Genomic DNA, 288,358 nt, shown 5'->3' on the forward strand with positions numbered 1-288,358 from the left:
GGCACCGGCCTCTGAGCCTTGTTCTGGGACGAGTAGGATGTTAGCACACTCTGTAAACATACACTAACAACCTGGGCACTTAGGGATCTCAAATATCAAGCACAAGAGCCTGAACACATTTATAAATTAATTAATTAACAAAACATACCATGAAGACCAGAAATCCAGAAACCCTTTGCTCCCAAGCTTTCCGGATTTGAGGTCCTCAACTGTAGATGGAGGAAAGAATTTGCAACCTAATCCTGTGATGGCAGGAAACAATTACAGGAAAACAGGAGACTCTCCAGGAGAGATGAGGTCAATGAGAGAATGTAATAAATCTAGTTCTTTGCAGTATTATAAAATGTAGATCACTGAATAACTAGTATTTATTTATTTATTATTTATATACTGAACACTCAGTATTTAACATGCGCTGATTATTTAACATATGCCAAGCTTGTAAAAAGACTTTTGATTTATCTGGAATGAAGAATGTTATTTTGGTTTATAAGTGAATTGGTGTAGTAAGTATCAGGATTTGCATTTGTTTTTGTTCAAGACTTTACGTTTATGTAAGGGTAAGAATGTCTCTTAAAGGAGAAAAGGGATGTTGAGTCCTAAGGTTTGCCACCATGCTCAGAAGTTGGGAATGAGAGTTCCGGTGTAAGAGTGATGAACAATAAAGATGGCGAGATGTAAGGTGTGCTTACACATCGTTGATACATACTCTAATAGGTGATTGATCACCCAAGCTTGGTAGTACATATACCAACTTTTATGTTATGCTTAATGGTCTAAACTACCTAAACCTCTCACAGATGTTGGACATTGAAGATGTAAAAATCATCCATAAAATAAAACTTGGGCTCATGTCACCTTACTTAAATTAATAAACAATAATAGTGATATTCATAAATATGAGAGCAAAATTTTCATATTACTTCTATGAGTAAATCGGGACACAAATGTTCAAAAGAACAAGCTCAGATCAGACATCAATATACATTTACATATTTTCAAATTTACTCACATTGCTGGAAGGCGGCTGTATTTCTCTTGAGGACATACAGTATATTTGGATCTGAGGGTCTACATCATTCTTTGTATCTAAATGTTCGACTCCTCCAGACAGTATTATTAGGTTTCATCTCCCAAAATTACTTCACATTAAATTACATTCACAAAGCTTCATGCTTCACTGGTTTTATATATCAGTTAATCCTGGGGAAAAATAAAGAATAATTAGTTCTCAAAGCCACTTACAGATCCAACATCAATATGCATTCATGTATTTTCAAATAGTAGCACGGTTAGACAGAAATTGTTCATGAAACATGCAGGATGTGTAAGGCTTGTCAGCAACTGGCTAGTTAGTAGGCCATTTATGACTTGGCAGGGAAAGATAGCCAATTTCTCTTGATTATCCAGATAATTTGCACTGAACCGAATCGATAAATCTCAGCAATTGTAGAAGCAGATCACATTGATAAACCTCGACATCCAATTATTTCCAGAAACTTTATTGCAAGGCATTTATTAAATAACTATTTCAATTTGTTAATTCACGCATCTAGTCTTTAAAAGCTCCCGAGTAAAACAGTCATTGGTTCCGGTCATTGATTATAATTAATTGTAATTCCCAAAATATCATATCATAGTAGAACGTAGAACACTTCGAAATGGCAGAGCAAAAATGAAGTTAATTACATTAAACGCAAAATCAACCAAAGGAAATTCTTGTGCGCGACATTGCGAGATACCTGTTACGCTTTATCTATGAATCCTACATAAAAAGTTAATGTTTGTCTGTGTCTGTCATACAAAAATCATCATATAAATGTGGTTTTTATCCGATCGAGCTAAAATAACGTAAAAGAATATTTATCGGTTGTTTAAATTGCAATGCATTTAAATTCTTCAAGACTATTAACCCTGCAAGGCACTAATATACGCTAAAAATAGAGGCCAAGATAGAGAAAAAATACACTTATTTGCGGTGTGTAGTAGGATACGATCGAGGAGTACTCCTCTCTGCTACCATGAACAAAACTTATGAACCTTGTGACGAAGAGAAATAAACAATAGCATTTTCACGCACAACGGCCGACTTCAATGCACAAAGAATTAGGCAAATTCTCTAACTCATCTCCGAGCTGCTCAAAATCAAAGGGCTTCTCAGCTAGTAATGTATATAAACAAGAAACCCAAACCAAAACATCAGGTCCATTCCAGATAAAAAAACTTAAAAATAACTTTTCAAGAGTTTGATTCTACTTCCGATAGAGCAAAACAATGTTTAAAAAATATCAACTTTAAATGCGAATACTCACTGTGCCATGCGATGGACAGTAGGCGGCACACATTACTTACAAAATTAAAATTAACGTGTCCACCACATTCTGCCATCTTGGAATAAGGTCGGCTAAAAATGTTGAGCGGGATAGGAGTTTCATTTTCGACAAATGCTGTAATATGGACACGCAGTTGAAACATTTGCATTGTTATTAAACTTAATTGCTAAGATTAGTGACACTTCGGGCCTTCACCGTTATCATAACTTCGGTACCATGCACAAGAAACAACTTATTCAAAAATGCAACATGTAAACATTCAGTGTACTTACCGCCGCCTTCCACAAATGGGAGTTTATAATGCCCAGTTTGGAATTTTATTTCTTCTTAGCATTATATACCGACTTAAAACCACGCACAAAAACGATCCCTTGTCGTAAGCCATGGTGTTCACAGGTAAGTAAACGGGATCCCACTACGAGCGAGGGCACGGGATTTGTTTCAAGTCACTACTCCTGAACCATCGCTGACTTTTCTGAGCTAATAGCACTAATTTCTAGCCACTACACTCAGTTTCGTACTGTCAAAAAATGAAACCTCCAGAAGGCCTCCTTACCACTGAAAAAATGGAAAAAACACCACAAGTCAGCGTTTAGCCTATACTCGCCATGTTAATTTTCCTACAACTAGAAACCATTGGCACCCTCGCGCTGCCACTCGTTCAAAAGAGGAACTATTTGGTGTCGGAAGATTGAGGCAACAGCGCCCCCTACCGATTTCAATGAGAACCTTTTGGAAGATTAGTAACCAGTATATAAGGGCCATGCGCATGACTCACAGCCAAGCGCTCACCTGCGTAGAAAATTTGCTGCGCTACATGGAACACTGTAATTACGATTATAATGACGTTATTGCAGCAAAAAAAATCCGTGTTCAGGTGAAGAAAGCTGTCAACGAGTCCTTAAAACAAACTAAATTAACGGACTATTTGCGAAAATGAATATACGTATGATAATTTTGTGCATATTACGGAAAATTTAAGAAATAAAATGGAGTTTGGATTATCCGTGTTTTTTTTATTATCCGTGCACCATCTCCCCATCATTAGCCCGGATAATCGAGAGTTTGCTGTATAGTAGATCCCATTTCGACATTTTCCCGATCACTGATATGAGGAGCGAATCACACTTCGATGAATAACTGTCGGCTGACTAGTGGCTAACCCTTTAAGAGTCGCCCGAAAGTGCACCACCACAATTCTTACGACGAACCCCCTTCATTTCAATCTATATTCAATTCACGATCTATATTCAATTTCTCTACTCGAAAATGGCGTATTTTTTCCAGTCGTTACAATAAACCTTATTTACAACTCCTGATAACGTGGACTTGTGCGCCTTCTTGAAAAAAATCTGAACTCGCGTGATCGTCGCCTCAAAACCGTCATCGCCTCGCTGTTAACGAAGGAGAGGGACATAAAGAGAGAAAGAGTTTTGAATTTGATCGTTCCGCAAGCCTGAAAATATATTCTAAAGCAAAAAGGGTCGCTACGTTTAGTGTTGGCAATATTTGGTCGATTTTGTTCATAACAATTTAAATTAAGCTCAATTTAAAATTAGATATTGATAAAATAAATAAAATCTATACCCTAGTGACCACTATTAAGTTTTAATTGGGTGTCACTAAACTTGTTATTTATCTCTCATAATCCATCTCAGAAGTCGAGTTATCTTTTCATTTCAATGAATACATACCATTCCGAAAATAAACTTAAAGTAGAAACTCATTTATGCTTGTGGGAAAAAATTTAAACATTCACATTTTTCTCACGCACATCTCTTGGGCCCTCCAATATAAATACATACATGAGGGTATTAAATACAACTTTTATGCAATGAGGCTCATGAATTCAAGTAATTTATTTTCATTTTTTTGGGGGTGAAAACCTCCTCCTACTTCATGATATTTAAACCCTTAAAAATCAACCCTTATTCGGGGTTAAGGAAAATAATTATTTACCACCAAAAATATATTTTTCGTCAAAATGCCCTAATTTAAGAACGATGCCGATTTAAATATGTACAACCCTTAAAAACCACCCCTTGTAACATTTCAATTCTTACAAACTACTTAAAATAGGTAGAAATAGGAAAAAAGTAAATTTACACACTAACGTTTATTTAAACAAAATTACATTACAAATATTTACATGCTTAGAGAGATATATATATACAGATAAAAATAAATATTTTAATCATGTTCAGCATGTATAATTATCGTGGTCGTCGAAGTCATCCTTGCAGGAATAGAAGGATCAAAAACTTTGCTATTTCCAAGTAGTATTATATTAAATATACTTATCACTTATCACCCCAGCCCCATCCCACTCCATCCCCCATGCCACCCCATCCCCCATCCCACCCCATCCAACCCCATCCCACCCCATCCCCCAACCCACCCCATCCCCATCCCAACCCATCCCACCCCATCCCCCATCCCACCCCATCCAACCCCATCCCACCCCATCCCACCCCACCCCACCCCATCCCACCCCATCCCACCCCACCCTTTCTGCCCACACCCTCCAAGATGGCTTGCAGCTGAGGGGAGAAAGATGGTACAGAAATTGAATTTCCATCGCGGATTTATAAAAACTGTATGTGAGTGCACTGAAATTTAATAGGGTATGAGGAATCACTGCAAAAACAGCCATGGGAAAATTCAACATTAGTGGTATAAGAAGCCCGCGTCTTATCTCTGCATGAAAAGTTGAAAAGATGTTTCATTTCGATAGGGATGCATGAAAATTTCAATGAAATTTAAACAGAATTCAAGGGAATATGTTCAAAATGGTTATAAAGTTTCTAGAAAAAACTTGAAATCCTAAAGCTGAAAGTAGTTCTAATATGTGTTTAGTGCTATAATTTAGGACCTGTATAAAATTTATCAAATTTATACCAGCAAATTTTTAAGTTACTTCCTGTGATACGCTATGGACGCCAGAGAGCAAATATCTAAATGGGCAGAGTATTTTCCTAATGAATTGATAAAATGGAGGAGACTCATACAATTGGGATTCAACAAGAATTCTTTACTTAGCCAACGAGGTATTTCTTCAGAAGTGGCATTAAAAATATAATTCACTTTATAATCTATCAATAGTTAAAAATAATTCTGAAGAACATAATTTACATTCTTTCATTCTCTACTTAACATATTCACAAAAAAATGATGATTTGATTTTTTGAAAAAGAACTTTTGCAAAATGTTTTGAGAAAATATTTAGTTTATCAATTGAGAAAGAAAAAAAAACATGAATAAAAATTAAAGAAACTGATTTTCAATGCAGTGCTTGGGTGAGCAATAATAAAAAAATGAAAGGTGACTGATTACATACAATGTTCATGATGCATCAGGATTATGCAAAGAGGTGAGATTAAATGAATGTATCTAAACTTGTTTGGAAGAACTGAAAGATGTTGACTTCATTTTGCATTAGTATAAATTAGGCTAAAAAAGCAAGAAATCCTTAATGGCAGAATATGCATCATGAATTAAAAAAATAAACTCATGCGGATATCGTTTTAAAAAATTGAATTGAATGTAGAAGAAATTATTTTATAAATGAAATTAATATGCAAAATTTAATTGAAAGTGGGTAATATTGATTGGTTGTCCTTAAAAGTTGATTTCATTGTAATACAAATTTTGGATTGTTATTCATATTTAAGCGGAGTTGGTTTGCGCAGAAGAAAGATAAAGGTGCTCAGGACAGTATTTGTGGAGAAATTTACCTTAGTGAATCAATCAAACGTTTCTACATCATCCTGATAATGCAATTAAATTTTAATAGGTTGACGCCTTCCTTCTTCTTTGTCTTGACATGTTTCTTCTCCTTTCAGTTGTCTGATGGTACCTCTTGCAATGCCTACATTCCTTCGGCCACCGGAATGTCTTGAGCCTAGGGAGAGAGTGGGTTAGTTCATGCAAGGTAAATAAATGATCCTTCCCCCAAGACATAGCACACTCTGCACTGCAACATATGGAAATTCACTGTGGGAAAGGAGGAAATTAACCCTTTCTCATTCAAGTGACACAGTTTCTAACCCGAGCACTGCAATGGTATGCTGTGAATGCCAAACCTTTTTTCAACATAAAATTCTAGATAACGCTCTTTAAAATCCTAGCCTTACTCGACATAATAATTCAAAACCCAGAGGGCCCAAAAAGTAAGCTACGTGTGAAACTGGGATCCTCTTGTCTTGAGCCTATGGAGAGAGTACATGCAAGGTAAATACCTTTCCCCCAAGGAATTGCATAAGCTTCATTGCGGTATACAAGTCATTGTGGCACAAGGAGGAAGTTACTACCTTTTCATTCAAATGACAGTTTCTATTCCATAATGCTGCAATGCCCATGTCAAACCTCAGTTTGACAAAAAAGTATAATTGACTCACCTAAAATAACTTAGTCTTACTTGGCACAATGATTCATAGTCCTAAGGGCCAAATCTAAGCTAAGTCACTCGCATTCTTCTTCCTGGAGTGGTCTTCTTGTCCTGGAGTCTCTCTCTTCTCCTAAATTTGGAGGACTCGAGAATCACACCCATCCTTTTGTTTCTGAACAATCAAAAGGCTCAAAATTTTTGCTCAATCATGCAACCCATCAGATAAAGTGCATGCAAGGTTCACACACTTTTTGCTTTTTTTATTCTATCTTCAAACTCCCATCATTTTGCTTCATCCTCCACGCAATCCTGGAAGAGAGTGAATAAATGACATGAATGAAATATACCACACTGTAAGTTATCCAAATATGTATCGTAAAATCGAAGAAATTATAATACATAGTACACATAAATTTCCTCAATATGGTACCTTTATGCCAGTTCCTTATGTTAGCTTAATATATGTATACCATTTGTGAATGCATATTGTAACCGTAGAAATTTGGCAGGTTACATATATTGGTTTGAATGGATATTTTTGAGGGAAGGAGAGCTTCATTTATTTGTCTTATATAAGTTTGACCGTGTGTGTGTGTGGGTAGTTCAGTGTGAATGGACTTGTGTGTAATGCATTTCACCTCCCCCCAATTCCCCACCTCCAGATTTTGGGGTTTTCCCATCACGTGACTTTGTGTATGAGCTGGCCCCAAATAGAGAAGAGTGCACTCCTCCTCAACCACCCACACCCACCGAGGAGTGATGGTGCAAGGCTGCCTACGACCACCTGATTCTCCTTCACCTATACATTCACCCTCTCCCCCAAAATAGATTAAACATACTTTAACTCCCCCATGGTGACTTACCTCTAGAAATAGGCCTCTTTCTCATTTTCTCCCCACCCTCCTCACCCCCTGAAAACCAACCCTCTTTGAGGCATGAAACCTAAGGAGCCACCACCTGAAAGAGATACATCAACCCTGGCCTTATCATGCTGCCGGAGGCTCTGCCAGTTTGTCAGGGCAAGCGGCTCATTACATGAGTGGTCTATGGAGAGAGAGGGAGAACCTGGAGACAATGGAGTTTGGACCGGGAAGGAGGAAATGAGCGGAAACAGGAAACAGGAGAGTGAATGGTAGATTTCCATCATCAATAAGAAGAAGATCAACCCATGTCATCCTACTGAGTATTCTCTCAGCCCAGGGTGTGTAGATGGTTTAGCGATGAGATATGAAGTGAAACACTTTGCAATTTCCACATAAAAATTTATTAAACTACAGTCGATATATTTTGTGGGAGTCTTGATAATTCTGCAGTGCAGCAAAACATGTCGACTGTAGTTTAATACATTTTTATGTGGAAAGTGCAAAGTGTTTCACTTCATATCTCATAATGGATCTCCACAAAGTATCTGCCTCATCCATTCAATTTAGGCTCGGCGATTGCCGAAAAGGAGCCATTTGAGGACGTCATCCCTCAGCCGTGAACAAGACAGGAAAACTTGATAAGCCGAACCACAATCCTGAATTGTATCCCCTAGTAAAGAAGAACCTTCACTCAAAGCCCTGATCTAGTGTTGTTAAAGAAACCCAGATTCCCCCCCCCAGAAACGAAGAAAGAAGATGCCGGAACCTTTGTTGAAGAGCCTTTGCCCATGAGTTTTTTTAATTGCATTTATGATTCTATCCTCTTTTCCCCTCCCCCCTTCCTTGAGTGATTGCGTGCACTAAAGTTTTTTAGGACAGGGTGTACTTTTCTATCTATAAGTATGCTTAAGGTTAATGTTTTCTTTTTGTTAACTAATTTTTGGGTGTTCATGTCTTGGTGAGAAACCAGGCCAAAGACTGATTGGAAGGAAACTTCCTGTTTTCTTTTTATTAAGTTTACTTTGTTTTGTTGAATTAATCATTTTGGTAATATCCACTGGCCAGTTTAATGTTCAAAGCATAGAAAGATATTGAACAATTTCACGTGTTCTATGTGTACATTTCCCTCTTTTTCTGCATTAAATATTCTGTAGAACTCAGAATCTATGTTATAAGCTCTAATTTTTTGTGTACCCCAATCATCGCAATGAGCCTCCCCACATAATAATAGGGTAGTTTTCTTCATCAAAGAAAACACAAGGCATGGATTCCAATTCGTTACCCATGATTAGTGCATTCATAATATAGAAATTATTTGGTTTTAGAAATTCCAGTTTAGACGAATGGCAATGGTTAATTTTAACCTCATTTGAAAAAGGTCAGATTGGTGCCCATGCAATGCCACTCGATGTGACGTCACCTAGTTTCTATACGAGTAGATAGGAGTTTTACATCGTCTGAAATTACCAATGCATGCATGAGGCACAGAGCTCAGGGAAACATATCTTAATAATCAACTATTTAAACTTCCTGTGGCCAGAAAGTTTCCCTTGTTTGATAGGGTATTAATAATCCTTATTTAAGCCGAGCGATACCTGCTAGCAGGATAGTCCGCTTCCTGCATCACAGCAGCGCACATACCCTCACCAAAAGGTCACCTCACACGTCGACAGCGGGAACCATAATGACGTCACACGGGGTTTTCCCAGCATTCATACTTAGCCGTAACATTTTCGCTCGCTTGAAATTTCTCACTTTTCATTTAATCGCGAAAAATATATATAGTAATTTAAAAATCTAATAGGGTATAACACATACTCCAGGAGTGATAACCTTTCGATTTAGGCAATAAAAAAATAATAGGAAACCTCCCTATTCTCCCTTCCCCTCTTTCCCTCCCTTCTCTTTCTCCCCTCTTTCCAATAAACCAACCAACCCCCACCTCCTCACGTCACAATATGTATTTAGTCCCCATATGTATGCATGCATGCTATTTTATTCCATTGATCACTGAGCAACTATGTACATAGTTCATCAGAGCTATCTTAAAAAGACCCAATTATCATTGAGTCAGTAACCCTTTCCTTTTCACCATCTCTTTAGAAGTGAGTTTACCAGGATTATCACAAAAAGACTCATTCGAGGACCATGATTTCTTATTCTTCCCTGCCAAGGAACTCATGCAGTAAGTTCATTGCTCAAGAATTATTCTCGAAGAAATTGACAATTTAACACGAAGAGATTTGCCACTTGGTGACCTTATGACACTCCTTTTTGTGTAAAAGATGACAAATAGACATATAGCATTGTTTTCCGGATAATCCTCCGATAATTTATCTTACAATATTGAATTCAAGATATATTTCCAATATGGCTAGCAGGCCACTTGGAATTGCTCGTGAAGGATAGTTACCAGAGAAGTGGGAAACTTTGAACTCGGAATTCATTGTGACAAGGAAGGAAGAAGCGATATACAAAGTGATGGTATTCATATGTAAAAGCAACCAATGGAAAGAACAATTTCCGTATACTACAGCCAGTGGCGTGCAGGGGGTCCAGACCTCCCCACTCGAAATATAAAAACACTATTATTTTCCTTCATAAAAGAGAACAAAATATTGAAAAATCATGAATTTACAATAGATTTCTTTGACAAATGAAGTTTTTTCGATTATGAAAAATGTCAAAAATTAGTCAAAAACCCTCTAATTAGGACCCTGTTTTTTTTTTTAATTTTCCCCTTGGTTTTGGAGCCCTTCTGAACGAAATTCCTGGCTATGCCACTGACTACAGCTTTTACCCTGCTCGACAAGATTGATCTTTATGTGTACCCTAATGTGTTTTAGACGAAAAGCATCGTGTGAATGCATACCTCAGCAAAAAGGTTTGCATGGAGAGGAGTAATAGTAAAGTGTTGAATCATATGAGCTATATTTGTCATTGAGAGTGTCAAGAGGTGTGCCTACCCGGCAGGATGTCCAACCACAGAAGTTCTATACAGTGACATAACAAAGGGTAATGAGAAAAGGATGTAAAGGACGCGTCAGGCACAAACCGAGGTGGCACTACGCACTTTGGGAGCATGAGATGCACCAACGTACAAACTTTGGTTGCAATCCGTGGAGTCGTATGGAAATGTATAGTGGATAGACAAACAGACATCCTGCCTTTTTTAAGGGGCTATTCGAAAAGGTTATTACGGAGGTATTTTTAGATTCCAGTGCAGTTTCATGGAATGGATTCACTAAATATATAATAGAGCCATAACACATTATTAAATTGCATAAGCTGTGAAATTTTCACTTTTCATAGTATTTTCTCTCACTAAATATTTATTTTGTTAACTATTATCTAGTTTTTAAGAGCCAGAAAAGCGACAAAATGCATTTCCCGGCATACAGTTTCTGAAAATTTTCCGGGGTTGGACACCCGCGTTCTCCCGTGATACGGACCCTATATCATGAGCCCCAGCCTAGCTAGGATCGAGTGCCCTAGGGCAGCCGATCACCTCAGCCCGCCCAGAACTTTTTTCTCTCCTCCTTATCACACTGCCACAAATGGGGCATCAGAATATCAAGTGAAACCTTTTAAAAATAACATAAAAAGTATTATTTATACTATAGCACCTGAAAGTATTGAATCTCCTCGTTCAAAGGGGCATATGCTTTTATCAGCATAATAATATAATATTATTTACATCAGCATAATCTATGCAGACGACTCAAGAAAAAGTTGATACTGAATTTTTTTAAACGACTAAAAGTTATTAAACCGAACGTAGTCTAGGCTACGAGTAGCTACAAGTTAAAATAATTTTGCGGAAATGCTCACATCAGAGTAAACTAAGATGCGGTGATGCTGGAAAATAAATAATGAACATTCCAAAATGCGTACTCCTCAGGGAAAAATTAAACCAAATGTAAAAAGCACTTCTAAAGTAAAAAAAATACACAAAAGCGTGTAAAAGATCAAACCGAAAGTCAATCTACAAAATATGTCACTAACTTGGTCATAGTTAATTGCAATTGCGTTAAAAATAAGAGCGCTAAAATCGAGCACATAGTTCAGGACGTAGCAGTTTTTCATTAATCGCACTCTCTTTTACTTTCTTGCCCGAAAATATTTTCGCAATGCGCTTGACGCCATAAATATTTTTATGTAACTCATGGTTACTTCTCTAGTGCCTTAGTGGTGTATTCTCTTCCCTAGTGCCTCTCTGTTTAACCCCCAAATATACCAAGAAATAATTATCCGTTTTGATTTTCCAGATGACTCTATTCCTATTTTTAAGGCTGCAAATATTACTTTGTGATCACATATACCGTCCACGATATCGATTTGATTCATCACCTTAGTACGGCTCTCTGCTTAAAAGTCTAATAGTTTATTTCCCCTCGTGAACATGTCAACTACTTGTGCAATTGAGTGATTTCCGTTTAATAAGATCTCGCAGATTTCTCTATTCCTTGAATACGGTTTTATAGAGAGCAAGAATCCAAATTTATGCGTGGGAGATAGAAATCTCGCAGAATAATTATAACACTTCTACTGTGTCTCAAATAAAATGCAGATTTTTTATTTTCTAATAGTGAAATAATATCAAATCGCTGTCTGATTGTACACCATACCCTTTCTATTTCAATGTCTGTTAATACATGGGAGGCGATGTATAAATGTGATTTGACTGCTAGAAAAACTCCGCCACCTTCCCCATCGCAATAGTAGATTTTAAATAGTGGAAAAACTTCGCTGTCTCACATATCCTTCGTAAGTCGATTCTCTGTCACTATGACCATAACCGCGTCTCGAAATTTGTACTAGATTTTAGCGCTCTTGTTTATAACGCAATAGTATGAATTTCGACAATGTTAATGTCATATTTTGAAGGTTGAATTTCGGATGGTCCTTATCTACGCTAATGTGGTTAAGATGGGCAAATTACACTGGGTGTGCTCATAAAATTTCATATAATTTCCCTGGGTTAATTGTTATGGATTTTTCCTTAGTTTCCGGCATTACTACTCTTAAATTTACTTCACATGACGTGAAGAATTGCCCAATGCGGATTACCTCTGAGGATAACCTTACTCATAACTAATATTTAGTGTAGAATTTTTCTCCCCGAATATCCCGCATAGATTATGTTGATGGTAAGAGTGCGTCTTTTAAAAAATGAGAAAAAGTATGATTATTGTGGACTAGATCCCTCCCATGAATCTACCGCCACTACCGCGCACAGTATAAACCTACTCACCCATGAAGGCACGCACTAGGAAAAGGTATACGGTGAGTTCAAATATAACTCTAAAGATAGGAAAAAAACCTCGTCCCGGAGCCCGAAAGTAAACACTCCAACGGCCCGACGCCTGAGGGGACGTGAATTACCTTAGTGCATTCCACCCGCTAATATTAATTTCGATGGGATATTTGCTCCTGGAGTTAGACTCCAGCAGGATTATTCCTCTAATCGTATGGCCGGGCAATAAGTCAAAATCGACCATAACTACGGCCTCGGGACATACGTATGTCTTCGAGCGATTAGTACGTAGAATTTTCATTTTTAGAAGAGCTGATTTTGATGGGTTTAAGGGTCATCTGATAAACGCTCCTGGAGTTTGACTCAAGGTCCGGTAACTCGGTCGCGTCCGCGTTCGTCGTCGTCGGCTCTTGGTGCCGTGAAGGAAAAGGATGCAGGCTGCTTCCTGTGCCAACCTTCAAATTTCTTCACCGACCCGAGCCCATCAATAAAGGGTGTATCGTGAGTGTCTACATATTATTTAAAACGATAGAACATTTATGTAATACGAAAAAGGACTTGATGGAGAAGAATACCTGACTGAAATATTTTCCTATTTCCCTCCGACAAAATTCCCTCCCACAGATACCATAGAAAGTGCTGAAACTAGTTTCCAAACTGCGGTGAAAGTGGCATCGCTTCATTCTTTGTAATAATTAATCCCACTGTACCTTCTATAGATTGGGAGACGCATAGATTCATTCCTGGTGGGAGGGATAAAGTGATTTCCGAGGCGTTTGTACACACTTTTACATCAGATTCATTGTTTCAAATAGCATCCGCACCAAATAGAGGAGAAAGTATTCTTGGAATAATATCGACAAATATACCTCATCAGGTAATAAACATGAGCACCGTCGAATGAATTAGTGACCATAGGTTAGTAACTGCAAAATCTTCTTTGAATACCGCTGAAATTTTTAAAGAGCCTAAACTTTTAATTTTTAAAAGAGCTGATTTTGATGGGTTTAAGAGTCATCTGAAAAATGCTTCACCTGCGTTTCAAGAATCATTATCAAAGTTAAATGTAGGTGGTACTTGGAAAGCTCTTCTTTCGCTCGTATCCTCGGAAGTGAATAGCTACATCCCTAGTGAACCAAAAAAAAGAAGATAGCGACCGAGATGGTATGACGCGGAAATGAGAAAATCATTGAGGCGAAAAAGAGCGTGACATACTAAAATGAACTGCCACCACGCTAATGAACGCGTGGTATAATTAAAAAATAGTTTTTTTTTTAATTCCGCCACGAAGGAAGCGTTCAGGAATGCATTCAGCAATTTTCAAAGGAAAAACACAAGTAGATCAGTTAAGGGATATCCCAAAAGGATTATGGTCTCATTTTAAGGAAGTTCAAGGTAAAAGATCTACCGTATGTTCGTTGAGAAACGATAATGGAGATAAGTTGACAAGTTCCGATAAAGAAAATTCATTATATTCCTACTTCAAGAGCGTGGTCACCGAAACTTCTGATAACTCATCCTAGAAAGTGGTCAATCTCTGCATAGGAAAGATGCCGCCTATTGGCATTAGTACGCACGGAATAGAAAATATATTGAAATCGCTCAGTCTAAATAAATCACCTGAACCCGACGAAATCCCTTCTCGCGTGTACAAAGAACTTTCCTCAGATGTCGTTCCATATTTGCAGTTAATATTCAGTAAATCCATCGAGCAACACAAAGTACTTAATGACTGGAAAATTTCTAATGTAACGCCAATATTCAAAAGTGGAGGCAAGGAAGAGCCATCTAAATTCGGACCGATATCTTTAACGTCCATCTCATGCCAAGTCCTTCGAAATATCGTAGACAGCTCAGCAATGAAACACCTAGATGCGCAAAACTGTTAATGAGAACTCAACATGGATTCAGGAAAAGTAGACCATGCGAAACCCAGTGAGTGCTTTTCGCCCTGATACTTTAGTCTCCGAAGAGGACAACATTCAATTAGAAGCGATCGATCTCGATTTCAAAAAAGGTATTGACAATGAACCCCACGGAAAAATGATAATGAAACTGAAGCCTTACGGCCTAGATGAAGATGTCATTTCCTGGATAAGAGAACTTTTGAGCGACCGCTTGCAGAGAGTAAGTAGTATTGGACGGTGAAGTCTCCAACGAGGTTGGAGTCACTTCTGGCGTCCCTCACGGTAGTGCCATAGGCCCACTCCTATTCCTTCTCTATGTGAAAGACACTGGTGATATAGTCCACAGTAAGCTACGATTATTTGCAGAGGAGGCTGTAGTTTACAGAGAAATCCGTTCCAGCAAAGACATAGATGAACTAACGAATGACCTAGCTGCTATCCAAGCATGATACGATGCATGGCAGTTTGAATTAAATTTGAAAAATCGTAGATTCGTAGTAGTTTGGGAGGACCAAGATCCAGCCAGGTATACTGGACCCAAACAATGGTCGAGCGCGACCCTTTTGCGAACCCTTTCCTCGGTCACCCAGAGGTTATCCGGGACCTCTGGAGACTGCCATAACAGCACGAGCTCACCCCTACAGATATCACCTGTTGTAGTAAATTTTTTGCTTTTTTAATTCCAATACTTAGCGGTAAATAAAGGCGCTAATCATATTCCTCGCGGTTGAGCGATTAAATTCGTCTTTTGATCGAGATTCTACGATGAAAAATAAGTATTTTATGAAAAGTGATAAAATTAACGCCGATTGCCTCCAGAGATTTGCAACGCCGAAATTTTGTGATGGGAGGGGAAAAGTAAAATAATCCTTTCTCTTCCCCCACTCCACTTTTTAGCTTGACCACGTGTATGAGCGTATCCGAAATTCTGGTGGAGACCGCAAATGTATTTGGCAGAGTGAGAGTTTTAACCCTCGTACACTATTTTCTTTAATATTGTAAAAAACCCTAGGTTGGGAAGAATCATAGAACACACTAAAAAAAAGGATAAAAAACACTCACAGTTAGTACTAAATTTTCGGTGGCGTATTACCACCTTCCTCAGAGTTAGGTAAGAGACTGTAGGTAAAGGATAGCTGAGGGAAGGGGAAATAGTGGGGAGGTAGGGTCCAAAGAGGGGGGAAAGAGTGTGTTGAGGCAATTAAGGGATTATCGATTGATATTTAAGCCAGGAGGAAGAAATGCTTTGAATAGCCATATGTGCGTCAATTCAATGGAATTAAGTTTGAGTGGGTGGTCTGTGGGGGGAAGGGAGGCCAAAACTGATAGGTACATTGTAGCAATCATTGAATTGACGCCGATGAGTGGCCGCATGTTTCGCCACTGGGAGGGACGCAAAGTGAGAGGAAGTGCACGATGCCCTGTGGTTATTGATTTTTAGGTTAAGGGGGGTTGAGGATTTGCCTATATAAAAGGAGGGACAGTGTTGGCATTGAATGAGGTAAACTCCATTCTTGGAAGTACAGGAGGCCGCAAAGGGGTGGTGGTAGACAGGTGACAAGATGACTAGGGATAGAAGGAGGGGCAAAAATTTGGGAGGTTTTGCATCTAGGATGACCACAGGGCGAAGTAGTGGGTGACTTCTGTAAGAGGTTAGTTGAGCGGAATAAATTTGAAAGGTTAGCAGGTCGTCTGAATGTGACAGTAGGGGGTTTGGGAAAAAGATTGGCTGTCGACTTATTATTTTTTAGAATAGGGAAGAGGTCTTTGAGGATAGATTGCAGGGATTGTATTCCAGGAAAGTAAGTGGTGCAGAGGGTAAGGTCACGTGGTTTGCTTCTATTGCATGGTTCAGCGGGGCAGTTTGCTGGGGGGAGGGGGGGTGTTTGAGAATTTTTTTATACAGGAGGGACTCTGGGTAGCCTCTATGGATGAGGGAACGGTGAAGGCTGTGAAGAAAATTATTCAGGGCATCAGGATTATTACAAATACGGTGGCCTCGAATGGAAAGGGAATAGGGAAGGGAGCGTTTAGTGTGGGAAGGATGACAACTGCTAAAATGAAGGTACTGCTGCTTATTCGTGGGTTTTACATGGACAGAGGTGAGGAATTTGTTGTTGACGAGAGAGATATTGACATCAAGGAAGGTAATCTGCGAAGTAGAAATGGTTGATTTTAATTAAATAGTTTTATTTTTTATTAGATAGTTTTATTTAATATTGTACTTGCGGATCTGCATCTACATAACTCAGTGAGGGAAATTCAAACAAGGCAAACCATTTCCTTTCTCCGCCGTCCAAATACGCACCGATCACCGAGTCTCCCCAAGCCAGAGCATGACTCGCGATGAACTCCGTAGCATGGAGGCGCATTCGACGGCATCATGTGCGCACATTGGGAACGCTACTCTGAATTTTCCTTCGCCTATCTCAACGAAACGGCAAAAATCACTACGGGCTATAGCAAGGTTTCTTTTAAGGTATACAAGACAGTAAAGAGATGATTCGAAGGGCCACTTATTTGAATGCAGTTGATTTTGAAGACGTTTTTCCGGAATGACTGACGAGCACATTGCCAGAACGCGTTTTTCTTTCGATCGAGAATGATATGTTCCTATCTTGATTTAAGATGCCTTTGTCAGCAGGCGAAAGGGGGAAAAGAAGTCAGCTTGTTGGAGGCAGGCTTATTCATAGCGGAAACGTAGCTAAGGATGAATAAAAATTGAAGCACCGTGTACTACTCTGAGAAACGCAACAGAGGCATTGAAAAATCGTAGAAGACATCCACCTGAGAAGTGACCGATTAGGACCTAGGTGTACAACCTGAGATGTTTTTGCTTGCAGATAATAAATCGAAATGCTGCTGAGATTTCAAATTTAATAAAAGGAGAGATATTGTCCCAAGTGAAGTGTGAATTCAATGGAGTATATTTTTCGTTCTTCATTTTTTTCCGCATTAACTGAGATATTTTATTTGACCCTTAAATACTGTAAAAAATAATTTGACATCAATATGTCGGGCATTGATTTAATATTACGAAATTGGTTTTCAAAAAATGGAAGGAAAGTGAGTTATATAATTGCAGAAAATAAATTTTTTTTTTGCCACTAGTTAGGAATAAATAAAATGTTAATTTTGTTTTGCGAGTTATGGAATTTACCTCGAAAAATTGTGTCGTCAATCAAAGGCTATAGCGGGTTAAGATGGTAAAATCTGCACTGGGCTGAAATCTTATTTAGGATTATGCACTCGAAAGTAAATATTTAGAAACCCCTTCAGCGAAATTTTTAGATGCCTAGGTGGTCCCACGGTCCTTTTATCGTAAAAAACGTGTTTTTTCGAAAAACATTTTTCCTGAGCGATTCTTTGCTTTAAAAAATCTGAAAAAATTCATGAAAGTATATTTTTATGCCCAAATACACCCTGATTTTTTTCATACTTTTTGGGTCAAAATTGAGTTTATGAAAATTATTTTAATTTTTTCATGAATTTTTAAGTTATGTTAGTAATATTTGGCAAACTTTTAAAAAATCATTTTTTGTGTATTTTTTATTGTTCTTTTGAATGGCCGTGTTAGATTTGCCATTTTTACTCCGGAAAATCTTCAAAATTTGAAAAAACCCAATTTTTGGTGTTTTCCCCATACTTTTTAGCAGATAAACTCTACCGCATGTCAATTAATAACGATTTTTAAATTATATTTTCGTTTTTTTAAGTGGTGGGATCAGATTTGCCGTTTGAGCTTTAAAGAATCTATAGCCCAGCGTATTAGTGAGCTCCCTGAATACATTCTGCACGGTATACAACTGCTACGTAAAATCTCTAATATGATAAAAGGGAAAACAATAAAAATTAAATATAAACTACGCTTAATTACCATCATTTTATTCAATTTTGAAATTTCATCGAATTCGAATTACAATTGTGGTAGAAGCCGCATACTTTAACAGCTAGTCAATGAGTATTTTCGCATTTTAAAGGGAGACTTGGAGTCTTTGTGAAGATTATTTTGTTAAGATTATTTGAATGTGTTTGGGAGGATAATACAGAACTATTGGTGAATTGATGAGATATATTGTTGTAATGGCACGCTGGGGATATTGTTTAATTATGTGTGTGGGATTGTTGCGAGGAGTGTGCAGTTTGGCTGAGGGAAATATATTGTTGACAGTCGGTCGTCGCTCGAGAAATGAACTGATCGGTGGTATTTTCGGTGCGCGACATTTATTTGAAATAAATCAACATTCCGCCCTGATGATGAGTGCCGAGACGGTACTTGAAACGTTGGCCGTTATAAAAACATTAACCCGGTGGGAATCCCGAGAAGAGTTTACCCACATTATTCGCCGAGAAAGTGTAAAATCATATTTCACAATGAACATTTTGGTTATAGCATTTATAAATAATGAGCGGCGGAACCGATTTGAATCATTTTTGACTTATTATAATACCGTAAGGAAAACATTTAATAAAACTACAACAATTAGTATTACAATTGCTTGTCAGAAAGGCATTTTCTCTATCTACATAGGGTTGACCAGGGCATGTTACGCAGAATTTCTTTCTGTGAATTTTCTAATTTTTATGTTTTAACTTATCAAAATTTAGACATTGTGGTTTTATGAAGCAGTTAATAAAGTCCAAATTGTGGCGAGCCATTTATAACTCGGTTTGGTAAAAGTGCACTCCGTAAACGTGCCCCGTAAGTAAACGAACCCGAGTGTACACTACACATTTGGGTTTATTCTGCACTAGCACCTTCTGATATACAACAGTTTTTGCTTTGTTATTAGACGCACGAACAAATGAAGCGAATAGTTTACCAACACTGAACATGACACATATAATTGTTCATGAGAAAAACATGGATTTCCTAAATTCAGACTACAAACACTCAACGGTTGACATAGGAATTAGCTAATCATCATCGCGAATGAAACACGAAGCCGAAATTTGAATTTATTTGAACTCTTAGGGCATATCAGATGGGATCATGGGAATCCTTGGAATGAGAATATCCTCATCTTCGAATTTTCCTTTGAATATAACCGCGTGAATCACATTGATTATCGTTTTTTATCACCTAATATGTTCCATTGCATATTTTAGGTTTCAAAGGTTCATGACCACCGAGTCAACCTTCTGCTGTACATTTTGCGTTGGTCACACCTAAGAAGTTTAAAAATGCAGATGGATAGTTGGTGACTTCATCTATTTTTGTAACACAGTCAATAGATTTGAGTGAATGCAGAATACCGATTATTTGCAAATTTCGAACTTTCGAAGAAGTAATCCACATCTTTGTCCTGAGCCGCCAAAATTGCTTGCTCGCTCTAAAATTTGTGATTATTGTGCTCATCAGTCATGTTCGAGAGCACTTTGTTGAGGAGTTCATCTTTCGATGAAACGAAATTGCAAAAATGCCGAGGATATGAAATAAATCCGCTCGATTCGTCGACAAGAACACGGCCTTTACCGATAGTCAAACATTTTTATGAGGCTCACTTATTAAATTGGTAAAAACAAAACAGATCATTTAGTAAGTAGAATGACCGACTTGAACTTTCCTAAAAATGTCCCCTAGCATCCATATTAATTTCTTCCATGAACTGATATTATTTTTAAATGTTAATTCTGCTATTCGAGGTTGATACGAATCCAAAAAATTCTATTCATCTAGAAAATCGTTCAAACATATGTAGCCGTTCTCGAGTTACAAATAGTGTAACTAACACGATTTACGACTTTTTTATGAATATAAATATACTTCGATTAAATAAATAAATATCATAGAAACACTGAAAAAGGGACACTCACAAAATGTTTTTCAGACGTTTCTCTGGGGTTACCCACCATTCTCAATGCGTGAGACAGGATTGCTGATGTCTTCTGTGGAGTTTAGGGGGGGGGGAGGTTGAAGGGGTAGATGGAGGTGGGGAGGGATAGGCTGGTGGCTACTGAGCGACGTTTAGCCCTGGCGGTTTGAACGCTGTTTCCACCCAGGTGTGCTGGGTAAATTTTCTGGTAGTATTTCGATTTAGGAAAGGGAAAAGCACTGCTCGAAGGAACTATTTTGTGTTGGAGTACTGGTTCAACGAATGAGGGGGACTTGGTGGAGAGGCGATGGTTGTTCATTCGAATCGAGAATGCCGTGGTGCATTCTCCAATGTAGTAGGCAGGGCAGAAATTGTAGGATAGTCGGCAGATGGAATTAAAGGAAGTATTTAAAGGAAAAAGGAGAAGAGGAAGATTTGTTGATGACTGGTGGGGAGGTGGAGCGAAACAAGAAGCAGCACTTGCATCTTTGGCGGTTGCATGTTGAGGAGGGAGAAGATAGGGGGGCAGTGCGGGGGAGAGAGGGGCGGATGGATCGGAATATTTGCGCACGTTGGGCGCCTTTCTGTAGGTGATAGAAGGGCGGGAAGGGAGGAGATTGGAAGTACTTTGGTTTGCGCTGATGATGGGGTAGAGGTCTCTCAAGATATTTTTTATTTCTTCGGGTTGTTTAGGCCTTCTTCTAATTCATTGGATAAAATTCTAGATTGTGCATTCGCAATAGGGTACAACATCAACAGGTTTCCACTATCAGCTCGCCGATTACTTGGATGAATCCGTTCTGACAAATTAGTTGGATCTTTGCATTGATTGAAAACTAGAAAAGACATTCAACGCAAAACCCAAATGAAGTAGTATGTGATGATTATAAAGGCTATTTGCTGTATGTAAGTCAAGTTGGACGTCATATAATGACACACATATCACCCGTCTCAAGGGACGGGTGAAAAAGTGTGGAGCTCATTGCAGAAAATCATAATAATCAACAGCTTTCTAAACTAATTAATGCAATAATCAACTGCTATGTATGACCCTTCATCGCCAATCTAAAATCACTAAGTGAATATCAACGCTGGGTTTGAATGCATCCCTTACCGTCGGGTTACGGATACCCCTTTTGTAAATCCCTAACGTTCAAAATGTGTACTAGCAATCCATAAAAAGGATACGTCAACCCTTGCCCAACTCTTAACTTGTATATTACCAGTTACCATTTAAAAAAAGTATCTAACGGTTACAGCGAATTTAAATTATTTGAAACCCATTATTTATTACAAAAGGAGTAGCCAAGGAAAAAAAAAGTTGAGATCTTAATTCCGATCAGGGGAATCGATCCAGCAACATTTACTATGACGACGTTGCATCAACTCCACTACGCCACCACGACTTTTGACGTTGAGGTCTTTATAATACATAATATCGGAACAGCAGTGAAAACCGGAGCAAGGGCACAGAGTATGCACACGAAATTAATCATTAAATCCATCAAAGATCAAAACAAAACGAAAAATTTAGTAAGTAACTTCTCCCTCTTTGTTCATATATCTTCACATGGAAGCGAAATATTTGCAGTGCGTGAGCAAGGAAAACAAATGGAGTAAGGGAAACTAAATTTTCTTGAGAAGCAGAAGTGGCGCCACAAACTTTGTCCTAAAACTTTTGAAAGTGACTGTACCTAAACAAACCCGTCTTTCGAACTGCCAAAGCATTTTCAGAGGACTAAATAACCACGTCAATAACTCTGATGGACAAGTTATCTCTTCCGCAAAATTCAGGAATCAAACGTGTGTGCTAGCAAGTTACAATTATTTAATCCTATTTTCAATAAAAAATTTCAGAAAAAAAACAGTTTAAATATCTTTGGAAAAAAATGAAGTGCTATAATTTAAAAAGTGCGTTTAAACGCAATACGAAGTGTTTTAAACTTCAAAAACAGGCGGTTATATTATTTAGCTGTAACACGCAAATACCTATAGCAAGGATCGCTTAAATATAAAGAATTCTCAACTGATTTCAATCTAGATGCATTCGGAAGAATTGAATGATTAAGTTAGGTGCCATAGCCATAAGTTTAACCATAGTGTAGATACTAACGCGAGGAAATATCAAAAACCTGTTGGCGTTGCAAAGAATGGAGCTCATTTCAGTATATTTTCCGTCAGTTTCTACTAGACAACACTATCAATATTCTATTATTACATTTAAATGTTGTCGAAAACCAATAAGAAGTAGCATCGGGGCATAAACGTCTTAATGTTCCAAGAGAACCCATCTTCTAATTCACCCAGTGCCAACATACTCAAAGAATCACTCGTCAAGCGTATTCAGAAGGCGTTGATATCCATAACAAATATACAAGTGTAGTTAAATTTTAGTCTTCGCCTATATATTAAGAAATTAAGAACACCAAGAAACCTAAACGCACAAATTTCCACGCATCTTTTACGGTATTTTTTCTGGAATTTGAAATTTTTAAAATCTCCATGCTGGGCGGAGGAAGCCAAAAAAATTGTTTATATCTACACTTAAGTATATGACGAAGTGAAAAATCTCTTATTTCAAGTATAGGCGAAGTATTAACAATTGCAACAATTTGGCGCATAACATAATAAAATGTTGTGTTATAATGAAAATTGAAATTAGCTTACCATTTATTCCTCAGGCTCGCTCTCCGAAGAATTCCAAGAAATATCATTCGTGTAACTGACACACCACAAATTTCACATGGAATGGATGCACTGAAAATAACCAAAGAAAGACACACATTAACATAATGCTGATAGTTTACACGAACAGAGAGTACGAAAAGCATAAAATTTGAATTCTTAAATATTATCGCAGCACCATACGACTATTACGATGATGGAAAATTTTAGGTAATAAACGAAGTTGGTGAATAATGATAGTTAATACACTAATTTATTCGATAATCCTCCCTTTCCCAGTCAACACAGTATTCGTAATGAGGTCTTATATGAACTCATACGTTGGACTCCTTTAAGATTCCACATTAAGAGACATGAAAGGGCCTTTAAGACCTCACACTTCATGAGGTCACATGAATGATGTCTTAAAGACCGCATACTTCATGAAGTCTTGAAGACCTCACACTTCATGGGGTCTTCAAGATCACACACACACGAGGCCTGAAAAATCAAGTCATGTATATGTTAATGAATTATAATTTCAATCGTAATTATATATTTCTGCGTGTATAATATTTTTTCTTCCTTCAATTAACTCTTTATATTAAGAGATGGTTTCGTAAACTTCTCCCTCCGATTCTATTAAATAAGCTGACACTTCCACTTTCCGCTAGGTCCGCCATTGTGTTGTCGTGTTATTCTACTGCCTTGAGCTCAGACGTCTAGTTTATGATTAATATCGTGTGTACTCCATGGCCTAGTTCTTGCTCGTGTTTTTCCTTGTGTCTACGAACGTGAATCAGGATTCCATCGGATCTGAGATTGGCACGAACCTTGTGGACATCATGATGTGTTACGTGCACGGAGACTTGGAAGGTAAGTTTCAATGATTTTATGTGTCCGATTCTTTATCCACTTGTTAATGAGAAAATCCATTAATAATACTATTTTCAAAGCTGGTTAAGTTCATGCTTATCATTGATTATCGGTAAATATATCCATGTAAAATATTTAGGTGGAACACGTTCTGTAACGTGCCTTTGTTGTTGTTCACGTTTCATCTCAGGGAAAAATTTTTGCTTTGTAACTGCTTTGGAAGCCTTTTGAAACTGCTTTGGAACACCAAAATCTGCATTGGAACTGCTGTGAAACTCATTTTCACTCATTTGTACCAAAAATTAGAAATATGAAGACGTTTGTAACTCATTTGTGATCCCCTTTGGAACTCCTTTGTACAGAGTGTGTTCGTTTGGATTTGCTTTCTACTCATTTGGAACTACGTTTGAACGATTCGGCAGGATTTCCAGACGTCATCATTCGTATTGTAACTGCTGTGTACGGTGAAAATTCATTTGGAACTCCCTTTGAACGAGATGACAGGATTTCCGGGCGTCATCATTCGTATTGTAACTGTTGTGTACTGAGAAGATTAATGTATAACGGCTTTCCATACGTTTGTAATTCTTTGTGAACAAATCCATGCGATTTTTATACGTCATCATTTGTTTTGGAACTGTCTTCTACGCGCCAACATACCATGGCCAGGTTCAGTCTGATACGTTTGGTCGAGAAAACGAAAATTCTTTAATATATGCAATAAAAATGCATACGTGGTTTAATAATAAATAATCGCAAGTCAGTTAATAGAAACGGAACTACCAAATAATCACTCGAATTAGTTTTAAAATTATTCTATTTTCCTTGTGGCTTAATCGTATTATTGGGTCCGATTTGAAATGCGACGAGATTATCTTCACTACGTACCGAGAATTTTGGTTGCGTATAATAAAGGTATTCAATAACAAATTCATAGCGCTCGCGTTTTTTTTGCGTTTCCAACTATATTATTATCGTAAAAATTCAATGTCTATACTTTCAAAGTATACTTCGCAATTATAAATATTGAGAATTTTACGGCATATTTGCAACCTTTTCTTTCATTGCTTTCGTTCTTTGATATTACCGGAAAAGTAGTATTTTGCATAGATTAATATACATAAAACCATAGAGTAAGTATATAATATACTTACTCTATGATAAAACATACCGATGTATTGTCTTCGCGATCCCTAGGAAATGGTTTATGTCCATATTTGGATCCGTATTTTAGGGCTGAATTTTGTCGCCATGAATCCCTCCTTCGAAAATATATTTCAATGTCGAGGTTGACAAGTTCGATTACCCGGAAAGGCCTTTTTTCGCATTTCCCATTGCATTTCAGATATTTAACATGACGGTTTTCAAGAAAAAATATCCAGAAACGAAGGCATTTCACTCAAAAATGGACACTGAATGATCCACATCAACCACGTAAGATCGGAATTAAGCTCTCGATAAGGACTTTCTTGACCACCAAAGTGACTTACCCCTCACTCCCCTATAAGAAAACATGAAACTGATGAAACACTTGTGAAGCTTGTCGAGCTTGAAGGTCTTTCGTTTATGACTATTGCTTTGCAAAGCAATGGAGCTATAGTGAAATGGCGGCACTGCCGCACTTCCATTCGTAATAGTCATTTTGCCTAAATATCCGAAACAGACTAAAATTAACTTCAAGAAAATTGAATACGCCATCTTGAACTGCAACAAAGCAGGTGGCATAGTGTACAAATAAGTTCCAAATGGGTGTCCAACTGGTACAAATCAGTTTCAAAACGGATGAACGAGTGGTACATACGAGTTCCAAATTCAAATCCAAATGAGTCCCATAGCAGTTTCCAATGGAAATCCAAGGCAGTTCAAAATATGTTACAAATGAGTTGATGACATGGTAGGATGCTAAGACGTCATGAACTGCTGTGTACCGTGTTTCAATTCCACAGTAGTTCAAAAGCACATACAAATCAGTAGTACAAAGCAGATAGATGACAGTTCCAAATGACTTACACAGCAGAAATTTTTCCCCGAGATTTCATTCATTCATCGTATCCTTATAAATTTGCTGTTATCGCATTTTAAATTATCTCCGCTAATATACACTATCTCGATCATGTCTAGTACGTGTTCAAGCAATGTTTTTATTATCTCGGGTTCACAAAACAGTTTTCCCTAAGATAATTGAAGTTTATAAACTTCTCAGTTCTCAAAATCATGACGTAAACAAACAAAAGTGCTAACCGATTTATAATTTGCTTGATTTTACTTCGTAATGTAACTTATGGAACGATAAAGCATAGAAATAACGTTCACCATGTATTTAAGTTAACTTCTAAGAGCATTCTAATGCAATAGGAATGTAATTAAGTGTAAGAGTTAATCAAAAGTAGTTCACTAATTCGGTTACTCCTAAAATTAACCAAGTTAAAACGGTCATCTTCGGTGCTAAAACCGGCCCTGGGAGTATTTAGGGACTGCTAATGAGATAAATAGTCTTAATCTGGTTTATTTGATGTTATCATGTTATCAATCATAACTCTCAACAAACTTAAGTTCAATGTTTTTTTGGCAGCCTCTCTTATGAAATGGAACCCGACATCAGCAAGAGGTGTCGCCTTGGAGAGAGCGGAGAGGCAGCGGCTGTATCAAGCGGAGACCGCGTAAAGTATGCAGAGAGAAAGAATTCAAAAACTCGCGATGTTTGTTTATTGACTTTATATTATGAAGAATAAATTTATAAATATCATGAAGTTGTCTATTCCATTTTGTTTTTCTGCCGTATTTCCACCTATGGTTCTCATTAAATGTATTATTTTGCTTTATTTTAATTGGATACGTCGGGTACTTATGTCATCGGAGAATTTTCTTAAATAAAGGTGCGTAAAGTATTTTGAAATCTTAATTAATGGGCTAGTAGGGGCCCCGGCGTTTTATTAGGCTATTTCAAAGCCATCTATCAGAATTATTACGAAGTGGGTAATTTTTCTGGTTCTCCAGGTAGTTCCATTATCACACACGTGGAGGCGCCACATTTGCGCCTATATCATATTGGAACTGTTATAGGAGTCCTTTAAGACCTCTTGACTGAGCTCCTTCAGAGTCGTGTGAGACCGCGAAAAGAATTCCTATACGAGTGCATATGACCTCAGGGAGACATCATTATGAGGCCATTTGGGACTCTTTTGTAGGAGTCCTACAAATTCGTCAGACTTCTTTATGACCTCATGCATGAGTCATACGTGTTTACTGGGTTATGATTGCTAAGGTGGTGTAAGTCAACAGTCGGTGAGAGAGAATTTAAGAAAAAAACCGAAAGGTCTTGGCTGGTAAAATTCCGAGTGAATTCCCGAGCATTTGCGGTGAAGTTAAACAATCACCAGCACTTGCTGACTTCATCAAAGGAGAGGCGTATATTTCAACTTTAAAAACGAAATATTAAGGAATATATCTTGAAGGATCTCCGATGAATACCATGCCACTGATAACTGCAAGGTTAGGCAATCTGCGGTTAAATTGCACAGTCATACAAATATTCTACTATCTTGGTGACACAGTCCCGAAAATTCTTTTACAATGTTCTTGCGGCAAGTGCTAAGACGACGTGAAAACTCGATCACTATCTCCTCTTGCCAACGATGGGAGACAAATCATATTTTTAGCTGTTCTCAAAACCCACTCACCCACCCACTCACAAACCCACTTAAAAATCACTCAAGAAACACGTACGGATGACCTTCAAGCACTTCGTCGACGATACACAAATACAGGCATCCCCCGAGTAACGTGCTCAGGACAAACTCTCCCTTTCATAGTGTATATATTATTCTCTTTTAAGTTGGATATAGCAAACTGCAGAATCGCCGTATTCTTCTCTGGCAGCGCTGAAATAGTTATCAACCCTTAGACCCTTAGCACACGCCGATTTTGGACGGCCGTCCACATTCCAATAGTGAACAATGGAAGGGCATGGAAGCTTGCACAATGACCGACCGCGCACCGGCACCGGTAAAAAGTCGGTTAGCTACTGATCATTGCCACTACGGATCTCGGGCGCCGGCTCAACAACCAAGTAACTTATCTTTTGACCTGTAAAAATCCGGCGTGTGTGCAAGCAGCGCTTCACCGGTAAAATATCGGCCGGTATACTACTGGCTATCCAAAATCGGTGCGTGTGCAAGAGGTCTTTCAGTAATCTTCGCAAGAATAAATACTGGCAACAATTCGCAATTCTATGTTACGATGAAGACGAATCTGAGGCGAACAAAATTGATTATTTTACGATATTAGTTCCCCTTAGTCACCATAGGCTAGAAATGATCAAAAGCCTTTAAAACTTGAAAAAAAAACGAGCGTTGTGTGACAGGGATTGTTAATATAATATGAAATGCATACCTCTAGGACCACTTCAGCGTTTAACAGGGGATAATTCGAATAAAAACGGAAGCCAGCCAAGGCCGGGTAAATCGTAACAAAAGTAAGTATTTGATACAAAATACACTCATAAGTACGATTAACATATTTAACAGTGCTATCATAATTAATATGCATTGACTCCTAACTTGCCCGCTTGACTCCTTGAATTTCCGGAGCGCTAAAAATGTCATTGCTGCGTATTTAGATATTTTTCTTGCCTTGCCCTCTATTTATTAATGATGAAAAATGAGCACCAGAGCACTCATATTAGGCACAGAATTAGCCCTCACAAAATCACAATCCGAAGGCATTTCTCACCACGGCATCCACAAATTCAAGCACGGCTCGGAATACGGCGTTCACCGAAAGCGTGTAGTCAGCGAGGTAGCTGTGTGTGACGTCACAGCCATTCGATCCTGACTTCCCGCCGAAACAGGCCGTTTCAAAGGCGCACAAATTTCAACGGAGCACTAAAGAAAATGTAATGCACCTATTGCAGAATTTTTTTCACCAATGTGAATTATTAGCCAAAACTCACCGTTATCATCTACTTAAATGGGTATTTTCGTTTGAGGTTAACACCCCTATTGGCTTGAAAATACAAGGTAGATCAAATTTGTTATGCTTCGGAAAAATTATTAAATTTTTTAAGTAATTTGAAACAAGATATAAAGTTATGTGGATAGTAGAAGAAACTCTTGTCTTACTGATTTGGAATTGGTTTCTCCAAGCTGCAATTTGATTTTAATTTTGATGATGGTGATAAAAATGTCTCTGATAGCTAACTTAAATATTCCAAAGAGCAAATCAATGACGTACATTGGATCTTTAGGTATTCCTAAGTACCTCTTGCGGTAACTTCATTATTAAGTCAATTATATTATTGTTTCCACCAACTCCAAAACTGCCAGCTGAGTATGTGCTCGAGAATATTTCATCAACAAAAATTATGTTTGGCGACTGTATGGCAATCTCTGGTGTACTAAATCTAAGACTAAGTTGGCATCAATTAACCTCGGTGATCATTGAATAGTAGTATAAACATTATTCTTAATCTTTCGTAAATTATTTTCCTTCAAATGATTCAATAAAAATTGTTTTCGATCGAAATCCGTTCGACTTATTTAGGAAGACCGCAAGTAAAACAGTATATCACATTAACTGACGTTCTAATATATAAAAATGGAATTTAACATACATATAAAACTAACATTAAAATGATATGCACAGCAATAATACGATGTTTTTCCGCTGATTTTTGGTCATCTCGCCTTGCTGCAGTAAACAATTTCCTTCGCACACGAGAATTAAGGGGCATTGCATTAAAACGTTCTCCCGGATTTCTCATTGTGGTCGATTTACAAAGCGGTAAAAAGCAATATATATACACGCCTTCTTCCTAATTCCCTCCATTTTCACCCTCGTTATTTTTTCGCAGACGAAGGATCACAGGTTTGTTGACGGGATTAACGGGTTCCGCGAGAAGTTCGCTGTGTGTGACGTCAGCATGCCTTCGGCAACCATCGTGCCCTCTCGGAGCGTTTGAGCCGACCCTCGTATTCCACACTTTTTGCTTAGCCTTTTAAGGGTTAAATTTTTTAATAAAAAAGCGCTGAAACTGCCGCCAGTATCCCCTCGGTGTGTACTTTCATTTACGACAGTAAAAAAAATTGGTGAACAACCCTATCATTAGCCGCGTCCGGCTTTCCATTCTATCAGGGGCTGCGGCGGACTGCGCGCGCGGCAAAACATCGATTTTTATTTTGCGTGATACTAACGGTAGTTGTTGATTTTTTTGGATGGACACTAAAACGTTTGATGTAATTTTAACTTAAATATCTCGAGGTAACTCGGAGATCCTTTCTTTTATAATCGTACGTGAACACAAAATTTCGACGAAAAACAGAGTCCTCCAATTTGTCAATTTGTATCGAATCAACTATAAATATCGCAAGACAGCGAAGAAATTAGGTTATAAGAAATGTAAAATAAATGTGACCCTAAATAAGTTATATCTTATACACAATTCACTTGCTAAAAGATTCACTTCCCAACGTCCGCCGCAGAAATATCGCCGCACGTTAGAAATATCGATCTTTATTTCGGCGTCGCAGGTGGTCGCAATTCCCCTTTGGTATCATACTCTATAGGTTTTGTTGTATATGTGGTGTAAATATCTCACGGTAACTCGGTGATCCTTTTTTTATAATTGCACATGAACACCAAATTTCGACAGAAAACAGGGTCCACCATTTTGTATCATATCGACGATAAATATCGCAAGAAAGTGAAGAAATAAGGTTGTATGAAATGGAAATTAAATGTGGTACCAATATAATATAGCTTGTATACAATTAATCTAATTTAAAAGATTAAAGGTCCAACATCTGTCGATCACGATATTCCCCGTGGCCAACAGCGAGCTGCGAACTGTGCCGAACGTTCGAAAAACCAATTTTAATTTCAGCGTCGCAGGTGGTCGCAATTCTACTTTTGCTATTATACTCTTTAGGTTTTTTTGTATATGTGGTGTAAATATCTCACGGTAACTCGGTGATCCTTTTTTTTATAATCCTAAACGAACACAAAATTTCGACAAAAGACAGGGTCCAATATTTTGTATCGTATCGGCCACAAATAATACAACTGAGTCGTGAAATTTGCCAAGAATTAACAACAATAAATCGCATAATAAAATTATAAGTTTTTGTTTGTATTGAATCACTACAGAAGGTGTAGCATTAGTTTTAACATTCTGAATTTCGAAAAATATTTCAATGATGGCAATTTTTGCGAAAATTGTTCAAATTTGAGGCCAATTAATTTGTTTGAAAATTTATCCAAATGTCTAGTTTGTTTAAATTTAAATTTATCTAGCTTGCGTCAAAAAATGCACTTATGTGTTGACAACAACTGTGTAAATTTTCAAATTCCGCACTCAAAAAAATCGATTTTAAGGTTTTGACCAGCTTTTTTTCGATTTCAGCCCACTGCGTGATCGTCTTCAAGGATTCCTGAGCTGAGATTCCCTTTCAGAATAAAATGTGCTCTGCGTTAACTTTTCCGCCTCTGTACTAAGAAGTACCCCAACAAAGTTCGCGCCACCACTATAGCTCAACGGGAGAGTCTGTTTCCTTTCCAATGGGTTGTTATTCTCTGGTCAGTGAAGGAAATTCAAACAAGGCAAATCATTTCCTTTCTTCGTCGTCCAAATACGCGACCGACCACTGAGTCTCCCGCAACCCACAGCATGACTCGCGATGAACTCCGTAGAATTGAGGCGCATTCCACGGCATCAAGCGCGCACGTACGGAAAGCTACTCTGAATTTTCCTTCGCATATCTCAACGAAACGACAAAAATCACTACAGGCCATAGCAAGCTCTCACTTGAGATAAGCAAGACAGTCAACTCGCAGATTAGATGGGCCACGCATTTGAATGCAGTTGACTTTGAAGAAGTTTTAGCTTTTCTGGAAGAACTGACGAGCACATCTCCAGAACGCATTTTTCTTTGGATCAAGAAGGATATGCTTCCTATCTTCCTTTGAGATACCTTTGTAAACAGGCGAGAAGAGAAAAGTAGTCGGTATGTTGGAGGCAGTAGCGATAGCTAGCTTAACGTTAGCGGAAACATAGCGAAAGATGAATAGAAGTACTGCGTACTACTGGAAGAAACGCAGCAAGGAGTGTAATGAAGCATTACAAATCGAAGAAGAGTTGTATTATGTACACCTGGGTGTACACCCGGAGATGTTGACGCTAATATATAATACATCGAAATGCTGTCAAGATTTCGAATTTAATTAAAGGAAGAGATATAGTCCCAAGTGAAGTGTGAATTCATTGGAGTATGTTTTTCGTGCTTCGATTTTTTTGTCCACGTTAATTTAGATATTTTCTTTGGCTCTTAAATATTGCCTAAAGTAATTTGACAGCAATAAACGTCATGAATTGTTTCAATAAAAAAATTGGTTTGCAGAGGAATTTAAAAGAAAGCGATGTATCAAACCAAAGAAAAATAAAGTCCTTTTTGTTTGTTTTGGCCACTCCCTAAGAAAAAATAAAATTTTATTTTTTACGATTTATGAAATTTACTTCGGAAAATTGTGTTTCGTCATTTAAATTTGTAGCAAATGTGAGTAGGAAACATTTTAAGTCGCAAGTAACGTAAGTTACTAAAACATTTTAAAGTGATGATTTATTTAGGTGTTTAGAGAAATTCATGATGCTCAAAATCGCCCCTCACCATTGCTGCCTTGCAGATTACGTCTAGCGAATATTCATGCAGTAAATTATAAGAGACGAGGAAATGAGGAGGTGGAGGTGGGCATTCAGAGAATTCGAGGACGAAAGCCAGAGTAGCTTCGAAGAGGAAAAGGAAAGGAGGTTTAGAGGGAGATAGAGGAAAAAGGAAGGCACAACAGATAAGGATATCGAATGAGCTAACATTCTGGTGAGCCGTACGAAATACGTTCGAGCCTCGGCTCGAGGCAGGCAAATTAACCGTCACGACCTTGGTGGCTTAAATAAGACCGTAATTGAATTTCCCTCGTATCTTTCCAAAGATTATACACCGTTAGAGAGGGAAACTTCATGGATTACGTGGACATTTCATGTATTTGTAAGTGCAAGGAGCCCTTGGAAAAATTAAATCGCGTTAAGAATTCGTTTGATCGTGGAGTCACTTTGAAAAATGATGATTATTTAATCGCCTTTCGCCTCATTATTCATCCATTCTCCCACAAAGCGATGGTGGCGGCACAGACTCTGCTGGGATACTTTTTTATGCCACTGTACGTCCACAGAAAAAATTAAAATTTTCACGAGAGGATTTCCCATTCGGTCCATTAATGTGTTTTTGCCCACCGCGCATTTCATTGGGCTTACACAAGTCGCCGCTCGCGTCACTAACGGGCAAAGCGAGCCGAAAGTCACGAAGGAGTGAGGCTGCGGCTGTTGACATAAATTCATATTCGTAAAGATACCTCCGTGCAGTCCCAATGATTTCGGCACTATCGCTAAAAGTGGAATTTGCCCTCTCAACAACATTGACTGTGATGATGTCCATGTGGGCGCACAAGGAAATGAATATAAGCAATGTGATAATATATGAATATTTTAAAGCTATTTAAGAACGCTGGCCAAAAAAAGGAACAGAGTTTGCCAAACTTATAAAAAGCAATTACAATGACAGTGATTTTAGGTGAAAATGTCATGTATTTTTAAGTGCAAAGAGCTGAACCCCTTGGAAAAAGAAAATCATTTATAGAACTCGGTTTATCCTGAAGTCACTTTGACAAATGATGATATAATTGTCTTTCGCCTCTTCACAGTTGCTGGATTCCGTCGGTAGGACCAACTGAACTCAGTTTGGAGTGTATGGTGGATATGTCTTCTTTGAAATTAAACATTAAGAGGAATCCTGAAGCGCAGCATTCGATAACGGATAATTAATAGTACCATAGATAGTGAAAATTGAAAGTTAACAGGGATAGGAGACGGAATAGAATCAATAGGATTGCAATATAAACCTGAAATAAACAGATGAATGAACGCAAACAAAATTAAAACGTATTCGCCATCACACTTAATGAAAATAAAGTCATTTCTACCAACCTTTCTTTTATGCAAGGCCGGATTAAGAATCTTTCAACTGCAAATGTGTATTGGTATAAACAAAAGAGGAACGACAGACCGTTCAATAGATTACGAAACTTCTATCGAACCAAATTTGCATAACAAATTAGAGTCTGATAATTTTTACCAAACACGCAGCAAAATCCGTAAAATTAATCATAACTTCGATAAAAGTTACCTATCTCTGAATTGTATTGAATTAATTAAGTTATTTTTACCAAACTCTCTCGTGCAACTGACCAAATTATGAAATATCAAAATGTTTGATGAAATATATCAAGAGCGTTTGGTAAAATAAATCAAGAGCTTAATAATTTACACCAAAGTTTAAGTATATTTAACAAAAATACTCCCTATCAAACCTGTTTGATATTCTTAATCAATTTTTTTCCGTGTGCACAGCGCTCAATAACCAAGAAAGCAATGCGAAATGAAATTCAAAATTTCAAGAAAAAAGTACCTAGGGGAGACTGGGGCACAGTGGGACAGTTCTAGCATTTCATTTTTATATCCTACATAATTATTGGAAAATGGAAGATTTTGGTGCCATTGCTTAAAGAGTATATTCCTCGACTTATTAAAAAATTCGCAAGTAATGCAACTAACTTAAAGTAGTTGAAATAGTCAAGTTTCTTCTTAGTTGAAAAGTGTCCCACTCTGCCCCAGGCTGGGGCAGAGTGGGACAGTGTACGGGGCAGAGTAGGACAGGCTTGCATTACTCAATAAAATACAAAGTTTAAATTAATTGAGGGTACAAATGAATTAATTAACATTAATGGGTGAAATATACATGCAAGCGAACATTTTAATCAAGAAATTTTTATTCAAGATACATGTGCTGATAAAAAATATTATTGAGTCATGTAATTATAAACTTTAAAACACTGCATGCAATGTTTTTCATCAACATTTAATTACGCTAATGGCTGAAGTTCTGCCAACTGTCCTTGGTGGTAAATTTAGTCACTTTATTCTGAAACTGTAGCTATATCTTCCATTTCCAATCTTTTTTTTAGTTCTTTAATGTGAAAATCTTGATTTTCTTGACATTTTATCGCTCATTTTTCAACATTTTCTTATGACCAGGCTTTTTTTTTCTCTCTTTCCTTTGATGATATTATTTTATTTATTATTGATGATATTTTCCAGTCTCTTTTAAACTGGTGTGTCCGTAGGTATCTCCTATCTTTTCTTTTGTCTAGCATGTTTAGATATTAGCCTGCTAGATTTTGGACGTTATTCCTCAGGGGGGAAAACTATGCTCTCTAAAACGAAGTTTCAACCCGGGTTGTCCTGGGCTTTCGAGATTTTACTCGGTTTCTAAGTGAAATTCTAAAGGTCCAACAAACTGATCTTTGACAGTTTCTTGGGCAAGGTCTTTGTCATTAAAAATACTTGGGTTAACAGGGTTGAACCGAAAGTAAAAATAATATGTATTATTAGATGTAAATGCTTTTTTATATGCAGGGTTTTCTTTAAAACATTTTGCGTGATCGATGAAATATTTTAAAACCAGTAAAAATAAATTGATAGCCATCCATTCAGAAGGACATGCGGCACCTACTGATCCTATGGGACACTTCAACAGTATTTTTTGGAGGAATTTCACTCTAGACAACACAAGAAATGGAGGAATTGTATTAACCTGAACCTTTATAATATAGCACAATGACATCGAGGAGCCTCTTTCAGAGGAGGTAACTTCACCTACTTGTTTTCACCTTTGAGGGCTATCACTTTTCCCTGGAGTTGAACGGTAGTGGAACCACTTTCATCATGATTACACCTCCAGCGGAAAATACATGTTGACATAAAGAGCTGATAGATCGGAAAAAAATGCACTCACAACCGTCCTATAGAAGCCCACGTCTCTGGCCAGTGAGGTTGCTTCTGGTTTTCGAAGGCTAATCGAAGGATTCCGCTTCAAAAAAACGTAAAATAAACCAACATCAGCGATGTCTTTCTGATCGCAAGATGGCGGGTATTTCTTTCTATTTCTCTGAGCTAACTCATATACTAATTTTTTCGTGCGCAGAGGAGACAGTCTGTGGTGCAGTCGTGCTGCAGTTTTAAGTCACAGTTTACTATGGTGGTAATTTATTTTATAAGCTATGAATCTCAAAAATTCAATTTATAAATAATTTGATTTAAATAGATAATACGTAATAAACAATCTTGCCTCAAAATTCTCTTTAAAAATCAAGTTTTATTGCCTGTTTTTCTTCCTTTCACGCAAATCACTGAATGTTCCCAGAGCAGGCTTGTAGAAAGGAGGAATGTGGCAGCAACTATTGTTTATGAGACTCTCTCCTCTCACTACCTCAAGCTCGCTTCTGACCAAGACTGAACTGTTCCTTACAAAGAGCACATCTATATAACAGATGTGGGATTCCGGAAATGTAGACAAATTGTCCATACGATCGGGGTTCACACTAATTATTTACTTCGGCATTACTTTTCTCATGTTCATTGCTATTGCCATTCTTTAGTTTTGTCCTCACATTCACTAACTGAAATGTACTGCTTCAAATGCTAAAGCATCAATATGGAGCCAAAACATTATAAAGTAAGCATGATATGAAATTTGAGAGCGTTTAGGTAACGGATATTGATAGTACGAAGCTCCTGGGCTGTAATTCGGCATCAAACTGTGCCCCAATTCGAGTTGTCCCACTGTGCCCCAATCCATGTTGTCCCACTGTGCCCCAATGTCAGCTGTCCCAATGTGCCCCGCATGTCCTGAAGTCTTGTATTTGTCAGCAAAAATTTTAAACATGTTACTTTCGAAAAATATGTTTAGAAAAATATTACTAAGTCTCTAAATAATGTATTCACCAAGTCATTCCTTATGAAACTTGCTATAATTAAGAGAATTGCATAAATATTCATAACATGAAAGTTACGAAAATTATAGCAAAAAACATATTTTATAACATTTACGCGAAGCTACATAAGATTAGGAAATAAGATTTTTGTGCATTATTCCTCGTGATATGACTTCCTTAATTTTAATGCATTTGCCCTTTGACCGAGTAAATTATTTAAATAAATCAATTGTCCCACTGTGCCCCGTGTCCCACTGTGCCCCGTGTCCCACTGTGCCCCAGTCTCCCCTACTCGATGAATTACTAGAAGAAAACGCGAAATCCTTTTGGTCGTATGCGAAAGAGCTTCCGTGAAAATCTTCAACCGTAGATTCGTTATTTGATAAAGATGATAAACTTGTCACCGAAAATATTGAAAATGCTAAAACGTTAAATTCCCACTTCGAAAGATATAAAGTACAGAAGATACCAAATTCAATTTATACGTCCCATGTACTGAGGAATCGATGAAAGAAATCTCTATACCACGTGATGGGTAACTAAATAACTAAGATCAATAAAGAATGGTATATCTCCGAGTACAGAGAGAATACCCGCGCGTGTCGTCAAGGAGTTTGCTCCACAAATCGCACCTTAATTAGATATAATATATTCAAGAAGTCTCTGAAGTGTGAAATCTGAAGGAAAGTTACCGCTAAACTGGAAAATTGCAAGCGTAACAACGATATCCAAAAATGGAAACAAACATGACCCAGACAACTATCAACCATTTTCATTAACAACGATTATAGGATAGATACTTGAGCATATCGTCGTTAGCAACATCATGACTTGCTTGGGCAGTCGGAACTTCCTCCACGGCTGTCAGCACGGATCCCGAAAAGGTAGATCATGTGAAACACAGCTCAGGCTCTTTATACACGAAGTTCTTAAATCTGGTGAATCGAAAACATAAGTTGATGCATTGATTTTAAGAAAGCTTTCTACATGGTCCATCACAACAAACTTTAATGCAAATCACAGTCATGCGGATTAAACAAAACAGTGGTAAACTGGATACGCATCAGCTATCGACGCGACATCTTCCTGAATGATCGTAAACAAAAAGTAGTTTCTGACGGAATTAGCTCTGATGTAATAATAGTGACATCAGGTGTTTCACAAGGAAGAGTAATCGGCCCTCTTTTGTACATTTTATACATTAATGACCCCAGCTCCCGAATTAGCAAAAAACTACGTTTCAAAAAAGGCTATTCGGGCTTCCAATCTGGCAGAATGAAGGGAGTTGAATCTTTTTTGAATATATTCGCCGGGAAAGCATCGAATTTTATTTCAAAAACGTTTATTTGCTGACGGAGCTGTCTTCTATCGCAAAATTAGTGATTTAGCAAAAGATTTAGATATCGCAAATTACTCTATGAAATTCTATCATCGGATTTAAACAGCGTTCATTTATGGAGCCAAGAGAGGGGACTCGAACTTAATCTGAGCAAATGCATGTCGGTGCATTTTTTGCAGAGTTCATCCAACTATAACCATGCTTATGCTGTGAATGGTATTAACAAAAAGGCAACAGAGGAAGTGAAGTACCTGGGAGTTACGATAACCTCGAACCTTACATGGGGAACACATATAAAGAATATTTGCGGCATAGCCCCGAAGAAATTAGTATTCGTCCAGCGTATTGTGTAAATATTTACGGATGAGAAAGTAAAAGAGAGGTGATATTTCGCGCTCGTCCGACCGCACCTTGAATATACAGCGAGCATATGGGATCAGCTACAGAAAGACAATACGCGAACTGAATAAAATTCAAAGGAAGGCTGCGCGTTTCGTCAAAAACTGCTACGGGCGTACAGACAGCGTTACCTAGATGTTAAGCGAATTAGGGTTGAAGCCGCTGGTGACTCGGAGGCTGCGCGCTATGCTTAGATTGCTTGAACAATTCAGAATGGATATCTTTAAGAGCAACACGGAGAACATAATATTAGAGCCCCACTATATTTCCAGGTCCGACAAAAGCGATAAATTGGGAGAGATATTTTACCGAACAGAAGGATATGAGAATTCGTTTTTCCCCCAAACCATAAAGAACTTTAATAAATGATAGTCGTAATTTCGTTAGAGCATTTCGTTTTTATGCGCAAATGGCTGGTGCCCTAAACTCCTGCCACACGCCTTTTAGACGGCTTGCGTGGTAGTATGTAGATGTAGACTTAGAAATAGATGTCTTAATCTTAATATAAGTTAAAAACCATCTATCTGCGACATTTGGTTGCGGATATCTAGTGAATTGCTTGATTCTGATTCCCTTAATCTTATTTCCGCCTTTGTCCAAGACAATTTTTCACTAATTATAAAAATCCCTGGTGCATCCCCAAAGCATCGCCCATAACTCCCTTAACCAATTTCTTTTCTTCCCTCTCCTTTGACAATGAATATATATTTGAGAGAGCTACGCTGCCGAGCACCAGTACATAATATACTATTATACTGTATAATATGTACTATGAAGTCCAGCTCTTGCATAAATTTCTTCAAAATGATTTATTAATAATGGAATTAACAATAAATGGTGTCGTTGATAGTATTTAATTGAAGATTTTGGCCATATTACCGAGGTCTGAAGCAATCAATAAATTCATCCACTAGTATTTTAAAAGTCTTCTGTATGTGTTTGCAATGGAGAGAGTACAAAGCAAGAAAGATGAGAATGTTAAAATATTATCCAAAATGCATTCATGAGTTTACGTTGAAAATTTTCTTCAAGAAGGCGTGGTGGGTATTCCTTAATCATCATGAAAAGTCGAACTCCGAGATTTAGTATCCGAGATACGTTATAAGATTCGGGAAAATTAAATAAAGAAATGTGATTGGGAATGGAACCAAACACATTAAATTGATATCGAATGTCTACATAAAGGCTTAAATACAAATTCAGCTAAGAACCATCTCCCTGACCGGAATGTCCAAAATGCATATGAAAAACTTCCTGCAGAAAAAGCTAGCAATGGTCAGGATAGAGACAAAAACGTTAGATATCGTATCGGTACAAGTTTACACACCAACTTCAGTCAGTGAAAATGAAGTGGTAGAAGACGTAAGCGGGAAAATCAAGCAGTTTTGAACGTAATAAAATCTTATTGTTTCATGGATTTGGAATTGTGGAAGAATGTTAGATTAACGGGAAATTACGGATCAATAAAACGAAATTAATGACGATAAATGCTCCTAGAATTCTGAACAGAACACAAGTAAGTGGTTGCCTACCCACTGTTTAAGAATCGCATGCAAAAAATATATTCTTCGAAAATACGTAAGCAATATTTAGTTCAGAAATAATATTTCATGCATTGCGCACTTTTGCGAAGCATAAGTTCAAAAATTAGAAGGTCTACAAAAGCTGACGTAGCGCAGAAGTCGACCGTGAACATAATGGAATGAGGATGAAAATCCATCTAATTTTATGATAAAAACAAAAGGGAGAAAAAAATCGAGGCTCAGAGGGAAAGAAATGTAGTCGAGAAAATTAATGGTTCTCAGATGAAGACTTGGACTTCAAGGGAGACGGAAGATAACTCAGGAGTGTGAAAACGGAAGGGCAAAAGTACTACTCCAGGAGAATAATGAACGAGAATTGTCGAAAACCGAGGAAAGGTACATAAACATGGATGAAGAACCATTGCGATGAAAATGAAAATATCCTCTTCCACGGAAAAGTGGGAGCTGCCTACAGAATTCTGAGGAACCATTTCAAAGTAAAATGCAAGTTTGTAAGTGGCACGAAATAATGTGTGCTGATTGTAATGGAAGACCGAACTTTGAGATGGAAAGAATACCTGGAAGAGTGATACAAAGGAAGAGAAATAATGATCGAAGAGGAATGCGATACAGAAAAGAATGAAATGAGAGCTAGCATCTTATGATAGGAATTTGAAACTGTAATGTCAGACCTGAGAAAGAATAATGCTTCATAAATGGACGATATGTCTACAGAGCTAATTGAAAATCCAAAAAAATTAGACTTTAAACAAGCTCTATAAACCATATGCAAAATATATACATCAGGGGATATACAAAGTGACATCAGGGAGAACATCATTATTCCTCTTCCGAAAAACAAGGGAGTAGAGTAGTGTGAGGATCAAAGTAATGAAATATTCGTTAAAGATATCGAAGAGAATCATTTACAGGAGAATAGAACGAAGACCAGAATAATTCCTGGAAGTGGACCAAGTCAAATTCAGAAATTATAAGGTCCCAGGAAAGGGTAGCGAGTCGGTACCCGAAACGTCGGCGCTCTTAAATAATCTAACCCGCGCGCAATCCCGAGAAGATTTTTCTATAAAATCAATGTTGTTAACTAGACTGAAAATAAACAAAAGAATTAAAAGAACAGACCAAAGTTCATGGCATTTGTCAGCTTGGAGAGGCCTTTTGACTGCGTGAATTTGAATTTAATTGTCATAGTTCTCAATGTAATGTTTTTTTTCGTACAATGATCGAAGAATTCCCCACAGTCTATTTAAAAGCCGTGATGAAATGTGAACCAAACCGTGCAGAACATAAATATCGAAAGGAACGGGACAATTTGTGAACCTTTTCTCGAAATATTTCATGTGAAATCGAGAAAACAGTCAAATAAATCACAGAGAGGGCTACAGAAGACGACATCCGTGACGAGAGAATTAGCATGAATTAACGATTTGCTGGCGAAAAACGACACATAGAAGAGAAGAACCTCATAAATATGAAAAGGGTAATACGCAGCCGAACATCCACGAAAAAATCTCAAATGTTAGCATCAAAAGAGAGGAGACTCGGAAAAATGTTTAACCAAAAAAAACAAAAGCTTTAAGATGAGAAAGAATTTCACTACCCAGGAAATCAGAGAAAGCAGGGAAGGACGAAGACAAACAAGAAACAGTCAGTACAGTAACTTAAGGAAAGGAGGTATTCCGCGCAAAAAATAATCTACGCACAGTTTAGAATGCAAGCTTAATCAAGGAAATACGTTTTCACATGCTACGTATGGAGTACGTTTCTTAATGAGAGTTAAGCATGGACAACGAAAGCGGCAGAAAAGTCATGAGTCAAAGGATTCGTATAGTGGTGTTGACGAAAACTAATGAAAATAAATAGGTTCTCTTCAATAAGTCATAAATAAGGGGTAATAAGAGTAGAAGTAAAAAGAAGTTCAAAAACCATTAGAAGAAGGCGGAGCAACTTTAATTTGCCACATCTCAAGAATGATGGACCGATGAAAATAATCGAAAATTTACTGTAGTCTTATTAACTCCGTTATTTTTACTCTTAAAGTTAAAGTAAATTATAATTTCATTTTATAAAAATGCTACACAGTTTATAGCGTTCTTCAAAGACATTTAATAAATATCAATATTCAGATATTCCGTGTATGAACAGTCAATTTTTGGGTAAGATTGAGTTCTTCGTGAAATCCCTAAGGTGAAGAAAGCGGAAAAAACTCTCACGCTTTGTAATAATGAAAAATGAAAACATCAGATTCAATAATCTGCGATAAAGGTTTACGAAGATTTTTTAAAATCGTAGGATCCTCCAATGGAAGATCATTAAGCAATGTGTAGCTCACCATATTGCTTCCAAGGCCATCGCATACCACAGGCAACAGGCACACAGCAAGAAATATTTATTGTTATCATGCCAAGATGGCCATTACCTCATTTGCCCTCAATCAAATATTGCTTCATAGAATGAACGAATTGTTTTTTCACTCCGTGTGGAATTTATCAGTTTTAAGTTTTGAGAAAGATAATATAAATTTAGAGCCATTTATTTCTTTATAGCATTTCCCCCCCTCGACCCTTGATAATCAAACCATAGGTTACGCGAAGGGCGTGAAGTAGCGAACGAATAAGGCTATTCGATTATTGAACGGGAGGACATTATTTATCATTAGCAATAAAATTCCATCCATTTTTTAACGCCCCGTTTAAATAAACTTTGAGAATATACCTTGAGAACTTTTGAAAATGCCAAAAAACATCACTATTCAGTATTCGATTTAAAGGGAGAGATGCACTGAGGGATGATAAAAAATTATATTCTGAGGTCAAAAAAGTATAGCGTTAGCTAATTAAATCGTTCAATTTAAGAGGGCTCGCATTAAATATCAGTTTAAGTATTGAGACTAGGCAGAAATTGCTTAAACTTTTTGAATGTAGTGCGCCGACACATGAATGTGAGATATGAACACTAAGGAAGAAGGTGACCAAACTTGAGAAAAGCTGACATGAGGTTAGGAGGAGGAGTATAAGAACTATGCGGACACAATTCTAATAGGGTAGTTTCCTTCATCAAAGAAAACGATAGGCATTGATTGCGATTCGTTACCCACCATTAGTGTATTCATAACACACAAATTATTTGGTTTTTGAAACACCGGTTTAGACGAATGGCAAGGGTCAAATTTTATCCTCATTTGAAAAAGGCCAGATTGGCGCCCATGCGATTCCTCTCCGTGTGACGTCACAGGGACCTAGTTTCTACACGAGTAGATAGGAGTTATACATCGTCTGAGGTTACCAATGCAAGCATGAGGCACAGAGCTCAGGGAAACATGTCTTAATAATCACCTATTAAAACTGGCTAAGGTCGGAAAGTTTTCTTCGCTTGATAAGGTATTAATAAACCTTTTTTAAGCCATGCGCTACCAGACAGGAAGGTACTCAGCTATCCGCTAGCATCCTGCGTCCTATCAGCGCTCAGAGCCTCGATCAAGGTCACTTCACAAGGAGAGAGGGGGAACCAGAAATGCGTCGCACGGACTTTCCTACTTACGCGTCGCGTTTTTGCGCGCTTGAAATTTTTCACTTTTCATTTAATCGCGAAAAATAGATGTTGTCATTTAAAAATCTAAAAGCGCGAAATACTTACTCCAGGAGTAATAATCTTTCGATTTAGGCAATAAAAAAATAATAGGAAACCACCCTATTGGGCACGCACCCAATGAAGTCCATCCAGAAAAAGAACAAATGGTAAAAAGAAGGAAAATAAGAAACTTGAGATCATCGGACAGTTACCCAAGCAACACAACTTCAAACGGAATCTCATAAAAGGAAATATTCTTTAGAAAATAAAGAAAGGACGACCGAGACCTTGATGCATTCAAGTTTTGGCGTTGGAAATGGGATGCAACTACAACAACGACATGTAAAGGATGGCCGAAGATAGAGATTGTTGAAGTCATCACCGCAGAAGTGAGGGCAACTTTTAAAAAAGGAAGGAACTTAAGAAAAAATGTATTCGGAACAGTCAAAGATTTGCGAAAGACTAAAATTAATTTCAACTACTCTAATGATAAACGCCTCCCATCCGCAAAATTCAGCAAGCAGAGTTCAGGAGTAAGCAAATATGTTACAATTATTCGATCGTATTTTCAACCGTATGTTTCATAAAATTTTGTTTTCTTGTTTTATTGCGGAGTCAAATACTCCAATGGAAATGTGCGACTGAAAAATATCCACATAAACAACGTTGGAAAACAATAAAAGGACTGTGATAGGTGTCCCTAAGAGTAAAAAAACAGCAGGATAGGTTATTCAAGCGTTACACGGGAGTATCTATAGCGAGGAATTCGTAATTGCACAGAATCCTTAACTGGCTTTATAACTAAATGCGTTTGGAAGAAGTGAACGATTAAGTTGGGAGCCTTTGCTAAACGCTTTACCAAATTTAGATACCAGCGCAAGAATTCATCAAAAACTGCTGCCGTTGCAAAGAAAAGAGAGTGCATTGAAGGCGAATAGATTTTCAGAAAATTTCTATGGTAGAAGATTATTTTATCTAGTTAAAATACTATCGAATAACAGCAGGAAAATCGATAGAAAATAATAATGAGACGTAAACGTGTAAATATTACATGAGAACCAATCTAGTGCCCCAAAAAAATGACAGCTGCGAAATGAATCAGGTCAACTATACACCAAGTGTCAATGTAATAAGAAGATAAATTGTCAAGTGTATTCAGAAGACGCTAATATTCATATCGAAGTGCAGGTAATATTTTAGATACCTCTGATTCTAAGAGGTCTAATTATAGGTTTAGCCAAACAGGTAAACTATGAATGGGATCATAAATACAAGAATCCGTCAACTTATGTCGAGAAAAGCTTAAAAAAAACTCGAACCCAAAAATCACCTCGTATCTTATCTGGTATTTGAAAGTTTTTAAGAAATCACGGAGGAAGAAGCCAAACAAAAATGAAATTGTTTGTAATTGCGCTTAAGTATATCACACCCGTCATAAAAAAACTCCTATTTCTAGTAAACAATGAAGATTAGCATACCAATGGCAACGTTTTGGCATATAACATAATACAATGTTGAAAGAAGAAAATTGCTTACCTTTCATTCCTCACGATGTGGAAGGATTCCAAGAAATATCACTTGTAAAATAGCACACCATTACTTTCACACGGCTCGATTTTCTGAAAATAATAAGAAAAAAGACATATATTAACAAAGCGCTGTTATCATGCACGAATCGGGAGTAGAAAATGAATAAAATCTGAATATATTGTACTATTGCAGCAAAATCAGGCTACCAAGGCGACGGAAAATTTTCAACGAGAAATTAAATTAGCGAGAAATGATAGTAAATCCACTTACTTATTCAATCGTCTTTACTTATTGATTGCTCAGGCCATGTAAGTCGACGGACAAGGAGAGAAAATAAAAGACGAGAACTGAAAGTTCTTGGTTGTATTCGTAGGAAACTCCCGAATAATTGAGATAAATTTAAGGAATGACAACCACTAGGCGAGTACACTAAAGAGAGGCGTCTATTCCAACTCAGAACACGAAATATTAAGAACTCAGTCCCGTAGGCTCCGCATAATACTACGTGACTGATAACATCAATGCAAGGCAGTCTGCTGTCAAATAGGACAGTCCTACACAACTCAATGACCTCTTGATGACAAGCCACCGGTATATCTTCCAAAATTTTCTTGCGGCGATTAGGTGAAAACTCGATCACAATAGTTTTTAGCCAACGATGGGAGACAAATCATAACATTTTGAGTGTTCTCAAGTCCTTAAGAAATCAACCAAGTAGCACACACGAATGACCTTGGGTAAAGCACTTCGTCAACGATCCAAAAAAACAAAAATCAGGTAAAATTAATCAGAGTCCACCGAAGTGACAACCCAGATAACACAAAACATGTAATACACCTGTAATACAGCTGTATTACATGCATTATACATGGTGTATAGCAGATGTATACATCTGTAATACAGCTGTATTACACGTGTAAAAGTAGCTCAAAAGTCCTGCCATACAGCTGTAATACACATGTATTACAGCTGTATTTTTCTGGAAAATACAGCTGTAATACTCGTGTATTACAGCTGTATATGTACATGTACAGCAAATATACATGTGTATTACAGCTGTATATGTACATGTACAGCAAATATACATGTGTATTACAGCTGTATATGTACATATACACGTGTATTACAGCTGTACATGTACATATACACATGTATGTAGCTGTATATCCTATGTATGGATACATCTAAATTATGTTTCTTGCTCAATAGTATTCATTAGCTGACCTCATTATCTTAAACATGCTGATTCCTCTAATATTAGCTGCTCTGGGAATTAATAGAAGAATTTTCTCTGACATAAATGCAATCAATGGAAAAATTACTTATCTGCCTAAACCTTACTTATGCTCTGTATTTCTAATTTCACTTGATCACACATCATCTTACCATAGCTACTCTAAGCAGCAGCTGCACTAGTTCAAATGCAGAGGCCCTTCATCTTCCTTGAGAAAACGTGATGGCCCTCATAACCTGAAGATCGAACATCATTGACAATATAATATGAACAGACAGAAACAATACATTTTACAGAGTAGTAAAAAAGGAGGACCATATAGGATACCAGAGAGGAATAAAATGGATTGGACAAACCCTGAGTGCATGAAGAGCAAGATTGAAGGGAAAATGGAACAGTTCTCGATGGAAAACATTTTATGAAGTTCACGGATAAAAGAAAGGGAAGTACGTAGGATGTGTTATCAAGCAGTGAGGACTAGCACAGGGAAGAGTGGAGGTTAGGACAATGAAGTAGTCAATCCTAGCAATTCCTGACCAATGACAAAGTGAATGTCATGCTGGGAATCCTGAATTCCATGAGAAAGGAATGCATCCAATAACCATTTGTAATGCAAATTAAGAATATAGTGAAGACAAAAAATTCCTTCATTTAAAAATTATCATTTAATGCACAATATGTACATCATTAAATATAACAGGAACTATACAAATTCTTTCATATAAAATTATCATTTAATGTAAAATGTATACATTATTAAATATTTATCACACAAATCACACATCACACAAATTGTGCATATTCTGTCATTCAAAAATTTTCAATTAATTTAAAGTTCATTATATACTGAAGTAGGTATATCATAAGAGCCTTGGCTTCCGGGCATTCCTCCGCATTGAGTTGTCCATAGGTGTCGACAGTTTCTCCAGCCATCCTACTGGCAGCTTCGGGTCAGAAGTAGTGATGCATAAAATTGGGAATCTGTATGAACAGCAGCAACAACATGCAAGTGATCATGCAAATCAAATTTATTAATGTATACCAATGGTAAACATAACTAATCACTAGAATATAGGATCAGTGCAAAATGAAATGGCAGAAATTCCCCCTAAAAGGAAGGATAAACACCAAATGGATTTAGGAGTACAATATCCAAGGTTTATCACAACATGTCGCTAAGAAATGCCTTAACACTAGAATGCCGAAGGGTGTCATTTTGACACCCTACGCGTAAATTTTTTACGGAGCTGGCCCTTAGAGAGTGTTGTAGAAAAAAATCTTTCGTGGCTTTTATTCATTTTTAGATCTTAACAAAACGACAGTAAAAGGGATACCCCCCCTAATTTTTTTCGTCTCAAAAATTCAAATTTACCTTGAATGCCGGAGGGTGTCATTTTGACACCCAGTATATTATATCATTTCTTTCTTTGGTTTAGGTGTCTCGTGGGATGTGGCTTGATAATTATTTGTCAAATTAGTATAGTGTAGTACATTATCTTCATGTGTAGTACCTTTATGTATAGTATAGTATATTTTAGTATAGTATATTACCTTCATGAATGTTTGTTTTACATAATTTCAATGAGCATCGGCTGTACGTATACTACTTTTTTCAAAAGTTTAGCAGCTCGTTAGGTAAGTATATTCCGCTGCCTTTTGCAAATGATTCGCCTTGAAACCAGCTAATTTTTTTTACCGAGGTGACACTTATATGCCCTGAAACATTGCAGTAAAGTGACGCGGCGACAATGCAGTTAGCTGCTGCCGAGCCTGTGTTCGGCTGCCTGGCTCGCGCGCGTGTTTGGCAGACTGGGTCGCTATGGTCGCGACCTGCTGCTTGACTTGCCTCGGCAGTTCTGTCTTGATAATGGCACTGCATAGACGTGTTACGATGGAGCAATGTATTGAAATACTGAACGATATTTCTGGAGACGTGTCGGAGAAGGCGTCTGATGCAGATGTTGAGTCGGACAACGATTGGGTTGCGCAGGAGGTGCAATTTAGATCATCCAAAAATGATGAAAATAGTGAGCACGGTCAGTTTCAGTGTTTTGTATATTTCAGTTTAGTAATTTAATCACAAAAGATACACATATTTATTTTACAATACGCATATACACATAATTGAGATACTGGATCTGCACTGGTTATCGGGCAGAAAAGAAATTGTGCGTGGTCGTGACATGGTGTGCCGACGTGTAACGCTAGGTAGACGCTGGGTAGACTTCAAGGCGACGTCAACTCCTTGTTCAAGATCGTAAGAAGGAGATGGCCATGCTGAGGAATCATAACCTGGGCCAAACATAACCATTGACGAACAGCTGTTTCCAAGCAAAGCTAGATGTCCATTCAAGCAATTCATGGCACCAAATCCTGATAAGTATGGGCATAAATACTGGTTTGCAGTATATAAAGACAGTATGTATTTGGTAAACTGATTCCATTAAATTCCAGATTGACCAGAGGCGTCAAGGACGGCTCTCGTCAAGGTGGCGATCGCGTTTCAGATCATGTTGTAATGAAACGTATGCAACCCTACATGAGCAAGGGCAGGAATGTAACCACTATCATTTGTTTCGCATCACTTTTGCTAGCTCTACTCGAAACAAAAGGGTTCTTGCCTTTCAGGAACCGTAAATAAGGGAAGAATGGAAATACCTGGTGAAATAAAAGCTTCTCGGGAAGAGTTGTATTCAAATAAATTGAACAAAAATGGTGAATCTCGACTTACTGTTCATAAGGGCAAACAGAAAAAAATGTGTTCTTGTTCTATGATCTCTTCGCCCTCATATTGAAATTAGTAACAACTCTAACAAATCGCCCGAAACAGTAAGGTATTGTAATGAGATAAACTTTGAAGTAAATATTATTGATCATATGGGGCGGAAATACTAGGCATAGGCGCCGACTCCATGGGGCTTAAGGGGGCCCGAGCCCCCTCAAAAATCCGTAATGGGTGTGAGGAAAAAATGTGTCAGGCTTGTCGATTTTATACGGAGTGTCCAGATATCGAGAGATTCGAGTGATCAGGGTTCTAATGTTGATCATATGACTCTCCTAAAATGCTTAAAAAACTTAAAACTCACTACTTAGAAAATTTCCCGGGGCATGGTCCCCGGTTTGGGCCCCCCCAATATTTTTTGTAAGTCGGCGTCCTTGATACTAGGTCAGAACTAGAATCAGGTGATTGCCTGTTTTTTTCTTTCCAGAATACTTTTGACTTGGTGACTATATATTCCTGAATACTATATATAAGGAAATAACTTCACAAAAGATGTCCCGAATTATTTTTACAAAATTTATCGGAATAGCTTGCTTTCCGTTACATTGAGTCAACGAATATCTTGCAACTAAATCCAGAACTGACAAGGGATTGTTAAGTATAGATAAAATGCAACGAAAACAGAACTGTTGATTTTTGTAAGCTCAGTGAAAAGTCAGTAAACCTACGGCCAAAACAGACCAAAAGTGCCAGAATGTAGAGAATCTACTATTTTGATGAAGCTTTTCGTAAGTCTGTATGAAAAAGCATTTGATTTCTTTTTGGGTTCATACGAGGTTTTTGCATATTATTTTTAAAAATGTCGTAGTTTTGTGACCGCAATGGTTTTATTTTAATTTTCGTCTTTTGAAGCACACTTCTACAGTCTGTGACGAAAAATTAATGAAAAAAGTTAACAATAATAATAAGAAGAAAAACAATGTCTTATTCATTTTATTCTATCTATTCATTCCTGTCATATTCATTTTATTTTTTTATGCACATAAAATTTAACCAATTGCAGTGAAATAAAAAAGTATTCAATGATTATATATAGGTATTATTACAACCTTCATGCGTCCTCCGACGTTTCAGCGCAATCTTTTCGATGGATGCCGCATTCCAGGAGGGTATTTTTTTGTAAATTTTTTTCTTCAGTGATACTCTATTAAAACATTAAGTTTTTTAATGTTAGGGCAAAAAATCAGTATTAAACAAAAGTTGACACTATTTACTCCAAAATAAAACTAATCTGCAATGTAAAATGCATATTAAAGCATGGGTGTCAAAATGACACCCTCCCGGCATTCTAGTGTTAAGAAGTTTTAATTGCACATGAAATCTCCAAAATATCATTAAAACCATAATACTTTCACACAACAACACATCAGGTCTTGAATAAGTTATATCTAACCATTAACAATAAGCTTCCACTCTTCACAATCACTATTTACATGGCATTTATAAAAGCACACTTAAACACATAGGCTTAGTAAAAGGAAATCTATAAGTAAAACAATAAGTCCTAGAAAAATGTATATGAATAATATACACTGACAATAACGTTTTGAAATTGAAATTATGTACGAAGAAATAATGAAAAACTCCTAGTTTTCCAAAGCCATATTTTTTCAATGATTCTAAATTTTTAGGCATGAATGGCACCGTCCTCTTTGATAATCACTGAAACCATTAAAAAAAAAACCTAATTAATTGTAAATTTTCAAATCTTACAATTTGCTACTAAGCTCGAATACGTACCACAAGTAATTATTCGGCCAAAGATGTTGAAATTTCAAGTACACAGGAGCAGACAACAGCATCAGCCCTGGGCCACGACAAAATTTCGGTGTTGATGTATTTTTTCGTTTTAACCAGCCGAAGGAATGTAATCCTATTATTACAAAACTGGAATTAAAAAATTCGAAATGAATCAAGGAAAAGATTCGTCGCAAAAGCGACTCGTCGAGATTTTAATTGCATCTTAAAATTTAGCATTCATACTACGAAATATCACAGTCAATCTTCTCATGAACAACACACAAATAAAGCAATGAAAAGCGAAGTTTCATCCATTATTATGTATCGGAATATGCAGATTCTAGTCAAAAAACGTAATTGTCTTTATTTGTTGTAAACGACCGTAAGATTACTTCATACCGGCATTGACACAAACAAATATTTTTATTGAATACAAAAGTAGCATCATTAAAAAGTTATTGTTACACTTTCTGGTACTTAGTAAACACTACGACAATCATCTCAGTAACCCAGATTAAATATTGTATTTTAATCACAAAATTTCACACATTCCATTGATGAATAGAAAACAAAGAAGCATTAAAACACTCGTCACGAACCTCGCCGGATTATCTGAACCGGAATAAATTTTTAAAAATTACTACTTGTGCACAGTTCAAACCAAATGATTGAAATACGTGGATCAACACTATTAAAAATTTAAGGTAATTGTATTCCAGGAACCATTATGTGTAGAAAAACTTACCTCACGCAAGCGGGAAGACGTTGTCGGGTGCCACTTGTCCCTTCGGCATATTTGAAGCCATTTCGCTCTTCTCTCAGTATTTTGAGGGAAACTAAAATTTTTAAACACGTCCTTGGTGCTAATGGAGCAATTAGGAGCCGAGCTACAACATATTGTGCCGTATTTCTTCTACAATTAACGGAAAATCTTGCCGAGCAACAGCTGGCCACATTAACTTTCACAACATAAACAACGAGTGCGGAGAAAAAAAAGAGGACTGTCTAATAATATGGCGATTGAGCGCAGGAGGCCATGGCGCAGCGTAGTACGTTAAGCATATTAATTAACAACAAAACATTACCATCAGCGTTCATATTTAAATATGGGTTCCAAAAAGGGTACCGGCATTATAAATACAATTATAGATCGAAAATAAATCCTATTATGAAATGATTACTACCTGAATATTTGTTCAAGAATATTAGAGGCGATGATGCCTTCATACTCGTGTATTTCAGCTGTATTTGTACATATGTAAAAATACACATGTAATACCACTGTAATACAGCTGTATAAATACATATGTATAATTGGTGTATACGTACAGCTGTATTACATACGCTTATTATTTCCACATGTAGAAATACACGAAAAATACAGGTGTAATACAGCTGTATAGATACATATGTATAACTGGTGTATTCTTACAGCTGTATTACATGTGCATCATTTCCACATGTAAAAATACGCGAGTAATACATGTGTAATACAGCTGTATAGATACATATGTATAACTGGTGTATTCTTACAGCTGTATTACAGAAGTGTGTGTTATCTGGGAAGATGTACACGATAGCATCAATGGAAAATCTACCGCCATCTGAAACGTGTGACACGAAATTGACATTTCCGAACCTACATTACGAGGCATCGCACTTAATGATGAACAATCCAGACGAATCGCGTCTCACCCGTGAAAAAGAACAAGCGGCAATAACAATGGACGGATTGGAAAAATATTCTCGCTGTTCTCGTATTGGCAGGAACGATGCAAGAATACAAATCACCTACTGAAACAACGATGAAAATTATATCACCTACCAAGTATTATAGCACACTCCCTTCAAGCCTTGTCGTACTTTGCAAACGGTAAAATATTATCGTAGGCGAAATAAAGCAGTGTAATCGAAAATAATTATCGGCATTAATCGCACCAAATATAATGATATCATAAACTCTAACACGAAACAGTAATGGCACACATATAAAAAGGAACCGATAACTTTAAGATGGCTTGCTTACTTACCTCTTCACTCCAAGCCGGCTAACATCAAACTGATGAATCGAAGCGCTTCAGAATGAATAGCGCCAGAGGATAGTTACCTGATTGGACAACGAATGTGACGTCACGAGAAAGTCAGATATATTTTCGCAAAAAAAAATATAAAATGGATTGTTATAATATATTAATGAATAGGATTTATTTGAATTAAATATTAAAATGTAATACTTCATATCAATTCGTGTAAAATAGTTAATTTTTCCGAAATCTAGTTTTTACGGAGAGTAAATATTGGTACGTCACATGCTGTTCGCCTTTGGCGAAAATTGATTGTCTTTTGTTTTCTTGTGACGTCTTTCCCAATAATTTCGCTAGTCTCGGTGCCCGGCCGCTTTTGACTCTCCGACGGTCTCAATGCCCTATTCATTCATGTCCCACTATATTCCATTGTTGACCTCCACACCCACTAACTTTCGCGGTATATCTCCTCCCCCACCCTATATTAACGATCTTATTTTACCTTCGACAGACTATGACTCATTCTCACGTGCCATTCAAACTACTTCCGCACTCTCAGCGCAACAGTGTCCACTCCGACATACCACCGTCAGTTACACCATTTACATCGATGTGACGCCCAACGGATTCACGGATGCAGCGACGTGACTGTTTATTGCACACATACCACGCTGGAGAAATTAAAAAGGAGTGAAAATTGTGTGCAAGTGAAGCTTCAGTTAGAAGATAACCTGGCGCAAACAGCGGCTTATTTGGACGAAATTCACGTTATCGATCGTGATTAAGCGAGTGAGTACAAAATTGTTGTGTAGTTTTATTGCCATTATAATTTTCATTCCATCACTTAGTGCGCGGCTTCTCGACAAATTACCATCAAAATTCAAAGATAATGTCGATTTTTTTAATTAAATGATACTATACCAATATATAGCAAACTCTAAATAGCTCCTTAAGAGCTGATAAAAGGTAAGAACTGATATTACTTCGAACTTTGGTATTCTCCGATAATCTCTCGGGAATGCAATGAAAACTTCTTAGTGTCTGTCTTTTACGTGCGTTTTTCAGCATCCTTCTTCATCGCCGTGTGTTTTGACAACGATCCTATGGTCTAGCATTGTATCTGCTTCTCTGTTTACGGGGAATGTGATTTACTGATTGTTACGGAGTGAAAGGAGAAGGTTTGGTACGGAGGTGCTCACGGAGTCAAAATCCAATTGAGTGATCGTGATTATTACGTGAGTGTTGAAGTCCTATCTATTAAGTGCCGTCATCTTAGATCGGAAATTCGGAAAACCGTTTCACGCAGCACTCAATACTATTCTCCTTTCAGCTATCACTTCCATGTTTGCGTGCATACAAACCAACACTTAGTTTGAGGAAATGAGTGAGCGATGAAATTGGTTAGATTTTTATGATCCCACTCAATTAAACTTCTACGCCCCAACCCAAATTTTCAGTCGTGCACTTAGTACCGTCACTTCAATTGGCACCCATGATTAATATTCCCGAAACTTATCGCGTGGATTTTAATGTATTATCGGCATTGTTTCTCAATTTTCATTCCCATAAAAGTTAAATGTTTCAATTCCTCAAGTTACATTCCTGTTTCTTAGCAAGATTTAATTAGCATACAAATCTGTGGTTAATCATTTACATTTTCTGGTGCCATTGGTTCATTTAATCATTTTATCTATACATTCCCAAGAAGTACTGCAGATGAAGATAATACTTAGCATTTATTCAAAGCATTCATTTATGATGATTATCAACTGTCCCGACTTCCAGTTATATTTCTAGCGTGTGCAATTTTGCAGTTGCTGAACTACGAGTCGTCCTGCCAAATGATCCCGGTGTTCGTCGGGACAGTTGTCACGCCTATGAAGTGAGAAGAAAATCTGGTGGGGGACACCGTTACGTGCATGTTTGCGGAACGGAAACACACCGGAATAATCGTAAGTGAAAAAGTTAATTTTCATGTACATGCAAGTGATATTGCAATCTATACAGGGGTACCAACTCCCTCCACGGCTCACCATCACAAACCTGAAGATTAAATATTGCAAAATAGATGACTCACCTCCTACTCCCATAACCATTAATTTGTATATTCCAATAAGCCTACTTTTTCTCACAATCGCCCCTCATCCCCATCCTAAGTGATATTCACATTTTTTGGTGATGACCCTTAAATTGGTCTGGACCGCTGGATAGCTCAGTGAATGTTAGGACGGGGTAAAAGAGTAATTTTATACGAACATGCATTTAGAGAGTTCCCTCTTGGGGAGGGAATTTATCTTCGAAAAAATTCCACTTGTGACGACGAGTATTTTCCTTGCTATTGCGCGTCTCCAGTGTATAATGGAAGAAAAAGATCGAAATTTAAATTAAATTCATTTCGAAATATACCCTCCGCTAATGCAATCCATGGAATTAACAAGCGACTATTGGACCGATTTGCTACCTCCCACGACCTTCAGATTTTCGCACATTTTTGAGGAACCGTTTGAGCCCCCACCTCCAAACTCCTTCCTCACACTTACCCTACCCACTTCGAATAGTACCTAATTTATTATTTCTTGGAGTGTGGGTCTGACTTAGGTTACTATAAGGGTGTTTACGGATATCAGCTACTCCATACACGAAATGTCCTTGGCGCGCGAACACAATAGGCATCAATTTCCAAAAATTTATCACGAAGTGTTTCCAACAGACATAACATTATGTTGATGTAAGTAAATTATATTCACCTCGACTTGTTTTGCGCTAAATATGAATCCGAATTTTCGACGCCCGTAACTGTACAGCTATGCCAAAGCCTTGTTCACAAATAAATTCATCACTTGATTAATGGTGGATCAGAACAATAAACCACTTAATCTTTCAATCACAGAACAAATCGCGAATCAATCCTGAAATGAATATCAGAAGTTTAATTTCATTACGATTGTTTTCCTTGGTAGATACAACTATCTGACTTGATACCGGATAATATCAATAGAAATTTTAGCCAGCATCAGCTGATGATCATCCTTAGCAGAGTTATAGAATTTTTGAGTGGTGTGATCCAACACAAAACCCTCTTGCAGAATTTCATTCCATGGCTTGTTCAATTTGGGAAGGGGAATACGCAAAATACACAAAACGCCGGGATGGTGCACAAAATATTCCATGTGAACCAATTTTAGCCGGTAGAGTAGCTCTACCTATAATACATCTGGGAAAAGTGTTTTTTTAACTTCCGGACGTCTTATGAACACTTTGTATGCGTGGATGTCGTAGTGATGACTGCTTATTCCATGTATTAATAAAAAATTTCCGGTACATACCAATAGAGCTCATAGTAATAATTGTTAATGGACGGGTGACGTCACTACTTTGGTCCCAACATGCCTCAGAGCGTCAATGGTAATGTGGTATTGCATCACGTGACATATGTACGCACGATTAACAAATTGATGCGCATTTGAGTGACAAGAGAAATCATTCGAGGGAAGCCTAGTGGCCTTATATTGGTTATTAAGTTTTAAAGTATTTTATTTTAAAGTATTTAAGTTTTAATATATTGTATTTCATTTTGATATGCACCTAATTTTCCTCCATCCCCGGGTTCATTAATGTCTGAATTTCCCACGTCACGTGATACATATGATGGACATACGTGTTTACCGAATAGGATGTTAGGCAGTTTATTTAAATCGGCATTTCACCAATCACAAAACTCCAGAATTGTAGGATCTATGAAACAGACTGGAGTTAGTAATTGAAAAACTCTTTCCTCACACTTGCCCTACCCACTTCGAGTAGTACCTAATTTATTATTACTTGGAGGCATTGGAATTGGGGCATGGATCAACTTCAAGAAGGTACGTCAGTAGATTTTACATTAATTGTGTATATATTTGTCGCTATAAATTTGAAAAATGTTATTATATGTTCATTATAATGCGATTTAATTTATAAAATCAGCCTTCATAAGTGCAAACTTATATTACTCAGATACCAACGTGTTAATAAGAACGATATTAAGGAATATTTTCCCAAAGGAAAATATTAAATTTCTACTTTAAACGTTGAAAATTCTGAGCTGAATCTTTAACACGCATGTATGACCTCAATATAAGTCATTGCCAAGGGGGGGGGGGTCGCTTTTGCCAAAATTTAATGTTGTGAAAGGCGTCACGTAGCAGTCAGACATCCCACATAACCACGATCACGATGGCATTTCCATTTATCAAATGCGACATATTCTATGGATGCGACATTTTGCATTTTCAATTGTATTCTCACACATCCTTCCCAGCAAAGCGCACTATAATTATTGAAATTATAGCCGCGGAGGAAATGAGAACTTTAGTCTACTTCGTAAGTCAACGCGGCGAGGAATTCGCGCTAGGTGGGAGACCATAAGATGAACCACGCCTCCTCGTGGGAGCACAACAAACCTACAAGCGCTGCAATGGGAGAGACTTTTCTTAGGTGGGGTCCAAATGGAGTGATTAGTTATTGAGGAAGGGAATTTGAGTAGCAGAGTGATTTTTGTGATTGGGTGCGCTCGAGTCCGAACAATTGACCCTCCCTTCAAACTCACGAGGGTTTTTTTGTTCTGCGAAGTCGAAAGGTTGGTTTAGCGTCGTCGCCAATTCGACGTTTATTCTCGAGAAAAATTTCGGCTCCTGGGTGGTAAGGTTTTTGTCTCCGAGACTATACTAATGCTGCGCCTTTAAGGCAAAGAATTCTAACTAAACTAAGAGTAAGTAATTATTACAAATTTCACAATTATAAATTTTCCGACATAATAATTTTCTCACATGCGTGGAATTGAATTTACGTGGAAATAATACGTGTCATTGGAAAATTTGGAATAATTACTTCACAAGGCGGAACAGGCACACCACAGAGAAATAAAATCAACACCCGTCAAACGGTTATCCAACAATTGAACTATATTCTGAGTGCCAATTTCAAATGAAAGAGGCTATAATATTATCAAATATAGGATTCTCCATTCAGCTGCCACTCGCTATGCATTTTAACTGGTTTACAAACGAGGGTGATCCGAACTTCATGGGGATATTATTAGATAAAGTTAATAATTAGTTTTAAAATGTTACAATCATTCTTACTTGCTTGTTTCCTTGGATTTGTAGCCCCGACTCTTTCAACAGGAATGAAGTTTAATCCTAAGGTCCGAGTATCGTTTGATGTCTTATTCCTCTTCTGTAACTCTCATTGTATCACAAAATGCTAAACACAATGTAATAAAATCACCACATGTGCTTACACACACACACACCATCGAACACAATTATCATTATGCCATGGACTGACTCAGTGATTTCCAAATTCCGATTTTATCCCACTTCTTATAGACCAATGCACTTGTTCACAATGCGCAACGAACAGTAAACGTTTTAAGATGCATAAATCACTTCCTTAAATTTATTGAAAAATGGAACAATTACTTCACAAGACGGAAAAGGCACGCCTTTCGGAAAAACTCGACATTCTCATCACACGGCCATCCAGAAACTGGACTATGGTCTGAGTGGCTTCGCACCGATCGGAAATTTTCTCCACCCTCAAATCAATATTGAGTCATGCCGAAGGCCTAAAGCCACGATCAACTCAACCAGTCAGTACATGACCCCACAAATTGTTAGTCCCTAAAAAATTGCATAGGTACGTCCGGTTAAACGGCAGTGATGCGCCTTGTCTACCGCACGCGCAAATTTTAGTTATTACTCACTTCGGTGGATTCGAATGGGCATTCTTAGCTCCGAGTGCATTGCCTGATTCATTATGAAGCGAGGGATAAAAGACCAACTCTCACCGCGGTATACAATAGATTCGACAGTAAAGTAAAAGCGTAAGGTGAGGTGGGGAATCATAAATCCATAAGTATAATATTATAACGATCGTCATATTTCTCCATCGGCTCATTTCAGCATAGATGTCCCCCACGAGACGTACCACGGGGACTGTGCACTACACTTGGGCAGGACCTCGGCACATTTATTTTGAACAGGAAAGATTCGGCAAACGCTAATTCAAGAGACACCAATGTTACAAAATAAAGAATTTTATAAGCAGCGAATTTTTCTCACCGCGAATTTAAACGGCTTTGCAAAAGAGACAAAGCGATCAGAATAGGGTGGTTTCCTATTATTTTTTATTGCCTAAATCGAAAGATTATTACTCCTGGAGTACGTATTTCACACTTTTAGATTTTTAAATGACGATTTCTATTTTTCGCGATTGAATGAAAAGTGAAAATTTTCGAGCGCCCGAAAACGCGACGGCTAAGTTTGAATGCTGGGTAAACTCCGTGTGACGTCGTTCTGGTTCCCGCTGCCGCAAGTAAGGTGACCTTAGGGGCGAGGCTTTGAGCGCTGATACGACGCAGAATGCTAGCAGGTACCAGAGTACCCTGCTAGCTGGTGGCGCTTGGCTTAAATAAGGATTGTTGATACTTAAAAAACTTAACTGTGGAACTTAAAAATCTTTACTTAAAAAATCTTCAGCTCCACAGCATTTCCCTTACTTAATTTTTTTCAAAAAAAAGTACCCGTTTTTGCGTTTATTTCGCCGTAATTTTCGTTCCAGTAGTTAGCAATTTTGACGTAAGAAACACAAAACTTGTATTAACAGTTTGCAAAAACATATTGTCTATACAATTAAAATTGATGGATTTGTTGCAATCAACGTAAATCTCTGCTAACTTCGAAACCAATGGGTCAATTGATTGCTATTGAACCTCGTGTGCTCCTTCCAAAATTCCGTGGTCCTTTATTATGCCTCCCTATCGGTTTCGGTGAATAAGAATAATCAATATATGGTATTTTCCTTCATCAAAGAAAACGAAAGGCATTGATTGCGATTCGTTACCCACCATTAGTGTATTCGTAATATACAAATTATTTGGTTTTAGAAATATTGGTTTAGACGAATGGCAATGGTCAATTTTATCCTCATTTGAAAAAGGCCAGATTGGCGCCCATGCTATGCCACTCCACGTGACGTCACAGGGACCTAGTTTCTATAGGAGTAGATGAGTTGCCGGAGGGTACCGTTTACCGAGGCAGACACGATATAATTTATCGATGAATATCAAAGGCATGAATGCCTTTGGAACATTCAAGCACCGGAGTATCGGAGGCTTGGCTTGAAAAATCGAGCATATTTGAACCTGGCCGAGACTTTTAACTTGTCGGTGGAAGCGGTCAAAAAAAATAAATAATATACGGTCCACGTATCTGCAGGAGAAGAAGAAAGTGAAGGCAAGCGGTAGGACTGGGTCAGCGCCCGAAGATATCTATGTGCCATCGTTGGTGTGGTACCACCAATGCGCGTTTTTGGATGACGTGGTGGTACCAAGGAAGACGACGTCCAGCTTGAAGGTAGGTTTTTCTGCTTGTGAATGCATAGTGAATAATTGGGAATAAAAATATTGATATCAAATAAATTTCTTTAAAATAATTAATTAGCTTCGTTTCAAGTTAGCATTCTACGGAATCGGCGAATTTCATAAATCCACAGTATCACTGTAAGTTATCAATTGATGCTTCCTATCAAGCACAAGTTGCCTAAATTTTGAGCTAATCTTGGATTTTGCTAGCTTCAATTGATATGACGTTATTTTACCAATTTTAAAACCTAAGTTAATTAAATTCTAAATAATATCTTTCATTGTCTCTTTCAATAACATTCATTTTTGTTATGGAGAGTTTTCATCGAAATTTGACCAGAAGCCACAAGGCCGTTAATTGGACAATAGTTTAGTAATGAAGTTGTTCTTAATGGCGTTAGCTGTCAAGGAGCTGTCTGGAATTTAGTATTTGAATAGTACATGTGCACTGAGGTTTCCATGTACATTAATTGCTCCGTCAGCTGCACTCCTAGGCACAGCGATGTTGTATTTCCTAAGCAGTTGTTATACATTGATTGGGCTATCGTATTTCCCCAGCATTTATTTGCGCTGTGAGTTAACTGGAGGTGTTACTGTACTTTTCAGCATCAATCAGTTTCAATAGGTCTATTTTTAAATTTCTCATACCATCCCCCACCTGAGGCCATTACATATTCTCCTTGCTTTCAATTCGCTTTCCTCCATCTTACAATAATGTCTGTAGTAGGTTTATGGTCCTCAACATTCATGTACATTTATACCGTTCACGCCGCCTTCACATTTTCTGCCTTGGTTCTCAAAGTCATTCTGTGTGCAGTGTACATGATAAATTGAATAGGTCTCTGGACAAAATTTTAATATCCCTTCAAATACTAACTAAAAATCGTAAAATATAGTAAAATTGTCATATAGGCCACTTTAATGCACTCATTTCACATATTTTCTTAAGAACTTTGAAAAGAAATGACCGAAACAGCTCCAAAAACACACCCACTTCAAAACGCAATTCCATTGGCCAGCCGGAAAGTGACGTCAGCTCATGCAATCGTGTGGGAAATCCAGTGGCGTTGCGCATTGTCACCAAATTTCTCGGTTTAATTAACGACTTTGACGTGAGATTTTATTTCTTATACATCTTGCGGAGGTTTTATCGTAAAAAACAAACGCCACGGAACCTGGTTTCACCAAGGCTGACACCGGAAACTTGCCGAAAATTACAACGGCAGCAATGTTTACTTACGTAAGCAACAGAAATTGCTACATGCAGGTTGAAAGCCGGGGAGTGAAGATGCATAGCCATGGAAATATAATATCACCGGCTCTTGTAAAATAAATATTAAATGTGTTTATGAAATTTAACAATGAAATTCCATTCATTAGGGTCGGACGGGAAGATTACGCTGACGACGCCATTGGCACAATCTAAACATATGTTCAGATTGCCATTGGTTGCGTGCAAATTATGCACAATGAAAACGAATGTATAGTTCGAGCTCGTGTGTGCCCCGAGCACAACCTATTATGTGGAGGCACGAGTTTTTGAGGAGGACGGTGAGGTGGAAGTTAACAGCCTTTCTTGCAATGATTGCATAGCTAGTTCTGAGAGCAGTTCAAGTATTGTGTAAGTAGGGCTGGGCAAAATTGAAATGCGCAAAACCTGTGACTTGGGAGTTTGAAATCTAAAACAGTATTTGAAATACTTTTTGAAATAAAAAAAATAACATTTGTAAGCCGGCTGGTCGACGGCCGACAGACGGCTTCGGTAATATTTTTACAACACCTTCCATAGGTATTTCGCTGGAATCCTCATTCCATGGACAGGTGAGACTTATTTCAGTTCCAAAAAAGTCCTCAAAAATCAAACCACGGCATCACCTTATTCATTAATCTCCAGAATATTCCCTGCAGAGTGAGCATCTGACTTTTTGCTGCTGAACCTAGCCAGAATCCAATCCCCACTTTGAATGTTAGTCACCGAATTTGTTAAGCTTTTTCGGCTCATGCTATCTTGTTTCAGGCATTAATGCCATGTCGTCTACATCCTCCTCGTCAGAAGACATGATATCCAATGCCCTATCATAATCAATCAACAAACTGAAGTAAGCTATCTTTATCAGATAAACCTTCGAAATAAGAGTTAATGAGAGGACTCTAATTAAAAGACATAGTTTTATAAACTTCGGTGTTTTGCAACATTTATTTAAGAAATTTTAACGCAAGAACTGCCAGACAGAAACTAAAAGTTTAACGCAAACACTGTTACACAGAAGCTAAAAATTCAATCCATACCTACTTCAACCTCGTATCCTGGGGTAAGTGCGGCAGGGGGTCGCATTAACCCCGGGCAACGGGGTCGCACTTACCCCAGGCAACGGGGTCGCACTTGCCCCGGAAGGTAGGAATGAATGGTTACGACGGGGAAAGTGCGACCCCCCATCTAAACTAAATATAATGACCCGAGTTCCTAAATTTAAAGTAAAGCAAGGAAAACCAATCCATGAAGAAGAGAAAACAAGATATAGTTCTTACCTAACACCTCCGATGCGTTGATTCAGAGGGAACTGCGGTGTAGCCTCTCCTCACAACCAACTAAGTCTACGAGATGAACGGACGGGTATATTTCCTAAGCATGGGGAACGAGAAATTAAGGGATAAGTATTACAAAGTCGTTCGCTCTGGTTTCATAACAATGTGTGGAATATGTTGCACGACCGCCACCTGCTTCGAGAACGGAAATACGATTTACCTGAAGGGGGGTCGCACTTACCCCGCAGTCGCACTTACCCCACCTCACCTTATGGAAGCTAAGAGATCTTAAAAAATATTTAACCTGTTTTTGCTCGTAAGGATAGTTACAAATAGTACACGAGAAAGGTATGTTTTAAAAATATATATTTTATTTTTTAAAGTAAAACTTCTCAAATGTTGCTCTATATGGTTGCATTAGTCTCCCTGAGGAATATAAATTTTTAAAAAAGTGTCGGACAGAGATCCCCTCGAAATGGATAAAGCCAGCAAGTGAAAAAACTTTCCACTGGTGAAGATGAGTAGGTATAGGATTGTGTCAAATCTGATAAACAATGCGTTAATATTAGAATTAAATTTTTTCATTCATTCACATTCGTCGGCACTTTCTCATCTGAACCAATCTTCATTCTACGTCTTTGGTGACCGTATGAAAATATTTATTTGGAGCATTTCTAGCCGTATTTCTGCACTTAGGCACAATGCAGTACTTGAAGCTATACGCTGCGACATATCGAGGAATAACTACGACACGAAAAATACGGCGTAATAACCACAATATCTCCACTGTAAACTTCAATAATGCACACGGTCAAGGTGGTTAAGAACAACACTATTGCATGAGCTGACGTCATTGAAGATGGCGGCGGTGCGACTTACGTTTTTCCTTGATGGCTTGTAAGACGTATTTTAAATGCTCATAATAAAAAAATAGATGACTTTACAGCCATATTGTTATAACTTTGAGCTTAATAATTACACCTACTTTTCAGAAACGTCTTTATCTACATAGGTGTTCAGAGACCTATTGGCGGCAACCTATCCCATAATAATAAACTTGTCCAGGGGCACGACCAATAGGTTAGTTTCCTTCGTCTAAGAAAACGTAATGCATTGATTGCGATTTGTTACCCACCATTGGTGTATTCATAATATACTAATTATTCGGTTTTAATAATCCCAGTTAGTCCCAAGACGAATGGCAATGGTCATTTTTTATCCTCATTTGAAAAAGGCCAGATTGGCGCCCATACGATGCCACTCCACGTGACGTCACAGGGACCTAGTTTCTATACGAGTTCTACATTGTCTAAGACTACTAATGCATGCATGAGGCACAGAGCTCAGGGAAACATCTCTTGATAATCACCCATTAAAATTGCCTATGGTTAAAAAGTTTCCTTCGTTTGATAGGGTAATAATTATCCTTATTTAAGCCAAGCACTACCTGCTAGCATGGTACTCTGCCACCTGCTAGCATCCTGCGTCGTATCAGCGCTCAAAGTCTCTTCCCAAGGTCACCTCACAACAATATCGCGGTTCTTCGGCGTGGCGCCGGGTTTCCTCTCCTCTGTCTCTCTTCTGGTCTGGAGACGTGGCAAAGTGGTGTAACGCATGGTTGAGGCAAGCCATTGGAAGTCAATTCCCATATCTATGCGTTCTGCTGAAAATATCTCCTAATTCATAAAAAGGGTGGTTTCCTATTATTTTTTATTGCCTAAATCAAAAGATAATTACTCCTGGAGTACGTATTTCACGCTTTTATATTTTTAAATGACGATATCTATTTTTTGCGATTAAATGAAAAGTGAAAATTTTCAAGCGCGCGAAAACGCGACGCCTAAGTATGTATGCTGGGTAAAGCCCGTGCGACGTCATTCTGGTTCCCGCTGTCGCGGTGTGAGCTGTTCTTGGGGCAAGGCTCTGGGCGCTGATACGACGCAGGATGCTAGCAGGTAGCCGAGTACCCTGCTAGCTAATAGCGCTTGGCTTACATAAGGATTATTAATACCTTATCAAACGAAGAAAACTTTCCGACCTTAGCCAGTTTTAATAAGTGATTATTAAGACATGTTTCCCTTAGCTCTGTGCCTCATGCATGCATTGGTAATCTCAGACAATGTATAACTCCTATCTACTCGTATAGAAACTAGGTCCCTGTGACGTCACGAGGAGTGGCATCGCATGGGCGCCAATCTGGCCTTTTTCAAATGAGGATAAAATTGACCGTTGCCATTCGTCTCAACTCGGATTTCTAAAACCGCACATATTGGTGAAGAAAGTAAATAATAATACGTCACTTTAATGATTTTTTTTCTCAATTCTGATTCATATTTTTCTTTTATGAAAAATTCAATAATCAAGACACGCCAGTGCTATAAATGACTCCGCGCACCATAAAATTAGCCGTTTTGTCAACTTCGTGAACTTCGCAACTCAACCTAGGTATAACAAATACGTCTACAACATTCGTCTTCCACAATAAGTTGCAAACATTAATACAGATTGATAAAATGGCTATTGCGTATTTTTAGAACGCATACTTTGTTGTAAAATTATTTTTTCATTGGCATATATGCTATATTTGAGCAATTTTTTTCTTAATTTCTTGTGTGGAAAAGGTCATGAAACTTTTCACATGAATTTGTTTAGTTACATTTCACACATTGAATTGCTTTTAAAGTTTCAACACTTGATAGTGATTTTTTCTGATGCACACACTTCATTGGTTGATTGGTTATGGTGCGTTCTTGGCATTACTATTTATTAATGGTTATTATCGAAATACAATGTACACTCACGTTCTTTAGACGCAGAAGGATCGCTCAACATGTTCCCCCACGGAACCCCAGAATCCATTTTCCGAAGAAGTCTGTTAATTTTTAATTCTAAAATTGTGTTTAAAAACTGCTTACGCACAGAAAAAGCCGAAGAATTCATTTCAAAGAAGAAAAAATAGTACTATTCATCGAAATTTATCATTGAAAAAAACTATCGACTATTTAACCACATAGCAACGGATTCCTGCAGTGAAGATGATCATAAATGAGTTGAAGGGTTGGGTTTAACTGTCGAAGAATGGCCCTAAAGGACTCGCTAAGCTGAGTGTCTCAGGCTGGGCCTGAATGCATCCGACATTGCTACCACGATCTTAGAAAAAGAGATTTTTCTACCTCAGCGGTCGCTTCCCTTCCCTCTCGACAGCAAGACACAACCTCCGATCGTTTACATCTAAAACATCCGCGACAACTATACCCAACGTCATTGGTCTTCCGCGTATGAAAACGTCCGTCGGCTTAACCCGAAGTTCGGTGCGAAAATGCTACGACCTAAGCCTTCGACGCCTGGAACAGAAGATGCATAGAAGACGCTAGAATAAACAGTCACACACACTAAAGTATTTTCTTTTTAAATCTCACAAACACAAAGGTCTTATAGGGAGCTCGTTCATTGGAATCGGGCAAAATACATAGCAAGAATAGCATCGCCACAAATCACGGCTGACTTTTAAAAGTGATTCTCCTATCGGTGATCGCAATCACAGGTAAGAATCGAAGTTACCATGGGCGCAGCTAGCAATTAAGGCTGGGGGGGGAAAGAGGTTTGCGTGCAACTAATACCGCGGGGTGTGTGGGGGTATGGAATACCCTCCAGGATACGGGGTAGGTGCGAGATTAATAAATTGCGGAATTTTAAAGATAAATAAACGATTTCAGTTTTTCCTGGTGAATACTTCTGACAAATATTTATCGGGTTTGCATCCAGGTTAAAGCTTTTATGCAAGCCGACGTTTCGGAGGATGGAAGACAAGTCGTCTTCCAAAACGTCAGGCTTGCATTAAAGCTTTAACCTGGATGCAAACCCAAGAAATATTTGTTAAAGATAAATGGTTCAAAATGGTGAGTTTTATGGCTTTCTGAGGGAAACTTTATTAATCCTTACACTATTCTATATTATTAGTAATATCGATCTAATTAAGTGAGATGGATTAAACTTTAAAAAATTTATGAGCTCTGGGGGGGGGGGGAGGGGTTTATCCCCCTAAATCCCCCTGTGCGCTGTGCCACTAAAAAACACAACGGTCTGATAGGGGAGGGTCGTAAAGGGGTTGAATTATTCGCAGCTGGGCGGATCTTGGCCAAAAAGCGTGAACGCAAGGTAATATAAGTCCAGAGGCCTTTATTTATTTCTTTGTGAAACTCTTCTCTGCTTCTTATACTAAAACCAAACACGCACAATAGGTTCTGCAAGTATAATTGTAACAGCCAGCGGTGGATGCAGAATAAGGGCCAAAGCAGGGGGTATCTATTACCTCTCTGCATTAGTGGGTGTTCGAACAAAATCACCACTCTATCTAGTGTGTATACACACATTGGACACCCAAGGGGAGGGCTGTGGCCCTTTAAAGAACTTATACCACTCAATTGCAACATAATAAAAGAGCACGTAAAATAGGGCATATGTTTAGAGCTAGTTTGTATATCAATTCGTTAGAGTAGGTATATATATGTAACGGAAAGTATATCTATAAATACTAGTATACAAGGGGGCAAACCCTTAACCAAAGCATTCATGAACGGGAAAGAGTTTCTGAGAGGATCATCACATGAGAGTTTCAACCTTTCCGTGACTGTGCTGTGTGAATAACTTAGTCACCCCAAATTACGTTAATCTTGTTCACTTTTTAATTATTTTGTCCCTTTGACAATTTTTGTATTTGAGCTCTACCACTTGGTCATTATTTAGGTGATGGATGATTTTTTAAACATTAAATTGTTTTTGAAAACTTCAATTTTTATTTCGAAAACTTTGAATTTTACCCCACAGCTGTTGGTGGGAAGAAAAAAACTTGTTTATTCATATGAGTGCAGGAATAAAAGTTGAATTCAATAAATTTTATTAACTTTCAACTTCAACAATGTCTACATTCTACATGATGGCACCTTTAGTAGTTGTTTTTCCATTCCATGATAGTCAATGCACAGTTACATGCAATAGCAATTAATATGAAATATTCGACTGCCATTTCGGAGAAAAGAAATGTAAAAACCTAAATGTAGCCTCCTATGTATTTATGAATTATGCATAACAAGATATTATATAATTAAAAAAGAAAGACATGGTGTTGAATTACAGGAAATACTAAAACAGTGCATATAATTTATGAATTGTAAATGGGGTACCCTCGAGATACCCAACAATGTCCTTCACAAAAGTTTTCTACGCACAGTACAGGAGGGCAAAAGAAAAGGTTGGAGAAAGGTTTATTTACTGGTGTGTAGAGTATTACGGTGCAATTATATTTGCTATTTACTAAGAGGACAATTTCCAACACAATGGGGAGTGATTTTTGAAGAGTAAGGATAGGAACGTAGAATTCCAGAGAACAATATAGAGTCAGAAATCAATGTTACCGTATTTGCATGAATCTAAGACGAACACGATTCTAAGACAACCCCCCCTTTTTTGGAACTCCACTATGGGGAAAAAATTTTTCTAAGGGAAAACGTTCAATGTGGGGATGTTTGGCTAGGTTGTCTATGTCCCAGGAAACGAGGGATTTTTGGTGCGTAATGACAGGAATAGTAGTACTTTATTGAGACACTTAGGTCTTATTATTGATTCGACTAATAATTTCTTTGGAGGGGCCATGGTCCGAAGACCAATAAAATTAAACTAGTGAAAATGAAACCTGACTTTATTAAACCCACACGGAAAACACTCGGTGGTATGAAGGCAAGACACCCTGGAAAGTAGGGAACCAATCGTACGAGCTATGCTATCGCGTTCGGCGTACGCAGAGTATACTGCTGAGGGTGAAGCATGGCCATTTGACTGCGCCATGAAATTTTTTGTCCCAAAGATACCCATTCTTTTCTAATTAGCGTAGCGCCAGATGGGCGGATGAATTCGGATTACTAGTAGGGAGGAACAAAATATCCTGAGAAGATATCCCTTCGTCAGTAACTCTGACAAGTGAGTCTTATGGTATAACTCGTAAATTGACAACTGATAATAACCTGATATCCTGTTTTCAGAAAAAAATGCGGCATTAACTGCCGAGAAGCTCAGCTACGAGGATATAGAGTTTCCCCAAAAATCATTATCGTATTTTTCCAATTATTTCCTTGCAAATACTTAAATAACGTTAGAAATACGTCATGCTTGGTCTCATTCTTTTTTGAATTACGAGCACATTGCAAATATTCCAGCCTAATAAAAGTATAATAAAAATTGCCGAAATTCATTGTTAGACACCTTTTGAGCTAATAGGTGATTCATGCAGCGGTTGACCTCCAGAAACTGGGAACTTTGAAGCAAGTAGGCTGAAAAAGGTTAGCGGGTGAGAAAATGGGGGGTGTGAAACGCATTTCTATTGTTCTCGTGTAACATGATATTTATTTATTTCGTCTCATTTTCGTCAAAAGATGGATGCAGGAAAAATTATACATCGGGACCACGATCTTCAAACAATCAATGCGGGGAAAGCGATACTTCGGAGATGCAGGAAAAAATTACATTGTCTATATGGAACTTTATTTGGGACCAGAAACGGCTAACGATGAATGCAGGAAAATGTTCAATACAGGTATGATAGATCGGGGTTCCACTGAATAACTTTTCTTTTGAAAGCGGCAGTGGCAGCGGCAACTTAATAACTTCTTTTCTCTGCCATCGTAATACTCTGAAAGGCACGGAATTACAACTGAATCGATCTCTCTAATCAGAGGCAAATCATGTTGCCTTCTTACCGTTGCTCTGAGAAAAATGCAACGACTTTGTAGCAGTTTATTCCGCGACGGCATTGAGGCTTTAACATTACAATTTAGGTAAATTGTAACCAATCACACGAACATTTTGTGAGTTGATCGAGCTTTAACTTGAATGGAGCCAAACCCAGGGTAAAGCAGGCAATCTCGCAGACACGGCAAAAGTGCACCCGGCGGCTGATCGGCACGCGCCGAATTTTTGCCTGCTGCCCAAAAATGGAAAATGTTTTTTTTTCTACTTGAACACAAAATTAAATATGCTAAATTACTGTTAAGATATTCTTGACGTTGATTTTTCGTTGAATAGTTATCAGGTGGCAAACTCAGGTGTCCATAATTTTTCTGACGTAAATTATGCAACCCGATTGACGTCGAGAATTTTGCATCCGATTGTAAGACGAACTCTCTTTTCTGCAGGAGTTAGGAGGAAAAAAAACCTCGTCTTAGATTCGTGCAAATACGGTATATGGAGAGAAATGATTCAGATTTAATCTGGTGGAACTCTAACATATTGTAACTTATAACTTATTAATAAAATCAACCCAAATTATTTATTAAGTTGATTCAATTCCATGATGTCACGCCTGAGACAAGTAATTATGGTAAAAATAATCATCCATTTCAGATAGATTCTAAATAAAAAATTGAATACATATATCCTCTGTTGAAAGGGAAGTAGTAAGCATATGTAATCTTTTTCCCTGATTATTAGCAGTCAAAATAACTTGCAATATAGCAGATGACCATATACATATATATGCCCACCTAACATACTGTGTTTACATTGCTCATGTGTACATACATACATGGAATGACGTGCTGAAAAAACACACTATTTGTTTAATTTTTTGGCTTGAAAAAAGCAAATATTGTTAAAAATACTAGCATGCCACCCTCGCATTGATAGGGAAGGAGAGGACCCATACAAGTGGGAAACTTGGAATTTATGGTAAAATATCGAGAACAAGAACGACAGTCCCACCCCGATCGTATTCCCCATGTCACTGCCACCCAACGCAGACCAAAGGCCGACCTGAGAGACCATTGTATGTGTCCTGGAATCCTGGGTAATGTTTCTCTGAACATACTGATGATTCTTGTAATACCAAATCAATAAAAAATAACACTTACTTATTCCACGCCGTCATGAAAGCAGGTTCAGGAAAAACCAGGGCTTATATTTTTGAAGTAGGCAACTGAAATCTGATTACATACATTTACAGGGATAAGTTAATGTAAATTGTTTCATTGCAGGTAAGTGAAGGTGTTGCATTACTTGAGAATTGCTAACCTTAATTATAGCAGGAGCTAAGTGAAAGCGTGGTTAATTGAGTGATTGTGATCTCCATTTAAACCTGACTGAGTATTCTCCTATTAAAAATTACTCTGGTTAAGGAACCATCTTGTACCTGGCAAGACATTTTTTAATGAATACCTAAAAATTTGTTTTTCCACAGAATTTTTTATTAAATCACCACCATGATGATGTTGTCGGGACACAAGTCACTCTCGGCTGAATCGCCGCCTGATGTAGGGCAGCCTAAAGATAAACTGATATGAGGGACGTAAACTGTTGCATCGGAGACAGATCTCTCTTGGGGGATAACTGGCATCAACAATAAGGGAATATAAACGCCGCAAATCCTCCAGTAAAGCCCCACTCTTGAAAAAAAATATATAAAAGAAAATCTTATAAAAAGAATTCTATAAAAAACCAGAAATGAGGCAAAACGATGTATATGAATTGACTGTATAGAAACTTCCAGAACAGTAATTATTCACTTTATTAACTAAAAAATCCTGTACCAGAGCCCAGATGGCTAATGGCACCTTCTCTCCGCCTAATATGTATTAGGACATTTTCTCATCTTCTTTGGCATCAGTTGGACTAAACACTCAACTGCAATTCACCTGGAATGAAAAGAAAATTTTGATCATCTAACAGTCCAAGAAGATTATCATGAGTGCGTGAAATATATTTGGGAAAAAAATTGTAATCAGTAACTAGAACCCATTATTATTTTATAAATTAATTGGTTACCATTACAAGTATATTGAAAATAACTATCCTGAGCATTTTAAAAATTTAACAATAGGTTTGTGGACCATAGTGAGTTTAGTTCATTTTAACCACAATTTAAGACTATTTACTATGTATCCGCAAAATGCATAATGCTTATAATTTAGAGTATTCAAACAAGAGTAGAAGAAAATATCAGATATCTGACATTCAACTTAAATGATTTTGATCAGCTAATAGTTCATGAATATCATCAGCCATGCGTAAAGTATTTAGATATACAGTGGAACTTGTTTAGTACGTTTCTGAAGGGACCACAAAAAATGAACGTACTAACCAGGAAAACGTGCTAACGAGGAAAGTAAAAAATAGCAGTCGGGGTAATTGCAATCTGTGGAAAAGTCGTCATAATTACAATTACTATCGGTAGTTCTCGTAGGATCGCCTTCCTGAACTCTTTTCACCTTTAAAATAAAGAAAATGGGCGCTACATTGAAAACTGATAAGCACCATCGAAGATACCGTTAGTAAGTACATGAATTTGAATTTTAGTTATGTTCAATTGTATTTGACAAAATATATTTTTCACTAATGATGTTTCATTGAGTTTTTTTATGTACTTTCATTCGTGTGGTTTCATGCAATATTTTTTGCACAATTCAGCATAATGAAATTTCTGTTTAACAAACCTATAAGAAAATTCACCACAAAATTCAGCTTCCAAAAAGGCAAAATGTAGTCATACCACACACAGCCATATATTTTAAACGGCATACACTAAATTTGTTATTCATTCTCACCCATTGTTAAACCATAGAACTCTTTTGGTAAACTTAAAACTTTGTTAAAATAATCGTGAAAATTATATACATCATTATTTACACTGTTCAACATAGATTATGTCCTAGAGACATAGTTGGTCGATCTTAGATATATTTTTCATTCTTATTCCAAATCTGTGCTTATATTCTTTTTATGACGTCTATTTCCTTAGGACAGCTTAATGAATATTTTTCCATTTACAGAGGTAGTCATTTAATTCATTCATATCTCGTTATAGCATCATTGGCATAGCCAGGGGGGTGTCCAGGGGATCCGGACCCCCCCCCCCCCAGAATATAAAAACAAAATTATTTTCCTTCATAAAAGAAAATGAAACATTGAAAAATCATGAATTTAAAAATTATTTCTTTAATAAATAAAGTTTTGTCGATTATTAAAATTAGTTGAAAAACCATTACTTTTTATCCTGTTTTTCAAACATTTTCCCCCATGGCTTCGGACCTCCCCCCCGAACGAAATTCCTCGCTACACCACTGGATAGCAAGTGAGCAAGTGAAAATGAAACTTTCCTGCCTGCACATGAACATATTTCATAACCACAGCCCATCTCACACGGTGCAAGAACGGCCGCATTGAGGTACGTTACACTCCCAATTACATATATCCTAGTGGGCTGAGATGACAGGGAGAAGAGACGGCACGAACAATCGGAATACACGGATAAACCAAACTTCGACTTTTAATTTTTTTTTAATATTTGTAAGGGTGTCTCGATTGCCGTCTCGTGCCACCTCGGTTTCGCTCTCAGGGTAACGGAAGAATCGCAGAGTCGCGTTCGAGTGATGGGTCCAGTATCTGAAACTCATAACACGTTGCAACCTCTTGCGTGGGATCCATCCTCGTGCATGACTCTGACACCCTACTCCAATTAACAACTTGCAACATGCTCTCGCGTGGGAATTGGTCTCCGCGTATTCCTCCAACACTTTATGCCGTAACACGTTGCAGTATCTTGGCGTGGGAAGGCGTATGATGTGCATAATCATGCGACCTCTTCCGGCCAATAGGAAGATGCCGAGAGGGTCACGAGACGGACGCGACACGGGAGGAAGCCTCTTGGAGGGAATAGTCTTACGCTGTATCTCGGAGGGGGAATTTGTACCTGCGCTCTGACAATTAAACGTGTGGAACCAGACTTGTCATCGCATTCTGCCTTCTACGAACCTGGCCCTTCCTGTAAGCTTAGTGCTTACATATTTATAATGAAGGTAAAGCAAACACTTTATTTTTATTTACGTACATTTTCTCTTATTTAAGATTGCTTTCTGGGTTCACTAAGAGCTTTCTTCACCCAATCTTTTTAGAGATGATAGCACGAGTGTACTTGTATCCCTACTGGTCCATATAAGACCTGGAAATATGAGACGCTTGGAAAAAGGAACACGGAGCTCCCATGAATGCAGCTAACACACGATCGCATCCATTTTACGATTGGAATAATAAGCCCTGTGTTTTCTAACATTAAAATGCAGTCATTCTGGTGATTTTGCATACAATTTTATTTATAATGAAGATTGCGGAAAACATCAAATGAGAGTTAAAATCATGCATTGATAATCTGCGACACTGATATGCCACAGCTGGATAATTTGGAGTATTTGAAAAGGGATTATACGCAAAAAAGTAGAAAATTCACCACAAAATTCAGCTTCCAAAAAGGCAAAATGTAAAGTCATACCACACTCAGCCAAACATTTTAAACAGCATGTGGGAGGCATATGACCAATATTTGTTACTAGTTCTCACCAATTTTTAAACCATAAAACTCTTTTGATGAACTTTAAACTGTCAAAATAACCTTTAACGCTTTATATATATTGATCATTTATAATTAATGCCGCAGCTGGATAATTTGGAGTATTTGAAAAGGGATTACAGTAAACTCTTGATTTTACGAAGTTTTCAATTATACGAAGTGATATTGTGGTCCTGGCGAAAAGCCTATGCTAAATACATGGCACTATTGGATTATACAAAGTTTCGATTATATGAAATGATTTGAATTTACGAACCTCGGCTTGGTCCCTAGGAGCAAATGGCATTCGTTTATACGAACTACGGCGAAAAATTTGTCAACCAAACTAGTTACGCCGGCATAAAAAGCTAAAAAATCAGCGCTTCCAACTGTGGTCCATCAAAAGTGCGAAATCGTAAATGATAATGCCATAATAACTTTGGAGAGAAATGGATCGCCAAAAACCTCACTGTGGGAATTTAGGGGAAGTAGGAGTTCAGTAAAAATATCGCGGCTGACATTATGCCCCTATTTACGTGCCTGTTCGTAAACATATCATCGACAATAATTCGTAGTTTAACATGTCAGGAAGGTCACTCAGGGTATTTCTTACACTCCTACTTAAACCCTGCGTAATTGAATCATACCACGAAAATGTCACAAGTCCATAAAAATACTCAAATTTCAACATTCTTGCAGGTTAATAATCTATAATAATAACCTCGTGACAACACTTTTCTCATTAACAGTTGGAAATATGAGGAAGGAAGAGAATTAATGCACTCGGTGATAGAGGAAATATATTTCATTTTAGACGCTAACGTTATATTTTGAAGGGGGGGAAGGTCGGGGAAAATACTGCGGTTGCCAGCGACAAGAGATGGGGAGAAGTAGTAAGGATATCACTGATGATATCATATTTTATACACGAGCCTATATTGAGGGAGAAATGGCTCCTCTATTGCTAATTCGAATGGGGATTTGATGATTCTGTGCATTAAGTTTTCGCCCAAGCACATTGGTATCTATCCACAAGGCTGTCTGGCTGTCTTTCGTCCTGAAAGCGCTGAATCGTACCGGATGGGCTTGTGCTTAATTCACGAGGGTGCGAAGGGCTTCAGTCTGTGCCTTGCGAGTGCGTAAGCAACAACCAGTGCTTCTCTGGATCTACAATAGTAACATTTTCTTAGCGAGTGTGTTTGAAATTTGGGAATATGGAGCCTTCACAGCTAAAACAAAAAAGAAGAGTATAACCTTTAGAAATAAAAATGAAAATTATTGAAGAGGAGAAGGCAAAGAGATTAACTAAAAGTGAGATAGCGGAAAAGTTTGGAATCCCACTGTCGACTTTGCCGACAATTCTAGCAAACAGCGGCAAACTACAAGAAAAAGTGGGGTCGGGTGTTTCGCTGAAAAGGAAATATCTGAGCTGCGCCAAGTTCGCGGAGGTTGAAGAGGAGCTATACACTTTCTTTTGTAAGTGCCGTGAGCAAAATCTTCCAATTAGTGGACCAATATTACAAGAAAAGGCCGAATACATAGCCTTGCAACAGAAAAATTGACGATTTTAAATGTTCTGGTGGGTGGTTGACTAATTTTAAATCAAGATTCAACATTGTATCTCTGAAGATAAGTGGGGAAGAAGGCTCTGTTAGTACTGAAATTATTGATAAATGGCACATCGATAACGATGATATACTTCAAGAATATAGTCCCAGAGATCGCTACAATTTTGATGAAACTGGGCTATTTTCTAATACATTACCTGACGCAACCCTGGGTTTCAAAGGGCAGGGGTGCCATGAGGGGAAAAAGAGTAAAGTGCATGTTACTGTGGGGCTGTGCGTCAACCAAACAGGCACGGACAAAATCAAGCCCGTTGTCATTGGGAAATTTGAAAAGCCACGGTGCTTAAAACATGTAAAATTGGAAGCCATCCCAGTTTTTTACCATGCAAATAAAAACAGCTGGATGACCCGAGAAATTTTCCAGCAAACAGTTATACTACAGAGAAAAATTGCTGGAGAGAACCGCAAAACTTTTTTAATAATGGATAATGCCACCGTTCATAAATACGTGGAAGATCTAAAATTGGCTAATGTTCGAGTCCTCTTTTTACCCCCGAACTCGACTAGCAAGTCCCAGCCCTTGGACCAAGGCATTATCCAGGATTTTTAAGTCCTATACCAGAAGGAGCTTGAGCGGTATTACTTGCGATGGATCGGTATGTATACATTCATCTATTTTGCTCATGTGCGTTTGGATATCGATTTAGATATTTTTATTCATGATTATCATTCTTTCAAATCTATTTGCTACTTTTAGAAATGGGAACAGAAATGAATAACATCCCGAAATGGACGTTGATACATGCAATCCACGCCATAGCCGAGTCCTGGAGAGAGATTTCCTCCACTACCATCGCAAATTGCTGGAAATCGGCCGGATTCCCTCCGATAGCGCATCATGAGGATGTTCTCGAGGTTAGTAATTGATACAACTAACCTAATAGTAATTTTACTGCTTTAATATCACGGCTCTGGTTGAATCGTTATGTTGTACCTTCAGGAAGCCGCGGCAGATGAAATCGCGGAGGAGATTAGTGGCTTAAAAGAAGATTTTAAAAAATATTTGGAAAAAGCAGGAGCACAGCGCGCAACAGCTAGTGATTATATTGTGCTAGATGATGATCTCCAGGCTTGCGATGATTCGACGCCGGTGCCTGTGTCCGAAGAAGCAGCGGCCGGGACTAGTCAGAATAGCAGTGACGACGATGATGAAAGTGAGGAAGTAATTCCACCTAATAAAAAAGAAGTATACGCTGCCTTCCAAACATTCAAGACATTTTGATCTGGCTAACGATTTGGACCCCCAATTTAATTACCACATATGCAAGTTAGAAACCATGGTGGAAGCGGCAATGGAGAAGGGAAAAAGCAAAAAAATAACAGATTTTTTTGGGTAATATCTTTTCGTGTATATATCTAGGCCTTTGTGAATAAACAACTTAAATATCTCAAGTAACAGGCTCTATTTACCGCCAATTTATTTTTCAGGCTTCTTGTAATGAAGACGCACTTCCAAGTCTAACCATCAACTTTCTTCTCATGCGCTTCCCCATTTTCCCATGCTGAGAATTCTTTCTTTCCCAATTCTTTGTTTACTCCCTCCTGCCGCCTTTGGCTGATCTTGCTGACACCCACCTTACGCATCCCAAACCCCTCCTTCCCCAGCATATCCCATTCACTCCCTTCCTAAGGTCACGGAGCTTGCTTGCGTCGCAACAAAATACGGCCCCCAAACGTAGTCTGAGGCAGAGCTGAAGGACCTTTCCCCACCCTTCTTTCTCCTGCCCCCTTCACCTCTCCTTATGCTGACCACACTTATTTCCTCAGGCAATCCCCATCCCACTCCTATTCACCCCATCCACTGGGAATGTTCTCCGACTGTAGAGAAGGGCATGGTTCATATTTACTGGCAAGGGGGGGTAAGTTTTTAACCGGAGAGAGGCTGGAGAAGTATCTTCCATTGTCAGGGAAATGGTGCCGTGCTTATAAAATTGTCGCTCTTCTTCTCTGCTGACTTAAAAATTGAAATTTAATTATTTTCTTTGCGCTTTCCACTCTATATTTATTTACGATTATGACACGCCTATTTTTTAGTGCTAAAACTAAGAAAATCTTTTCTCTATGTCAATGATCCTTTGCATAACTTTCAATACGGCGGAAAAAGAAACACGAAAACTAAATGAGGTGAAGGTACAGGTTTTTGCGTATCATTTTTGGGAATCCACGCAAGTGAACCAATATTTCACCACGTTGAGAAATGTTAAAACGTCTCTTGTAGGAAAACAATCAATGTGGATAATAACGTTTCTCTCCCTATTTCTCCGAAACTGTAAGATGTTTCTCCTGTCGTTTTTCCGGTTGGAACCTTGCTCCTGTCGGCATAAAAGGAGAAAAACATACTATATGAACAGGTCACCTCACACCCAGTATGAAAAATATGGTCCTGATGAAAAATTAAGTCTTTTATGGCAACGTCTGCAAAGATGATGGAGCACAGTAGTCGGACGGATAACGCAAACAGAATTTACTTCAAATATTCGCCAGAAGATAATCACATCCTACCTTATTTATGATCGTAATTGAATCTCAGTGAAAATAGAGCACATTCTGCTGAAAATACGAAGTAACTCGAAATATTAACTTACGAAGGTTATTTTGGTAACGGGCTAAGGCCCTTGTTTTTCTTTTTTTCTCGTCACTTCGCGATAGAGGGCGACATAAATGGCGGTTAGGCTGGCTGCCGCTATAATTCCGTGGGTGTCAGAAACAAATATCTATACTTAGCATACTTAATAGTTGCTATTCGCTCCTAACCACAAACTTATAACATTAAATTCTCATAATAAACATTGCAATTCATTATTTGATTACGTTTCCTAAACTGGTCAGGAATTTCTTTAGCGATCGTTGATGTTGAAGTATGAACAAGAAATGGGAATTTTATGGTGGTATAATTATTTAACGATTTTTCACATCATAAATCGATAACAAAAAGCCTTTTCTATGAATTATACCGAGAATAACCACCAAAAACATTTAAATAAGGCCAATGAAGACAAAAAATGGCGGAAGAAACAAAAGCGAGCATTTTCTCGTGACTTATGAAAAAGGTTTGAATTTACGAAACTCGATTTTACGAAGTGCCAATTTTCCGGTCCCACTGACTTCGTAAAATCAAGAGTTTACTGTATATGCAAAAAAAAAAGTAGAAAATTCACCACAAAATTCAGCTTCCAAAAAGGCAAAATGTAAAGTCATACCACACTCACAATCAGCCAAACATTTTAAACAGCACGTGAGAGGCACATGATCTAAATTTGTTATTCATTGTCACGAATTGCTAAACCATAAAACTCCTTTGATAAACTTTTAACTTTGTCAAAATAACCTTGAATGCTATATATATTGATCATTAATTACACTGGGAAACAGCCACTTTGCAGTCTTAGATCTGTAACTTTTTTCTGACTAACTTTTGGTCTCTGAAAGATTCTCCTGGTTCATTTTCGGGGTATTACTCTAAAGAATCTCGTAAGACCCTCATTGCAATTCTCTCTCCTGCATGTTCCATTCATCGTGAAATAAAAATGCTGGAAGATGCTCATGTAAAAGTTTTCGGCAAAAGCAAATTTATGAAAATAATATTTGCGAGACAAAAATGAAAATTTGTTCCAGTGCAAACAACTAGGATTAATCGAGGAAATTAATTATGAATTGTTAACATGATCAGGTAGTTTGGGAGAAGATATTTTGTGAGAACAGAAATTTTTAAGTTGTCGTCATCTCCTAGCAAAGGAGACGGAATACATTTTCCGTCTTCCATGAATGATATAACGTAGTATCGCCAGAAATGGTTCATCAATTATATCACCTGTTAAACATTTTCACTATGCAATACATGATCGATTTTAACCCTTTTACTGCAGCAGCCTATTTCAGGTGGGATGTACGAAGACTGCCAAGGCTATTTTCCGGAATTAGCAACATTTCAGGTTTAAAAATTTCTCAGCTACTTAATAATATTTAATACTTCTAGATTTTTTCCCAATTCCTAAGATATATTTATATCTTATAACCATAGATAGATTAAGGGGGTTTACTTAAATTACAGCCGATAAAAAGGCCACAATCACAAAAAAAGTGAAAAAATTTCGCTCAACCAGCAAGGACTGATATATCAGCCCGTTGGCAGTAAAAGGGTTATATCAATTTTTCAAATTGTTTTCTAGGAAATGTTTAAATGTTTGTTCAGAAATACCCCCCCCCCACCACCTTACCATCTTCCCCCTACCCCCCCACCTTATCAAACATCTATTTACGCTAGGTCTTTTTGTATCACCCCTTGCAAAATATGGAATCAATACGGTAGTTACCTTCATCTAAGGAAACGAAAGGCATTGATTGCGATTCCTTACCCACCATTAGTGTATTCATAATATACAAATTATTTGGTTTGAGAAATTCCAGTTTAGACGAATGGCAATGGTCCATTTTAACCTCATTTGAAAAAGGCCAGATTGGTGCCCATACGATTCCACTCCACGTGACGTCACAGGGACCTAGTTTCTATACGAGTAGATAGGAGTTTTACATCGTCCGAGATTACCAATGCATGCATGAGGAACAGAGCTCAGGGAAACGTCTCTCAATAATCACCTATTTAAACTGCCTTTGGTCGGAAAGTTTCCTTCGTTTGATAGGGTATTAATAATACTTATTTCAGCCAAGCGCTACCTGCTAGCAGGGTACTCTGCTACCTGCTAGCAGAGTACCCTGCATCGTATCAGCACACATACCCTTGCCCCAAGGTAACCTCACACGGCAACAGTGGGAACCTGAATGAGGTCACACTGGCTTTTCCTGACATTCATACCTAGCAGTCACATTTTTGCACGCTTGAGAATTTTCACTTTTCATTTAAATTTAGGTATTCCTCATATGGAAACGTAACCACGTCTTATCAGATCCCTCTGAGTACCACGCCGAGAAACTCGAGCCTAAATTCAAAGGTCTGTACTGTGTCATGAGGAAAGTGTCCCCAACAATTTACCGGCTCGAATCTCTACGTGAAAAGAAGGAATGCACCGTGTACATCGAAGACCTCCGACCCGTTTCGCTAAAGTATTGGTTTTTTTCAGAGGGGATGTAACGGGTAAAGTGCGCCTTTCATGGCCCCACTAGATTCGGGGCTGGCGCACAACGCAATGCAAGACCCGGAGGAGGAGTGGGAGCTGGTCAGCGACGTGTAGGCAGTCTGTCACGAGGAGCCGCGGGCAGTGGGTCGTGCTGAGCTGGAGAGCGTGGTCGAGGCCTGGCCGCGTGTGCTTTTGTGATAGAAATTGAAATTGTGATAGTGTACCTTAGGCAATTAAACCTTTTTTTGTTACAAATTCAAAAGGAAATACTATGAAACATTGCTACACATATGACGAACGGTTGTGTGATGCCTTTTCTCATTGGGCTAAACTTCAGGGTGTTTATAATACGTATGTTTACCTTGTAATCTCTAGTTTTTTTTCGGAGTGGAATCCATCATGATTGCATGAATCGTTAGAAATTTACTCTGTAATTAAAGGATCCACATTTGAGATTTTAAGAGTTGTGACTAAAAATCGTGAACATGAAGACGAGAAGCTCGTAGTTTGGTAAGGATGAGCCTGTAAAAGAGAGGCGCTAACTTCTTTACCAGAGCATGTTGTCAGCAGCAATACCGATAGTCCCTCAATCATAATGAAACTTGGGTCAACGGAGATCATCTCGGACAAAGAAGGGGGACGGAACGACACCTCTATGGGTCATTCCATGTCAGTTCACCCAGGCATGGCACCCACCGACTCGGATTTCAATGAAATTTTTGTCACTAGCTGCTATCACCTATTTAATGACTCATGCAAAATATTTCCTCTCTCACTCTCATAGTTTGCAAGATATGAGGAGTCGAAGTTTGAGATGTTTGCTCAGAAGTGGCGCTAGTGGGAGTCAAATTCCAGAGTGCAGGGCACAGGGTAAAAATTCATAACTCAGAAACCACTTAATATGTTTGAATGAAATTTTGACCCCTTGTCTATCCAAGTACATTGCTTCCATAGTAATGTCTTTTATTCCCCTTGCGTTGTTATGTTAGCCAAAATGATGTCAACAGTTGTTAATTAACCGATTTCTTAAGCTCAAAAACATTACTTCATATTTTCAGAATTATCACCAAAAGGCAGAGCAGTTAACTCATCCAATTTTTTTTAATTGAAGGTTAATATGTGCTCCAATAAACTGTGAAATAAAAATGGTGGTGTTTTGACTGCCACCATGAGTATTTCAGGTTTTACTTTTTTTCTGCCCCCGTGAGAGGGATTTGGACACGTACTGTAAGATAATAAGTATAAGTGTATCCATACCTTCATGAGGATATATTTGAAATATTGGTCAGTAAATCTAAGACCAAACATGTAGTCTAGTGAATGTGGCTCTTGTTCATACAATTGTTTTTAATAGCAATACTTGGCTTGTGGCAGATGAGGGGAAAAGAGTCCAAATGGCTCAGAAATGTGAAATGATGCTTTTTTCCTGGAATTTACCCATTTTTCAAGTGTTTAGTTTATGGAAAAATTGGTATCAACATACATTAGACTCTTACTGTGCATTAGAGGATAAATGGAAATACTAATTTAATTAAAATTATTTAAATAATACACTTCAGTGTGTTTAAGGCATCTCCTGAACATCTCTGGAGGCTCTGATGGGCAACTAAACGCTTAACAGTACCACCAATTCCATCACATGGGGATTTTCCATATAGGTGCATAAATTTCACTTTCACATCATTTCTTCCTCGTGTTTAGAAATCACTAATCCAAAAAACCAGTGGTCATCATAAGCAAATGCAATGTACAAGTTTGTTAAGATCTGTGAAAAAGTGATTAAATGAGTCCCGCTGAACTGGAGTAGTACAAAGTTAGCCTCACTTTCACAAAAGAAGTACGGTCTTCCAGACCCTTGGTGATGGAAGAGCTGGCAGAACAAATGGTATTACTTAAAGATATGCAGCAGGTTGTCACCAATATCCAAATTCCTTGATGGCAACTGGAGTATTAAATTTCTATTTCACTGGGAGAGATAATGCTGACATTATGTTCCCTTCTCCCCTGCCTCACATATGATTGTATAACATGACAAACTTGAGAAGGTAATACAATCCCCCCTATTCAGCCTAACTTTCCAGTGTTATTCCATCTCCCCAAGGAATAAGAGAATTAAGTGCAACCTCTACATTAGGAAGAATAAAATGTTTCAATTATCACAGTGAGGGCATGAAAAATCAAAATAGATTCTAGGGTACCACTTTTAGTCTTCTGCCAAGTCTTCTTGTGTGAAGATGCTCCATGGGTGTCCAAGTTTATTCTGTGTGTACGATCAGTGTATATTTACCAGTACATTAATTGTGTGTGCTATGAGTTAGGCAAAGCTGCTCATCGTGAACTTCGACATTCGATGCCGGGAAATATCCGATTCCAAGATGGCGTCCGGTCCGATAAACGTAGAATGTAACGAGTGTAAAAACCATCTAAAAACTAGTGAAAAAGCCCTCCACTGTGAATATTGCAAGAAATTATATTATCATAAGTGTACGGGCTTGAAAGAAATTGCTTTAAGAGCTCTGGAGGAATTTTATGGTTTATTCTGGAAGTGCTTATCATGTCGCGTTAACGAAGGAAACCAACTTCATAAAATGGCGGACGACATCGAACTATTAAAAGAAGAAATTCGCAACATCAAAGATAACGCTAAGCTACATAATGCTGGGAAGGAATCTCGAGTGAAAAATGTGAGTTTTGCAGACACAGCAGCAACAAGGTCTGTTTCTAATAGTGACGCAAATCATGAAATCGAGGCCTCTCGTGACGCTGCCAAGCATCGGGTGAACGACAAAAATGAAGCTGGTTTTGGAGCAACGACTGTTTCCGGCAAAAAAGAAGTGGTAAATAACAAAAAGAAAAAAGCGTTACGTGTAGATCAAACAAACTATGGGGTATTGCGTATTGAGAGTCCAGCATCTGAATCAATCGACGAGTGCAACAACAAAACTGACGAAGGTTACACTCAAGTGATCCATAAACGCAAACGTCGTCCTCCTCCAACTGTGGGTTGTTCTGCCAAAAAAGGTTCTCTGATGGGTATTCCAAAGCGTGTGCACATTCACATTTGGAACCTTCCTTCGAATACAACAGCGGAAGACGTCCGGAAGTACATCGGAGAAGAAAAGCCCGAAATCACCGACGCTTCAATTGAAATTGAACAGTTAAAGGTAAATAGAGGGGAATACGCCTCGTTTCATATTTCTGTAAATGATGAGTGTGTTGGCCGTGACTTATTGTCAGGAGACTTTTGGCCAAAGAACGTTTACTACGGAAATTTTTTCTTGCCGAAATTTCGTCAGAATACTAAATATTTCCCACCAAAAAGGGTTGTTTCAGCTGATGATGCAAATGGTGTGAAACAATCAGCTGTAGGCCAATCCTCTGTTGGTGTCATCAACGAAGATTTTTGTGAACATTCGGTCGATGACTCAGTGAAACGGCAGGCGCTTGGTCAGAACAGTTTGATTAAGGCCAAACCATCGGCAGGGACTTCGTGACTAGATGCAGATGCAAATGTAATTAAGTTCCTTTACCTTAACATTAGATCGTTAAGGAACAAGATTGTTGATCTGGAAGTCATAGTGCAAGACACAAAATGTGATATTCTTCTTTTGACTGAACACTGGTTATTACCAAATGAAATCGAGTGCTATGTCATTAGTGATATGTATCTTGCTGCATCATTTTGTCGAAAGGATACAATTGGCGGCGGTGTTGCAATTTATTGTAATCGCTCCATGAAATGCTCGAAAATCAAGCTAAGCAATAACATCGAAAAAGTGAATGAGTGCGCCGCAGTGATATGCAAATCCAACAAATCCCGTTTCGGGATTATTGTTGTTTACAGGTCTCCCACCTCCTGTTTTCATTCCTTTTTAAAGGAATTCAGTGACACGATACAATCTGTGTTTAGTGCTAATGTTGACAACCTAATCATCTTTGGTGATCTTAATACTGATATATTATCTAACTCGACTCAGTACTTAGAACTGGATTGTCTTTTCCATTCATTTGGGTTAGCTGTAATGAACAATAATCCCACCAGAGTAACCTCACACTCTTCTACTCTGATTGACCTAGTAGTTTCTAACTTTCCAGAGCAATCTTTTTCCTGTGATACTACATCTTGCTATCTTTCGGATCACTGTATGCTAGGGGTTGTGTTGAAGATTACTGATGCTATACTCATTGATCCTATGTATGTAACTAAACGATTTTACCACAGGGAAAGCTGTGAGGAATTTATTTATAATGTGGCTAATACAACATGGAGTGAACAAGGCCATGGCAATCCACTCGATGTTGATGCTAGGTTTAACTCCTTCCTGAATGATTTTCTGTTGCTTTTTAATCATTCATTTCCTTTAAGAACCAGGAAGTTTAACTATAAAAGCAAAAATATTAAATTCCCTCCTGAGCTCCTAAATATGAATGCCAGGGTTAAAGAACTGCATAGACTGTCAAAGTTTTCTGATCCATCCCTCCTCAATCAATACAAAGCTCTTCTACATAAATACAAATGCAGTATTAGGGAATTTAAGAAAAATCGTCATAGCCATGTCATTGCTTCTTCAAATAACCCCTCCAAAGCTGCATGGAGGGTTATTAACCAACAAACTAAAAATAACTTTGAACAGAGACCAACTTTTATCAAATTTAATGACCTACCTGTTTTGAACCCTATTGCAATTGCAAATTGTTTTAATAGCCAATTCTGTCAAACCGCTAATAACACAGATCTACCTTCTCTTAGTTGGGATAAAACACCCTCGTCAATTTTTCTCTCCCCAACTACCCCTAATGAGGTTGCCAACATCATCCACTCTCTTTCTAATTCCTGGTCAGTAGGATATGATGGAGTCCCTATACCTATCATTAAATTAGTTGCTAGGATTATTTCTGCTCCCCTGTCCGACATTTTTAATTTGTCTATCTGCAATGGTCATTTTCCTACCTACCTGAAAACTGCTGTCATCATTCCAATCCATAAAAAGGGATCCACCACTGAAGCCAATAACTATCGACCTATTGCACTACTCTCAGCTTTCTCAAAAATTTTTGAGAAACTCTTCTACAATCGCATAATGAATTATTTATCCCATTTTAACTTGCTGAATTCTTCCCAACATGGCTTCATCAAGGGAAGATCTACAATATCTGCAGCTTTCCAACTCATTAATGATATCACTTGGGGTCTTTCCAATCAGAAAGAAATACTTGGGATTTTCTTCGACCTATCGAAAGCTTTTGATACCCTAAATCATAATATCCTGTTCTCTAAACTCAATCACATTGGAATAAATGGCAATGCTCTAGCCTGGATACAATCTTACTTATCCAATAGAATGCAAATGGTTCAATTAAATACAACTTTTGCTGCTGGTGCTAACACACTTCGATCCAACCCTCTCAAATCGAACTGTGGGGTCCCTCAAGGATCAATCCTGGGCCCTCTTTTATTTGTCATCTTCATCAATGATCTCAAATATCACCTACCTATGTGTAAGGTGACCCTATATGCTGATGACACTTCTACACTGAACCTGAGCGATACGCTGTTAGGAGTAACGAATGCTGCTCAAATTACTGTTTCAACTATAGGTCAATGGTGCCATAATAACAGCTTACAATTAAATGACCTCAAAACATCTTTTCTCCACTTCCATAACAAAATTTCTCCCCCGACTTCAAGCCCTTTACTCCGAACTATCAGTAATAATTCAATCAAGCAATCTAACTGTACTAAATTCTTGGGTTTAACTCTAAATGAAAATCTTGACTGGCAATTCCACGTTGATAATCTGAACAAAAAAATTTCATCTGGTATCTTCATGATTCGTAAACTTGCCCCCACCACCTCTGTGGAGATCTTAAAGCTAGTTTACTTTGCTAAAATCCACTCCTACCTGTCTTATGGTGTGATATTTTGGGGCAACACCAGTGCTGCCACAAGGGCCTTCTCCATGCAAAAGAGATCTTTGAAGGCAATTGCTGCTGTTTCCATCAGATCTCCAGGAAAGCCACTGTTTCTTAAATTCAAGATAATGACACTACCATGTCTGTTTATTTTTTATTGTGCACTATTTGTCAAAATGTATCCTGATTTGTTCTGTCCGAGCTCTACCATTCATGATTATTTCACTCGGCGCAGAAATGATGTTCACCTGAGAAGGCAACCCTGTGCCTTATCTAGAAAGGGAACTCATCACTCAGCTTCCCTTATTTTTAATAAATTACCACCGCATGTAAAAACTCAGTCCAACATTGCAACCTTCAAGCGCGAATTGAGAAGGCTGCTTTTATCCAAAGCCTATTACAATCTAGACGAATATATGTGTGATAATGTATAATTGATCTGTGTCGTTTTTTGTGTGTTTGGTATCTCTTTGTATCTGTAATATTCTCTTGACCATGTTCTATGTTCTATTCCTTGGACCAACAGAACAATAAAAATTATTATTATTATTATTATTATTAAAAAAGGTTAGTGTCTCCACTATGCTTCAAAATGAGCAAATTGTTGAACTGTGCAGCATTGGAAAAGTAACTGCATCTGATTGCAACACCAGTGGTGCAACTGAACAAAATTGAGATCATGAGTATACTTCAAAAACAGCTGTTACCTCTCAGAAGTGGTGTACCTGGGGAAGTCCTATCCAATGTCTGCAAACATCACAGAATATACTATTTGAAAAAGTATTAAACCTACCAAATATATTGTCTTGATCCTTTTAAGAGCCACAAGAAGAAAATATCAAAATCACAGAGAAATGCAAGTCTTGAATTTGCAGGAAAGGCCTGTAAAATCCCAACTCTTCGGAAATTAGTGCCAGGAATGAAAATATGCCAGCCATGTAGGGAGGAGGTAAAGAAACACTCCAGGTTTGGAAATGAGCTTTCTGATGTTGAAGCAGTAGATAAAGACAGCAATGATAGTATTTTGAATTTTCAAACAACAGTATCCCAAGAAAAATCAACTGAGCTACTTAACAGAACGCTGCAAGATATAGAGGAGTCACCTTTAAAATTTCATGGCATATCATCTCACAGAAGGTCAACCTACGCTAAAAGGAAAGTAGAGTCAGCATGCAGTAATTTTAAAAGGAAAGTTAAAAGAGTTCTTGATAAAGAATTATCTCCAGAAAAGGATGACCCAAAACTCCCAAAAGGACTACTTCAGAAAGTTCATGATATGGATGTGCTCATAGACTTAATCAAACAAAAAGTTCACACATCAAGCACTCATCAAGGAAAGGTACATCTGTTATCATTGGTACCAACTTCATGGAGCAGGAAGAAAGTAATGGAAGAGTTTCATGTGAGTGAGTACACTGCCTGCCAAGCAAGAGAACTTTTCAGAGAAAATTTTGTTGAATTCCCTCTCTCCAAAATACAATGCACGGAGCGTTCCGAAGAAAAACTCTGTTGAGGGCACACAGAAATGCTTGGTCTGCGAAAGGACGTGATTTCCAGTGGCCCGAGTCTTGAAATTTTCGTTACTCACCGAACACAAATCGACTTTTTCGTTATCATCGGTAACTTCGTTAGCCTCATAGCGAATTTCGGCATCAACGAATCGCGGAGCAAGTCCTTAATTTTTTCGTTAACAATACAGCGAGTAATCTTCGTTTCGTTATTCCCGCTGGTGCTGCAGCGATGTCTGTGGCTTTGTACCAAACTAACACAAATGACTGCTCTAACGCAATCGTACCCCAACCCACCGTTACTGATGGTTACTATGGATTCTTACAGTGTTTATTTTTCCTTTGGAGCGACTAGTGCAGCTTAGGAGCAGATTTTTGTAATCATACATAGTAATAAAAATATAATGGAGAGTGTAGGTAAGAAAAGAATGACCAAAGTCTCCGAGAAGCAGCAGGAGCTAATGCTTGAACTTTATACGAGGCATAAAACTATTTTAACCGGAAAGCTTGGCCCTAATGTAACAAGCAAATCTAAACAGAAATGCTGGGAAACTATCGCACAGCAATTAAATGCAGCAGGCCAGGGTCCAGCGAAGGACGTGGAGAAGTGGAAGAAGGTAATGTTTTGCTGATTATGACTGAACTAAATCTTGGAAAATGTAAACATTATTGAAAAACTTCAGTCCAGAGGTAAGTAATGCCGTTGAAGTGAAATAACTTGAACTGTAATCATTTAGATGAAATTAATTGGATGTCTTTGGGAAAAGGTGTTTATTTATTCGGTTCCTCTCTTCGTAATTCATGCTCCTTGTTCTAACGTTCTCATCAAGTCTGTTAACTGCTTTTGAATTCGGAATAGTTTTGCACGTTATAATTCATGTATCAATGGTTAGCTAAAAGTGCTTGCAACATTGATTTTGAGACAGACATGGGCAGACTGGAGAAGCTCAGTTAAAGCAAAAGTGTTGCGTCTCCAGAAATATCATAAAGAGACAGGTGGGGGAGGCATGTCAAAGGAAAATTTAAGCCTATTGGAGGAAAGACTTTTAGAAACTGTTGGAAAAGTTTGTACCTACGGAGATCCAGGTTGTAAGGAATCGCTTGTGGAGGTATTTTTGATAAACTTCAGTGTATTTGAGCAAAGTATGTATGATTATTTTGATTCCTTAGTATTTGTTAACATTACGGAATTTCCATTTTAAAAGGAGGAGATTTCAGTTGATAATGAGGAGGTCCTGTCAGCCATAGGTTTGTAAAAAGCTGTCACCTATTCATAGTTTGTAGCATATTTGGATATAGGGCCTCATTAATATATTTTGTTACTGGTAGGGCAAGTGCTCATGGACTTTGGATGTAGTAGTAGCTTTGAAGATAATACCAATGCAGGTGTGTACTGGAAAATGACAATTTTCCAAACTCAAATACATACAATATGATTCTTGGTTTTCTTATAAACAAGCAGTGAGAAAAGGTGCAATGCACACTTAAGGAATGATAAAAGAGTTTTAAATAAATAACTTGTACTAAGAGATATGCTCTGGTGTGATCAATGCCAATTGATGGAAATTACAATGATTGTATTACACAGTAAGAGAACCCTCCTCACCCTTGGAAGAGATAGTGCCTCCACCCTCTCCATTTTTGTCAAGGCAGATATCTCCTCATTCTTCCCCAATTAATAGGAATTTTGTGAAAGAGAAGAGAAAACTCAAAGGTATAAAACTAAGAGTGTTTCATAGGTATAATTGAAGTACCTGGTGAACCATGGTGAATTGATAACTACCACATTAATGCTTATATTAATTACTTTAATTTCATTTGTTGAATCTTTCCTTCCTGATTAACAGGCAAGAACATTTCTCCTTATGAAAGAACGAAGGAAAGGCTTTCTCAGATAGAGGAAGAGAAATTGAAATTTAAAAAAGAGATTGAAGGAAAAATGTTAAACGTTCTTAATCAAATTTTAAAATCTTTAAATGACCTCCAACAAACTGAAAGTAGAAAAGCAGCTGCAGCTGAGAAGCAAGCTGATGCTTTTGAAAAGATTTCAGAATGCCTACAAAATTATTTAATAAAAAAGTAATTTGAACCTATGTTACATCTATGGCATCAGATTTGTTTGAAATATTTTAAATAATAACAATAAATATCAATATTTAATTGCCAAAGGATCAGAAAGCAATGAGTGCATTGATTCAGATGTATGGTTTTTAGAAAATAGTAAAAGCATCACCAGCAATATCATTATGTTTACGATGGGTAAAAATGGGAATGGTCAATTCTGCCATCAGCATTTTAGTAGAGGTGCTAAAGAAATGCACTACCATTAGTCATTGAAGTCATTGATTTAGATGCATGTAGAGGTAGAAGTACATACATGGTACACTTAGGGGCAATGTTTGGATGAATACAAAAAGACTTAAGAATTTACAAGTTCTCATAGTAATACTATTTTGAGAGGAGAAATACATACCTTCACTTTATCCATGAAAGCCTTATCAGTTGGGAAATCTTTATTTGTAAGGGAATTTTATAGTAAAGTTGCAGCCCCATACGTTGAGGCCCTATAGGTGATTTCCTAGTTCATACAAATGGTTGGTGCAGATCATTTTGTTTTCAGTTGGAGTACTGGTGAACATCTGAGTTGAAGTAATATTCGTTCATGTTGTTTTGTGTAAAGAATGTTTAAATTATGCTCACTCAAGAAAGGGTAAAATTTTTAACTTCTTGAATGGTAATGTCTGCATGGGCTGTTGTTATTGGCATGAGGTATAATTCAAACAACCTTCTTTTGAATACTGAACAATTTCAAGACAGAGGAAGTTCACCAAAAGATTATATGCACTATATGATGCATGGGAGTGGAACAAGCCTTAGTAAATGTTATAGAGAATGTCAGTTGACTCCGTTTAGTGGATGGATCTAATGAGGAAGCAGATGAAGCTAAATTTGTTGACCAAAAACAAATATGGGTATCCCATGAAACATTTGAGTCTATGTGCATCCTTAAATATTTGGCTGAATTATCTTGAGGAATATGCGTGCCATTCATTATTATAATTACACATTGCTGCAGGTAGACTATTGCCTGGTGGCAGCATTAGATGTACATGAATAACAAATGTGTACATCCAAAGTTTCTATCTTTCTAATACAAAGTTTAGAAACAGAATGGACACCCATGATAAAAATAATCCACTAATTCTAATCTCACACTACTAAGAATAACATTGTAACGTTGTGCCAATGAACCTATTTCAAACAATCCATTAAATACATAATTTCTAATATAATAGGTACCACTAAAAAATGAGCATTAACCCAATTTCACACTCTCCCTTTTAAACAACTATGTAATTAGTCAATAAGTGATGACACTTCTTCCTAAAAAATGTATGGGGATAGGGAAATGCCCCTCTTAGGCTTTTGTATATTTCTGAAATACATTGTGTGACTTCACAATGTTCAGTTTAAGGGAGTTCTTAAGCCATCAGCGATTCACTGACAGTTAAACCATCGGTGATGAGAGATTGAAGACTGAAGAAAAAACAATGAATTTAGTGTCATCTGCATGCAGAGTTGGATAAATACCAGCTATTTTAGGGATAGTATGTGGTATTATAATCAGGTAAGTCATTTAAACCTAAAGGTTGATTAAATCATACACTCATTTTTGGTGCCACTTGCTCCGAAGGAGAAATTGTTTATTCACAACTGGATGTTTTACTGCATCAACAGTACAGAATTCATCGATTTTCATACAGGAGATTAATTACAAAATAACAGATGAATTATAAAACGAGTGATGATGTAGATCGGCATGGTTGACTATTTTCTAAGGATAATAAATACCATTCAGTTTATCTAAATTAGGAAAACCGAGCTCTAATAATTTGGCGACGAATTCTTAGGGCTTCATTATGAGCATGATGCTCAATATCTTCCCTTGCATAACCTGCAGCTCTATTTGCTGGAGGAAGCTGTATATTATCATCTTCCAAGTTATACCTCTTGCACATGTTGTGTATAACAACACAAGTGTTAACGATTAATGAAGCTCTCTCAGGGGAATAATGTAGTCCTCTCTCAGATAGCAAGCATCAAAACCTACTCTTGAGGACACCGTTGCATCTTTCAATGCAGTTTCTTGCAGCAGCATGTGCCTCTGTATACCTGTTCTCTGGGGTTCCTGGTATTGCATTTAATACTGGTGTCATCAGCCAAGGCTGAAGAGGGTAACCACTATCCCCTGGGATGAAAACAAAGTATTTCATTTTGGTATTTAGCACTTCTTTATAAAACCGACAGAATGGGTGCTTACTCAATTTGATGATTAATACATTCTTGTCAACTTGAAAAGTAAACTGTAGCATACCTATAAGCCATCCATCTAGGGTTCCTACAGAATGAGCATTTTCCAATGCCCTGTATATGTTTGAGCTCCTCCAAATGAAGGAATCATGTGTTCCCCCAGGGTATCTTGCGTTAACATTTAAAATGTTTAAATCATAGTCACATATCTGATTTTAAAGGGAAACAAGCAAGAAATAGTAGGTTATTATCTACATAGGCTCTTTAACCAATATTCATGCTACATATGTATATTACCAGCTGAACATTTATGGAATGATAACCATGCCTATTAACGTAAAGGTGTTCAGGATATACTTCATCATTTACATGCGGAGCCTTGATCTTCACGTGCGTGCAATCAATTGCACCGAGAATACCGGGGAAATTCTTTTCCTCCAAAAATCTGAAATTTAGACTTAGTTAGATTTAGTTAGGAATATCATCAATAATTATGTCCAACGTTGAATACTCATTCAACCTGGAAGATATCTTAATGAAATAATTTGTTTACCGTGCTTTTATCCTTCTCTGCTTATCAATATTAATTGGGAATGCAACCCATTTGTGAAGTAAATGTTCATTCACCGTATCAGTTATCTCCTTAATTATTCGACTTACAGTCTTTTGGCTTACATTCAAAAATAAATTTAATCCAACTGGCCTTTGATAGCTGCCACAGGCAAAAAAATGCAATGCTGTAACAACCTGCATTCAAGAAAATAGGTTTTTTTTATCGTAGTTTCCATAGTAAGAGAAACGTAGTAATCGTTGACAAGAAAAGGTTAAATATACGGCTAACAATTTTGCAATAATAACAAGTTCACTTTCTTTAGTAGGACTGATTTTACTGATGGTAAGAAAATGAAATTAGTCCATGCCTACAGGTAAATACCTTTATTTCAATAGGAATGCATGATCTTCGTGAAGAATGCATGTAAAGCCTTAGCTCTTCCACTAAACCCTAAGTTGCCTCTTGATTAAGGCGAAATATTTGAACAAAATAATCTTCGGGAAGATCGTATGGATTTTGCCGGTCCCTTAGATATCTATCTTGCCTATACAAACGCCTTTCCTCTTCATAAGCTCCCCTCATCAAAATAACACGTCTCAAGGCCGCCATACTGGTGTAAACAAACAATATGATTTAACTTCGTTAGGCTATGAACGAATGCTCTTCGTTTTTCGTTGCGTAAACGAAGGAATACATTCGATGAAAAACTTTCGTTGGCAACGAAAGTGTTCAAAACTTGCGCGTTTGGGATAACGAACAAATGACAACGAATGAGTTCGTCATAACGACGGATTTTATTCGTTGAGGCGTAACGAAGGATTCAAGACTCAGGCCACAGGTGAGAATGCTGGGCGAACTACTTCAGAATGTGGCGGTGACGGTAAAAAATTTCAATGCCCTACCGCGTATCAGCTAATTAGCTGCCTCCTTCACCTAACACTGCCGCGCATGGATTGATGTTTGTTCAGTATTGCTAGAAATTGACGTCCCGGACTCCCGATGGAATAGCCAGATTTCGCAGCATAAATACGCAGGCAAGACATATGACTGTCGCTAAGCGCAATAAATTTTAAACTACGATCATCACGAAAGCATCGAAAAAAATACCAAGGCGGTAGCAAGAAAGTGCTACACCGGGAAATATGGGAATAAAATAATAGCAAAAATTGTGTATTTGATTTATTTCAAGCCGCGGAAAATTCTTGAAATATTTTAATTTTAGAAGCGGAAGTAGCATGCGGTTGAGTAATTCTGTCTCCATGGATGGGAGTGAAGTTAGTTGAAATATTTCCGTCAGCAAGTGATTATAGGCTGCGCTGGTCGCCTCTTTTATTAACTGAACATAGTGTGTAGGCACTTACAAGAAAATAAAGCCATCAGTAAAAGAAAGCTAGTGCTATCGAGCGATTTTGACCATGATTCAAGAGAAAACGATGTGTTCTGTCTTCATTTACCGTCACTTAATATTATTAGGATAGTTGGATGCCCTAACTAATGGTTAACGTGAACATTATTAAAGGTGTATAAGAAAAAAATAAGCGTGAAACATTTATCGCTGAAAATGTCATTCCATGCAGGTAATCGCGGCTGCATTAATGGTCTCTAGTTGTCTCGGTACGATTCGTGGAGGTAGTTAGGCCGTCTCGGGGCTGTCTTGTTGGTACGATATATGGAGGTTTTACGAGATAAAGAGGTTCACTATATAGAGGTTTGCCTATAAATTTACATGTAAATCTGACGGGACCAGAGGATTGGTACGAAGTATGGAGGTTTACGATGTAAAGAGGTTCACTACATAGAGGTTTTACTGTATATGAGAGCAGAGGGGTTGGAGAACAAGGTGATGTCTTTGCCAAATTCAACCCAGAAATATGAATGCGAAATATCAAACCAAGTCATCGCACAAATTCAATAAAGCTGAATAGGTTTTGCAGATTGCTACGTGGAACAAAAGCAGACTTTTTTCAGGCGTTTCATCATCAAATTCACAGAGTATTCTGGAAAGACAAAAAGGCCCACATGATTCCACGACATCACAGCTTCACAGGTAAACAGACATCCTCAGCGGAGGGAAAGATCTAAGAAACACTCACGAATTGGACGAGAGAAAATTTAGAATTCCTTCCACCTCCAATTTGAAGTTTTTTTCCACAAGAGGAGAATTTCAGTTCATGACTTTACCTGTGCGGTTTGACGGCACTGTGGCTCTTTGCGTGCTGGGTCAGGTCACTTGCCTTGACGTACCGTCGTCCGCAATTGCCACACGCAAAGGGGAGCTCCCCCGAGTGGTGCGTCCTTGCGTGGCACAACAGCTGATTGCTCTTGCCAAATCCCTTGCCGGAGTGCGAGCACACGCAATGTCTGCCACTATCCCCATCCGCCAAATCCCCGAGCCCTGTTCTCAGAAGACAATGAACGCACATCAAAGAAGAGTGAAGAAACAGGCCAAACTCCAATACAAGCATACCAACATAGTATGTATAAATGTAACATACACTAACTCAAAGTACATCTTTCAAAGTGTACAACCAAATCAGAACATGTACACGCACAAACAAAGCACATGCAAGTCAAAGAAATTTTACAACAATCCCGGTTGATGCCACGTTATTACTACGATGGATTAGAATTTTAACACACCGAAAATTACTCATATACTCTTAAATAATATTATATTTATGTATTTACAAGGACAAGGAAGAGGTTAGCTAGCCCCTTTTCATGCAATTAGCCTTCATGCTCCAATTGATTCCACAGGATGTTCAACCAATCGAAGTAGAAAAATTCATGCATAGTTCCCAGTTTTCCAAGAAAAACTGAAAAAATTCCAGGCTAATCTTACGTTATTACTGTGATGGCTAAGAATGTTAAGACACTCCAAATCATTTCAATACTTCTAAATAATATTATATTTATGTGCATAAAAGGACAAGGATAGATTACTTAGCACACAATGCATTTAAAATTTAAATATATTCAATTCGAGACGCTATTTTGATCTAATAAGCCGATTTTGTTGTCACATGGAATTCTATTCCTTGTGTTTTTGAATGTTACATAAAGTCAAAGGGTGATAGACATTTCGAATCTGTTGCCTTGTCCGTCATACCACATTTCGCTGCGGCAGTAGAAATTATACTTAGATGGTGCACTTAAAATTGAAACAAACATTTTCAGCCAGAAAAATTGAACAGGAAAAATTATATGTGAAATGAATTTGAAAAAAAATTTAATATTCCCGGTTAGAGCAAAAATTCATGAATACCGTATAAGCACGTGTAAGAGGCGCACCTTTTTTCCCCAGCAATTGCAGACGAAAATGGGGGTGCGCCTCTTACACAAACTTTGTATCTTCCCCTCCTCCCTTTCCCCGGTTGCTAGCCAAAGAGGAACTCAGTGGCCTTGGTTTCCAGCGTGAGTCAGTCATCTAAAAACCAAGGTCAAAAACAAGCGGGAGGCAGGGGAGTTTCTTCCTTAGTGACGTATTTTTACAATGCTCCTGTTTGCATTTTTTACTCGAAAGCGTCACATCGGTAGGTACCCCAGATGTGAACATGGAAAAGATCCCGTGGGGTTTTCCGCTCCGGAGGGCGCACTAAATTTACTGCTACGGGTGGGCATACCGCAGCATTTAGGGCCGTATTCTTAGTCGACCCTACAAATCCGTCCCTACATAACAAAAGGCCCCTACATGCGTTTCTCAGTCGACCCTACATAAGTGGTGGGGAGTAATTCTATCGTAAAATTCTCTGAGATGATGTAGATGATGGCGCAGTGGCAATTTTCCATTCTGGTGGCAAAATGGGAACTATCTATGAAACTGAAAAGACGTCTGATAATTTTCGGGCGTATTGTTAGGGCAACGGCTCAAGGTAAATAAACAATCGGTGTCGTGTCGGTACCTTAATTATCGCTACAAATACTCTCATATCGAGCCAAAAGTAGAACCTAATTGTCTTTAAATTACTTCAAAAGTGGTCTACGTACAAGATAGTAATAAGTATGGAGCAAATATGAGCATTGAAGTGGGAACTTACGTTGCATCATCAAGGTTCGTCATTCACTTTCACCTTACGTAGTTAAGTTTATTATGTGTCAAATAATGGCACGAAAATACATTTTCTATGGTTATACGTAAACGAAGTATTAGTTTCCCAAAAGTATACCAAGTGCCGAAAGTGAAAAATATTATATATTCGTAGAAACAAGATGATTTATACCGCTATATTGTTCTTTTTAGTTCAGTCAATTTTATAATTTATTTTACTTGGTGGTTATAAAGTGGTAGTATTATTACATTTCCGCTGTGTTACTGTACATTTTAAAATGGCTTGTGTGAGGTCGTCCCCCTTAATATCCATTACAACGTAGATTCTTTAATCGAAGTGATCAGCAGACGATATTTGGCCGCCACGTTTTCGTAGGGTGTAGGGTTGGTTCGGGTACCCTACATCAAGTAGGGCCATTTAGTTCCAAAAACGGCCATATTTAGGGCTTGATGTGGCGTATGTAGGGCGAGATCGGTTTATGTAGGGGCTGATGACGTATCCAGGGTCGGTTGGCCCTACAGGGTCGACTAAGAATACGGCCCTTATACTGCAAATAGTACTCGCTTGTCAAACGTGGAGAAAAGTGCAGTTTTGAAGGACAATACTTGGACAATAGTCAACATCTGTCTTGCCGAGTAATTACCATTACGCTAGGGGCCTGCTTTCTCAAAAATCATCTTCATACAATATTATAAGGGTTATTGCGATTGAAAATTATATTGGAGTCAAAACCTGCTGTTTAAAAAATTCAAACGAGTGTGTACATTGTTTGACTGAATGGCGGATAGAAGAAATCTGAAATGTTTACAAGTGAAGAGCGTTGAAGGAGAGGTAGAGGGGAAGGAGCTCGCTCCCTCCGTCTTTCCTCCGCAACGAGGCTGAGGGCAAAGGAGAAAGGGAAGAACACGTCCGATCTTGCACGTGACGTCATTGTCTTCAAAGCGAAGGGGCAGCAATGTGATAAATGCAGTTTGAGTTGCCAGAAGTTTCCAGTCCGTCTTGTCTTGTTTGAATGCGCTCATGCTACGCTTGTTCCTTCCGAAATTTAGCTGTTTGGACTATTTTGAATATTAGTAGCCTTGTGGTAACTATAAATCTTTGTGTCAATCAATTAGAGCTTAAAAAACTTAAATTCTGTCAGATATGCGTCGCGTTAGATCTTTCTTTTTTTGAACTTTGTGTGTGCCTTACAATTATTGAAAGCTATTGAGATATCTTCGGGCTCACGAGGTGACTCACCTAGCATTTGGCCTCCAGAAACTGAGAGATCGATGAAGGTCAGTTGGTGAGATGGGGAAGGGTTGAAGCAAGTTTCCATTGTTCCCACGTAACTTGATATTTTCCTTTGAGGCAAGTGATTTATGGTCCATGGGGTCTCGGAAAGGAAAAAAACATGATAGGCAGGGGCTGGTGGAGGGCCAGGGGTATTTTGTTAAATCTATGCCGTGGTTATTTTTTAACGGCGCTGAGATTCCCCCGATTGTTGTCCAATCTCTAGGGAAGATTCACACCATGTGCCTGTCGTGTTTTGATTTACAAATTTCCACGGCTGAAATTCTATTGCAATACTCCTACATGAGCTCTAAAGAAATTGCACCTGAGTAGGACAAATATCGTGGTGCAACGGCGTATATGAAGAGAGGATCGGAACTCTTTCTACTTCCTCTCAAGGGTCGTTGCATTCACGAAAGCAATGATTGAAAATTTAGGATTCAGATTCAATTTCTTTGACGAATTTGGATCCGAAGTACATTAAGGTGAAGGGCATTATTCGTGGATATTTGCATCTGAGTTATCTGATCCGACCATTCCTAGTAAGCATCAGAAGGTTAAGGCTACAAGTGAACACCTACTAATCTCCGAGCGCCATACATACCATGTAAATTTATCTGAAAAACGCCGCGTGTATTATTACTATTGAAAGTGGAAAATTTGATAACTGTCGAAAGTCCAGGCTTAAGTCTGCTACACCGCACGATAGGATAAAAAAAATGCCAAAAAGTTTTTTTTTTCTTTAGCTCCGATGCTCAAAATAGGAGTGCACCTCTTACACACCCTTATACAGTAATTCACGCATAATTCCAGGGACTTATAATTCAAGCATGATTCCTGATTTTCCTGTGGACACCCTGTTATCCCACGTCGTGGTGAAGGATATGCTAAAAATTCATGGACTAATATGGTGATTCTTATATACCACATCATGAGATAATATTTCAGTGTTACCTACTTAAGAATCATTACATCTCTAGGGAATGTTGTAGGATTTGATGGATAATGAAACAAGGCAATAAAGAGCTTCAATTATGGCATAGCACATTATGTTGAACACGTAATTATTGTAGAGAAAAATAAATACCACTAGAGGCTATCATAACTTGAGCTGGTCGTGAACATACATGCATGAAATTTGACCATAACATCAAATAAGTTTCCCATTTGCTACATTTAATCATGATTGTAACATGTTTAAATACCATTTCTAATCTAGGAGTGTAGCTTACATTGATAGAATAGAATTTTAAGAACAAATTCTATTCTATCAATCTGTGTGATTTTTATGGACTTCCGGATCTAAAAGAGCTTCCTACTGATTCAAGTATTGAGCTTTTCAATTTTATTTAGTCTATTTACTCAGAAGCAAAACAACAACAATGAACATGTTATTTAAAGGAACAGTTGAAGCAATTTCATCTCCAAAGTGTACAACCAAATCAGAGCATAACTACACACACAACCAAAGCGCCTGTAAGTCGAAGAAATTTCACAACATTATCAGTTCTGATTGCGGCTAGTAAACGCTGGCCCACTCTCAAAATCACTGGCCCCTGATCCTGGATCTGACTAGGCTACTCGCTGGCAATATCAAAATTGCATCGTCTAGTTAGAAGCAGCTGCCGAACAGTGATTTCGTCTAATAGTGCACTTGGTTGTGCCTCCAAAGTGGACTGGAGCTCGTCTTCACCCACAGGTGACAAAAGCGACGAATTAGTGTGTGTGGTGTGTTTATCCTTTGATTATATGTCACGCAAAACATACGGGAGAATACTCAGCCTACACTGCAGGATGTGTGCGATATTTAACACTCATTAAAATCGAAGCGCAGAGACATTGTTTTTTTTGTTATTTTTGTGAAAGCAGGACTTTCACGCTTTGAAGAATAATACAGTGAAACCTCTTTACATCGTAATGGAGGGGACCAAAATTTGGGCAATTTGATGAATGGAGGTTATCTATAGAGAAATTTTAGTGATAGGCACAATTTTTTCATATTCTTTGGAAATGAAAGGCATTACTATCTTTTAAACCATTACATTTATGTGTTTAAATAAACATGCACGCATTAGTGAACATGCACTTATTATTTCATAATTACAGAAAGCGAGCGCTATCGCATGATTTGTACCATGACCAGAGAGAAAATGATGTGATCCCTTTAATTCAACAGTCACTTAAAATGATTTGGATCGTTGGATACCTTTTTTATTATTTGCTGTCATGTATGCTCTCATATTGAACAAATTGGCCATAACTAATGGTTAATGTGAAAATTACAACATATTAAGGGTGTACGTATAAAAAAAGGTGAAACATTTATTGCTGAAAATTTCATTCCATACACGTAATCACGGCTGCATTAATGGTCTCTAGTTTTCTCGGTACGATTTGCGGAGGTAGTTAGGCCATCTCGGGGGTGTCTCCTTGGTATGAGAAGTGGAGGTGTTATGAGAAAAAGAGTTTCACTACAAAGAGGTTTGCCTATAATTTACATGTAAATCAGACGGGACTGTGGGGGTGGTATGAAGTATGGAGGTTTATGATGGAAAGAGGTTCACTACATAGAGGTTTTACTGTATTAATATTAAGTTAATTACATGGGCATAAACCATAAATCAAAATAATTACAACATCAGAATATGGTGATAATGAAAACAAATGATTCATTTTCCATTGTTGTACATATAGTGCCATAGTATATTCACACATTTACTACAAACTAATGTGGTATCTGATAAAATTAAAATAGTATATTTTTAACGTGAATAGATAATCAAGTTAAAGTTATTAACGTACGCAAAATCTGACTTCATAATTCTCAATATTCTTGTTGCTACAGGGCTTCAAAGTTCGCCAAAATTACTTAATTCTTTAGCGCTATAAGAATACTCTGTGACTTTAATTTTAAGATTTCTTGGTGCGGAGTTGAGAATCCAAAAAATTGAAATGGAACATAAATTAAATCAAGGTTCTCGTTTGCTAGTAATCTAGAGCTTGGATAATAAATTGTACTGAGAAAAAGATACTAAGTGATACATAGGTTTTTCTAAAACTGGGACGAATAGTCTACAGGCACCACGTAAACGTTTTGTTTATTGGACTCTGACGTCACGCTTATTAGTTCCAACAACGCTTAGGCAACCCAACATATTCACAATCTCCAGTCTGACATTAAAACGGCAATATTTTCACCAAATTTGCATTTAAGACCCAGCATAGACCAATTTTCTATCCACTTCCTCAGTGTGTCATCAGTGGATACCGTGCCGTGACGTCATGCACAAGCACTCATGATGAAATTGTGTTTTCAGGCAGCTGATGAAGAGTTATTTCGAAAGACTCTTACCTCAGTTAAAAAACGTCATTCATCCACAAAATTTCCATTGAATACATAGAGTTATTTCTCTAGTACTTTAACAAAATCATGCATGTTCCCGATTGCAAGATTCTACCGGTCATTGGACCCCCTGTTCCCTGACAAATGCACTCACCGCTAACTCCTACGCTCCCGTCGTCTGCAAGACCACACTCCACTGAGAGGTAACCTGCAGGGGCATCGCCAAGGAACTCCCGTCTTCACTCCACTGCCGCTGTTTGGTTGAAGCAACGACTTCTCAACCTGCAGCCATGACAACCTAGAAAACAATGAGGAAATTCTTATTTTAGAGAAACTAGGCCAAAAACATCGCCACCAGCCAAAAATGCTTATTTTCTGATTGTATGTCTTTAAGAGATATCGTAAATATAGTACAGTGAGTCCTCGTTTAACGCCATCCAGTTTAACGTTGTCCAAAAATTGAAACCCTTCATCATTTAACGACGTTGTTGCTTCGCGATAACGTTGTTCAAATTATGCACGGGGAAAAAAAATTGAATGGCAAATAGGACAAAAGCGCATCTGATGCATAGTAAATATTACTATATTAATGAAATTGATAATTTTCGTTTGACAGAAAAGGTTGGCGTGGGTAGCACATGTTGAATATGCATCTGGGCGAATAATTTTTGCCTCATTTACCCATTATCCGAACATTTTTCTGATTCCAATCGAAAAAAATGTCCACGAAGATGAGTGGCTATCCTGGAGGTTCTTCAGACGTGAAGAAAAAACGGTGACATTAGAACAAAAACTTGATATTATTAAAAGAATTGAAGAATTTAGCCTGAGGGAGGTTTATGTGAAACTAATACCGGGGGGGTTATAGAATTCCCACCAGGATAAGCGGTAGGTGCGATATTAATAAATTGCGGATTTATGTTCATTTTGTGGTGCTCAGGGGGGGGTCAGGAAGGCTGCCAATTTATATAATTTATTTGGACGGCATCTACATCCAAAACTAGTGAAAAGGCCTGGTTACACGGTACATTAGAATGTACAAGAAAATGTGAGAATGTCTGCATCCCAGGATGAACGCGAAAATGCACCGTGTAACCACTCAAAATGTAAGATGTATGAATTTCTGAATGCCTGTTCTAATTTCGTTCAGACAATCGTACAATTTGGACTCATAACAGAGTCACCTGCAGCTCGATTCTGTAAATGTCATACGGCCGTCACAAGCGGATTTCGTCAATGTATTCACGGCTTTGACGCTGGAGTGATTCTGAAACTTTTTAGTGACATCACTCTCACAGCCGCGTCCGTGAAAGTATTCACGCCCAAGAGGGCCCGTGGTAGCTTCGTCGCGGCAATACACTCTAATTTTTCATTATGAATTTACGCTGTGATTGATAATTAATAGCACATTATTCATTAATTACGATGGTGGCTATTTCATATTGTCACTTGCCATAAGTAATATGTGTTGAAAACAAATAAAAGAAATGCGTAAAGTTAAATTTACATTCGCGTCCTATTTAAATTGATTGGCCTTCATTGCGATTGAAGTTGGTGGGAAGTTAAACCTTGCGCTGAGGGTTTGACAATTATCTTATATTTGTGCATCTTCTAGAATGTACAAGTAAAATACTCACAACTTAATGTTCATAATAATTTGGAGTAGAACCAACGGTAAAAGTATTGTGCAGTATTGAATGTTAACAGATTTAATTAATATTTGTTTCGTAAGTTCAAGCCTTCAATTTGTTTTTATTAGTGAGAATGGAGGCTCTTTACATACCTCCGCTACTGTTGCATGAGCACCAATGTCGACAGAGGCAATAGATGCATATACTTCGGTGGCATATACGCGATATCAATCCCTTCAAGACGCAAGATTGGCGATGGATCACTGAGTTCACACCACGATTAGTTCGTAGACGTTTAGATGGCTTGCCGGGGCATACTTTAGTACGTTAAGATAAACATTGATCATCTATTCCATCTCTTGCATGCATTATTGCTGCTGTTCAGTAACACGACCAACATGATTCGTTTTTCTGTTGACATAATAGGAATACTAAAACATGTAAACATCTCGCCCTCTAGCAGAAACTGTTAATAATCTACTCGTATTCACGCCGGAAAAATTTTCATCAGCATAAATCGTGAATAGTGGCATGTGCTTGCACAATCAGACACATATGTATACGCACCACAGCGCATTTAAAATTATGTACTGAAATGATGAGAACAGCTCAAACGCATACGAGAATGAACCATTATTAAATAATAAAATAACACTTGCTCTCATTCCGCGTAAGCATTAGCTCCATATTATGAGGAAATTAGAGCTAATTGTGCAATTACGAGCCCGCTACGTGATAACTGACTTTGATATGCAGCACTTGACAACATATAAAAGAGGTAATATACAGTTAATAGCTATAAACTAATTAAGCAACCGTAACTTATCATTAATAGGTACTTTTAAAAGAAAAGACCTCACTCAAAATTGAGTAAAGAAGTATTATTTACTTTGGGAGTGAATATTCCACGGCATTGTATATGTTTCTCTATGGTTATTGAAGTTGCAGTTGGCCGCCGAATTAACTTTGTGTCGGAGATTCTGATTCGTTCCTCGCATCCGCACAGCTACCAACATAAGAAACTAAAGTGATAGTTTGCAATTCGTCAAACTTCTCACGACACAGGCTTGCAGGATCGCTTGAACGTCTTTCACGGAGAGAGGCGTGAGAACTCCAATGTGGTTCGAAGCACGCGAAGCACAGGTATCACATTTATAGAATCGAGCTGCTGGTGGCAGACTACAAAAATGACACATTCAGTTCATCTGGCTTGTATGGGCACTTCTTTGTTTATGTATGGCTCCGATAGTTATTTTGATTTTGACGTCTTGATTGTTTAGGATTTATCACTCTTTGGTTGCGAAAAGGTGGAACAAAAGAAAAGGGATGGGTAAAAGGAATGATCAGATGGAAAGGCGCTGAATGTTTGAACCGCGAGAATTGTCCAAGATTGAGATCCAAATGATCGTTAAAAGGTCATAAATAAGCATTTGATAGACAAGGAAATAAGTTTCAAGTACTATTTACGCTGTATTTACTCAAGTTCCTGTTTTTGAATCGAGACCGACTGCAAAACGAGTCGAACTTTTAGGTGTTGCGTAGACATGCAGCAAACGTTATGGGCAACGCAGTAATAAGTACTGAATTTACCTTGCCAAAAGTCTTACATTTCTCGTATATTCCTGTAGCATGCACCGATTCACAGGAGAAGGATGGAGAGAAATCATGACACACTCGCTTTCAAGTCTAAAATTCAACTGCCTTTATTATGTCCTGTTTATTATATCACAAGGCTTAAAGGCAAGAGAAAATTTTAAAATGTGCCTTTATTATGGAACACTACTATCCAACAAAATTTGAACGATATCAGCGAAAGACACTTCCAGGGTTCCCACTCTACCTGAATAATGAAATTCACGGCTTTTTCCAGGTTTTAACAGTTATTTTTCAGGTTTTCACGGTTTTTTTCAGGTTTTCACCATCACAATTTCGCTAAATTCACGGTCCGTTAATAAGCCAACAATAAGAAAATCACTGGCCGTATATCAACAGAAAATTAAAGTACGTGGCAAACGCTGTGAATGTTAACGCCGCAATGAAAAGTGATATCTGTTATGACGTGATCTATCGTTTGCAAAATTCAGGGCCGACTAAAGGACCAGCCCAACCGCGCTCTTGCCTCGACGCCGAATACCCTTCGGACCTTCTTCTGTCCGGACACCCGAGGTCCTTTTTAATTCCTCGCCGAGAGATTGTTTTTTACACACAGTATAACTGCACAGTAACCAAATTTCCCCCACCCCAATCATTCTTATTTAACGGAAAATATTTTATTTAAATTGTTTATAGAATATAATAAATTGATTCTTTCTTATTTAAAGAAAAATATTTTATGAAAATTGTTTATAGAACATAATAAATCGAAAAACAATTTCATACACCGTATTAGCTCAAATCTAAGACTACCCTCCTTTTTTGGAACTCCACTAGGGGAAAAAATTTTTTTCCTAATAACGTTACGATTATAAAATGAATGCGGAAAAAAGATCAATGCTTTATTTTTTGCTAGGTTGCCTATGTCCCAGGAAACGCAAGATTTTGGCGAGTAATTAAAGGTTTCAAAAAATATTTAAGATAATAACAGGAATAGTAGTACTTTATCAAGAAACCTACGTCATATTGTTGATTCGACCCATATCTCTTTCAAAATTCTGAAGGAAAACGCCAACTCACTAAAAAAATGTTTGCTCTCCACTCGGAATTTACACTGCTATCATGGATTTCAGTCTGATGTAAAAATTCTTATCCATCAAACACCATTTCCAGTACACGTATTCACGAGAGCAATGTGCATGTTGTGCCTAAAACAACCGCATTCGCCGGCACAGTGACTGGTTGTGAGATGGATGACGAAGGCCAAAAATAGTCTATTACTTGAATTGCTCCTGTCTAATGAATGTATTTTAAATATAATTGAGGTAGTGTGTAAAGCGTGAACTATGTTGCGTTAATCGTCAGGGGCACGCTCATCTGGATCTTCGCCTTCATATCTTTACTTGTTTTCTCCGGGTAGCTCACTCTACCCCCACCCCTACCGTCATGTGCTAGCGGACAACCCAAGGCGCTCTGCAATATTCACACGCATCTAGCCCGGATTCTTTTCTTCGTGTTCAATTATTTTCAGTCCATCTCTTAAAGTTCTCAATAGTTTCTTCGGAGTGGCCAAGGTCCGAAGACGAATAAAATTAAACTAGTGAAAATGAAACCTGACTTTATTAAACCCACATGGAAAACACTCGGTGGTTCGAAGTCCAGCCACCCTGGAAAGTAGGGAACCACTCGTACGAGGTTAAGTTCGGAACTGATGCTATCGCGTAGGGGGGTACGCAGAGCATACTGCAGAGGGAGAAGCGTGACCATATGACTGCGCCATCAAATTTTTTACCCTAAAGATACCCATTCTTTTCTAACTATCGTAGCGCCAGATGAGCAGATGAATTCGGATTGTTAGTAGGGAGAAACAAAAATCCTAAGAAGATATCCCTTCGTCAGTAGCTCTGACAAGTGAGACTTATAGTAAAGCTCGTATATTGATAACTGATAACAACCTGATATCATGTTTCCGGGACAAAATGCCGAATTAACTGCCGAGAAGCTAAGCTACGACGATATCACGTCTCGCCAAAAATCACCTTCGTATTTTTTCATCTATTTCCTTGCTTAAAATACATCGCGTTTGGTCTCGTTTTTCTTTTAATTACGTGCAAATGGCTAACATTTCAATCTAATAAAAGCATAATAGCAATTGCTGAATATCATTGTTAGATACCTTTTTGGCTAATAGGGGACTCATGCAGCAGTTGACCTCCAGGAACTGGAAACTTTGAAGGAATTAGGCTGAAAAAGGTCAGTGGGTGAGAAGAGGGTGGAGCGCGAAACACGTTTCTATTGTTCTCGCGTACCTCGATATTTTTTCGAAGCTAAGGTCTTCGTAATACAATCCCTGCGCGAGCTGGGGCCTTTTTTTATTTTGAAGAAGAGGAAAACATCAGAAGGGGGGAGGCGAATGCTGAATGGAGGAGGATAACGGATCTTGGGAAATGCGCTAATGTTACTTTCCCACGGCACTAAGCTTCTCCCAATGGTAGTTCCATCTCTTGGGGAAGATTCCAACTATGTGCTTTTCGTTTTTAGCCAAAAATTACACATTGTATTTATTTCGTCTCATTTACGTCTAACGATGGATGCGGGAAAATTATGCGTCGGAACCACGATCTTCAAACGATCAATGCGAGAAACAATACTTCGGGGAACGATGGATGCGGGAAAATATTACATTGCCTATAAGGAGCTTTATTTTGGATCAGAAACGGCGAACGATCAATGCTGAAACGATAGATCGAGGTTCCACCGTATAACTTTTCTTTTGAAAGCGGCAGTGTAATGACATCTTTTCTCTGCTATCGTAATACTCAGAAACCAAAACTGAATCGATCTCTCTAATCAGAGGCAAATCATGTTCCCTTCATACTGTTGTTCTCGGAAAAATGGAACGACTTTGTAGCAGTTTATATCGCGACGGCATGGAGGCTTTAACGTTACGATCCTAGGCGGATCTAGGGAGGGTAACGGGTGCACATACCCCCCCAGACACTTAAAAAATATGCAAGATTTTGAATACGGTCACATTATCATTGCGCTCGTTTTGTATCATGAGTTATCCTTGTGCCCCCCCAGAACAAAATCCTGGATACGGCTTTGGTTGTGCTCCCCACTCCCCAGAAAGAAATCCTGGATCCGCCCCTGGTTAAAATTTAGGTAAATTGTAATCAATCACACAAAAATTTTGTAAGTTGATCAAGCTCTAACTTCAACGGAGCCGAACCCAGGGGGAAAGCAGGCGATCTCGCGGACACGGCAGAAGTGCACCCGGCAATTGATTGGTACGCACGCTTCACCTGCTGCCTAAAATGGCAATAGTTTTTCACTTAAACACAAAATTAAATAAGCTAAATTACTATTCAGGTATTTTTGACGTTGTTTTTTCGTTGCATAGCTATAAATATTAGGTTGCAACCTCAGGTATCCATAATTTTTTCCGACGAAAATTATGCAACCCGATTGACGTCGAGAATTTTGCATTCGACTGTAAGACTGTTTTCTTCAGGAGTTAGGGAAAAAAAACCTTATCTTAGATAGGTGCAAATGGGTAAATTATAATTCACTCTCTATCGTAACAGGCTCAACTTTGTGGAGGTTCATTCTAATAAATAAAAGCGAACAAACTATGTATAAATCCACCAATTTATTTTTGTGGTACTACTAGTTTCGACGCAGCGGCGTCATCATCAGGTACAAAGGCTATAAAGAAACAAACATCCTTATATATCATGTGGTATCGGGAGGAAGAAGGTAGGTGGAAGGGGTGGCTGGGAAATCTGAGGTGTGTGATTGGGCGTTGTGGAAATGACGTTGCAATAATTTATTAAGCTACTAGGACGTAATTATAAAATGAAACACTTCAGAGTCATATAAAACAAGTCTAACTATTAGTTTTTCAGATGATGATTCCGATTGCACGTTGGCTCTGGCAGCAAAAGAGAGGACTCACAATCAGCACAGTGAGGCAAAGGCCATTGCGTTAAGTAGTTTGGCCGAGAGCATGAAAGAGACAATTGCATCCATTAAGATGGCCTGCCAAGCAATAAAGGGTGCTCGCGATGAGTACGGGGATTTAATTCAATATTGAATGTAATGTATCCAATTTTATGAAAAATTAAATTAAATCCCTCCTGCACATTTTGTTCCCAAAAATCACTTCTTTCAAGGTAAAACATTGTGCTGGTAACAGGGTTGAATGCAGTATATCTGGGGTGTAAAAATATCATCATGGGAGAGGTTGAGGGGGCAGTGAAACAATTAACTGAGGCCTTGGTGTGGGAGGTTGAACATGAAATCTATAGGCCACCATGTTTCCAGTCCTAGTGGGAAGGTGGAAAGGGACCATCTTTCTTCACTTGTGCAGGGACAGATACTTCTCTATAAACAAATAAAGTGAAGCCCATATTAAGCCGGTAAGTAATATCGAAGTACGCATCATTCATTATAAATTGCTCCTAGCTTCGGCCTCTAAAGAAGTGCACTGCTCCTCTAAGGGGCCCTCAACCTTAATTGATGAGGATAACTGAGTCAGCAGTAAAGAATCTACCCACAAATAAGTTAAATTAATATAGAAAATTGTTCAAAGTGTACCATAGCATTGAAATTTATATTCAACTTTTAATCATGCAAGACTAAATTACTGATTTTTTTCAGAACTCTGGCTCAACCCTAAATTGCTGTCACTACCAGCTGATTTTCGATAGCAGCCTTGGCCAAAAAAAAGGAGCGCAGAGTACCTTCCTCATTAAAGAAAATTGATTTGAGTAAATTAATAAACATAATTGCATCAGAAATTTAAAAAAATTTCAGTCAATTTTGGCAACCATACTACCTTTGATTCAGGGGACACAGATGATCCCCTGGTGGCAACAGGTAGATAAGGTCGCAACTCGTTTATTAAATTCATAGTTAATTCCTCAGATATCCTGTATAGCCCCATAAAGGTTTCATTTGGCATTTTGAAAGGTACTGATGTGGACCTCAAATTTTTTAATCGTCTTCTATTCCTCATTATTTCTCCTCTTCTCATTAAATTTCTTCTCCTCCTTAACCAAATCAAGGCGATATCATCATCCATAATTAGCTCCAGAGGATAATGAAGGATGGTACAAAGATTTTAATTAGCTTTGAATGTATCATTCATTACTTTCAGCCTTATCATAAGTTTACAATGAACAGTTGTCTAAGAAAATTATCAATATGCTTGTCATGTTAGAATACCATGTATTATAATTCCTAATTGAGTATCAATTTGTTAGCTAAGCATAAAAAATACTTTCAATAAAATCATCAACTATATTAAATTATGTCACCCAAGCAATATTCTTAATTTCCCACTCACAATTAGTGCTACAACACCTTTGTTTTTTCCTTGTGCTAATTCTAAGGTCATCTACTATTCAAGACAAAGCTCAGAATTATGTGTTATATGAACCTAGTGCATTGATTTCACTTTTAACAAATAAAGTATCCAATAAAAACCTGTGATAACAATCATACTGAGAAATGCTTTCTTTTTCATTATTTAAAAGTGTGGTACCTACTTAACACTTTCGCTGCGGCGGACGCACTGGTGCGTCCTACGCAAACTGTTGTGCTGAGCGGAGGACGCACCCGTGCGTCCTGCTCCGACCCGTTTTCAAATGGCCATAGAATCAGCCGAGAACGTCTTGGCTGCTCCAAATTACCTCTCGCTGCTCTACTACATTCCGTACTATTCAGTGTTGGCCGTCGTTTCTAGGAATTACCTCTCATTTTTCAGCTAACTACTTTTTCATTTTTTCCATTTTTTCGTAATTTTTATGATATTTTACTTTTTTCTGAACTTAATCGTCTCGGAAGCGGAGATAAATTGGTATCATATGCATTCAAAACTCTTCTAAATATTATTTATGTCATATAAAGTGTTATATTTAGTTTATTCAAATATGTGGAAATGTGTAGATATATCTGAAGATAGCAAAAATATGTGAGCACATTGGTTTCGACAATTGTCATGGTTGCTGCATTTGAACATAATAGATACTACGTTTAGCGACGATAAATCCCTTGAAAAAATAATACGCGTAGTTGACCCAGGTTCGAAGCCAGAATTTTCCATAATAATAAAGTATGTACCTTTATCGTGCATAACGCGGAAAAAGTTAGCTCTAAGAAGTTATTACCATAAGGCATATCGAGGGGCATTAGGTAATCCCCCTCAATAATAATGAATTATAATCCATTGCACTCTTCTTTTATTCTTCCATATGGCCTATTGATTATATAAACATGCCGTAATGTTGCCGAATTTTGTTTAAATATAATGTTGCTGAACATTCAATCACTTGTTCCACAAAACCCAGAGTCAAAATATGCTAGACAAGTGTCTCGTTATATTATGGTTCAATTGCAAAGGGTTATATACTTTGTTAAACTGACTGATAGGAATATATTTACCTCTCTGCGTATACATTACACACGGAACTGAAATAGACCTCCATTTCAAGATAAAATATTTGACACAGGATCCATTAGTATTGACCTTGAGAATGAAATTCAATGCCGATGTGACGGAAATTTAATACCGGGAATTCCAAGACGATCACAATAATGTGTGAAATAAAAGGGTAATATTTCGTCTCATTTCATGCGGATATCATTTCGTATGGCCTATAAAAACAGTGTCGTCGAGGCATTCCTTTCACTCTCATCACTCCACGCCCTCTGGCTACAATATCATTGCTAGTATGACGCTGCCACAAGAAGGTACTAGGTGCTCGGAGCCTTCGGAATAGATTGATATGCTCGATTTTCGGAGATATCTATCCTCTGAAGCATCATCGGAGGTGTCACCTGTTACCTGACCACTCTGTGACCTGACTATCTTGATTTTTTCCCATCACATTAGGTAGCTAAGGAGTCAGTGGCATCAACATCTGGTTCAGCGGGAACATGATGAAAAAAAGAGATGAATAACCTAAGAGAAATTTGAAGAAAAAGACTAATTTAGAGTTGATGGATATCCTTATGCAGTTTGATGAGGAGATGGATAGCAAGGAAGATAATGCATTCCAGAAAGGAATTCCAAAGGAGTCTTCCGAAGAGAGTCAGGAAGAAAACGCCCATGAACCTTCATCAAAACTTTTCTGAAAGCACTCAAATAACTTCGATTTATGGTACTAAGCTGAACTCCAAGTAACAGATATCCCTTTTTCTGGCACCTCAGGACTAAAATAAAATGTTCCCAGCGAGAATCCTTACGACTATTTAGTACTCATTGCTAGGGACATGCAAAAGGTGGGGTTATTTTATAGCCAAAAGTAGTGTTATTTTTCTACAAAAGCGATGTTATTTTGCCCTGAAATCGGTGTTATTTTAACGGCAAAATAATTTATGCTGATTGAGAGCCATCCTTCCTGTGGCCCACACATTGCCCTAAATTTAGGATATTATTGACCGGGAATAATTTAAGCAATAATATAAATGGAGCATTGACTGAATTCACCTATTTTACATATTTATCCTTCGCGTATACATGTATCTAGCTTATATAGAGAGAAGTTACTTTTAAATGCTTGTAATTTCAAATGAAATATTGCTATTGTGATCAAGTTCTCATCTTTTACATTTGTTCTCTTATCTGTTAACACAGTGCTATAGCAGGAAAGAAATCTTTCTCAGTCCATGTTTGCCGAAGGGATCCAAATTGCTTAAAGGCACTTAGATGCGAACGATGTCTCAGACATTTGAGCTCCTGGATTGCTTTAATTACATCCACTGAACCCCGGGAATTTTGCTTTTGTAGTAATTTCTGTAATTCTCCCAACCCCAGCATCAACTTCTCTGTCTCCATTGATTCAAGGCCATGAATTTTTTGTTTTTAAGGTAGGGTTCATGTCTGTAGACGGAACTTCTTGGGGATCAAAAACTAGATCTTTTCAAATACCTGTTTTTTTGCTTAGGTCTTCTACCATAAGAGAACTAAGTTTGGTTGATGCCTATTTAGCCATCTGCATAGGTATTGACTTTACAGCAGCTGCGTTAGAGGTTTTCATGTTTCGCAGATGTAATAAGTGGTTTTATCTAAAAAAAAAAGTACTCTTATGAATATTCTCGAGGCTCATTTTTAACTTTTAACTCTTTCAAAATGGTGGAGTTCTCTCCTTAGCATGAATGCAGGACTGCGCTCCATGAGACTCTTCAGTCCCCTCTGTATGGAGCATTTATGCTGGACATCTGTTAAGAAAGGTCTTGCAGATAATAAAACACTCTCAACACCAACCTTTTCTGATCCTTCCTAGTGGGCATTTTGCATTATCTTGGACTCTGAGGGTAGTTGGTCTCTCTCCTTTCGTGGTTTATAACCCTACCAGTGGCATTGGTTCACTGTCAACTCATGCTTTGTTTATGTGAATTTATATCTAAATCTATATAGATGATTGTTGATTGCACGTAAATTGCAGTCTTCCAATTGAATTCCTTGATTTATTCTGAGAATATTAAAATTTTGAATGAAGCTCTACTGTCAGCATTAATGAATTTACTGCAGTAACAATTTCCATGTTGATTTTATACTGAAAGCGAGATATAAGTTAACATTTATGGTAGAATTTCGTTTAAAAATTGTAAACGCTGCCAAAAGACAAAGAATTCAGTTCTTAGTTTATATTTTTTGAGAAAGAACCATATATTTATTTCGCAATCTAACTGAATGAACAATTGCATGACTGCGGTCCCTTGCAACAAAGAGGGGTAATAAGAGACAAGGGTCTAGGTAAATGCTTGCGGATTTCGGCAGTTTTTGCACAGATTTTGCCAGTCCATGGTGTTGGCCTGTGTTGGGTCCCGAAACTTAGACTTTGCGAACCCACGAATGTCATAAAAGGAGGAGACCAAGGAAACGTATTTTCGGCATTAGGCCTGCGTAGGAAAATCTCAGACGAAGATTTTCGTCTCCCGGGTCAAGAAACATCCTGCCGTACATTTCCGTCATTAGCAGCAAAAGGGTTAACTCTTTATAGAATATGAGCATTTGGATAGTTTGAATCCTCCAGTAATTTTATTAAGTCAACCATCAGATTCCCATGGCATTTTGGCTACTTTGTAGACATCGTGAATACGGTTTAGACATCCTCTGGACAAACAAGTCGCCTTATTTCCTCGAGTGTGTTTCTTTGTGGAAATCATGAATTTTCTCCAATTCATGGGCGATTTTCACCAACTCAGACGCGATTTTCATTTTTTTTCCTTCTGCTCTGCATGAAATTGTTTTTCGAGGCGTATATTTAAGCCGTAATTTTTTCACGGCATTGGCCGCTCACCGACGCGACTAATTTCCGCGGGCCGCCGTTCCCTCTACAGTGCCGTGAAATCCAGAGATTCGTCTTGTCAGAAAGTGGCCTGAATTTTACGGCGCTGAGCCGGGAACGGCAGCTGGCGATAAGTCGTTTCGGCTGAAAGCTGCCACAATGTAGCTCCGTGTGTATTTCACGGAATAGAAAGCGCACAGCCATATTTTGCCGCTTTCAGACTTTTGCTTTGCTCCGGCCGTCGTCAACGGCACGGCACTGTGCTTTCAAATAACCATTGATCTCAATGCATGTCTTCAAGCGAGTAGAATCGCGCAGTTGACGCATGGCGTTGTTGACAGTCAGCAAGGCAAGGTTCAATCCGGCCCGGCAGTGCGCCGTTTATGGCGTGAAATACACTCAGTGCTACCTTAAGACAACTTCCAAATGCGAGGACTTTTCGCTGGCCGCTGTTCACGGCACAGTTCCGTGAAATTCAGGCCATTTTCGAACAAGACATCTCTCTCACTTTCAAACGAGACATCTCACGGCACTGTGCCGTGAACGGCGGCCTATGGAAATTCGTCGCGTCAGAAAGCGGCCAATGCAGTGAAAAAATTACGGCTTAAATGTACGCCTCGAAAAACAATTTCGTGGGAGAAGCATGAGCAGAAGAAAAATATGGTGAAAATCGCGTCTGAGTTAGTGAAAATCGCCCATGAATTGGAGAAAATCGCAATTACCACGAAATTCGCGTATTCGCGGGAAAACCGCGGAAATCGCATTTTTCGCGGGAAAACCCCGGAATTTGCGTTAAAATTCGCGTTATCGCATTTGCGACTTTTGCATGTCCCTACTCATTGCCAATGACGTTTTTTTGAGTTGTAACAGAAACGAAAATGAATGCTGAAAATGTAGTTCGAAATAATACTTCTCCAAATGTTAGAATAGCGTCATGGAATAAGTCTTGAGTCCAAGATAATTGGAAATTTTTTGGACTTCAATTTCCGAAATGGGAAATATTTCTCTTAGTAGATTATAATATAATTGGAAAAAATCTGAAATATATAATCTCCCTGTTTTTTCCAAATGCATATATCGAGATAGCTTCTGCACATATTGCGCACTATGCACTTTGAAATGTGGTTGAAGGCGAACACTTACCCAGTTATCCATTTTACAAAATACGACCCTTGCATGATACATTCTATGCAAGTATGAGTGAAGTGTGCTACGCGGAAAGGGCTGTGAGTCTAGACGAATCCGTGGTTCTATGTAGTTGACGTTATCCACGGTTACTATTAAAACAATTCATTCCTAACAAACATCACAAATACAAAATAAAATTATACGTGATCACTAATCAATGCGGTTTGGTTTTGGATTGCTTGATACATTTTGGCACCGAGAGTAAAGAAGTGGAGGGAGCAGGGAACGCTGAGAAAGTGACTCACAAATTCTTGGCAAATTTTAAAAATAAGGGGTACACTGTGTACATGGATAACTTTTACGACAGCGTGAACCTTTCCCAATGTCTGCAAAAACATACTGTACAGATAGAGCATACTGTAGAGTCATTCTGCTAATGAAGAAATAAATAACCCTGATATTTTATTGAAAAATTAGAGAAGGGTGAATGTGTGGCTCGCTACAATATAATGGGAGGGGTGCGTTTTGAAATGGAGGGATAAAAGAGATGTGAAGATGATTTCGTCCGAGTATGGACACGATTTTGCGAGCAGGCAGGGAAGGGTTTCAACTAAGCCCAGTATGGTGGACGCCTACAATAAACATATTGGAGGCAAAGACAAGACCGATCAGTTGTTGTCATATTGTCTTTGCATAACAAAAAACTCTCCATTGGTACCTTAAGTTGAGAATATACTTTATTCAGATAATAATTATTCATTCTTTCATTCTATACCAAAGATTTAGTGGGAAACGTAAAAAATTGTTAGAATACCGTGATGAACTAATAAAATCATTGCCAAATGTCTATCCTGAGGCAATGCCTTCAATGAGTTCCCCTGAACATATTCACTCGCCACATAATTTGGAAATGAAAAGAAAGGGAAGAAAAAAGTGCAGTGAAAAATGTGCCAAAAATAGAGTGAGTGTATAGAGTGAGATCCTGATTGCCCGTAAAAAAAACGACTTTATGCTTTGGGATATTTTCGTAAGTCTAAAATATATCACTGACTTGGTGATGGTTTTCCGGATTTACACCGCGTTACACAGGGTTTACACCCCGGAAAACCATCACCAATCAAGTAACCACGAAAGCCTCCGTAATAATATCACTGACTTAAATAGCACTCTTCATTCTAGTGTTTTTTTCAGTTTGATTCTTGAAAGTTATCCCAAAACATTGAGTAAATTATGAGTTTGTAATTATTTTACGAGAAAAATATTATTTCATTAAAAATAAAAAAATATATCATTAAAAATAAAATTTTATCATTTTCGAATGCTCCAAATTTTTAAATATATCTATTTGTTTGCAAAATAAGTCGAAATACATGAACGTTAGAAAAGAATTAAGGGAGATAAAATTTTGTCGTGGAGCGGGTTGCATAACTCATGTGACACGGGTTGCATAGCTTTGCCAATGCTGTGAGCGGAGGACACACCCGTGCGTCCTTCATATTATTTGTTTAAAACAATCATAGGATCATTATTATCATTTTTTACCGTATCCATAGAGACATATCTACTTAGTTATGCACAAAAACCACTGCCGCTCACGGTGATATTTTTCATCAAAATGGCCAGCAGTGAAAGTGTTAAGCAACTTGATCTTTAATTAATACCTCTTAATTTCTAATTTAAAAAAAGATCTTTAATTAAGTGCGGGATAGGTACTCTCATTCATAGCACTCCACCGGAGTTCATATAAAGCCTTTACAATTCCTACGAGAGACGTTAATTTATCTCACAACTACGTCCCTTTATAGTTCTATTAACACGTTCAACGCTGACTGACGACGATCGTCGTCCGCCGGGTGCTATCCAGTGATGCCGGACGACGATCGTCGTCCAAGTCCGCTCTCCCTTTCCAAGGCCATATACGAGAGACGCCGACCCATAGCGCTTCCATTTCGCTTGTCAGTCGTTCATTAGCCCTCAGAGCGAGTGCATCGCCAGTAGCCGGAGCGACTCATCTCCAGGAAGGTTCCTACAGCTGTTTCTTTTCGGTGGTAAGTTACACTTTTTTTTTGTTAATTATCACTCTCTTTTTGTGGTTTTAATGTTTACCGACCCCTTTTTAACGTAAAACAACTTTCGTATGTGGTAAAAATCATTAGTTGAAAGTTTTGCATTGTTTTATTTGAGATTTCCTCCCCCCCCCCCTTTCACCTCTGCATTCTCCTCGTACCCATATTACGATTTCATCGGTGTTTTTTTATTTTTTTTATAATTTTTTTTTTTGGAGATATATCGCTTGTGATAAAATTTTGAAATTGCCTTTACAAAATAACTTCGTGAATTTAAAGTTGTTTTCTTTAATTGTATTTTAAAGCAGAGAAGTAAAGTCGTTCAGTAAAATTGTTACATTATGTGAAAAAAAATTCCGTTTTGGACAGATACTCATTATTCTAGTTTAGATTGAGGCTAAGCATTACAATGCATTCCGGACCATGTGATTACATTGCTGCATTTAATTTTACCAGGAATATGCTATTAGCAAATATTTTACGTTTTTTTACTAGTTTGTCTTCAATAGGTGATAATTTGCAGTATTTTACTCCAGTCACTTGTAACTTGAATATTTCCTTTATGACATTCGATAAATATTTATCATCATTTGCGCTTGTTGTTATTGTAATTTTAATAAAAGTACTATTATTGATTTGCTTCAATTTTGCCTGCTGATATTGTTTCTTTTTCTCCTGTATATAGCAAACAAGTGGAAGCGAAATTTTACAAAAATTTCCTGATAACTTCCGATCCAAGTTCTTAGGCAGTAAGGTACGTGATATCATAAACATTACTCAATTATTTCATTGCTATGCGATGTTTTTTCTTGTTATACATTTATATAAACATGTACTTGTAAACATTCTTGTTTTCAGAAAGGAAACGCGGAGGTAACAAGGGGGAATGGACCGCAAAGGGAAGGGACTACTGGGGAAAGGGGTCCCGAAGAAAGGGAAGCGGGGTGTCAAAAGCCAGTCTATTGAGAAAACCACCCAACTCCCCTCATAACCTCCCCTTCCAACCTCCAGCAGTACCCCAGCCCTTCGAGTTCTGGTGAAAGCCACCAGCCCCCTGACACCCCTTCTCGTCCCCCAAGTCCGCAGCCATCGGCCTCGCGGTCATTTCCACCCCCTAAAAGGAAGAGGAGGGAGGAAGAAAGAAGATTCGGGAGGGTGCTTTCTGCAGAGGAGATGGCGGAACTTCTTTCTATGGACGAAGAAAGCGAAGATTCCTCCTTCGGGGAAACGCAGTGGGGATCCTCGGAGGATGAAGAAGAAGGCAGAGTGGGTGATCCCTCAAGATATGCTTCTCCTTCCCCTCCTGGCCCTCTATGCTCTCAGTCCTCTCCCCTTATGACGAGAACTGCGACAAAGACTTACACTTGGACGGAAAAAAGACCAACCCACCCACAATTCCCCTTCACTGACACCCCTGGCCTCAAGACGCAAGACTCAGGAGACGATCCCCGTAAATATTTTGACCTCCTCATGACAGATGACATGGTGGACTTGATAGTGACGGAGACAAATAGACAAGCAGACGTTTTAATTTCTGCTAATGTATTTCCCCGAGCAAGAATAACGAAGTGGAAGCCGCTCACATCGGTGGAATTTTTAACGTTTTTGGGGTTCTCTACCACATGAGCACATGCCCATTGAGTAGAATATCCGACTATTGGAGTGTAGACCCCCTTTTCAATTATCCTTGCTTTAGGAAATGCATTGGTAGGGACAGGTTCACCGCGATCATGCAAGCTCTGCATTTTGCTAGTAATCCTGGTCGTGATGAGCCGCAACCGTCTGATCGACTCTACAAAATCAGTCCGTCATATTCCGAACCTATTCCTCGTTCCTCTCCCAGCCTAACCTCCAGGGTCCTTGGATTGTCTAAGCACTTTCCGGAGACACATGACATCGACCAAAAACGAAAACGTGTCCCTCAACGACGCTGCACGTTCTATTAGTCTAGAGGGTTCAGGAAGGAGACGGCATATTTTTGCCCCGCCTGTGAGGGATGCCCACCCCTGTGCTTGAAGCCATGCTTTGAAGCATTTCATAGAAATGTTCAATGTTAGTCCTCTCCATGATTTAATGTATTAAATATTATGTATTCCATTATTAAATGTTATGTAAAATTTAAGTATTAAATGATAATAATTTCAAAATATTTTTTATTTTTCCTGGTTTTCGGTCCCCCCACCATGTACCTGGTGAAAACCGTTGTTTCCTTTCGGGAGTGCAGAGGAAGAGCGAAAGATGTAAAATTCTATTGTTTCCTAACTTTGGTATTCCCTCCTGGAACGGGTAAGAAGCATTAGCGCAAGTTCCTAGAAGATAGGGATCAGCACCCGGGTCGGGTTCGGGTGATTAGCACTTCGGAAGTTGTCGTCTAAACCCAATTTTTGTATCCACTTGGAATGTCGTCTCCTTCTCTGTATTATTCCTCCTTTGTTTGTTTCAACGCAAAAATATATTTACCGGAAATTGCGCCGAAAAAATAAAAACGAGTCTGAAAAATTATGCTTCGAAATATTTTATACATTTTAGTTTCAATGAATGAAAAATCATTTTTTATATATAGATAAATGGTTAGAGCAGGTCCTTTTTTTCATTTAAAACAATATAATTTTGAAATTTGAGAGAATTTACTTTGAGACTCATGACAACTGAACATAATATAACTCATTATTTTCAGAAATAATAATTACGTATAGTTTTCAACAGAAATACCATTGTTAATGCTAAGATAAGTTTTTAAAGAATGGATTTGAACAATATTACAATAACACCGTCAATGGGTAGAAAAACGGCATTGAATTCGATAAAAGGAATTTGTGATCAAATGAACACTAGCCGTCCTTATAGGTGGGGCGAAACTCTCGTCCTCTTAGTGTTAATTTAAATATATGAAATTTACATCTTTATTTGTTTTAAATTCCCACCTCGTCTTTGATTTGAAAGATATATTCCTCGTCGGATCCTTCAAATAGAAATTCAAAAAGTTGAAATAGAAAAGGTCATGCCACATAATTCTCTATCAACGACTAAGAAATTCAAATATTACACAGCCATCAACGTTCTTGCTAATTAATATTTACGGCACGGATCAATTTATATTCAATTGACATGTCAGATTAGAGACAGAACATGGCATACGGTAAAAAGAAAAAGTCATCGGAAAAATGGGCTCGGTTATGCAACCACGCATTACACGACTGCAGTGCTATCCGGTGACGTCGGACGACGATCGTCGTCAAATTTGAAATTGCGATTTTTCATAAAAAAAATTTTTTTTCGTAACTTCCAATGAACAATCTATTCAAAATGAGACCAAAACCATCTAAAACCAAAGAATTAAAATTCAGTCACCGGCAAAACTTAAAAAAATTACCGCCGCGTTGAAAGTGTTAAGGAATGATAACTTACCATGCTCATGGGAAAGAATCAGTAGCACTAAAACAGTAGTACTTATGATATGGCAACGGTCATGAAGAAGCATAAAAATCAGGAAATTGCTACACGATGAAAACCATAATTCATATTCAACACGTTATAACAAGAAAGTACCAATGATGCATGTGATGTTTGGCTCCAAAATATTATGAATCAATGCACAATATGTAAACGTATTTATCTCATGCTATCCACACATAAGTACAATGCATTTAGAGAACTAGGTATTCCATAAATTATCAAGTTCAAAGAGAACCACCACCTACTACAGTTCAAAACAAGCACACTCATTTATCTCTACAGCTGTAAGTTGTTTCCATGCTGGCGAGCTATAGTCTAGGTATAAAAAACAACCCTCAATAAAGTTACCATTTTCTCGATATTACTACAGAGATTTTCCTCCTTTCCAACATTGCTACATCAATCACCTACAGCAGAAAACACAGCCATATAACATGCATCGGATAGATGAACACAACCCATGATAATCACGAAATCAACACGAACCTTGACACAACCCTAAATCAGTCAGTGGGAGTTCATGAGTTTTGCCCAACTCCACAAATTTAGGGGCAGTAAAATCCGCTACATAAATATTGTTCTAATGTGACTGAGATTCGTGTTGGCGAATATTTAATAACGATTCTTCACAGAAAATAACACAGGTGATAGCTTATGAAACAACCTCATGAAACTTCGGTTTTTGGAATTATGATATTATTAAATTATACAACCATACATGTATCATTATACCTATTTTGCCTTCTTAAATATATGAAATAAGACCGTGATCACCATCATACGTACGTCAGCTACTGAACTGTAAGGTTCTAAATACGTCAGCTGCTATCCTTGTAAATAGAGTATAAACAAGACTCGAAATAATTGTCGAGGCCTACGTCGCCTCGATATTTATTCTGCCTAGGGTGGCCTCAAAACAGCGACAATAAGCTTTGTGGAATTGCAACTTACGGAAACGTAGAGGCTTGAACGTCGCCCCCTCGACATTGTTGAGGATACGACAAAATCGAGGCCTTCATGAATAAGGCTCGGGGCAGGGATTATAGATTTAGTAACAACTTAAATTTCTTAATGACGTTTCTTTAACTATAGATTGGATTGGCTCCTACACTGGGACAAACGATTTGCTTCGTAAAAGCCAGACCTTTGTGATAAGGCTGTTAGCGAGAGTGCTGAATATTCACTTACCTCCCCTCTCCTCCCCACCCCGAGTTGGGCGTGATTGTCACCTCACAGCAAGCGTCCTCCTGAGTATTGTACACGTACAGCTTCAACGCACGCCCCTCGTGGGCCTCAATCAGCGAGAACAAGTCCTCTGCAACAAAGACAAACACATGTAACACAATCAGCAACAGACGCAACCACTTTCCTAAGTATCTTGAGAAATAAGGCCATTTTATGATATTTATACTGAGTCAATCTGTTACAACACATGTTTAATCCAGTGATTTATTCCAATTCTAAAGGCCGTTTTACAAGGAGCACGTAATTGTGCAATCTTACGTACACACCGAGGCATAATCAATATTTCGTCGTGTATAGAGGAGTATTGCTAGAATAAATGTGAGGATGCGTGGATGCGAGACGGCAAAATAACCTCTGTTCTAATCCCGAGCATGCATTCTTGCAATTTCAACAAACATTTTCAGTGCTAACCTGCAAAAATGAAGTGCCCCATGTGATATGACCTTTAAGAGAAAATGCCATCTCTTAACTTGAATATCTCACTTTCAGAAAGCTTTTTGAACAGGCATCTACGATTTTTGTGCTCAGAGAGGTCAAAATAAGGGCTGTTGACTGATTGCAAAACAAAATACCTCTCGACATAAAACAGAGGGGCTTGAGCGACCAGCCCAAACCGCCCCTGGTGATAATCACCACGTCAGCCGATATGCAACGAACAAATGCTGACTAGGTCAGCTGATCAGCAATCGCCTTGGGCCCAGAGCTTAGGGGCCCCCACAATGCGCTTGTCTATCGTGAAGCCTATGTGAAAGATGTAGTAAAAAATACAGTAAAACCTCACATTAACGAACTCCCGCTGAACGAAGAACTCCGTTCAACGAACAAATGCTATTGGTCCGGCCAATTGTCTATGTAAACACGGTACACCCATGTCTCGTATAGCGCAAGGGATGCGTTCCTTGGGATCTTTGCGCTATACGAATTTGCGTTATATGAGAGCGTTTTAACACTGGGAAGATAGGGATGCATTCCTGGTAGCATAGGTCTTGGGCATTGAATTTCCTCTAAAACATCTATATTCCCATAAAAAGCCTTAGAAAACATTATTTATATAAATGTTTATAGTTTAAACACCTTTAAAGATAGTATGCTTGCATTCAAAGACTTTTATTCACGTTAAAAAAAAATTCTTACGTGCTTTCGAAATTCCCTCCTGTCGTGTGGGTGGGCCAACATCTGCTATCTCAGGGGATCATAATGCGTTGCCGACAGTTGACGATATTTCAAACCAGTGTAAAAACAACTATCGTGTCACCCAGGCCCTTTTGTTGCTCATTGAAATGACAGGAAAATGCTTCTTTGAATGCCATTTCATAGCCAGCAGAGTTAATGAATGATAAATCATTTTAATTTGAAGTCCTCCAAGTCATTAGCAGCTACGTGAAACAGTCTTTAAATGCCTCGAAACCTGACCCAGGTTTTCATTCCCTGAAAATGAATGAACGAGAATGCATTCTTTTCCAAAAGAATATCGTCTCATCAACACTAAAAACTAGTCGAGGGGAAAGGAGCCACTTTCAATCACAGCTTGGAGCTCATCAGAAAATGTTGTGGTGACTGCGCTATCAACACTTGCAGATTCACCTGATATCGCCGCACTGAAAATACCTGCTTGCCGTTTAAATTCTGGAACCAACCGGAGCTTTCACTGAATGTCTCGGAGCGATTACCACCCTCGTCTTTTTGTACTGATTCACTATGAACTTTCTGTATGTGTAGACCGCTTGGTTGAAGCTGGTGCGGCAGAGGTCACTGATGTTTTAACTTCGTCTTTATTAAGAATAAGGCATCGTGCGTTTAAACTTCCAAGCAATATCGCTTTGACGCTCTCCATTTTCAAAGCAATTGACTTCTTCTAGGTTTAAGGTGTTTCTTGATAAATTCTTGATTTTTCTACACGCATTCCTATTTTTTGCCATATTCTTTTGGTTTTTACTCTGTATGGCTCCATCTAAATCACCTTCTACCTTTGAACTGTATTCCTGAGACGCAGAAGGCCTACGACTGCGGGGAGGGAGCGAAGCCATTGTGTTTGAGGCTCTATAGCGGACCCTTTTATGTGTTGATGCTATTGATTCATATGCAACTCGGCCACCGCTCCATTTCTCCCCCGTGAATACCGATGACCTTGAAGGCTATAGCGTAGACCCTCTACCTGGAAGTCAATCGCCCGATATCCTATGACGGCAAAAATACATCTCAAACTGTATTGCTTAAAAAGAAACTCATTTCCACCAGCCTCACGCTTGATTAATGATCTAAATTATTTATTACCATTCTGTTAAGGAGACGAGATAAATTACTTCGGTAGGCCGGCTATCTGGACCCAATGACGAGTAATACTTTTGGCCATTGCACAGCAATGGATTTCGATTAATATATAAACAAAAAAGAAGATTTGAGGCGAGCAATAATGTTAATATGCGTAAAAGATTGCAATTTTGTGTGCACTTAGCGCAAGTTCACATTTTATCATGAGAGCGTTTAAGATTTTGATTAGGCTACACTGCATTGCAATGTTTCCCTGAAGAACGAATTTGCGCTATATCAAAATTGCGCTATACGAGACATGGGTGTAGTGAAAAACCCCATTGAATGAACTCCTCTTCTACGAAACCAATTTTTGAAAACCGATTAACCCGGCGGTAGTCGCGCCCATTTTCCGAACATAAATGGTCGCGTGGGGTGTCTTTGACACCCCAAAAGATTTTCTTCAATTTCTGTCGAACAGTATATATTATTTAAAAATTTCACATCGCTACGCATCCTTTGTTTATTTAGAAATGGATACACTATATATTTCAAACCATAAATTCAACTTTTATTTTTTTAAGAAAATGTTTTTGAATACCCAATTTTCCAGTAGGCAGTCCCAGTTCCTCCGGAAAAAAATTGCCATTTTTTTGTTTCAGCCAAAGAGCACAGTTGAAATATTGAGTTATAAATACGTGGCATATACTTTTATAAATATCTATCACTGTATCTCATCATATTTTCAGCTTTGACCTCTATTTGCCTTACGTAAATACTAATAAATGTACTAAATTAATCTACTTATCGATATTGCATCGATTTCCCAAAATGTATTCTTGAGGAAAAATTTACGATGATATTACGGTCACTTATAACTATTGAAATGCTCCTTTTACAAATTATATACAGCATTGGAAAGGTAAACTAACAAATATGTAGTCCTCAACAGAAGTTCACTTTCATGCTATTGAAAAGTTTTATTGAATCTAAAGAATATAGAAAATAAATCATGTAAACTATTTATTTGCTTCTAATCACTTTTCAAAATTTTCAGGAAATGTGTACCACGCATTAGTTTCTAACAAAGTTCACAGTATATTTTTGTTTGTATATCAGTTGGAAAAAAAAACACATCTTCCAACTTTTTTCTTTATTTCTCCTCATCCTTTTCTCAGGCTCATTTTACGCATACTTCCCTATTTTTTCGAGTCTCTAGAGATCGTGTTCAATATCGATCTAATTTTACTGTATGGAAAAGTTAACGATCGAGCTATCTCACGAAGAAAACTTTTTTGCAATTCCTTTTATGAATTGGAATACCTAGGTATAACAAATGCACTGATATCAGCAGTGTTTGGCAAATGAAAGAAAATGGCCATGGACCCTCTCCCGATGTTCTTGTTCGTATGATAGGTGCTGCCTATTTTGTCTAATGTGGCTAGACCTCCTTCAGTGCAGTTATAAAAGGTCAATATTTCCGGTATTCTTTTACTATCTGTTCGTCTTGGATTCATTGATAGAAATAGCTGAGAATTGTTGGCGAAAGAATTACATTCTTTGACCATTTTACGACGCAGGAAACTAGTGCTTTTTTCTTCCTAAACCTAAATAAGCTACTATTTTCATCTTTCTCTTACATATACGACATTCAGTGTGTCATTCCATGTCAGTTCATCCAGGCATGACACCCACCGACTCGGATTTTGATGAAACTTGCCAATTTTCATCCTTCCATGCTGGAATGAAACAGTGTAAAATATTTCTTGGCTATCTCTAATAGTTTTTTTTTCACGACCATTTGAAGTTTGGGTGAAACTGCAGTTTTTCAATGAATGTGGTCTCCAGAGGCACTTGTACCTCCAGAGGGAAATAATTTGTCTCAGCCATAGTTTTCATCCGATTCTTATGAAAATTTGCAGGTTTACTATAGAAGTCATGAGGATTCCAAAAACTAATTGAAAAATATCCTAAGGAATATTGGAAATTCTCTAAACTCGTATGTTTCATAAGATTTTAGAAAATTTTGCGTCAAACACATGGTTCTATAAAACATCAAATTTTTACCTGAGGCAATATCTGAATCAAGCTAAATTATTTTTTCTAATATTCTTTAAGGTATGACCCACCACCTGTAAAAATAAAATTCATGGCTTTTTGCTTGCTTTGTTATTAAAAAAAATGTTATGCAAAAAAAATCCCTTTTCACGACTCTGGTCGTCAGTGCTGGGTCCTCCTTCAAGTGTGATGAAATGCTTGTGTTAACTGTTTTCTATATCTAAGAAAATATTTACAACATATATCTAGTGCAAAATACATTCAAAAATTAAAACATTTTTTTATGTGCAGGTTGTTTTTCTCCCAATAAGAAAAATATATTTTTGAAATAGAATATTTTAAGGAATTCATAGCACTTACCCATCATTGCTGGGGAAAACTTGATTGTTGCTATATAAAACACATCAAATACAGGATGCATGTTAATACAAGTTAACTTTCTCCATTTTGTATTGACAAAAACCTCACGAATGTGTTTTACTTCATTAATGTTGCACAACTTATAAATGAACTATCACAATATATAGTCACTTTTGTCTGTGCATCAGTTTGTAGTTAAATAGGGTAGTATTAAAGGTCTTCAATGGGGCCTATCTCTGAGAAAGCTAATATTTCAGTTACACTAGAGTTTCATTTCTTTCCCAGTAGTGGTAATTCCAAGTTTTCCTTTTAAATCCAACAGCCGTCGGTTCACACGTTCAATGTCATTCTCCGATAAGTAATGCATTCGTCCTGAGCCTCTTGTGGTAGGAGTTTCCACATAACAAATAACATTATTTACAGGAACATTGCAAATATCTTCTTTCTCTTTTGGCCAGTAAAATGATAAAGAATTTCACTTTTATATCACCTGCATCAACATCCTTTGACATAAGTAGCCCAAAAAACCAGTGATTGTCATACAAGCAGGCCACAAAAGAATTACCGTATAGGCGTGTGTAAGAGGCGCACCTTTTTTCCCAGAAATTACAGCCGAAAATGAGGGTGCGCCTCTTACACAAACTTATAAGTGAAGAGTGCGGAAGGAGAGGTCGAGGGGAAGGAGCGCGATCCCTCCATCTTCGAAGCAACGAGGCTACGAGCGAAGGAGCAAGGGACGAACACGTTCGATCTAGCATGTGACGTCGTTGCCTTCAAAGCGAAGGGGCGAAGGCGCAGCAATGTGATATATGCAGTTTGCATAGCCTAAAGTTTCCAGTCCGTCTCGTCTTGTTTGAATGCGCTTATGCTACGCTTGTTTCTTCCGAAATTGTCCTATTTGGACTATTTTGAATATTAGTAGCCTTGTTGTAACTATAAACCTTTGTGTCAAACAATTAGAGCTTAAAAAACTTAAATTCTGTCAGGTATGCGTCGCGTTAGATCTCTTTCTTTTTTTTGAACCTCGTGCTTGTCATACAATTACTGAAGGCTATCGAGATATCTTCGGGCTCAGTAGATGACTCGCCAAGCATTTGGCCTCCAGAAACTGGGAGATCGATCAAGGTCAGTTGGTGAGACGGGGTAGGGGTGAAACACGTTTCCATTGTTCCCCTGTAACTCGATATTATCCTGTGGGGTCTCGGAAAGGAAAAAAAAATGGCCGAGGCATTGGCTGATGGAGGGCCGAGTGTGACTCCATTAAATCTACGAAGTGGTTATTATCCTACGGCGCTGAGATTGCCCCTATTGTTGTCCAAGCTCTTGGGAAGGTTCATGCTATGTGCCTGTCGTGTTTTGCCTTAAAATTTTACAGGGCTGCAATTCTATTGCAATACTCCTGCGAGAGCATTTAGACAAAATTGTTCGTGAATAGGACAAGCATCGTAGAGCAACGGTGTATGCGAAGAGAGGATCGGAACTCTTTGTACTCCCTCTTATGCCGCTATTACCGCCGCAGTTATCAAAATTTCCTATTTCAATTAGTATTAAAAGAGGGAATTTCGATAACTTTTGAAATTCCAGTCATACATCTGCAACACCGCGCCATAGTATAAAAAAATGCCGCAAATTTTTTTCTTCATAGCTTCGATGCTCAAAATAAGGGTGCACCTCTAACACGTGTGCGCCTCTTACACACGCTTATACGGTAGTACAAGTTTTTGTCAAAATTTCTTCCCAACTTGGCTTTATCAAGAAATTGTGGACAGAACTGTATGTGGTATCAAACCTAATTTTTTTTGTCGCAATAATGTATAGAAGAATGGTAGCTACGAGTACCTGGGATTGTTTTTACAAGGTACCAGTGAGTTTCTAATTGTTGCCGAATCATTGATCATTGTTCTTTTTTTAAAACGTAAAATGAAATTTTATCCACTTTGTACTTGCAGAACTCACACACCTTTTCAATGGAAGTCATTGTATTACCCAGATCCCGCTGAAGGCTTTCTCTTGTAAGAATGCACTTAACTGTTCCACCTATCCCGTCACATGGAGATATCCCATGACTAGTTGAAAAAAAAGACCAAGAAGCATGCAAGTCAAAGTCCAGGTGATGATGGCACAGGTTTATAAAGTTTTTACAGTTCTTATATTGGCCAGCTCAACCATTACTGAAATATTGCACTTTCTTTACTTCAAGGAACTTTTCCTTTAAAAACTGAGTGACTATTTTTTGCATTTCAAATACGAAAGCTACATCATGTTCTAGATGGTCACAAAATGCACACAAACTTGACACACAGAGATCTTTCTTCAGCTGCCCACGAGTATAAATTACCGCTGGATGTAGGGAACAACCATCCTCATTCCAGTGATGACCCTGAACCTCATCTTGTATTACATAATGGTAGTTTTCACTGAAATCCAGCAAAACAATGGCTTCATCTGGCTGTAGGTTATTTTTTAGTTCTTTTAGGTATCTCGTCTGGGATTTGTTTATGAAGGAATGTGGGAGAAGTTTTCCCAGATTGTTCACCAGACTATTGATGTATTCATCCAGAGTCACTGTTAACCTAATTTATTGGGTCCGATCTGTTGTCACCCATTGTATGTCACTTCATCTTCAGGGTCCCATTCCTCAAATTTACTTTTCAGATGCTCCTTCAGTTTGTCAGACATACATTCTGAACAGTGCCGTAACATGCAATCCCTGTTATCTTTGGAACTTACCAAGTAGTCAAATAGGTTGTTGTAGGTCTCCGCTATAGAGCATCCGTGGAGAAGAAGCGATGCATTCTGATGGATAGCACAGACACACACAGAATGGGTTGCAGAGGAGCCTGCCAACACGCACCATTTAGGCCACGACCGACAGAATTTTGAAAATGCTATTTTTACATGTGGGAATTCAAATTAAAAAGCTGCACACAGCTCATTTAGGTTACTTTAGAAGTAACCTCTTTTGCTTGTGGACATTTTTGGACACACTCACCTTATCTTTCATTCCTGGCATAAGGCGTGAATACTCGTAATTTTGGTAGAATGTCGGAATTAAGTCCCCTGCAGTTTGTTCTATGTTTTTGCCCCTCCTTGGATCTGGTATGGCTATGATGCCTTTCATTCCTAGAATTCCCTAGCATGCCGAATTGTATATTCACTAGCATTAATTTCGGTGGCTACTTTTTTCAAATCCACGAAGTCGGAGCTGGTGTTAGTAGCTGAATTATCTCTTGCTGACTGCCTGCTGTCACCAGTTTTTCTTTTAGTAACCCAACTAGCATATCCATATCACTCGCTTAATCAAGAACTTCTGAATCATACTCTGGAAGGAAATCTTTATCCAGTACTTTGAAAACCTTTTTGTTCAAAGTAGAACAACATTCATGAGGTAAAAAACATTCGTGAAGTTTTTTGTCAATACAAAATGGAGAAAGTTAACTTGTATTGACGTGCATCCTGTATTTTGATGTGCTTTATATAGCAACAATCAAGTTTTCCCCAGCAATGATGGGTAAGTGCTATGAATTCCTTAAAATATTCTATTTCAAAAATATATTTTTCTTATTGGGAGAAAAACAACCTGCACATAAAAAAATGTTTTAATTTTTGAATGTATTTTGCACTAGATATATGTTGTAAATATTTTCTTAGATATAGAAAACAGTTAACACAAGCATTTCATCACACTTGAAGGAGGACCCAACACTGACGACCAGAGTCGTGAAAAGGGATTTTTTTTGCATAACATTTTTTTTAATAACAAAGCAAGCAAAAAGCCATGAATTTTATTTTTACAGGTGGTGGGTCATACCTTAAAGAATATTAGAAAAAATAATTTAGCTTGATTCAGATATTGCCTCAGGTAAAAATTTGATGTTTTATAGAACCATGTGTTTGACGCAAAATTTTCTAAAATCTTATGAAACATACGAGTTTAGAGAATTTCCAATATTCCTTAGGATATTTTTCAATTAGTTTTTGGAATCCTCATGACTTCTATAGTAAACCTGCAAATTTTCATAAGAATCGGATGAAAACTATGGCTGAGACAAATTATTTCCCTCTGGAGGTACAAGTGCCTCTGGAGACCACATTCATTGAAAAACTGCAGTTTCACCCAAACTTCAAATGGTCGTGAAAAAAAAACTATTAGAGATAGCCAAGAAATATTTTACACTGTTTCATTCCAGCATGGAAGGATGAAAATTGGCAAGTTTCATCAAAATCCGAGTCGGTGGGTGTCATGCCTGGATGAACTGACATGGAATTACCCAGTGCTAAATCTCTTTTATTTTTTGCGCACTGTTCACGCAACCATCAAATTATTGCTTGGAATTTCATCTGCTTGCGGAATATTATTGAACCAGTAGTTCAAATTATATTCCTCCCGTTTCTGTTTACAAAAGAAAACATTCGCTTTAACTCCTCTTTTGGACTGTTATCTACAAAAACTGGACACTCTGGTTGCCATCCTGAGTGGGTACATCTTCAAATACAATCAAATTTGCCAATGCAAAAATTTTGATGCTACTTTTTGCGGAGTTGGAAGGTAAATATTGCCTATATGAACATCTTCTTTGAGAAGGAATCAATTGCTCATGAGTTTTTTCTCATGGCCCATTTCTAAAATGTTGCCGTGATTTGCGAGCAAATATCTCAAATACATCTCCACTTGGTGCTAATTTACCGCTTTTCATTTCTCTACTCTAGCAGTCACGTTTCCGAAACGAAAAGATAAAGGGGAAAAGAGAAATATGTTATGGCTCATGGAGGAATAACATATTTCCACTCCTAATCCATCGTGGTTCCAAAACAATAAATCATTCAGTTACTCAGCTTTATTTACCCTGATTAGCAGTAAAATTCTATTCAGGAATTTTTAGTTTTTCCTGTCTGTTTCACTGTCTCTTTTACGAGAATAATTTTCAGTGACTTTCTCTACCTGAATATTAGTGCAATTTACAATTTTCTCTGCCATTCTATCAATGAACATCATACGAAAACAAACCATTCGTGTTTTGAATCAAAATTTTTTTTGCTAACATGTCCACACCTCTCAGTAACACTGCTACAATTTTATGTTCTTACGCTTGGTCTTGATCCCTGCGTATTGCACGTTGCAACTCCATACTTTACAACGTACATAAGCTCCCTTCCCTTTTACAAAAGTTCATCATCTCTGCACTGTTGTTCAGTGTAAGTGTCATGCGCAGCTATACGACACCCATCTTATTTTTCATCAGAATCAATCTTCTTCCCTCAAAGATTCATTCAAAAGACAAAGACTCTTTCTTTTACTCTAGAGGTAGCTGACATGTAGTATGAATTGAAAACGATGAATGTAAGTGTTATAGGGCCAACCTTCAATGGTAAATTCACAGAGACATGTAAATAATGATTTTTTTGAATAACTACAGCACTAACGTAATTGAACGAAGTCTTAAAAAAATCACTTCTAAAAAATCGCATTTTCTACAACAGTTGACGTCAGAAACAAATAATTCCTCCTCCTAATTTTCAATCAAAAGTCAAAATATATTAGCTTTTTCCTTTTTTCAGAAAGACTGCATGAATCCATAGTGTACTGAATGAACGTGCTGTAAGTATCACATGATCGATTTTTCGTGGCTCACTTCGAGAAAAATCACTGTAACATTATTAGAAATTACTTTCTATTTCTTTACATAAATTGAGGCAATAAATATACCAATACATAAATATTTATTTATGTAAACATAAAAAGACAACATTCATGGCCAGTTTCAGAAAAAGTAGCTATAATATCTGATGAGAATGGATGAAAAACATTCAAGGCGACTATAAATACTAAGCGGTAAACCGTAGCGAGAACGGTCGCGTGGGGTGTCTGGCGCACCCCACTCTGCAGAGCTTTGACAAAAGTAACTTTTCTTAAAAACTTGCATTGATTTTATAATAATCTTTTACATTTATCCTCAAAAAGCTTAAAAAATCAGCTAGACGAGGTTACAGATCATTGCAGTCACAATTGCAAGAAAAAATGGCGCTTATATAAGGCTGGGGTGTCCGGGACACCCCACGCGACCACTGCCGGGTTAAAAAGCACGCAAAGTGATTGAATAATACGCACTTAGGCTTCCTAATTGTGGTCTCTGGCCCGCAATTTGCATTGCAGCTGAAGAAATCAGCACTGTTTCGAAGTGTGCGAAGGTAGAATGAAGATAACTCAAGCAGACTTGCTTCAATTTCCATGCCCCCAGGATGATGCAACGTGCGTATCATACCAGGGGAACAAACTCCCGATCAACGAAATGGCAAAATTTCGGTCCCTTGACTTTCGTTAAAGAGAGGTTTCACTGTACTCAGATTACTAGAACCAAATTTATTTTGCAATCATAACATTCTACGCACTCATTTCTTGTTTTATTTATAACATACTCAGGGTATCAATATCATATAAAAATAAATTAAATAAAGTGTTAAGAAGATAGAAGAGACCCTGATGCTTTTCTGAAATGACTACTCACAACGGTTACGTATTTTTAGCGATGAGTCGGTTCCGCTACATGGCTCTCGGTACTGCCCCTTCTTGGTTCAAATTTCTACCGCATCAAATACAGTAAAACTTTGATTTTACGCAGTTGGAGGGACTGAAATATGGGCACTGTGTAAAATCAAAGTGTGTAAAATCAAGAGTTGGTATTGAGTTGGAGTATAGTTTCCAGGATAACACTTGCTCATTATTTTTAGAACGCTTAGTAATACACTTTAGTACAGTTCTGATTTAGGCCAGAAACAGAACCAGAAAGTCTCACACGTGAGGTTTCATAGTAAAGGAGCATGAAATCCTTTTCAATCGCGTCACATGTTTCCCCGATTCAATTACTCATTTGGAGGCAAGAAAATGAAGCCTAATAATCTTATTTACTCACAAGCAACACCACAGATGACATGTTACCTTAAGAGAAACAATGTTGCATTCCTGAACAATGTTTCCCATTGTTGAATTGCTAACATTTCTGGCACTAAGATTACTTCTGTTACCCAGGAGAAATTTTGGAATGGTGATACTAGATGCTCGCAGAGAAGCTAATTTTCGAAAATAATCTCACTAAAAGCAGTTTTCAGGAAATCCATTTAACCACATCCGGTGTTTAGATCACTTTTTTTTAAAAAGTGATCTAAACACCGGAAAAAAAGCATTTTCCCATGAAATTTTAGCACCAGTAGATAGGATCTACCGGGTATAGCTTCTCTGTCGGCATTCTTCCGCAGATTCAGCGCCGGGACCTTCGACTCACAAGCTGTGTGACTCATCTTCACGTAATATTTTGCTTCCCCATATCTGAAAACAACACCGGACTCTTTTTGTAATTCGATTTAATGGTGCTAAGCCATTCCTGAGTTAAAGGGACTGCCTTAACACTCACGTCTTGAGTTTGACTTCTCTGGGTTACTTCAATGATTACATGACGATTGACGACGCGAGTTATTCTCCGAGGGATTAACTCCCGTTCCGTTAAAAATAAACGCTTGCCACCTGGCGGGGTGTAAGTTTCAACCATCTTTCATTTAAACCCACTGACAATGCGATACAAGTTGAGTCAGCTCTGATAAGCGCGCCGCGCAATTAACTTTCCCTCACCTCCATTCTCTAAGACTCGTCCCCGCAGATGTGGGGTTAGCCCGCGGAATGAGGGAACGCATGCTGCTTTTATCATCGTTTTGAATCACCATCGACTTACGTCCATACCAGAAGTACGACTTTTTTTTGGATCACCTTGGAAGCCAAAATTTTGGCACGGGAGGATTTTTAATGGATCATCTCGCCATTATATTTCGCCGGGGCGACGGAAAACATAGCATTGGCAAAATTCTAGAAAACCTTCCGTTAGGGCTAGATATTCCGTAGTTCATAATTCTGGATAAACGATCATCTACTGTAATTACAATCAATTGGTTATAAACAGCTCCGATCAATAAGTCGAATAATAAACGAAAGGTGATAATGTTAATATCTCCGGCGATCATCTGCCTTAATTAAAAGTAGTTACGCATACACGGCGATTGCCGTATGTTTTAGGTTTCGATATCCTTCAACGGCAAATTTGAACTAAGAGCGATATTTGCGTTCGTAAAGGAGACTGAAATATTACTGAGAAGACGCAGGAAGAAACAATAATTAGATTCGCGATGTTTTTAGTTTCTCGTTCAACAGCGCAACGTCATTTCAACCGTTCCTGTATTCATTTTTGCTACTCATTGAGACGAATGAATAACCTAACTTCATATTGCTCCAATCGGGATTTTCAAAAAAAGTCGAAAGAAAGCTGCGTGAAATCAAGAAAAGATGTAAAATCGAAGTTTCACCATTGCAATTCCCTATACTTTCCGGCCGGACTTGAGTGTCGCTGCGTAAAAACGAGACTTGATGTAAAATCAAAGTGCGTAAAATCGAAGTTTAACTGTACAGACAATGCTACATTGAGGCCGCTTTCAGACGAAACGACTTCTTGCCAGCTGCCGTTCACGTGATATTCAGGCGGTGCTCAGAAAATACGACTCTCAGCAACGCAGTGTGGACTGTAATATACGGCGACCAGCGGAAAATCGTTTCAAGTGAAAGTGGTGTTACGATTGAATCACGTACACATACAGTAAATCTTCGACATACAAGCAAGATATGTTCCCAGAAATTGTTCGAAAGTTGATAAACCTATGCAAGGCAAAGAAAAGTGTTGTTATCCTGCAGAATGCAACACTGCATTGCAATTATGCTTTAATTCACGTCTGCTCAGTTTATCCATGGTGTCGCTGTAGCGGCGTATCGGGCAGTTTATTGTTGAGGTTGTAGGAACTGTGACAGTGAAGCATGCAAGTGAGTTGTCAATTAAAGTAACAATTTAAGCTACATCGCAGAATACAGAACATATTTTGAACTGACTCACTAGTTACAACAAATTAACGGATGATGTCATCAGATGTTGGGGGAGTTTCACTATAGATCCTGATGCTATGAAGTGTGTAAACTGTGCTCTGAGCATATTTCGCGTGGCCAATCAAATTCAACCACTACTTTTCGTATGAAGATTTTCACAGATTCTTTCATCAATGTTGGTGGTGGTTTTCGGGAATTGCTGCGTACGTAACATTTTCACACTCAACGTTTCACTCCTCCCACTGGGAATGTTATCAATGGGAGGGAAACCGTTCTCGTCCTGAGCTTATACATGTTTCGTTACCCATCGTTGACCCTATTTTGAATTTTAGGCGATAGCCGTCGGTCATTAGATTGGGCCAGGAACCCTCTCCCTGTGTGGCTGAGGTTATATATCCATCCTCCCTATTGAAGTTGTTGGGCCTTTTCGCTATCTCGATGGATTCACGCATAAGACGCTGATGATATTCTACCGTCTTCGCCAATACCCATGTAACGTTAAACATTATTCTATGCCCAGGGCTGGAGGCCTAATGTTCAGCGACAGCTGATGCGTCCCACTGATGTAATTTTAACGCTCTTTCGTGCTCTTTAAGCCTTTGGGTGATTGAACGCTGGCTCTGTCCCATGTAGCTTCTGGCGCAGCAGCAGGGAACCTCATACACTCCCATGGATTGAAGGGGAGGATGGCTATCCTTCGGTGAAGGTAGGATATTTTGAATTTTCTTCACCGTGCGGAAGTGAGTCTTCATGTAGCCTTTTTGAAGGATCCTAGCAATTCTATCAGTGACCCCGGAGATGTATGGAAGTTTATCATATGTTAATTCTTCCCCTTGTGGTCGTCATCTTGAGGCGGGTGTCTTTCTTTCATCGCTCTTTTTATGAATGAGACACTGTAACCATTACCTTTCAGTGCCCACATAAGGTGTAGCATTTCACCACTGATATGCTCCGCATCAAACACGATTTTGGCTCGGCGGGTTAGAGTTTCGAAAAGCCCTGCATCATTAGCATATGGAGAGGGTTCCTGGCCCAATATACAGGCATCCCCCGAGTTATGTAAGAGATGCGTTCCGGCAGACTCTGCGTAAGTCGAAATTTACGTAAGTCGAACCTTTGAGTTAGTGCTTCAGAGATTTCGATCGGCGCGGTGAAATTCTCAGCGAAGAAATGCGCGGTAAATTCTCGGTGAAGTTTCATTCAATTCACTGCGATATTCATGAATTCTACTGCGTATTCTTACGTTATTAGATACAAAATTGATAAACTTTAATATAGTCTGAGAGTTGCATCTCGAGCATTGCCAATCAAAATGCATAATATTATTCCCAGAGTTGACCAATCGCGTGGATTCAGGAAAGTACGTATCTCAACGCTACATTACTAAACTGAATACTTAAATTGATTCATTATGTTATAAGAAATATTCAAAATCTTAGAACAGAAGAGTAAGAATATAGGGCTCAGAATCAATGAGAGAAAAACCAAATACATGAGAATGTCGACCACGGAAGACAGAAGATGGACTCAAAACGTTACATTTGGGCAGTACAACTTTGAAAATGTAAAATATTTCAGCTACCTTGGTACTAATTTAAACTGTAAGAACTCAATGACAGAAGAGATCAACAAGAGGATAATGGCTAGAAATAGGGCTTACTTTGCTAATATTAAGCTCCTGAAGTCAACTCTTCTATCTAAGGAGATGAAATTCAAGATCTATAAGACACTTATCAGACCGGTCGTGACATATGGAGCAGAAACGTGGAGCATCTCCACTGGAAACGAGCAAGCTCTGCGGATATTTGAACGGAAGCTTTTGTGAAAGATATATGGTCCCGTGACAGATGGGGTAACTTGGAGGATAGAACAAACAAGGAAATAGAAAATATTATCCGAGGCGAAGACATAGTGAGGTTTGTGAAGACCCAACGGCTAGCTTGGCTAGGTCATGTAAAAAGAATGAGTGAAGAAAGGGTGCCTAAGAAGATTCTACATGGAAATATGGATGGAAAGAGAAAAAGAGGAAGACCGAGGAAAAGATGGATGCAGGATGTGGAAGATGACATAAAGGCAATGAGGATTGTCAGATGGTGGGAGAAAGTGCAGAACAGGAGAGAATGGACAGGCGTCTTGAGGGAGGCCAAAGCCCATACCGGGCTGTAGTGCCAAGGAAGTAGTAGTATTATGTTATACTGCGATCTAAGGGCCCAAAGAATGCATTGTCTACCTACCTATAATCATTATATCTTCTGCCTTTTATATTGTGACGGAACACTCCCGTGAGCCATGCACCGTCGAACTGAGATTATTATCCGAGTTCCTAATTTTTCGTAGGTTCTGGGGCTCGCGGTCAAGATGGGAACTCGCGGCATTAAACGCAATGGCACAGCAAGGGGATGAATGACCTCGTACACAGCGAATAACTGTCATACAAAAATTTATTCAGAGAAAAATAAACGAACACTTCTGTCCTTAAACGCTAATGAGGGATGGAATAGTGATGCTGAATTGGGCGAAACATCAATGATACACTTGCAAAAATAAAAATGAAGCAAATATGCCATACAAAAAAAAAAAAAAGAAATCTTATATCTAATAAATGAGGGATGAGATGATTATTGGGGTAAATGAACAAAAATGGACAAAAATAACACTGTATACTCTCAAAGATTGCTATGACACGGGCACTCGAAATCTTGCTGCACTTCAAAGGCAATTATGAGTAATGTTCGTCGTTCTACTTTCAAATGTTACATGCTCCACGTTCTGTTCAATCAAAAATGAGTCTGACGTCAACCAGATGGGATGACGCGAACGGGAGAATCGTGATACAATTAAAAATGGTCTTTAGACCGAGAAAGAGAGACGTGAGTTTGTGTCAGAAGCCACATGAGTATTATGATGACACACGTGCACACTGGGGGACGTTCTTCGTACAGGGCGCGTGGGCTGGCTGGAGCGGGGGAGGGATCGGGATTATTTCCCCGTCCCGGGAGAGGGTTTAGAGTACTTAAGTGTCAAAGACGGCGGGTCCGAATCCTGGCCGCCGGGTCACGATGCGTCGATCGCGGGGAACCACCTCCCGCAAATCCTTGGACGATGTCGTGATGTCCTGACGAAAAAGCAAGGACACTTTTCTCGTGTCTCGCTGTACTCCACGCTTCTCTCTCCGCACGCCCTTCCCCTGGTCGCGTTGCCCGACCTCCGAAAATGCCGTAGCCCTCGTCTGCCGCAGCCCCGTCTTGTCGCCCCACCTTGGCACTGTCGCAGCTGACCTCCGTCTTCTCTAGCGGATCAACTGCCGCTTTCTCAGGAATCGACCCCCGATCCCACAATACCGGGCCTTATATACCCATTACAAAACAAAAGACATGCTAAATTCTAGCAGACAACACAGGAAAAAGAAAAGAAGGTCGCTCATCACTCGCTGTTGCCGCGCGCCAATATGAATCGGGGAGAAGAGCTGGACGCAGAATGCGCCGTGACGAGGCTTTTCGTCACAATATATAACGTTGATCGATGAATCTGGTGGTTTCACTGCCACAGTAAATACACGTAGTAGGAGTGTCTAGGATTACGAGCAAATAACACACAAAAAATACCAGTGAATAACTATATTCTTAGATACATTCACACACACATACACTCAATCTTTCACGCACGGAAACATACTTTCACTGTCTCATATCACAATAAAATAACGTGAAAATATCATCATTTCAATATTTACTTCGCTGGAAACATCGAAGAGTATTTCCAAAGCACGAAGCTAATTAAAAGTGAGCTTTTATTCAGCCAACTCCGCCATTAAAGTGCAACAAAGTTAGTGGGGAAAAGCTTTCAATGACGCAATATTCATTTACAGATGCACACAATATGAGAGAACGAGAAAATGCAGCTTAATAAAATCTTCCGCCAGAAACATGTAAACAATTACACAATTAATATCGTGTGTCAACTTTTTCTAAACTTTTTCGTGGCGTTCATTGCCACCACTCAAAATTTCAATGCCGTTACGTGGGTACTAAACAATTCTTTTACACAATAAAGATTTCTGCTTGAACTTCATTTTTTTTTAATGCCACAGATGGAAATGTCCAAACTTAAGGATACAAATTTTAAATAGTAGAAAGTCGGAGTTCGGGTGAGCATCCTGTATAACAAGTTGTATCATACAGGAATGAGCGCAACCACATCCATCGTTAGAACTGCAAATTTTCCCGTTGATTGCTGACTTGGGATTTATAAGCGATTTTTCTGCAGAAATTAATGAAAATTCCTTCGAGGAATGACAAATATGGGTCACTTTGTTATTTTTAGCACGTAAAAAAACTCGATAACCAATCGATATTTTTTCTACCATAGGTTGTACGAGCGAATATCTATTTCTTCGCGCTCGCATTCGAAAATTAACGTAATCATTTGAAATACGGTTATCACTTACATAAGTACGGATTTACGTACGTCAAGACAAACGTAACTCGGGGGATGCCTGTAATGACCAACGGCTATCGCCTAAAATTCAAAATCGGGTGAACAATGAGTAACGAAACATTTATAAGCTCAGGACGACAACGGCTTCCCTCCCATTCTCTTGATAACGCTCCCAGTAGGAGGAGTGAAACGTTGAATGTGAAAATGTTACATACGCAGCAATTCCCGAAAACCACCACCAACATTCAACCCCTACTGTTTTCAGTGAATGCCTGTTTGGTACTGCACGCAATATTTCTACCAGAAAAGAATAAATAGGGTAAAAATGTTGAATTTTTAAAGTCAAGACCTGGAGAAAGAAAGTGTGGCTGCCTGATGTAATGTGACACATTGGTCGATCATGCATTCTTTAACAACGTGTTATTTAAACTTTTTTTTACTAGGAAAATAAAATTATGGAGACAATCTTAAGATTTTTTCTACAGAGCTTTCCTGCTGATTTAATTCTTAAGTGAAATTATTGTCATTGACTTCTTGTTGTTGTTCATCAAAATTTGCCATTAATTCAGATAATAATAGTTTATCCTTGGAGCCGAGTATCGAGAACCAATGGGAGAGAATCGGACCAGTACCGAGAACCAAAAAAATTTAGGAACCGACTCATGTCCTTGATTATTTTAGAGGCTTTTTATATTTCAGTGGAGTTTCAAGGAAAAAATTCAAAAAATGGATACTAGAACCAGGATAAATTAGAAAATTTTACAAGCTATGCATTCTCACAACATTTTTTCTTGAGAAATCACTACTTTTTATTAACTTTTATCTCGACTGGGGCCCCCAATCACCCCACAAAATGTTTACCGCTCTTGTGAAGAACCGAGTCAGCTCCGATAATGTAATCCTCGAAAGCTCGAAGTCCGGCCTCCTCGGCTGGCGACGATGGGTTCACCTCCTGGTGGCAGTCAAAGGAAACACAAACGGTATCATCTAGACTCAACAATTAGAAACAACACTGTATTTTTCATTGTCTTGCAATTTGGAGTAGGCACCCTCCCAGATTGACTTCATCTCATTCGAGTGCAAATGACAATACCTTTTCCAACAAATAACCTATCCTCAAAGGTACTTTTTATTCAAGATCGACCGACTAATACCCTTTTAGACTTGCGAAGATTTTTAAAGACTTTAAAGTACATTATATTAAAAAATAGTAATAAAAAAGCAAGAAGTATCATTCAACTTTAAATTGAGTCCATAATTTAGTTTAAAGTTGAATAAAGGAATTAGATTTCATATTTCATTCAGGAATGGCAACAGTAAATAATTATAAATGGCTCTCTTAAAGGCTGATAATGTATTTTCAGCACGAACATTCACTGGTAATTAATTCTACTTACAGGAGAATGAGACTTGCAAATTCATAAAGAAGTCTGCTCAGCCAAATCTCATGAATACATGAGAGAGTATTAAAGCGTTCGTGCACTAAATACATCACATACATACTTCAGGATTACGAATTACACCAAGTCTTATTTTCTTATAAAATAATCATTATCGTTTTTAACGTTAGGAGATACAATCGAAGGAAAATACAAAGATAGTGCTAAATTTGAGCAATTGTGATCATAAAAGCTCACTGGTGTACAACTTATGTCTGCTAAGACTTTTAACACTTTGAGTGCTAACCGCTTAATATTATGCGGCGCGAGGTGTTGCAGAATTTGCGGGAGGCGTAATATTACGACGGGCATTTTGTTTACATTGTGGCGGCTCCCGCCTCAAAGTTACGCAGCTGGTATTACTCGGATTCATGCATTTGCTCTTATAGGTGAAGTTAATGCCACAAAGTCATATATTTCGTCATATTTTTTCTCCTTCAAGACAAAATTTGTCTGAAGGTTTGGAAATCCCTACCTCGTTTGTCATTCGTGTGTTCTTTCGCCAGTGATCATGGAGCGAAATCTCGCCGACGAAGACATTGCCAATGCGTTGAATTGTTTCGACAGCGATGATAGTGAAAGTGATTTTGATGACTCAGATTGCGATGATGATTACATGCCCAGCAAAGATAGTTCAAGAGGTAATTTCCATTTCTAGCGTATAGTAACGCAACCCGCGTGACCTTTTTTTGACTTCTTTTATATATCTTTTGCGCAACATTTATTCGTACAATTACTGTTTTTCATTGTTCATAAGATATTTCATATTAGACTCTGAAGGCATGAACGAACCAGAAATGGTGCAACAGCTAAGTAAGCGAGGAGAAGCTCAAAAAACAATGTGCAATCGTAGGGGTGCACCTAGAGGAAGACGGTCAACTAACAGAGGAGCGGGCCCGGGAGATATTTGGAGTGATATTGACGCAGTTCCCAAGGTTTTTATTTAGGATATGGAACTTAGCTACTTTTCGAGCCTCTATTCTAACGATAATCTTTCCATCTTTGAAGTATGTAATCTTCACTGGTGACTATGGTGTGAAATAAAATATGTACTGGGCTAAATAGTTCAAGTGAGATGATGATTTTTTGAACATTTTTCGACATTGATTTGATAAATTGTATCAAGGAACATACGAACTTATATGCAAGGCAAAGAATTGCAAAACTGAGGAGAGGGAACTTACTATCCGCAAAAAGCAGATTGCAATCCTGGAAAACAGTGACTCAAGGTGACGTAAAAAAGTTTCTTGCCGTTATAATGCACATGAGCTTTAGCAAACGTCCTCGTATCCATGATCATTGGAGTACTGATCCCGTCTTGGCGTGTGGCTTCTGTCCTGGTGTTTTTTCTAGAGATAGATTACTTGCAATCTTAGGAAATTTCCATCTTGCGGACAACCAATTATTCATTGAAAAACGCGTAGACCGTCACGACCCCCTATTCAAAGTGCGTCCATTGCTCGAGGATTTTCGAAATAAATTTCAAAAATCCTACCAACCTGCGGAGGATATAACTGTAGATGAAGGAATTTGTCCCTTTCGTGGTAGGTTTTGCTACAAAGTGTACATGCCTCAGAAGCCAAGCAAATATGGCATAAAACTCTACATGCTCCCAGAAGCAAGCAGTGGTTTTGTTTGGAATGTGGATGTGTTTCATGGCCAGGAAAACTCTGGATTGGCTATAGTCAAGAGACTTTTGGCTACGCTTGCTAAAAAGGGTCACACATTATATACAGACCGATTTTACACAAGCCCTGGCCCGTGAATTGGAAAGCCTTCAAACGGGATTAGTAGGTACTATCATGAAAAATAGGGCGGGGATTCCATTGGCAATAAAAAATGCTCGCCTATCACATGGATAGCATGTTTTCGCGCGACATGAAAATATATTAGTCCAGCGTTGGAAAGACAAACGTGATGTGTTTCTGCTCTCCACTCGACATACAAGTGACATGATCACTTTCAAAGATCGCAGAGGAAGGGAGAAAACTAAACCTGCGATAGTAATACACTATAACAAGAAAAAATTTGGTGTAGATCTAATTGATCAACTAATGAGTTACGGTGCCCTGGATCATCGATCAGTGAAGTGGTGGCGTAAGCTGGTATTCCACCTAATAGTTATGGCAGTGACAAATGCCACAATCAGTTAAGCCAAACATCCGTTGCAGTCACCTATTTTACGCAAAAAATTTGTTCGGAGTTAGTTACATTGGAAGACGAATCGCCCCTTGAAAACGCCAGAGCCGAGATAACTAGAATATCTGAAAAGCATTTCACTGAAAAAATTCCCGCACCATCAGGACAAAAGAAGGCTCGAAAGAGGTGTAGGGTGTGCTCCGAGAAAGGGCGAAAAACGACTGGGAAAGCTGCCAGAAAATGTACTATCGTTTTCAAAAGTATGTAGACACCCACGAGTCCCACTTAACTTATGTGGTAGGGTCGATAAAAACTTAGAAGGTTGGCACATAAGTTAGCCTGCATCTCTCACCGGTACGCCAGCAATAGCCAACGAGGACTGACGTGGGGGCGACCGGGCTAGCGAGAAAGGAGTCAAACTACAGGCTGAAATGCCCTAGCGGATAGAATTCGCTGAGGAAACTCACGTCCACGCTCATGTTGGGCCTTCGAAGTGTTTTCTTGCGAGCTCCGTGGCGAGGATTTCCTCTCTTCAGATTCATATTTGGACTCACCGTGAACACGGAATGTTTATGTGATTCCGTAGCTGAGTAGGATTACTTCACGCGCATATGATACACTGAAGTTATCGGGAGGTATTCGAATCCGAACCAAATGATTTTTTTATTTTGTGAAAGGTCGATTAATATCAAATTATTTTTAACAATTATAAAATTCTAAGCTTAGATTATTTTTATCTACAGCATTATTTACAGCTTAATCGGCATGCAATGTTTGTAAAAAAAATAATGAAATAAAGGTTTTAGAAGATAAAAGAGAACCTTATGCTTTTTGAAAGGGTTATTCGAAAGTTATTCTGCAGGATTTTTATATTTCAGTGCGGTTTTTAGGTACAAATATTCTAAATAGATAATAGAACCATCACACCTATCTAAATTTTTAAGCTATGTAATTTTCATTTTTCTTAGTATTTTTATTTACAAAATTGATACTTTTTATTAACTTGAATCTAAATTTTAAGAGCCAGAATAGCGTCAAAATCCATTTGTAGGCGTGCGATTTCCCAAAATCTTCCGGTGGAGGACCCCCTATCATGGGCCCTAGCCGAGGTCACACAATTACCCTTTCGTCCTTTTTTAAGGGTGAAAGATTTCATGTATCAATTTACTTCAACTTAATCCTTGGATATATTTGTATTTCGCACTCCTATTGGAAGAAAAGCATTGTTGCTTTTAATTACATAACTTCCCACACTGGTGAACAAAGATTTTGTCCTGGAGACGTCGCGACGTCTCCAGGACGCGTCGTTGGATGGTCTCAGACGTATTTTTTGGCTGATTTGGAATCTGGGCAGGGATTATTTCCATCACGTCTAGTTTCATTGGGACAGCTGAATGTATGTTTTTTCTTTTACAAAAGTAGTAATTTATTTCATATATATATCATAATAGCATGAACAGGTAAAAATAATAATTTCCTGTCATAACATGTTGCCCTACGAGAGCATGCCTTCCTGTCCCAACAAAATATATAATTAAACTTGCAGTAACCTATCATTTTTTTTGATGCAATGCATAATCAGCTTCCACTCCAAATAAGTATGTGACTGTAGGCGCGTAAAGACGTGTGTTTTTCATCTGCAGACGGTTTTAGAAATTTGTTGCTCGCAGGAAATGTCAGCTTATTACATTGTAATCGTTATGAAGTGTCTTAGCTTTCATCATGGGGTCAGTCCGTTTCAAATCACCGAGGCCATGTTGTTCAGCATTTTTAATTATCCTGAATTTTTTTCATTGGTTCCCTACAAGTAGACAATCACAAAACACCATTTGAAAAAATTTACAAGCCATACTTTTTTGGCAGACATTTTTAAAAGGGGGAATGGGCCTAAACAGTGCGTGAACTACCACGATTACTTTTACTACGTGTGCGGTGAAATTACTTCGAAGGCTAAAAGGAGGAATATTACCTTTTTGAGACAGTGTTTTAGACTTTATTATGACTGTCCGTTGGGTGACCAGGATACAGGATCGGAGTCTTCTGTGATATGTAGCAGGTGTGAAAGACTGGTTGGACTGATGGAAAATGTCATATGAATTTTTCCGTCCTCATGATTCGACGGGAAGCTAAGGATCATATTTCTGAAATCTATTTTTGTGAAACAGAAATTAAAGGAATAACACCGCAGTCAAAACGCACTGTAAAAGATCCAAACAACCTAGAATCAACCCCACACTTGAAAAATTTACCAGTGGTGGAACCACACAAAATGTTGATCTTAGCGAATATTCAGAAAGTATCTGAGAATTATGGATTCGAAAACTCGAAAGACCCAATTTTCGGACCAAACATTTCTGATACACCTCATTTTATGACAAAAGAGTATTTAAGTGATCTATTGCGCAACTTAAATTTGTCTAAAAAGCAGAGAGAAATCTTAAGATCACAATTGATGGGTTGGAATTTGCTGGATCCAAATACAAAAATTTCTATGCATCCACCTCTCAATGACGAATTCAAATAATTTTTTCTCATGATAACAAAATTTAAGTTTTGCAATGATGTTCTCTCTGTTATGGGTACTCTTAGTTTTGAATATAACACAGATGATCATTCAGTTCATTGATTCCTTTAACGTCATTTAAAGGCTGTTTTTTAACATAATGGAATTGAACTTCCCTCCAAAGCATTAGCTCATGGAACCGACATAAAAGAATCTTACTAGAATAGGCAGTAAATTTTTCAGTACCCAAAATTTGTGGAAAATTAGAAGTAGCTGCATTTTACTAGGCATACAGTTTCACTGCACCAAAATATTATTGCTTCTTCCACGATTGGGATAGCAGAGACAGAAAAAATCATTGCTTGAAAAAAGATTGGCTATAACGTAAGCACTCGTCACTGGATTCAAAAATGTCCTTTTCATCTTTTTACGATCCTAAAAACATTATTTTGCTACCTCTAAGTATTAAATTAGGGATTTTTAAAAATTTAGTAAAAGATATGTGTAAAAATGGAGCAGGTTTTACATATTTGAAACAAATGTCCAAAAAATCAGTGAAAAACAGATAATAGAAGGATTTTTTATTGGGCCACAGATTTTTTTTTGAAGAAGTGCTGAAGAATTCGGAATTTTGACAAAAAGAGTTCAACAAAAAAAATTCGTGGAAGTCATTCAAAAATGCATTTGAAGGTTTTCTAGGAAAGAGAATGGCTAAATATCACCACAATGGCTAAACATCCTACATACCTTGGCGCCGTTAGTGCTCAACACGATATGTGTTTCCACCAGAATATTTCACTGATGCACGAACAGCACCATGAAAAGTTCAGAAACATATTATCAGATTAGCGGTGGACACTGAAAAGGGATTCGTCAGAAGCTAAATATGCGAGAAAATTTCGAGTGAGTACCCATTTTTCACATTATTTTATTTATTTACTTAAACTCCTTTGAATCCGATTGCCCTAAAAAAACTCAATGCGATAGAAAACATCGACTGGGCCCAGTTTCGGAATCAGCCCGAAAAATACCAGAGGATTAGCAAAACATATGGCTAGAATAGGAAAAATTATTTTTTGGTTGATCAGTGTTATCGATAGAGTTTCAAACATCATGATCTACGGCTATCATTCTGATTTCACACGAGTGTATCTGGCTATTTATTGAGTATTGTCCACAATATGAGTACAGATTTTTATCAATGGAAATTCGACAGTAGCAAGGACAAATTACAACCTCTGCCACTTCCCCTGCTTATTTCCACTCTTTGAATAAGTTTGTTTAGAAATAAATGTATTAAGGCAGATTGAGTCATTATTTAAAAAAAAATTAGTCGCTTAAAAAATTTTGTGGTAATTTTTTTATTGAGTAAACTATTGTGTTGATGTTATCAATTGACCTTTCACAAAATAAAAAAAATACAATTGGCTCAGGTTCGAATCCCCCCCATAACTTCAGTGCATCAAATTTGCGTGAAGTAATCCTACTCAGCTACGGAGCCACATAAACATTAAGTGTATACGGTGACTCCAAGTGGTGTAAGGAACCATAATGCCGTCGTAGTCTTATCATTAGAGTATTTTTTTAGTATAACAATCGGATAGATGATTAAATACTGCCAAGTTTAACTAGAGATTAAAAAAGTTACCACCAGAGATGAAAAGATGTCTTTCGATTTAAGTACGTACTTACCATGTGCCTAATAAGGGAATTCAGAGGATAGCTGCAATTTCAGCAATATTTTTCTTGGAAAACCACTGATTTAAAAATTGCATCGACACCACGGCTGTATGACAGAAAAAAGAAATGTTTACCATCAAAATTAAACAGACACTACTATATCACATTATTTCAACACCATATTTGAATCATTCGAATATACCCACTGCAATTTAGAACTCATTTAACAGTTATACGATTTAAACCATTGCGAAAAATAAACTGGCATAGTGAAAATAAACCTTACGTGAATATTCAGCATTCCTCTCGTTGACAACAAATGCTTTCACTGCCTTCCCGCCTTCACGGAATAATAATGCGCAGCACTCGATGCTGTTGTTTCTGTGAAGGCGCAATTATCGACGGCTTTTAAACCATAGTATCAATTAAAAATGCCAGTATTACTAATGTTTTTGATCGAAATCCATCAACTCTTCATCACAAATGTGATCAATTAATTGAGGAGTCTTCTCATTTCAACAGGGTAATTAATATTTATTATTTACGCCACATATGATCTTCTGCAATTATTTACGCTTTGTTTTCTTTATGAAATATTATTTTACGTTTTACCAATTGGGTAATGGATCAGGTGAATACAAAAGGATCAAACCTGCGGCTGGTAAGAAGCCATTAAAATCGCAGTTCTAATTCCAAATTATAAATAGCCGTAACACCATACGCTATAGGGTCATTCCATGTCAACTCAACCAATTTTTGGGGGGTCCCACACTCACCATCTCAGATTTTGATAATTTTTCCCCTGTTGTTAGTTTCAACCTTAGTTAAGAAAAATCCAAAATATTAAAGACCCATTGCAAGTATTTTCCAAGATATGAGTGTTTGAAGTCAATGAGGCACACACAAATTCTGCACACCAGTCAAATTATTCAAAACTACCATATTTGTGCACCTGTACAACCTAAACCAAATGAGTGAAGCTAGTAAAAATTTTAGAGGCTATAAAAATGCTGCTATAGTTTTAAAAAATCCTATCACAACGATTTTCACTTGAAAACTTTTTTTCTATAAATGTTCAAAAATTGCACTTTTGACAAATTTCGTCAAAAAAGTGACATTTTCAAATACTTGTAAAAATCACATATACCAAATGAAAGCCATAAAAATCTCTGTAAGCATGGTAAAGACCACCAACTTTAATATAGAGTGAGGTTTTGGGTAATTTTGGATTTATTTGTTAATAAATCTTATGAAAATCATCATTCCGCTAATGTTTTTTGTTGAAAAATGCCACTTTTTCAACTTCTAATAACAAAAAAGGGACACCAATTAGGTGACTGAGTTTTTTAATATAACTTGCACTATACTCCCTCTTTCAGGAAAATTAAACCTGAAGTTGCTCCCATGATGGATAGTGCTTCTATGATTTATTTTAATGATGGTTGTAAAACGGCGGGCTACAGCACTTATGTTTCAGGGCATCCCCCAAAAGAGGAGTTGTATTTGAGTATCAAAGTTCCTGTAAACCCCTACCATTCTTTAAATTTAGCTGGTAATCTATTTTTAATTTCCAAATAGTATAAAATGGAAACATTTTAGCAAATATATGGATTTACTAGATATTTGCAATAGGGTTGTTCAAGCCTATCAGAACGGTCTAAAAAAACGAATGTATATCGCTTCTGATGTAATTTCATTTCGATTGGGATGAATGACAGATGCGTTGAAAAAGTAATGATGGAATTATTAGCAATCAAAATTCGAACAATTTTAAACGCCGCCAAAAACGGTCGGCCATCTTGAAATAGAGGTGATGACGACACAAGCCTGTACGGCTGGCATGTACCCTCGATCGCTCGATGCCAAGCTGAGTACTCTGCATGCCGACAGGACCTTTGCCAAGGTTATTCCTTATTTTGAAATGGCCTATGTTGTGCATGAAGCTTCCGGATGGATCAAGGCGACATGAAATCCATTCTTCAAGTTAGGCAGGCAACGTATGTAGCGTTGACAGGAATTGAAAGTTTTGATGAAAGCTGCATTTGCTAGGAAACTACGTGCAGTGAACTTTCATTGTGCCTCTAGTGCAAGTGAACACAATTTGTGCCCTTAATGTACCCCTAAGTGAATGATTTCATATAGACGATGAAGTAAAGAGTGAAGTGAGTTGTGAATGTAACTGCTTCGACGAAATTATTTATTTCTTCCATGCTAGTTCAATCAACCCTATACATTTCGATCTAAGGTATCTAACTATTGCCAAGGGGATATGTTTCATATTTCAGCTAGTTGTGCTTTAGGGATACATCGAACGCATATTAATTTTCAATCGTTTGTTCGCTTCTAAGTTCCGTTTGATTTTATTACCCATTCATTTTGAGCATTCACGAGTTTTTACATTTCACGAATTTCGTTGCGCTGTTGTTTGTTTTTGTTTTGGTCACATTTTGGTTACGGTAAGAGTACGGGTAAGAGTAATAGTGAAATTCGAGGTTTTTTGATGTTACAATAACCGGTTTAGCAATTTGTTTCAGCCTATTCATTTCATTGTCCTCGAAATGTCAATGTGAAATAACGTAAACTGATTCTAAGTCGTTAGTGATGAGTGAGAAGTGAGGTGTGGAGAATCTTTCGAACTTCAAGGAGTGCAAATTCTTTTAGCGTGTGCAGAGTGATTGGAAAACCGATTATCATGTTTTATTAGTGTTTTATATTTATTGTGAGTCAAGTTTATCATTGAATCAGTTGATTCGGAATATACTGATTATATATGTATCAAAAAGACAACTCGTGAAATGTGTACGTTGTAGTGCTATTTATGATATGATGAGCAATAAATATGTACAAGTAAGGGTAATTTTGCTTATTATTACTCTTATTAAAGGATAAATTTGGATTTTCTTTAAACACTGATCTGGCGGTAGACGCTGGAGATCTTGAAAAAAAGTGGAATAACCCTGCTGAGCCACTTAAACAACACTGCAGTAGGGCATCTACAGGCTTGTGACGTCAAGTAGTAGGGATTTGCCGATCCTGGCGCATGACGTCACAACGTCGCCTCTCTCACTCCCAGTGCATTCCAGACACGTGCCGAGCCCATAGCTTCTCCCACTCGAGTTGGATATGTTCCCATTAGCAGTTACCAAGGTCTTAACACGTGTGGTTGCAACGTGACTCCTCCCACTCCCGCATATAAATGACTCCCGAGTGATTATTACCTCATTCAACGTTAACATGACCTCCAGAACTGTTGCTGAGCTGCGAAGAGATCCCGAAGCCTCCCTGGAGGACACCAATCTCCGGGTGGAGAAGCAGTCAGATCCGGATACTTACATCGTGTACATCCCTCAACGAGGCACAGATTTTGTGCTCTCGGTACTTTTTAACGAAGTTTACTACTGCGTATTCCGACACCAGAGAAAGATATTTGAAGTGATCGGACATAAAGTGACTTTCTCCGGCTTCGAGAATGAGAATGGTGTAGTGGAGAGATTTAACATAACGAACCAGGATGACATCACCGATCCGGAAAAGCGACGCCTCGCGGACAAGCAGCACCCAATCATCTGGTTGGATGTGTACGAGTGCTACCAGCCCCGAGTCTACGCAAAAGGAGGAGGAACGAGGACTCAAAGTGATTGTATTGACGGACCAAAACCTGTTTGTTATACAGACCATAGAAAATCAAAAGTGGATTATGGTACCACAGACGCCATTAAAGGTACCCGTCTGAGAGTGATAAAGTTTATACTCAAAATTGAAGTTGATATGTATATTTATTAACAATAAATATATTAAATACTATACTATGTGTTTTTTATTTCCAAATGAAAGACCAGGGTAAATTTTAACAACAAAAGTTTATTTTCTTCAACCACACACAGATGAGTTTGTTACATTGTTCACCATATACATGGTTTCATAGTTCATTTCCCCACTCATACTTATGTTATAATCCTCTTGAAACAATTGAACAGCACGTCTGAGCGCAGACAGTTCTCTAGCACTCTCGTTTAAATAACCACATTCGATTAAATATCCCCAGATACAATCATATTGTCTCAATTGTATAGCATCGTAAATGATCAAAGTGAACATGATGATGTAAAACAATAAAATGATACATTTGACTAGAAAATCTAACATATTTTATTTCGTATACACCAATCAGCTAGCTTAAAACAATTTTTTCTGGCACATTGTAGATTACCATCCATATGAATTTCAATTAAACAACCCTCATTCGTGGTCAATTTCGTGAATGAAGGACACCCATAAAGTTCCAGATTAGCCACACAAATTCCCTTGGGAAGAAGACTTGTTAAGAAGGCAGCTTTTTGAGCACCCTTTGTGAATAGATATTTAAAATTTTTAGTATAATTGTGAAGTATACTCTCCAGTTCTGAATAATCCACATCTCCAGAGTATTCGCACAAGCCGTGATAGTTGTTTCTCAGCCAAGAAGACTCTTTTGTAAAGAGCAATCTCTGTGGTGATTTAAATAACCACGTATTACAGCATTTATTCTGGACAGCGATAATTGCCAATTCTTTGACAATAAAATGTCCATTGCTACCCGTAAATCCTTGAAATTCGACAATGGCACCCATCGTGATGTATGTCCAACTTACAAGGTTTTTACACCCAATGCCAGGGGTTGAACTTACATCAAGACTCTCTAACTTACGGAACTTTCATTCACGCCAGAGGTTAGAAAGCCTTTCACTCACACAGGCTATTCATCAGCCGAACCATACGCTATGAGTACCATCTCTAATTCAAGTCTTTCAAAATCACAATCTGTGATATTCTTTGCTAATTTTGTGGCGAGAAAATGTCTCACTTTGTCACGACTAGCTGAAAGTCTCTGGAGAAATAAATCAATCAGCTTGAAGAGTTTCACCAATGCAAACCACTCTTCTTGCTTTAAATTAAAGGTCTTTTTAATAACCAAATGAGTCTTCCCAAAGTAATTCGCATAAGCCAAACAGGAAGTTAAAAAATGCTTTTCTCCTTTGTAAAAGAACAAATCCACATCCTTTTCACAGTTCAAGATGTTTGCCCACTCGCTTTGTGAAACAATTACACTTTTTTTTCCAACTTGATTAAATTGCACAACTGATTCAAAGTCTCTACCAGGATCGTAACCAATACACACACTCTTTGTCTTTGTTTTGTTCAAATAATACACAGTTTGAAGAAGTAAATTGTCCGATTGTTCAATAGAAGGAATAAAATTTCCAGCAGGTTTCTTTCTCTTCACCGGAGGAGACTGATGGTCTGCATCCACCGATGACTGCATGACGACTGGCGTATGGTGACGTAACCGTCCTTATTTAGAGGTTGATGTAGGAGGAGGGGTGGGGGAACAGTCATCCGGGCAAGGATCAACTTCGGTTTTGAGACGGTTATACTGGAACCACTGGGCGAGAGAATGTGCATCTCTCAATGCGCAAGTGCTGTTGCGCAATTTGTGACAAGGATTGAGGCAGGAAAAGGCAAGAAAGGAACATTTTTCGGGAGGGGGACAGTTTAACTCTTTTTCGAGAGAGATGAAAGTGCGTCCCGTCAGATCGGTCAGAAACTCACACTCTGCTTCACTGAATGCGTAGAGAGCGGTTGCACCCTCAGTCATAGCTTCCAGGGTAGTTGAAAGTTCGGTGTGTGAAATGAATCCCTCGTTGAAGGATGTCTCATCTCGTTGCAGGGGGTCTGGGAAACGTAGCTTCTTTCCTCCAGCGATGAGCTTCCCATGTTTCTTGAAACTGCCCCAAAATAAACGATTTGAATCCACGTCGACGGCTGCAAGCTCCGTCACCCCGCCTTGGCTATAAGTCACAGATACCAAGATCTGCATTCTGCGGCTGTTTCTTCTCAAATAATCACCTCCTCTTCCTGCTCATCGTATTTATTCGGGAACAGCACCGCTGAGCTCTGGGATGACATTTGGCCCGCCGAACCCGCTTGAAGGTCTGATGAAACAGCTTCAGGGCTCGACAGTCGTTGAGATGAGGGATGGTGTGATGAAAGTGTGCGAGGAATTTGTGTAGTGTTTGACCTAATGATTTACTAGCGGTATAGAGGCAGCAGTATTCACCGCAAATATCCGAACGAAAGCTTTGAATTTGAACGTGATTGCGAGTGACTGAGAATGACTTTAAAAAATTACTTATATTTGAAACAAAAGGAGGTAAGCCGTAGGAATCAAAATACTCTGCATAATTATTATGTAAATAGACTGCAACCCAGTGTGAACCCGGTAATTTAGATGGATCTAAATTTATTATGTAAACTCCATTTCGTGGTGATTTTGGTAACCTATCAGATGCGTAAACTCCGCGAAATATATTGAGTGGTCTTAGTAACCTGTTAATTTCAATTCCATCCATGACTAAAAGTTTGTGATAATGTTTCTGTTTTTATCAATTTCCACTGTTGCATCATACTCTGAGAAAAGTAAACACGTAACCGTTCTCGATAATTCGTTTTCAAATCTCGCCTCTATTCTCACCACACCTCTATCTCCTAAACTTATATAGTCCTCATTACCCGAATCATCGGGTGTTAGATCGAAGACTAGCATAAAATAACCGTGTCCAAACATATCGTAAGTGATTTGATTACCCCGATTGTAATGCTTTATCCCACTTCCTGAGAATATTGTGTCATACGCTCGCGCCCAATACTTTTTACTTGAAAAATTGCATTGTAATCCCTCGGACGGAATTTGCACACCGTTCACAAAGAGTGAAAAATTCTCGAGCGAATAGTGAGAGAGAGCAAATGGATTCTTATTCAAACTTCCCGCATATGCTTCATTATCCACCATTGTAAAAATAATTACATTAGGTATTCGACCCACGATCGCATTGTCAAGGCTTAAAGTTCGTCCACCAGAAGGAACAGTAAAGGTTTTCAACTCGGTACGCTTGTAGTGATATTTGGCATTGTTGTTTTCCAGGATTTTATTATGTGCAACTAAAATGGATGGGTTAATATCGAAATGTTGAACGTATAAAGTTGCGTCTAAAATTTTCAATAGTCCATCATCATTCCCTCCCATAAGATGGAAAGCATGATTAGAGAGCAATAGTCTTATACCGATGTCTACTCGATCCATCATTAATTGTATCTGATTAAAAACATCTACGTGCAGTTTACCATACAACTCAACCTCTGCACTGTTCTTAAACCAACCCTTACGCCTTGTATAACCAGAATTTGAAGTATCTGTCAAGTTAATATCGTCTCCCGTGTCCAACTCCCACCCCACATTTCGTAAATGTGTTTTGCTCGCATCTGTTCCATAATTTAACACATTTTCCAGGTAGCTTCTGTAATGGTAATTATCCTCTGATGGTGTGACCAACGTCCCATTGAAATAAACGTTACACTGCTCGAACAGAGAGTGCAGAATATTGTTCACTACTCCCGGTTGATTGGTAGCGGATTCATTGTAATCAGTCCCGTCTTTTTTGCAAAGTTTCACTTTAAGTCTAAGATATATACTATTCAAATCCTTATACGCATCCCCAGAGTCTTTGATCAGGAATTCTATAACCGATCGATTATCTAGCGAAGATATGGGTTTGTAGGACACGAGTCTTTTTGCCAAGATGTTAGTTTGCACCGGCGGATTGGGCTGAAATAAATCCAACGAAGTCAGCATATGCTCTGCCATTATCGCGAAAAAATATCTCCTCCAACAACCTTCTTTCCTCTTCGACTTCTCATCGACTGTCGCTTTTTTCTTACGCAGCTATGTTTTATTTTATTTAACCTTGGACGTTTCGCGATCCTCAACCCACCCCCAGACATGCCTTTTATCTTTTCCTCGGCCTTGCGTTTCAAGTTCTGACCTGCCTCGTTTATTCTACTGCGCAGTATCTCCTTAACCGGTTTTGTTCCAAGGTCTCCAAGAGCTGCTGCCCCAGCGCTCGCGGCCTCCTTACCAACAGTCTTAAGCCCGCTAAATAGCAAAGGTTTTGCAAATCGCCACAATCCCGCGAGGAAACTCCCGATACCTCGTCCCTTTTGCACCCTATAAGAAGCTCTATACAAGGATCCAATCTCTCCTCCCACCTGTTTTGAATAATAACTATAATATCGATCCATCACCGGCGCCATCTCGTCGTAAAATGATGTACTAACGTGAATCAATTCTTTTTTATAAAGTGTAGCACAACTATCGAGCTTTGCTCCCCACTATGAAAAGAAATTGCTTCACCGAGTTTATCAGCAAAAAGAATTTCAACACTCTCGATATTGTTTTTCTCGACGGGGTAGTAATAAATCGGATTGAAAGTTTGATATTCACCAATTTTGACATTTATGATGCGGATGCATCGACTCAAAGTGTCACCCACCAACTGCGGTTTTATTATATCTGTGTAAACGTAAACATTTTTTGAGGAGGTTGCAATGCTTCTTTTTCCTCTTTTTCCTTTGTCTTCTTTAGTGTTAATCTCTACCCTGGCATCATCGATGATTTCAGCTAACTCATCATCTGTCAACGTTGAATCTTTAAATGATAATCTAATAAGAACAGCCGATAATAATGATAGGTCATTTTTTATCTTTTCCTTGCCTTTTCCACTAAAGCCTGACAAAGTTCTATTGAATAAGTTAGCAAACGAATCATACGTTCCCGGAGACAACGAGTATTTTACTCCGCTCGCAAAAATTTGCGCAGACCGTGGTAATGTGCGTTCATCAACTCCAACCTGGTTAATCCTTACACTCAGTTTATCAATATAACGCATTACTTCATTTGAAATGTACGTTTGTTTTTGTGTACTGGAGGTAATATATGGTTTTGCAAATGCCGCCGCAATACTGTCATAAGTACCAATGGGAATTGTAAAGTATGAATCATCTAAAAGTTTCACGTTTATAACTTCTTTATCCCCTCGAACTAATCCCTCTTCAGTCCGGGTCCTATTATCCTTAGGAGGCAATTCGTCTGCTACGCGAGGCGCTGGAGTAAAGTTTTCGATAACAGCTGGTGTGTCTTCGGAAACTTTTTTTACCTCAATAGAAGGAATCGAAATCTCAGCTAGACCGACATACCACTCGTTATTTTCTAAATCGATGCGATGACTCAACTTTGTACGATAATGAGCGATTGTATTTCTTGGGAAAAAATCCCTCGAGCTATCGCTGGGTAGTGTAAGATAAAATTCGTTCATATTTTACGCACGGAAGAAGCTGAAATCCACGAGTTAAAAGACGGTGGGTATCCGTCCCACTTGATAAAATACTCCAAATTAGGACCACTCCCCCGACGTCTCAATATTTTCTCGATCCTGTACTCCGTGTCAGGAGACACGTTAACTTTGACTAATTCTTCCGCATAGAAACTACCCTTTATATCCTCCCCGTTCAAATCATTCAATTTATAGGTTGGTATTAGTTTCATTCGATCAATGTTTGTAACTTGAAATATTTCCTTCGTATAATTTGGTGTGTATCCTTTGGTGAATGGAAACCTCTCTTTACTAATCCTCACATAATCACCTTTATTAAATTTTGCATCCGTCTTCTTTAAGCTTTTTCTCCGACTAGCAATGATAAATGCATTTTTAGCATTCACTTGAGAGGGAGCGATCCTAATGCTAGAGTGCGTACTATAGTTATAAGAACTAATGAGTTTTGGAAGCACATCGATATATTTGTAAGTTGCGTATTTTGTAAAATATTTATACATTTTTGTCTTGAGAGTTCGATTAAAGCGTTCCACGAGGCTAGCCTTAATTTCTGGATTATTTGTAGTGTAAAACTTTACACCTTGATTCGAGAGAAAACTTTTAAACTTGCTATTAACAAATTCCCCTCCCTTATCGCTCTGAATTTTCAATGGTTTGCGCTCGCGAAATATGACCTTAAATGCTTCTATAATTTCCTCTGGTCTTTTTGACTTGAGAGGACTAGCCCACGCATAACGGGAAAATATGTCTATTACGGTTAAAATGTAACAGAACCCATTGTTGTATTTTTTCAAACTTCTCAAATCATTTAAATCACATTGCCAACACTCATCTATATAGTTTACTTCGTAACGGTTTCTAACAAACTTTTTTCTCGCCGGCTTGTGACGCGTGTACGCTTCTTGAGATTCCAACCACTCGCGAATTGTTTTTATAGGGATTCCAGTCGCTTTATTTAATTTTTTATCTGTGGAAAAACCAGCAGGATGTGCGGGATTGTTGTACACGCTAGCTATTACGTCGTGTCCCACTCTGCCCCGAACATTTTTGGTACCCTTTTTCGCTTGCTTCGCCTTGGAATTGGTCTCGGAGATGTCCATCGCTCCTTTGGAGATGTTCTTTGCTCCCTTGGAGGTGTGCTTGGCTCTCTTGGAGTTGCTATTATCCGCTTCATTTTTCTCGGTGGAGAATCGCTTTCGATTTGTTCCTTTATTCGTGCCCATGTCGAATCCAACTCTGAATTTGTCCTCCTAATTTCGTCTAACCGCCTTCTCATTGCATCGCTACCCTCATATAGCCGTGTTGGTGGTGAGTGTTTCACTATCGGAACGTGTACGGGAGATTTAAAGTCTGACACTGAGTCGAGATATTTATCGAGTATTCTTTTATACAAATGCCACTTGTCAATATCCTTGAGCCCTTTACTCGCTAACACAAGTTTCATTTCCTTATCCAATTTACTCAACCTAGCCTTTGCATGACTTCGATCAAAGACTTCGGGACTCACTACGAGCATTTTCTGCAAACTCATTTTCCCAGCAGGCTACCGATCACACCGCTTAAAATCGAACCCAGTAGTAATGGCAAAAAGCCACCTTTTTGTACGAGAAGCGCTCGTTTTCTTTTTACACTCGTCCTCCGTTCAGCCAACTTTCTCAGTGTGTTACGATGCTTGGATAATTTTCGTTTCAATCGCTCATCGATCTTATGATTTCCGTTTAGAGTATTGAGGCAACAATCGCAAATTGTTTTAATCAACTCCTCGTCCGAGCTATTCAGTATAGCAGTACGTAATTTAGGCTTTGCAGATTTTAGGACGTGGAGCAAGTGTTTATTGTTCTTCAACCTTTTCATCGCGTTGGGGCATGTAAATGACAGTGGCCCCGTCTTGGGGAAAAATTTTGGTTCTAAAGCGGAATCTCTCGTCCGTGTCCTGACCAAGATCAAGAACCAAATAACCGAATGGTTCTTGCGTAACCTGTTTATATACCCTCTCCAATTCCCCCGATTTTTCCGGATAGACCTGCCTAGCTAAATGACCAAATTGTAACTTATCTCTGGGATTTTTGAACGCTACAATATACTTTGAATTCAATGATATGTTTCTCGATTGCTGGCTTTGATAGAAAATATTCTGCGTGATCAAAAACACCGAAATGTTAAAATGATGGCTACCTCTGGTGAATAATCTACACACATCTTTGCTGTAGGCTCCCTCACTCATTAAATCATCTATAACGTACAAAGTAGGAACACCACCAAATTCTTCGAAAGGAGGTATTTCGGAGTAAAATTCAACTGGTATTCGTATGTTAGGCTCACTTCCTGGGGCACAGCACCAAACCACTTGCTCTATTGGACTATCTGTCATACAATCCAACTTTTCCAAAAACTGCGTGACAAATGTGGTTTTTCCACAACCTGACGGACCCGCGCAGATGCATGTAAAAGGATGTTTCCAGGCTAACGTCATGATTAACACTGAAATTATGATAACTAGGAAACTAGTTTTTATCAATATCAATCGTTACCAAATGCCTGATCATGTGTACGCTTTCGCGGAATTCTGTAATGACCCCAAGCAAGCGTATTCATTCCATCCTCGCAAATATATCGTTTATCATCGGATGCATTTAGTGTCACCTTATTTATTTTAACAGTGTATAACTCGTGCATTTTGCTACGGATTACGTTCATCTTTCGAAATTGCGTCGAGTTCTCTCTTAAACAATTAATATAATCACCAAATTTTAGGCATTTTTCCTTCACAGATTTCGTTATCCCCTTTGCCTTCTTTTTTTCTTTACCCGATTCCATCTGGAATGAGTACAATTTGCTTCTTAATCCAACGAAAGCCGTCATAATGAGACCATCGCATTCGTCTTTGAACTTTCCAATGACCTTCTTGTTTTTTTCAGAATAACACGGATGTTCTTTTGGATAATTCGAGGTGTCGAATGCATCTAGGTATTCTAGCATATCTCTGTATACATCATCCGTTCTAATCTCATAAATGAAGCTGTCAGTGTCTGTGTAGGCGAGTGACAATTTATTTTGGTACTTGGGCAGCATGGTACGGTAATGAAAGTCGTACATTAGAGTTTTGCTGAGATCGAGAACGCAGAAACCAATATATATTGGCTTAACCATTTTGATGGTGGCTTTCCGCATGTGAACGGCTACTAAAGACTCGTTGAAAATTGTCCTATCCAAAAATGTCGATTTATTGATTAATTTTTGAAGTTTTTTTTCGCTTGTCACTAATTGCATATTCATCCGTTTCCTTACATTCTCCATTGTCTTGCCAAATACGGCGTTATTCATGAGCTTGTAAAAGTCCTTCTCAAACTCATTTTTAGCAACTTTTCGACGATCTGTATTTAGGTCTATATAGGTCTTTAACCACGAAGACTGTTTGAACTCGATAACTCTGTGCACTTTTTTGAGTATGATGCCTAATTCTAATGCCTGTTTCAGGTTCATGTAATGAATTACATATTTACTTTTATTTTCGAGGGTGGTCAAAAGTTTTTCATGTTTACCGTTAGGTGGTGTCTTGTTTTCCGGGCAAAGAGGGAAATCTGAATGCGTATCGTGCAGCCGATGTGGGTACTCAAGATCCACTTCGAGAATGTATCCATTTTCACTGTCATCGGGAACATTTTCCACGCCTAAACCGTCAATTTCCTCCTGAGTTAACCACCGAAATTCACCGTAAGGAAGGGGTCTGGAGAGTGCCCATCCGTAGAGATTATTCGCGTCAAGATAGGTTAAAAATATCGAATCTTTACCTGGGTCATAACCTGACATGTACTTATTGTTCGATTCACAGTATCTTTTACAACACTGTGAAATTCCTCCGCGAATTCCGTTTTCGATCATGAGTATCATATCGTAATCAGTCAAAAGCTCTAGCTCTATTTCGGTATATTTTAGCATTGCATCAAATGTTAAACCTGGTGCAGTGTAATACCACGCCGGATCTAACTTGTAGGCTCCGTAGCACACGTCGCGAAAGTTCTCAAAAACATCGGCGAGAAGAGTGACGTCACTTTTCAAATAAACATCACTGTAATCACCGAGTGTTTCACATCCAAACGAAGACCATATGTTCAAAGCGTGACCATAATCTTCATCTGACACATGCTCGTCGTTCAACCTGTTGTAAAATTTATCCTTGTCCGGGAGCAAGGTTTCATCAAGCTTATTCAACGAATCAGTGTAATCATAGGGATAAACCCCCTTTCGTGTAACTAGTCGCGTCTTGTCACCAAAAATTTCTGAGGTATTTTTAAATTCAGTCAGGTTCGAGACTAGAGAAGCAAGAGAAGCGGGCATAAATCGAAAGGTATCGACAAAACGAATTTTGAAATTATCCTCTATAGACTTGGAAAAAGTGATATATTTTTCTTCAGAATTTGGAATAATGAATATTTCCCTCTCATCATAGTCTAGCTCTCGTACAATGAAATGACCATCATACGCGGACAGGTTATGAATAAAAATTGGAAGAAATTGAGGCATCTTATACTGAACATTGCAAAACGAATGAGCTGGACCTCGATACTGTCCCGTCAGGTGATCGTGATCCCTAACCCTATCCTCGTTCAACTCATTCCCACAAATGTGGCACGTCGATGCGTTTTGGAAAGCGCTCTCTTTTTCCTCTGTGAGTGGTGTTATAGGAATAGTATTTTTGTACAACTTGAAAACCTTCTGGGCTTCATCTTTTATACTTTCAATAAAAACACGTGCTGCATTAGGCCCTCGATACAATACTGGCTCCTCGCATCCGTTTGGAGTCATCATGATATAACAAAAGCTGAATGGCTCATGCTTCTGTATGATGTTAGTGAACGAAGTATTAGAACACGGTTCGCATGTGTTTACATTTTTCAGTAGACATTCAAAATCGGCATATATCACGTAAGGTACACGGAAAGTGCGATTAATGTTGGTAAATTTCAATAATTTATTGTTCTCGTCTGGTAGCACTATTTTACTTGGTGTCCCCGTTCCTCTACATAATTCTTTGTGAGCCTGCAATTTTTGTTCGTCATGATAAAGAGTAAGGCAACGTTTGCAAATAAATATTTTGTGTTGATGTTTTGTTATTTGGGAGCCTACGAGTTTTTCAAAATTCTTTATCCAGCAGTAGTGAGCAGTTGTTTCATTGGTTATGTAGAGGAGGTCGCGATGATCCTCGAGCTCACAATCTACAATTTTCAAAGGATATACATTGTTTTTATCATCTAGTCCAAACACATTAATTGAAATGTTATTGGTGCGCTCGAATTTGGGGATATCCTTCAGATCGACTGGGTAATCGAGACATTCCCAATGGTAACTTTCATGAAATATATTAGTATTATATTTTGAAACTCTCTGGGGGTCTTTAGCGATATTTTTTGCCCATATCGCATACTTGAAACAAAACTGGTCTTCATTTTCCACGTTTATAACTGCTTTGGTATTTTTTATCTTTCGTGGCAAATCTATATACGTTGAACCTCGAAGGGGGTTGTACTTGTTAATACGGAGCTCTAAACCTACAACTTCACCCAAAGTCCATCCTGACCCTTTTGCTTGAAACTCGGACTTTTCTTTTAAAAGTTTAGAAAATTTCTCGTCCACAATCTCGTTTAACTGATCAACAAGTAGGACTCGTTGATTACTAGTCTTAAATGAGGTATCTAGCTCCTCGTGTTCTCCTTTTCGAAATTTGCAAATCAATACAAGGTTGAACTTTATACTTCTGTTCGTCCTTATTTGCTCTATAATTTTCTCAATCAATAGATTTTTTATTCCATCTAGAAAAGTTACAACGTCCTGAGCATCCCCCTCGGGAGTTATCCAAAAGGTTTTTATCCTGGATCTAATTGCCGATTCGATTTCATTGAACCCTCTCCCTATTTGCTCGTTAATTTTCATCCGGTGTGCGTTAGTATTCTCATGAGGCATAGCCTCATCAAGGCTATAGAAGATTTCGCAGTAAGAGCAAAATTTTCTACCATTTGCTTTATCTAATGCATCTTTCATTTCATGATATGTTTCCATGTCATCAATGCTTTCGTTTTCAAAAGCTACTTTTCTGTAAATGCACGCTAAAGCCTGTTCAAGTTCTTCTTTAGTTCTATATGTATTGTTTTTAAAGTTTAAAATGATGTCTGTAATGGATGTCATGATTAATGTGAGAAATCTGAAAAAATAGATAAAAGTTTATCTCATTCTTCGTCTTGGATCAATTGTAGGATCATAAAAACGTTCGATTCTAACCTCGTAACGCGTACCATCTACTTAAAATCTCAATTTAAATAAAATGTTAGTTTATTCTGCGATGATAACTTCCTCAAGGTAGTATTTTAAGGTGGGAACTTGGAATGTCTAAAAAGTTAGACTTACCAAGATCTAGATGGCGATGATGTTGTCTTCGTTGAGAGCAGATGACGTTGTCTTTGAGGAGTAGTCACCAAGAGGAAGTTCTCGGATCAAATGACGAGATTGCAATGAATGCTTCCGTCTTCGATTGGTATTTATAAAAGGAAATCTTCTCCTCCTACTCTTCAGCGGATGGCTGCCAAGTGGGTTGAGAAGACTGTGAATGATGTCAGCTGCAGAGGTATTCCCACTAAGTAGAAAAAAAACCGAGGTCAATCCTCACGGATAGATGACAAAGTTATGCATTTCCTTACACCCAAATAAGGTAAGGAATGCGCAAAGCTGCTACTGAATGACGCCAGTAGTGTGGAAAATACCTAGCTCAATTCTCCCCAGGTGGATTGCGAAGTCATTCCCTATTTCCTTTCACCCCAAATAAGGTAAAAAATCCACAAATAAGGGAGTTATAGACCATCGCACGAATTATCTCCAGAGTAAAGGGGTCACATCCTTGGAGTGAGGTGATTTCTTTTGCATACAAAAGATGAGTGGACACTTACTCATCAACATTCAAATTTAAACTATGGTCTTATTTGTTCAAATAAGGGAGTTATATACGGTCGTAGGAATTATCTCCAGAGTATAGGGGTCACATCCTTGGAGTGAGGTGATTTCTTTTGCATACAAAAGATGAGTGGACACTTACTCATCAACATTCAAATTTAAACTATGGTCTTATTTGTTCAAATAAGGGAGTTATAGACCATCGCAGGAATTATCTCCAGAGTATAGGGGTCACATCCTTGGAGTGAGATGATTTCTTTTGCATACAAAAGATGAGTGGACACTTACTCATCAACATTCAAATTTAAACTATGGTCCTATTTGTCTAAATAAGGGAGTTATAGACGGTCGTAGGAATTATCTCCAGAGTATAGGGACCACGCCCTTGGAGTGAGATGATTTCTTTTACACACAAAAGATGAGTTGTCACTTACTCATCAACATTTAAATTTAAACTATGGTCCTATTTGTTCAATTAAGGGAGTTATAGACGGTCGTAGGAGTTATCTCCCGAGTAAAGGGGCCACGCCCTTGGAGTGAGATGATTTCTTTTACACACAAAAGATGTGTGGTCACTTACTCATCCACATTCAAATTTAAACTATGCTTCTGTTTGTTCAAATAAGGGAGTTATAGACGGTCGTAGGAATTATCTCCCGAGTATAGGGGCCACGCCCTTGGAGTGAGGTGATTTCTTTTGCACACAAAAGATGAGTTGTCACTTACTCATCCACATTCAAATTTAAACTATGGTCCTATTTGTTCAAATAAGGGAGTTATAGACCATCGCAGGAATTATCTCAGGAGTGTAGGGGCCACGCCCTTGGAGTGAGATGATTTCTTTTACATACAAAAGATGAGTTGTCACTTACTCATCAACATTCAAATTTAAACTATGGTCCTATTTGTTCAAATAAGGGAGTTATAGACCATCGCAGGAATTATCTCCAGAGTATAGGGGCCACGCCCTTGGAGTGAGATGATTTCTTTTACATACAAAAGATGAGTTGTCACTTACTCATCAACATTCAAATTTAAACTATGGTCCTATTTGTTCAAATAAGGGAGTTATTAATGATTTTCTTACAAAGATACCTGCTACTAACCTATATTCTCCTAATACCATCATTCATATATTGGCCCACCGAATCTAAACTATTTGCTCTATCAAAATTTTTTAAACGGGGTTGTTCCTTTACTAATCTCCCCGAATTTTAGAGGAGAAAACGAGAGTACTAGGTCCAGGATTTCTACCTTACCCTTAGTATCCTAGGATACCTAAAAAATTTCATACTGTTTTTTGACCGGGAGTCGAAGGGGGGTATTGAGCATAACATGCTCATGAATTTTCTCGGTTCCAAAAGCAATAGAAAAAATAGGAAAAAATCCGAAAAACTCAGTTTTACGGATCATATTTACCTTAAAGCGGCAAACTCCTTCGGCGTCCGGGTCTCTGATGATTCTTCCGGAATTCAATCAGAATTCATAAAGAATTCCTACAGAATTCACTTCTTGAAGACCTACTCGATGATTCAGTTGGACCGATGGAATCAGACTAGTTCTGAGACCGCTGGTGATTTTCTCAGTGGCTGCACGGCCTTATATACTGCTTAGAAGGTACCGTGGAAGGGGCAAATCTAGGCGTAACCTACCCATCCCACTTGGATCGCTTGGAAACGACTTTCACTTATAGCCTTGCCTCCTAGGCGTAACCTACCCATCCCACTTAGATCGCTTGGAAACGCCTTTCACTTATAGTCTTGCCTCATACCATAGACAATATGTGCAGTTTTTGAGGAGGGTTCTGAAAATGAGTATTTATCGCTGTGGTGACGAATTTTTGGAAATGCTAAAGTATTCTAGATTGAATTTGATGATGATAGGAATTTGAATGGTGATCATAGCATAAATATTAACAAAGTTATTGCGATTTTTAATAATCAACAATTGTTTATAAGACAAGATACTATATATCTTCATAAGTATGACTTATATCGAAAAAGTGTAAGAGTCCTTTTTTACTGATAATTATTTGCTCTTTCACTTAAAAGCATTTATTTTCAAAAATGTTCAATAACAAAGAAGTTAGAGGTGTAATTTCGGTTATTTCCGATGCCGAGACTGGGAAATACGATTTACGTTGCAACTGCACGTGTTTAGACCTTGGTAACTGCCAATGGGAACATATCCAACTCGAGTGGGAGAAGCTATGGGCTCGGCACGTGTCTGGAATGCACTGGGAGTGAGAGAGGCGACGTTGTGACGTCATGCGCCAGGATCGGCAAATCCCTACTACTACGTCACACATCAATTCAAGATGGAAGTAGGGCTTTTAGGCGTAACGTAAAATTTGTCACTGTTTAAAGCCTTCTCTAAACATGTACAATGAAGAAAATAGCATAATATTATTGTCATTGCTCCTTCTGAAGCACGATCTTTCGATTTCTTAAATAAAAAAAATATGGTGAACAACCCTATTAGGCAAAAACTGGTTGAATATGTACCTATTTGAAGGATAAGTACATAGGATAAGTATGTTTAGACTGTGTACATACCTCTAACCTCTTAAGCCTGATGGTAAGCATCCTCAACTGTTTGAATTACACAGCCAATGTACCATCTGCTTTTATATACCGTGGTGACATAAGTTCCACGGTTTTTAATAATGTTCTTGGCACATGCTTTTATTTATCTTTTTATTAAATCAACTTTTCTTGGCACTCTGATCTTGGGCAGAGAACGTCCACTGAATTGTTACTCATTTTCACTGATTGAAATGTTTTAGTGAGGAGGTCTTGTCCCTTAATTGTTTTAGAGTTTTAAAACTGCATGTTCAATTTTTGTTTCCAAATCTCTACATCATCACTGGAAACATATGATGTTTTTATGCCTTCAACATTTTTATCAACTCACTCAAGTCACACACTGATAAAATGTTTCGTCCACTGGGTTGTTGTAAACAGGCTCTTGTAGGTAAACATTTTACCGTTCCCCCGATTCATCACATACACTTTTTTTATGACTTGTGGCAAAAAATGCCGTTCTGCTGACAAATGAAAGCCTGATTAATGCAAGCATATATTTTTTATATTTTTGAATTTTTATGCTGGCTTGCAGTTCTGTCACTAAAATATTTGCATTTTGCAATGCCAAAAAATATCTCCTTAATAAACTTAATTACTTATCTGATAAAGGCATCTCCTATGAAAAAAATTTGTAAAACTGTTTCAAAATTTTATACATTCTTATACATTGGCATGGCTCATTCATAGGGGATATACTGCTACTGCATCGTGATCCAAGCAGTCACTGATGATGCACAAGGTCATGTAGGACACATTTTCATCAACTTTATGATAGATAACAAGTGGATGATCTGTTGCCTATCGGTTGTCCCAGAAAAATCCCTGAACGGCATCTTGCACAATGAAAGAGAAATTCTCACCAAAGTCAAGTAAAATTATGACCTTATCAATATTCAATTCTTCTAAAAAATTTGGCCTGAAATACAGCAGTAAAATGATTAATTTTAACATCTTTCACCATAAAGGCAAGCCGGTCTATAAAATCATTTACATTTACTTGTACATTCTCAGTTATTGTATGATCTGTATGTGTCCTCTGAAAATCAGTAAAGCCGATGTCCCACGGTCAAATTTGCGTCAAAATATTTTGATCAAAATTTTTGTCCAAAAATTTTGATGCAAAAATTTTGATACAACTGGACTGGGGGTGTCCCACGATGCATCTCATTTTGATCAAAAACAAACGAAAGACGATATTTATGTAAACAACTAGGAAACTTGTGGAGGTGGAGGATTCTTTCTTTTTAAGCAGGCGAAATTGTTTGAAAAGGCCTCTTGAACATTAAAGATGCGAAAAAAAGAAAACAGAAGGAATGCTGAACTTGGCCTTGGCTGGAAAAGGGGTATGAAAGCGTTGGAATAAGCATGCTAAACATGTTGGAGAAGGAGATGGTCGCCGATGTTCCCGTTTATTATCGATAATAATTGACGACAAGTCAGGATATTTTCATGTCCCTTATCAGCAAGGTTGAGGGCAGAATAAAACGCCAGGATACAAACGTGAGGCAGTTTATTCCCGCGAGGAAAATTTTATTAATAAATGATGGACATTGTGGTTGAGGAGATGTTATGAATAGTGCTGTAAGCGTGCATTTAAATCACATTTTTCTCTCCTAATCTAGCAGTTTCTAAAATAAGGTCCTTATCCTATAATCATAGTAATAGAAACGGGTAGCTGTAGTGTTTCACAGGTACAATCGTCAGTTCATACTAGTCATTTCTCCAGCTGCTCGCTCGCATTGTATGCCTTCCATAAAGCGTAAAATTCGGCCTCGATACCTTAAGTAAATCTTTTATTATTTCCAAAACATCCCTCCTGGTATTGCGATTCTAAAGATCGCTTTCTTTCTATTTAAGATCAACTGATTATTACGGATTTCCTATTTGAGAGCTTCCATCGCCTATCACTAAGACAAATTTTTGCTCATATTTACCTTTAGGGCCACACCAGGCGATGAAATAGACGATCACGAACGTATATATATATTTGAAATAATGTTTTGTGAATTCACTTCGTGGTATGGTGATATTATAAATTTAAAACTAAACCTTTTAGTATTCCATACAATACTAATGAAAAAACTCAACCGGTTTCGATCTTTTCAGGTCCTTATCTAGAGGTTTACGATTAAGATAACGACCTGAAAAGGTGGAAACCGGTTGGGTTTTTAATGCATACTGTGTGGAATACAACAAAGTTTATTTTTGTGTCCATAAATATACATAATTATTAATTAAAATACTCATGCAGACGATAAATAAGTTTAACGTATTTGGCCTGTGTGTCAGCGCTTGGCGATGCTTTTTTGTCAAAGGCCCTATGATTGGTTGGTTTCATCCAATTGGATGAAAATTTAGAACCTGTCCTATCCATTTGTACAAATCGGTGATTTGTACAAACGATAGGACCAAAAGCCAGTTGGACAAAATTTTGACCGTGGGACAGGGTGCGCGTCAGTTGCATCAAATTTTGATCAAAATATTTTGACGCAAATTTGACCGTGGGACATCGGCTTAAGAGTTAAATCATCTGATAACTACTTAGCTAAATGGTTGCATAGCAATTCACGCAGCTGCTTTTTACCTGCCCTGTAAACACAAATAGCTGCAGCAGCGCTGCACAGGGGTTTCACAGCTGCAAGTTCGTTTCCGTTTCAATGAAGCGCGGTAACAGCGCTTGTGCAGCGCTCTTTCGCAGCACGCTGGCGAAACATGCAATTGCAGCGCATCAGCAGCGCATGCGCAAAGCATGCCTGCAGCACGCTGCTGGAACGCTGCAAATGCGAGTTTGTGCAACAATCCTCCGCTACGCGATACGCGATTGTTTACCAGGGTGCTTGGGAAGATTGCTGAGGCGGCCAACGTTGTGAAACTGTTGATCGTCCTTGGGGATTCTTATTAGGTAAGAATTTATCATCTTCTTTTAAAATGTATAATTTTAGTTACTTTAAATTCAATTCTCCTCGAAATTAGGTAGAATTGGCATTCTTTCATGGTGAATATAAACACATTTTTAGAGTGAGTGTTTTTGTTTACATACGTGGTCGTAGTTATGTTTGGAACCATTGGAAATAAGCTTTAAAATAATGATCATATAGGTTTCCATTAACAGTGAAATAGGAAATTTGTAACGCATGTCACAGGAAAAGTTCACAGCTCAAAAGTTTTTAGTTAGCCAACCTTTTTAGTAAAATACTAAAAAGATTGTCTAACGAGACGGGCTGACGCGGGAGTGAAAAAATCATTAAAGCGACAGAGAGAATGCCCTGCTGAAATGGAAGATGTCAATACTGATTTATCCAGTAATTATCTCGTGTTACTAATTAAAAAATATAAGTTGTTTAAAGCTTAAGTAGGTACGCCTTCAGGAATGCATTGATGAATTTTAAAATGAAAACACTGGTAGAGGAGTAACGGGATAACTCAAAAGCATTTTGGTCTGGTGTTAGGGAAGCACGAGCAATGTAAAATATCTTCCGTTTGATCGCTAAAATACGATGATGGATAAGTATTAGCAAACAGTTTCGTGAAAGCCAATATATTGAATTCCTACTTCAAGAGTGTGTTCACTGAACCTTCTGGGAACAAATTAGAAAATATTGACAATGTTTTTGCAAGTTCTAGCTTCAGGGTAGATTGCCTTCATGAGTGTTTGGCAAGTTTAGCCTTTATATAAATGAGAGAGTGTAATTTTCTGGCGTATGTAACATTGTTGTGACCGTGTGGTGTGCATGTGGGAATCCTCTTGCGTGCTTATGATTCATCATGATAAATATTATAATTATTACAAAGCTATTCTTGGCATAGTTTTTAATGATTCATCATTATAAATATTATAATTATTACAAAGCTATTCTTGGTATAGTTTTTACTCTTGTCAGTTATTCCTTCCCTCCATTTACAATTGGTCTCCCATTGATTGCGTCTTTTGTATCAGTAGATGCTTTATGTGTGTTCTTTGGTATTTCCTCAGATGCTGATAAGAAGCCTACGCTGGTTCATGTTGGTTTTGGTAAAATAAATAAAAAGATAGGAGAGTGGTACCAGCAATTGCACCAGGATAAGGAGATCCGTTTTTGACAGCGATTGTGTATACTATTGCATTATTATGAATATATGATTTTATTTTTCATTGAATTACTCTTGCTTCATCTGATGTGTCTAGCATAATTACTTTAAACGACCACTGTTTATTCTCTAATTTTCAGTTTTGTATTTCGAAGAAAGAGCATAAAAACTTCCACTGCTATTATATGCCATGCAATTCTGCCCTTGGGTACTGTCATTTTGTTCTGTAACTAGGAATTGTGGTGCATTCTCATTCTATATTGAGTACTATGTTTGTTGCCTTTGCTTTTGATGATTTTTCGTTGCATTGCTTCTGCTGATATATCATGCATTAATTACTTAACATGAATTTTGTTTATTCTCTAATTTTCAAATTTATATTCTGAGGAGAGGGCAGAGAAACTTCCTCTGCCATTAATTGCTATTTAAATCGGGCCTTGCATACTGTCTCTTTGTTCTGTAACTTTTTGGGATGCAAATTAAAAGATGCATTGAAAATAAATTTTTGAAGCATATTTTGAATTTTTGCGATTTTATTCTTCTACCAAAAACTCATGCTGCTGTAAGGATAATGCTATATAGCGAATGGTGAGTAAGTATCTGTGTTTAAGGTATGCTTAGTTATTCTGAGGATTGTTGTACGCTTTGTATGGAGTGGTTACCAGTTCTTAATTTTGCATTCTTTTTTGATTCGAGATTTGAGAACTAATGCTGTTTTCGCTGAGTGAAGTACTGATGGTAAGCCTAGAGTGAAAGTCTATGGAAATTTTACTTTCTAGGTTATGACCGTCATAGAATTCTACCCTGTGTGCCAAACTTCTTTTCAAGGTAATTTCGTTTTGGATTACTACCCTGTGGCCATAGTTATGCAGGTTATTCCGGACCTTTTCATTGATGATATGCTTTCAGCGTAAATCCCCAAAAGCAATTCCATCATTCATGTGCAGGTCTGAATTATCATCGCTGCTATGCTCGTAGATATGTCTACTTGTCCGGGCACTAGTCAGCCTGGATGGTGAATGAAGAAATAGCTATTGGGCATAAGCTATGGAGTACTGAAATAAATTATTAGGTCTTGATTGAACTGCGTAATTCAATCAAGACCTAATAATTTATTTCAGTACTCTTTCATAGCGTATGCCCAATGGCTAATTCTTCATTCACCATCCAGGCTGACTAGTGCCCGGACAAGTAGACATATCTACGAACATAGCAGCGATGATAATTCAGACCTGCACATGAATGATGGAATTGCTTTTGGGGATAGGCCACCGGGTAGTAATTGGCAAGGATAAGAATTAAAGCGAAATTCGGGTGCCGCAGCATCACAAGACGGTTGTTGCAGCGCTGCCGCAGCAACTGAACGGCGCTGCTGCAGCTGTTCAGCAGCGCTCGTGATGCTCCTCCGTTACGCTGCCGCAGCTGTTCTGCAGCGCTACAGTGGCGCTCTAGCAGCGCGTGTGGCATTCAAAAAACGGAAATTTGAAGGTTGCTGTCGCGCGTCAGCAGCGCGTGGGCACCGTCTGCAGCGCTACGGTGTAGCGCTGCTGCAGCGCTTCAGCAGCTATTTGTGTTTACAGGGTATGCCCTGGTACATCAAAGCATGTGCTCACTCTTTCTTCCAGGAGTGAATTGACTAATTGACAAGAGTGAATTTTGTTCCTGCTATAACTTCATCTGTTAGTCTGACTCAAATTTGAAATTTTGATTGGTGAACAGCTAAGACTTTCAAAACTTGTATTAACATGCTTCAATGTATCTTCATGCTTGATACAATGAGGTGGGCAGAATGCATCTTCAACCTGAATGTCCTCAAAACTTGAAACCAAAGCTAAACATCAAGGGTATAACTTTTGACCAGGTTTAACAGATTTTCCGCTGTGCATTTCAATTTTTCTTGCTGTCTGCACACTAATTTCCCATAAGCTTTTTCTGAGTGGTCTAGAATGTGCCCCAAATGGAATGCAGCATCATTGTAAGAATGCATATTTTTCCAAATATACACACTTGTGGAGGAGACAAACCTAAAAATCTGGTGAGACCGTTCCTGCAGAGGAGATATGACGAAACCCCCTTCTCCATACTAAGTTACCTTTCAACTCCAATCGAAGATCATTTATGTAGCACAATCCTTGTTCTTGAGTTTAAGTGGTCTAGTGACATTTGTCTTCCAAAAGTTTTCAAGTAAAGCAGATTTCAAAACCCTCCATTACATATCACATGGAAATTCAAACTAAAAAGTTCCACAACCTCCAGGGATGTCCAAATTCATAAAATTAGTAGTTGACACACCAGAACTCTAATCTTCAATTTCAAACACTCATGGTCTAAATGATATCTACTCTGTGTTGAGAGCTAAAGCATAGCAACATGAAACTTGGGATTCCAATGAGAGTAACTAACATATTGAAAGTGCTCAAACTCAAAAGCAGACTTGAACTACAAGTGTCTAAACGTCTCCACTTCCCATATATTTTCATCATGCACCTGGCTATTATGTCGGTGCTGTGTATGAAAACAGATGGTACATTGGCTGTGTTGTTCAAACAGTTGAGGATGGTGAAATTCTTGTGAATTTCATGACACCAGATGGTAAGGCTAGGTCAAACATTTTGCCAAAACATTTGGATTAGTGCTGGATAATGTTGACTGATGTGTTAATGCATCTACCAGAGCGTAAGACCATCACAGGAAGGCAGTGTACCTTGCCAGATTCCACAGTCACTGCAATTGAGAAGGCCTGGGATGCTTACCTTCAGGCTTAAGAGGTCAGAGGTATGTACTTATCCTTCAAATAGGCACATATTCAACCAGTTTTTGCCTAATTGCAAATATCTAGTAAATCCATATATTTGCTAAAATGTTTCCATTTTATACTATTTGGAAATTAAAAATAGATTACCAGCTAAATTTAAAGAATGGTAGGGGTTTACAGGAACTTTGATACTCAAATATACAACTCTCCTTTTGGGGCATGCCCTGAAACATAAGTGCTGTAGCCCGCCGTTTTACAACCATCATTAAAATAAATCATAGAAGCACCATCCATCATGGAAGCAACTTCAGGTTTAATTTTACTGAAAGAGAGAGTATAGTGCAAGTTATATTAAAAAACTCAGTCACCTAATTGGTGTCCCTTTTTTGTTATTAGAAGTTGAAAAAGTGGCATTTTTCAACAAAAAACATTAGCGGAACGATGATTTTCATAAGATTTATTAACAAATAAATCCAAAATTGCCCAAAACCTCACTCTTTATTAAAGTTGGTGGTCTTTACCATGCTTACAGAGATTTTTATGGCTTTCATTTGATATATGTGATTTTTACAAGTATTTGAAAATGTCACTTTTTTGACGAAATTTGTCAAAAGTGCAATTTTTGAACATTTATAGAAAAAAATGTTTTCAAGAGAAAATCGTTTTGATAGGATTTTTGAAAACTATAGCAGCATGTCTATAGCCTCTAAAATTTTTACTAGCTTCACTCATTTTGTTTAGGTTGTACAGGTGCACAAATATGGTAGTTTTGAATAATTTGACTGGTGTGCAGAATTTGTGTGCCTCATTGACTTCAAACACTCATATCTTGGAAAATACTTGCAATGGGTCTTTAATATTTTGGATTTTTCTTAACTAAGGTTGAAACTAACAACAGGGGAAAAATTATCAAAATCTGAGATGGTGGGCGTGGGACCCTGGTTGAGTTGACATGGAATGACCCTATAAGTTATACTACTAATATGGCGGCTGAATAACTTGGCGTTAAAAAGGCACCGATGCGATCGTTGCGACTTTGGAAAGTCTCTCGTCGCCGAAGGACTGACAGAAGACATTCCGAAAATGGTCGAATTTTTCCATACGCACTGCTATTGGGAATGGAACTTTTTACGGGCAACGGAAAGGAGTAGCCATGGGTTCATTTTTATCGCCAATCATTGCAATGCCTACATTATTATGGAAAAACTCGAGGAAAAGGCCCTGCAGACATGTGAAACACCTCCAAAAATGTTCCTGAGTTGGGACGAGAATACCTTTCGTCGTGTGGCCGCACGAAAAGTCCGAACTGACCAATTTCTTACGGCACCTGACCAACCTAGACACCTCCATCAACTTCACCATGCAGATCGTGGAAAACAAACAGTTACCCTTCCGGGATGTACTCTTCTCTAAGAAACAGAACGTAAATCTTGGCCTCTCTGTGTACCGTATGCCAATGATCACAGATCATTACCAGAATGTCATTAACTCCCACCATCACCCACAGCAGTAGATAGCCATCTTAAGCACTCTTTCCCAACGTGCTTTTTCGATTTGCAACGGAGACTCCATTGAGAACAAAAAATGCCACATCATCCACGCCTTCAGGAAAAATGACTTCTATGTCCATACTATTTATGACATTATCAAAATTAGGAAGAGACGATGCACAAACAATTGGCCCCAAAAAAAGAGGACCGTCGGGGAAACGGAGTGGTACATAGAAGAGAAGAATATCTCCAACTATGCCCTAATTCCCTATGTAGCTGGGACATCGGAAAAAACAGCAACAACTCTTGGGAAACATAATGTAGGGTGGCATGTTTCAACCGTGTTATGAAGACATCCATCCCCCAATGCAAGGCCAAGGATCGCATGCCAATGAATATCCAAAGTGGAGCATACAATTAAGTTGAGTGCTCTTGCGGTGACTCATACATATTGACCAAATATCAAGAGCCATATGATATACAGAATGCAAGAGCACACATGGCCGACCAAAAATAGACAATAGGGAAATTGAATACTTTTTAGAAACAGTATGCTGATATACTACAGTAAACACTTAGTACCGCAATATACTTTTTTCGCTTAAAATTCAGTTTATATACTAGAAAATGACTCCCAAAAGTCTCCCGAGTTTCGCGGGCTAAAAAATACCGCCCCCACTAATCTTTGGCTGTGACGTCATAGTTCAGTACGAGTCCAAGATCCAAGCCCAGTAACTGCAGATTTGGAAGAGCCACGTTGCGTTTAAAGGATAACATGGGTGAAATAAGGAAAAATTACAAGTGGTGCATTGTTCCTCTGTGCAATAATACCCCAGAAAAAATTTTCGTCTGCATTCCCACGGAGGAAATTAGAAGAAAAGCCTCGATGCATGCCGTCTGTCGGGATGAGCGATACGGAAAAATAAGAGTATAATAAACTGAATGATAAACCCGTGTGCTATGTGAGCGAAGATAACTTTAACATAAATAATATTTCCATATTTCATCGACTAAATAACTTAAAACTGAGATTTTTCGATAATTCGGCCGCCGCGGCGCGGCGTAGAATAAAAACTCAACTTCTCAACAAAAATCGAGATGGGTGTTTCTCGATGGTTACGATGGACTCAAATTATTTATGGCACTTGTTCAATTTCAGTTACGGAAGGACACTGAAAATTCCATGATGTTTAAAATCAAGGGAGAAAATATGAAAATATAGAGCAACGTTGATCCTCATGCATTCGAGTGCCAGCCAAGAAGACAGCGTTTTCTTCTACTCTCGGCGTCAAAATGATGAGCCGCTGTACTTTAGAAATTTATATTCTGGCTTCACTGCATTCTATAATGATGAACTATACGTCATTTTAAAGGAAATTTTATCCTTAATTCTCATTTATTTTATTACAAAAAAAATCGAAAATGTAGACACGGCCAGTGCAATAAATGACTCCGCGCACCGAAAAATTAGCCGTTTTGTCAACTTCATGAACTTTGCAACTCAACCTAGGGAAAACTACTACTTGTACAGCATTCATCTTCCACATTAATTTACTCTCATCAGTGCGGATTAATAAAATGGCTTTTTTGAATTTTAAAATTTTGAATCATAGCTTCAGTGAATGCAACGCGCAATAAGGGTGGAAAGAGTTCCGATTCTATCTTCGAATGAGCCATCGCAAGCGATTCTTGTCCTACTCATGAACCGTTTTGCTTGAAAGCTCTCGCAGAGGTTACGTAGAAGAAGTTCAGCCGTGGAATGTAAAAATAGCAAAATACGACTGGCACACAGTGTGACTCTTCCCAAGAGATTGAACAATCATCGGGGGAATCTCAGCGACAGGAATTTGAAAATGCATTTGGATCCGAAAATATCCGATTCGAAAGATCCGGCTCCGAAAATCAAGGATCCGATCCGAATCCAGATCCGATAAAAATCCTGGATCCGTCCATCCCTAGTACTTTCATAGGATTTTCTTGTTTATTTAGCATCTGGTAAGTCCCTATTCAGAATCAATAAGTAATCATCTAACGTGTTGCTGAAATTTACTTGGTTCTATTTTTACAAGTGTAAAATATTTCGGCCAAAACGCTCACTGTGTTCATCTCTAGCAGCACTGAGCCGCATCTCATTTTGAGCCGCAGATACCATGCAACCAATTTCGACTTCAACAGTCCTCTTGCAAGATTTACCCGTTGTCCCGGAAATCAAGTTGCGTCCGAATGCGACCTCTTTTTTGACAGCCTCCATAAAATCCGCAGACGGGCCTCCATTCTCCTGGTTCCTTGACATGTCGTTCTCTTGTTCTTGTTTCTCTAGTTAACTTTACTTTGTCTAACCTTCTTCGTTGTCACACTCCCCTCTGATATTTTACAAACTTTATACCACCTTACATTTCATATACCACTGAAAATTATCACTGTAAATTATTACTGTATATTATTCTGTATATTACCACTGTGTATTATTACTGTACATTATTGTAAATAATCGTATTATTTATCGTAAATTATTGTATAAGTATTGTAAATTGGCTGCTGCCGTTGAAAAATAAATAAATAAATCATAACATATCAGCTGAAAATAAATATGACGTCGCCCTGTCTCAAACTTGCGTATATCGGTTCCACGCGCATCACAGTATCCTTCAAAGAAAGAGGCGTTCTCAGGCATTAATCTACGATTACCTCGACGTACCTTCTTAAATGGTGTATTATGGCTTGAGCAACAGCGTGCCCAGGATCGAAAATAGAAGCGGGCAAGCCGAGGTCGTTCAAGTTGTAACACAGTCAAGGTTATGGGAACAACATTTTCATTTTCACCAGGAGTACGTATTTCACGCATTTAGATTTTTAAATGACGATATCTATTTTTCGCAATTAAATGAAAAGTGAAAATTTTCAAGCGCGCGAAAACGCGACGCGTAAGTATGAATGCCGGGAAATCTCTCTGTGAGACTTATTTCTGGTTCCCGCTGCCCCCCTGAGGTGACCTTGAGGCGAGGCTTAGCGCTGATACGACGCAGGCTGCTAGCGGGTAGCTGAGTACCATGCTGGCTGGTAGCGCTTGTCTTAAATAAGGATTATTAATACCTTATCAAATGAAGAAAACTTTCCGACCTTAGCCACTTTTAATAAGTGATTATTAAGACTTGTTACCCTGAGCTCTATGCGTCATGCATGCATTGGTAACCTCAGACGATGTATAACTCCTATCTTCTCGTATAGAAACAAGGTCCCTGTGACGTCACGTGGTTTGGCATCGCATGGGCGCCAATCTGGCCCTTTTCAAATGAGGATAAAAATGGACCATTGCCATTCGTCTAAAACGCTATTTCTAAAACGAAATAATTTGTATATTTTGAATACACTAATGGTGGGTAACGAATCGCAATCAATGCTTTTCGTTTTCTTTGATGAAGGAAACTACCCTTTCCTATATTTTTCATAAAGTGCGTTGCAGGGTTTCTTAGTGTGGACCCAAGCTTCACTTCCATATAGTGAGACGGGTTTTGTATTTCTTTCATACAATCGTATTTTGTAACATGGTGATAGGGCGATAATAACATGTGTGATACTTTCGATGGGCTCCAAAGCCTGCATTGGCATTTTCTAATTTTTTATCTCAAAATTTTCAATATTTAACCTATTTGTTGTTACCCCTAGATACACAGAACTCTCTGCACATTCAATGCAATAGTTTTCAATATCTTCAACACTCCTGTTATTAGCAATTTGTTCAAAGTTAAGTGTTGGGTTTTCCTTCATTTGCCTCTATTCCTACTGCCTTGCATTCTCACAAACTTTTCAGCTAGTGGAGGGTATCCAATTTTACTACTGAAATCACGCTGTCAAATGCTATAAAATATTGAGGTCGGCTGGGTATTTGATGCCTTTTTGGATACTCCTTGCCTTATTCAAGGGTTCTTTCGTTGCAATATTAAAAAGTAAAGGTGAAATCATATCTCCCTTCTCTTACTCAAGTGTTTAAGAGGGAACTTTCCTATGTTTATTCATCCACCCTACCTTTTGCTTTTAAATCGTTAATGTGCACTTGAATCAGGGGCGGCTCCAGCCAGGGGGCGCGCGCCCCCCCCTGGGCGGTGACTGACGGAAATTTTTTGCTGCTTGCAATCTCCTCTTACCTATGCCAGGAAAGGCGAGAATGAAATGATGGCTCGTCACCCATTGTGCTATCAAGTATCAATTTGTGGAGCGAAACGCGTGTGGCCGAAGTCACCCGATTCTACGGTACATAGTACATTCCTACAGCCAGACAGAGTTTTTCTCGAAGTTGAGATGTTCCGAATAATTTGTTTCACTGTCGGCAGGCGAGTTTATTTTCTTTGCAGAGATTTTTTTTACTACTATATATTCCTTGCTTGAGATGAGCTTGCCAGATCTATGATTCGAATTTGAAAGTCTGCAACTCCGACAACAGATTCATCGGTCGTTTCCACTCGTGCGCACGGTCAAGCAGCACAAAGCGCAGGTATCTGTTTTGCTGGCCTGCTGTTTGAAGTTGGAAGTCTGTACAATTACGAGCAAAAATTATTGTTTCCGTTATTTTGTGGGGTATATCTCATTTTTCATGTATCAGTATCTTTCTCCTTCTTTGTTTTAAGATTAAATGATTTGTTGAATCAATGCCTTATTATGCACATTTATAGTTCCATTTTCAAATTATGCATAAATATTACTATTATATGTATTACTGTATTAATTGGTTGTGAAATGTGTTGTGCCGTTTCTTGTGAAATTATCTGTAAAAATACAATTGTACTGTTAAGATTTCATATTCATGAATGATTTAAAACTTTGTCATGTTAACTGTCAATCACTGATACAGCACATTGATGAATTTTGACTCTATTTTACTGAGCATCAATATGATATTATATGTACTTCTGAAACGTGGTTGAACCCCAATATTAACGATACTATGGTAAATCTTGATAAATACCTATTTCTAAGGTGTGATAGGGTAGGAAAAGTTGGTGGAGGTGTAGGTGTTTATGTACGTCATGACATTAAGGCAAGCATTGTGGCCACCTCCCAAGATGGGCGCCTATCTCAAGTATTCTCAACCCGAGTGTATCTTAGTCGAGGTCTCAGGAGAAAATTCCTCAAAAATTTTACTGTGTGTTATATACCGCCCACCAAAATCCAGTCTCTTGTTCAACTTTGAAACAGAGCTTTCCGAATTTAGTACTGCATATAAGAATATTATTATTACGGGGGATCTCAATATTGATTTAACTAGAGAGTCCACTAGCAGTAATTATCTAAAAGGTTTTATTCATAGCAATAACATGTATATGGTTCCTTTTCAACCAACCCACCACACGTTTCATGGTGATACCTGGCTTGATCACTTCATCGTAGATGACGAGGATAAAGTTATCTGCGCATCACAATGTCCTGTTCCATTTCTCTCGTCCCATGACTTAATTCATATCACCTATAAGTTTAAATTCTCTAGAGTTACCCTTTCCCCATTTATTTATCGAGATTTAAAAAATGTTAATCTTGATGATTTTATAAACGACCTAGCTGAAAAAGATTGGTGTACTGTATTCACCTCGAACAATATTGATGAGAAAGTTAAATTATTTAATGAAAATATTCTCAACTGTATATCCAATCACACTACATTACGCACAATCATCCCACGTCGCCATGCTGCTCCATGGTTAACTAAAGAGCTGAAACAGCAAATGAAAGAAAGAGACAGGATTCATCGAGCCTATGTTAGGTCTAGAAACATTGAAGTGTATGCTAGGTATAAAGTTCTTAGAAATGCAGTCAATCATCTTGTAAAGGCCGCAAAGCGCTCTTATTACGCTACAAAACTTGAAGGCCTGCCAAAGCCACATTTAATTTGGCGTGAACTAAGGCACATTGGTCTACTTCGACAAAAAGATAACTCTATTATTCCGAACATCACGTTGAACCAATTTAATGATTACTTGACGCTGCCTCCACCCTCTCATTTAACATTCACTGATAGTCACCAGTCTATTGATCCTTTAGTACCATTTGATGATAGCAATTTTTACTTTCGTCACGTTACTCCAGGAGATATACAAAGGTTCTTGCTCGAATCGAAATCAAAAGCGACTGGAAGTGACAATATTTCGCCATCATACATAAGAATGTCAATGCCAGTAATTCTGCCTGCCCTAACTGAGATTATGAACTTTTCCTTATCAATGGCCATATTCCCGATCGAATGGAAATATAGCTTGGTTCGTCCCATAAAAAAGATCAAAAATCCTTCAGATGTATCCCATTATCGACCTATTTCTATTTTATGCTATCTCTCAAAATGTTTAGAAAAAATAGTTCACAATCAATTAAGTGAACACCTTGAAAATCGGAATCTATTTGACCCTTATCAGTCTGGTTTTCGTAAGTGTTTCAGTACCCAAACTGCACTGCTTAAAGTAACTGATGATATAAGACTAGCAATTGAAAACAAAATGGTCACTATTATTGTTTTGTTTGACTTCAGTAAGGCCTTCGACCGTGTCGATCATACTAAGTTTCTTTTAAAACTTAAGTCACTGAAATTATCTTGTAGCGTGCTGAACTGGTTTCTGTCTTACCTTCATGGTAGGAAACAAGCAGTTAAGGGACATGACGGGAAATTGTCAGAATGGAATTCTGTCACACTTGGAGTTCCCCAGGGTTCGGTACTTGGGCCACTTCTTTTCTCAATTTACATTCTGGATCTGCCTCAGCAACTGAAATATTGTAGATATATGCTTTATGCAGACGACTTACAGATTTACTACCACTGTAAACCCCAAGAAATTGCAGAGGCCGTAAGCAAAGTGAATTCTGACGTACTAAAACTGCATTCTTGGGCTGCATCAAATAATTTCATTTTAAATGGTGCCAAAACTAAAGCCCTAATTATGGGAGGCACACGTATGCTTCAGCGTATTGATTTGGACCAAATACCAAAAATAAAGGTTGATAATCATGAAATTATTTATTCCCAGAACGCTCGTAATCTTGGTGTTACTATTAGTAATAATATTTCCTGGAGAGATAACGTATCCCAAATTTCAAACAGAATAAATTCCACACTATATCAGTTGAAAATATATAAACATTTACTTCCTATGGACACCAGAAAGAAACTTATTTCCACGTTAATATTTCCTCATCTAGAGTATTGCTGCTTAGTTTATTATGACCTTACTGAGGAACTAAACCTTAAGCTCCAACGGCTAATGCATTCATGTGCCAGATTTATTTATGGTAAACGGAAGTTTGAACACATCAGTCCCCACCTTCGGGAACTTGGATGGCTACCAGTTTCTCTTAGGAGAAAATATCTCCTGGGATTGTTCATTTTTAAATTAATACGTAATCATATGCCAGCTTATCTGTATGATATGTTTCCCATAAGACAGACTACTGAATCCTCATTGAAAATTAGACGACAAGTTCATTTTTACTTTCCACCACACAAAAGTTATGTATATGGAAAATCTTTTGTTGTAAGTGCAATAAAATTATGGCATTCTCTGCCAACGAACTTAACCCAAGTGAAATCATTAGAATCTTTTAAATATAAATACTGGAAATATCTTTATAAAACTTTTTCTTTGTAAAAGTCTTTCCCACCTTTGTATATTCTTGAACACTATTAAATAATATCATATGTAATGTAAATGTGCACATCTATAATATTATTATTTGTATTCACTAGTGCAGACTGATATATTATAATGTAAATGTATTGTTTTTATAAGGTGGCTTTGCCACAGAAAATAAATAAATATATTATTATTATTATTATTAAAATTGTCGAAGATTTCTTCTGACGACACATTCTAAAGTTGAAGACTTTCTCTCTGAAACGGTTGGAGTAATTCATCAATCCCACGTGAGCTTGGACAGTTGCCTTCGTTTTGGGGTTGTATTCTTTTTTTATGTTATCAAATTGATTTCTCTTTCTTTGTGTACGTGTAGATGTAAATTGATTTGCATAGATATGCAAAATGGTTAGGTGGCTAACAAGGAAGAAGCCTCGGCTAGAAAATGATTCAAAGGAACGAGACTCGACATCTCTTCCCGCGACTTTTTAAAGCATCAAGTAAACGTAATAAAGCCATTGTTGATATCTTAGTTCATCAAATGACAAGTAACTGTGAGACTAGATGGGTAGAAAGGCATAAAGCTAATCTAACTTTTAGAAACGACTCACATATGATATTGCCAAAGCTCTCGAAAAAGTGTCAAAGTGGGATGATTATAAACGGCAACTAAAGGAAGATGTTTATTGCTATCAATTTGTAATTATGAATTAATTTGAACTGTATATAGTCTAAGTGATGTTTTGAGTGCAATTTATATTTCAAGCAGATATTTGCAAAATGGGACTGTAGATGTTTTTCAAGCTAAAAAAAAGTTGACCTAACTTTTGAAGTACTAAAGTATAAGCGGATGAACTCTTATAAAATTTTCTTAAAACTTATGGAATTTTTGCAAAGGCTAAGAAAATTATGGAGGAAATGGACATTCAAATCCGCATTCCACGTGCAGCCAATCGGCAAAAGATTCGAGCAAATTACCCGGCTACAATGATGAAGACGATATAATCGCGTATTGGGAAAAAATAATCATTATTCCCATCTTAGATTACGTAAATTAGGATATCAAGGACAGATTTGTTGGAGAGTCAGTAGAGTGCTTCAAGTTGAATACACTAATCCCAGCTGTTTTCATGGAAATAAAAAATTCGTTAGAAAGCATGCTTGAAAAAATATGTGATAAATGCACACCGTCATTGAAAAAATAAAAGTACAATGTTAACGGAATCAGATTATAACTTTTTTTTTAAGAAAATTCCGGAATTTAATGACATGAAACCAATGACAACTGCCATAGAACATTGAATGTGCACATGATTGTATTTATAAATACTTGATAATAACCTCTATAGTGACTTCTCAAAAATATTTTCGAAGATATTCAAATGAAATGCGGCAAATGATTTTACTGTCGACTTCAGTTGTATTTTCTCGATCAATCATCCAAAAGTTAAACACTTATGGGTAAAACTGGAATTTTATACATTGAAGAGAAAACTTCATTTCGCCCGATAAACACTTTGCCAAGGGGTATGAAATGCGAACTCGCATCAATTACCGTAGACTACCCTTTATTTATAAATGTTACGCTTATGTCTGCTTTTTCTCTCTCAATTTTTGGTCTACAGGGATGGGGTTTGCTGTATTTGGTGTGGATTCTCTGTTTTCATGATTTGATCATAATTGAAAGTGCATAAATAATACATGAGTCGTAAATTATACTCACAATTTTCCCATAAGATTGCACAGCGTTTTTTTTTTATTTTCTCGCCCTATTTCCCTCAACTCTCCATCGAAAACTACGATTAGAACGTCTATTCAAAGCTTGTGTCTCCCGTTTGGAACGAAAAATTTACAGATCGTTTGAAATTCCACACTAAAATCGGAAATGGCTTTTACAACTTTTTCCAGAAAATAACAGGGGCTTTTGCAAGTTTCTCGGTGTATTCGGTGTAATTCGCTCATTAAAACCATACAATTTGTACCAATTCCTTCATTCTTTCTCAACTATAATGCCGAAACTCTTATCTTATTTTGACGCTTGTATGTCACATCATGAGAGAGAGAGGGAGGGAGAGAGAGGGAGGGAGAGAGAGGGAGGGAGAGAGAGAGGGGGGGAGAAAGGGAGGGAGTGGGGGCAGTGGGGAGGGGTAAGCAGCCCGTCGCGCCCCCCCCTCAAGGAAATCCTGGAGCCGCCCCTGACTTGAATCAAACTTCCTAATCTCACGAGAAATGTTTTTTCCCATTCTCTTAAACAAGCTAATAACAGAATTAGGTTAATGGTGTACAGCTTGCTGAATTTTTCAATCTGAAAACTAATATGGCACGTCAGTGTTAAAGTGACAAAATATACATCGGTGCAGGGACCATGTCTGAGCTTGCAGTACTGAGGTCTGTGTGTAATGGCAGGTGCTGCTCAAGGAAGGGGAGACTGTGTGTCATCATAGTGAAATAATCAATCCCCTCAAGGCGTAAAAGGAAGGCCTTGGTATATTTCTGAAAATCAATAGTCCTGAGATAGGTTTGGTGCAGTTTTTCTATCCCTTTCTTTAATCAGCAGGCCTTTTCACGCTGCTGCATTTCTTCCCTTGCATCCTAAATAGCTTTTCCTTCGTGACTCTTTTGCCGTTCTCTCAATAAATCTGTCCCTCTGAGGTTATCTTCATCAGGCCATCAGTAATATGGCAATCTTATTGGTCTGTTATTTTCCTCAGGGGTTTTAGAAGGCTTCTTCTTTTCTCGCACTCATCCTAGCACTTCCTCATTACTTATTCGGTTGAACCATTTGATCTTGTTTCTTGGAGAGGAGCACATTTTCACCGCTTACACTCTTCCCCCCTCTGTACCTCTTCTCCTGCATACTGCTTTGCTGTAATATCATCTATTCTTACACCCCTATTATTTTGCACATCTCTATTTTCAGAGCCATATTCAGTTGTTTAAACAACTTGCCAACAACATATTTGTAGTATGTTTCCGAACGTTTTGAAACGTATTTGAATGGTATCGGATGACATTTACACTTTCTAAATTGACTTTTGGAGGATAAATTGCCGATCTCATCCATGGCATTTATTCATCCATGCTTGTTTTCCTTATTCTCTTGCGGCAAGCCTTTCCTGGGTTATTCTTCGCATTCTTCTACTTTCTAATGCATTCGATGAAGAACTGAGAAGGTTTTACTATGCATGCAAACGTATCACTTCAATGGTCCTTGGCTTTTTCATAATAAATTTTCTTATGGTCCGGCTGTCACGTTGGGGTCCGGGGTTCGATGCTATGTCACAGCAGTATATTTTGTAGTTTTCATTTTGATCATATGGCGATAAGTTTTTCAACAATGTTAATTGCAGCAAGCAAAGGCAACAGAAATTTTTTAAAAATACATAGATAGAAATTTTTATAAGATATAACGAACGAGATGTACTGACCTGTATTTTTATAGCGTGTACTCCCTTCTGCACGTTCATGCACGAGCTCTTTATATTTAATGAACTTATAAAATATACTTTATAGATTTTTATTTTCAATTTTAATATTTTTAGAACAAAAAGACTTTAAAAGTCTATATATTAACAATATATTAACAACGTTTATTTACTACACCTAGTCAGCCTGCATAGTTGAAATATCCAGTGTAAATTTTTTTAAATTGTTTATGAGATCGAGAAAAATATTCCTCCTCGGCGGGGAATCGAACCCCGGTCTACCGCATGACAGGCGGGGATACCGACCACTACACTACCGAGGATGTGATACTGAGAGACGAATTTTAAGACGGAAATGTACATCTCGCTGTAGCGATCGCGGTGTCGGGTCGGTCACTCTCACGCGAATTCTATACTTTTTCCCCATCCCGCAAAAGTGCTTAACGCCGCTTAAGATGTTTTCACTTCATAAATACGCGCTTTTTGCGCGTAAAATCAATTTGCCCACCTTTGAGCGCTTCGTAGTCTCGAATTTTTCGTTCCAATAACTTTGAATTTTGACGTATGAAAGCCAGATCTATTATTAACAGTTTATAGAAAACAAATTGTTTATACCACAAAAATTGGCAGATTTTTTAAACAACGTAAATCTCTTCTAACTTCGACACCAATGGGTCAATTGAAATTTGAGCTTGAACTAATTTCAAAGGAAAAAAACTAGACTTACGGAAAGTCTACCGTGTCGTAGCCCTACTAGGATTCATTCTTATTTATGTGTGGACTGACTCCGACAGACGGGTTTATGGTGGCATTAGCGAAATTATGTGGGCGGGTGGAAATGTCAAGAATCTACACGTAAGTCCAAAATACAGTGATTTTTACGTGAAAACCTTGCCCTGACCCAACCCAAACCCACCTAGGCATATTCGCATTTCGCGGTGTACGCGAGGAATCGCTGCGCGCGGTGCAGTACCAAAAAGTAGTTCCAGTTTGTAATACGTGTTAATGAGCTTATTTTACATTTAATTTAAAAACTATTTGCATGACTGTATTCGCCATAATATAAAAAAACATTTTGAGTACCCAAATGACCACTTTTCATGGAATTTTTTTCACCCGATTTTTTTCGCATTTTAGGTAATTTGCCGGCTTTTCCGCCACAAAAAATATCATTTTCGTAATCAAGACACTGTTATGAGCAGATCCGACGAATAAAATAGCAAAACGACGCGTGTCCGGAAAGTGCATAATTACCTGTATCCATTCTCAGTTGTTAAAGCGATTTAAGTCTCCAAGTCTCCAGCTGCTCCCAGCCTAATTCGCTTAACATCTGCGTAACGCTGTCTGTACGCCCGTAGCAGTTTTTGACGAAACGCGCAGCCTTCCTTTGTATTTTATTCAATTCGCGGATTAAGTTTTTTTTGCACCGGATCACATTTGATATAACATGGTATTTCCTGGAGTATAGGTCATTTATACAAAAGTAATATAAGTATACACAAATATAGTATAAATAAGTTTAATATTTTTTTATGAGTCAAAATTTTTTGTATATTCCATCTGTTCATATATATATGTTTATATATACATGTTTATTTAAATTATATTTTATTAAAAGAACCCAATTGTTCCTTTTTATGTATAAATATTGTGTTTCGTCTTATTCTCTGTATTTGATATTGTTTCACATTTTTTCTAACATAGCCCTGAAGATGATTTAAGAAAATTAATCGAAACGTTGGCTGCTAACTTTTGTATGAATGACCTATACTCCAAGAAATACCATATTATATATTAAATTACCTTTCCCTTGGGCTACAACCTTGTCGCGGTGGAAAGGCTTGCGCGCTCCTATGACCCCTAGAGCTGCACTGGCGGGATTAATTCTAAATTATTCCCGGTAGGGCCACCCATGCCAGATAGGTCGAAGGGTAGGAGCCAGACGAAAGGTAGTCCACGTGATGGTGTCACGTGAAAAACACTGTTGGAATGGAAGTGGGAAACCCTACCAACTATCTCTTCCCTGAACACATGGAGTACAACCAAATGAGCCTCGGAATCTCATCGCCCGGGACCCGTCCGCAAAGGGCGGGGGTCGGGCACGGAAGCGAGGTCGGCAAGGTCCTCGGGGTCGTCAACATGCGAAATCCTTGCAGAGACTTATCATCATCATCATCGACAGCAGCAATAAAGAAGGAAGAAAAGAAGACCAAGAAGATGGAGAAGAAGAAGTCGGCTTTAAATGTAGGGACGTGGAATGTGAGGACTATGATGAGGGTGGGAAAATTAGAAAATATCAAAAGGGAAATGGATAAAGGGAGGATAGACGTCTTAGGATTATGCGAGGTGAGGTGGAGGGAGGTGGGGGACTATTGGAGTGATGGGTATAGGGTTATATATAGTGGAGGGGAACAAAGCCAGCGAGGTGTAGCTTTAGTATTAAACGGGAAGATGGGTAAGCGTGTGGTAGGTATAGACCAGGTAAGCGATAGGATTCTGGTGGTAGAAATTGAGGCGCGGCCCACCAACCTTGTGGTGGTCCAGGTTTACATGCCCACTAGCAATCATAGGGAGGAAGAAGTAGACGAGGTGTATGAACAGCTCGAGGAAATAATTAGAGACACACCGGGTAAGAAAAATCTGGTAGTGATGGGGGACTGGAACGCCTCAGTCGGGGAAGGGAGGGATGGAAACGAAATAGGAGATTTTGGTCTAGGAATACGGAACGACAGGGGAGAGAAAGCAGCAGAATTTTGTAGGAGAAACAAATTATTCATCACAAACACGTGGTTCAATCATCATAAAGGGCGAAGGTACACGTGGAAAAGTCCAGGGGATGCGGGGAGATATCAGATAGACTACATTATAGTAAGACAGAGGTTTAGGAACAGTGTGAAAAACTCGCGCAGCTTCCCTGCAGCGGATGCGGATTCGGACCACAATCTAGTGCTCATGAAATGCAACGTAAGATTCAAAAGACTTATGAAAGTTAGGAAGGCGAAGAAATGGAACGTAGAAGCCCTGAAGGGGAGTATGAGGAGAGAATATCAGGAGCTAGTGGACATTAGTATACGGGAGATTGAAAGTACCAAGACGGTAGAGGAAAGATGGGATAATATAAAAACGGGAATAGTCAAAGCGGCGGAGAAGTCAATTGGTTACGTTCACAGTAGAAGGATAAAGAAGCCGTGGATAACGGAGGCAATGGTAAATGAAATGGAGGAGAGGAGGAAGTGGAAGAACGTGGACACAGAACAGGGCAAAAGAATGTATAGGGAATTGAATAATCGATTACGACGTGAATGTAAGAGGGCAAGGGAGGAAAAGACTCGCACTGTCTTTTCCGAGGAGGCTTGGTGGAAAAGACAGTGCGAGGAAATGGAAAAATTCCAGAAGGACGGAGAAGTAGGCGCGTTGTACGCCAAAGTTAAGTCGCTATCGGGCGGCAAAAGAGGACAAGCCATGTCTAAAATCAAGGCTAAAGATGGGAGGATGCTAACCCAGCGAGAAGAGGTACAGGGTAGGTGGAAGGAATACGTGGAGGACCTGTATGACGGAACGAACAGACCAGAGAGATTGACTCTAGAGGAGGAAAGTGCAGTGGAGGAGGATAATCTTGGGCCGGAGATATTACCTATTTCATTTTCTGAATTTCATGTCTCATTTTTCTTCAACCAAACTGAAATTGCGTTGATAGCATAAATAGCCATTTCTGGAGTATTTTTCGGAAATTTTCTTACTTCGAACTGAAATCGCGTATATAGCAATAAAAATTCATTTATGGGGTGTCATTTCACAATCTCCTTTTTTTATTCTGAAATCATGCTTGTAGCTATGGAATTCATTTCTGGAGTGATATTTCGTATTTTTCTTATCACGTTCTGAAATCGTGTTTGTAGTAATAAAATTCATATCTTGAGTGTAATTTCGCATTTTACATACTTCGAGGTGAATTCATGGTTTAAGGCAATAATAATCATTTCTGGAGTTCATTTCGCATTTTCTTAACGCGCACTGAATTGTGTTTGGTGCAATAAAATTCATTTCTTCTGTATTATTTCGCATTTTCTTATTTCGAACTTTAATCTTTGTTTATAGCAATAAAATTCATTTCTGTTTTGTCATTTGGCATTTTTCTTATCTCGTACTGAAATCGTGTATCAAGCAATAATATTTTTTTCCTGAGTGCAATTTATGATTAATCTAACATCGATGTGAAACCGTAGTTTATAGGAATAAAATTCATTTATGGAGTGTCATTTCGAATTTTTCTTAACCCGTACTAAAACCCTGTTCATAGCAAAAATATTTATTTCTGTAGTGTAATTTCGCATTTTTCTTAACTCGTTCTGAAATCATGATTATAGCATTAAATTTCATGCCTTGAGTTTTATTTCGCATTATTCTTACTTCGAAGTGAAATCGTGGTTTATTGCAATGATATTAATTTCAGGAGTGTCACTTCGAATTTCCCTTAACTCGTACTGAAATCGTGTTTGTAACAAAAAAAAATCAATTCTTGAGAATCATTTCACGTTTTCGTTACTTCGAACTGAAATCGTGCTGATTGCAATAAAACTCATTTCCTGATTGCCATTTCTCAATTTCTTAAATCAAACTGAAATCTTGTTTGTATTAATAAAATTCATTTCTTGATCATCACTTCGCATTTTTCATACCTTGTGCTGAAATCGTGGTTTATAGCAATAAATTTCATTTCTGGAGTGTCATTTCAAATTTTTTTAAACCCATTTTGATATCGTGTTCATAGCAATTAAATTCATTTTTGGAGTATCATTTCCAGTTTTTCATAACTCGTACTGAAATCAGGTTCCTAGCAATATTATTCATTTCCGGAGTGTCACGTCTCATTTTTCTTACTATGAACTGAAATCGTGGTTTAAACCATTAAAAATCATTTTTTGAGTGTCTCTTTCCATTTTTCTTAACTCATATTGAAATTCTATATTTAGCAGTAGAATTCTTTCTGGAGTATCATTTCGAATTTTTTTTTAAGAATTACCGAAATCCTGTTTATAGAAATAATATAAAACTATTGAGTATCATTTCGAAAATTTCTTACTTCAAAGTGAAATCGTGGTTTTTAGCAATAAAATTCATTTCTTGCATATCATTTTGAATCTTTCTTAACACGTTCCAAAATCGTGTTTATGGGAATAAAATTCATATCTTCAGTGTCACTTCTCATTTTCCTTAACTCGTACTGAACTTGTGTTCATGGCAATGAAATTCATTTCATGAGTATTATTTCCCATTTTCCTTAACTCGTACTGAAATCGTGATTATAGCAATAAAATTCATTTCTTGAGTATCATTTCGTATTTTCCTTACTTAGAATGGAAATCGTGGTCAAACTTTAAAATTTATTTTCGAGTGTCTTTTCTCATTTTTCTTACATCGGACTGAAATCGTGTTTGTAGTAATAAAATTCATATCTTGAGTGTAATTTCGCATTTTACATACTTCGAGGTGAATTCATGGTTTATAGCAATAATAATCATTTCTGGAATGTAATTTCGCATTTTTCTTAACACGTTCTTAAATCATGTTTATAGAAATAAAATTTATTTCTGTAGTGTTATTTACCATTTTTCTAACATCGAAGTGAAATGGTGTAAATAGCAATAAAATTCATTCATTGAATATCTTTTGGCAATTTTTTTTACTTCCAACTGAAATCGTGTTTATAGCAATAAAATTCATTTATAGAGTATGATTTTACATATTTCTTAATTTGAACTGAAATCGTGTTTGAAGCAGCAAAATTTAATTCTTGAGTATCATTTCGCATTTTTCTTACTTCGAAATGAAATCGTGGTTTTTAGCAATAAACTTTTTTACTGGAGTGTTATTTCACATTTTTCATAACTCATACTGAAATCAGGTTTGTAGCAATAAAATTCAATTCTTGAGTATCATTTAGAATTTTTTTTACTTCGAAGTGAAACCGTGGCAGTAAAATTCATTTTTGGGTGCCATTTCGTAATTCTCATAAATCGTATTTTAATCGTGTTTATAGCAATAAAATTCATTCCTTGAGTATCATTTCGCATTTTCCTTACTTCGAACTGGAATTTTGTTTGTAACAATAAAATTCATTAAATTCATTCATTCGCATTTTTCCTAATTCGAACCGAAATATTGTTTGTAACAATAAAATTTCTTTTCTCCAGCATCATTTCACATTTTTCTTACTTTGAACTGAAATCGTGGTTGATAGCAACAAAATTCATTTCTTGAGTATCATTTCACATTTTCCTTACTTCGAACTGGAATCTTGTTTGTAGCAGTAAAATTAATTTCTTGAGTATCATTTCTCATTCTTCTTAATTCGAACCGAAATATTGTTTGTAGCAATAAAATTTCTTTTTTCTAGCACCATGTCGCATTTTTCTTACTTTCAATTGAAATCGTGGTTGATAGCAATAGAATTCATTTCTGGATTGTTATTTCGAATTTTTCTTAACAGGTACTGAAATCGTGTTCATGGCAATAAAATTCAATTCTTGAGTATTATTTCCCATTTTTCCTAACTCGTACTGAATTCGTGTTTATAGCAATAAAATTCATTCCTTGAGTATCTTTTTTTACTTTGAACTGAAAGCGTGTTTATAGCAATAAAATTCAATTTTTGAGTGTTATTTCGCATTTTTCCTAACTCGTACTGAAATCGTGTTTATAGCAATAAAATTCATTCCTTGTGTATCATTTCGTTTTTTTTACTTTGAACTGGAAGCGTGTTTATGCCAATAAAATTCATTAATGGAGTATAAATTCGCATTTTTCTTAATTTGAACTGGAATATTGTTTATAGATTTAACACTTTCCTCCCGGTAGCTACAGTAGAAACATATATTCGTTCTACGAGTAATATTAGAATATTTTAAACCTATCTGTACGGAGGTCTTTTTTGGGGGCGAGTTACCTTGGTATTTTTGTCCTTTGGGGCCCAGCCTAATGGGGCACCCGTCCCTTACCCCGAACACTGGACTTCACCCTCTAAGCCTATCATAGCTCGAATTCACGGTCAACTTATTGCGTGTCCAGTGTTTTTTTTTTAACCACACATTGTAGTTGATTTTTATTTATTATTTTTCTATAAGAATTTCCAACCTTTTTTAATCGTTTAGTAATTTTAAATGGGTTTCCATCGTTAATAACAACAAATTTTTAAATATAATGTAATAAGACTATAAGTCCGCAAATGAGTTATTTTTTTCTCCAAAACTCCGTTTAAAAAATTGCTTGGGCACAAAACAAAACGAAGAATTCATTAAAAGTGTAAAAAGATAGTAGTATGCAAAAAAACATATCTCTGAAAAAATTGTTGAAAACGTAACTACTATGCAACGGTTTCCTGCGATGAGGACGGTCATAAATGCGTAGGTGCTTTATTGTTTGGGATTGGCCCTAAGGACTCGCTAAGCTGGGTTTCAGTCACCGGGCCTCAATCCATCGGAAAATTGGTACCTCTGCGGTCACTTCACTTTCCTCGCGTCGGCCAGAGCCGACGTCCGGTTGTCTGCGTTGGGAAATCCGCGACAGCTGTACCCGACGTCAGGTTATCTTTGTATGTAAATGCCCGTCGACTCCACCCGACGTCCGTCGCGAAAGGTTTAACCAGTTGCAACACCAAACCATTTTCTCAGACTGATTCGAATCCCGACTAACAGTAAGTCAAACATTTTTTCATAGCGAACTTCATCCGTTGGTGTAATTAACCTTGCACCCGTGCGCGTGACTGCGTACAAAGACACTTGTTCCTGCAGTACTTTATAGTCCTCAAATTGATATTGACCGTCTTATTTTGCTATAAGATGTTTAATAATAGTATAATATGCAGCCTAATTGATATTTTCACGCATTAAACTTCACTCTTTTAAATCACTCTGAAAAACCTTCTGTTTCAGCATTGCAAAAATATTTTTTCCATGTTTTTGTCGAATTTACAAACATTTGCCACATGACAAAGTCTCCGTATTTATTATTGTTGAGGTGTTGTTCAACGTTTTATTCGAATTAATTTTCACACATTTAAAACCACCATTCAAAAAAAGGTTTTTAAAATGTTTTTATGGTATTTTCATCGAAAATCCCTTGTTTCATCGTCTTAAATTCTTAACAAATAGAAAAAATTACCAATTTTTACATTATTAATGCTGGATATAAACTGTTCTTCCATCTCGTTTGATTTCGATTTTTATTCTACCAATATCCCATACTTTCAAATCCTTTTACCTTATCTGTTTTTTATTTCCGCGATGTACTTTGCATTCAAATTTATCTTCTCAAATTTGAAACCAGTATTCAAAGAGAAAAAGACCCCTGTTTTTGTTTTTTTTTTCGAAAGGTTATTTCGATATTTTTCAGTTATTCCCTCTTCTTGCATTGTTAAACACCTTTTAAATCTTCCTTCAATGTAACTTTCGAGGTGTAATATTGCAATATTGCGAGGTGTAATTTTTCAAATGAACCGCTTTTCTCACAGTGAAAAACCTTCATTTTTCGTTTACATTAAGGGATTACTTCATTTCTTTCAATCCAAATTTCTCTTCGTTCCGAGACAATTAACCTTCTGGTTGTGCAATTTTCATATGTGCTTTCATTATTTTGATCCAAATAGAGATTCTCACACAATTTAACAATCTTCAAACAAAAGAACCTTAAATTTTAATGCTTGTAATGATTGTTCATTTCTTTGAAAACTCATTTGAAGAGAACGAAAATATATTTAGACGAATAACATTTCAATGCAATACTCAAATGAAAATTCAGAAGAACTGTAAGTAATGAGGTTCACATTAAAGGTGGGAGAAGATAAAAATAATCACATCGAAAATGAAAAAAATATCAAAATACTTTTCTCCTTTAAATGTGACGGAGAGTAAAAAAAATCAATATAATGATGAGCAATTCTTGGAAATTGCGCGAAATCAGAAGTTGAAATTTAAAATATCGCTAAAAACACAGTAACACAGTTCAATTCGGTGAAAAATAACGATAGAACACCTCGAAAATGAGAAAAATAATCCTTAAGATTTGGTCATTTTTCCTGTTTTATGATTATTTTTCACCGTAACTGATTTTCTCTCACTCTAAACTACTTTTCAATTAAATATACACCTTGCATTATTTATCCGAATAACTTTTTTAGGGTCTAAACCACTTTTATATAACCACTTTAGGCTTATATAAAAGCATTAACCTGGCTGAGAACCCGAGAAAGTTTTGTCAGATGTATTCACCAGGAAAAATTTAAATCGCTTATCACTTTTAAAGTAATTATTACCTTCAGTTTTGCTATTGCAGAGTTTAGTATTTATTTTGCTATTACAGAATTACTATATTTTTTAAATATTTTTTACACTTTCTTTGAAAAGTGATAAACCTGTCTTTTATTCTCCGTTTTTTCATTATATTCCATTTTATTTGCATTGACTTTCGTCCAAATTAAATTTTATCACACTTTGAGCGATATTTAAAAGTAATAAAACATTTGAGGTCAATTATTTATATTTTTCATTTATATTTATATTCTGATAGTCTAAACTACTTTTAAAGTAGTAATCCCTATGCTTTCTAAATTAATTGTAATGTGCTTTTCATTATGTTTCATCCGCTATGTTTTCACTCCAAAAATTACTAGTGATAACTCTTCCGATTCAACTCAATTGAATACGAAAAATAATGAAACAAAGCCTCGAAATTGAAAACAGGATGGTAAATTGCCATGGAAAGTGGTTTCTAATGCATGGAAATCAATTCGGGCGAATAAAAATAAGGCATAAATGAATATGAATAATCAGAAGAATTAAATTTTTTTATTGGTTTTATGGTCAGGGAAAATCATTCAGCGCCAAAAAGAATGAGCACACGCCTCAAAAATTTGCAAAGATTTTGCAAACATTTTGCAAGGATTATAACTTAGACACGTGGTTCGAAGCGTAGGAAAGTAATGAATAGTTATAGCGAATTGGACAAAACCAGGAGTGAAATACATGAAAAATTAGGATAAATTATCTCGAAATTGACGTTAGTAGGATTATCGCTCCGAATTGCAGCTAAAAGGGTAAATACTTCAATTCCTGATAGTAATGAAACAACACCTCAAAAATAAGAAATCGTAAGGTGATGGAATATTGCTTCAAGTGTGAAAAATTCTATTCTGACAAATCAGCATGAAAAAAACACTTTTAAAATAAGGATATTGGAGGTTTATCACCTAAAAAAAGATGGTATAGCCTTTAAAACAACAAGTTAGGTCGAAAAAATCTAATAAAACCTTGAAAATAGCATAAACTGATGGTTTACCATTAAAATGTATTATATTGGAAAAAAGGCTGAATATCAGCTAAAGAATACTTGCACTCAGCAATGAAATTTTTCAACGATATAAATCGTTAAGATATTTTATTGATGCGAATTATTACTCTAAGTGTAAATTTTGAGAGCATCCTCAGAAAATAAAAATGTAATGTGGAATGTCTAATGAGTGAGATTTTGAAATCCATAAATTTCCAAAGGAAGAAAGTGCCCATAACTTCGTAGACATTGTATGCTCATCGATATAATACTAAGTAAAATTAAATCTGAGATCTAACTTTGGTGAAATTTTATGATGTACCGTATTTGCACGAATCTAAGACGAGGTTTTTTTCCTTCGCAACTCCTGCGGAAAAGAGGGTTCGTCTTAGAATCGGATGCAAAATTTTTGCCGTCAAGCGGGTTGCATAATTTACGTCGAAACAATTATGGACACCTGAGGTTGCCACCGGATAGCAATACAACGAAAAATCAACGCCAAAAATAGCTTAACAGTAATTTAGCATATTTAATTTTGCGTTCAAGTAAAAAAAATTCCATTTTTGGGCAGCAGGCAAAGATTCGGCGCGTGCCGATCAGTCGCCGGGTGCACTTCTGCCGAGTCCGCGAGATTGCCGGCTTTACCCTGGGTTCAGCTCCATTCAAGTTAAAGCTCGATCAACTCACAAAATGTTCGTGTGATTGGTTACAATTTTCCTAAATTGTAACGTTAAAGCCTCAATGCCGTAGTGGGATAAACTGCTACAAAGTCTCAGAGCAACGGTAAGATGGCAACATGATTTGCCTGTGATTGGAGAAATCGATTTAGTTGTGATTCCGTGCCTTTCAGAGTATTACGATGGCAGAGAAAAGAAATTATTACACTGCCGCTTTCAAAAGAAAAGTTATTCAGTGGAACTCCGATCTATCGTACCCGTATTGATCATTTTCCCGCATTCATCGTTCGCCGTTTCTGGTCACAAATAAGGTTCCATATAGACAATGTAATTTTTTCCCGCATCTCAAAAGAGTCGTTTTTCCGCATTGATTGTTTGAAGATCGTGGTCCCGACGTATAATTTTCTCACATCAATCTTTTGACGAAAATGAGACGAAATAAATACAATGTGTCATTTATAGCTAATAACTACAGGCACATAGATTAAATATTCCCCACGAAATGAAATTACCATTGGGAGAAGCCAAAAGCCTTGAGGTAGTAGCATAAGCGCATTTCCCAAGATCCGCTATCCACCTCCATACATCTCTCGCCTCCCCCCTCTGACGCTTTCCTCTTCTCCAAAATCAAACAAAAGGTCCCAGCTAGCGCAGGGATCGTATTACGAAGACCTTAGCTTCGAAAAAAATATCAAGTTACAGGAGAACAATAAAAACGCGTTTCACGCCCCCCTTTTCTCACCCACTGACCTTTTTCAGCCTACTTGCTTCAAAGTTCCCGGTTTCTGGAGGTCAACCGCTGCATCCAATCACCTATTAGCTCAAAAGGTGTCTAGCAATGAATTTCGGCAATTGGTATTATACTTTTATTAGGCTGGAGTATTTGCAATGTACTCGTTATTCAAAAAAGAACGAGACCAAACACGACGTATTTTTAACGTTATTTAAGCATTTTTAAGGAAGGAACTAGTTGGAAAAATACGATGGTAATTTTTGGCGAAACTCGATATCCTCGTTGCTGAGCTTCTCGGCAGTTAATGCGGCATTTTTTCTGAAAACAGGATATCAGGTTATTATCAGTTATCAATTTACGAGTTATACCATAAGTCTCACTTGTCAGAGTTACTGAGGAAGGGATATCTTCTCAGGATATTTTGTTCCTCCCTACTGGCAATCCGAATTCATCCGCCCATTTGACGCTACGCTAATTAGAGAAGAATGGGTAAGGTGCCCTATCTTTGGGACAAAAAATTTCATGGCGCAGTCATATGGTCATGCTTCACCCCCTGCAGTATGCTCTGTGTACGCCGAACGCGATAGCATAGCTCGTACGAGTGGTTACCTACTTTCCAGGGTGGCTTGCCTTCATACCACGGAGTGTTTTCCGTGTGGGTTTAATAAAGTCAGATTTCATTTTCACTAGTTTAATTTTATTCGTCTTCGGACCATGGCCCCTCCGAAGAAACAATTAGTCGAATCAACAATAAGACCTAAGTGTCTCGATTAGGTAAGTACCAATATTCCTGTCATTACGAGCCAAAAATCCTGCGTTTCCTGGGACATAGGCAACATAGCCAAACATTCGCGCATTGATTGTTTTCCCCTAGAAAATTTTTTTTCCCATACTGGAGTTCCAAAAAAGGGGGGGTCGTTTAGAATCGTGTTCGTCTTAGATTCGTGCAAATACGGTAGATTCAGAAATAGAGAGAGCACTCCGTGATATGAAGGCTAGGAAAGCAGTAGGCGTGGACAACATCCCGTGTGAGCTTCTGAAGAATCTAGGGAAGGAAGGTAAGAAAAGGTTTTTCGAACTAGTGCGCAAGATCTATGAGGAGGGATGTTGGCCGGAGGATTTCGTGAAGGCGGTTTTAATTCCGCTTCCGAAAAAGAAGAAAGCTGTGGATTGCGGAGATTATAGGACTATCAGCCTAATATCCCATGCGGCTAAAGTAGTGCTGAGGATATTGAACAGACGAATGGAGGCGAGGGCAAACGAGTATTTGGGCGAAGATCAGTTTGGTTTCAGAAAAGGGAAGTCAACTCGTGATGCAATAGCAATAATGAGGGCCCTCGTGGAGAGGAACCTAGAATATGAGCAGGACGTATATGTGTGTTTCGTGGATTTTGAAAAAGCGTTTGATAGGGTGAACTGGGTGAAGTTAATGGATATTCTCAAGAGAATAGGTGTAGACTGGAGGGATAGACGACTGATTTGTAATCTGTATATGGCCCAGACTGCGCAAGTGAGGACAGCGGACGGAGAATCTGGGTGGGCAAGCATTGGCCGAGGTGTGAGGCAAGGCTGTCCTCTATCGCCACTGCTCTTTAACGTGTATGCTGAAGAGATGGTAAGGAAGCGTGGGATGAGTTAGAAGCTGGGATAAAAGTGGGAGGAATGATGTTCAAATCAGTGAGATTCGCGGATGACCAGGCGTTGATCAGCCAGTCAGCAAGGGGGCTTCAGGCCCTAGTGGATGCGTTATACGAACGTTGCGAGGAGTTTGGGATGAGGATTAATCACAAGAAAACCAAGGTAATGCGGTTTTGTAAAGCATCACGAGCGAGGAAAATGAGACTCAAGATAAAGGTGGGTGTTGAAAAACTTGAGCAGGTTAAGCAATTCAACTATTTAGGCAGTACGTTAGAGGAAAACGGATACAGTAGTAAGGACATCAGGAAGAGAATAGCATTAGCGAAGGAGGCGTTCATGAGCAGGAAGGAGCTTCTGAGAGGATCGTTGTGTAAGAGTTTAAAGAAAAGGTTAGTGAAGAGTTTGGTTTGGAGTGTAGCTCTCTACGGTGCGGAAACGTGGACTCTGAGGAAAGAAGACGAGAGAAGATTGGAGGCGTTCGAGATGTGGGTATGGAGAAGAATGGAGAGGGTGAAATGGACGGAGAGGAAAAGGAACGACGAAGTACTGGATATGGTTGGCGAGGAGAGGCAGCTTTTAGATGAGATACGCAGGAGACAGAAGGTTTGGATGGAGTTAGTGCTCAGCGGTGAGGGGATGTTGAAAATGGTGTTGGAGGGTAGAATGTTGGGGAAACGAGGGAGGGGAAGGAAAAGAATAGGATTTTTAGATAGATTGAAAGAGAGTAGGCCTTACAGTGAATTAAAGAAGGCAGTGCTGGAAGGAAAGGGAGGCTCCCAGCTCACTTCTTGAATACTCCATGGAAACCTACCTTAATCGATAGAATACTATAATAATAATAATAATATTAAATAAGGTCAAGAGAAGGAAAAAAATAATAATTTGATATAACTTCATATTCTAGGTTTAGCTGGACGAGTGGGAAATACCTCCTTTCTTATTATTATTATTATTGGAATTATAGTGCGGCTCTAATATTATGTTCTCCGTGTCGCTCTTAAAGATGTCCATTCTCAATTGTTAAAATAATCTAAGCCTAGCGCGCAGCCTCCGAGTCTCCAGCGGCTCCCAGCCTAATTCGCTCAACTTAATCTTGGTAACGCTGTCTGTACGCCCGTAGCAGTTTTTGACGAAACGGACAGCCTTCCTTTGTATTTTATTCAGTTTTCGGATTAAGTCTTTCGGCACTGGATCCTACATGATATCGTTGCATATTCAAGGTGCGGTCATTGAAACCATAGCTACCACACAAAGTCTTTCGGCCAAACAGAATGCACGTCCGCTAACAGCGGTCGTAACGTCACGGTTTGCTTTCATTGAATCGCGGTTGTATCTACGGTAAGTGACTGATTACGAGATGGTAAAAGGGACGGTGGGAATGACACTGATTCGGAAAATCATGGGTCGAGTAATAACTATTTCAGTTGCTTAGAATCTACCGCCGGAGTTATTACCCTGAGATGCGGAAAATGTGATCAAGTAATTTAGGATAAAAAACTATGACACTTATGCCGCAGTATCGTAGCCAGGGGGAGGTCGGGACCCCTCCTCCTCGAAATCAGGGGTGCAGACTTAGAAAAAATATTTGGGGGGGGCCAAACCAGGGATTATGCCCTGGGAAATTTTATAAGTATTGAGTTTTAAGTTTTTTAATCATTTTAGGAGAGTCATATGATCCACATTAGCACCCTGATGACTTTAATCTCGATATCTGTACACTCCGGGGAAAATCGACAAGCCTGACACATTTTTTCCTCACACCCATAACGAATTTAAGAGGGGGCTCGGGCCCCCTCACACCCCATGGCCACTGCTCGAAATGTAATACAACGAAATAATACTTTGCATCAAACAAAAAAATTATTGATCGTGAATTTACAAAAAAATTCTTTAACTGAAGTATTTTGAAAATAAAAAGTGTTAAGAGTAGTTTATATCTCTCTACTGAATACCCCATTTTTCAAAAATTGCCCCCATCTAATTTTAGGACCCCCCCTTCCTCCCGAACAAAATTTCTGGCTACCCCACTGCTTTGCCGATTACGTTATGAAAGCGCATCCTTAAAAAATTGGGGGAAAAACTCACCGAAATCTTTATTTTCGAAGTTGTGCAGAGACTTCTTTTTATCGCAATAGGCAATTTCGCAGCTACGATGAATGCCTCGGCCAAACTCTGGTTCAGTCAAATCTCGCGGTAACCGCTATCAGCCACTTGAAATCGTGGAGTAGCTACGATGTCAGCGGAATACTCTTTCCAGGAACTTCTCCCGGCCAACGGAAAGGTCCCACGTGATAATTCACGCAATCAAGCTGCTCCCAGTAATCTCATCGCGGTGATAATATAATTGTTACGTCAATTGGGGTCTGAAAATGTAAAAAAAAGATAACGTTAGCACAGAAAATGAAAAATAGAAGAAATAATTGCCAAAGTACCTATTTAAAAAATTACTACGAATCTAGAAAATTAAATTAAAAAATGGCATGCAACTCATTAATCATCAACATAATTTTGAAATACTTACCCTACTACGACACCTTTTGGGCCACACCGTAACGAAGGCACGTCTCGTGAAAAAGCGAAAGATTAAGAGTGCTTAAATCCGGAATTCAAATTAGATTACTCTTCATTAACAGCGTTAAATGAACTATGCAAGTCAGCTACACGAACGCTGCGGCATCCTCAATGTACTTCGACTGAATATAGTTTCTATAAATGAGAGAAATCACGTCTGAGAAAGAAAGCGAACAAAAGTCGGCCAGTGCACGGCAGTTAGTAGGAGCTCCCGACTGAAGACCTATATTGTCAGTGGGACTCGCATTGAAGAACGCCGGGCAAAAGGACGTGGGCCACGGGAAGCAGCTCAATTTACTCTGAGGTTCAGTGGCGATAGGGGAGGGTTGGGAGGGGAACGGGGAGTGGCCACCACCCCTACCCCGCCTCCTCCCCCTTCCCTGATTCGCAGTGCAGTAAGCGACAGGAACAGTCCCTCACGGGCGACGTCATGCCACCTTCCGCCGTCAGATTGCGCCCCCACGCGGGAGATTACAACGACCGACTCGCGCGTAAAATAGGAGATATTGCTCTACGGAGCGGAGAGTGGATACAGGAATTTGTTCTTGGGGGGATTTGGGGCACAAGGATACCTCGTAATACAAAACGATCCCAATGATAATGGGACCGTATTAAAAATCCCGCATATTTATAAAGGGTCCGGGGATCCACCTATGTACCTACGTATACATAATACCCTGAAAGCCGCCAAAAGGCTTGTGGCAGGGGGTGTTAGGACACCAGCCGTTTACAGCTTAAAAAAATGAAGTGCTCTAACGAAGTTGGGACTAGCGTTGATCAAAGTCCTTTATGGTTCGGGGGAAAAACAAATTCCCATATCTATCCATTCGGCAAAACATCTCTCTTAATTTATCGCTTCTATCGGACCTGGAAATATTGTGTGGCTCTAATATTATGTTCTCTGTGTCGCTCTTCAAGATATCCATTCTCAATGTTCAAGCAATCTAAGCCTAGCGCGCAGCCTCCGCGTTTCCAGCGGCTCCAAGCCTAATTCGCTTAACATATGGGTAAAACTGTCTGTACGTCCGTAGCAGTTTTTGACGAAACGCGCAGCCTTCCTTTGTATTTTATTCAGTTCGCGGATTAAGTCTTTCTGCACCGGATCTCATACGCTCGCTGCATATTCAAGGTGCGGTCGGATGAGAGCAAAATAACACCTTTCTTTTACTTTCTCATCCGAAAATCTTCCCACAATACGCTTGACGAGTCCTAATTTCTTCAGGGCTATACCGAAAATATTCTTTATATGTGTTCCCCACGTGAGGTTCTAGGTCATCGTAAATCCCAGGTACTTCACTTCGTCTGTTGCCTTTATGTTAATACCATCCATTGCATAAACATGGTTAGAGTTGAACGAATTCCGCAAGAAATGTACAGATCCTTGGTCAAACCAATTTTAACGCAGACTCCGCTCTCATTCATGGCCCTGATGAGAGTTTCATATAAACTGAAACGTTAGCTACAACTTTTTTGCATCAATACATTTGACCTATACTCCAAGAATTATTTTACCACTAATTATTCGAGGTCAAGAAAAGAAGAAAAAAATTAAGTGTCCAGGATTTTTTTCTGGGGGGGGGGGGGGGGCACAAGGATAATAAACGAACGCAATGATAATGGGACCGTATTGAAAATCTCGCATATTCTTAAAAGGTCCGGGGGAGGAGGCACGTGCCCCCGTGCCCCCCTTTGGATCCGCCTATGTACAGAACCATGGTCAAACCAATATCAACGTAGGCTCCACCCGTAAATCACACTAGTAGAAAAGAGAATCTAATGTAAAGTCCCTCATTGGAAAGCTGATGGTTGCAACGCCATGGTTAATATGAAATAAAGATGTACGTAAACAGTTGTGAGGGGGGAGGTCCAAGGGGTCCGGACCCTCCCGAAATAAAAAAAACCTATTCCGTTCCTTAATAAAAGGAAACAAAATATTGAAAAATCATGAAGCGACAAAATATTTCTTCGAAAAATTAAGTTTCATCGTTTATGAAAGTGTTACAATTAGTCTACAGTTAGTACCATGTTTTTCAAAGAATGTCCACTCTGGTTTTGGACTCCCTCCAAACCAAATTCCTGGCTACCCTACCATTCGTAAAGAACTCCAAAACATTCCAATACTTAAGGAAATGAAAGAAAATTTCCTCGTCTTCAAAAAAATCTTTAAGATCAAGAACCGTCAGAAATTGCCACCCACCGAACCTCACAATCCGACTTACTATCAACTTTATCCCCTCCCTTTAACTATCCAGAGGCGTTACCCTTCCTTCATTGCGATCGACTAAACTGAAACGACCCTTATCGATATTAACCGCAGACGGCCTTTGCCCTCGACTGGTTAAAAGGATAAACATGAGTGATATTCCGGCATGGAATGGCTGGACACGCTATATATATATATATTCGATAAATACGGGAAAGACGCTCCGAGCATTCTTTCGACAATTATCTTCGAATTCAAACCATTTCTTTCGGGTGAAAATTTCAGAATTATAGACCATTACTACTGTCTGTAAAAAAGACAACATACCCGAGTCTGAGGAGCTTTAGCCTCTAAACAAAGCAATCAATTTAAATGCAAAAAATAACATTCGAAAGAGAATTTATTTCTTCGTTGTATCATTTACTTTAAAAAACTTTGGCTCAATAGAGTTTCCCGTACTTAATTTTTCGTGAAAAAAGTACCCGATTGTTGCGCGTAAAATCCAGTCGTCCAAATTTAAGCGCTTGGCATTCCCGTAGTTTTTGAATCAATGACTTGCAATTTTATTATAAAGAAGCCATATCTATTGTTAGCAGTTCGCCGAAGACAAATTGTTTATACCACTAAAATTAAAGGAATTGTCGTAAACAACGCAAACCTCTGCTAACTTTAAAAACCAGTGGGTCAACTGAAAATTGATTGGTCCTGCTGTCTTCCGTGGAATGTTAGTAATGCAAGTACATATAGAATGTATATAAAATATCAGTAATTACGTCAATATCACTTATTATTTATCTAGATGTTTCTATGCGCGCACCGGCAGCTCCGTCGTGGGAGGGGGAGGCGAAAAGAGTTTGAAAAAAATTAGACATGATTAATTGTTCTATAAATCAAGCTCAAATATAATGGATTCGCCTCAGAAATTTTTCATACTACTCATCGGAGCCAGTTTTCTCCCATCCGGTCGGGAGAAACAGTTCTCTCTACCGAGTTACAGACTTGGGCCGGGAGACAATTTTGGGCGAGAACTCTTTCTCCCAAACGAGGCGCCCAAAGTTACAGACTTGCCCTCCTGGTTCCCGCTGCCGCAAGTGAGGAGACCTTGGGGCGAGACTCTGAACGCTGATACGACGCAGGATGCTAGCAGCTAGCAGAGTGCCATGCTAACTGGTAGCGCTTGGCTTAAATAAGGATTATTAATGCCTTATCAGCGAAGAAAATTTTCCGACTTTAGCCAGTTTTAATAGGTGATTATTAAGACACGCTTCCCTGAAGTCTGTGCCTCATGCATGCATTGGTTATCTCAGACGATGTAAAAAACCTATCTAGTGGGATTTAAACTTGGAATTCTAAAAGCAAATTATTGGTATATTATGAACACACTAATGGTGGGTAACGAATCGCAATCAATGCCTTTCGTTTTCTTTGATGAAGGAAACTACCCCATTGTGGGTAAGCCCAGGACAGGAGCCCATCGAATTCAGGGCAACTCAAGTTGAATGGATTTATGACGGCAGTGGAAGATTTGAAGCGGAAGAATCGTGAGGTGGATAGGTGATACCGGCGTGATGCATGGCTGCTCTCCTTATCGTACCGTTATTCAGGAAATGCTGAGAACTCTGAAGGCGAATGTCCAAGAACCGAAGAAGGAATCAAAGTCAGGTAGAATAATCGAAGCAATCAAAATACATGATGGTCTTTTGACCAATTTTGAATTATAAACCTTCTCCAACGAAGAGGTTGAACTTTCGCGAACTGAATTCAAAATTAAAGGACGGTATCGGAAGGGACGATCCCAAAATATCATAATAACATTGGCATTTTTGTGCAAACTTTGATGTGGAAATTCTGATCTAAGATACTAATCGATTGAAACGAAAAAAAATGCCTCGTAATATCAATGCGAGTTGAAACCATTAGCAAGGTACTTCCATTAGCTTCGAGGAAAAAAATGTGACACTAAGAGAGTACGCCTAACTAGCATCATGGCTGGTTTCACGTTTTTTTAAATATATACCGGCGAATTAATTCCGCCAAATAAGATTGTGGATTCAGTTACAAGAAAACCAAGAAAACAAACAAGAGCATTGACAAACATATAAGACCCTGGTCTTAATATTGCATTAGGACACTTGCTTATTCTAAGTGAAAATTTGGGGGGTCGGTGAATGGGGGCCTCGGCTGGGGTTCATGCGGGGGCACCCTGAGATAAAAATTTTGGAAATTGCATCCCACGAAATGGATTTTGACGCTTTTTTTGCTCTATTAAGCAGTGGCGGCTTGCCTATATAAGGACTCTCGGACGCCGACCCTCCCAAAGATTCGAAAAAGGAACAAAAATTAAATACCCATTCAATTACAATTATACATCTAATTAACCAAAGGGTTTTTCTTCAATCGCATGAATCGTAAATGTAGGAAAAACACTAAAAAATTGAGCGAGAAGTTTTAATTTGTAGCCGTGGGGCGCTGGCCAGAACGTCCCAATCCATATTAACATGAAGTTATATGGAGAGTGGTAGTGGTGGCGGCTGCTGGTGCAATGACGCGTCTAAGCTTGTGCCTTGTGGAAGTCTTGGGACGCCGTCCGAGCATGCGCAGAACGACCATAGACATTTCTCTAGTGGGTTGACATCGCCGCGCCGGCCGTATAATCTTGTTCTACATCTACATCTACATAATACCCCGCAAGCCGCCTAAAAGGCGTATGGCAGGGGGTGTAAGGACACCAGCCGTTTACAGCTAAAAAAAACTTAAGCGCTCAAAGGAAGTTGGGACTACCGTTTATTAAAGTCCTTTATGGTTCGGGGGAAAAACGAATTCGCATATCTATCCGTTCGGCAAAATATCTCTCTTAATTTATCACTTCTATCGGACCTGGAAATATAGTGTGGCTCTAATATTATGTTCTCTGTGTCGTTCTTAAAGATATCCATTCTCAATTGTTCAAATAATCTAAGCCTAGCGCGCAGCTTCCGAGTCTCCAACGGCTCCCAGCCTAATTCGCTTAATATCTGGGTAACACTGTCTGTACGCCCGTAGCAGTTTTTGACGAAACGCGCAGCCTTCCTTTGAATTTTATTCAGTTTGCGGATTAAGTCTTTCTGCACCGGATCCCATATGCTCGCTGCATATTCAAGGTGCGTTCGGACGAGAGCAAAATAGCACCTTTCTTTTACTATCTCATCCGAAAATCTTCCCACAATACTCTTGACGAATCCTAATTTCTTCAGGGCTATGCCGCAAATATTCTTTATATGTGTTCCCCACGTGAGGTTCGAGGTTATCGTAACTCCCAGGTACTTCACTTCGTCTGTTGCCTTTATGTTAATACCATCCATTGCATAAGCATGGTTAGAGCTGGACGAATTCCGCAAGAAATCTACCGCCATGCATTTGCTCAGATTAAGTTGGAGTCCCCACTCTTGGGTCCACAAATGAACGTTGTTTAAGTCAGATGATAAAATTTCATAGTCAGAGTGATCACTAATTTCGCGATAGATGACAGCGTCGTCAGCAAATAAACGTATTTTACTGCTAATGCGGGAGCAGAGATCGTTGCAGATTGTTGCAGACTTTACATTACAGAACAGTTTTTGCAGAATACCTTGTTTTGGTGACCAGTTGACTTATCATATGTAAACTGTTTTATATAATGAGTGATTGGTATGTGAATAGGCCCAGTTTTAGTTGAGTTAATCGAGTTAGTGATTGTTAATGCTATAGTGTTAGTGATTGCTTTGTGTATTAGTGAGTCATAATGGTCTCGTCTCTTTCCAGCGATGTGGGTTTTATTGTTAGTAATGGAATTAAGAAACTGCAATATAGGATTGAGCTCAAGAATTTAGGCCCCCCTACGTCTATACTAAATGAAATTCAACAACAAAAGGCCTCCAAAGCACGAAAGTTTCGTTCGGAAATTTTCAAATAATTTGTACAACTATGTGCTTATTGGTTGTGTGGGTGCATGGTCAATCATTCTTTTTTTCTATCCTTTTTTGTAATAAGAGTTACAGACCCGGCATGGGGGGTTGATGGTGTCTCGGATTTAAAACATTTAAATGATTAAGTCAAAAAACATAAATTGAAAAATATTAATGCTTATTGTTGAGTATGCTGTGTTAGGCAAAGTTGACATTAGTCCAATTAGATAGTGCGTGCGGATAAGAATTCAAAAACTAAATGAAGAAGTGTCTAAAACCCTTTACGTAATAAGTAAATTGATAGCTGCCAATAGTATATTTAAGCCTTAGTGTATCTAATAGAATATATTTTAATCTTCTATATTATTTCTACTGTATAGATTTCTCAAATTATACGCAACCAAACTTGACAAATGAAGTACCAAAATGCACAGAATTAATGAGAAAACATGCGATGGCATATCTTGCTTCCTAAATATTGCTATTGTTTCCTAAAATTGATTTTTAAATAATAAAAAAACCGGTAATTATTCCTGACGTTAAAGGCGCACATACTGATACATTTGTTCATTTGCAACAATATCTCGCATTCCTTAAATAACTTTTATCAAAATGTGGCTGATTCCACATTCAAGTTTCCTGTTGATTCGTATGTATGAGTCATCATGTGTGTCTAACAAAAGATAGTGTAATTACTTCCAATGTTGTGTTTAAAGAGGTCCTCTGACCTCAATTAGTACATGAGAATTCCAATCAAATTTATACATAAGACCCTGTCTTTTTTTCCACATTTTAAAATTAGAAACGCGCCTATCCCACTGTGGACCTGCATTGAAAAGAGCGGGGGAAGCCCGCTGGGAGCGGGCGCATCACGATCGTCAAGTTTTAATTGGATAACTAGGTATTTTTGTTGAAAAAAAACGGAACATATGGCATCACAAATTTAAGACCGAGACTGCCTTAAAAACTAACTAAGATACACAAAATATTCAAAACTTTGGCCCCTCGATGTAGTTTGCCCCACCCCCAAGCATTTGACTCACAAGCCGCCACTTCTTATAAGAGGATAAAAGTTTTTTTGTGATATCAATTTCGTCAGAGACTGTAAAATTGAAACACATATTAAATTGTATTTTTTTTCGTTTTTTATAAAATCTTTGTGGTGAGTCCGGTTTCCATCCTGAGATTCCGGATTTCCCCGGTTTTGCTGTGATGGCGAGCTTTCACGTAACAGAGGTATGGTGGTGGAGATTGCAAAGGTTTTCGTTGCGAAGGGAAAGTAAAATTTCATTTAACATTTTAGGATTTCCCGGCGTATAGATTGATGAACAATTTCTCAGGATTCAAAACTTCGAGAGTGTACAGCGCCCCGTGTGAGTGCGGTCACGTTTACATCGGCGAAACTGGCCGCACGATCGAAAAACGTCTAACGGAGCATGAAAGATGCATACGCACATTTTATCCACTAAAGTCGGCGGTAGCGGCACTCACTTTCGCGTGCCAACTCTTGGCAAGCAGTATGCGTGGCGCGGTGCCGACGGTTCCCAACCGGCCGCGCAGAGACCTGCACTCAAGAAGGATGGATGTCTCCTTTCCGCTGCGGCCAACACCCGCTCCGGCACCGCCCGCTGGAACAGCGGAATCAATCAAGATTCCGCTGTCAAAGCGGGAAAAGAAGCAGCGCTTGCAAGCCGCCGCTCCCTCTAAGTCTGCCGGCTTCTTTGTCTTCTCTGTCGATCCACAATTTCATGGAGGCCATAAGTACACTTGCTGCCTATCTCCAGGTAACTCTACAACTCCTGGCGTCCACCGTGGCGCAATTACCTACTATCATTCAGTACATCAACAATGGCCAGTAAATTACAACGAAAGCAACACACAGTCGTCTCGTGGAACGCGGCCGGCGCCGTGGCGCGGAAAACTGCAGAGCTCATCGCATTTTTGGCTCGGCAAAAATGAGATGTGGCCCTCATTCAAGAGACACAGCTGAAGCCGACAAGCCACTGGACTATTCCAAAATTTAAGGAGTTCCGCGATGATCGCAATGCCGGCGCCAACGGCGGCGGAACGGCGATCATCGTCGCGGACCTTATCAATGCACAGAGATTATGTTTAGATACTTTGCCATGATCGATCGAGACCACTGCCATCGCCCTGGAGATGGAAGACGGCCGGCTGCGACTCATCAGCGTTTACTGTCCGCCGCGTAATACCTTGCGCGCGGAGGACATAAATGCATTGTTTACATCAGACGATCCGACGGTCGCAGCGGGCGATTACAACGCCAAACACCCCGCTTGGCACTCCAGGGTCGAGAATCAGAAAGGACACCGCCTTTTGAAGAACATCACGCAGCGAGGGATTACCGTCAGCGGGCCGCGGACGCCGTCTCGTTACAACACGCAAGGGGAAGGCGATGTGCTCCATATCGCATTGTATAATCTCCCGTCGGCGATGTCTGCGAAATTTATACACGCGCTGGACAGCGACCACGTACCGGTTCTATTCCATCTAAACCGGCGCCCAGCCGCGCTGCCTCAACGGATCATCAAAGATTGTCGAAATGCCGATTGGGAGATATATCGTGCCGAGGTGACGACGGGTATCGAGCATCGCCTGCCACTCACCCCTCTCATCACACCGAAGGACATCGACCGGCAAGTGGCTACGCTGACGGAAATCGTCACAGAGGTGATCGAGAAATCGGTGCCGACTCCGATCCGCTCGAAGCTGGAATCATCTCGCTCTTCCTTTCCACATTCGATGCCTTATCGGGACCAAAAACTATCTTCGTCACACATTCCATCGCTCCAGAGGCAACGCAGATAAGGCCCGGATGAACGACGCAAGACATCGTGTGCGCGACGCCATCAAAGACTTCAGGCAATCATCACGGGATTCAAAGATCAGCTCTTATATTGAAAGGCAATTGTGGTTGGCCTCAATGATTTCAACTCTGGAATTTACACGATCACGTTCTGTTTACTACTGAAAATGATCAACGGAAAGGTAATAATTATATTGCTCACCTTTTTTTCCTAATTTTTTTATGTTAATTAATTCGTGTCCATGGGTCAGAGCTGTCGCATGGAAAGACCGATATTGACTCCTGGTCAAATCATCAATGACAGTGCCTCTTCCACTGTCACTTCTGAGTGGACCTTTTCACTCGTCCTCCACTTTGAAAGAACTCTCTTAGCCCGAGTAGGGGTCGTAGTTGTTATTTCTGCAATTAGCTGAGCTGCTGCAGTATCTCCCTTCTCTCCCAAACTCACAGATGCCAGGAGAGCAAGCTCAGCAGTAGTAGTAGTAGTTTTAAAGTTTGAATTTTTCTTCTAAGTGATCTCACGCATAAGGTGCGAAATGTTTTTTTTGGCCGCCAGGGAGTGCCTGGCAAATAAAATATGAATTTTGTAGCATAAATCTGAAGGGGAAATTTTATTTGATCGATCAATTTGAGAGGAATAGATTTTTACAAAAGTACAATACCAACCGGCTGTCGTTGAAGCATCGGCAAAGTGATGCATAGCAAATTCTGGAAATGTTACGGATACAACGATTCAATTTTTTTATCGACACAAAAATCGTTCATTGTTTCGAGAACTATCTGCCCTTTTCTTAAGGTATGGCCATAAGATGAGTATTTTAAGGAAGGAAGTATAGCGAGGAAGTCATTGAGAAATTTCAGAGCATCAGGGTCTTGTCTTAAGTTCAGCCCCCGCGATAAATAATGTAGAATATTTTATTTCTGAGTGAATGATTTTTCCCCAATTTAAATATTATTTCATAGATATCAAGTCGTGTAATAATGTGAGGAGGAATTTTCATATGAACGGCGGAAGGAGCCTAAGTACAATTGAAAAATAAACAATTAATTTGTAGAACACATGGTTCGCCAATGTCCTAATGAGTACACGTGGTAAATGTGTAACAGACACGAGTAATTTATAAGTCAAAGTATAACTGAGGGTATGATACACATTTTAAAAAGCTAGAAGTTCCCGTGGAAATACCCCGTTAAGACGGTCAAACGCTCCGCTCCGCAGTGTCATAAAACGACCGTTTTCGCAGTAGAATCCTGGGGGTCAGGGGTCGGAGAGTAAAGAAGTTATAAGAGTCTCATCTGGGGTCTTTCTGGTACGTTTTTTTGTATGAGTCCCAGGAAAACAACTCACTTTTTCGAGATTTGAACGCTTTTAATAGAAGCATGGTCTTCGATCGTATCCAAAGAAAACGAAATGCATTTCAATGAAACGTGCACTTGCCTCGGCTGAAAAACCTCCAACGTTCACCATAGACCATTTGAGAATCGGTGTCTTGAAGCAAAATATAAAAACGGTGAATTCTGAGCGATAAAACCCATAAAGCTTCAATAACCTTACCGCGTCGCGGCTAATCCAACTCCAGACGCGCGGAAACGAACCCCGCCGCGCCATTGAAAAATCGATGTAATTTCCGGCGACGCAAACTTATTTCAAAGATAACTGCATAAGCACCTCAAGAAATCTTCAAAGAATGCTCTCATATAAGTTACTCCGACTGACTTTGCCAAAAACCCATTTGAAACTCTACCTTAATGTAAAACTTTGTGAAAAAACAGTGTCCGCCATTTTGTAACTGCACGGTAACAATTTATCGATGATATTCTTAAATATTACGGAAAATTAAAGAAAAAACACTATACCAACAGATTATGAGGTTTTTTATTCTGCAAGAACCCACTCATAACTTCACCATCTACTTACTTCGGAAGATTTTCAGAGAAAATTGAAGACGGGCGTTTTTATGGAAATTTGTTCATGTTTGAGCCTCTGTATCTCAGTAACGAGTAGGATCTATGTCAAATGAAGTACATATCCATAAATTTCAATCATTTTTAAGTATAATTGCAGAGTTTCAAGTTTATAACTCAAAAAAAGCCATTTTGTAATTTTGTCCGGCTTTTTCCGATTTCCGCCCACTGTGCGACGGCTCACTTTGGCGCATGGCGAAAGCTTTGCGCGATGCATCGGCGGAATAAGCACCACTTCGAACGGAAATCGGCCCGATCTACTCGCATCAATCAAAGGCGGACGCAATAGCAGAGTAAGTATCCGGAGAGAATCTTCTCCCTCCACCCTTCCAACAAAGGCTGGTATTCTATGCCCACTATAACAACCTGTCTCTTTCCCCACGCATTGCAGCGAGAGGTGGGGGCATTACGGACAACCAGCGGCAGAGGAGGTGGGGGACTCGGGGGGGGGGAACCGGAGCTCCCCGCCCCCACTCAGGCAGCGGCGGAGCCGGTAGCAGAGGAGGAGGGGGGGAGAACACAAGCCACCGAAGCTCCCCCTTCCCTTCCCAGCCGGCTGCGGGCGGCCTGCCGGCCGTTCACCCGCAGCAGACAACAAAAACAACAGCACAACGCCACGTGCGCCCAGGCCTTTGCCTGTACTTGACAGGGTCTCCGATCACCTCCCACAATCCTCCCTCTCCCCCCTCAGCTATGAACCACTCACAACAACGGCCACGCGACCAGTCGCGTCGACTCCATGGGGCCTGAGGGGGCCCGAGCCTCCTCAAAAATTCGTTATGGGTGTGAGAAAAAAATTGTCTCTGGTGCCGATCTCAAGAGTCTTCGAACAGCACTACGCACAGTGGGCGGAAATCGGAAAAAGCCGGACAAAATTACAAAATGGCTTTTTTTGAGTTATAAACTTGAAACTCTGCAATTATACTCAAAAATGGTTGAACTTTATGGATATGTACTTCATTTGACATAGATCCCACCCGTTTCTGAGATACAGAGGCTCAAACGTGAACAAATTTCCATAAAAACGCCCGTCTTCAATTTTCTCTGAAAATCTTCCGAAGTAAGTAGATGGTGAAGTTATGGGTGGGTTCTTGCGGAATAAAAAACCACATAATCTGTTGGCATAGTGTTTTCTCTTTGTGCTACTGTGCTACGCCTAGTTGTCATGACATACAATGACGCCCTTTGGCCTATCTCGAAGTTGCCGCTGCTGGAAGATGTCTTCCAGTCCCGCGCGCAGGATTTCTACGATAAGGCACAACACTCATCCCACGGTGAAATTCGGCATATTGCTGACTTTCACGTGATTCCGTGGGATCGATTTCGACGCCCACGCGCGGGGACTGGAAGAAAAGACCAGACGCCACCGCCGTCGCAGCGGCGGTGACTTCGACTCACGAGAGCACCGCTCAAGCCTGCTCCGCCAATGCGTGCGTGATGGCCCAAAGACGGAGCCCGTGAATGATTTTTCACGAAATTGCTGTTCGAAGACTCAACGACTGTGCGCCGAGCAGCCGAAAAGGATGGCCAAGGTCTGTTCACGTTCGGCAGCATTGCTTGGACCTCGGTCATTGGATGGACTTAAAAAATACCAAGGTTTTGTGCCGCACTAATAACTATTGGGATAGAATTGTAAAGGAGGCATTTGCTATTAGCCTTGAGGAGAAGATCTTAAACAAAGGTAAAAGCTTCCAACTGAGCAGTGCTTGGAATGCCATAATTAATCGGTACATCCGCACACAACAATAACGGTAACCAGGGATATGTATGAATAAATAAGTACCGTAAAAAAGTACTATAAAGAGTAAGCCCCTGAAGATGATGGCAGACTCAGACATTGAAACGTTGGGAGAATTAACCCAATACCACACCCAAATAAATGGGAATGCCGAGAAATTTTTCATAAATTAAAATGCCATTGTTGCTCAAAGTGCAAAACCAATTTAGATGCGAAGACCAGGTGGAGGCGATAAATACACCTCAGAATTTTCACAGCACTAAATTAGTTTCATGAGGCGTCTCCCTATCCGAATGTATACGAGACGATGGTATCAACATTATGGTGTCTGACGAAGTCAAATGTCTGGGAGTCGGGATAAATTTAACCATCTGGTGAGATGAAGCAGCTTTTAATTTCTCGCTACATCCTATCCGAGGCTATGAAGTGCGTCTTAGTAATGTTTATAAACAAATTATGTATTTTCGTTCCACCGAGAGGGATTTTACTGCGTCAAGTTCAGCGGTTACTCGGATGAGCATTTTCTGACTCGTAGTGCCGCTTATTGTGCTATTTACGCGCAAAGGTTGATTCGGGAACGGAAAAATATAAAGTCAGTTATGAACACGTTTCCCATTTGTACCAACTACGTACCTTCCGAGGAGAGGACCTAATTCACAAGTCTCCCAACGTGCACTTGAGAAATTGGCTGCGCATGTAATCCGTCGAAAATGGCTCTCTTTCTTGTGGAAAAAGGTTGGTGAACAGGGTGGTTTCCTATTATTTTTTATTTGCCTAAATCGAAAGATTATTACTCCTGGAGTACGCATTTCACCCTTTTAGATTTTTAAATGACGATATCTATTTTTCGCGATTAAATTAAAAGTGTACATTATCAATTAGAATAATAACATATATTCCTGTTCCCGTACAATTCTCTTGCAACAATCGATTTGAATCATTATTTCGGTTGTTAAAGTCTACTGTAGTTACGCGAGGGTCCTTTGTTCAATAGCTCATAAAGGCATATTTTTTATCTCCACTTTTTTTCAATTTCCTTAGTGAGAACTTACCTTAAACACCAACATTGTGTAAAGATTTTTAATCAGAACAATGTTATTTTGGGTGAAAAATCTTTCATGTTCTTACTTTACGTCGGTTTTATTGCCTATTTCATCTCGGTTTGGTTTTGATCTAACTAGAACGGCCATTTTGATAGTGTTCATCAAACTGCATTCAGGAAACTGATTGTGTAATTGTTGCTAAATTGATGATTCGTTGAATTTCATCTGAAATCTTTTTTTAACTAAACTTTTATTTCAGTGTGGTATGTATTTTGGGTGTTTTTCGGATATACCGAACAATGATGCCACTCTCGGATTTTTCTATCATTCTAATGATTTATTAAAACTAAACGTTATGTATTTTTAGCATATCAACTCAAATGTCTTTCATTTCTCTCAGTTTGGTTCCTCGGATATCCACGCGCCCTCTCGCGCCAAAGCTCGAACTTATTATGTTCGTGCCGCGAGTCGAATTTTGTGTTTTATTTTATTAGTATTTAAGAGCAAGGACAGATGGACCCAACTAATGGAGGGCCATCGCAAAAGCAATCACACTGTGTTCGGGAAAGCGATCAAGACATACCCGCTGGGGCTTCTAATTTCGTTTGTATAATGAAATTTACAGACATTGTTCATTTCTATAGCACGTATGATCACGATAACTATTTGACACCCGAATATTTTCTATTTTCACCCCTACATATACCTATATATAACTTAAAAAAGTAGCTCAATTATTAAAAACCTCTCAAATATATATTTTCTATAATATCCAATTCACCTATTTTATACTGCATTTCAAACCAATTTTTCTAAAATTATACTTATGTATTCTCCGGCAAGGGCGCAGCTAAGAATTAGGGCTAGGGGGGTTTAGGGTGTTTAACTGATACTAAGGGGGTCTGGGAGGTATGGAATGCCCGCTAAGGTAAGCAGGAGGTGTGGGGGGCCCTCCCCCAGAAATTTTCGAAGATAAATGATTCAAAATGGTGAGTTTAATGTCTATCTGCGGGAGAATTTTCATCCTTTCACTATTCTGTAAATAATTACATAGAGTAAGTACTTACTATATAGTAATAATAATCAAATTAAGTCGAATGGATTAAAGTTAAAAGTTTCTGAGAGCTCTGGGGGGGTTTTATCCCCCCCCCACAAAACCCCTCCTCGCTGTTCACCAGTATTTTTAATATTTATTGGCTTTAATTCCATTTCACAAGGTCGCTTTTACGATTTTTAACCAGAGTCATATTTTACCTAAATTTATTTATAAACTAATTTAATAATATTCTTAATTCTAAAAATCTATTACATTTACAACGGCCGCGGTTGCCTGGCGATACTATTACAATAGGGTAGTTTCCTTCATCAAAGAAAACGAAAGGCATTGATTGCGATTCGTTACCCACCATTAGTGTATTCCATCAGTGTATTAGTCCAATCCCTGCTTGAATGTTGTGTGGAGGACACTTCAAGCGCAACACTCCGTCCGTCGGAAGGGACGTCAAGCCGTGGTCCCCTTGGCGCCTTTCACAGTGCGAGGTTCCTCGCTGCGAATGCTCGTTTGCCTCGGACTGTGAGTACCGGGGTGGCTCGCTATGAGGCGTTCGCGTCGCACAATTCGACGCCAGCCGTGGCTTGTCGGTAAAAGAGCAGTGCTGAAAGGTGCCTCGCCCCGTGCAGTGCGTCAAGTGGATGGATACCTTTGCCGTCTGCATCGCACCGTACAAGACACAATTCTGCACTGCAAACTTCCACAACGAAACTGTCATCATGGATAATCATGACTTGATCAGACAGTAGGGTAGTTTCCTTCATCAACGAAAACGAAATGCATTGATTGCGATTCCTTACCCACCATTAGTGTATTCATTCATAATATACAAATTATTTGGTTTTTGAAATACCGGTTTAGACGAATGGCAATGGTCAAATTTTATCCTCATTTGAAAAAGGCCAGATTGGCGCCCATGCGATTCCACTCCGCATGACGTCACAGGGACCTAGTTTCTACACGAGAGGATAGGAGTTATACATCGTCTGAGGTTACCAATGCATGCATGAGGCGCAGAGCTCAGGGAAACATGTCTTAATAATCACCTATTAAAACTGGCTAAGGTCGGAAAGTTTTCTTCGTTTGATAAGGTATTAATAAACCTTTTTTTAAGCCAAGCGCTACCATCCAGCAAGGCACTCAGCTATCCGCTAGCATCCTGCAACGTATCAGCGCTAAGCCTCGCCTCAAAGTCACCTCACCGGGCGGGAGGGGGAACCAGAAATACGACGTAAGGAGATATTTCCCGGCATTCATACTTAAGCGTCGTGTTTTCGCGCGCTTGAAAATTTTCACTTTTCATTTAATCGCGAAAAATAGGTGTTGTCATTTTAAAATCTAAAAGCGTGAAATACGTACTCCAGGAGTAATAATCTTTCGATTAAAGCAACAAAAAAATTATAGGAAACCACGCTATTGTTGGACGGAGAATTGAGTTATTCAATTGGCCGTCCTCATGCCTCGACTATGATATCTACAAAGTGAACTGATATTGAAAACTGCTCGCTAAATACTGAAGCTCATGTGTGCTAATATCTGATTCAAGTGACTTAAACTCTGTAATAGATCCGTTGCACAGGTGAAGAAGGGGCCGGAATTACTCTGGGTCAGGTAAAATAAATCCTAAAGTCATGTCAAGTCCATAAATATTTTGCGACTTTTATGATGGTAGATTAGTTTCAGATCACCTTCACCAAGGTTGTACGAAATAACCTCAGTATTTTTTCGCTTACCTCCAGACTTCTGCCCATTATTATGTGCACTACAGGCCATAGTACTTACATTGAATGATTACAAGGACAACTCCCTCGTTGACGCTGATTTTACATGCAATCATTAACACAAAAATAGTCACTATCTTACGCAAACTCATTCACACTTAATTATAGCGTCTCATTCCTTCTAAACAACACCAATGGTACTAAATTAAATATCCTCATTCATACGTAATTATATATACTATCAGGCACAAAATAAAAACAATTAACTATTTCCAGTTAATTTCCACACACACTCAACCACTCTAAACTACATCCTCACATCACATTAAATTAAGTACACTCATTCAAACTAATAAATATATAAAATATCACTCACCAACTTGCATTCACACTTTAATATAAACTCTCATTCATACTAAACAACAGTCTTAACACTAGAAGGACGGCAGGGGTCATTGGACCCATTGTCAGAATTCAAATTTATTTTTCTCTTATTAAAATATTTTTTTTAATTTTGAAACTTTTTGACTTTGTTCATTTTGGTCTATATTTTGATAAATTAGTGAAAATTCAACAACAATGTTTTGTTTTAAATTTTTATGACGTGTTATACCTAGAAGGACGGCTAGGGGTCATTTGACCCACAACTGGTTTTCGCGCTATTTTCTTGCCTCTGGGAACTTTAGTGCCATGTATATCATATAATCAGCAAGAGGCTAGTGTGGTAGATGATTTGCTTCATTTTGAATCTGGAAGTACCCGGTTCAGTGCCAGTTTTGTCCCAAGGGCTCCTATCTGTATTCGAAAACCTAGGCATAGCGACTTGTTGTGCACAATCTTTCGTTATTTTTTAGGCAGCAAAGGGAAATAAAACCTTTTCAATCCTTGATTTGCGTAAATTCATGTTATTATGATATTTTAATTTTGTTTTATTTATTGTTCAATGATTATTGTATTACCCACACCGGAATATCGTCACGTATCCCAAGAATTGTTTTCCGTCGTCCAAGATTCAGAGCTCTTAGAGACATTATTTTCAATATCGACTCATCAGGTTTACGAATAACTTTCATTTTTCTGGCCTGACGGCACTGTCACTTGACCTAGCCCCTTTGCCGTGTGTTTCCAGCATTAGTGCCGCCTGACCCTGTCGGGGTTTGGGGCGGGTTGACTGCACGCTGCGTCCTGGGGAAAAAATCCTCTCTTTTTGAGAGAGCGGAGGAATTGGGTGGACTGTAAAATTCTACTGTAAATCCTACCCTTGGAATCCGCACGTAGGTTGGAGAAGAAGCATCACTGCAAGTTCCTGGAAGATGCGAATCAGGATACGGTTGGTGGTTGAGTCCCTGCCTTTCGAACGGCAATTAGCGTTACTTCTGAAAATTTTGTCCTTTTGTATGAATTTCTAATGCTCTCCAGCTCTCTATACTTCCAATGCAACTAGAGAAGATTCTACCATTATGCGCTTTTGTTTGAAGATTTTTTTGCATGCATATCAGTAGCGAGTTGAGGAAGAAAGTAAGAAGTCGAGAAATATATCAAGAGAAGAGAATCGTCGCGATTCAAATAGCTGTAGGGAATATTGAAGATCAGTCTGGAAGTGAATCGTAAACATCAGTTCAAGGACATTCTGACCAATCCATTGACATCTGCGTGTGATGGAAGCGACGAAGTCCAAGATAGTGAATCCGATGGCGACTTTGGCGTGATAGCAAATGCCCAGCTCTATCCAACAAAATGCAGCTCTCCTTTTATGAGGTAAATTCCAAATAAACCAGACAAATTTGAAATCAAGTACTGGGTTTTGACAGATGTGAAATGAAAAATGCCTAAATGAATTTCCATATTGTGGCAAATATGATGATTGGCCATCAAATCAAGCGTTGGGGAAATAAATAGTTACTAAAGTGACCGAAACATACAATAATCCAGGAATAAATGTAACTTGTAACAATTATTTTCCATCCATCCAGCTGGCAGGAAGTCATAAAAAAATGGAAAACTTCTCTTGCATGAACGATCTGAAAAAAACAGGTGTGACGCACAAATATCCATGACCCCTATAATAGCCATGTAATCCATTCAACGCGAGTTTTCAAAAATACCTTAGGCCATACTCTTACGTAGAATCAGGCAAACTAGAACAATAATGTACTTTCACTCAACAGCATGATCTCAGACGACACTATTTCCGAAACGAATAAAAGAAAACCAGAGACCATCCTATTTCATAATAATAACAAAGCGGGAGTAGATATGATGGATAGCATTTATCAATTTATTTACACGTCTCCAAATCCAAGAGCCATATCTCCACGGGCACAAAAAAGAAAAAGGTGCCAAATATCATCAAATTGAATCATTGCACCAATTTCTTTTCCAAATTCCTTTTCATGTGCAAATGGCTGGTGTCCTAACACCCCCTGCCACACGCTTTTAAGCGGCTTGCGGGTTAGAGTGTAGATTTAGATGTAGATGAATAAATCGTACAATGAACGCATTCAGCGCAAAAAAATATTTTATGGAAAAAGCGCTGAAAAAAATACTGTCTGTCTGAGATTTACAACAAAGTAATAAGTTTTAAAAATTTTAATGCAAATTTTGTAAACCCAGTACCCCTATTGTTTAAACATGTAACACAACTTTTGTATTGAGTGTATGTATTTTCATTATTTGATTTGCAATCGACCACTACATACGGTTTAATTCGTGATTCTTTAAAATAATTGTTATTAACTTTTGACGATGAAAATAATATTTATTAATGTAAATTAGTGTTTTTAATGTACTGATTCAACAATTAATACGAATAAACTGAATATTGGTTGAAAATTAGGCGTTTTATTCCGAAATATATTTTAGGGGTCAAATGACCCCTAGCCGTCCTTCTAGGTAGCGCGAAACTCCCGTCCTCCTAGTGTTAATAGCACTAAATTACATGCTCAAACTCACACTTAAAATATATACACTCCGATATCAGTAAGAGGCACACACTCATTCACGCTTAATGTAATCTCATTCACACAAATGAATAACACTTCATCGCATACACACTAAAAGTATATAATACCATATCAATTATACTTACATTAAGTGGTTAATAATTAATCACAGGATTCTAATTTATACATAGCAACACTAAACATAAATTATGTGCTTTTATTAGTACTAAAAAATACATAATTTCATCTTCCTAATTTTCATGCATTCATATTCTCACTACATTATTAATATTTATTGCACACCCTTAAGAAAAGCCTTACATTTATTTAGGTTAACGTAGAAAATAAAAAAAATTGGATATTTTATTTCTCACAGAAATGCATATAAAATTAGCTAACATTTAAAAAAAATACAGTGACATATAGAAGGTCTAAACATTAAACAACGAAAAAAGGTTTCCCTACATAATTATAAAATATAATATATATTATAATTCACAACTATTATTTCTCACTCTAGCAAATGAAATAGGCAGGTTTTTAATTTCATGCGCGAATGTTGGCATTTTATTGAAAATAAAATCAACCAAACACAGACAGAAAAATAAAAAAATACGATAATTTCCGCAGAGCAGATATAAAAAAATAGGTAATTTAAAAGTGCTAGTCAGACATGCATTGAAACAAATTTTGAAATTAGCTTTTGGCGCAACGTTAAACTATATTTATAAAAACAAGGAAGGCATAGACACCGAATAATGCCAAGTACAATGGCTTTTGTCGGCGAACATAAGCAGTTAAATTAGGCAATTAAAAATTATTTATTACTGAAATAAACACATAGATTAAGAAGATAATTAACGAAGTAAAATATGGCTGTTTGATTATTTTTTCTCCAATACAATATGATGCAAATAAAAACATAAAGTACATATACACAATGTTTAGACTGTAAAGCTTACATAATATAAATAGGTAGTTTTAATTTTTTCCGCAGAGCGAATGAAGTAAAGAAACATTTGAACTGAAATTGTAATAAATCATGTAATTTTATTGAAAATAAAAAGGTTTTCACTTTCAAAAAAATTGATTGCACATTGAATTGATATACATTAAATTACGGGCTAATTTTACAATGTGAATTCAAAAATATTAATGAAATGTAATACAATGGATATTTAAAAAAAACTGAAACACTTACAACTGAGAGCAATATAAATGAATTCGTACACACTCCGATACATAAGTCACCAACTGCATTAGCCAGCGGAAAGCCATATAGGAAGAATCTAGTTCACCGGTTTTACATTTTGAAACCATCAACGTAGTTTGCAAGAAATCAAAGAATTCGGCAGTTCTGTGAAAGAAAAATTAGCAGGAAAAACTGCCGAGCAAAATTTCGAAAGTTTATTTGAAATCACCATGGCAACGTCGTTGAAACATGGCTGTCCGCTGTTACACCCCCTCTCCACGTTGAGGACGCAGTTGGATTTGAGGGGGACATGCACTACTCTACTATCTACTATCTACGCTACCCAAGTTCTACGATAAAAAAACAAGCACTACTTCAGCCATCACACAAAATGGCTTCATCCAATGAAAACTAGATGGCACTTTCATTCACACCAAATAACATACCCTCCTCATTCACTCCAAATATATTAAACCTCCATTCACACACAACGTAACACCAGGTCATTCGCAATATATACACAACATACCATCATTCACGCATACATCGATAATAAACTCTTCATAATTACAATAAACAATTACTTCTCATTCACACTCAATGACGCACTCTCGCTCAAACTAAAATTACGTACTAATAATCGCACTCATTCACACTAAATGTCATACCACCATTCACACGAATAAAATCCCTCATTCAGACTACATAATATGCCCTTATACACTCGAAAAAACACACCTCATTTACACGAAATACATTCCGTCATTCACACTAAATAGCATACCTAATAAACATCATATAATATCCCACATTCACACGAAATAACATACTCATTCAAACTAAATAATATACCCTCATTCACACGATATAGCATACACCATTCAAATCATATAACATTCCCCATTCTCGCGAAAAACATACCTCATTCACACGAAATAGAATACCATCATTCACACGAATAAAATACCTCATTCAGACTAAATATCACACCACATTCACACGAATAAAATACCTCATTCACACAAAATAGAATACCATCATTCACACGAATAAAATCCCTCATTCAGACTACATAATATGCCCTTATACACTCGAAAAAACACACCTCATTTACACGAAATACATTCCGTCATTCACACTAAATAGCATACCTAATAAACATCATATAATATCCCAAATTCACACGAAATAACATACTCATTCAAACTAAATAATATACCCTCATTCACACGATATAGCATACACCATTCAAATCATATAACATTCCCCATTCTCGCGAAAAACATACCTCATTCACACGAAATAGAATACCATCATTCACACGAATAAAATACCTCATTCAGACTAAATATCACACCACATTCACACGAATAAAATACCTCATTCACACGAATAAAATACCTCATTCACACGAAATAGAATACCATCATTCACACGAATAAAATACCTCATTCAGACTAAATATCACACCACATTCACACGAATAAAATACCTCATTCAGACTACACATTATACCCTTATACACTCGAAAAAACACACCTCATTCACACGTAATAAGATTCGGCATTCACACGAAATAGTATACCTAATACACATAATATAATATTCCACATTTACACGAAATAACATACTCATTTACATCATATAATGTTCCACATTCACGCGAAAAACATACTTATTCAGACTAAATAATATACCCTCATTCACACGATATAGCATACACCATTCACATCATATAACATTCCACATTCACGCGAAAAAATGCCTCATTCACGCGAAATAGTTTGCCTCACTTATACGAAATATAAAATACCTCATTCACACGAAATAGAACATACATCATTCTCACGAAATAATACACTTCACACAAAGTAACAACGTCATTCACAATTAATAACACACACTCATTCACCCTAAAGCACTTTCTCTAACGAACACTGACTCAATTACTCTCATACACATATATATATACTAAATACCATTCTCACATTCACACTTGATCTCATTCTCACAATAAAACTCAATTCCATTCACTAATTAAAACACAAATTAAATCAAATTCATCAAAAAATACAAAAGACACATACAATCGAAATAGACACAAAATACGAAACAAAATATAATTCAGGTCTTCAGACTTCGGATCGCCATTCTTCGTCTCTTGAGTCTTCAAATGGGCCACGTGTTCCAATCGTATCTTCATCTCTTGAATCTTCAGTTCTTCAGTTATCAATCTACACAATTTGTTTCCTTCTTCATAATTGCTGAGTTCCTGAGTCATTTCCATAGGTTAATGCAGAGGTTTTCCACGTTTATTTCATTCCTAAATCTCCTTCTTTAAGGTTCATCATTGCAAGCTGCCTCTCTCTCTCTGTCCCTGTTGATAAAACGAATTATCTTATGTACTCATGCATGAGACAGAAAGGTCACCTTGTACGGCACAAAGGTTATTATTCTTGATATGACCAAGTTGAAAAAAAGAAGAAAGGATTCGATAGAAAATGAAAAAGGATTCGACTCCCTTGAATAAGTTTTATGAATAGGGGAATTAGATATTAAAAAATTTAAAAACTTATTCAGTGTCGTTGCTGAATATCCCTGCCAAAAGCTAATATTATCTAAAAAGATTAATTTATCATCTTTGAAAACACAATTTAAACGAAGACAAGCTTAGAAAAGGATAACGAATATTAATTGAAAATAAACTATAATTTCTATGTGATGGGGCTTACAGGATATGTGTTAAGAAACGTAAAAAATGAATATCTCCAGGAATAAATGAAAATGCATGGTACCATTGGACGGGGAAATTCAGTTATAATATTCATAGATTCGCCAAGCCTTTAGGGTCCATGTAGTGAATTAGCGAATGATATTGACGTATGAAAGGATTAACTGACATTTTTAAAGCTTGAAAAAATAAATAATTTGCACTTGCTCAAGTGCTAAACCACAAAACTCGGGCGTACCGATTTGAAGAATTAATATTCACTGTTACACATCGGAAAATATATAGAAATCAATACATTCTGACGATGAAAGAACAGAAAATTAAAATTAAATGAAAAAACGCGTATAAATAAAAGGAATGTGAGCATACTGCTACTTTTAAGTTTTACCTGTATTCTCGTGAATGGCGTAAGGGCCATTTTATCCTTTTCCCTACCGTACACGTATATATACGTGTGGACGTTTCCTGACCCGGGAGACCACGGGCGTATATGTACGTGTGAGATTTTCCAGGTCAAGAAAACGAAACCCGTATATATCCGTTTTCTAGCTCTCCCCCTTTCAGTACGGTCGTGGGTTTAGGTTGCCTTTGTCTCGGGACCCAACGCTTCGGGGTTTAGGATTAACCCTCCGAATCCGGTAGCAGGTACCCGGACCCTTCGTCTTTTATTACCCCTCTCAGCGGTAAGGGACAGCGGGCATACAAATGTTTGTAGGGTCAATTTTCGAAATAAATATTTGTTCATTTCTCAAGAAATATAAACTAAGAATTGAAGTGTTTGTCTTTTGAGCAGCGTTTACAATTTTTAAACGAAATTCTACGACAAATATTAACTTATATCTCGAGTTATGTATAAACATCAACATGGAAATTGTTGCTACGTTAAATGCTTTGATAATGGCCTTAGAACTTCGCTAAAAATTTGACAATGCTTAGATAAAAATGAGGAATTATATTCAATGTCTGTAATTTACGTGCAAGCAACAATTATCCATTTGCTAAATACATATAAGCAATACATAAGTTGACCGTGAACCAATGCCACAGGTATGGTTGTAAACCCGGAAAGGAGGGAGCACAACTACTCTCGGAGTCCGAGATAATATGGAGTCCCACCGTGGAGGGGTCGAAAAAGGTTCAGCGAGACCCTTCTTAACGAATGCCCTCCAAAAATGCTCCGTACCACGAGAAAGAAGAGTCTCTTGGGGCTCGGTACAGCAGTCAAGCTAAGACGAAAACTCCGCGGTCTCGAAAGGGTTAATGAAATCGGATTTTGTGCACGAAAAATCGTTTCTTCCTTATGACACATGGCGTAAATCATCATCTTGGCTCAAACGGATATGAAAAATATATTTTTCTTGAAAATGATTATTAATTTCTTTGTCCAGCCACAGTGTAATTATTAATATTATTCGTTAAAAATCTCTGGAAATCCGTTATCAATAGAGTGCATAATCATTCAGATTTTTGTCAAAAATTAGATGGAGAGATAGGTATTATAAAATATTTTCCTCTCAAATATTTTATGAAATAATATTAATTTTTTACGTCATTTAGAGTTTCATGGTACATAGTTATGTACCGTTCATGTGATTTTAAAAATTTACAGAGCCATACTAATTTTTTATGCATCAAATTATGTCCATTAAGTGCACTATTAAAGAATTTGACGCCAAATGAAGCTAGAATGAAATTTCTTTTCAACCACAAGAAAAAATCTATTAATGGGAACCTTAAAATGTCGATTCCGAAAATAAATAGACTTTTTGGCTCAGCTCTCCGTGGAAATCAATTCTCCAGATCAAATTTCCATCGCGAATTCATTTTTCGTCATTTTACTTTCGCAAGGGTGGAAATAATACTCTCATGACTGCACAGGAATTGAGAACTCTCTATCGATAAATGAATGGGAAAGGACGGCTACAAACAAACGTGCGACAGTGGTTTTGTGAAAATCATTCTTTTTTATGTCTTAAACATCGAAGGGAAACATTTAAAGGAATCAGAAAAGCATGATGCGAACTTGATGAGCTATTTGCAAAGGATGCCGATCTCATGAACAAAAATATTGAATGACACTGACTGAGAAAAATTGAGCAGTTTGATGAAAATTCGTACTATTCATCGTTCAATGCTCATTTTCAGCAGAAATTGATTCAGCTGACAGGGTAAATACAAAACTTATGTTGGGCTGAATTTCAGATATCCACCCCGGCTGAATGAAAAATACTGATATTAACGGTAACCGTGACGGATACTACCTAAGAGTTGGAGAGATCGGAAGAATGATTTTATATCTTTTTCAATTATTGTAATATTATTAATTAATACTCCTTTCCAACAATCTATGACAACGGAAAAAATTGAGGAAGTTATCAGGTCTCCGAATAAAAAACCCACCATTGCCTGAAGCTATGTACGTGTCGTTACCAAGGCCCAAACAAAGAAGATCAATTTCGATGTACCACGACGAAAAAGTCAAAGAAAAATAATATTACTGAATTTAACGAAAATAAAATTATCCTCTTTCTTTTCTTAGAGTTATTCACATCATACACTTTTAAAATAATTAACGGACACAGAAAAAATGTAATTGAATGATTTTCTTACCTTTTGGCGTGATGTCACTGCATTATCACATTCCGGATTATCTCCATTTTTCCAACAGCGCACTCGCATAATCCTCTGCGATGACTCGTAGCTGAAGAGAGAGAAACGGGAACTGAATTTTCCTCCGTGGACTCACATAAACGCCACATAAATGCAATTATAATGAATGGGACGCGACAATTGACATTCTATTCAGCCATGCGCTAATTGTAATTGCCTATTAAGTGCATGTATTTCCTCTTCACAAACATTTTAAAAAGGCGATTCCTTTCGACAGAGAGGAACGATTACTAAAATCTAATTTTTAAAAGAATATTGAGGTATTTTTTCAGAGTGGTTAACCAAGTTGTAGAATGAATGGTGATTTCTAACCTGAAGATAACTTACATTCATGTTTCAATGCTTTAAAATAAAGTCTGTGCAAAATTAATTTTGAGTTATTTCCATTGATTCGATATTTCAGCAACAGAATAAGTATTATATATGCATAGAGAGGTATTAAAACGTATTTACAAAAAAGGTATATTTCGAAAAATTAAAAATTAAAACTTTTGGAAATGTTTTCGGAAGGATTCGAATTCAATGATATGGAATGGAAAAAATCACCAATATGAATCAATCCTTGGACAGATAAATGCAGTGATTGCGTATGAAAAAAGGCTTAAAAATATTAAAACATAAATCTCATTAGACGTAGTGATCATAACGTTTCCGTGTGCTACGAGGCAAAAAGATCGTTAAACAAAAGGAAAGAATTTATATGTATTATTAAGATCAGAGAATATAAGATGCATTTAACGGACAAAGAAAAGGCAAAAAATGAAGTAGATATTCTAAATGATTTAATGTGCATCAGGAATTTAAAAAAATATAAACTCAATCGGATACAGTAAAAAAATAATAAAAACTAAACAAAACGTGCTGAATAGTAAATTGAAACAGTTATTGGTTGTCGAGAACTCATATCTAGCATAACTGTATAACATTTTGTAATGTAAGCGTCCATTTTAGGGCAAATCATATTTGATTGGTACTCAATTGAGAATTCAGGGAAAATAGTTTTAAATTCATTATCAATTTGAGGTTCTAAACTTATTATGTTCATAGGAGAATTAATACCGTCTACTCCTTCCACAAAACATAACTACATAAACCTAACGATGCGATAAAATATAAAAACCAAAACAGCTTCTAAGACATCAATGGCGAAATATTATTTAAAATTTTATTCTTACCGATTCCCATGTGAAGAATATCTTGGTTGATTTTTCATAAGTTCCTTCTTCAGTTAACTGATGGTCTCAATCATCAGAAGTCTTCATGTCTTCGGCCACTGGAATATCTTCAGCCTAAGGAGAAAGCGGGTTAGTGCATACAAGGAAAATAAATGACCCTTCCCCCGAGGAATCGCATAAGCCCCAATGCAATGCACGGGAATTCACCGTGACGAAAGGAGGAAATTACCACTTTTCCATCCAAGTGACACAGTTTCGTCCCCGTGTAATGCAATGGTTTACAGCGCATGCGAAACCTCGGTTCGACACAAAAAAGAACTAAAATTAACGCAAGCTAAAAATCCTAGCCTTACTCGACGCATTGATTCATAGCCATAATGGCCAAAAAGCTAACCTAGTTTTGAAGCTGGGGTCCTCTTCACGTGAAGTTCTGATGACCTGCAGCCTGCGGAGAGAGGGAGAGAATACATACAAGGAAAATAAATGACCCTTCCCCCGAGGTATCGCATAAGCCCCAATGCAATGCACGGGAAGTCACCGTGACGAAAGGAGGAAATTACCACTTTTCCATCCAAGTGACACAGTTTCATCCCCGTGTAATGCAATGGTTTACAGCGCATGCGAAACCTCGGTTCGACACAAAAAAAGAACTAAAATTAACGCAAGCTAAAAATCCTAGCCTTAATCGACGAATTGATTCATAGCCATAATGGCCCAAATTCTAACCTAGTTTTGAAGCTGGGGTCCTCTTCACGTGAAGTTCTGATGACCTAAAGCCTGCGGAGAGAGGGAGAGAATACATACAAGGAAAATAAATGACCCTTCCCCCGAGGAATCGCATAAGCCCCAATGCAATGCACGGGAATTCACCGTGACGAAAGGAGGAAATTACCACTTTTCCATCCAAGTGACACAGTTTCGTCCCCGTGTAATGCAATGGTTTACAGCGCATGCGAAACCTCGGTTCGACACAAAAAAGAACTAAAATTAACGCAAGCTAAAAATCCTAGCCTTACTCGACGCATTGATTCATAGCCATAATGGCCCAAAAGCTAACCTAGTTTTGAAGCTGGGGTCCTCTTCACGTGAAGTTCTGATGACCTGCAGCCTGCGGAGAGAGGGAGAGAATACATACAAGGAAAATAAATGACCCTTCCCCCGAGGTATCGCATAAGCCCCAATGCAATGCACGGGAAGTCACCGTGACGAAAGGAGGAAATTACCACTTTTCCATCCAAGTGACACAGTTTCATCCCCGTGTAATGCAATGGTTTACAGCGCATGCGAAACCTCGGTTCGACACAAAAAAAGAACTAAAATTAACGCAAGCTAAAAATCCTAGCCTTAATCGACGCATTGATTCATAGCCATAATGGCCCAAAAGCTAACCTAGTTTTGAAGCTGGGGTCCTCTTCACGTGAAGTTCTGATGACCTACAGCCTGCGGAGAGAGGGAGAGAATACATACAAGGAAAATAAATGACCCTTCCCCCCGAGGAATCGCATAAGCCCCAATGCAATGCACAGGAATTCACCGTGACGGAAGGAGGAAATCACCACTTTTCCATCCAAGTGACACAGTTTCGTCCCCGTGTAATGCAATGGTTTACAGCGCATGCGAAACCTCGGTTCGACACAAAAAAGAACTAAAATTAACGCAAGCTAAAAATCCTAGCCTTAATCGACGCATTGATTCATAGCCATAATGGCCCAAAAGCTAACCTAGTTTTGAAGCTGGGGTCCTCTTCACGTGAAGTTCTGATGACCTGCAGCCTGCGGAGAGAGGGAGAGAATACATACAAGGAAAATAAATGACCCTTCCCCCGAGGTATCGCATAAGCCCCAATGCAATGCACGGGAAGTCACCGTGACGAAAGGAGGAAATTACCACTTTTCCATCCAAGTGACAGTTTCGTCCCCGTGTAATGCAATGGTTTACAGCGCATGTGAAACCTCGGTTCGACACAAAAAGAACTAAAATTAACGCAAGCTAAAAATCCTAGCCTTAATCGACGCATTGATTCATAGCCATAATGGCCCAAAAGCTAACCTAGTTTTGAAGCTGGGGTCCTCTTCACGTGAAGTTCTGATGACCTACAGCCTGCGGAGAGAGGGAGAGAATTCATACAAGGAAAATAAATGACCCTTCCCCCGAGGAATCGCATAAGCCCCAATGCAATGCACGGGAAGTCACCGTGACGAAAGGAGGAAATTACCACTTTTCCATCCAAGTGACACAGTTTCATCTCCGTACACTGCAATGGTTTTCAGCGCATGCGAACCCTCGGTTTGACACACAAAAAAACTAAAACTAACGCAAGCTAAAAATCCTAGCCTTATTCGACGCAAAGATCACGGCCCTAAAGGCCCATAAGCTAATCTAATTCACTTGCTTTCTTCTTAATTTGGTCCTCTTCTCTTGTTGTCTTCTTTCTTCTCCTCCTTAATTTGGAGGACACACGAATCGCACTCGTATCTTTTCGCCGTTTATTCGATCAAAACGCAATTATCGCTCAATCGCGCAACGCATCGGATAAAGCGCAACGTTCACACGCATACCGGATCGGTAGTTTTCTTCGAGGTCTCATTGCTGTCTTTTCTCTTCTTCATCATCCTGTAACAGAGCTGATTAGTGAACATGAACATGAAGTACAGGTAATCAAGTCACCCAAAAAATGCATCACGAAACAAAAAAAATCATAATAACCCACTAGAAATTAATAAACAAGGTACCTTTTTGCATGCCAACTTAAACTTTGTATTTTTGGCTTTTTTCCGTCCACACTTTTCTACCTTTTGGTATTTTTGGCGCCTATTGTAAATGTGAATTTTTTCACCATGGTCTTATGAGAATTTTCTGTTCGCGAGAATTCTCATCCTAAAGACTCATTTATTTTATGAGTCCATAACCATATAAAAACGTCATCGGATCCGATTTTACCAATAGATTAATTCAACTCATACCCTATCACACCAGTGCGTCCCACTTATTACAAATATCAAAGAGAGGCCATATTGAAACCTTCATACCTTGATATGCATATCATCATCTAATGGAGCTGGTTAGTGCACATTTATATAAAATACACATTCGATGTCACCCAAAAAATACATTACAAAACATAGAAACCATAATCACTAACAAAAATATGCCTAACCTATATGTACCTTTATGCCTGCCTACTTAGGTTTTGTATTTTAGGCCTATTTTTTGCCAATTTTGATACGTTTTGTATTTATGGCGCCTTTTTAATATTTCACTATTTTCACCATGTGGTTTTGTGAACTTTCCGTCCACGAGAATTCTCATAATAAGACTCATTCAGTATATGGGTCTATAACCATACAATAACCTCATCGGATCCGATTTTTTACCAAGAGCTGAATTCAACTCATACCTCATAATACCAAGTCGTCCCTCTTGAATTACACTTATCAAAGAGAGAGACTTCATTTTACCATCGTACCGCGGTACATATAACAGTGCTAATTAGCTTTTCTTCCGATGAACTCTGTTGGGAAAGACACAGTATATTAACAGCATGAAACAGAAATCACTGAATTGTAATAAAAACCTCAGCTATAGAAGGCCTTCTGCTCATCACTGAAAACCATCCACTTGATAGGAGATCCATCAGCGGCAAACACGCTTTCCGTAGTCATAGAAACGCCTTGTAACTTATTCCTTGTGTCAGTTTCCTTAATACTTAAGATAACCACACGAAATCTTTACTCCTGGTAAACGGCTGTCTTTGTTCACCCTGAAATAAATAAAAATGATATTGTAATTTTGAAGTTTATTTGTAAACTATCCATAAATATCAAAATTAATCAACACATTTAAGTTATATGCCAAATGTTTATCGCCATTTCATGCTAGTTGTTTACTTATCAATTTGTTTTTAATATTTGATATGTGTTCTCGTAATTTTAATCAGGTAAAAAACAGATTGCTGTAATCCATCAAACGATGGAAAAAGTCAGCACCACGCGTTCAAAGTCCCCTTGGATAAATATTTCATCTGTTGGCTGGTTACCATTCAATTTTTAACAAAACTTTTAATGAATTGCGGTAGTAATAGATTAATTGCACAAATTTTAACAATTGTTGTGTAAGGTTTCTTAGGAAATATAGAGGTTAATACTATGATTTGTAAAAAAAGATATTACCGTAAGTATTTGAAGAGGGTTTAAAATTCGGGTTTGCGAGTTGAGACAAGGTTTTACTTTAGATTCACAATGAAGAAGCATCATAGATCGACGTGGTATAAGTGACTTGGCGGAAGTCGGCGGAAGTATCCACTTTTTCTCTACGTTTGCGTAAAAAATTGGCTGAAAAATTGTTCCACCATTTTGTTATAATTCCATGGTTATTGATGAAACAAAATCTTTGCAAACCCTCCAAATGGAAAAGAAGGTAGTTTAAATTAAGATGGTATAAAATTTTTGTCTGTAATAATATTAATGAAACCACTGCATGAGGATAAATTAAGCTCTTTTCAGAAAAAAATCGAGAGCGGTCGTTTCTCGCTAAATTTGTTCAACTTTTGCCTCAATGACATTGTTAAAGTGAAGGAACAAGGAAGAAATAATCTTGAAGACTATGCACAATTTATTGGAGAACATGTATGCGAAGTTTTCACTTCCTAGCTCAAAAAAATCGATTTTGAGGTTTTGGCCAATTTTTTCGATTCTAGCTCACTGCGCGTCTGGACCATTTACATTACACCACGTAGAATACACCCGTATGTCTCTCTTTAATCACCGTGAGCTGAGAGAGCTTCAATAAAGAAATTACAGAAAGCAAATTATAATAGTTGACGTGTGATTCATCTTCCCATTGCAAAAAATTATTAATTCTAATCATCATTCCATTTTCAAAGCGTTGCTGATACGTAATAATAATAAGTATACTACCTTGTATGCTATGTAATAGCAAGGAATACAGCATTTTTTTCACTGCGGTTGTTCAAGATTTCTCAGGGAATATTAAGGCTATACCTATGGTCTATGAAACAATAAAATTACTGTATTTAATTCATCAAATTCCAGAAGGTTTGTTGCAGAAGATGTTTCCGAAGAATTCTATCATTTGTGGAGCCAAGAGTGGGGTCTAAAAACTTAATCTGAGCAAATGCATGTCGATGTATTTTTCACTAAGTTTGTCCAACTTTAACCATGTTTATGGAGTGGATGTTGTGGACAGAAGGGCTACAGTCGAAGGTAAGTCCGTAGGAGTTAAGATAATCTCGATCTTCTCGTAGGGAACGCATAGGAGGAATATTTGCGGCAGAGCCCTGAAGAAATTCAATTCGTCAAGCGTGTTGTGCGGAGATTTTCGGATGAGAAAATAAAATAAAGGTGCTATTTCGCACTCGCCCGACCACACCTAGAATATGCAGCGATATCAAGTGTTATCCGGTGCAGATATACTTAATCCGCGAACTGCATAAACTATAAAGGAAGGCTGCGCGGATCGTCAAAAAAATTGCTACGGGCGTACAGACGGCGTTACTCAGCTGTTAAGCGAATTAGGCTGGGAGCCGCATGAGACTCGGAGGCCGCGCCCTAGGCTTAGATTGCTTGAACAATAGGGTGGTTTCCTATTATTTTTTTATTGCATAAATCGAAAGATTATTACTCCTGGAGTACACATTTCACACTTTTAGATTTTTAAATGACGACTTCTATTTTTCGCGATTAAATGAAAAGTGAAAATTTTCAAGCGCGCGAAAACGCGACGGCTAAGTGTGAATGCTGGCAAAACTCCGTGTGACGTCGTTATGGTTCCCGCTTGCGCAATTGAGGTGACCTTAGGGCGACGGTTTGAGCGCTGATACGACCCAGGATGCTAGTAGGTAGCAGAGTACCCTGCTAGCTGGTAGCGCTTGGCTTAAATAAGGATTATTAATACCTTATCAAACGAAGGAAACTTTCCGACCTTAGCCTGTTTTAATTGGTGATTATTAAGACATGTTTCCCTGAGCTCTGTACCTCATGCATGCATTGGTAATCTCAGATGACGTGAAACTCCTATCCACTCGTATAGAAACTAGGTCCCTGTGCCGCAATTCTGAGGATTTTCCGCATCAATTCATAACTTTTGATGAAATATGGATTTATCACTTCACTTCAAAGACAAAATAACAGGTAAAACAATTGAGTTTTGAAGATGAACGGGCTCCAAAGCAGGCGACGATGCAGAAATGGGCAAGTCAATTCATGGCGACGATATTTTGGAATGTGTGCTGAATTATCTTCATCGATGAATGGGAAGAGGGAAAACCATTAACAGGAAAGTATTATGCATCGTTTTTGGAACGGTTTGTGAGATAAATCAAGAACAGCGCCCTCATTTGAAGCAGAAAAATGTCTTCCTTCAACAAGAATATGCAGAGTTGCACATTTGTTCAGAGTCAATAGCTAAAATTAGAGAATTTAAGTTTTAACTATTACACAATTCACCGTATTCACCAGATCTGACCTCTGGTGACATTAATAATTTTAAAACTTGAAAAAATGACTTTGCTGACAAAAGTTTGCATATAAAGAGGAGATCGTACCTAAAGACCAATTACTATTTTGAAGAGATCTCTAAATTCTTCTTTTTGAACGGCTTAAAATGCCTGGAAAAATGTTTACAAACCTTTTTGTGGGTGAAATTAAGAAGGCTATAGTGAAAAATGAGGCGATATAATTTGTTTTTATACCTTTTTCTAAAGATTTATTGAACGACCATCGTAACTGCCTAGAGAATGCTGACTTTTCGGAGAAAGAGAATGAGTTGTGGTTGTGATATTCCAGGATTCGCAAGAGTGAAAAGAGAAGAAGGGAAGCATCGAAAGAGATAAGGAAAGTGAGAAAGCGACGAAACTGAAGTTGAATAGAACAACAATTTCACAGTCAAAGGATACCACCAACATTCTAGAGACCATAACGAATTCAACGAATAATAGCGGGCGGACATATTCCGTAACAACCTTCGTTCTTGAAGGAAGACCTCATTTGAAATTCCCTCGTCTCTAAGGGCTTGTTTACACGGCACAGCGACCCAAACGAGTTAATGTATAAATGAATGAACGCGAGAATGAACACGAAAATGCATCGTATGTATAACCACACAACTTGTGTGAATGCATTAACGGAAAATAGAGCCTCTTCTGGTTTGGCTTATTCATTCGGGGAAGTTCTTTTTTAATCAGACGAAGTGAAACATATCATTTGTTTACCGCGTTACTTTGATAGATGCGACCACGAGAGGAAAATATAGGAAATTGACTGAAAAACAGAGAGATTTAAAATAGCATTCTATCCTCGTACTATTAATGATAGCAACGGTGTCTCGATCAATAAAGTTAATTCCGTAAATCGGTAGGACGACTCATTTAATGCTTATCCATTTTTATACCCTTGAATGGATATGTTGCGTGAATAAATAGCCGTTGATATGGTTTTCCCTTTGCGTGACTGCGGACTTGCATTTTGTTTTGATGCGTATTATTTTTATGACCGTGTGGTGGGCATGTGGAGATGTCTTGTATGCTGGATATTTGCGATTGGTCCAATAATCAATAACAAAAACTAATTAGGCTTGGATCGCGTGGATATTCCGTCACAACCTTGGTAAACGACAGACGGCTTCTCTTGAATGTCTTCATATCATTCCTCAGAAAGATTTACCGTCAGAAGGGAAATCTTTCGATTTTACCACGGAGCGATGATGGCGGTACGGATTTTGCAGAAATACTTTATTTTCCACAATAGTACACAGCGTATAAGGCCGCCAGGGTAGGTGATAATGAGGAAGTGTTAAGATAAGTTGGAAAAAAGAGAGGTCTTTTAAAAACGTTAAGGAGAAGACGGGATAATGTTATTTGCCACACCATCTACATCTGAATCTACGTACTACCCCGCAAGCCAACTAAAAACGTGTGGCTGGGGGTGTTAGTACACCAGCCATTTGCACATAAAAAGGAAACTTTCTAACGAAAGTACGACTGGCATTTATTAAAGCCCTTTATGGTTCGGAGAAAAACGAATTCGCATATCAATCCTTTCGGCAAAATATCTCTCCTAATTTATCGCTTCTATCGGACCTGGAAATATAGTGTGGCTCTAATAATTATTATGTTCTCCGTGTCGCTCTTAAATATATATCCATTCTCAATAGCTCAAGCAATATAAGGCTAGCGCGCAGCCTCCGAGCCTCCAGCGGCTTCCAGCCTAATTCGATTAAGATCTGGGTAACGTTGCCTGTACGTCCGTATCGGTTTTTGACTAACCGCAAAGCCTCTCTTTGTATTTTATTCAGTTTGCGGATTAAGTCTTTCTGCAATAAATCCCACGTGATATCGATGCATATTCTAGGTGCGGTCGGACGAGTGCGAAATAGCACCTTTCTTTTACTTTCTTCTCCGAAATCTTCCCACAATATGCATGACGATTCCTGATTTCTTCAGAGCTCTGCATATGAATCCTGAGGGATGATGGCCTGATGAAGAGAATCGTCGAAGGACAAGTGGATGGAAAGACATGAAAATGAAGGCCCCGAATAAGTTACTTAAGACAAGTAATTAAGAGAAAGTAAAAGAGAATAAATACGTAAATATGAAGTGAAATACTAGTAAACGCAGTTGAGAATTGAGTCATCCTAATGCTTGCATCCCTAATGATTTTTCACAACAATACTCATTATATAAATGTTCATTGGTTATATTATTATGATGATCACTGAGGCATTGAGAATATTTCTTCATCCTTCCGTATTCTATGAGGGAAAAGTTTAAGAATAAATCAGAAACCACTCTGATAACATCTCGCTTCGGGGACTGTTCTATTTTATATCCAATTCTACGTTCAAATACCTGTCAAAAATCATTTCTCGTTACGACGACGTCTAAATTTTGGGATTCTATCCCTGAGGGCTTAAAACAGAGAGGTTCCAATCATGCTTCCAAATATGAATTATTAATTAATTATAAATTATATTAACACATTGCTCTAATCAAATCAGTGCTACATTAAACTCTACTTAAAAAAACACAGCCTACAGATCTCATGCATGTGGCTAAATTATAATTATTGTCTCTTTTTTATGTCATAATTATTTACTTATCATACTGTTATATCGTCATTACTTCTACGGGCTCTCACGAGAGTTCTTCATTAAAAATAAGATATTTAAATAACAATGCCTACTTTGTTCAATGCGATGTGCACTCTAATGTCGCTAAACCCCTAATGTCTGTTTATTTATATCAAACGTAATATATCGCATATCAACAAAGCAAAAGGACCGATATGATATACTAAAGCCTATAAAGCTACAAAATAACTAAACCAAAACAATTAAAAATGTAATTAGCACGCCAACTTGTGTCTGACTGTTCATGAATGTAACTAATGAGCTTTTTGTTTAGCCTATCATTGTAAATAGAGTTTTGCTTCAAGGGTGAAGGCCGGAGCATAAATAAGATATTCTATTATATGCTCAAAGGGACTCATTGCTATCATCTGTCTAGAGACTGCTTTTCGTCTCCGAAAACTTTCAGAGTCGATAGATCGAAGCAGTGGGTTTGGACTAAGATTGAATTGGCACGAATGAAAAGAGAAAGTGTGAAGCATCGAAAGAGATAGGCAGAGCGAGAAAGATATGAAATGGAAGTCGAATAGAACGCCTATTTTACCAATAAATACATCCACAGCACCTGTATTGCACCGACTATAACACGAAGCAGCATATTCCGTCTCAACCTCTGGTGGCATTGACTGCATTTGAACTTCCTTCATCTCGTTTTAATAGAAAGAAATAGCCTCCGAAGGGAAACCAATTTTCCCACACACCCGTGTTAGCGGTGGAACGAATTTTTGCGGGATACGTTTTTTCGTCAATAGTCCATAGCGTACAAGGCCGTCGCTAAGATCGGAGTATTGCAATCGCTAAGGGAGATGATATTCCAAAGAAGATATAATTTATATCCTCAACTAGAGGATTAACTGGTCTATATTAATGTGACTAATGTATGAAGGAACCCTATTAAAAGGTTCGGCAGTAAAAAAACGAGAAAAATAAAAAGGAAATAGTATGCAAAACAGTAAGACAGTTAACAAACAGCACGTGAAGAGTTGTTTTGGAAGAAAATTGTAGAATATATATTATATTCGTATCAACAATTGGAAATCAATCGCTGTTCTCCACTCTTATCGACTCCATTATATTTACTCGCAAAGATAAGGTAAGTGAATACTCCATTTCATTCAAATACATTTCACAGTATCTGAACGTTGTTCAAAGACGCATTTAATGAATGCCAATTTTTTGAAATTCCGCGCATGAGCCTTAAAAATGTTGGGAAAGATGGAGTACTTCGTAAAATTTCAAAGGTAAAAAAGTGGTCAAAAAAGGGACTTAGTCTCAAACAGTGTGCGTATATAATCAAGTATTCTATTCCTTATATCACCTCCGATTTATAAAGTGAACATAAAACTATTAATTCTTGATTGTCGTCGAAGTTTTCCGATCGTTCGTCATACTGCTGTGAATATTAAACTGTGCATACATCAGTCATATCGTGGTGATAATATATCGTCGTGAACATACTTTCGTACTACTATTGCGACCGGTCAGCTGTCGTTAGATTTCGATTGGCTGCAATCTTATTAATTATATGTAGAAGTGCAGGGTAATGGATATTTCACACTTGTAAAATGTTATTTTCGTCTAGTAAGCTAGTTGCACAGCGGAACCGTGGAGATTGACAATAATTTTTCCTAGGGAAAAGATATTCGAGGCATATTTTCACGAAGCCTTCGCATAGCGATAGAAAAAAGATTTGCTGTGTTCGTTTGCGATAGTTTATTTCAACGTAACAAAGATCATGACCAAATATTACACCAAATAGTTTTAAAAAAAAATGAAGCTATAAATTTACAGGTTTTTGATATTTTTCGGAGTCACGGGCTTTTCCGGAGATCCGGACGATCATCCTATTTTTCATTGAGCGGTCGCTCAACTGTTAACAAATCGTCAGCACCAAGCTAAAGGCTCCCGAGAAGAATCTTGTTGGTAAGTTATGGTTATACTTCTCCCCGAAAGTGAATAAGCAATTCTTATACGTAAAACATATTGCTTGGCGGTCATCATTTTCCTTTCCTAATCCGTGTGGTGCCGAAATTTCCCCTAATATCCAATCAGAAAAATTAGGATGGAATGGCAAGGAATGAGTCCATATTGCAACACAAAAGTGAATGCACTACGCAAAAGTGCTTCGTGTTGCAACACCAATAATCACGTATTTGAAACTAGGCTTCCGTGTGAAAAATGGAAAAAATATCTGACGCTTCCGAATAGGAGAAAAATATTTCCGCGCAGAAAAATAAAACTGTCATCGGAAATCATGGAAATAATGAAGAACTCCAGGCTTTTGTAAAACGAAAGGTGGAAACAAATGATGAAAAAAAATTGCCCCTTCCAAGAATTGAATATACGACCACCGGGCAGGACTCGAATACTGTAAACACGGAGCCACCGCTCTTAGTTGTTGAAATTTCATTGCTAAGGGAATATAATAGACCTTTAAATGCTTAACTGTGTCTTTTGTTTAAACTATTACCCTGAGAGCACACCAAAAATTGTAGACGTATACATTTGGGATATTTCTAGTCTACAGGTAACTTAACCGATGGAAGTTACCAGTAGACCATAAATATACGCGATGTACTACTACCGCAATTGGGATATTTCAAGTCTACTGGTAACTTAACCGATGAAAGGCTGTAGACCAAAAATATACGCGTGATGAAAAGTAAAGAAAACATCAGTTATTTCACATAAATGTCATGTCATGTATATTCATCATGACAGGTAGATTCCATAAAGTTACGCATGAAACGGCTAATGAGGAACTTGCATGGGTCGTAGATTGCTCTAATAACTATTTTGAATAGGTCAAATGGATACATTAGCTCGCAAAAATACCTTCAGTTTCTCCATTCAACATCAAAAGAAATAAAAATATTGCATTTAAAATCGAGAAAAATTTCTCTGAGCCGACCACTGCGCGAAGACACCCGAGCGTTGCCGAGGCCAGGCGTGACGTCATAGGTGCCTAAACAACCGCAGGGAGTTGGAAAATACGCTGAGCGCTTGGTGTAAAATTTGTTTTGAGGGAGTATTTAGCCGCTCATCATCACTTTATTTTGTTCTGTTATTCCTGGGCAAGTTTTCCTATTGCTATTGTGCCTAGATTATTACTTGGGATATTAATAACGCGGCATCGGGATGATGAAGTACAAGCGTTTCACTTCGTGTGTTTTAGTTATCAGAAAAATGGATGATAACGTTGCCACTCGTTCGAATAGTACACCTGAAATTCATCTACGTCTACATAATGCCCCGCAAGCCGCCTATAAGGCGTGTGGCATGGGATGTTAGGACACCAGCCTTTTTTTAGGACACCAAAAATTGATGCCATGACCCTCATGGAATTTGCTAAGACAAATTATTGCTATTCGCGATTCCAGCCAAGGGAGACACCACCTGGCGGAGAACGCTCGAAACAGAGGAACGATGGTCATGACGCGGTAGTGCTATGAGGAATAGTGTAAATGAGATCTTTACACTGTTTTATTGACTAGTTAAGGGGTGATACCTACTTTTTTGTTTCAAAGCAATTATTACCGTTACTTGAGGTTAAATATTATTTAATTCTACGACCCTGTAATAACTGCAGCACAAGTGGAATTGTTTCAAAGCGAGGCGACGGCTGTTGTTCCCGCACGTAGGTAGGAGCAGAAAGCTCTTGCTTAGGACGATTTTAATGGAGATACGTTGGTTTTACATGTTATAGCTATTAATATAGTGTTATTTCAATTGAAAATCGTTCATGTGTCAGGCTACGCAGAAAAAAGAAGAAAAATAGCGTATATCCAACGCATCAAAGTATCCGATATCCGTGATCGCTGTTTTCGAGATTTTCAATATAACATACTAAATACTTACATCGCCATTATTATGAGCGGGATGGTATTTACCCGTGTTAGTCTGATAAATTTGTTTTTTTTTATTCTGTGCGCGATGTGCTATTGAACAATTTACCTAAAGTTGCTGAGTATAGTAACTCAAGATTGACGTTAAGTTTCAATAGCAAGGAGGAAGAACCTACTGTACCATTGAACGAACGATTTTTAACAGCGTCTCACGGTGTAAATTAGTAATATATGCACTATGGTAAACATTATTAGCTTATTTTGATTGATTCCAGGTGTCAATTCGAAGTCATATATAATCTCAGAAGATATTGCTTTCAGACAAGAAATGGACGACTCACCTATTCAAGGCAATGCCAATTGGCTAAACTTAAGTTTCATTTCGACTTTGAAATGTAATAGTGGGCAAAGAAACTTCCCAAATTCATTTCCCCGTAGACAGTTACAATAACTCATTCAACGGATTATTATTTAACTGTGACACCCAATTTAAATTCAAAACCCAGCCAATTTCATGTGATGCTCTGTCGAATAACTATAAACTGGTGTTAATAAGACTGCTATAAGTAATATTGTTTCTACAGAATATTACAAAGATAATATTTCAACTCCTTTCTGAAGTAACCGAACGATTAAACTAATATTATTAAGACAAGTACAACATATCATACTATGACAATTCATGTAAAAATATCAGGTCATTCAGTTTCCTTCTAACCATCAGCGGTTGGATATCCAAAATATGCATTGTTTCTCTGTATGGGGTATGATTAGTATTGAATCCACCATAGTAGTTTAAAGTTTGCTTTGTACCCTTTCAGTTGTAATCATTTACACTTTATAATAAGGATGCTATATAACTCTGCTAAATTCGAGAATAGGGCATACCAGTTCTGAATGCAATACTTTGAGCAAATGAATGTGTTTTTGTTACTCAAAGCAGACGATTTATAAAACCTAACATACATACGAGCCTTTTGCAAATTACCTATTAATTACAACAACTTGTATATTTTCATCTGAGGAATTATTAATAAAATTATTAAATATAGCTAAATTAGTAGTAGTAGACATTATTTATCTGAAACCTTGGTGTTCAGTATGTACATACTTCAACATGGGGATAAAAAATGAAGAACTATCGTCTCCATGATCTTACCAAGAACAGGGAATCAACAGTAAAGATACTTAAGTCGTCCTTAAATTTCTAAATCATACCAAACAATTTCATTTCCCTATGGTAAATCACATCACATAACTATTTAGTTCATTTCTTATCCGGAATATAGGTGAACACAGCAATCCACATCAGTGAAGCAGACGGCTGTGGCACCCAAATACAACACGAAAACTGCCTGAAATGGTTCTATGTATTGAAGCGGCAGATTGTGTATGATATACTATCAAGTTCTTTTGTAGTGTATTCCATAGAAATGGGTAGGAAGTAACGCGACACGAGTCGGACAGATGCAAGTCGAGAATCAACCTGACTCGTAATGATTAGGTACATTATAAACACCTTTAGTTACATCGTCAAGCAGTTTTCTTCAGTTCTAGATCTTCTTACGGACGAAAGAAGCCGAGAAATACACCGTACGAAGGTTTTAAAAGAATATTTCTATCTTATTAGCTCTTGATATCATGCTTTATGTTTTCTCCGTACGCCAAAGCTAGATGATTGTTTTGATTTTACCATCACTCTGGCGGCCATATTGGAAATTGACGTCACTGACAGCAGCGCCGCCATCGGTCATTTGAGTCTCGAATACGTTGGCGGCAAATCGAGTTGTAAAAGAAACTTGTAATACTGGAGGATAACGATCGTAAGCTGTGCTGTTGAATTTGGCAACGCCCGATTAGCGGAGAAGGTAGTCCTATCCGTCCTACGGTACGAATTCACAGCAAAACAGTCTGCACACAATCCACATGTGATATCGCGATCGGTTCCGCTGCCAACAGACACACAAGCTACAACCTATTTCAATAATATAGGTAAATCCATAAACAATATACTAGCATATACCATAAAAATATAGCGGGAAATAGGCAAATACTCTTATCAAAAACTGGATGTCACTGTCACATTCTTATATTCATCACATACAACTTACAATAACAGAACTCGTTATGATGAATACAACTATTTATTCACTGATTCACCCTTAAATTAGCCCACACAAGTGACACAGGTGACATTTCTCACTACTATTCGTTGAAATAATGGAATAACAAACTTCACACACAGTTTTTATTTCAATAGCGTGATCGTGAAATGTCATATCTACGGTGACAACGGAGATTAGCACGCCACTGACAACTTTTACACTACTGTTAGACATTTATCGATAGCGTAATAGCACTTTTTACAATTCAATCACGATGGAACACTGATAACTCTTGGCCGATATTTTTCAACCTTGTCAAACTTTGTGCATTTCAACCACTGGCACTGTGATTATTAGCAGTAGTTTAACGGGAGACGTCACGTTGAAAATAACACTATTTTGGCACAAAAATGTTCCTAGAGATCTCCAATCAGCGAGCAAAAGTTGCATTGACTGGAATTCACCCCATAATACAAGCACAGACAGTCCTAAACGACGAATTCTCCGGTACCTACGAATAAACGGATGAAGTTATTGTATATAAAAGCTAAGCGGACATCAGTAAACATCAAAATCGTTCTAATTGCATACTTAAATGAATGATATACCGTCGATAACATCAACTTACAACTAACGTATCCCCCTTCCAAGGCCGTGGCTCAGACTCCTACAACGATGTTATCTAGGTATTATATAATTTTTGGTTTAACTGCACCAGTTTTATATTTTATGCCCGTACTCAGATATTAATATTATAAATAATGCAAAATATGAGGGCTTCCAAGCCTCTATCGTCGGATATTTATCTTTAAATATAAAATAATCAACACGTCTAACAAACGAAGCTCTCACAACTGCTGGCAACTATTACAAACAATCACAACAATAGCTTCGCGTGATGTTTAGGCACCTTTGACGTCATCGAGGCTTCGTCGGCAGTGGCTTGGGGGGTGAGGTAGTTTTTCCCGCGCTTTAAAATTCGTAATATTTATCATTAAATATCTCGCGAAGGAAAACTCAGATAAACATGCGGTTTTCTTTGTTGAATTCAGAAAATAATTTTCTGTCCGCCTGTGAAATAAAAAAAATTCATGCAAGTTCCCCATTATAAATATATGCGATGTATAATACACGAAAAATTGAAGGCGTACACATTTGGGATATTTCTAGTCTACAGGTAACTTAACCGATGGAAGGCTGTAGACCAAAAATATACGCGATGTACTACTACCGCAATTGGGATATTTCAAGTCTACTGGTAACTTAACCGATGGAAGGCTGTAGACCAAAAATATACGCGATGTACTACTACCGCAATTGGGATATTTCAAGTCTACAGGTAACTTAAATGATGGAAGTTACCTGAAGACCATAAATATACGCGATGTATTCTACCAATGCCTTCTAAGCTAACGAGCCGTATGCTGGAGATGGTAACACAGTTGGTCGTCTGCAGACCACGTTAGTGTATTGTTTTGGTTGTTTATGAGTTGCGAGCAGTTGTGAGAGCTTCGTTTCTGATACGTGTTGGTTATTTCCAGTGTAAAGCAAAATCTCCGACGATAGAGGCTCAGGAGCCCTCATATTTTGTATTATTTACAATATTAATATCTGAGTAAGCGCATTAAATATAAACTGGAACAGTGGTTAAACCAAAAAGTCAGTAGCATCGTCGTAGCTGTCTGACAATGAGCCACAACCGTTGGAGGTGGATACGTTAAATGTAAGTTGATGTTATCGACGGCACCTCATCCATTTATGTAATTAGAACAATTTTGATATTTTCTAATGCCTGCTATGCTTTGACAGCCAATAATTTCATCCATTTCTTCGTTTTGTGCCAAAATAGTGTTATTTTCATCGTGACAACTCTCGTTAATCTACTGCTGGCAATCACTGTGCCAGTGGTTGTAATGCACTATGACAGTTAAGTTTGACAAGGTTGAAAAACATCGGCCAATAGTAGTATTTTCAGATTTCCATCGTGATTGAATTGTAAACAGTGCTATTACGCTATCGATAAATGGACAGTTATGTAAATGTCAGTGGCGTGTTATCCTCCGTTGTTCACCGTGGGTATGACATATCACGATCAAGCTATCAAGATCAAAGCTGTGTGTGAAGTTTATTTTTCTAGTATATCAACGAATAGCAGTGAGAAAAGTCACCTGTGCCACTCGAATGGGCTCATTAAGTCTCCAAATCGGTGAATATATAGTATTTTTCATCATAACGAGCTCTGTGATTGTAAGTTGTACGTGATTAATATAAGTATGGTAGTGACTTCCAGTTTTTGATGATTATATTTGCCTATTTCCCACTATGTTTTTCTGGTGTGTGCTAGTATATCGTTTGTGGATTTACCTATATTATTGAAATACGTTGTTGCTTGTGTGTGTTTGTGTATTGGCAGCGGAACCTATTCGCGATCTCAGAAGTGAATTGTGTGCATACACTTAGCTGTGAATTCGTATTCGTCAAACCAAGGAAATGGTGAAGCTTTGTCACATTATCATGAAATAAAAGTTTCTTTCTACAATAATTGCATGTCTTGTGTTTCTTTAACTGTATATTGCTTTTCATAGATAACTGCCTAAAAGTTATTTTTCATTATTTGAGAAAGTGCTTTTCTTTTGCTCCCTGAATTGGCATTATTGCTTTCCAAACCCCGCTACATACACGGAAAGAACGCAGAGCAACCGATTATTTGTTATTTCATAGGAGTTCAGTGTTTTTGTCTGTAATTAAGGTTCTCCTAAGTATTCGTGATGGATTTTTAGCATTTTCGGAGGGATAGGAATACCTTCTCCGCTAATGCGGCGTTAACAAATTCAACAGCACGGCTCGTAAGCAGTATTAATTAGGCATTGCTTAATGTTTTTGTAAAAAAAATACGCCTGCATTTGGTATAACCGTAGAACAAAATTATCATAAATGGGCGACATTTGCCCCTAATGTAGACCAAATATAGACGTCTACATTTGGTATAACCGCAGACCAAAATTATACCATTATAAGTTACCAGTAGACCAAAAAAGGAAGACATTTGCACCTAATGTAGACCGAATGTAGACCTGATGTAGACCAAATGTAGTCGCCTACATTTGGTATACGGCAAACCATTAGGTTTGCTGTATACCACATATAGACGTCTACATCTGGTTTACATATGGTATTCTGCACACTTTGTGCTCTCAGGGTAATTACATAACCGCATGATGGGGGATGATTCGTGAACAGCTCCCGAAGGACTACAGCACTACAAAGTTTTGTTGAAATCTGAGACCCACTTTTGTGACAATACCCTTGTAATAGGGCCATTTACTTAAATATTGTTTCATAAAATGTATAAACAGTTCTAACCCGATATTAGGAGTTGACCACTTATGCTTCTGTGCCCAAGTCAATAACTAGCGTCAATGACACAAAAACGATGCAACTTATTAAGGGTTGTTACTTTTGGTTTGAGAAAGAAGAAAGTTAGAGCCTTAGACTTGCTAGTTCTTACTCATTTCGACCCTTGATGATTAAAGAATAGGTTTAGCGAAGTAGCGGACGAATAAAGCCCGTGGAATATTTGCTATCATTAGTTGATAAATTCCCTCCGTTCTCCAATACCCCGTTAAAATTAACTCTGAGAATATTCCCATATAAATTTAGTAAATGCAAAAATAATCATTGTGTTCTATTTGCAGAAGACACGCCGCGGCTGAAATGGCTTGATCAATTGAGGATAGGATGTCTTTTAGAAATGTTCGCATTAGAATCCCTCTGTGCTTCCACGTCCAACAGAAATGATAGATATATATTTTTTTAAATCGCGAGATGTGGGTCAATTGTAATGTACAATTGACCCACATCTCGTGATTTAAAAAAAAAAATATATATATATATAAAAAGGGGTCGTGAAGCATAAAGTTTGAAAGAAATGATAGATTAAGAGATAAATTTAGCCGAACGGATAGATGTGGGAATTCGTTTTACCCCGATAACCGTAAAGGACAAATGAAATTAGAAATAAGTAAAAACGCTAAGTAACTCAAGTAAATGGCAAAAAAATCATAGCGTTCCAGTTGTAGTGGCAATACCTAGGCTTAGATTGCTTGAATATTTGAGAACGGATGTCTTTAAGAGTGACACGGAGAACATAATATTAGAGGCACACTATATTTCCAAGTCCGATAGAAGCGATAAATTAGGAGAGATATTTTGCCGAAGAGATGAGTGTGGGAATTCGTTTATCCCCGACAACAATAAATGATAAATAAACAATAAATGCGAGGCGTAATTTCGTCGGAGCGACTCCTTTTTACGTGTAAACTGCTGGCGTCATAACATCCCATGCCACAAACCTAGAGAGGCGGCATGCGGGGTAGAATGTAGATGTAGATATTGCTGCTATCCAAGCGTGGTGAGATGAATGGCAGTTAGAATTAAATTTGAAAAAATACGTAGGATTGAATTTCTGGAAAAAGAATAACTCCCCACAACATAACTATATCATTCGGGGTACCCAATTTAAGACAGCTGAATCCGTGAAATATCTAGGAGTTAGATTCAATTATAATCTATCGTGGAATAAACATATTCAGGAAATAACAGGTCAAGCTAATCGTTAACTGGGTTTTGTTATTACAATATTCATCTACATCTACATAATACCCCGCAAGCCGCCTAAAAGGCGTGTGGCAGGGGGTGTTAGGACACCAGCCGTTGACAGCTATTAAAAAAAGGAAGTGCTCTAACGAGGTTGGGACAAGCGTTTATTAAAGTCCTTTATTGTTCGAGGGAAAAACGAATTCCCATATCTATCCGTTCGGCAAAAAATCTCTCTTAATTTATCGCTTCTGTCGGACCTGGAAATATAGTGTGGCACTAAGATTATGTTCTCAGTGTCGCTCTTAAAGATATCCATTCTTAATTGTTCAAGCAATCTAAGCCTAGCGCGCAGCCTCCGAGTCTCCAACGGCTCCCAGCCTAATTCGCTTAACATCTGCGTAACACTGTCTGTACGCCCGTAGCGGTTTTTGACGAAACGCGCAGTCTTCCTTTGTATCTTATACAGTTCTCGGATTAAGTCTTTCTGCACTGGATCCCATACACTCGCTGCATATTCAAGGTACGGTCGGACGAGAGCGAAATAGCACCTTTCTTTTACTTTCTCATCCGAAAATCTTCCCACAATACGCCTGACGAATCCTAATTTCTTCAGGGCTATGCCGAAAATATTCTTTATATGTGTTCCCCACGTGAGGTTCGAGGTTATCGTAACTCCCAGGTACTTCACTTCGTCTGTTGCCTTTATGTTAATGCCATCCACTGCATAAATATTGTTAGTGTTGGACGAATTCCGCAAGAAATGTACCGCCATGCATTTGCTCAGATTAAGTTCGAGTCCCCACTCTTGGCTCCACAAATGAACGTTGTTTAAGTCCGATGAAAGAATTTTATAGTCAGAGTGATCACTAATTTCGCGATAGATGACAGCATCGTCAGCAAATAAACGTATTTTACTGCTAATGCGGGAGCAGAGATCGTTAATGTATATAATGAACAACAGAGGGCCGATTACGTTTCCTTGTGGAACACCTGATGTAAATTTTACAACATCAGAGCTAATTCCGTCAAGAACTACTTTTTGTTTCGAATCTCTGAGAAAGTCGCGTATCCAGTTTACAACTGTTTCGTTTAATCCGCATGACTGTAATTTGTATAAAAGTCAGTGGCGGTTTGCCCATAAGGACTCTCGGACGCCGCCCCTCCCAAATATTTGAAAAAGTAAAAATAATAAAAATCTATTAATTTATAATTATACATCTGATTAATCAAAGTGTTTTTTCAGTCCCATACATCGAAATTGTTGGAAAAACACGAAAAGAAATAGCGCGAGAAGTTCGTATTTGTAGCCGTGGGGCGCTGGCCAGAACGTCCCAATCCATCCCCATGCAGTTATATGGAGAGTGGTAGTGGTGGGGGCCGCTGGTGCTATGACGCGTCTAACGTTGTGTCTTATGGAAGTCTTGGGACGTCGTCCGAAAATGCGCAGAGCGACGTGTGAGTTGACATCGCTGCGCAGGCCGGCGGGCGTATAATCAGGCGTCTACTTGGTGCTGCCACAGAAAAGGGACGTACGGAATCAGAATGATCACTGTACTGGGTGTAGTTATACGATTTTAATTTTTAATTACTGGTAGGTATTGCTACAGAAAATAAATTATCCCATTATGCTTGCGTTTTTTGGTGTTTGAATTCCGGAAGACATAACATCCAACCAGTTAAAGGCCGTATTGATGTAGGAAAACCATTCTCGAGTATTTGCCACAGTTCTATTATGATTACTGATTTCAAGAACCTTGGGGAAACTAATATTATAATGTTTAGGCCTGAACAATGTATTCATATCTTCCCGATGTTTAGAAATGCGGTACCTATTTTTCAGATAAATTTATCAAAAGACCTGCAGTATTAGAAAAAATCAGTTAACATTCCCCACTGATTTATAATTTAAGAAATAGGCGCGTGCGTGATAGGGTGAAGGATTAAACATGATTTATCCCGTAAAACGTGACTTTAAATAGAGTCATTCAATGACTGTCAAGAAGTGCCGCGTACAACGCACCTTTTGTGTGTAGGTTCATCATTTTTCTAGCCGTCCTTGTTTTTTTAGTTCATGTTCACCTAATTCCTCAGCGGCAGAGCGGTAGCTGTCTGACGGAAAATGTCCACTTCGGTCTGATTTAAATGGCTTCGAAGAGTTCATATAGTGCGGAGATCCTTACAACTCCTATCTGTGGCTCAGAGTCGTCGTCTTTTACGATCTAGAATTTATATTCTATTATATCATGGCAATGATTTCGAAGACATGGTTATTCCAAATGCGACCCGTTGGCGTATCGTGTGTTTGCCACATATGAATCTTAGACTCAAGGAGATGGTCCGTGACGTCCTTGTTTGTTTGAATGCCTTTGCTGACCTTAAATTCGTCCGTCAGCTGAATCAGCATTATTGGACCACGACTTCTATCTCCCTTGAGTCGTCCTTATAGTAACGGCAAGACTCTCGGAAGGAACGGAGTGAAAAGAGTTCAGACATCATTTTCGAGGAGTTAACTGTGCGTAATTGCCGATAAAGAAGTTTCTTAGCGCTGTGTGTACATTCAAGAAGACAATTTTGAATTAATCAACAGTGCTCGTTTTTTTTAGGGAAATATAGGGAAAAATTGTCCCAATTCTGTGTCCAGGCACCTTGTTCTTTTTGGTCGTATTTTTCGTCGGCCTATTTTGTGTCGTCCCTTGTTTATTTATAGACTAGTGCCCTTGCCATGCGTTCAATGGGAAAGAAATTGTTGTCCGGCGCTGATTTCAACGAACTTGTAATTGATCACTTTGCTGGACAAAAGGAAAGAAGGATGGACTTCTGCAATATAACTAAAGGCATGTGAGTATTTCAGATTATGTTAAAAATGTGTGAGAAATGTTTAATTATTGATTTTAAATCATACTGTATTCAAGAAACAACGCGAACACCGCCATCAAAGTGTACATCTGCAATAGCAAAACGCGCGCATTCTAGTAGTGTTTTTTGCCTAGTGGAAGTCTGTGACACTCCCCTCCCTCCTCAGGTGTTATAAGTGTCATTGCTACCTAAATCATTGCAAATGTTGTATAGATTTGACAAATAACGCATTATGATTGCAAAGCGAACAACAGAAGTGTATTGCGGGCATATCCGCACGAAGAATGTAGGCGCTAAAACGTATTTTCGTTTGTATTTGCATAATATCGCAGCAAATATATTTTTATTCTTCAAGATCATTGATCAGTATAATCGAGAGTCCGGACTAAGCCGATCCGTATGACCGAGAGTCTTCTGCATTTAGTATTTATTAATCAAGCCTTATTAGGAGAACTAGGTATTTTTGTTGAAAAAAACGGAACATATGGCATCACAAAATTAAATTCCTAGATTGCCGTAAAAACTTAATAAAATACACGAAATATTAAAAAATTATGACCCCCCGGTGGAGTGCGCCCCCCCTAGCATTTGACTCACGAGCCGCCACTGATAAAAGTTTGTAGTGAGGTACAGTGTCGAAAGCTTTCTTAAAATCTAGAAATAGTGCGTCAACTTGTCTTTTCGATTCACTAGATTTTATAACTTCGTGAAGAAAGAGCGCGAGCTGTGTTTCGCAGGATCTATTTTTTCGGAATCCGTGCTGACAGTCATGGAGGAAGTTACGTCTGTCCAAGAAAGTCATGATATTACTAACAACGATATGTTCAAGTATCTTGCCTATAATTGATGTTAGTGAAATTGGACGGTAGTTGCCTGGGTCATTTCTGTTTCCCTTTTTGAAAATGGGTGTAAAGCTTGCAATTTTCCAGTCGGGCGGTAACTTCCCTTCGAATAGTGACTTCTTGAATATGATCTCTAAGTAAGGCGCTATCTGTGGGGCTAACTCTTTGAGGACACGCGCGGGTATTCCCTCCGGACCCGGAGATTTACTATTCTTAATCGATTGTAGTTGTTTAATTATCCCATCACGTTTTATAGATATTTCTTCCATCAAATCCTCAGTATATGGGATGTCTAAATTGAATTGAGTATCGTCAGTAGTGTATACACTTTCGAAGTGGGCATTTAAAGTGTTAGCTTTGTCAATATTTTCGGTGACAAGTTTACCATCTTTATCAAATAACGAATCTACGGTTGAATGTTTTCCCTGAAGCTCTCTCGCGTACGACCAAAAGGATTTCGGATTTTCTTCGAGCAATTCACCAAGTACTTTTTTCTAAAACTTTCGCATTGCAGTTCGCATTGATTTCTTGATTATTGAGCGTTGAGTAGCGTAACTTTCTTTAGCTTCAAGTTCCTTCGATTTATTACGAGCCGTGATGGACTTTCTGTACAAGTTGTGTAGTTTTCTCTGTTTCCTAAGTTCTCTTCTGACATCGTTGTTGTACCAGCGAGGTTCCTTATTATCACAAAAATTAGGAAAGTGCGACGACAAAGTGAGAGACATTAGCTACTTTTCCCTCGTTAGACCCCATATTAAGTACGCTGCCAGTGTTTGGACCCTCATGAAAAAGGCTTAATAACAGAGTCAGAACGCGTGCAAAGAAGAGCTGCCAGGTTTGTGAAAGGTCGTTACGATAGTCTTGTTAGTGTAACCGACCTCTTAGATTAACTCGGATGGGAATCTCTGTCGAACCGTAGATTGAAAAGTAGACTAAACCTATTATGTAAATTTAAGGGCAATGTTTACTCCGATGAAGGTGGCCATATCTTACGGACGCCAACATACTACGGTAGATCAGATCATATAAATAAAATAAGAGTGATAGATTGCAGAACAGACAATACAGAATGTATTTTATTTCACGATCAATAAGAGCTTATAACGGCAGCCATAGAACTCACAAATAGATTGCATGACTTGTAGTGTAGCCTACTAACTTATGTATACTTTAATGTATATTCCTCATTTATATTATTTTTAATAGCGTATGGTCGTACATTTGTTAGTACCTATAGGTGACGTTATTTAGACTGAGTGGTGTGCATATGGGAATCCAATTGCATGCTGCATGCTGGTGATTGATCACCACCTGCCAAACACCCCAGCGGTGGCTCGCAGCGTATTATGTAGATGTGACCTCTAGTATCCGGCTCAGAGAAGGAGGTAAGTCGAATCCTCGAAATACTTAATTATATTTATTTAAGACCGACACTTAAAATGGACACCATGGTAACTACAATCGCTGTGGTACATAGAAAGATAAGTGAAAAGATAATACATATATATAAATACATAAATTAAGTATGTAACGTGTCTGTCTGTGTTGAAAAGGTGAATTTCGTGGTCCCGTGCCTCATATACGAAAGAGTGCGTGTGTAGAGCGGTATAGGAAGTGAAGTCGTGGATTAAGAGTCGAAGTGGTTCCCTCGCATTAAATGAATAAATAAAGCGCTATCCGCCGACGGAATATTATTGTGCGACGATTAGGCTAGTATCCACATTGCGAGGCTAGGCTGTCCCAAAAAAACAGTTTTCTTAAATTTCAAAATCGTCAACCGGATTTCGATGACCCTCGGGCATAGGTACAAGGAGAGGCAAAAAAAAATTGGAAAATTTTTAAATAATTATAGTTAGCGAGAGGCGCCCAAATACCAACACCCTTGATTTGTCTTACGATTTCGCGAAAACTGAGAAAATCATATGACTCACAAGGATAAAAATTTATCGTTTTTTTTACGTATCTTTCACCGTTTAGGCTTTGCGGCCCGCGCAGCCTGCCGCCAAGAGTGGCGCTAAGCGATGCGGCTCGCGCGACGCGGCGCAACAGACGGCTGAGAGACCGTACCCCTCACCCCTGCGGTCGCCCGCCATGTTCACATGCTTCAGTGACTCTCTCCCTCTCCCTAATTCAGATTTTGAACTCGTTTCGTAGACCAAATCATGCCGGCACTTATGGCAATTAATTTTATCTTTATTTTATCTCGCTGCGAATGCGCATTTTCTGCCTCAGGGTGAGGCATACGCTCTTCAGCTAGTTTGTAACCACGAATGCTCACTGCAAGCACGCGAACCACCCACATTCATAGTGAATACAATACGTCTTTGATGTTAAGAAATGTTCTGGTTGCTGCCGCCAAAAGCCTTCTCTCTTTTTTTATCACAATATTCAGGGTGTTTCGAGTCCCACAGTAAATGTATAGTTTCATAACACTTCACTAACAGGGTGGTTTCCAATTATTTTTTTATTGCCTAAATCGAAAGATTATTACCCCTGGAGTACGTATTTCACGCTCTTAGATTTTTATATGACGATAACTATTTTTCGGGATTAAACGAAAAGTCAAAAATTTCAAGGGCGCGAAAATGCAACGGCTAAATAAGAATGGTAGGAAAAGTGAGTGTGAAGTATTTCTGGTTCCAGTTGTCGGTGTGTGAGGTGACCTTGGTACAAAGATATGTGCGCCACTGCAGGCTGCTAGCAGGTAGCGCTTGGCTTAAATAAGGATTATTAATACCTTATCAAGCGAAGGAAACTTTCCGACCTTAGCCAGTTTTAATAGGTGATTATTCAGAAATGTTTCCCTGAGCTTTGTGCCATGTGCATGCATTGGTAATATCAGACGATGTAAAACTCCTATCTAGTCGTATAGCATCTAGGTCCCTGTGACGTCACGTGGAGTGGCATCGCATGGGCGCCAATCTGGCCTTTTTCAAATGCAATTAAGATTGCCCATTAACATTCGTCTAAAATGGGATTTGTAAAACCAAATTATTTGTATATTATGAATGAATACACTAATGGTGGGTAAGGAATCGCAATCAATGCATTTCGTTTTCTTTGATGAAGGAAACTACCCTACTGTCTGATCAAGTCATGATTATCCATGATGACAGTTTCGTTGTGGAAGTTTGCAATGCAGAATTGTGTCTTGTACGGTGCGATGCAGACGGCAAAGGTATCCATCCACTTGACGCACTGCACGGGGCGAGGCACCTTTCAGCACTGCTCTTTTACCGACAAGCCACGGCTGGCGTCGAATTGTGCGACGCGAACGCCTCATAGCGAGCCACCCCGGTACTCACAGTCCGAGGCAAACGAGCATTCGCAGCGAGGAACCTCGCACTGTGAAAGGCGCCAAGGAGACCACGGCTTGACGTCCCTTCCGACGGACGGAGTGTTGCGCTTGAAGTGTCCTCCACACAACATTCAAGCAGGGATTGGACAGTTTCTGAAAATGATCTGCCACCGCCGGGATATGAACCTGAGCTCACGGAGTGGGAAGCCAGCACACACTAGCCACAACACCAACCCGATCCCCTTGCAAAAATAACTAAGCACTAAAGATTTCAATAGTCATGCGACATCCGCCACACTTCACGCGCCTTTATATAGTTAAGTTCTAGGATGGTTTGAAACGAACTAGGCAGAATTTGCTCTGCAGTTATAGTTAATAGCTTAATACATTTGCCAATATATATCTGTATGTATTTCTTTGCATGCTACAACTCATACATGAATCAATTGCTACCCTAACTTTTCTTTTTTCTTCACAAACTAACTAGTATTCCCTGATTTGCTTGTGTTCGTGTCCTTAGCACTATCCTAGTTTCTGGTCTGGGGCCGTATTCTGTATCTCCAAACCGATCGGTGCGGCATCGATTCGTCGGGTGGGACGTCACACCGACTCGTCGTGCGATTCTGTATGCACCCGATCGGTGCGACACCGACGTGAGGACGGGAGATCGTCGGTAGCCGTACCGACACCAAATAGGTGTCGGAAAGGCTACCGACTAGTGGGTTTCATGAATGGTGCGCATTGCACGTTTTATTTTGTTTTCACCTCATCACCGAGTAAATAATGAAGTTTTCCGCAATTTTATCTCTTTCTCCCCCTTCGAATAGGCCACTACAATTACCTGTGTCATCATCTATTGATCACATTGACATAATTATAAGATATTGGTTAATAAACATGAGGTTTGCTAACATATAATGACTTTCTCTCATTTATGTCGTCACTTTCACTCGCTTGGAATAGGATATATTTCACTCTATCATCATTTATTTACTCCCTTGACATATAAAAAATATATATTTGATTAAATATAAGTATTGCCGCAATGTTATCACTTTATCTCACACTGAAAAGGCAACTATTTTTTCCCTCAATCATCATTTGGCGTTTCTCTCGACAAAGAAATAAGATCTTTTTATTTAAATATGAGTTTGCCGCAACGGTATCAGTTTCTTTTATATTTAGTAGACCCCTATACTTCATTTATCGTCAGCCATTGATTCCCTTGCCTCGTGTGGAATTGACACACGCCCTGCCGCTGGCTTTCAAGATACCTCAATGCAGATGTAGATGAATACGCGAGGTCCTGCTAAGTTTTGGCATTAGAAAATAGGGTTGTTTCCTATTATTTTTTATTGCCTAAATCGATAGATTATTACTCCTGGAGTACGCATTTCACGCTTTTAGATTTTTAAATGACGATATCTATTTTTCGCGATTAAATGAAAAGGGAAAATTTTCAAGCGCGCGAAAACGCGACGGCTAAGTGTGAATAGTGGCAAAACTCCGTGTGACGTCGTTCTGATTCCCGCTGCAGCAAGTAAGGTGACCTTGGGGCGAGGCTTTGTGCGCTGATACGACGCAGGGTGCTAGCAGGTGGCAGAGTACCCTGCAAGCTGATAGCGCTTGGCTTAAATAAGGATTATTAATACCCTATCAAACGAAGGAAACTCTCCGACCATAGGCAGTTTAAATAGGTGATTATTGAGAGATGTTTCCCTGAGCTCTGTGCCTCGTGCATGCATTGGTAATCTCAGACGACGTGAAACTCCTATCCACTCGTATAGAAACTAGGTTCCTGTGACGTCACGTGTAAAGGCATCGCATGGGCGCCAATTAGCCATATCTTACGGACGCCAACATACTACGGTGGATCAGATCATGTAAATAAAATAAGAGAGATAGACTGTAGAACAGACAGATTTAGAGTGTCCTTTTTCCACGATCAATAAGACATTATCACGGCAGCGATGGAACTCACAAATAGATTGCATGACTTGTAGTGTAGCCTACTAACTTATGTAGAACTTAATGCATGTTTCATAATTTTAATATTATTTCTAACAGCATATGGTAGTATAATTTGTTAGTATACGTGACACTTTTTGGACCGTGTGGTGTGCATGTTGTAGTCCAATTGCATGCTGCATGCTGGTGATTGCTCACCCACTGCCAAACACCCTAGAGGTGGCTCGCAGAATATTATGTAGATGTAGATTTTTTAGATCACAATTAGAAAAATTGATTTAAAATCAATCACGTATTGCAGAGTCAAAATGTTTAAATTGTGATATAACTGAGGAGACATTTCTGCCAATTCTACGTTATATGGAGGATGAAAAATGTAATCCGTAGATGGAAAATGTGATCCGTCTTCTGCGCTTAGAGATGACGACATTAAAAAAACTCTGTTTAGACAAAATATTCTCTACGAAACTACATGATAAGTTTATAATTCATAATTACCTGGAATTATTCAAGTTGTTTGTTAGAACAAGTTTTCATCTTTGCCACGTAGATATAATTGTTTTAAATTTGCCGTTAACGAAAACTTTTATCTGAGCATCTTCCAGCATTTTTCATTCACGACACATGGAACATGCAGGAGAGAAAATTACGATAAGGGTCATGTGAGTTTCTTTAGAGTAATACCCAGAAAATGAAACAGGAGAATCTTTCAAGCGACGTGAAAAGGTGAGCAGTGGGCCACCCGCGAATCATGCCATGTCCTCCATTTGACCCGCCAAACGTGCGATGAGCATAACTCGGAAAATGTTTGTGGAAGGAGTCGTGTGGGCATGGAGTCCGACCCCATACGACTCCAACACGCACATTTCGCGCTGAGGGAGTCGCGAGCGCCTGGAGTCTGAATTCGCCTTGAACAATATTTAAAATTTAATTTAATTTAATTTAATTCCCATTTATTTCGTATTGCCTAAATCGAAAGATTATTACTCCTCGAGTATGTATCTCACGCGTATAAATATTTTAATTACGATATCTATTTTTCGCGAGTAAATGAAAAGTACACATTTTCAAGCTCGCGAAAACGCGATGGCTAAGTATGAATGCTAGGAAAAGACCGTGTGACGTCATTCTTCTTCCCGCTTCCACCGTGTGAGGCCATCTTGTTGCCAGGCTATGAGCGCCGCTACGATACAGGCTGCTATCGGGTAGCAGAGTACCCTGCTAGCAGGTACCGCTTGGCTTAAATGAGGATAATTAATACCCTATCGAACGAAGGAAACTTTCCCACCGTAGGCAGTTTTAATAGGTGATTATTAAGACATGTTCCCCTGAGCTCTGTGCCTCATGCATGCATTGGTAATCTCAGACGATGAAAAACTCTTATCTACTCTTATAGAAACTAGGTCCCTGTGACGTCACGTGGAGTGGAATCGCATGGGCGCCAATCTGGCCTTTTTCAAATGAGGATAAAATTGACTATTGCCATTCGTCCAAACTGGGATTTATAAAACCAAATAATTTGTATATTATTTATACATAGGAATCTACCCTATTTCAGTGCACATTATGGCCGGATGGAGTCGTTTGTGGAGGGGAGGGAGTCGCGATTCACTGAATAAAGGCCGTATCACACTATCGACTGCGACCGCCAGCCGCGACTGGCCCGTCGACCGATCAGAGCGTGGCAGTCGCAATCAGTCGCAGCCAATCAGAGAGCTCAGTATATTGAATTTGGGAGGGGCGCAAGCGATGTGATTCGTACAATCTTCCATTAAATCCAACATTCTTAGGATACCTTTCATAATAATCAAATATACTCCTTTTTCATTTCAGGAGGGCAGGTAACATCCGTTTTTCCATGACCATTATCAATGGTTGACTGGCAGTCATAATGATGCGCTGAACTTGGTCGCATAATTTTTCATAAAAAAAAACACTGAACAAAACTGTGTGAGTGTTCCCCAAAAAGTAAAGAATGACACTCCCATGACGACGCACTGTTGTCTATAAGATTTACTCTTGCTCATAAATATCTCTTTCATTCTTTTATTGCAAAATATATTTATCTGAACCACAATTCAAGCCAATCCGATTGCTCATCTGAAAAATATAATACAAAGATAACCTTCTCCCATGAAACAATTGCCTATCGTATATTTGCATAAAAATTAAAATTCTCTGTATATAAAATTCTTATTTTCAATTTATAGGATGGGAACAAGTTGCGGTATTCAAAATTTAGGCACCACTTGTATTCCGAATAAACTTATACTTGGGGAGTGACTGCTATTTCACTTGCAAACATTGAAAAATGACTGAAAAAATCCTTCGACGCCGATAATGGTAAACTCGAGCCTGGATGGTAACCGTGACGCAAACGACAATATCAACATTGGTGTACATATTTACGTATTTTTCACACGACGATGAGGAGAAATATAAGTATTGAAGTACGTGCTCTAAACGCTCCGGAAATTTTATTTGCACTCTATCTGTACTGTGTAAGTTTACGACTCAAGACTCTACCTTCCTCGCGCGATGTGTTAGTCGCCGGAAAAATCCTTAATTTCCTCTCCCCTTTCTTCGATGGTGGAATTTTTTGGCTGTGTCTGGGGCCTTCCTACCTCTGAAAGCGTGCTTTGGGCTCTGGGCGAGGGTTAAAGTAGTCAAGTTGCACCATTTGCACGACCCGACCCAATCAAATAGATCCCCAGCGGACAAGGGACGCGTAATCCATACGCTAAGGTCGACTTCGGAGAAAAACGGAGACGGCTGCGCCGGGCATGGGGACTGACTTTTGAAAGTGACTGTACATCGACATCACCTCTATTGCACCGACTATAACACGAATTAATCTTGGAGCGGGCAGCATATTCCGTCTCAACCTCAGGTGGCATTGACTGCATTTGAACTTCCTTCATCTCGTTTTAATAGAAATAAATAGCGTCAGAAAGGGAAACCAATTTTCCTGCAATAGCGATAGCGGTGAAACGAATTTTGTTGAAATAAGTTTTTTCCGCAATAGTCCATAGGATATAAGGCCGTCGCTGAGGTCAAAGTGTAGCTGTCGTTCACGGAGATAACAGTCGAAAGAACGTATAATTTACATCTTCCACTATAGAATTAACAGGTCTTTATTAAGGTGACTGATGCATGAAGGAAGCCGATTTAATTTTCTACAGTAAATAAACGAAAAGAATTTAAGTGAAATAGTATGCAAAACAGTAAGGCAGTAAATAAACGGCGTGTAAAGAGCTGTTTGAGAATAGTATAATAATAAAATTGTATAATATTACGTATATTCGAATAAGCAATTGAAAATCAATTTCATTTCTCCACTGTTATCGACTTGAGTAGCGAATACAGAAGAATTTCAACGAGAGCAAAAGATATCTTGAGCTACCTTTACTGTTAACGTAATGAGCATTAATCAAGGCCCATGAATTTATTTTATTTTAACTGAGTGTACACATATACAAGACGAAGCCATCTTGTGATATAAACTAGTTAAAATTGTGGTTCTGAAATGTTAGGCAATGCGGGCGGCCCCGTAACGGGGGAGTTTGCCCCCCCCCCCTCCCCCGTGCACCCTTGCATATGTAAATCCGCCACTGATGGACTCAATCATATTTACTTGCAAAGATAAGATAAGTGAATAAAAATAGATTTAACAGTATCTCAACGTTGTTCAAAGACGCATTTAATGAATGCCAATTTTTTTAAATTCCTCGCATGAGCCTTTAATAATTTGGGAAAGATTGAGTACTTCGTAAAAATTCAAAGATAAAAAAATGCAAAACTCGCGTTGACGCGTTGTTAAGTCAAAAAATTAAAACATCGGCTTCAATTAATGATTAATGGTTCAAGGTTTTCGGAGGTTTGCTAAAATCATAGTGTGGCATTTTTTAGTGTCCCCCCCCCCCCAAAAATTTCTGGTACCCCCCCCCCAGAAATTCCTCGAACTTCCTCGAACTTCCTCCGAACTTATCCGCAGAACTTCTCCCGCCAAGAACTTTTCGCGCTAAGGTTTTTTCGCGCAAAGGATTTTTTGCGCAAAGGGTCCCTGTAGCAAAGTGCCCTGTCTCGCAAAATCCTGTCTCTGGAAAATCCTGTCTCTGGAAAATCCTGTCTCTGGAAACAGTCTCTGAAACAGCCTCCGAAGCAGCCTCCGAACCAGCCTCCGAACCAGCCTACCTGCAATGCAAGACTTATATAGGACTACTGCGGAGAAATACTTCTCCTTGGCAAGCAAGGGGAAATCGGTGCTAAGGCCTTAGTATTGCACTTGGAGTGAGAAGTTCTACCATTGTCCTATCACAAACTCTCTCTCCCTCCAACACCTCACCCCAGTATCTCCTTCCCCTCCATGTGTTCCAATGAACGATTCCTCTGATGTCTCAACCCAGAAGTTGAGGGGAAAATTCTGGGTGCTGGCTGTTGTCTCAAAACCAGGGAATGGTGTTTTGTGGAGCGGCCGTTTCTGCAGGGGCAGTGACGCATCAGTGGGCGGTTGTTGAATTCGCCTGGCTACCCCTCCACTCCCTGGAAGAAGCCCTCCCCTCAAATGCTGTCTCGCCTTGCATAGGCAAGCTCTCTTCTGGTCGAGACCTGATGGGAGTCACATGTCTTGTGAGCCATGAGATTTTTAGAGCAATTTTCTGCTGGTAATGTTTCCTCTGGGATCATGAATTACTATCATTGTTTTCTGTAATACTTCTGATTTTTGAATACTCTACTTTGAATAGATATCGTACGGTAATAACTCGTAAATTATTTTTGGCTACCTTTTTCTTGTGAGCTGTTTTTCTTGTTTGTGGAGTCTTTTCCCTGATCCAGCATGTGACCGACGGTTGGAGTATTTGCCCTGTCTGGACTTACGTGAAAAATCAACCTGATTTTACGACGTAACGTTTCATTTTGGTAGCAGAGTTGAGGTTCGATTTCCTGTCCTTTCGTCGAGGTCTCCCGAGTGCTGGACAATGGTGACATTTCTCCACTATTTCTCCACTTTTTGCAGTTTCTGGTTGTTTCTCCTCTTAAAAGTGAGTTATTTTATGTTCCATTAAGTGCTTTTTGGTTCGTGTGGGATTACGTGACTAGTGTTGCCGACTTTTCCTCGTGGTCATATGCCATTTGACATTAATGTTCGTAATGCTCGTAATGTTCTTGATAATTTGGATAGCAGCTCGTTATTCTCGCACTATTTTTGGTGATTGGACTCTTCCAGCAGAGATAGATAGTTTTAAATCTCGCTCTTTCTCTCTCTTTTTCTCGTTGTCGTCACTTCACTTCTCAAAATGCCTGGAGGTAATACTGACAACCCGTACGAAAAAACTTATTTAACCACGGGCGAGGATCGTAAGGCCAGGGGTACGGCTAATGTGTCCGTAGGAAGTGAAGTTTCTAATAATGAACGGGAATCTTCTTTAGAAGTGGTTCCACCTCGCCCAACGCACGAGGAAAGTAGTGATGTTCACGTCTCTCACGAAATGTCTGCTTCTCAGACATTGCCAGTTTCTGAAGGGTTAGTGATTGTCAAACAATTACTCAGTGATTTTCCGCCATTTGAAGTGTCAAACAGTGAGAATTGGTTTAATTTCATGTTAAAAGTTAATGAAATCGTTTCTTTGTCCTTGGTTCCTCTGTCAACGTTATTGTACCTTGTAGTATCTAAACTACCTGCCAGCTCTCGTCATTTTTGGTTGTCTATGTTAAACTTGAATCTCGCATGGTCTCAAATCACAGAAAAAGTTTGGGCTAGAATTGTTAGTGACAGAGAGTTTGATCGTTTGATCACTACGAAAGTTAAAAGATTTCAGTTCCCTCGCGAAACGCCCCACGATTTCGTGTGTTCTGTGCGTAATGCCACTCAGGTGCTGGGTTTGCAGTATTCCGAGTCTTCTATTGTGCGACTCATTATTCAAGGGTTAAATCCTTTAACAAAATCTGCAATTATGTTCTCAAATCAGCCTAACACATTTGTAGAATTGGACTCTGTTATCACGCAGGCTTCTAAACATTTAATGGACTGTGCTGAATATTCCAACACTTTCCATCGTATCTCTAGGAATCCGTCTTCTGTTGCCTCTTCCAGTGCGCCTAGGGAAGTTTCTTTTCCTATTAATTGTTCTTACTGTCATAAACCTGGCCACAAAGTGAACGAGTGTCGCAAAAGACGACGATTTACTCAGCCTGCCGTGAGTTTGATGAGCGTCCGTGACAAGTGTTCGACTCGATTGCCAATATTATCTATTAATCTTCATTCTATGCCATGCCAGGCTCTAATTGACACTGGGTGTTCAGTTTCACTGTGTGATGAAGATTTCTTTGCTTCTCTGAAATGTTGCCGGAGAAAAATTATTCGTCAAAGTGTTGACGTCGATTTAATCACGGTGTCGGGGCAGCCTTTTCATATTAATTCCTCTGTCTCACTCAAGGTTCAAATAGGCAAGTTTTCTTGGAACCACGTGTTTTATCTAGCTAAAATCCCATTTCCCGTGTTACTGGGTGTGGATTTCATTTGTAATTCAAAGATGATTATTCGTCCGGCGAACGTCAGTTTTGAAATTGCCCCGAATTCTCTCTTTTCCTTTACGGACAATTGCGAAGCGTTTAAATCGGCGCCAGTTAGTAACTCGTCCGAATCACATGTTCTGTCGTCCACTGAAATCACGTTGTGTGATAAGTTGAAGGGTTTATTGTCAAAGTATCCTGATGTGATTTCTCAAGAATTGGGGGTCACATCTGTTATGACCTACGAAATTGAACTGCTAGATTCTACTCCGATTCGATCCCATCCTTATTCATTGTCACCTCCAAAGGCAAATTTAATGAAGAAGCACATCCAATCTTTACTTGATAAGAAAGTGATTGAGGTTTCCAATTCAAACTGGTGTTCGCCAGCTTTTCTAGTGCCTAAAAAGGATGGATCTGAAAGATTAGTGGTTGATTACCGTAAGTTGAACAAAGTTGTTAAATCGGACGGTTATCCTACACCTTCTGTTGAACATGCATTCCAATATCTTGCTGATGCAAAATATTTTACTGTTCTTGATCTCAATTCTGCCTTTCATCAAATACCATTATCTGAGAATTCTAAGAAATTAACTGCTTTTGTGACGCCGTTCGGAGTGTACCAGTATAATAGATTGCCATTTGGTTTTGTAAATTCTCCTCAAATATTCACTCGTCTCATTAATGAAGTATTGGGCGATTTGAAATATTCATGTGTTTACCCATATATTGATGACTTGTGTATCTATTCCAAGTCCGCTGAAGACCATGTATCTCATGTTAATGCTGTCCTCAACAAACTACGCAGTGCCGGTTTGACGGTGTGCGAGGACAAGGTTAAGCTTGGTGTGGAATCACTCACTTTTCTGGGCCATCTCATCACAAATGGAACCTTGCAAGTTGATCCTGAGAGAGTGAGACCAATTGAACAATTCCCAGTTCCCAGAAATGTGAAGGAAGTGGCCAGATTCATTGGACTTTGTGGGTTTTACTGCAAGTTTATTCCAAGGTATTCTGAAATTTCTATGCCACTGAATCGCTTGAAACGTAAAAATGTTCCTTTTCAATGGACAGCCGTTGAAAATGAGGCTTTCTGCCAGTTGAAGAAAGCTCTCACCAATCCACCAGTGTTATCTTTCCCTCGATTTGACGAGGAATTTCATTTATTTGTCGATGCCAGTAATTTGGCGGTTGGTGCCGTTTTGAATCACAAAGTAAATGGTGATTTTGTCCCTGTGGCTTTCGCTAGTAAGGCACTCTTGGAACATGAACGTAAATTTTCTTCTTATGAATTGGAGTGTCACGCAATTCATTTTGGAATTCAAAAATTCAGTGTTTACTTACAAGTAAAACCATTTCACTTGTACACTGATAATGGTGCCTTGACATGGCTTTTCTCTCATCCTAAGCAGTTGGGCAAATTAGGCCGGATGGTTCTTAAATTATCCTCTTATAAATTCACTGTGCATCATGTTCGAGGATCAGCTAATTCTGTCGCAGATTGTCTTTCTCGCATTGAGCCATCCTCATCTACAAATAGTCATTTAGATGTGGAATCAATCACTCATAAGGAGTCAGCTGTTCCTTATTCTTGTGTGTTACATAAATTGCCTTTGTCATTCGTTGACATTCGAAAACACCAAGAAACTGATCTCGTTCTAAAGGATATTTTCAATCAGATTAATAATAATTCCTTGAACGACAAAAACTATTTTCTGAAGGGACAGCTATTATGTTATGGGAATTCTAAAATTAAGCGAGGAAGAGCTGTTCTGCCTACGGTCTTGAGGCCTATGATTTTTCAATATTTTCACTGCTCTAGTATGTCTGCTCACTTGGGCATGGCTAAAACTTATGATAAGATTAGCAGACACTTTTGGTGGAAGGATATGAAAAGAGAGGTTTATGACATGGTCAGAAAATGCCATCTGTGTCAAACTTGTAAACCCAGAAATGCTCCACCTCCTGGCATGCTATCATCGAAAAATCCTTCTGAGGTTTGGGAAAGACTTTATATTGACTTTGTGGGTCCTTTACCTTTGACTAAAGGTGGACACCAATATATACTTTCTCTTATTGATGGTTTTTCTAAATTCTGTTTTCTTGAGCCAGTTCGTAAGGCTACTGCTGGTTCAGTTGTTTCAATACTCACTCAAAGAGTATTCCCGAAATTCGGTTTTCCTAAATATTTGGTGTCTGATAATGCACAAGTTTTCAAATCTCATGCCGTTAAGGAGATGTGTTTGCAACTGGGGGTTAAGCAAATTTTTGTTTCTCCATACTATCCCTGTTCTAATCAGGTAGAGAGATTGCATAGAAATCTAAAATCTGCACTTGCTATTTTGTGCAATAATGCTCACCATATGTGGGACTCTATGCTTGCTGACTTAAATTTTGCCCTGAACACTGCCTCACATGAGAGCAGTGGATTTTCTCCTGCCAAAATAATTTTCGGCAGAGAACTTAAGCATCCTTTAATTAATCAGTGGGACATTCCAAAATCTTTATTCGAGAATGATCTCAGCGATAATGACAGACAAGCCTGCCTGAATCATGTTATTGCTAATTTAAAAAAGGCCAGAAACAGGTATAAAGAATCCTATAATAAATCTCACTCCCAAATCACTTTCTGTGTGGGAGATCTTGTTCTCTGCAAAAACCATCCTGTCAGTTCTAAAGGTGAACAGAAAATGGCAAAACTGGAACCTCTGTGGAAAGGACCTTTCGTCCTTAAAAAGTATCTCTCTCCTGTAACAGTTATTCTGGAAGTTTCTCCTGGGAAAGAGAAAATTTGTCATGTTTCTCATTTAAAGGCATATCATGGTGGCATTGCTAATTCCAGTAATTAAAAGGAGAGAAATATCATTGATTTTTTTTTATTCTTTTTTTAATGAATGCTAATGTTTGCTCTCTCAAATACTATTTGATGCTTGATTTCGGTGTTGTATTTCTATTGATTCCTATTAATATTGTTTTGATTAATGAATAATAAGTCTATTTCTATGCTTGTAATTGAAATTGTTCTGAAATATTGTATTGTACTTGCTTATTCTCATCTGCTTAATTCACTCATGTAATTTAGTGTTGGTCTACTGTGATTGTGAGATGGGGTAAGGTGGAGGAATTATGGGTGCTTGGAGGGAGAGGACGGGAGATTAACTTGGGGGGAAATCCCCGAGATGGCTCGTTTCCAGATAAGCTGTGGAGGTGGCCCCAGTTATTAAGATTCAATTGTGTTTTGTGTCACCTTTTCTCCACCAAGACTTTATGGACATTCTCACAATTCTGGACAGTGATAAGTGTCGTGATTTTGCAGTGTTCAATATTCTATCGATGGCTGAGTGATTGAATTGATCAGCTGATTTTAAGACTGCCTACTGTGTTTTAGTGTGGCTTTTGGCGTTGAGTTGCGACCTTCATCGCCCGACAAGTATGAACTTTCATCTTGTCGCAACCAGCATGTAGCTCTCATTTCTATTGTTAATTGAAGAGTGAAATTTAGAGTGATTTCTTTTGTTGATGCAATATGCAGTTCTCATTTTGTTAGCATCGCCTATGATTCTTTTTTGACTTGTTTAATTAATACTGAGAGATATATATACACATCTTGATTAAATTTAGTCAGTACTTGTTCAATAGCTGACATGAATACCATATGCCTTATAAATTGTTAATAATTATTGGAAAATCGAGGAATTTAGTGCAATCTATTTGTCATTTACGTAATCTTGTTGAATTTTGGAGGATTCTTTATTGATAATTAATTATGGACTGATAATATTTACAAACATGGAGGGTTTAAATGGGAGAAATACTAATGCCAATGTATATTAATTAAGTGAGACACATATTATGCTGAATATTTTTGCTAGTATTTTGATAACTAATAATTATTTAGTGAATAACCGTATTTTTGAATAAACTTGTACTTAATGATTATATAATATGGGGTATATATTTTGTTGGTCGACCCTAACTTTCTCTTGGGTTGCAATATGAATTTTGGGTAGAAGTTAAAACCCATTTTTGTCAATCGTTGATTTTTGATAAGGTGGTTGAACCCAACTAATGGGACAACCCAGGGTTCTGATGAACCCAACTGCTTCACCAACCCAATCTTGCCCATTTACTAAGTGGTTGGTTATTGTATTGCTTTACTTGGTTTTAAAAAAAAACCACAAAATATCTCTGATGAGAAAAGGAACATTTGAGTTTGGTAAAGATATCCTGGTGTTATACCAATAAAAATCTTCCCAGTTCCTTCTGGTCGCTGATGATAATTATTTGTAATTTTGATTCACTGTTCACCGAAACAAGCATCACATTATGACATATTGATTGTTAATTTCATTTTCTTGCTATGTAATACTAAATAATCTACTCTATATCAATTCAGCAATATTTCTTGTCTCACTCTTGTAATTATGTCATGTTACTCACTTAAGAATTCTGTTGAATTCCAAACATCACTTCTGAGGTTATTATTTACAGAGTGATAAAATTGTATGTTCTTGTCAAAACTATTTTTGAGTGATATTTCTTGAATACTATTGTCTCAATCAATAAACTTTTTATATTCAGTTCAATTCTAACCACTGAATAATGGTTTTTGTGAAATTCATGGGGGTTAAACAGTGGGGGTTCATCCAGTGAAAACCAGTGGACCTGTGATGCCTCGATAAGTTTTCTAGGCATTAATCAGTTCTTGGTGGACGTGTCTTTGTCCACAAGTTCAAGCAATTTTTGTGGTCATTTTCCCACAGAGGATGTGGCATTTTTTAGTGTCCCCCCCCCCCAAAAATTTCTGGTACCCCCCCCCCCAGAAATTCCTCGAACTTCCTCGAACTTCCTCCGAACTTATCCGCAGAACTTCTCCCGCCAAGAACTTTTCGCGCTAAGGTTTTTTCGCGCAAAGGATTTTTTGCGCAAAGGGTCCCTGTAGCAAAGTGCCCTGTCTCGCAAAATCCTGTCTCTGGAAAATCCTGTCTCTGGAAAATCCTGTCTCTGGAAACAGTCTCTGAAACAGCCTCCGAAGCAGCCTCCGAACCAGCCTCCGAACCAGCCTACCTGCAATGCAAGACTTATATAGGACTACTGCGGAGAAATACTTCTCCTTGGCAAGCAAGGGGAAATCGGTGCTAAGGCCTTAGTATTGCACTTGGAGTGAGAAGTTCTACCATTGTCCTATCACAAACTCTCTCTCCCTCCAACACCTCACCCCAGTATCTCCTTCCCCTCCATGTGTTCCAATGAACGATTCCTCTGATGTCTCAACCCAGAAGTTGAGGGGAAAATTCTGGGTGCTGGCTGTTGTCTCAAAACCAGGGAATGGTGTTTTGTGGAGCGGCCGTTTCTGCAGGGGCAGTGACGCATCAGTGGGCGGTTGTTGAATTCGCCTGGCTACCCCTCCACTCCCTGGAAGAAGCCCTCCCCTCAAATGCTGTCTCGCCTTGCATAGGCAAGCTCTCTTCTGGTCGAGACCTGATGGGAGTCACATGTCTTGTGAGCCATGAGATTTTTAGAGCAATTTTCTGCTGGTAATGTTTCCTCTGGGATCATGAATTACTATCATTGTTTTCTGTAATACTTCTGATTTTTGAATACTCTACTTTGAATAGATATCGTACGGTAATAACTCGTAAATTATTTTTGGCTACCTTTTTCTTGTGAGCTGTTTTTCTTGTTTGTGGAGTCTTTTCCCTGATCCAGCATGTGACCGACGGTTGGAGTATTTGCCCTGTCTGGACTTACGTGAAAAATCAACCTGATTTTACGACGTAACGTTTCAATAGGAGCCTTCAATAGTGGTTCGGTCCGTTATTTATCAATGATTAGCTGATATGGCTTTCAAGACCATCGTAAAGTAACTATAGGCAACAGCAGAGGAATTATTCATTGTTATTATATACTAACATTTTCGTCCACAATATCATATTGTTTCATAGAATGAACCAACAGTTCTTGCACGCTATAAGGAATTTACCACTTATGCTTCCGCACCCAAGTTTATAACTACGCTTAACGACACAAACACGATGAAATTCATTAAGGGCCGTTACTTTTGGTTAGAGAAGGAAGACATAAATTGAGAGCCTTAGACTTGTTAGTCCCTACTCATTTCTACGCATTATAATTAACCCTTTTGCTGGTGTTCGATCTCCCATCTCCTCACATGCGGTGAAAAGATTAAAATGCGTTTCGTGGGCCCATGAAGCAGGTACTTTTAGGATAGGAATGGCACACCCTCCGAAAGGTTGATAATCAGGGACCCGGAATCCTCGACCAGCTCACCCACGCAGGACCGCCTCAGCGACCCTACCAGCCTACCTCCAGAAAAGTGACCGCTCTGACTGCAATTCGAAAATCAATCAATCAATCCGATCATTAAAAAATGATTTTTTTCATCGCATTCCTGCCAATCAAGCAATCAAGTACGTCTCTGAACCGTGTTTTAGGCGATGAAATATAACGATTCATTTTAACATTGCTAAAATGGCCATTTTTCCGGTTTTCCGCATCCACGTTTTTAGCAAATTCACAAAAAAAAATTTTTCGTCGTTGCAAACAGCACTTGATAATGTTGTTTGTACGCGTTGTGTAATCATAAAACTAAGTGGAAATATTGCCATGTCTTATATTAGTAATTTAATCTTCATTCATTGTTTACTTTGTCTTTTTAAGCCGCAAAAGGGTATACATGTCTTCATGAGTTCGGCGATTTTCCGTTTGCACTTGATTGTTTGTTGATGATGTATTTGGCCAATATGAATGTAGCTATATGAGCGCAGGACCAATCAGCTGACCGTTAGTACGGCGACCAGCGTGACCCTAGAAGGGGTTTGACGCGCGGCTGTATTGCTGTAGCGGAAAATGACTGTATTATTCCTATTAAAATGCTGAGCGGACGTAATAATGGAACGAAATTTGTCCCCGATATTCTGTAAAACTGTGCGTTAACGCTGAAATTGACATTTCTCTAAAATTAGGGAAATTGATTACGATTTCATTTATTCTCTGTGAGTGACCTCTGAATGTTAAACAATAAGGTAAATTTTTTTAGGATATCCATTCTGCACCAAATAGCATATTTTTAAGAGGTAGAAACAAAAAAAATCCGAGAAATTATATAAATGAATAACACCCTATCCAGCCCCTAATTCGCCAAATATGGCTCTGAGTGACTTATTCCCATTTCTAAAAATAAAAAGAATCTAAAAGGTTTGTCGTTTTACAAGCATAAAATGGCATGATAAGAATCCACAAGAGGAGCTAAAGGCTAATCCGAAAGAACAAGTTTACCAAGGGTCGAAAGAACAATTCTCACAAGTGTATTATATTTAATGAGAAATATTTTGAAGGTGACAGCATTAATGTAGACGAATAAAGACACAATCTAATCTTTCCCGTTATATTCCGAATACACTCGTATGTTCACGAATCGGCGTGTCACTCTAAGCAGTAGCAATAATCGTTGGCGCAAACTGCAGCTGACGCAGAAATAATAACACCGAAAAGACAAGGTATTGGACCGGAATAATTTACAAAGGCGGCAAAAGGAGATGTTAGCTAACGTGAAAACAAAAAGAGATGAGTCAAATCGCGAGAGACATATCGTCCGGGCGTCGATGTATCTCCATACCGTATTTACCTTTTCGCCGATAGGATCTTACCCTTTCCCTTCCTTTATAAACATGAGTCAGCGCGACATAAAACTTGTTTCGTGGCTTTTCGCGTTCCTTTCCCGACCGCTGGAAACTACTAAAGAATCAGGGGGGAGGTATTTTGCATTTTTAAAGGAATTATCAAAGAAATTTCGAAAAATCGACGACATTTTTTCAAATCCACGAATTTCTATACTACCCAGCTCCTTCCGATGAATGTTGACATACGTTCCCTTGCATGGTGCAACCATCATACGGCATTCGATGAAGTAATAAGTTCGCTGAAATCATGTAGCGGAACCCAATGAGGTAATTGATGGTAGAACAAGATGTAAACAGTATGTCGTTAGGGTTTAAGCCTTTATCATTAACAATCAACATTGCCTCCCGATATTGACTGACATAGACTTTGCACCGATCAGCAGTATCTTTAACGTAAGTGTTCAATGCTGTGTCTAAAGCAAATAAATACACAGGATCAAAGCTGGGGGGGTTGCAAGCCATGGTCTGGGGGGAGGGGCAAACCAAGTTGTGACATTAGTTCATGAGATTATTTCCTTGAAAAAAATAGTTATATTTTAGTTACATATCTTATACTAATGCATATCATTTTTTCGTGGGTTCGAAGAAAATTTGTTGAATGCTTTCGTTTCAATTCAGTACTGATTTTGCTTAAAGGCTTTATCGATTTTTGCTCCTAGGGGCAGCTGCCCCCTCTGCCCCTTGCTGGGTACGCACATGGTCTAAAGAAATTATATTCGAAAATTTGGCCAAAAAAAAGATAAAAGTGGCCTATTCCCGCTAGCTTACCTACAATGGCCAACGGCTTTGCCTGACCACCAAGAACTTAAATAGTTTAATACTTAGACAACTGAATAAATACAATAAATTTCGTTAAATAAATGCACACGCCCGCCTGGTTTCCAGTAAAGGACCACCAGTGTATCCACGATAGTGCTATGAATATCCACGAAGAGACCCTACAACTGGTTAAACTAAAAGATTTTCGGATGAGAAAGTAAAAGAAAGGTGCCATTTTGCACTCGTCCGTCCGCACCTTGAATATGCAGCGATATCGCATGCGATCCGGTCCAGAAAGACTTAATCCGCGAACTGAATAGAATACAAAGGAAGGCTGCGCGGTTCGTTAAAAGCTGCAACGAGCGTACAGACAGCGTTATTCAGATGTTAAGCGAATTAGGCTGGGAGCCGCTGGAGGCTCGGAGGCTGCGCTCTAGATAGCTTGAACAATTGAGAATAGATATATCTTTAAGAGCAATACAGAGAACTTAATACTAGAGCCATACTATATTTCCAGGTCCGACGGAAGCGATAAATTAAGAGAGATATTTTGGCGAACGATATGAGAATTAGTTTTTCCCTTATCAATGGAAAGGCTTAAATAAATGCTTGGCGTAATTTCGTTGGAGCATTTCCTTTTTTACGTGTAAAAGGCTAGATTCCTAACACCCCCTGCCACACCCCTATTGATGCATTATGTTAAATATAAGCTTTTTTTCCAATGTCTCCGCGTCCATTTTTGGGCGAGGTTTCCTTTGAGAAAGCGACCATTATCGGTCGGAAATGGTTCCGTTCACACAAAAATTGACCCTGCACGAAAGTTATAACGAGGAATTATCCGAATGATTCGGTTTGCGGAGCACAGTCGAATTCAAGAATATCGCAACGAATTGCTATAGCGGCTCCACTTTCGTCGCATTTCGGAAATGGAGTTCTCTGCTGCTCCACTGGCTCCGCTGTGTCGGCGTCTACTAGTAGAGTGTCTTCACAAACCGTACGAAACCAGCAGGGGTGTCGTCTTAAGGCATCGCAATTCGCATGCAGCGTAGAGTTTTAAAAGCGTAAAATACGATTCTGTTCCGCCTCGGCCGACTTCTCTGTTTGCGCCAATCTCAAATGCCTCCTATACTCTTTCAGACTCGCCTCAATAGTTCGGCTTTTCTCCCACACGTACACTAATATGTAAAATATTTAAAAATTAATTTAGTGTGCGCAATGTCAGTAATTAATAAAATTGCAGTACACATTTTGTCTGATTTTATTTCTTTCCAACAAATCATTTGGTCAATTTTTCGGATGAAATACAAATATCGTGCGGACGCCCGAAATTTCAAAATGAGGGTTTATGAGGCTCTATCTTTTAATTTTCGCCTAAATTCGAGGAATTAGCCCTTGAAATGGATGAGGAGGATTAAACCGTGATGCATCGCACGTGAAACTAATGATAGTTATAGAGGTGCCAAAATAAAGGAAAGAAAAATGTGAATTGTGAGTCGAAGTGCTCCAAAAAGCCATGGCGAATTCTACGTGTCCGTTTCACGCCATTCGTCCTTGAACCAAACCGCCTTGACCCACTTAAACGAACAATGACAATTTACTCTTGATTTGAAAGAATGAGCCGAGTTTTCATCTCGGGAAGTGACCGTATCATAGCAACTCATTCGAAAAGTATCATTTCTTCAGCTCAAAGAAATAATTATTATGAATAAAAAGTTTTTTAGCAGAGGAAAATAAGTTGGATAATTCGCCAGTCACGCCGGAAGATGACGAGAGACCATTTCTCACGTTATTTTATCCAACTGTCATGCCTGTATCCCTTACTGCGCTAACATTTCGTATTGCCATTGCCAATGAACTACTATCAGAGCCAAAAAGGTAAAAGGCTGAACTCAAAGCCTCTTTTTTCAATTCTGGCGAACCTCCGCAGGGTCTTGTCATACATTGTTATACTCATTGTTTATTCGACTACAACAATGAATGATTAAACATTATTTAGACGCAAACGCTTAGCTTCTAGAGTCGAACAAGTGAAGACGTCTTCATGTGGGTAAAATTTTCTCAACAGAACCCGGTGGTATTCCCGAGAAAACTTTACCCACATTCTCATACCCGGGAAATCATAAATTAATATTTTAGTCGTCTTATTCATCTCGTCACGGGCAAAATATTTCATTCGTACTAAGGTGGGAAAAAAGTATCCCGACAAAGTTTGTACCGCCACTATCGCTCCGCGGGTTAGTGGAATTCCTTTCCAGTGGGTTACTGTTCCTTGGTCAGTGGGGGAAATTCAAACAAGGCAAACCATTCCCTAAATTCGTTGTCATAACACGCGATTGACTACTGAGTCTCCCGCAACCCAGAGCATGACTCGCGATGAACGCCGTAGAATAGAGACGCATTCGACGGCATCATGTGCGCACATTGGGAACGCTCCCCTGAATATTCCTTCGCCTACCTGTCTCAACGAAACTACAAAATTCACCACGGGCCGCAGCAATCGCTCTCTTAAGGTAAACAAGACAGTCAACGAGAATATTCGATGGGACACGTATTTGAATGCAGTTGGTTTTGAAGAAGTTTTACCTTCTGCGGAAGGACTGCCGTGCACATTGCCAGAACGCGTTTTTCTTTCGATCGAGAAGGATATGTTCTTATCTTGATTTAAGATGCCTTTGTCAACAGGCGAAAGAGCGAAAAGTAGTCAGCACGTTGGAGGCAGGCTTATCAGTAGCGGACACATAGCAGAGTACGAATAAAAATTGAAGTACCGTATAGAACTCGGAGAAACGCGACATGGAGGGTAATGAGGCATTGAACAATCGGAGAAGCCCTCCACATGAGAAGTGACCGATTACGACGTAGGTGTACAACCGGAGATGTTGATGCTGACATATACATTGATACAATGAAGTGCTGCTGAGATTTCGAATTCAATAAAAGGAGAGATATTGTCCCAAGAGAAGTGTGGAGTATTCATTGGAGTATATTTTTCTTTCTTCATTTTTTGTCCACAGTAATTTAGATATTTTATTTTACCTTAAAATACTGTCAAAAGTAATTTTACAGCAAAATGTCGCGCGTTCTTTCAATTTTACAAAATTAGTTTTCAAATAAATTGAAAAAAGTAAGGTATCAAAATGCAGAAAATAATTTTTTTGTCACTGTCTAGGAAAAAATTTAATGTTTATTTTGTTTTATGATTTATGGAATTTAGCTCGAAAAACTGTGTGTCGTCAATGAAATTTGTAGCAACCGTGTGCATATCATTGAGAAAATTTTCAATCGCAATGGACGCACTAAAACCTTTTAAAGTGATAATTGTTTAGGTAGCACTGGTCAACATAGGTTTTGTTCTAGAGACGTTGTAAAGTGATCTTAGACGTATTTTTGGCGCTGATTCCGAATATGTGCTTAGATTCTTTCTATCACATTTAGTTTCTTTAGGAAAGCTTAATGTATGTTTTTGCTTTTAGGAAAGTAGTATTTTAATTCATTTATCTATCGTGATAGCAAAAGCAAGTGAATTTAAAACTTTCTTGTAAAAAACATGTCGTCCTACGATGTCATGCCTTCTTATCCTGTCAAAATATGTTTATTATCTTAGCGTTTTGTTCAAAGCAATGACGCTTAAGCTGTCACTTCACGTGAGCATGTCTCCAGCTGTAGGAGCGAGAAGGCGTTTGCTTTCTCCGAAGATAGTTTGCTATTTCTTTTAAATTTCCGATTCTTTAAAATGGTTATGGTTTGCTATTTCTTTTAAATTGCCTAAATCGAAAGATTATTACTCCTGGAGCAAACACTTATGGCTATTAGACTTTTAAATGACGACATTAATTTTTCGCGATTGAATGAAAAGTGAAATTTTTTAAGCGCGCGAAAACGCGACGGGTAAGTATGAATGCCGGAAAAACTCCGTGTGACGTCGTTCTGGTTCCCGGCAAGTGAGGTGACCTTGGGGCGAGGCTTTGAGCGCTAATACTACACAGGATGCTAGCAGGTAGCAGAGTACCATGCTAGCTGGTTGCGTTTGGCTTAAATAAAGATTATTAATACCTTATCAAGCGAAGAAAACTTTCCAACCTTAGGCAGTTTTAATAGGTGATTTTTAAGACATGTTCCCCTGAGCTCTGTGCCTCATGCATGCAATGGTAATCTAAGGCGATGTAAAACTACTGACTACTCGTACAGAAAATAGGTCCCTTTGACGTCACGTGGAGTGGAATCGCATGGGCGCCAATCTGGCCTTTTTCAAATGGGGATAAAATTGACCATTAATATTCGCCTAATCTGGGATTTCTAAAACCAAAAAACTTTTATATTATGAATACATTAACCTGGTTCCGCCCAATGTAACATAAATATCACACCCTGTATCGCTCCACTGTAATGGCTCTTGCATCGTTCGGGCACGTTATATTGTTGTGTTTTATACCTTATAAGAAAGAGGAAGCTAAGTGCTTCAATTCAAGGTAAGAATTGTCAAGTGAGAGTGAAGACCTATCCTTTGATTACCCCTGGTACTTATGCGCCTTCCCTAGACACTAAAAATGGACGTTCGCTTTGTGTAAATATTTAATTTTTTCATTAACTATATGCGCTACAGCGACAATTTTTGGTATGTATTAACATAATGATACAAAATTATTAATAATACATTAATATGTTTGGTATTGCTTTCCATTTCTGTAATATACTCTGATAAATGTTACTGTGACATAAATGTCACATTGGGCGGATCCCTAAGCAAATCTTCAAAGTTTCGAATTTTATGCTCTATAGTTAGAATTTATTCCATTTTCAACGTTTTTTCCTTCGTATTCCCGCCAAAAGATTTATTATATATCAATTAGTCGATAAATTTGCATTTATTAACTTTTATTCCGGTAATTACTTATGAATTAAATTTTTTAATATTAGGGATATCGATAGCTCAGAGATATTACACTGTGTGAAGCCCAATAGCTTCCGGACAACGAAGACTTTGACGAAGTACAATATACCTTGAGCCACCAGAAGCAGCAATTGTCACTTATGAGGACATTGCAGATTACCAGGCTGGTGGACTTGAGGAAAATTTAACGGGAAGACAACTTCGGGCAAGAGTGGAGCTTTTTTTGCAGCTTGATAATGATAATACTAATGAATTTCAAGAGAAGTCCGGAAGTATTTCGGTACCAGTTAGATGTAAGGAAAAGGATTCAAAGTCAACGAAGCTTATGTCACTTCTCCAATAGAAAAAAGTAAAAAGAGAAGCTGCCAATGTGCGACAAGAAGGTCATCTTGTAACAAATAGTTTATTCCCCGAAACAGATCTTCCTGAATAGAGGGCAAAATTAGGTATTTGTGTAGAAATTTTTTAAATAGTTTTTTTCAAATGACATTCTTTTTTCTCATGGCACAGTTAGATAATTATACTACTTCTATTGTTTTTTCATCTTCTAGCATCAGTAAAGAGGAGATGAAAATTTTCATTGGGATTTTACTGTTATGAGGTTGTAACTGGTTTCCATCCAAGCGATGCTCCTGGGAAGATTCTGGGGGTGCTCACAACTCAATGGTTACCGTAGCCTAGCGAAGGAATAGGTTCTTTGTGATGAGTAGATACCTTTACTGTGCAGACAATACGATGCCCGACATAATAGACAAATTGTGGTAGCTTCGCCGTAGATCACTAAATTGAAAGAACGTTTCAGAGGGATTTTTCCCACTGAGAAAACTCTCTTTTGGCAGGGGTATGATTGTGGAGTATTTTGGTATCCATCCTTGCATGTAATTCATTCGGCGGAAGACAATCATTTTTGGTGGTAATGGTGGAATATTTTCCTTGACTTTTGGATGTAGCTGTTCACAATCTGTAGCTGTTCACAATCTGTTCACAAGCGAAATCTGGTCATTGCATGTCACAATTAGAGATCAGGCGTGTAGTAATGCAAACATTACTGACCATACATCGATGCAAAGGCAAGTATAGCCGCCGTACTACTTCATTTTCAACAGAGGCAGACAGTAAAATATGTTACGATGCTAATGATCAATTAGTCTCAAAAGATTGCGTCGCCGTGCTGGAGAACATTGCACTTCCGTCAAATGCACTGCATGCGATGCATGAAATATGGACAAATATTGCTTTACTACTTACCACTCAAAATGGTACGTATACGCCGGCATTGAACTCTAAAGCAATCTTTAGTTTATATGAAACAAATTGATTCAAATTTAATTCAATTTTATACTGTATACACCCTTATATATTGTGAGAATATTTTTCAAACATGTGTATTTATTCTATGTATTTTCCAAAATTGGGAAATGCATTTTCAACAGTTTTACTTATTAGCCTTGTAAAAATATTATTTAAATGTACCTTCTACAAATCCATTGCTTGTGTCAATTCAAGGTTCTGTAATTTCATAACACTACTGCCGAAAACTTTACATAAATTTAAAATAATTTTTCTTGATGTGTATTTGACAAGTTTATAATATAAACATTATAAATTTAAATATACCCCAAACTTTTGAAATAGCATTGAAAGAATCCAAAACACTCCTACACCTTAAAAAATCACAATTTACATCGAAAAATTTATGAATCGCGGGCAATGGAACTCTGAAAATTATTGCTAAATTTTTAAACAATTTACTTTAAATTTAAACAAAAGCTCGAAAATAGTGTACGTAATAATAATATGCTTTTCTAGTGTTTTTTTATCATTTAAAAGTACAGTGCAGCTCAAATGCGAAAAATATTTGCTTTTTCTGGGGAAATATTACCTTGCACCAAAAGACAACAGATCCGCCCAATGTGACATTTATGTCACAGCCTGTATCTCGGAAACTACACAACCGATCAGTGTAATATTTTCGGAATGTAGTAAAAATGAGACCCTTACCATTCCCCTAGAATATGAATTATAAATCTCAAAAAAATATTTTGGGCGGATCCAGGTTAATGGTAGGTAACGAATCGCAATCAATGCCTCATGCATGCAATGGTAATCTAAGGCGATGTAAAACTCCTGACTACTCGTACAGAAAATAGGTCCCTTTGACGTCACGTGGAGTGGAATCGCATGGGCGCCAATCTGGCCTTTTTCAAATGGGGATAAAATTGACCATTAGTATTCGCCTAAACTGGGATTTCTAAAACAAAAAAACTTTTATATTATGAATACATTAATGGTAGGTAACGAATCGCAATCAATGCCTTTCGTTTTCTTAGATGAAGGAAACTACCATATTTTGTTGCTCGCAGGAAATTACAGCTTATAGCGATGTTATCGCTGAGATGTGGCTTAATATTTAGGGAAATATATTTCCCTGAACATTTAAAGAAACGCAATGGCGAATGCTCATGTAGCATTATTATAGAATTAGCATGGTGCTTTTCAATTGTTTGATTTTCTTGTTTTCGCTCGCAGGAGGCACCTGGGAAACTCTCCGGAGACAGTATGTTTAAAATCTTTTGCTTCGGAAATGAGTTCCCTTCACTTCGATGCCAGCACCAAAGTTTTATCACCCCTGATTTGATGAATCTTGGCACGGAAAGAATAATTCGAAGCAAGGGTTAGCTAGCGACATAAATGTCAGTTTAGGGGTTATTCTTAAAAAGCAGTCAAGTTAAAAAAATGTAAAACGTTCTAAATGAACAAATCTGAAGAAGTAAAAAACAGATTACAAAAAAATGGAGGTGGTGGGAGACTGGAATAAATTTACACTCTCCCAGTCCCGAACCCTGGTCTTTCATAACAGAAGCGCGGCACGCTACCACTCGTCCAAACCGACGTTAAGCAATGAGCGAAATTTTTTCAAATAAATTCAACGTGACCATACTTAAAAATTTTAAAATGCTTTTTTCTTTCAAACTCGGGCGTATATGCACAAAACCCTTCAACAGTTTTCCTATCTAAGTGTCTACTTTCAAAAAATAAAGATCTCATCTTCTTTCTTGAAATTACTTGAAATGGCTCAAAGGTGGAAAATTACTACCCTTTTTCAGACAGAGTTATAAGCTTTATTTTGGCTGCCTGTTGGGTGGCCAAGATAAAGGATGGGCTCCCCATGTGTTGTGTGGCACCAGTTTAGGGCTTCTTACTGGTTGGACTAAGGGAAAGCGTCATAAGGAATTTGCCGTCCCCATGATTTGGCAGATCGTATTTCAGACTGTTATTTTTGTTGAAGAAATGAAAGGAATTACAACGTAGTCAAAACACACGGTAAAATATCCAGACAACTTTGAAACAGCGACACTACCGTTCAATCACTCCGAAAATTTAAAAGTGCCGAAACCAATGTAGTATCTTAGCAAATATTCAGAAAGTAATCAAGAACGTGATAATGAAGGATTCGGAAACTCGAAGGACCCAAATTTTGGACCGAGTAAATCTTCTGGACCTCATTTTATAATGCAAGAGGATTTTAATGATCTACTGCACGATTTAAATTTTATCCAAAAAGGAGGGTAACATCTTAGGATCACGGTTAAAGGGTTGAAAATTGTTGGAACCAAATTCGAAACTTTTGATGTCCTGCCTTCCCATGACGAATTTGATTTGGTTTCTTCTCCAAAAAACGATTTGCTTTTTGCAATGATGTTCTCTCTGTTATGGATACTCTTAATTTTAAATTAAACACCGATGATTAGCGTTTGTTCATTTATTCCTCCAAGGTTATTTTAAAGGCTAATCTCTTACATAATGGCAAACGAGCTCCCATCAATACTGTTAACTCATGAAACTGAAATGAAAGAATCTTACGAGAATATGCATTTACCTTTAGATATCACTACCTAAATATATATATGGAAAATTTGTGGCCACTTATAAAGTAATTGCAATGCTACTAGGATTACAGCTTGGCTATACGAAATGTTGTTGCTTCATCTGTGAATGGGATATCGGAGACAGAAAGAATTATCACTTGAAAACATTTGTCCGGAATGTAAAGAACTCGTCCCTGGATCCAAAAATGTCCTTTTTCAGCCTTTGGTCGACCCAAAAAAAGTCCTTTTTCCACATCTGCAAGTTAAATGAGGACTTTTTTAATTCTCTTGAAGCCATGGACAAAAATGGTGCTGGTTTTACTTATTTGAAACAAAAAGTCCTTTAATTAAGTGAGGCATAGATCAAATAAGGGATATATATTGGGCCACAGAGTAGGGATTAAAGGATTCAGAATTTCAACAGCAAGTGAGGCCAACGGAGAAAAGCACGTGGAACACATATAGAAATGTATATGAACATTTTTAGGAAATATCATGGCTGAACAATATCGTGATCTCGTGGCTATATTAATATAATTAAATCGTGTCAAAATATGGGCTGCAATATGAATGTAAAAATCTATCTTATCGACTCAAACCCTGCCTTTTTCCACCAATCCTCAGTGCTGTTAGAGATGAACACAGTGAGCGTTTCGACCGAAATATTTTACATTTGGAAAAATAGAACCAAGGAAATTTCAGCACCATGTTAGCAGATTACTGTTTGACACTGAATAGGGACTTACCAGATGCTATAAATATACGAGATAATCCTATGAAAGTACCTATTTTTTCACATTTTTAAAATCACCATTTATTTCCTTAAATATCCTCGAATCCTTATTTAGTTCGGTTGAGAAAGAAGACGTGATAGAAAACATCTGAGCCTAGATTTGGAATCAGGATGAACATCACCTCAAGGATCACCCAACAACATGTCAAGGATAGAAAAAAGATTCTGTTGTTGGCTAGTGTATTTCAATTAATTCCTGATGCTCAAAATTGCTCCTCGCCATTGCTGCCTTGCAGATTACGTCTAGCGAATATTTATCCCGTAAATTTTCAGGGACGAGAAAATGAGGAAGTGGACGCACGCACGCAACGTATTTCACTTTCTTTGCGGTATCCCAGCCTAAGGCTGTCTACATCTTGTTCCGATTTTTATGGTTTCAGAGTAGATGTGAGTCATGGCAGTTCCTTTAATTAATTAATTAATTAATTCGGGGGAAGGGATATTGGATGGAATGAAAGCGGTTTTTGGGAGTTTGTGTTCAGTTTTGTCGGGAAGGTTGTGATCCCAAAGATGAGCGATTAGTTCGTCATTGGTTAATGGCAGCGAATTAGCGAATTTATGTACGAGAGCTCTTCAGACAGTGCAGCAATGGCGTGATATTCAGGTCCTTTCGTAGGTTCCGGTTGAACCACGAAGCGCCGACGTTTTTCCGGATGATAACATTGATTGGATTTCAGTGAGTTTTATTACGAGTGCCGGAGTAGGTGCGAAGAAGGAACAGTAAGGAGGGTTGGACGGAGGTAGCGGGTAAAAGGAAAAAGGCACAATCCCTAAGGATATCGAATGCGCCAACATTCTAGAGAGGAGTGCGAAATACATATTAAGCTCGGTTCGAGGTTAGTAAATTCACCGCCACGACCTTGGTGACTGAAAAATGACCGTATTTGTATTTCCCTCGTCTCATTCCAAATATTCCGTACCGTTAGAAAGGGAATAAATTCTCTTGCGAAGCGATGCTGGCGACACAAACTCTGTTGGGATACTTTTTCCCCCCATGGTACATTTCATCGTATTTTTTATAGAGAGGACGACATCTTCGTATTACATGTAGCTTTTTCAAATTAAATTTTACCCATTCCTTGATTTTTTTAGGATTTGACCGAAAGGTAGATTTCAATTTCCAAGGTTTATCAGGGTACACGAATATTGAAGTTACGTATGCTACACGAAAAAAATATATTTCCAAACTTTTCACGCCAGGAAATGTCTATATTGTCACTCTTAATTAAAATAGTTTTTTTTAATATAGAAAATATTAATAGTATTTTTGGTACAAGGCATTGCCGAGGAATGCGAAACATTCTCTTAATTTTAATATGTAGGTGTTACTAACAAAGTGTACTGAGGCTCCGTAATACACAAAAGAAAATGAATGAAATGATATCCACATTTAAAATAATGTATATTTCATAAGCGCCTAATACTATGTGTCTAGCAAACGAGAGCTTCTCTGATTTGTGGCTAGGATGAGTGCTGCATTCCGTGGTTTAACAATGGAGTAGTTACCTTCATCAAAAAAAACGAAAGGCATTGATTGCGATTCGTCACCTACCATTAATGTATTCATAATATACAAGTTATTTGGTTTTAGAAATCCCAGTTTAGACGAACGTCAATGATCAATTTTATCCTCATTTGAAAAAGGCCAGAATGGCTCCCATGCGATGCCACTCCACATGATATCACAGGGACCTAGTTTCTATACGAGTAGATAGGAGTTTTACATCATCTAAGATTACCAATGCATGCATGAGGCACAGGGCTAAGGGAAACATCTCTTAATAATCATACATTAAAGATACCTAAGTTCGGAAAGCAGGGATGCCGACTTACAAAAAATATTGGGGGGCTAAACCAGGGATCTCGCCCCGGGAAATTTCGGAAGTAGTGAGTTTCAAGTTTTTTAAGCATTTTATAAGAGCCATGTGATCAACATTAGAACCCTGATAACTATACTCTCGATATAAGGATACTCCGGGGGAAATTGACGAGCCTGACAAATTTTTTCCTCCGACCCATTACGAATTTTTGAGGGGGCTCGGGCCCCCTCAAGCCCCATGGATTCGGCGCCACTGTCGGAAAGTTTTCTTCGTTTGATAAGGTAATAATAGTCCTTATTTAAGCCAAGCGCTACCTGCTAGCAGTGTACTCTGCTACCAGCTAGCATCTTGCATCGTAGCGGCGTTCATAGCCTCGTACCAAGGTGGTCTCACACGGTAGCAGCCGGAACCAGAATGACGTCACGCGGGCTTTTCCCAGCATTCATACTTAGCCGGCGCGTTTTCGCGCGCTGTTTGATGTCGTCATTTAAAAATCTAAAAGCGTTAAGTATTTACTCCAGGAGTAATAATCTTTCGATTCAGGCAATTGAAAGTAATAGGAAACCTCCCTAATATGTAATGTGCACTACACGAAACTTCGAAGAAAATGTCCTTCCTATGGTGGAGGAAGCAGAGGCCGTGAAACATTGCATATGAACCGTTAGTGAGACCGTAATAAGGCCTGAAGATGCAGAAAAAGGTGGTCAAAAATCACTCTACAGTCAACCGCCCGCGTGGTTATGTAAGGAAGGAGCTTAACATTTCAACGAATAAATAATCGCTTGACAATTCAGTAGTCATGCGACATCCCCCACATCTCACAACACTTATGGTTTTGCTCTAGAATAACTTTAAACGGACTAAGTAAAATAAAGCCTATGCATTTACAGTTAATGACTTACTGTATTTTTCAATACTAACTATAGCTAGTATTACCAACTAGTAGCTTATGCCTATCTATTGCTAGATATATTTGCATGATCCTCTTGGCGTATTATAACTCATGCATGAATCTCTCACCACGCTAACATTTCATTTTCCTGTTGCTGACTAGTAGGTTTATTAGCATGGTATAATGGTCGTATTCTTAGCACTCTCCTTTAGTTTCTAATCAGACCGCTGTGTTCTTTAGTGCTTGTCCTGTGTCTGACGAGCGAGCGTGTGTCTGATTGGTGGATAGGATGGGTGCGGCATGCCTGCAGTGAAACACACAACTTGGTGCCTTAGGTGGTGACTTACACGGTACATCGCAGATGTAGATTAATACGAGGTTCCGCTAAGTTTTTGAGATTGGAAAATTGACCCCACATGGTGCGTGCAATACCTCAACCTTCGTCGCCAAGATCTGATCCTTAAAACCTTTCTTTCATAGCATGTCACTTGACCCAATCCACAAACTGTTATAGATGGAGTCATCATTTTCATAGCTTTCATCGTTTACATACAGTTTCCACACTTACATTGTTTTGAGTAATATGAATTTTTTAAGGTCATTTTTAAGAATGCCTCTTTTAAAAAACGAATAATGTGTAATTACCTCGGAATCGATCACTCCCAGAACTCTACCACATCTGCTACTCATAGCGTAGACCCAATCGCCTAAGGAACTAAGTATTAGTGAGACATGAACAGCAAGACGTAATACGAATCTATAAAGATAGAAAAAACCTCGCCACGGAGCCCGAAAGAAAACACTCCGACGTAAGTGTGGACGTGAGTACCTCAGTGCATTCCATCCGATAATATTAATTCCGATTGGGCTTATGCTCCTGGAGTTTGACTTCTCCTTCCGTAGCTCTGTCGCGTCCGTCCTTGTCGGCTCTTGGTGCTGTTAAGGCTAAGGATACAAGTTGCTTCATGTGCCGACCTCCCACGTATTCACCGACCCGGCTACTTCAGTTAAGTGGGAGTCACTGCTGCCTACATATTATTGAAGACGATAGAACATTCGTATAGTACGAAAAAGAACGTGATGGAGAAGAACAACTGTATGGATATTTTTCCAAATTCTTAATTAAATGATATTTTGTTTCGAATGACGATATCCGTGGAAAATAAAATGAATTTACGCCATTCTAAATTTAATAACGACAGCAGTAATTAACCTGCGTTAGAGTGGATAAGAAAAAATATGGTACTGCCTTCATATGCTTCTGAAAAAATTATTTTTCGGAGAAGTTTGAATCTCCTACTTCAAATTGCTGTCGTGAAAAATAATCTGCCTTGCCACTAAGCCAACTCACTCGCTGTTTTAAATAGTGTTTCGTTACGAACTTTCCCAAGTCTCAAAGTGCCGTGAAGGCTAAGGATGCACGCTGCATCATGAGCCAACCTTTCAATTTTTCACCCCATCAGTGAAGTGGGTCTTGTGGGTGTCGGTTTGTACGAAAAAGAACACGGTGGACATAAATAACTTTCTCGAATATATCCCAAATTCTTCTTGAAATGAGACTTTGTTTCGAATGACGATATCCGTGGAATACAAAATGAATTTTCGTCGTGAAAAATTTTAGAACGAGAGCAGCAGGGCCGCTTTAAGGTCATCGCAGGCACTTTCAAAGTCGTAGGCCCTCCCCGATTTCATTTTTAATATTTTTCCAAAACTGCACCCACACTTCTTTGCGATTTGGAATCTAAATGAACTTTCCGCATTGTTCATTATTCTATGCAGTGATGATGTAGGGATTCCGATGATACATCATGCGCTTCGCATTCGTTTTTTATTGTTAATCGTGTGCTTCTTTCTTATTAATTTTTTTAAGTAACGTAAGTACTTTTAAATAACCATGTCTGATGGATACAAGAGGATGAGAGTGGATTTGAGAACCGAAGTCGCTAATTGAGATGTAATTGAGATGATTCAGATCTGGAAGAGGTATTTACTGACGAATTTCTTTTGTTCTAATGGATTTTTGCCGACATGAAAACTGTGGCTGAAATTCTTACAGCACAAACACAGAATAGGCTGGTGACAAGTTCTCCAAAAATAAATATTGCATTCCGGATCTATCTTTCATTTTTGGAACAAGTGCTGAAGGGTAACGTTCCTTTTAAACTCAAATCGATAAAAACGTATCTTCGGTCAACGAAGGGACAAACATAACTATCCTCCCTGGCATTACTTTCAGCTGAAAATGATTTGATGAGGGAAATGACATTTGAGGACGTCACATGTGACTTTGCTAGGAAAAAGAGCCGAAAAGTTAACCCACTGTAATTTACAAATCTACAGCACTGCAGCTTGACTTGCTCAGGTGTATATGTAGGTACTTTATACAAACACTGTTACATTTTTTTACTTTTTTTTAAATTTTTTTAACTGGAATGCTGAACTTGTTTTCACTTTATGTTCTGGCTTTCGTAGGCCCTTGAAAAATCCGTAGGCCCTATAGGCACAGTGCCCACTGTGCCTAATTGATGGGGCGTCTCTGGACAACAGTGGTCAATATTCGTTAAAAAGGGTACGGAAAATATGTTCCTGCCATCTTATGTGTCAGAAAAAAAATTCTTCAGAGAGGTTCGAATCATCCGAATTCATATTGCTACATCCTCTACTTAACCGCCAAGCCAACATACTCACTGATTCATATAGTGTCTCATTACGAGCTTTCATAAGTCATGCAAGGGAACAAATAAGTTCTCCCTTATTTATGAAGAAAATTGACTTATAATACACAGTGGCAACGTTTACAGTTATATTGAGGCGGATATTTGATACATACGAGGGGTATATGGAAAAATAGCGTTCAAACAGCATTTTACGTTCGATGCGATCACGAGGTGAATTTCAAATTTCGCGTATTTTTTCCAATTAGAATGTCTACCAAATTCCAGACGATGGAGAAGTACAACAAGGCCGAAG

At 38.4% G+C, this 288,358-nt stretch overlaps 2 protein-coding genes and 4 long non-coding RNA genes across 20 annotated transcripts; 3 read left to right on the top strand and 3 right to left on the bottom strand.

Moving 5' to 3' along the window:
• Positions 1-2,403: 2,403 nt before the first annotated feature.
• On the bottom strand, positions 2,404-58,867 carry LOC124163953. Of its 2 annotated transcripts, XR_006865890.1 has the most exons (6): positions 58,262-58,867; positions 45,365-45,447; positions 23,231-23,320; positions 6,731-7,029; positions 2,606-2,891; positions 2,404-2,447 (listed from the first exon to the last, which is right to left on the bottom strand). It is a non-coding gene; the product is annotated as an uncharacterized LOC124163953 (long non-coding RNA). The 2 variants fall into 2 exon arrangements; XR_006865889.1 differs by lacking the exons at positions 2,404-2,447; positions 2,606-2,891 and adding an exon at positions 5,641-6,234 and having other exon boundaries at positions 58,262-58,864.
• On the bottom strand, positions 47,381-51,900 carry LOC124163956. The gene is made up of 3 exons (XR_006865893.1): positions 51,860-51,900; positions 51,115-51,261; positions 47,381-47,573 (listed from the first exon to the last, which is right to left on the bottom strand). It is a non-coding gene; the product is annotated as an uncharacterized LOC124163956 (long non-coding RNA).
• LOC124163954 lies at positions 52,961-71,496 on the top strand. Its single transcript, XR_006865891.1, has 4 exons — positions 52,961-53,927; positions 54,204-54,373; positions 54,953-55,090; positions 71,297-71,496. It is a non-coding gene; the product is annotated as an uncharacterized LOC124163954 (long non-coding RNA).
• On the bottom strand, positions 70,701-167,090 carry LOC124163951 (Golgi reassembly-stacking protein 1-like). Of its 13 annotated transcripts, XR_006865885.1 has the most exons (8): positions 148,577-148,653; positions 148,303-148,396; positions 147,358-147,408; positions 141,391-141,481; positions 122,451-122,577; positions 102,244-102,387; positions 95,607-95,820; positions 92,232-93,317 (listed from the first exon to the last, which is right to left on the bottom strand). XR_006865885.1 is itself a non-coding variant. In XM_046541078.1 (7 exons), the coding sequence occupies exons 1-4, from the start codon at positions 167,021-167,023 to the stop codon at positions 102,246-102,248; spliced, it is 390 nt and encodes a 129-aa protein (XP_046397034.1). In that variant the 5' UTR covers positions 167,024-167,090; the 3' UTR covers positions 70,701-71,501; positions 71,646-71,750; positions 95,607-95,820; positions 102,244-102,245. The 13 variants fall into 13 exon arrangements, 9 of the variants coding, with proteins under 9 accessions (XP_046397034.1, XP_046397033.1, XP_046397036.1 ...); XM_046541078.1 differs by lacking the exons at positions 92,232-93,317; positions 147,358-147,408; positions 148,303-148,396; positions 148,577-148,653 and adding exons at positions 70,701-71,501; positions 71,646-71,750; positions 166,994-167,090; XR_006865888.1 differs by lacking the exon at positions 141,391-141,481.
• On the top strand, positions 88,846-90,647 carry LOC124163950 (myb/SANT-like DNA-binding domain-containing protein 4). 2 transcript variants are annotated; one of them, XR_006865884.1, is made up of 5 exons: positions 88,846-89,178; positions 89,488-89,670; positions 89,767-89,809; positions 89,891-90,275; positions 90,409-90,647. XR_006865884.1 is itself a non-coding variant. In XM_046541075.1 (4 exons), the coding sequence occupies exons 1-4, from the start codon at positions 88,966-88,968 to the stop codon at positions 89,995-89,997; spliced, it is 546 nt and encodes a 181-aa protein (XP_046397031.1). In that variant the 5' UTR covers positions 88,846-88,965; the 3' UTR covers positions 89,998-90,647. The 2 variants fall into 2 exon arrangements, 1 of the variants encoding a protein (XP_046397031.1); XM_046541075.1 differs by having other exon boundaries at positions 89,891-90,647.
• Positions 117,418-119,929, top strand: LOC124163955. The gene is made up of 3 exons (XR_006865892.1): positions 117,418-117,788; positions 118,492-118,560; positions 118,665-119,929. It is a non-coding gene; the product is annotated as an uncharacterized LOC124163955 (long non-coding RNA).
• Positions 167,091-288,358: the final 121,268 nt, after the last annotated feature.

The sequence above is a fragment of the Ischnura elegans genome, chromosome 8 (genome assembly GCF_921293095.1).
Source record: "Ischnura elegans chromosome 8, ioIscEleg1.1, whole genome shotgun sequence".
NCBI lineage: Eukaryota > Metazoa > Arthropoda > Insecta > Odonata > Coenagrionidae > Ischnura > Ischnura elegans.

Coding starts and splice junctions, on each gene's coding strand:
- LOC124163950 (XM_046541075.1), top strand. CDS start 88,966: ATGGAGAGTGTAGGTAAGAAAAGAATGACCAAAGTCTCCGAGAAGCAG. Junction 89,671..89,766: donor GTAAGGAATCGCTTGTGGAG/GTATTTTTGATA, acceptor CCATTTTAAAAG/GAGGAGATTTCAGTTGATAA. Junction 89,810..89,890: donor GGAGGTCCTGTCAGCCATAG/GTTTGTAAAAAG, acceptor TGTTACTGGTAG/GGCAAGTGCTCATGGACTTT.
- LOC124163951 (XM_046541078.1), bottom strand. CDS start 167,023: ATGCTTACCATCAGGCTTAAGAGGTTAGAG. Junction 141,482..166,993: donor TCAGGCTTAAGAGGTTAGAG/GTATGTACACAG, acceptor GACTGCCACCAG/GAGGTGAACCCATCGTCGCC. Junction 122,578..141,390: donor CTCGGTTCTTCACAAGAGCG/GTAAACATTTTG, acceptor TCTTTGTTGCAG/AGGACTTGTTCTCGCTGATT.